The sequence below is a fragment of the Malaclemys terrapin genome, chromosome 1 (genome assembly GCF_027887155.1).
Source record: "Malaclemys terrapin pileata isolate rMalTer1 chromosome 1, rMalTer1.hap1, whole genome shotgun sequence".
Lineage (NCBI taxonomy): Eukaryota > Metazoa > Chordata > Testudines > Emydidae > Malaclemys > Malaclemys terrapin.
In genome coordinates, this window is record NC_071505.1 from 58936491 (window position 1) to 59224848 (window position 288358).

At 41.5% G+C, this 288358-nt stretch overlaps 2 protein-coding genes across 7 annotated transcripts; one reads left to right on the top strand and one right to left on the bottom strand.

Annotated features, from left to right (window-relative positions):
- Window positions 1–19728: 19728 nt before the first annotated feature.
- On the bottom strand, window positions 19729–34654 carry LOC128835652 (uncharacterized). Of its 3 annotated transcripts, XM_054025241.1 has the most exons (3): window positions 33690–33732; window positions 27029–27591; window positions 25755–26368 (listed from the first exon to the last, which is right to left on the bottom strand). In XM_054025241.1, exons 2-3 carry the CDS (start codon window positions 27315–27317, stop codon window positions 25824–25826), a joined length of 834 nt encoding a protein of 277 aa, XP_053881216.1. In that variant the 5' UTR covers window positions 27318–27591; window positions 33690–33732; the 3' UTR covers window positions 25755–25823. The 3 variants fall into 3 exon arrangements, 1 of the variants encoding a protein (XP_053881216.1); XR_008444684.1 differs by lacking the exons at window positions 25755–26368; window positions 27029–27591; window positions 33690–33732 and adding exons at window positions 19729–21632; window positions 34575–34654; XR_008444683.1 differs by lacking the exons at window positions 25755–26368; window positions 27029–27591 and adding an exon at window positions 19729–21632 and having other exon boundaries at window positions 33690–33777.
- SLC16A7 (solute carrier family 16 member 7) lies at window positions 33497–170930 on the top strand. Of its 4 annotated transcripts, XM_054025214.1 has the most exons (6): window positions 33753–33766; window positions 106832–106941; window positions 111299–111541; window positions 159638–159781; window positions 161392–162207; window positions 165020–170930. In XM_054025214.1, the coding sequence occupies exons 3-6, from the start codon at window positions 111328–111330 to the stop codon at window positions 165289–165291; spliced, it is 1446 nt and encodes a 481-aa protein (XP_053881189.1). In that variant the 5' UTR covers window positions 33753–33766; window positions 106832–106941; window positions 111299–111327; the 3' UTR covers window positions 165292–170930. The 4 variants fall into 4 exon arrangements, with proteins under 4 accessions (XP_053881181.1, XP_053881189.1, XP_053881204.1 ...); XM_054025206.1 differs by lacking the exon at window positions 106832–106941 and having other exon boundaries at window positions 33497–33766; XM_054025229.1 differs by lacking the exons at window positions 33753–33766; window positions 106832–106941 and adding an exon at window positions 34589–34618.
- The last annotated feature ends 117428 nt before the right edge of the window (window positions 170931–288358 follow it).

Genomic DNA, 288358 nt, shown 5'->3' on the forward strand with positions numbered 1-288358 from the left:
CCCGAGCCCCACAAGCCCAAGTCAGCTGACACGGGCCAGCCGAGGGTGTTTAATTGCAATGTAAATGGATACTAAAGGGCCTGATCAGCACCTTTCCACATCAGGCCATTACTTTGTAGAGCACCTTCCACACAAACTATCCAAAACACTCATAACAGAGTTGAAGTGGAAATACACTGCATACAACATGATCTGCCTGCACAGATTCTTAAACCTACACAGTCCCACTGAAGCCAATGGGAATCAGTGCAGATGGATTCCTTTGAAAGATGGATCCTTGCTTAAAGTTGGTTTTACTGCAGCAGGTAATGCTGGACAGGACAGTGGTAATTACCTCCAATGTTTTTTTAAAAAGATTTTAACATCCATTTAGGTACATAGAAGGGAGCTGGGTTTGAACTAAAGAAAAGCACTCTGACAGTACAGAGTATATATATATTGTGATGCTTTCCACTAGGAAGCCTGTATTGCTTCCTGTAACTACAAAATCAACAAAAGGGAGTGCTTCTTGCAAAAGTCATAGTGCAAAAATTACTTAAATATCCAATACACATTTTGAGGGGTAACTGCTATTCCTTTCTGAATATTATTTCAATATTGAACTATATTTTATTTAATACAAAATAATGTTTTTTTTTTCTTTTGATATTACCCTACACTATCTCCTGTTACTTTTTATGTTTTGTTAAGAAGTCATTTGAAAATTCTGTAAAAAGCAACAGAGGGTCCTGTGGCACCTTTGAGACTAACAGAAGTACTGGGAGCATAAGCTTTCGTGGGTAAGAACCTCACTTCTTCCACGAAAGCTTATGCTCCCAATACTTCTGTTAGTCTCAAAGGTGCCACAGGACCCTCTGTTGCTTTTTACAGATTCAGACTAACACGGCTACCCCTCTGATACTTGAAAATTCTGGTATCTGTCACCATTAACTAACTTTCTACAATAATTTTCTAGCCAATGATATACAAGAGAATGACAATATGTTTCCGGAACTCTCTCCAAGAACTGCATTCCAAAATAATGTGCTAATTTTGAAATCCCAGCAAGTCAATAAGAAATAATTAAATTGTCATCCTTCCAGGATTTATATTTTCACTGGGCATATATAGTTTGATATTCCAATTTTATTGTGCTTTACAGAGGTTAGTATGCAATTGTTGTTACAAGAAGTGAAGTATAATTAATAAAAAATAGGGTGACATTTATTTTTGTAAACTTTAAGACAAATATATGTTTGGCCACAGACCTGACAAATTATATGTTTATATGTACACATATATTTGTCAATTCTGTTGCCAAAATATATATTTGTCTTAAAAACTACAAACCTAAATATATACATATACATTTAATATGCTATTCTACTGTGCTCAGAATTCATTATTCTATTCATGTGCTATCAAAAATAAAGGCCTGAACAAGATGCTATTCATAATATTAACAGCTGCTTTTTTTTTTTAATCTCCACAACTATATTACAGGAGCATGGTCAAGTCACCATTGGTAAGGCTGAAACCTTCATTATATTATGAAAGCCCTATTTTAGACTCCCCTTTACATCCTCCGTCATGCTGTAGTTTTTACCATAGTTTCATTTCTGTCTTCACTCCTCTGTGGTTCTCTTTCTACTTCCAAGTCCTGCTTCTGCCTTGATCTCCTCCCATTGTTACTGTCCTATTAAATTCCACTCCACAGGCACTTGTAGGAAGTGAAAAGGACTAAAATTTAAAGACTTAATAGCTTGGTGAAGATGAGAGTAGAAGCAGCAAAGGTTTTAAACTACCTTTCCCCTCTTCCTGATCCTGGAACTGACCTGATGTTGTCTGGTTCCCTCTCCTTGTCTAGTTGGGTTAGAACATCTTTTAGGGTAAGGAAAAAGAGACTCCCAGTAATGAATCTCTGGGTTTCAGATGGTGCCAGGATAGTGATACTGGTTAATGATCCCTGCTACTAACAACATGCAGTGTAATGACTCCAAAATAAGTTGTCCAACAGGAACCCTGAAAAGCATGTTCAAAAGGGATCGCAACTTTGTTGTATCAAAATGAACCAATCAGAATAAACATCTTGTGGTTCTACATATGCACTTCCTTTCATTTTAACAAAATCTTAGTTTATTACTAAGACAATTCTATGGCTTCACTATGAGCCTTGAAAGTAGTTCTTTTAAACAAATGTAGTTTACATCATTTATTTGATTCCATTCTGTACTTTCTTTCAAAAACAAGTTTCTGTAACACATTTTATAGGTTAAAATGACCTCTTGTTGTTTTTTACCCACTCTTATTTCAGCAAGGCTCCAACTTATGATACAGACCTCAACAAAACAGGATACGTAGGCCCAACTCCTCCCTAGGTTCTTTGGGGTGATTTGTGTAACAGTAGTCACTAGAGGGAGTGAATACTAATCCCTGCCATGTAATGGGAATATAACCTATTGTAAGTCATACAACTGGGACTCTGAAATAATAGATGATCCCTGTCAGACAACATCTTTAAACAAAATCTTTAATAAAATGGAGCAAATGAAGCCCCCTAAATCCATTAGTCTAGAAGGGAGTCTGGAAGAGACCTACAGGAAATGATTGCAGCACTTCTCTGTTTTCCTGGTTTATATGGTCATGTTTTAGAGTTTGTACAATGTGAGTGCCCTTTACTAAATAACTTTCTTCCTTTTCCTGAATTTCTGTGTCTGTGTTCAATTTAATTTTTATATCCAAAATTCCATCTGTTGTTTCATCTGGGCCACAAAGAAATTAGTTCCATCCCCAAACTCCAATGATTTAACAACTTTGTCAGACAAAATGACATAGATTCAACTTGTTGTAAGAAGTAGGCACAGTTGTGGCATGTATCAAGGATGGTAGATCAGTCTAAACCATTAGGTCCTGATACACTGAGGTACTTAATCATGTGCCTTCAATTAAGCATGTGTATTCCCGCTGATTTAACTGGAATTACTTATGTGTTTAAGAACATTGTCAATTGGGATCTATGTTTCTTTTTTAATATTGAAATTTGTCACAAGTACCCTTAGAATTTGATTTACTTGGTATTGTTAACAGTAAAAAGGTACACATTTGCTATTCTGAGTGCCTTGGACTTTATACAAATACCACCACCAGCAGCAAACTTTTGGAAAAAACTTCAGCAAAACGTCACCCCCTACACAACCAAAGAGGTATCAGGCCACAGGGCTTACACATGGTTTATGAAGACACATACTTTATTATATAAAACTAGTACAAGCATGAATCCCATTGACTAGCAGAAAATCAAACTCAAAGTGTTTTTGGCTGGGATTTTTTCAATAAAAGTGCCTGCATTACTGCCATCATTAGAGCTTTCTTGTAAGAATTCCCACTGGGAAATGAATAGAAATTAACAGAGCTCAGGTTATGTAAAATTCTATTTAGCCCACTTTGAAAATCATGCCAGATTTTATTAGACATTGCTTAAGTGATCTGTACCAGTGCTAAAAGATTGCAGGTTGATCTTGTTTAACAAATATTACTTTCACTGTACATTTGTTGTGATATGAGAAATTACTCAGCAAATGCAATTGCATTAGTGCAAAAAAACTTGCCATTCAAAGAACCAGAGAATTGACAATTTGAGTAAATAAAATGCACATGAACTTCACTGTTATGTGATATGTGGCAAAAGCCAACATCCTGCGAAGCAATTAGAGCTAATTCTGGTTAGCTAAGCATTTGATGAAAGTTGTAAGAAACAGAAACTATTGTTTTAATATTTAGGAAGAAGAAAATGTGTTCACTGTCAAAGCAGAAAATAGTTGAGTACCACATCTTCTTACCTGTGCCAAGCCCAAGTAAACGGTCTTGGCACAGGGATGCCCTATGCAGAAAAGAATCCTCCCCTAGAATATCAAGTCTATGCTTCAGTGTGTACAATAACCTCTATGAAAACAACAAAGAGTCTGGTGGCACCTTAAAGACTAACAGATTTATTTGGGCATAAGCTTTCGTGAGTAAAAACCTCACTTCTTCGGATGCATAGAGTGAAAGCTACAGATGCAGGCATTATATACAGACACATGGAGAGCAGGGAGTTACTTCACAAGTGGCGAACCAGTGTTGACAAGGCCAATTCAATCAGGGTGGATGTAGTCCACTCCCAATAATAGATGAGGAGGTGTCAATTCCAGGAGAGGAAAAGCTCTATGGTAACTGCAGCCATCACCTCTGCCACAAGGAATTTGTGACTATAATAGCCAGGCCCCCATCCACCCTCCCACAGCTTGCCCAAACCCACAAAACACCCCTGCTGGTTTGGTCAGAGATCCATAGAGCTATGTGGGGGATGCAAGGTGTCTGCATTGTATTCCCTTCTTACACTGTGATGGGGTCTGTACCCCCCATACAGGTAATGAAAGAGATAATAAGACAGACAGCAACTAGAACACCTGATTGCCCTTGAGATGCCAGGCCCAACTGCAGATGAAGCCCAGCTGCGGGAGGAGCTGGGGTGAACATAAAGGGAGGAAGCCTAGATAAGAAAGAGGTTGTAGGAGAGAGAGAAGGAGAAATCTTCTCTACCTCTCTGGTGGTAGAATGTGGAAGAAAGACCCAGAGAGAAGTAGAAGTACAATAAGCCTAGGGAGGAGATATGGTTATGGGGCCTGAAGGAAAGTCAAGATAGGAAGAAGTCCAGGGAAGCACCAAGGTGTCCGAAGGAGCAGATGTTAGTTGTTTGCCATAGGGTCCCTGGATTGGAACCTGGAGGAGTGGGAGGGCATGGATTCTCTTACTGGTCCACTGGAAAAGGTGGCTAGGAAACAATCTGACCCAAGGGGAAGGAGTGATGAATTTGGAGCCCTGGTAGGTGTTGCCTTGCACAAGAGCAGGAGAGCTACCCTGCCGAGCCCAGGAAGGGGTCGAGGAATTATGTTTATTAGAGTTTAGTTTATTTGACTCTTTGTTTTCCCTGGAAGGGGTAAGACTAATCTCACCTGGCCAGGGCCGGCTCCAGGGTTTTTGCCTCCCCAAGCAGCAAAAAATAAAATAAAAAAAGCCGTGATTGCGATCTGCTCTACCGCCGCTGCTTCAGTCTTCGGCAGCAATTCGGCGGCTTGTCCTTCACTCCGAGAGGGAGTGAGGGACTCGCCGCCGAATTGCCGCTGAAGAGCCGGACGTGCTGCCCCTCTCAATTGGCCGCCCCAAGCACCTGCTTGCTGCGCTGGTGCCTGTAGCCGGCCCTGCACCTGGCCGTAGGGCTCAGTCATGAGAAGAAGTAGACCACCACAGAGCTCAAGCAGCTGTCAGCAGAGGGTGCCAGTGGAGGAGAGGCTGCTACACCACATCCAGTCATTAGGGGGAGCATCAGCAATGGATCAAAGCAAGTTCGATATAACACGGTAAGATTTTTTATTTATCTATAATTCAGTACGATTTTTTGGCCCCCGAAACAGCATTATATCGGGGTAGAGTTCTGTTAGTGTTAGGGTAGCCTTTCTGTGCGGAAGGCAGGATGAGATGCTTTTGCAGCACTGCCCTTACTGTTTCATGTATAACATGATGAGTACTATGAAAGGACTCCAGATATTTAAATGAAACTGTCTCTTCATTATGGAAACTATTTACAGAGACACTGCAACTGCAGATAGCATTCCGGTCGTGTGCTCACAAGACTGGCCCCCTGATCCTTCCTCCAAATTCTTCCCTCCTGCAACATATACTCTTCCCTCCAAGTTTCATGCAGGTTTCTACTGTGACGCTACAACCCATATTCTTCATAGAAATATTGTTATTATATGACTATAGCATAACTAGCAAAAATAAGGTGTATTTTATGTAAGATGGGTCATATGAGATAGTATTGGAAAGGTTATGATTTACTGAATCTGATTATCCTATTTGTATGCATTTATCATTTCTGTATCTGAAGTTAGGAATATTGACTATATATCAATTACTAAAGTGTTTGCACCTGGGGAATGCCCACCAGACTGTAGGCAATCAGCCTGGATGGGCCATTAGGAAGGAAAATAGGACTTTGAAGGTGCTAATCTCCCTCCTTCCTGAGACGTTTCCTGGGATCCTGCTTTGACACTGCAGTCAGGTGATCATGTTACCCGGTACTGGACACCATCCTGGACTTTTAGTGTTTTTCCACTAAGAGGGACTGGGGTCAAACTGGGAAACAAAGGATTCCCACCATATGCAAATCCTATTTAAAGCTGGGGAGTGAGTTAATCTTGGTTCATTCTTCATTGACTCCCCACCCAGGATAACTGTTGGAAAAATCTAAGGAACAAAGACAAAGGGGAAAGGTGGGGAGTACTGAACTCAGGCTAGGAATGGTGTCTGGCCCGTGAAGGATATACCTGGAGTTTTAAGCTGAAAGCAAGAGCTGCCTGTTCACAATGAAATTCTGTAACCTGCTTAAAACAACATTTAGGGGGAGGAATTACTATTTGTAGCCCGTTTCTTTAGTGTATTAAGCTTAGTTTGCCTGTTTGTTTTATTTGCTCAGTAATCTGCTTTGATCTGTTTGCTTTCCCTTATAATCACTTAAAATCTATCCTTTGTAGTTAATAAACTTGTTTTGTTTTATAAAACCCAGTTTGTGCAATTCATAACTGGGGGTGGGGAGAGCAGCTATGCATATCTTTCTCCACATTGAAGGAGGGGGCAGATTTCATGAGCTTTTAAATCTGCTGCGACTGCTGCTCAGTCATCTTTAAACAAAATCCCATCTTGCACACATGCAGCTGATCGCTCTTCTGGTAGTAGGGGGTAACCACCTGTGGCATTTGCTCCTTGCAATGTGGCCAGTCCCGGAATATGAACTGTTTTACTGCCTATAGCACCTCATAATGCTGGGTGTTGCAGAGGGCAAGCCTTAGGTCTGTCTGGGATTAACTCTAGGAAAGCAGAAGATTGGGTGGGCCTTGGACTGGGCAGATGGACATCATCCCTAGCCCCACTGATCTTCACGGGAGAAGGTTTTTCACAAAGCACACCCCAGGACTACTGGCAGCTGCTGTGGCCATGGCATGTTCCTGGTAGTGCAGGTTCACTAGAGCCATGTTGCTAAGGATTAGGGAGGGTGCAGTGGGGCAGAAGCATGCCAGACACCAGAGCACCTGCAGAGGCACAGGACTTCAGAGCACATGACCTGCCCTGCTGCATATCCCTTAGAAGGCAATGGGTTTGGGTGAGTAGCCTGTCGCTTGCCCCACAAGGGAGGTAAACTCCACCCCTGGTATGCCTCACAATGGAACAATATAGGGAAACTCCATAAGGAAGAACTTTACAAAGATTTCTTCTCTAGAGTTCACCTTCTGGGGATTCTTCTGCAGGAAAAACATTTCGCTATATCTTAAATCTCTTTTACAAACTCAAGTGACTTTCGAATTACAAGAAAAACCCATTTTCTTGACCTCACCGTTAGGGAAACCAAACTCATTTAAGGTTGAGACTGTTTGTTTGAAGTGTGCAAAATATAGTGAGCCAAATAGGCCACATTTCAATTTGACTGAATGTTTTTCTGTCAGAAAGTGGCGATCTGTTGAAATCTTTTCCAGAACAGTATCAGTTTCGATTGTCCAGCGGACCTAGGCAAGTTTTCTGAAAACCCTCCTGCTCGACAGGCTGCCTCTGAGCTGTGACCCTGGAAGCCCTATGAGTGCTCACTAGGGCTCTCGGGGTTTCCACACTCCCTGCTATGCAGCTGGGAGCCCAGCAGCACAGGCTCAAGCTGTTTACAAGGGTTTACAGGCTCCCAGCTGCTGCATAGCCCACCAGGTGGGCAGCCAGAGCTCTGGGAAACTTGGGGAGTCTCATCAATTTTTTGTTTGAAAAAGTCTAAATGGAATGTCACTTCAATTTTTCAAGACAAAAATTTGGACCCCCCCCCCCCATCCCCATTTTGCAGGAAACTTAAAAATCACAAGATTTTGTTCCAAAAAGCAACTTTTTGTTGTTGAAAGTTTGGAATTTTCCATGGAACGGAAATTCTGTGTTCTGGCCAGTCCTAATAAGAGATCCAAAGTTCAGAGAACACTCTGCCAGCAGCTCCCTTGCTTTAAACTGAGACACCCTGCTCAAGTGTCTCAGCTGATGTCAATTACACTGGTCTACAATTTTTGAGAAGTCGTCTGCTTCAGAGATAAAATGTGCTATTTATTATGTATTTTGATGTGCTGAATTCAAATATGACAATTAAAACAACTGATTGGCTACTGTTTCTAAGATATTTAAGTTTTTACATTTTATGTCTATGTATATTGTGTAGATAGTAGAGTTTTAATCATAAATTGTAAACCTAAGTCTTTTCCTGTGTTTATGGTTGCTTTACATGATAATAGTTCACCTGTCCTGTTTATGTAACACTTTAAAAATCAGCAAAAGGGTTATATAAATAAAATTTATTATGAAACAAAAGGCAAACTATTATGTACATAGTTTAGTCCTATTCAGTGTCTACTCAGCGCTTCTTAGCTTGTCTCTTGTATTCATTAAATGGAGCATCTCTTGTCACTGTCCAGCAATAGTCTGCAAGCATTGATGGGCTCCATTTGCCCTGATAGCGTTTCTCCATTGTTGCAATGTCCTGGTGAAATTGCTCGCCTTGCTCGTCGCTCACTGCTCCGCAGTTCGGTGGAAAAAAATCTAGATGAGAGTGCAAAAAATGTATCTTTAGTGACATGTTGCAACCAAGGCTTTTGTATGCCTTGAGGAGGTTTTCCACCAACAACCTGTAGTTGTCTGCCTTGTTCTTTCTGAGAAAATTTATTGCCACTAACTGGAAGGCTTTCCATGCCGTCTTTTCCTTGCCACGCAGTGCATGGTCAAATGCATCATCTTGAAGAAGTTCACGAATCTGAGGACCAACAAAGACACCTTCCTTTACCTTGGAAATTTTCCACAGAGGTACCTGAAAGCTGCTTATGTTTTGTCAATGGCCTTGACAAAGTTCTTCATCCGACCCAGCTTGATGTGGAAGGGTGGTAACAAAATCTTCCTTGATTCAACAAGTGGTGGATGCTGAACACTTTTCCTCCCAGGCTCCAATGACTGTCGGAGTGGCCAATCTTTCTTGATGTAGTGGGAATCTCTTGCACGACTATCCCATTTGCAGAGAAAACAGCAGTACTTTGTGTATCCAGTCTGCAGACCAAGCAAGAGAGCAACAACCTTCAAATCGCCACAAAGCTGCCAGTGATGTTGGTCATAGTTTATGCACCTCAAAAGTTGTTTCATGTTGTCATAGGTTTCCTTCATATGAACTGCATGACCAACTGGAATTGATGGCAAAACATTGCCATTATGCAGTAAAACAGCTTTAAGACTCGTCTTCGATGAATCAATCAACAGTCTCCACTCATCTGGATCGTGAACGATGTTGAGGGCTGCCATCACACCATCGATGTTGTTGCAGGCTACACGATCACCTTCCATGAAGAAGAATGGGACAAGATCCTTTTGTACGGTCATGGAACATGGAAACCCTAACATCACCTGCCAGGAGATTCCACTGCTGTAGTATGGAGCCCAACAGCTCTGCCTTACTCTTGGGTAGTTCCAAATCCCTGACAAGGTCATTCAATTCACCTTGTGTTATGAGGTGTGGTTCAGAGGAGGAGGATAGGAGAAAATGTGGGTCCTGTGACATTGATGGTTCAGGACCAGAAGTTTCATCCTCTTCCTCTTCCTCGTCTGACTCAAGTGAGAATGATTCTGGTGCATCAGGAATCGGCAGTCCTTCTCCGTGGGGTACTGGGCGTATAGCTGATGGAATGTTTGGATAATGCACAGTCCACTTTTTCTTCTTTGACACACCTTTCCCAACTGGAGGCACCATGCAGAAGTAACAATTGCTGGTATGATCTGTTGTCTCTCTCCAAATCATTGGCACTGCAAAAGGCAGAGATTTCCTTTTCCTGTTCAACCACTGGTGAAGATTTGTTGTACAAGTGTTGCAGCACGTGTGGGGCCCACCTCTTGTCCTGATCTCCAATTTTGCAGCCAAAATAAAGGTGATAGGCTTTCTTAACCATAGTGGTTATACTGCTCTTTTGTGATGCAAAAGTCACTTCACCACAAACATAGCAGAAGTTATCTGCACTGTTCACACAAGAGGCATCTCTGCTCACTTTGGCTAAACAGAAATATGTCCCTTTGCAAAATCAAACACTGACAAATAAGAGAGCATGACACTGTATGATTTCTAGAGCTGATATAGGACAATTTGTTCAGCAGAGTGATGTAAACTTCATTATGATTGCATCATCCATGACTTCTAGGAATAACATGATGCAATTCATATCATGTATGATGCAATACCAGCTTCAGATTGCATCACTCATTGTTTTGCCTAAAAAGCAAGTACTGTCCAAACCCAGTCATAGATTTATTCATAGATCCAGTCAAAGATGTATTTTAGTCATTTCTGGTTTAAATTGAGATCCCTTCCCTTTATAACTCACTTATCCTCCACCATTCCCAAGTCAAGGGTCGTATATACTGACCCAATAGCATATCTTGGTCAATCGACAATTTTAAGCATCATTTTCATTCTCAGTGACCCAGAATTAGTAAAGTTTGACTACATTTATTTCAGAAGCATTTTGGCTGTAGAGCAATGTTACAGCAACATAGCACAGGGAGAGAGGCCTTTGATTTTACTTCTTGAGTAGTTTTGGTCTCTGTTTAATCATTAAGTATTTCAACAATTTGTATAGACATTGTTACAACTCTAAGCAGTATAAATGTAGAGTATGATTTTGAAAATAAAAAAAAACCCCTAGAGGATGCCACTTTCTCATGTTTAGCTGTTACATATGTAATCTTGATTCACCATTAAAGTGACTTATAATGGTTAAAATTACAAAACAATTACTACTAATCTTTGTAGCTTTGACAAAAAATTCACTTTTGGAGCAGACAATTTCCATGGCTGGAAATTTTCGCTTATATTTGGAGTGGAGAAAAAAGTCAGCTGGAATGCTGACAAATAAAAAACAAGAACTTTTTCCTGTATAAAAAAGGCTAGGATAATTAACATGCTTTCTGTACCAGTTACAGCAAAAATGCCCAAGGGTACGTCTATACTTACCTCTGGGTCCGGTGGTAAGCAATCGGTCTTCTGAGATCGATCCCGGAAGTGCTCGCCGTCGACGCCGGTACTCTTGATCCACGAGAGGAGTACGCAGAGTCAACAGGGGAGCCTGCCTGCTGCGTGTGGACCCGCGGTAAGTTTGAACCAAGATAGTTTGACTTCAGCTACGTGAATAACGTAGCTGAAGTTGCATATCTTAGTTCGAAGTGGGGGGTTAGTGTGGACCAGCCCCAAGTGTTAAAATCTTGCTTGCAAATAGTACTTTGCTAGATTAGGGGCTTACTCTATAACAAATGTACCTGTACCTCCTAGAACCTCACAGAGATAAAATTTGTTTATATTTTTGCCTCTTTCTCTTCCCTTTCTTTTCAATTGCTTTTTTCCTCCTGAAAACCCTACACACACACACACACACAAGTGAAACTGGCAAGCAGGTTAAGGGAATGCTCCTACATCCCTACTACAACCAAAATGACCTTTGAAATCAATGGGATGGGGATGTCATGGAATACAGAGCCATGACCTAAACGTACAGTTCCACATCATTAAGACTAGGAAGTTATAATAAAAAGACCTAATTCAGACTGGTGTAGATTGTGCCAATAGTTACATTTGTGTATATGAAAAGAGAATCAGCCCCCAAAATATCAGCATATGCAAAAATTAAGTATCAGGGGGTAGCCGTGTTAGTCTGTATCTACAAAAACAACAAGGAGTCTGGTGGCACCTTAAAGACTAACAGATTTATTTGGGCATAAGCTTTTGTGAGTAAAAACCTCACTTCTTCGGATGCATGAGTGAAAGTTACAGATGCAGGCATTATATACTGACATATGGAGAGCAGGGAGCTACTTCGCAAGTGGAGAACCAGTGTTGACAGGGCCAATTCAATCAGGGTGGATGTAGTCCACTCCCAATAATAGATGAGGTGTCAATTCCAGGAAAGGAAAAGCTGCTTCTGTAATGAGCCAGCCACTCCCAGTCCCTATTCAAGCCCAGATTAATGGTGTTGAATTTGCAAATAAATTTTGGTTCTGCTGTTTCTCTTTGAAGTCTGTTTCTGAAGTTTTTTTGTTCAATGATAGTGACTTTTAAATCTGTAATAGAATGACCAGGGAGATTGAAGTGTTCACTTACTGGCTTATGTATGTTACCACTCCTGATGTCCAATTTGTGTCCATTTATTCTTTTGCGGAGGAACTGTCCGGTTTGGCCAATGTACATGGCAGAGGGGCATTGCTGGCACATGATGGCATATATCACATTAGTGGATGTGCAGGTTTCTACTTTCATGTTAGCTCTGATTTTTTGACATTTGCTTATTTAAATTGGTCATGCAATGAGAAGTCTAGGATAAAACATCTTTAGTCAATATTTGAAACTATGAATTTACATAATCATACTATTTATTCATAGAATCATAGAATATCAGAGTTGGAAGGGACCTCAAGAGGTCATCTAGTCCAACCCCCTGCTCAAAACAGGACCAATTCCCAGCTAAATCATCCCAGCCAGGGCTTTGTCAAGCTGGGCCTTAAAAACCTCCAAGGAAGGAGACTCCACCACCTCCCTAGGTAACGCATTCCAGTGTTTCACCACCCTCCTAGTGAAATAGTTTTTCCTGATATCCAACCTGGACTTCCCCCACCGCAACTTGAGACCATTGCTCCTTGTTCTGTCATCTGCCACCACTGAGAACAGCCGAGCTCCATCCTCTTTGGAACCCCCCTTCAGGTAGTTGAAGGCTGCTATCAAATCCCCCCTCATTCTTCTCTTCTGGAGACTAAACAATCCCAGTTCTCTCAGCCTCTCCTCATAAGTCATGTGCTCCAGACCCCTAATCATTTTTGTTGCCCTCCGCTGGACTCTTTCCAATTTTTCCACATCCTTCTTGTAGTGTGGGGCCCAAAACTGGACACAGTATTCCAGATGAGGCCTCACCAATGTCGAATAAAGGGGAACAATCACGTTCCTCGATCTGCTGGCAATGCCCCTACTTATACAGCCCAAAATGCTGTTAGCCTTCTTGGCAACAAGAGCACACTGTTGACTCATATCCAGCTTCTCGTCCACTGTGACCCCTAGGTCCTTTTCAGCAGAACTGCTACCTAGCCATTCGGTCCCTAGTCTGTAGCAGTGCATGGGATTCTTCCGTCCTAAGTGCAGGACTCTGCACTTGTCCTTGTTGAACCTCATCAGGTTTTTTTCTGCCCAATCCTCTAATTTGTCTAGGTCCCTCTGTATCCGATCCCTACCCTCTAGTGTATCTACCACGCCTCCTAGTTTAGTGTCATCTGCAAACTTGCTGAGAGTGCAGTCCACACTATCCTCCAGATCATTAATAAAGATATTAAACAAAACCGGCCCCAGGACCGACCCTTGGGGCACTCCACTTGAAACCGGCTGCCAACTAGACATGGAGCCATTGATCACTACCCGTTGAGCCCGACGATCTAGCCAGCTTTCTATCCACCTTACAGTCCATTCATCCAGCCCATACTTCTTTAACTTGGTGGCAAGAATACTGTGGGAGACAGTATCAAAAGCTTTGCTAAAGTCAAGAAATAACACATCCACTGCTTTCCCCTCATCCACAGAGCCAGTTATCTCATCATAGAAGGCAATTAGGTTAGTCAGGCACGACTTCCCCTTCGTGAATCCATGCTGACTGTTCCTGATCACTTTCCTTTCCTCTAAATGTTTCATAATTGATTCCTTGAGGACCTGCTCCATAATTTTTCCAGGGACTGAGGTGAGGCTGACTGGCCTGTAGTTCCCCGGATCCTCCTTCTTCCCTTTTTTAAAGATGGGCACTACATTAGCCTTTTTCCAGTCATCTGGGACCTCCCCCGATCGCCATGAGTTTTCAAAAATAATGGCTAATGGCTCTGCAATCTCACCCGCCAACTCCTTTAGCACCCTCGGATGCAGCGCATCCGGCCCCATGGACTTGTGCACGTCCAGTTTTTCTAAATAGTCCCGAACCACTTCTTTCTCCACAGAGGGCTGGTCACCTTCTCCCCATGCTGTACTGCCTAGTGCAGCAATCTGGGAGCTGACCTTGTGCGTGAAGACAGAGGCAAAAAAATCATTGAGTACATTAGCTTTTTCCACATCCTCGGTCACTAGGTTGCCTCCCTCATTCAGTAAGGGGCCCACACTTTCCTTGATTTTCTTCTTGTTGCTAACATACCTGAAGAAACCCTTCTTGTTACTCTTAACATCTCTTGCTAACTGCAACTCCAAGTGTGATTTGGCCTTCCTGATTTCACTCCTGCACGCCTGAGCAATTTTTTTATACTCCTCCCTGGTCATTTGTCCAATCTTCCACTTCTTATAAGCCTCTTTTTTGCGTTTAAGATCAGCAAGGATTTCACTGTTTAGCCAAGCTGGTCGCCTGCCATATTTACTATTCTTTCTACACATCGGGATGGTTTGTTCCTGAAACCTCAATAAGGAATATATAAATAAATATTGCTCAGGAATATATTAAAGCTACATGTAAAGCAATAGGCAGTAAGCAACTAGGACTTTCCCCAATTTGGAGTATGTAAATGGGTTACTTTTTATACATGCCATCCTCCTTGGAACTACATATGGAAGTAATTAAGGGATATGAAGTCTTTTTACACACCAGATACTCTTACATAATTGTTGATTTGTATTGTGTCTGATATAAAACACGATGCTATTTTTGGTTAAGTGTTCTTCCTCTAAATAACAAGACAATGACACTGGTTAACATTTAAAATATATTTAACTGATGTGTCTCCAGATTATTATCCTTCAGAATAAATCTACAGGATGATTCATAACTTTTTTTATTGTACACAGATTTTTAAAATCACTTTCAAACAAATTGGGCAATAGTTTTTTATTTTTTGTTCATCTCCAAAGAATTCTGCCATTAAGTGTTCACATCTCAGTACCTTCAGCCAGTTTTTGGTGTCCACCAGAATGGATTAACAAAATAAAGACAGATGACAATGGATTCATTCTAGCACTTCTTTATTGGAAGGGAGCTATTTACAGACTTTTCTTTGGTACCCACTCTCACTAGAACTCTCCTAACTTTATTTCCCTACAATTCAGACATGCCATCTAATAATCCAGCAAGATTATTTATCAATGATTCAGTTGTTAAGAATGCATGTGTCAGATTAGTGCACTTCATAGTCAGAGATTTGAATGGTGATTTGAATATAAATATATGTTGTATTACTGTTGGAACTGTATAGTTAATACCATCAGATTCTTCTAATCATCAAGGAGAACCTCTTGCTTCTGTGGCTCTCACTGGGAAAACAATGAAGTTATACCCAACCCTCTGAAGAAGAATGTGAGTTACACCAAGAACAGATGATATCATGTGCTCCTCTGAGAATCAGCATCAGTGACTTCTGTGACATGAATACTCTTTTGTGATTGCCGTACTAACAATATGCATATAATAGAATTTGTATGCCTTGAGTTGTGTATTGTTTCATATTCAATCAACTGTAATTGAGTGTGGAGTCATTGTGATTGAGATTTTGGTCAGATGTCATTTATGGGTATGATCCTTCACTTTACTGTGTTAGTGATTTTTGTAATTGAATATGTCAAACAGCATTTCCAATAGTATGCTGAATATCATTCTAGAGTTGACAGGCATGAACAGTAAAACTGTTGCTGTCCTTTCAGCAGTAGATGTGACACAGAGTTGTGGAACTGAGTTGATCAGTGACCTACCTGAGTGACCTACTGAAGGAGGTCTACTATGTCTCCGGGGTTTCTAGATTGCTTTTCTATTTATCTTTCATACTTCTATTGACGGTCTACTTGCTTCAGCTGATAACTGGCAGCTGCCTCAAATTCTGTGTGAAGCAGGAAACATTTTTTTTCACATTTAAGTCTATTACTGTGGTTACAAGCAGTGTGCTGCGTTCTGTACCTCCAAGAGCTGTAAAAATGTGTTTGTTTAGAGTCTGGAATAAACATTTTCTGTTCCTTATATAGAACACTGACCTAAATAAAATCACTCCCACAGGTTACTTTTCATTGGATTATGACATAAGATGAAATCTATCTTGTTTGACAGTAATTTTTGAGTAATTTTCCCTTCTGTTTGGTTTTATTTATTTTATTCTAAACAGAACAATATTTACCTACAGAGTCACGATTCAGACCCATTCTTGTGTCAGACACTACTTCCTGGTACCAAATACCATGGCATAAAACAAAAATAAAATGCAGCTTTCTTTTTTACTTAAAATAGAATTTGTTTAGGGATTTCACAATAGTATTCAAATTCTGGCTCATCAGCGTAACCTATACAGTCAGCAAGAAAAATGCACATAGAAGGTTACTGTGGGCCTGACTTCTACAGGGATCCCCATTACTTGTCTTAGAATCTTTTAATTCCAACCTTCATTCATTTAGTCTTGATACACCTACAAGACATCTTTCTAGGGCCGGCTCCAGGCACCAGCTGAGCAAGCAGGTGCTTGGGACAGCCAAGGGGAAGGGGCGGCACCTCGGGTTCTTCAGCGGCGGGTCCTTCAGTCCTTCTCCGAGGGAAGGACCTGCTGCCGAATTGCCACCGAAGAAGAAAGCGGTGCGACTTTTTTTTTTTTTTCCCGCCGCTTGGGGTGGTAAAAACCCTGGAGCTGGCCCTGTATCTTTCTCAAGTATGATCAATGATTCCAGGCTAAGTTGAAAGCGATGGGACTACTAATCTATAATTAGGTTTGGAAGGACTATATTTTTTTATTTGTAAATGTAGATTTCACCAAGCACCAACCAACAAAATATTTTCATTGATGATTCTCAAAATTTACAGATAATCGAAGTAAGAAAAATGCTCCTTGGGAACTTAGAGTTTAAGGCTATTTCAACATTTTGACATACGATTTTTGACAATTTGTGATTTAAAGGTCATAAAGCTTTAACTTTTTAAAATCTCAATATCTACTGTCAATAACTAGTGATTGTCTGACCCCTCCCATAATTTTCCACAACTGTGAAAATTTAAAGAGATATCAATTTAAAAAAAAATGCTTAAAAATAAACATTGATATTATCTGTCAATTATATATTAAAATGAATTCGGCCAGTCTAACATACAAACACACACATTGAGTAGAGGCACCAATTGCAGCTCTATATTTAAAGCTGAGTTTTGAACTTAACCAAGAGGTAGAATCACAGCTAGATATATGGAACATAGTGTCTCCTTCTCAAAATTACAGCAATGGACTGAACTAAATACCAAATAATATGGCAGTGCAAATCCAGTGACTTAAGTACATTTTTTAGTTGTAACTGAGGGTGGAATTTGGCTCTAACACTTTGGCTCCTAGGCCACTGTATACCAGGATAACCCAGGGCATGAGATCTTTCAGTATATCAATTGCTCAGAACACCTTTAACATAATTGTCTGTGTCAAGTGATGCCTACCACTCAACTCAGTGGCATTTCTCTGTCTATAACATAACATTTGAAGGCTGCGCCCGATCAATTCCAAACTTTAAGGGAATATTCTGGGCATCCATGGGAAGAACTCCTCTTGATTTAGGTGACAATCAGAAAACCAAAACATTGTAAAAGCCTGACTTCCACACAGTGCTCATTTCATGCTGCAGACAAAGTGACATTGTGACATCAGTGGTAACTAAACTAAGTAGCACTTTCTGCCTCCAATTGATTTGCATACTTCAATCCTATTGGGTGAAATGAGACAGCAAATGAAACTGAAGTGCAGCACAGAGGTGCTTTGACAGAATTAGGGATGTATGTTGGATTTCAAGCCTGGAGTGGGTGGCTACTTCAGATCAGGAGTTATACTGGCTGAGTAGGAGCAGGGCTGACGAGAGGGGGGGGAAGCCGGTACAAATTACCGGGGCCCGGTGGTCTGGAAGGGGGCCCGGCTTTCCCCCCCCCCTCATCAGCCCTGTTTAGCCGGTCCACCCTTGCTGGGGGGCCCGAAATTTTTTTTTCCACCAGGGCCCAAACCCACTCTCGGCGGCCCTGAGTAGGGGTGATACTGAAGATTTGCATTGGAGCTCCCTCCACACTATACCTGGCTCACACAAGGTCATTTAACTTTGCCCAGTGAAAACTGTTTTAGTTAATCTAAATGATGTCCATTTGGTGTTACAAGCAGAGAGATTCCTCTGCCTGGAGCACCAAATGGGAACTTTTAAGAAGAAGCTGCTGATAAAACAACAAAGAGAAGAAGAGGAGTGGCTTAGATGACATCACAATAAAAATTTAGATTTACTGGCAGTGTCCTGAAAAACTGTTACATGTACAGGAGCAGAGACTGCACTCCAGCTCCTCTGAGTTTGACTTACATAACCAATGAAGTATGCGGCCCTTTAGTAAAGAAAGTGTCTCATATGAATGTATGTGTATATATATATCTTTCTACCATGATAAATTTGCTTTACAAACTATGTGACAGGTGTAAATCTAGAGGAACTGAGATAAGGGTATATGCTTCTGTATAATGTAGGCAAGAATTACAAACCACCATAAATGCAGCCAGTCAAGGGTTAAAGAGCAGGCCCAGCCCCTCTGCGTAGAGACATGTAGAACACAGCATTACAGTTTAGAAGTGGAAGCGAAGAATGTTGTAGTCAAATGAAACTGCAGGATGAATTTAACTAAACAAAATAGATTGACCTAGGACGAGATTTAACTAGGCCCTTGGGACTAATTATCATAATACTTATGTAACCCTTCTGCCAGGTGGAGTCGCCAGCAACAAGGGCCAGGTTCTAGGGGATCCTCTTAACAATACAATGATTTAACTGGGTAGCAGGAAACCTCATTGCCAGTACAACCTCTGCATTTCCTTTCATTTTGCTTCTGGTCCCTACAGCAGGTCTAAGGCATAGCCCCTAGAGCTGCTTGTCAATGACAATTATATGTCAATTACCTCTCGTAATCACTGAGCAGAAACTGTGACTCTCAGTTGAGTCTAAAGCTCTGTCTTTAAACACCAGTAGGAGACAGTCAAATAGTGTCTAGGACTCTTTAGGCACCATCCACACTCCCCGCCCATCTCCACCAGGCTTTGGCATACCTACTCCCTGCTTAGTGGATGAGGTTCAGTTTAGAATGATCCCCTCAATCAGGACAGGCTGCCCTTTACTCATACAGTAAGCAAAACAACATTGCATCCCCCCTGCAGTCAATACTAAAGTGATTTGTAGCCCAACATTACCCAAAAGTGATTATTTTAGCAAAGGAGTGTCATCATGCTGTAGGCAGAGTAGGCGTGCCTATGCAAACACAGTCTGCTCCTGAAGTATTTCCCTCAGCTCATCACTAGATGTCAGGGGAAAGTTCATTCAGTCCCTGCTTACACTTACAAAAAAATTCACAGGACCTTAATTCCCATAAGTGGTGAGGACCTTAGGTTTTTTTCTCCTGTGAAAACTGGCATTTCCAAATGTTTTCCATAACACTCAATGTCAGATTCCTGCAGCAACCCCTGAGACTCAGATAGAAGATGCTTAACAGTCAACCTCCTCATGTCCTTATCATGCTACTGCACATAGATGTAACGAATAATACGATGAAACAGTTGCTTCTATGGAATGGCAGTTAGAAGTTACACTGTATTCTTCCTGAAAATCACAAGGTACAGAATACAGTTTATTCTTTCAAGTGTACCAACACAAACAAAAAGTCCCATGCAAGAATACTTTAATACAGTGTTTTTCAACTAATGGGCTGCAGATCCCAGAGGTATTGTGGGGGTGTAAAAATTGTAATTAACAATTCAAAGCAAAGAAACTCTTTTCTCCTGTCCACAGGCCAACCTCTCCCTGTTCACCCTTACCATTTGAGGTCAAATAGTTTCTGCCAGCCTCTTGAAACCCATACAAATTATACAGGTTTATAATTGATACTTTGCTCCAAATCTAAAACTGTTAGAAGTGTTTTTTTCCAGACACGAAAAACACAAACACTACAGGAAATAAAACAGGGGAAATGAATTTTTTATAATTAATGACTTTTCTTTTTCTTTATTCCATTATCCAATTCAATCCCATTACGTCTAAATGCACAGCATGGCATGCCAAATCAGTGCGTCACTGGAAAAGATTATGTGTCTTATGTTTTATAGGAGCTGGCTATGGTTCTACACTGCCTATGACTTCACTAGGGGAATGCAGTGTGCTTGGGTAGTTTTTCTATGGAAAACAGCTGACACTGCTTGTTATGCCACCTGTGCAGTGTAGCTGGAAACAGGGTGGCTCCTTTATGAAAGGTATAGTGCCAGCTTCTGCCCTTATGTACATAACTGCAATCCCATTGACATCAATGGGGTGGCATGCTTGTAACTGAGATAATTGGCTCCTGGCCTCACACATAAGTTTCTTTCCCCTCATTCCCACCAATCATTGCTTATTTTTTCCTGTCATTTCTTCCTAGTTTGTTGACTATTTTTAGAGTGTATTTCCAATCCCCGCCCCCCAAACCCTACACACCCAGCCACCTTAGCAGCACCAGGAGTATTGGCTATTGTCATAAATACACTCTGAGGTACTCATCCTGTTCCAGAAAGAAAAGCAAATATCACATGACTAAAAGTGACTCTTTATATAAGTTACACTTACTTAGACTTAGAATCTAGAGGTAACCCATTTTCCCCACTGTTGTCTGTCCAGAGTTAGGTGTTTGACTCCATCATAAGTCATGTCCATGACAACAGCATCCTTTTCAATCATCTTGCAATAAGTCATTCTTTGTCCTCTACACCTTCTTTTCCCACCATGTGGCATCTGCCTTGGGGTAGCCATCGCTGCCTGATTGTTGGGTTCACAGGCTGCTGACCCATAAATGCCCAAGATATTTCTTAAATAAAGCTGGTGAAATGAATTCATCTTCCTGTTATGGACTTCAACTATCTGCCACATTTCTGAGGTATAGTGTTGGGAAGACAGTAGTATAATTTAATCTCATTTTAGGGTATAGATGTATCTTCTTACTTTTCCAGATGTTTGACAAACAGGAAAATGCTTCACTGGCTTTTCTGATCCTGGCTTTCACTTTGTGAGCTAGCCATTAGCAGACATTGTACTTCAAAGATAAAATCATCAACTCTTTTGTACTCTTCTCGATCAATCTTACATTCTCTCATATCTCCATGATCTTACTCTTCTGGATACTGATGCAAAATTTCACTTTAGCAGCTTCTGTTTGTATGCTTATAAAGAATCTTTTTGTTCCACCCAAGCTGGTAACCAGTATGACTATCTGCAAAATCTAGGTCTCACAGCTTATATTTTGCCCAAACAATACCAGTGTCTTCAGCCATGGCTCTTCTCATCACAAAGTCAATGACAATGCAGAAAAGAAGCGGGGATAGCACGCAACCTGGCCTTACACCAGCGACAATCTTAAACCATTCCAGGTTTCCACTCTCTGTCCTGAAGCAGCATACACAGTCTCATCATATAACGCTTTTATCAAATTAATAATCTTTGCTAGAATTCCATGATGTCTCAGGATTTTCCAGAAGGCTTCCTTACATAACAGCAGTGCCTCAATCTGGAATGAGGACCCATTGTGTTAGGTATTGTACACATGATTAAATAGTCCCAACCCGGAAGAACTTGCAATCTAAGTACACAATACAAAGCAGTGGTTAGCAACAAAGAAATAAAAGGAAAATGGAGATGGGAGGATGAAGGTACAATAAAAGGTACAAAAAAATCATTTAGGTTTCTAGTGTACATATCTTGTGTTTAATGATATTAATACCAGTTGTAAAATAAATCTAAATGTTTCTCAGAAACCCACTCATTAAAAAAAAAATCTCCTCCTTTCTCACTCATCAGCCACAAAACAGAATATCTACCCATCCTCAACCACAGTACATTCCCTATTCCTTTACCTGTACTCCATTTATACATGTGTAGGGAGGTTCGACCGGGGCTCGTCCCCCTCCGGGGTGGTGGGGAGTCAGACTGCCTTGCTACTTGGGTCAGGTGTATCAGGGAATTAGCTTGGCTGTGCGGCAAACAGTTAGCAGCTCCGGCCCTCAGGCAGGGGCTGAGCAAACAGGTTCAACAGCAAATCCCTAGGCTTCTGGCTTTGAGCAGCTGGGGAGAGGAGGAGACTGCCACCCATAAGGTGGGTGGCAGGGGGGACGCAGGCCCACCCACTTCACTGCCTCCCAGCCCAGGGCCCTAGCAGCAGCAGAAGACCCGCTGCTGTGTCAGTGGGGCTTCTGACAGCAACACACTGACATTGGCTCTGGCAGTGTTGCAGCCAGACTCAGGTCGGCTGCCCCGGGGTACTTCCTACCTCCCCCTCTAGAGGTCCGGATCCGGACGGCGTCTTCCACAGGGTCACACACTCTGGGCTCCTCGGGGTAGCTGGCAAGCAGTTGGTTTGGCAGCTCCTCGGGGTAACTGGCAAATGGTAGGCCTGGCAGTTCCTCAGGGTACTGGACAAGCGGTAGGCTTGGTAGCATCTCTAGGCTCGGGCTAGCATCAGGCATTGGCTGGTCTGGCCAGTCCTCAGTTCGGCCGCCAATCGCTGTGGTCCCCCCATTGGGAGCTACACCACAGGCGTCTGGTCTCTCCGGTGGCTGAGCTTCAAGTGAGCTCTGGGCTTTTATACTTCCCGTCCTGTGCCTTGACCTCTGAGGGGTGGGCACAGGGTTTGCTGGCTCTGCCCACTTTGGTGTCCAGGGAGGCTTGTCCCCCTCAGGGGCGGCGGGGAGCCAGACCGCCTCGCTACAACATATAATTTCAGTTTCAACTCTGTTCCTAAAGGAAGAGCTCCCTTTAACCAAAATGCAAGCAATACAAATACAACAACAAAATTAACACGTTATCCAAATTTAAGCACAATGTTTAGCAACATAATTTCAACAACTACAATTTTTCCAGGCTTCTCCCACTAATTTGTGAGAATTTTATATATTACATTAAACTATATTAAACAGTAAGGTTTTAAAATCAATCAACACAAAAGTTAGGAAAGGGGAAAAAATAAGATTCCCCATGAAATCATAATTCTAACACATTATAACACAGCCTTTACTATATACAATTTGTTCCCTACCAGATGGTCAGTAGGGTTTGAACCAAGGGTCTTAAGATCCTCAGCACAGACTTACTCTACTTGAACTATAGGAGAAACCAGTTGCAGAGCTAGGCTGTTATCCTCTGTGTGGACCAATCCATAGAAGAGCAACACAACACATGCTTTGCCAATGGTTATCTAACTATAACTATAACTATACCAAATGACTGGAGGAGCTAATGTGACACTAATATTTTAAAAAGGGTCAAAAGGCAATCCTGGCAATTACAGGCCAGCAAGCCTAACTTCAGTACCAGGCAAACTGTTTGAAACTATAATAAAGAACAGAATTATCAGATACATAGATGAACATGATATGTTGGTGAAGAGACAATAAGGTTTTTGCAAAGGAAAATCAAGCCTCCCCAACCTATTAGAATTCTTTGAGGACATGGTGATCAAGGGTGATCCAGTGGATATAGTGTATGTGACACTAAACCCCCATATTCTTCATAGAGATATTGTTATGAGTATAGCATAATTATGATGTATTTTGTGCAAGATAAGGCATGTGAGATATAATTGGAAAGGTTATGATTTACTGAATATGATTATCCTACTTGTATGCATGTATCATTTCTGCATCTCAAGTTAGGAATATTGACTATGTATCTGTGCTACAAATTGTGTTTACACATGGGGAACGCCCACTAGACAGAATGCAATCAGTCTAGATGGCTAGCTGGAAACAAGTCAATGGACCATTAGGGAGAACAATAGGTCTTAGAAGATGCTAATCTCCCACTGGGGAAGCTTTCCTGAGAACGCTACAAACAGCCTCTGAGGCCTTGGCTACACTTGCAGATGTACAGCGCTGTGAGTTAAACCTGACTTTGTGCAGCTGAGTAGGGAAAGCGCTGCAGTCTGTCCACACTGACAGCTGCCCAGCGCACTGTCGTGGCCACATTTGCGGCAATTGCAGCGCTATTGGGAGCGGTGCATTATGGGCAGCTATCCCATAGAGCATCTTTTCCCATTCTGGTGCCGTGGGTTGTGGGAAGGGGGCGTGGGTGCGGGGGATTCTGGGTCCTGTCCCAATGCCCCGTGATGCATCGCTTCGCATCCCAGAAATACCTTTGTTTCCATCCACCTTTGGCGCCATCTTTCAACAGTTTCTGTGCAGCGCGATCTGTCTGCGGGAAATGGAGTCTGAACTGCTGAGGCGTATGCTGACGAGTCTCGCCAGCACGTCACGTTTGGCTGTCAAACTATTCCTTAAGATCCAAAGTGACAGTGAGCGTGAGGGTGAGGAGTCTGACGATGCTATTGAGCCGCGTAACGTGTACGACACGAAATTGCTTGTGGCATTCACGGACATGCTCAGCACCGTGGAACGCCGCTTTTGGGCTCGGGAAACAAGCACTGAGTGGTGGGATCACATTGTCATGGAAGTCTGGGATGACAAGCAGTGGCTGCAGAACTTTCGGATGAGAAAAGCCACTTTTCATGGGACTGTGTGAGGAGCTTGCCCCCACCCTGCGGTGCAAGGACACGACATTGAGAGCTGCCCTGCCAGTGGAGAAGTGGGTGGCTATTGCAATCTGGAAGCTGGCAACTCCAGACAGCTATCGGTCGGTCGCAAACCAGTTTGGAGTGGAAAAGTCGACCGTTGGAATCGTGTTGATGCAAGTTTGCAAGGCCATTAATCGCATCCTACTCAGAAGAACCGTGACTCTGGGTAACGTGCAGGAAATAGTGGATGGCTTTGCACAAATGGGGTTCCCTAACTGTGGAGGGACAATAGATGGGACTCACATTCCTATTCTAGCACCACCACACGTAGGTTCCGAGTACGTTAATCGGAAGGGGTATTTCTCTGTGGTTCTCCAGGCACTTGTGGATCACCGTGGGCGTTTCATTGACATTAACACAGGCTGGCCCGGAAAGGTGCATGACGCACGCATCTTTCGGAACACTTGGCTGTTCAGGAAGATGCAGGCTGGGACTTTTTTCTCAGAGCGGAAGATCACGGTAGGGGAAGTTGAAATGCCCATTGTGATCCTTGGAGATTCCGCTTACCCGTTAATGCCGTGGCTCATGAAACCCTACACAGGGAGCCTTGACAGCAGCAAGGAACGGTTCAACTACAGGCTGAGCCAGTGCCGAATGACTGTGGAGTGTGCCTTTGGCCGTTTAAAGGGCCGCTGGCGATCTCTGTATGGGAAGCTGGACTTGGCCGAAAACAGCATCCCTGCGGTTATATCCGGGTGCTGTGCCCTCCATAATATTTGTGAAGGGAAGGGTGAAAGCTTCACTCAGGCATGAACTTCCAAGGTTCAACACCTGGAGGCTGAATTTGCTCAGCCAGAGAGCAGGGCTATTACAGGGGCCCAGCGCTGGGCTGCAAGGATTAGGGATGCCTTGAGGGAGCAATTTGAGGCTGAAAACCAGCAGTGATATCTGGTGCCCTGCATGGGAGTGAAGTGCAGTAGTTCCAATCTTTAGGAATCAGTGTCTGCTTAGCAGACAAGCAGACTTGCAGTGCCTGTTTATTTCCTGGGCTAAGGAGTCTTTTACTTTATGCAATAATAAAGAATGTTTTCAAAGCCAAAGAATCCATTTATTGAAAAGAAAAAAAAAATTATTGAAAAGAAACAAGGGAGTGGAGTGGGGAACAGTACAATCAGAGATTCACGTATGTCCTGTTTAGTGTGCTGTGCAGTGAGTGCTGCACTTCAGGACAGCTATACTGCATGGTGATGGGAGTTGAGTGCAGAGGGTAAGGGTCGTGGTTTTCAGGGCTGGGTGGTGAAGATACTGGTGTTGGAGGCAGCGGGTGGCATGAAGAACACGGAAGTTGGGGAAAGTGGGTTGGAGGTGACAGTGGGGCACAACGGAAAGAGTTTTGGGACAAGGGCTGTAGGGGGGGTGGCATTTGCGTTTGCGGTACTGCTCCTCTTTCTGCATGATTACCAGCTCCTGGATAGCATCTGCTTGGCACTCCAGGATGCTTATGAGCCTATCAGTGCTTTGCTGCCGGTGCGCAGTGCTTTGCCGCCGGTGCGCTGTGTTTTCCTGGCAGATTCTACTTTCTCTCGCTCTCCAGTCCTGTGCTTTCTCATTCTCTTTAATAGATTGCCGCATCACTTCTTGCAGCATGTCTTCTTTGCTTTTTCGCGGTCTCTTCCTGAGTCTTTGCAGTCTCTGAGCAGGCGATAAGAGGGACGGCTGAGGTCTCAAGGTTGATGCAGCTGTATAGGCAAAATGCAACATTTAACAGAGGCAGCATTGTTTATACCAGACAGAGTAATGATTCTCCCCGCACTTAAGGAGTAGAAAACACACAGGGTCTACACAATAGCATAATTTTCCTGTCCGAAACAAAGCACACATATCCCACAGAGCCTCAAAATGGTGAGTAAGGGGGACTGATTGTTTCAGGGCTGCACTGCCCTCTGGGTTTCTGTGCCTTGGGGACAGCCAACAGCTTCAGGGGGCACCTACACTGAACACTGTCCCAACATTTTCCACAGGAGTTCGTCCTGGACGATATCTCGCTGCTGAGGGTGACCTGGAAAGCAAGGGAGGGTCTTCTACTGCAATGCGGCTTCCGCCCTGGCCCATATGCAGCTTGCCTGTGTGCAGCAATGGTCCCCCCCGCCCCTCGGGGCACAGTGGCGTGGACACGTTAGCCTGGCTGGGACAAGGACCACGGTGGCTCTCCCAATAAACCTGCGCAAGCGCATTGCACACGCTCCGGATGAGACATTCGAGGAGACTACCGAGGCCGATTACCGTGATGTGATAAACCACATCAATGCACTATTCCGCATCTGGGCATGCATGCCTAACCCTCCTCTCCCAAAGAGCCCGCACCGAAAAAATTCCTTCCCGAAAAAAAAAACGCTTACCGGGAACCTGCTCTTCTGTTTGTCCTCCACCAAGTACCGGCCGCTGCGACTGGCTACCTTCCTCCTGGCTCAAGAAGAGCTCCTGGCTGCATGGCTCCAGGGATTCCAGGGTGTCTCCATTCGGCCCACCACCATCACTCCCGTTTTCCTCCTCCTCCCTCCCCCCACACCGGCTCTGAAGTGTCCATGGTGGTGCTCGGAGTGGAGTTGGGATTAACCCCAAGTATCGCATCCAGCTCTTTGTAGAATCAGCAGGTCGCGGAGGGAGCACCCGAGCAGCCGTTTGCATCGCGGGCTTTGCAGTAGGCACTCCGCAGCTCCTTCACTTTAATCCTGCACTGCAGGGCGTCCCGGTCATGGCCCCTTTCCATCATGTCCTTTGATACCTTCCCGAAGGTATCGTAATTCCTACGGCTGGAGCACAGCTGGCACTGTACAGCTTCCTCCCCCCAAACACTGATGAGGTCCAGCAACTTGCCATTGCTCCATGCTGGGGCTTGCTTGGTGCATGGAGGCATGGTCACCTGGAAAGATTCGCTGATAGCACTCCACGCCATGCCGGGCTCAGCAAACAGGAAGGGGATTTTTAAAATTCCCAGGGAATGTAAAGGGTCGGTCACATGGTTGGTTACCTGAGGCCAGGGCAGTAGAGTTTGAACTGATGACCAGAGTGGCTAGAACAGGCATTGTGGGATACTGCCGAATAATTCTGGAGGCCATTCACAGCGCATTGGGTGGCCACACTGGCGCCGCAGTGCTGCAGCGGCAGCGCAATACTCGCTATTCCTCTCGGAGCGGTGGAGTACATGCAGCGCTGCAACCAAGGAGATACAGCACTGCAAATGCCTTGCCAGTGTGGACAGGGAGTGAGTTACAGCATTGGGGGAGCCTTTACAGCGCTGTAACTCGCAAGTGTAGCCAAGGCCTGAGTTATGGCTGCAGGGACATGTGACCAAGTAACCTAGTACTGGACTCCATAATAATATTAGTATCTTCCCCTGACTGGGGGTGGGAATCAAACTGGGATACAAAGGATTCCAGAAATATGCAAAGCCTACTTAAGGGAGGGAAGTGACATCATAGAATATCAGGGTTGGAGGGGATCTCAGGAGGTCATCTAGTCCAACCACCAGCTCAAAGCAGGACCAATCCCCAGACAGATTTTTGCCCCAGATCCCTAAATGGCCATCTCAAGGATTGAGTTCACAATGCTGGGTTTAGCAGGCCAATGCTCAAACCACTGAGCTATCCCTCCCCATCCCCGTCCCCATCCCCATCATAGTTCATTTTTCACTAACTTCCCACCCAAGAAAGAAGGCTGCTGGAAACACCCAAGAAAAAAAAAGGACTGAGCTGGGGTGGAAGGGCTGAGCCTAAGCTAGAGAGTGTCTGGCCTGTGAAAGGAATATCTGGAGTTTTAAGCTGCAAGCAAGTCTCTGCAATCTGCCTAAAACATCAGTTAGGGTGAGAATTAGCCACTTGTAACCAATATCTTTAGTATATTAATCTTAGATTTTGTTTTATTTGCTGGGTAATATGCTTTGATCTATTTGCTATCCCTTATAATCACATAAAATCTATCTTTTGTAGTTAATAAACTTGTTTTTGTTTTATCTAAAATCCAGTGTGTAGAATTCATAACTGGGGGGCAAAAGCTGTTGCATATCTCTCTCCACATTGAGAAAGAGGGCAAATTTCATGAGTTTATGTTGTACAGTTCTCTGTGCAGCAAAAGACAGTATAATTTGGGGTGCGTACTCCAGAGTGGCGTGTGTACTTGAGTACTGGGCAGTTCTCTAGCTGACCTCAGCATGTGTTGTAAAGCTGCAGATGGGTGTGTCCCTAACCTGTATGTGTGCTGGTTAAGTGAAGTCTAAAGCCTGAGGGAGGGCTTGGCTGGCTTGCCTCATCAGTACAGTGAAAGAGCCCAGGCTGGTGGGTCAGGTAGGCTCAGTGGTACCCCAGTTCCAAGTGGCACCCCGGGGGAACCTGTCACAGTGTATTTGGACTTTCAGAAAGCCTTTGACAATGTCCCTCACCAAAGGCTCTTAAGCAAAGTAAACAGTCCTGGGATAAGAGGAAATGACCTCCCAAGAATCAATAACTGCTTAAAAGACAGAAAACAAAGGAAGGTATAAATGGTCAGTTTTCAGAATGGAGAGAAATAAATAGCAGTGTCCTGCAGGGATCTGTACTGGAATCAGTACTGTTCAACATATTCATACATGATCTGGAAAAAGGGGTAAACAGTGAGGTGGCAAAGTTTGCAAATGATACAAAATTACTCAAGATAGTTAAGGCCAAAGCAAACTGCAAAGAGTTACAAAGGGATCTCACAAAACTGGGTGACTATGCAACAACATGGCAAATAAAATTCAGTGTTGATACATGCAAAGTAATGATATTGGAAATCCTAATCTCAACTATACAGACAAAATGATGGGGTCTAAATAAGCTATTACCACTCAAGAAGGAGATCTTGGAGTAATTGTGAATAGTTCTCTGAAAGCATCTGCTCAATGGGCAGCAGCAGTCAGAAAACTAACAATGTTAGGAACCATTAGGAATGGGATAAAAAATGAGACAGTAAATATTATGCCACTATACAAATGGATGGTATGCCCACAATACGGTGTGCAGTTCCGGTCACCCCATCTCAAAAAAGATATATTAGTAATGGAAAAGGTACAGAAAAGGGCAACAAAAATGATGAGGGGTATGGAACAGCTTCTATATGAGGAGAGATTGAAAAGACTGGGTCTTTTCATCTTGGAAAAGAGATGACTAAGGGAGGGATAAGATAGAGGTCTACAAAATCATGAATGGTGTGGAGAAAGTGATCATGGAAGTGTTATTTACCCCTTCACATAATACAGGAACCAGGGGCCATCCAATTAAATTAATAGGCAGCAGGTTTAAAACAAACATAAGAAAGTACTTCTTCACAAAACATACAGTGAATCTGTGGAACTAGTTGCCAGGGATGTTGTGAAGGCCAGAACTATAACTGGGTACAAAAAAAAATTAGGTAAGTTTATGGAGGATAGGTCCACCAATGGCTATTAGCCAAGATGGTCAAGGATACATGCTCTGGGTGTCCCTAAGCTTCTGACTGCAAGATGCTGGGAATGGAGAAAAGGGGATGAATCACTTGATAATTGTCCTGTTTTGTTAATTCCTTTGATGCATCTGGCACTGGCCACTGTTGGAAGACAGGATACTGAGCTAGATGGACCATTAGTCTGACCCAGTATGGCTGTTCTTATTTATGAGACAGCAGTGAAATGGTGGGTATGATCCTTGGTTCTGTTCCTGGCTCTGGGAGCAGAGTGTGGTTTAGGAGCAGAATAACTAAGCTCATCATTTTGGCAGATTGATTTTGAAAGGTTGAGTGGAAGGGACTTGAGGCTGTAATGTTAGAGACCTGGGTTCTCTTCCTAACTGTGTTAATATCCAGGTCTGCCAGACCTTGTATAACCTCTGTTTTCCTATATATAAAATGGGGGAATGATAGTTTCTACCTCCGGAGCTGAAGATGTGAGGTCAATAATAAGACCTGTGAGCTTTACAGAAATATTACCAGTATTCAGTTGTTGAGACCAAACCTTCTGGCTCCCAGCCCAGTGCAAATTTCCCCAGTATAAAGGACATTCTTTATCTTTTAGTTTAAAATTACAATAAAAATATATTAAGATTGCAAAGTCTTACACAAAATTACAAAATGCTAGAATCAAGATTGCTCACCGAACCTTAATTTGGCCCTCTTGTGCATCTGTATTATGATGCAGTCTTTGATTACATGATCACATATTATTTTTTCCAAAAGACCCCTGGCTTAAGGATGGAATCTTCAGAAAATGTAGCTGCCATTCTAACAAATATCTACTGAACATGTGTGAACTTGAAATTTTTTTAGTGAAGTTTATAACTTGGCCAGATTTGGGCTGATTTTCACAATGATGGAACAAGGCACGCCACTACCAAAAAGGGCACCGCACTGCCAAATTTTGAAGTCCTGGCCCCAAGTATGCAGATAGTAAAGCTCTTCAAGGAAAAGGTCATCAGCATTTATTTTTAGCATGGGTAAAATAATGAATTTTTCTGTAACCTCATTCTCAGAAACAGCTTCACCATTTTAGCTTCCAAACTCTCCAAAATACTTCAGCCTGACGCAGACACCAGGCATGGAAAAATTCAGCCCCAAAGGTTATAGTGCTGCAAAGATACGAGCAGCTGAAAACTGGATCATGTACTGAGAAGTGTCAGGCGTGTAATACTAAGGGCTGGGAGAGTTTGACACTTTGCCTGCCAAAAGCATGAGTGTCATGTGAAAGGTGTCACACTTGACAGGTTTTGATGGGCCAAGTGCCCTTGTCCTCTCCTTCTCCCCCTTATAAAAACAAAACAAAACCACATCATACAATTATTTGGTCCAGGCTTACGGGAGGGTTGGGGGTCTCAGCTTATCCTGGATCAGAGGAAGGCAAACTAGAGGGGGAGAGAGAGCTCAGTGGTTTGAGCATTAGCCTGCTAAATACAGGGCTGTGAGTTCAATCATTAAGGGGGTCACTTAGGTATCTGGGGCAAAATCAGTACTTGGTCCTGCTAGTGAAAGGAGAGGGCTGGACTCAATGACCTTTCAAGGTCCCTTCTGGCTCTATGAGCTACATATATCTCCATTTATTTATTTTAAGCCAGCCTGCAAGCTCCTGCTGGGGCACTGGGTTGAGGGCTGCAACACGTGGGTTGGTCCCGCTCTGGCACTCCGACCCCCAGGTCGGGGGCAACACCATGCAGCTCCCGTAAGCCATGGCATGGTCCCGTTCTGAGGGTCGGGGCCACTCCACACATAGGAGCTGGAGAAGGGACATACCACTGCTTCCAGGAGCCGCTTGAAGTAAGCGCCGCTCGGAGCCTGCACCCCTGAGCCTCTCCCCACGCCCCAACCACCTGCCCCAGCCCCGATCCCCCTCCCACTCTCCAAACCCCTCGATCCCAGCACGGACCACCCTTCTGCACCCCAAACCTCTCATCCCCAGAGCCCACACCCCTAGCCGGAACCTGCACCCCTTCCCGCACCCCTGCCCCAGGCCTGATCCCACTCTGAACCCCCTCGGCCCAGGCCAGAACACCCTCCTACGCCCGAAACTCCTCATTCCTAGCCCCACCCCAGAGCCTGCAACCCCAAGCAGAGCCCTCACCCTCTCCCACACCCCAACCCCAATTTTGTGAGCATTCATGGTCTTCCATACAATTTCTATTCCCTGATGTGGCCCTCGGGCCGAAAAGTTTGCCCATCCCTGTTCTGTGCATGTGTGTGAGTGTGGAAGCTCTTGCCCATGTAGAGGAGTGAATAGATCAATTGATCTTGGAGGCCTTGTTGGGTCTGGGAATCTAGGAAGTTGAGGAGGCTGCCCACTACTACTACCCTTCTAGCCCGACACCCGCTCCCCTCCCACTACTACCCCTCTGGTCTGACACCCGCTCCCCTCCCACTACTACCCCTCTGGTCTGACACCCGCTCCCATCCCACTACTGCCCCCCTAGTCTGACACCTGCTCCCCTCCTGCTACTACCCCTCTAGTATGATACCCGCTCCCCACCCGCTACTACCCCTCTGGTCTGACCCCCACTCTCCTCCCACTACCACCCCTCTGGTCTGACACCCGCTCCCCTTCCACTACTGCCTCTCTGGTCTGACACCCGCTCCCATCCAGCTACTGTCCCTCTGGTCTGACACCCGCTCCCATCCCCACTACTGCCCCTCTGGTCTGACACCCACTCCCATCCAGCTACTGTCCCTCTGGTCTGACACCCGCTCCCATCCGCACTACTGCCCCTCTGGTCTGACACCTGCTCCCATCCCACTACTGCCCCTCTGGTCTGACACCCACTCCCATCCAGCTACTGTCCCTCTGGTCTGACACCCGCTCCCATCCGCACTGCTGCCCCTCTGGTCTGACACTCACTCCCCTCCCACTACTACCCCTCTCGTATGACACCCGCTTCCCTCTGCTGCTACCCCTCTCGTATGACACCCGCTTCCCTCTGCTACTACCCCTCTGGCCTGACACCCGCTCTCCTCCTGTTACTACCCGTCTGGCCTGACACCCGCTCCCCTCCCACTACTGCCCCTCTGGCCCGACACCTGCTCCCCTCCTGCTACTACCCCTCTTGTATGACACCTGCTCCCATCCCCACTAATGCCCCTCTGGTCTGACACCACTCCCATACAGCTACTGTCCCTCTGGTCTGCACCCGCTCCCATCCCCACTACTGCTCCTCTTGTATGACACCTGCTCCCCTGCCACTACTGCCCCTCTGGTCTGACACCCATTCCCCCCCCTCCCGCCTTCTCGGTCTCCTCGCCTCCCCCCCAACCCCCCTTCCATCAGGCAGGGTCAGGAGCCCGGTTGGGTAGCCCAGGAGGCGGCTCCGGCAGCAGCCTCCGCCCAGCCACCTGGCAGCTGCTATAGTCGCCGCAGCGGCTGCCCCTTTGTCACCATTCCCCAGGAAAGCGACGCCTTGTACTGCGGGCCGGGAACGGCAGCAGGTCCGGGAGCAGCAGGGGCAGCCGCCTGGCCCAGACAAACACAAGGCTCCCTCCTCCTGCTGCTGGGGACACGTCATGGGGAATAAATAAATAAATAAATCCACTCACCCAGTGGCAGTGAGAGGAGCCCGGCGCCGGCGGCGGCGGGATTAGATCCAGCCCACCCAGCCCAAGCTAGAGACCAGGTAACGTAACCGACCCCTCAGGAGGGAGGAGGAGGAGGCCGCTTATCGTGGCCCCTGCCTGGGAGGGCCCGGGGAGCGAAGGGGGCTGGCGCCAGGGCTAGTGCTCGTGCCCATTGTGTGTACCAGCTGCTGCCCGCGGTGGGTAGCGGGCAGGCTGCGTGCTGCGCAGGGGTCGCTCTCAGACACGCTCTCAAGCGCTGCTGCTGCCGCCGTTGGAGTGTGTGTGTGTGTGTGTGTGTGTGTGTGGGCTGCAGGCGGCCCAGTGGTCTCACATACTGACACACACCCTGCAGAAACAGCGGCTGCCATTGGCTTGTGTGCGAGGAGAGGATGCCCCAGCAGCCTCGCTCATTGCCACTGACACACACCCCAGACACGAGCTGCTGCCCTTGGGTTGTGGGCAAGGGGCGGGTACCCTAGCACGTGATAGACTCAAGCACACACAACCACACGGCACCACTACAGCTGCTGCTGCTCTCGGATTGTTTGTGAGCTGCAGGTCCGCCACCCCCACCCCAGAGCCGCCCTCCTAGCCGCTGCCGCAGCACACAAGGAGCGGCTGCCCTTGGGTCGTGCCCAGTGCTCGCTCCCATCCCCGCAAGCCGAAGTGTCCCTGTGGCGGTGGTTGGGCACCCGGCAGCCCCACCCCAGTCTCCTGAGCGGCGAAGAGAAGCGCAGAAGCCGCCCCCGCTGCGCTGCCCCGCACCATGTTGCGCTGTAGGCGGGACTGCTCCATCCCTCGGGGGATGTTTCTCTGACCACGAGGCCGGGGCCATTCCCGGGATTGCCGGTTACTGTGGGTAGCTACCTGCGGTGGGATCCGCTGCTTGGCAGCGCTGCAGGGGAGAGGAGGTGAGCGCGCTTGGCTCGCGCCTTTGTGTCTGCGCTGCAGCAGGGGAGGCGGCGGTAGCATCCCCGCGTGCCTCCTTAGCCTCCGTGCCTCACACAGCCCGGCCCCTTTCTCCTCCCCCGCGCTGGAGCTGCCCTAGGCGGGGCGTGCTACTGGGCAGACCACGGGCCAGCGTTGGGCTGGCGTCGCCCGTCCCGTTGTCAGCGCCCTTCAGCGACTGGCCCTTGAGCCTGCCCAGGGACAGAGCCGTGGGGTGCAGCGGCCAGACGGGGCTGGGCCAGGGGCGGCGGCTGGCGATGCTCAGCGCGTGTTGCTGCTGCTGCTTCTCCTCCCACCCCCCCCCCCCCGGCGCGGTGGCCAATAGGAAACGGCGCGGAGGCGGTGGAAGGCAGCTGGAGAGGAATGGAGGATGAGGACGGGAACCGGATCCGCCTGGGAGGGGAGGTGGGCTCGGCCGCCTGGCATCGCCCAGTTGGTTCGTTCAGGGGAAGCTGGGGTCGCGTGAAACGCAGCCCTACAGTGCTGAGTTCACTCAGCATAAGCCTGCAAGGGCTACCTGGGGGTGGCTGTGCTGCCTCCCGCCCGGAGACTGCCCGACTCTAGCTCACACTCTACAAAGGCACTTGCTCACAGGGGAGCGCTCCAGAGGGAAACGTGGGAACTTCTAAAAAAAAAAACCTGATTAACTTATTGTTATGAGAGGTGGGACTGAAGGAAATAGAGATCCTGTCCCCGCAGCCCTCTCTGAGCTGTGGGGAAATTCGGCCAGAATAAGGCTCCCGACTCTGCAGCTCTGTGTATTATATTGCTCTGACTACTACTACAGTCATTCTGGTGTTGGTTATGGTGGTTGATATTTATTGATCCAACGGTGTCACTGGCAGTGTATAAAGGGAGAAGTAGACATGGGGGAGTTCATTTTGTTACTGCAGCTACTTCATATACTTCAGCATACTTCCAGATATAACGGGTGCAAAATGTCCTAAAGTTCCTTCAGGGAATGTTTCCAATTTAAGGGGCTTCCTTAGCAGGAGGAGCATAATTAGCCCTGCACTACCACCCTGATTCTGTTGCAGGGTGCCCTGGTACACGGGGCATCAGTGAGGCACTGCCATGCCTCAGCTATTTTTGGCTGCTGGAATGGCCCATATAATGTTACAGCTGAAGCCCAAGTTTAAAGCAGGCCAAGAAGCTGCCCGCCGCTAACCCATGCTAGGTTTAACTGTCCCCTGGCAGTCCTAGTATCTAGAAGGCACATTATCTCCTCAGTCTCTGTCCCAGGCACAATCTAGAAGGCACATTATCTCCTCAGTCTCTGTCCCAGGCACAATCTAGAAGGCACATTATCTCCTCAGTCTCTGTCCCAGGCACAATATCAACATAGGAATGAGTCCCCCTGAATTTTCACATCTAAGGCAGGGACAGTTCAGACATGCAGAGTGCATCACGTGGCCATTGGTGAAGTAGGAATCTTACTGAGATGATTGTTGAAAGCCTTTCTGGTTAAAACATCTGAACAAACTGAGGTCACTGGCTTGTGGAGCCTTCCTTATATGTTTCATTGGTCTCAATAGTAATTCTTTGTATTGCTGTAGCTCAAGCTACTTATCAAATAATAATGAAATAGGTGCACACAGCTTCCTTTGCAGGAGTGGGGCTGTAAACTCAACAGCACAGCAGATAAGCCTAGCAACATACCAGCCCAGGTCTAAAGAGAGTTGAACCATATGAAGGTCATGCTTAAAGGCAAATATTTTGGATAGATAGAAAAAGTAGAAAGAAATTACAAGAGAGGGCCAATAAAGGAAGGAAAATGGTTTATGTTTAAGTTAGTTATATTTGGGAATATTAATAAGATACATAATTTTTTTAAAAAGAGAACTGTCTCCCCTCTCCTTTAGTTCTAGATTGCATATTAAAGTTCTTTAATACTGAAGATTTCTGATATTCTTTTTGATAAAGAATGCTGAATAGATTCAGTTTCTCTAACCATTAAAATTAATTTATGAATTAACTTTGAGGGATAGAAACTGATAAGTATCAGTTTCATCAGAAGAGAGTTGAGGATGGCTTTTTCTATTAGATATTTCTCTTAAGTGTGTAACTTAGTATGGAGTAATAACTGTATGAGGAGTTAGTGGTAGTTTATTTAATGTAGTATTGAGCTTTTATCTTAGTGATTTTATCTTGTCTGTTTTCCACAATAAAAGCAATAGTTGTCAGGACTGCCCCCAGTTAGAAGTCATTTCCTTTATCATAAAAATGTTGCTCTACCAGAATACTCAGTATCTGTGTTTGTTCCACCCATATTTATCCTTCAAAATACACCTTTACATTTCCCCCTTCTGTTTTCTTATCATAGCCTTCAGGGGTTACAGTTATAATTAATGGAGATATCCCATCTCATGGAAGTGGAAGGGACCTTGAAAGGTCATTGAGTCCAGCCCCCTGCCTTCACTAGCAGGACCAAGCACTGATTTTGCCCCAGATCCCCAAGTGGCCCCCCCTCAAGGATTGAATTTACAACCCTGGGTTTAGCAGGCCAATGCTCAAACAACTGAGCTATTCCTCCCCCCTGTTAGGCTAATGTGGAAATATAATCTTAAAAGAGGCATGACAAACATCAGCGGGTGAAAGGTAAAAGTCAAAGTGGGTGAGTTTCATCCTGGGGGAAATATTATTACTTGTAGGGATTTCCTAGACCTTAATCTTCTCAGGTTAGCTAGTGTAGAATAGAAGATCAATTTTTCAATAATAGGTTTTTTAGTTGTTTTCAGCTTTATCTTATTTTATTGTTTAGGTAGCTACATTAGCTACTTGTATGCCATTGCAAGGTTGTGCTTATTGATGAATCATGAGTCATTCCAGCACAAAGTTGTTCTTCAGCCCTTGGCTTTGCTATTTTGTAAAACATCGATCAGTTACGATGCTAATACTGATACAATTTTAATATGCATAAGAGAAAAATTAATGAACAAGTGACTAACATGAGTCTCAAACTTAATGCAATTTGAAAAAATAAAAGAGACGTCTCTAGTTATACAATGTATATTTGTCCTAGAACTTGAAAATATATTGAGTTATAGGAATGCTATGTAAAAAGCAACTGTAAAAATTACTAAGGGCTAGATCCTGCAATTGGTCCATAGGGATGTTTGACTGCAATGGGGCTTTGTGCACACACAAGAATCCACCCATGTGAATCCAGTTGCAGGATCCCGACTACATCTGGGCAAAAAATTTATGATGAATAACAAATACATTTCCCATGATCCAAAACTATTTGTAAAATAGAGTTGAATTCAACCCAGAATTTCAGCCAAGAAAAAAAGGTTTTTTTAAATCAAAACATTGTTTTAGCTTTTTCATTTTGACACATTTCATTTTAAAATGACATTTTGAATTAAAAAATGGCCAGTTCTTTAAATCACACAAAAGCATGAAAAACACCTGAAAACTGCTAAATCAAAATAATTTTTTTTTAAAAAATTGTGTTGAGTTGGCTAAAACATTTTGGTTGACTCAAAATGAATCAAACCCCTCCCTCCAAAAAATTTCATTTAGAATCAACTTGAAATGTTTCAGTCCATTCAAAGTGAAATTGTTTAAAGTTCTTCAATAAAAAAATAAAAAAAAAAAGGAAAATGATTTTGGTGAATCAAACTAGATCTTTTTTTTTTTTGATTGGGAGGATGTCAGTCCCCAAACCAAAAAAATCCATTCTATGCGTAACTCTAATCCTTACCCTAAATTATCCTTGTGATTAAAAAAAAAAGTGTTCTTCCAAATTGAAGCTTTCAGTCAGTTATTATTATAATGTTTAAAAAAATCTTGAAAATAATATTTGGTAAAAAATAGGGCTGTCAAGTGATTTAAAAATCGTGATTAATTGTGCGATTAACTGCACCATTAAACAATAATGGAATACTATTTTAAAATATTTTTGGATATTTTCTACATTTTCAAATATATTGATTTCAATTACAACACAGAATTCAAAGTATACAGTGCTCACTTTATATTTATTTTTGATTACATATGTTTGCACTGTAAAAAACAAAAGAAATAGTATTTTTCATTTCACCTAATACAAGTACTGTAGTTCAATCTCTTTATCATGAAAGTTGAACTTACAAATGTAAAATGATGTACAAAAAAACTGCATTCAAAACTAAAATAATGTAAAATTTTAGAGCCTCCAAGTCCACTCAGTCCTATTTCTTGTTCAGCCAGTCGCTCAGACAAACAAGTTGGTTTACATTTGCAGGAAACAATGCTGCCCGCTTCTTGTTTACAGTATCACCTGAAAGTGAGAACAGGCATTCGCATAGCACTGTTGTAGCCAGTGTGGCAAGATATTTATGTGCCAGATGCGCTAAAGATTCATATGTCCCTTCATGCTTCAATCACCATTCCAGAGGACATGCATCCATGCTGATGACAGGTTCTGCTCGATAACGATCCAAAGCAGTGCGGACTGACGCATGTTCATTTTTATCAACTGAGTCAGATGCCATCAGCAGAAGGTTGATTTTCTTTTTTGGTGGTTCTGGTTCTGCAGTTTCCCCATCAGAGTGTTGCTCTTTTAAGACTTCTGAAAGCATGCTCCACACCTCATCCCTCTCAGATTCTGGAAGGCACTTCAGATTCTTAAACCTTGGGTTGAGTGTTGTAGCTGTCTTTAGAAATATCACATTGGTAGCTTCTTTGCGTTTTGTCAAATCTGCAGTGAAAGTGTTCTAACTGTAGTCTGTAACCTATCATTTAAATCAGCTTCTGTACCAAATCACTGGAGGATAGCTAATTTAACACCAATTTTAAAAAGGGTTCCAGAGGTGATCCTGGCAATTACAAGTCGGTAAGCTTGACTTCAGTACCAGGTAAACTGGGTTGAAACTATAGTAAAGAACAAAATTGTCAGACACATAGATGAACATAATTTGTTGGGGAAGAGTCAATGTGTTTTGTAAAGGGAAATCATGCCTCACCAATCTACTAGAATTCTTTGAGGGGGTCAACAAGCATGTGGACAAGGGGGATCCAGTGGACATAGTGTACTTAGATTTTCAGAAAGCCATTGACAAGGTCCCTCACTAAAGGCTCTTATCAAAGTAAGCAGTCATAGGATAAGAGGGAAGGACCTCTCATGGATTGGTAACTGGTTAAAGATAGTCAAAGATAGGGGGGAGGGATAGCTCAGTGGTTTGAGCATTGGCCTGCTAAACCCAGGGTTGTGAGTTCAATCCTTGAGGGTGCCACTTAGGGATCTGGGGCAAAAATCTGTCCAGGGATTGGTCCTGCTTTGAGCAGGGGGTTGGACCTCCTGAGGTACCTTCCAACCTTGATATTCTATGATTCTTACCCTATGAACAAAGGGTAGGAATAAATGTCAGGTTTTCAGAATGGAGAGAGTTAAATAGTGGTGTCACCCAGGGGTCTGTATTGGGACCGGTCCTATTCAACTTATTCATAAATGATTGGGAAAAAGGAGTAAACAGTGTGGTGATTCAAAACTTAACTTTAACCAGGCAGACTGTGAAGAGCTACAAAAGGATCTCTCAAAACTTGGTGACTGGGCAACAAAATGGCAGATGAAATTCAATGTTGATAAACGCAAAGAAATGCACATTGGAAAACATAATCCCAACTATACATATAAAATGATGGGGTATAAATTAGCTGTTGCCACTCAAGAAAAAGATCTTGGAGTCATAGTGGACAGTTCTCTGAAAACATCCACTCAATGTGCACCGACAGTCAAAAAAGCAAACAGAATGTTGGGAATCATTAAGAAAGGGATTGATAATAAGACAGAAAATATCATATTGTGCATATGTAAATCCATGGTATGCCCACATCTTCAATACTGCGTGCAAATGTGGTGGCCCCATCTCAAAAATATATATTGGAATTGGAAAAGGTATAGAAAAGGGCAACAAAAATGATTAAGGAGTATGGAATGGCTTCCGTATGAGGAGAGATTAATAAGCCTTGGACTTTTCAACTTGGAAAAGGGATGATTAAGGGGTGATATGATTGAGATCTATAAAATCTTGACTGGTGTGGAGAAAGTAAATAAGGAAGTGTTATTTACTCCTTCTCATAACACAAGAATGAGGGGTCACCAAATGAAATTAATTGGCAGCAGGTTTAAAACAAACAAAAGGAAGTATTTTTTCACACAACACACAGTCAACCTCTAGAACTCCTTGACAGTGGATGTTGTGATGGCCAACACTATAATAGGGTTCAAAAAAGAACTAGGTAAGTTCATGGAAGATAGATCCATCAATGGCTATTAGCGAGCATGGGCAGGGATGGTGTTCCTAGCCTCTGTTTGCCAGAAGAGTCCATTTGCAGGGGCACCTGGCATTGGCCACTGTTGGAAGACAGGATACTGAGCTAAATGGACCTTTGATCTGATGCAATATGGCCGCTCGTATGTTCTTAAAATGAATAATGTGCTGGGTCATCATATGAGACGGCTATAACATGAAATATATGGCAGAATGTGGGTAAAACAGAGCAGGGGACATACAATTCTCCCCCCAGGTGTTCAGTCACAAATTTAGTTAACATTTTTTTAATGAGCATCAGCAGCATGGAAGCATGTCCTCAGGAAGAGGCATAGAAATGTTTAGCATATCTGGCACGTAAGTATCTTGTGACTCCGGTTATAACAGTGCCTATTCTCAGTTTCAGGTGATATAAACAAGAAGCGGGAAGCATTAATTCCTGTAAATGTGAACAAACTTGTTTGTCTTAGTGATGGGCTGAACATTAAGTAGGACTGAGTAGACTTGTAGGCTCCGAAGTTTTACATTGTTTTGTTTTTGAGTGTAGTTATGTGACAAAAAAAAAATCTACATTTGTAAGTTGCACTTTCATGACAAAGAGATTGCGCTATAGTACTTGTATGAGGTGAATTGCTACTATTACTTTTGTTTATCATTTTTACACTGCAAATATTTGTAATAAAAATAATATACATTTTGATTTCAATTATAACACAGAATACAATATATATGAAACTGTAGAAAAACATCCAAAATATTTAATAAATTTCAATTGGTATTCTATTGTTTAACAGTGTGATTAAAGCTGTGATTAATGTTTTTGAGTTAACTGTGATTAATCGACGGCCGTGGTAAAAAAAATACAACCAGGTCATTAACTACACTAGCACTGACCAGTGCTTTTATACTTCAGAAATATTTTATAGTAATTTGTGTCATAATGGGATAAAAAAACTTGCCTGTTCTTTTTATTTTATTTATTTAAACTAAACTATTAATAGTACTTGTTACTAATATGCTTGCACTGATCATTGTTAATGTAAGAAGACATTCTTGTTTAACTATTTAAACAACCTGTATCTCTGGATAAAATGTGCCATAGTGTGCAGAAATTTTGTTTGTCTAGCTGTCCCACTTAATTAATATTGTTCTTATCAATGGACATGTATTTCAGTGACGCTGTATGAAATTTTAAATTTCTTTATACACCTTTACCCCGATATAACGCTGTCCTCAGGAGCCAAAAAATCTTACCGCATTATAGGTGAAACCACGTTATATCGAACTTGCCCCACCCCCCGGAGCGCCACTTTACCGCATTATATCTGAATTCGTGTTATATTGGGTTGCATTATATCGGGGTAGAGGTGTACCTGTTTGTTGGCAAATTAGGCAAAATTTTTGTTGCCAAATTGCTAATCACGTCTATAGAAGCCTGAACAATTCTTTACAGGAAGGGTACAAAATATGTATTTAACTTTAATAAGGGAATTTTATGATTTACTGACTGGTTATTTTTTTACATTTAGGAATCCTATCACAGATGCATAAGCAGAACATAGTTTATTAGAGACATATTTATTCAGAGCAATACATTGTTTCTTTAGCACACTGCCCAATAATTATTTTGTCAAATCTAAATTAGGTGTCTAAATTGGGATCCTTCATTTCAATGTTACTGAACCCTAGTTAAGTAGGTTGTTATCTCATAATTACTGAAGTCTGAATACTGCTTTCAAAGCCATTCCTTCTTCCAACTAACATTCTTATTGGATGAAATCAGTTGTATACTGAATAATGTATTTTATAGTAAGTTATATTTATCCTTCAGCTATATTTTCCTTGTGCAAAATTTACATTGCAAGGTAATTATGTTGCAAGGTATTTACATGCCAGATATGATAAACATTTGTATACATAAGCGCTGACTCCGTGGGTGCTCCAGGGCTGGAACACCCCTGGGGAAAAAACAAACTCCCCCCTCCTTGCCTCCTTCTTACCCCCCCCCCGAGTGCACCGCACCCCCACTCCTTCCCCTCCCTCCCAGCGTTTCCTGCCACCTAACAGTTGTTTGGCAGCGCTTATGACTTTCCGGGAAGGAGGGGGAGGAGTGGGGACGCGGCGCGCTTAGGGGAAGAAGCGGGGGGGGGCAGGGACTTGGGGGAAGGGGTGGAATGGGGGTGGGGAAAGGGTGGTGCAGGAGCAGGAAGAGGCAGGGCAAGGGTGGGGCCAGGCACGGAGGGGGGGCGAGCACCCACCGGGCAGAGTGGAAATCCGTGCTTATGTTTGTATACCCCTTCATGCTTCGCCCACCATTCCAGAATACATGCTTCCATGCTAATGATGGGTTCTGCTCAATAATGATCCAGAGCATTGCGGACTGAGGCACGTTTATTTTCATCATCTGAGTCAGATGCCACCAACAGAAAATTGATTTTCTTTTTTGGTGGTTCGGGTTCTGCAGTTTCTGCCTCTGAGTGCTGCTCTTTGAAGACTTCTGAAAGCATGTTCCACACCTCGTCCCTCTCAGATTTTGGAAGGCACTTCATATTCTTAAACCTTGGGTCAAGTGCTGTAGCTATCTTTAGCAGGGCCGGCTCCAGGTACCAGCTTGCCAAGCAGGTGCTTGAGGCAGTCACTCTGGAGAGGGGCGGCACGTCCAGCTATTAGGCGGCAATTCGGCAGACGGTCCCTCACTCCTACTTGGAGCGAAGGACCTTCCGCTGAATTGCTGCCGCAGATCACGATCGTGATCGTGGCTTTTTTTTTTTTTTTTTTTCCGCTTGGGGTGGCAAAAACCCTGGAGCCGGCCCTGATCTTTAGAAATCTCACATTGGTATCTTCTTTGCGTTTTGTTGTCAAACCTTCAGTGAAAGTGCTCTTAAATCAAACAACATGTGCTGGGTCGTTATCTGAGATTGCCATAATATGAAATATATGGCAGAATGTAGGTAAAACCACAGAGCAGGAGACATACAATTCTTTCCCAAGGAGTTCAGTCACAAATGTAATTAATACATTATTTTTTTAATGAACGTCATCAACATGGAAGCATGTCATCAGGAATGGTGGCTGAAGCATGAAAGGGCATACAAATGTTTAGCATTTGGCACGTAAATAGCTTGCAATGCTGGCTACAAAAGTGCCGTGTGAATGCCTGCTATCATTTTCAGGTGACATTGTAAATAAGAAGCAGGAATCATCATCTCCCATAAATATAAACAAACTTGTTTGTCTTAGCGATTGGCTGAACGAGAAGTAGGACTGAGTGGACTTGTAGGTTCTAAAGTTTTACATTGTTTTGTTTTTGAGTGCAGTTATGTAACAAAAAAAAATCTACATTTGTAAGTTGCACTTTGATGATAAAGAGATTGCACTACAGTACTTGTGTGAGGTGAATTGAAAAATATTATTTTTTTTGTTTATCTTTTTTAACAGTGCAAATGTTTGTAATAAAAAATAACAAGATATGAACACTTTGTATTTATGTTGTAATTGCAATCAATATATTTGAAAATGTAGAAAAACATCCAAAATATTTATAATAAATTTCTATTGGTATTCTATTATTGTTAACAGTGCAATTAAAACTGCGATTAATCACAGTTAATTTTTAAAATCAAGTTAATTTGTTTTGAGTTAATTGCTTGAGTTAACTGCAATTAATTGATAGCCCTAGTCTATAACATGCACCTTAGAAGATCTGATTTCATCTGCTAGGGGACTGTGATGTATACTTACTAGTTAATCCATTGCAATATTATAACTACATTTGTATATCCATATTTATACGTTGCTCATTGTATCCTAAAAACATTTTAAAAATTGCAAATGTAGAGGCAGTATACATTGGTCTAGTAAATAGAGTGCTGGACTAAAAGTCAGAAGACCTGGGTTTTATCCCTGGCTCTGTTTGATTCACTATGTGACTTTGGGCAAATCATTTAACCTTTCCATACTAGAGTTTCCTATCTACACAATGGGATGTATAATAGCTACCCACCTTTGTAAAAAGCTTTGAGGTCATCAGATAAGATAAAGATATGAGTGATATCATTATTTACTATTACTATGTTTATTATTATGGAGGAGTAGGCAAAGTGACTCTAAAAAGAACTGAAGACTCTTAAGTGCCAACAAACAGTGTAGTCAACAGAGAACAATTATATCCTAGTTGATTTGATTTCTCTTTCCTCATTCTTTCTGTGCTCCAGCATCAAGGATATCATCTAAATGCTCTCTCTTGACACTTTGAATATGTGAGTATAGAATGAAGAGAAGGAAAGCAGAAAATACAGGGTGTGGGGAGGGAAACAAAGAATGTAAAGGGGAAAGAAGAGAACTGATTGAGGGAAGACAGGATTGGGGGGGTGGGAAACTAGCTCTCACAAAAGTGACAGCAGATTAAGATAATACAGGAGAATGGGAGAGTTGTAGATGGAAAGAAAAAAGGATAATAAAAGTGATGAGTGATTAAGAAAGGCTGTTATTAGAGGTATAATTTCAGGAAGAAGCCATATAACATACCCAGAACACACAATATGTTATATTTTTAAACATTTTGAAAGCTTGAATCCACAAATACAATTTTTAAAAAAGAGTCAAAAAAGAGGTTTAGAAAATATTATTTTCACTCTCAACCCCTTTCCAAGGAACCAGCCCTCGTTTTGTACAAACCATATAACTACTGCCTACGTGTTTCCTCTGTATTACTAGGGACTTAGGTTGCCTTGGAATATTACTGCATTAGTAAATTAAGAGCAGTCATTCTATAATCATGCAATAATATACTGTATTCTAGAATTTATGCACTGTATTTTTAAGTAGTGTCCCAGAGGGGATGAACCCCAGCCTTCAAGCTTCAAAGCACAGTTCTGTACCACTTGAGCTAGGGTGATCAGACGTCCCGATAAAATCGGGACCGTCCTGATTTTTAGCTGTTTGTCCTGCGTCCCGACCGATCTTAGGTCGGGATGCAATTTGTCCCGATATTTTGCTCCCCCGGCAGTGCTCCGCTGGCAGGACTCGTTTTTTTTTTTTCCTGCCCAGCCGGCAGCACTCAGCTTTTTTTTTTTTTGCTCCCTTCCTCCCCCCTCCGGTGTCCTGATATTTTCTTCATCTCATCTGGTCACCCTAACTTGAGCTGAACATACAGTAAAGTTGAGACACATTACAAACTAGATATCCGGAGACTGGAGTCCAGTCTTGAAGCAGTGCAGGTATTTTTATTGTTCCTTTCTTTTTCTGACCCCCCACTGATGGACGACCATTGAATGTTTTCACATAAGAAGTATGTATTAATGAAATATTTGAATAAGGAGAGTATGGTTGTTGTGTTCTTCTCGTCTTACCTAAAAGGCATTGTAAGCAATCGTGGTGGGCTCTAGGGAATGCCACAAAGAGTCTTTTTGCACAGAGCTGTGCTCTGTCTGGGTGATCCGTCCACAGTAGCCCAGAGAGGTTTGGGGCATGAAGACGCTGGAGTAATCAGATCTACTGGCCACTACCATCCCCCAAATAGGATGCTATTAAAGTACACAGGATACAGTAATAGTAGTGGAATATTTCCACTAGATGGTTCCTGTGGAACATCCCTGTGCAAAGTTAATGTAGTCAGGCTTTGTGCATTGGAAAGGATTTGGGCCATGATGTACAAGGAAAGGGAGGTGGTTCCGCACATAGGGGGCAGCATGGAGCAAGCATGAAGATGAGAGATAGAGGCTTGGGTGAAGGAAATGAAGAGTGAGTGGGAGTGTGATGGGATGTGTGTGTGCCTTGCACGACACTGAAGAGGTTAAATCCCTTCAGTATGGGATGAGCAAAGAGATTCTCTGCCTTTCACTCCTCACAGTGATCACATCTGCTGTCAGACTTTGAAGGATGGCTCTTCCTTTGGGGCTCCGTAGTAATACTAGTCCCATAAGAGTTAAGGGCTCCTGCAAGCAAGGAGGTGATTATTCTTCCAGTCTAAGCAGAGAGGACTGTGTTTTCTGGAGCCATGTGGCTGAGATTGTTGGTCTTTTAGTTATTGCCACTGCTACAGAGGAGAATTTGAATTCTTTAGTTGATCCCTATTAGCTTCATTAACTGTGTGTGTTTATTTCTGTCACCCCCATGAGAAGGGGACTCTTCATATTTGTTTTCCCGAAAGGATGGACCTGAATTGTTTAGCTGAACCCTACAGAGAAGGGGGAAAAAAATGTATTTGGTTAAACTCTGGACCAAGGGTGACTGCTCCTTTGACCCTATCATAAGGGAATCCCCCTGCTTATTTCCCCACCTACTTGAACTATTTATTTTGATGCTTCTGGGGAGAAAAAATGACTGTGTATTTTCCTGCCAAGAAATAGCCCAGAAGAACTGTTTCTTGACCTAAAGAGAGAGGGACTTGTTAAAATGTGTTTGTAATTTTGTTTCCTTTGAGGGATTGGTGATTCTTTGTTCCAGGTTAGTGTAGTATTGACATTTTCATTGGGAGTAAGCAGAAGTGATACAAGAAGAGAGAAAGGGTGGAACTAAAGGGTACAGAGCCTTGAAAGTGAAGACAGGAAGTTTATTTTACATGGGTCTAAGGTGGATTTGCTTCTTACTTTAGGTCAATCCAGCATCACATTCATTGACTTTCTGACTTCTGCCACCCTGCAGGCCATGGTCATAATCTTACTATGAGTCAGTAGCTCAAGCTGCCTAAAACCCTTTTTCCACTGGGTGGCTTGGAAGAGACTGGCACAATCCAGAAATTAGGAGAAGCTGGGATGGGAAGAAAAGGTGTTGGCCTGGCTGCATTCAGGCCCGTCATTAGGGCTTCTATGGATCCCTGACACCAAAATAAAGCTGCCCTCTCCTGGTGGAACCTACAGCCAACTATAGTTCTCTGGGAGTGGGTGCTTTGCCAGTACAGTTTCCCTTGTAGGCACAGTGGATAGAAATTGCACCCTACCTCTTTATGACTATGGGGTGAATCAGGCACCTGTCTATAAACAAAGTCATTATTTCAATTTCCAAATATTCTGCAGCATCACTAGACTTGAATGTTTAAAACATATCAAAATGAAACCCTAGCTCTTAGTGTAGTGTCCATCTACATTTTATTTTATTTTTTTACTATCTACCTTAATCAAATCCAAACTTGTCTGGAAAAAACTGAGACTGCCTCCCACAACCACAAGGCTGTAAGCTATGTAGATTAGATATTTCAGTTTAGATTGTAAACTCCTGGGGCTAGGGACCATCTCTCCTACATGTGCTGTACAGTGCTGAGAATAGTGTTAGTGCTTAACAAATAATAAATTCACACCCACAAACCTTGCAAACTTATCTTTAAGGATGCTGAAGTGAATTTCAGAACAACACAGCCATTAACAATCAAGTAAAGGCAATGTTAACATCCCACCCAATCTCAAAATCTCAATTCACTTCTCTCTACCACCCACACACCACAGTGCCAGTCAAAGGAGGTTTTGAGTCCAAGGCCAGCGGTATCATAATCTAGTGAAGGGGTTCTCAACCTTTTTCTCTCTGAGGCTCCCCCCTCGACATGCTATACAAACTCCAGGGGGGTAGGGGGAAGTCCTCAGGGCAGGGGCCTTGGTCATAGACGTAGTTTGACTTCTAAGGGGGAGCAGGGGCCAGTGGGGTCGAGCCACCTCCGCATGGTGGGATCCAGGGAGGGAGTGCCACCTCCACCCCCAACACACCTCAGCAGCCACCCAGCCTGCCTGGGTTGGTGGGAGGAGGAGAGTGTAATCAAAAATTTAGGGTTACCGTATTTGAACATTCAAAAAAGAGGACACTCCACAGGGGGTATCGGCCCCGCCCACAGTCCACTCCTGCTCCTCCCATGCTCTGCCCCCACTCTGTCCCAGGTCCCGTCCCCTCCCCGCTTGGCCCTGCCACTGCACCCCTTCTCACCCCCTGGCCTGCCGCTGGCTTTCTGCGTCCCTCCTCAGTCCCCCACCCTGCACTCGCCTCCTCCCACCTGCCACTCACCTCCTCACTCTCCTGCCAGAAACCCCCATGTCCATCTCGAGAACCCCCACCTGCTGCTGGCTCGCTGCTTCTTGCCTCCTCACCCCTAGCCACCCACCGCTGGCTCCCTCGCCGCTCGCCTTAACTCCTGCTGCCCGCCGCTGACCTTTTCACACACACCCCACTCACCTACTCACCCCTCACCTACTCAACCCCAGCTGCTCACCACTCACCTCTTCACCCCACCCCGCTCACCTACTCTCCCCTCCTGCTGCAGGCCCCTCTGGCTCCTAGGATCAGGGGCAGCCGAGGGGTCTCCACGTGCTGCGCCCGCCACATGCGCGAGCTCCGTGGCTCCAATTGGCCAGAAAAAGTGCCAATGGGAGCTTCCGGAGCTGTGGAGCGGGGCTTGCATGTGCTGGCAGCGTGCAGAGAGCCCTCTGTCCCCCCTGACCCAATCCGACCTGACTCTAAGAGCCAGAGGTACCTGCCGGGGGACAAGGTGGGGAGTCCCGGCGGTGCTTACCTGTGGCAGCTCCTGGGAAGCATCCGGCAGGTCCCTCTGCCTCCTAAGGTTGGGTCGGGGTGGGGGCAGAGGCTCTCTGCCCACTGCCGGCGCCTTCAAGCCCTGCCCCCGCAGCTCTGATTGGGCAGGAGAGAGCCGGTGCAGCACGCGGAGACCCCCTCCGCCGCTGTGCCTAGGAGCCGCCAACACTGCAGGCTCCTGCCGGCGGGCGGGCGCCGGGAGCTGCCCCAGGAAGTGCCGCCAGCCCCAGGACTTTGGCCTTAGGGTTACCATATGTCTGTATTTTTCCGGACGTTTTTAGATATTTAAAAATTCCTCCCGGATGGAGATTTAAGAAGTAAAAAGCCGGACACGTCTGGGAGAATATGGATGTATGGTAACCCTAAAAATTATAACTCAAAGGTGGGGGCCTCAGCTCAAAAAGTTTGAAAACAGCTTAGGGTGCAGAGAGGGGTACCTGGGGCTGTGTGAAGACAGGGGGTAGCTGAGGGTGCAGAAAGGGTGGTAGCTAGGGGCTGTGTGCAGGCAAGGGGATAGATAAGGGTGCACAGAGGTCATTGCTCAGGGTGTAGGGAGAGGGTATTAGAGGCTGTATGCTGGGAGGACTCCCCTGCAGTCCCTGTTCCTGGAGGGGTCTACCAGCCATGGAGCCGGGTCTCCCCATCCGGGGGGCTCTTACGACTACCTCTGCGGGAGCAAAGGGGGCTGGGAGCTGAAGAGCAGCTTCCACCTGGAGCGCCAGCAGGAGAGGAAGGAACATTGCTGCTGCCTGCTCCATGGCACCAGCCAGAGCAGCAGCTGCCCCGCACTGCCTGGATCCAGCTTCCCGCCTCTGACCTGGCAGGGAGAGGAGCTTGGGGGGAGGTGTGGAGCTGTGCCTGGGACTGCCATGATCTTGCGCTGCAGTTTCGGGGGTGGGGGACAATGCCCTCCATGTCCCCAGCTCTGCCCACGGGCTCAGGGCTTCCGCCCCATAGGGAGCACCAGGGCTCGGGGCTCTGGGATTCAGTCCCGTACCTCCCAGCTTCAGCCCCACAGGGAGTATGGGGGATCAGGGTTTGCATGGGGGGCATCGGGGATTGGGGCTTCAGCCCCACGCCTGCCAGCTTCAGCCCCACAGGGTGCATTGGGGATCGGGATTCAGCCACATGGAGGGGCGTCGGGGATCAGGATTTCAGCCCCATGCCTCCCAGCTTCAGCCCCACGGGGGCGCTGGGGATCAGGGCTTCATAGAATCATAGAAGATTAGGTTTGGAAGAGACCTCAGGAGATCATCTACTCCAACTTCCTGCTCAAAACAGGACCAACCCCAACTAAATCATCCCAGGCAGGGCTTTGTCAAGCTGGGCTGTAAAAACCTCTAAAGATGGAGATTCCACCACCTCCCTAGGTGAACCCCTGGGGATCAGGGCTTCAGCCCCGTGCCTCCCGGTTTCAGCCCTGCGTGGGGCGCCAGGTATTAGGGCTTCAGCCATGGGGCCACACAGCCCCCTTGAAAGGGCTCATGGACCCCCAGGGGACCGCAGACCCCCAGTTGAGAACTGCTGATCTACTGGCTATCCTCTGGACTGTGTCACCCAGTAGCAAGAGTCAGTGGCTGCCTTAGCCTAGCAGCAGAATTCAGCAGCTGTGTCACCCAGCGGCCAGGGGAAGGGGAACCCAGCCCTACTTGTTCCACCAAGTTCCAATCCAGGGCTCAAAGAAACAATAATTCTAATTGCACAGCATAGGAGATGGGCACCCCTACCTCTGCTATCTGGTCTACTTTGTATCCCAGCTTTAGATCCTCTTCTGGTATCACGGGTCAGTCTTGAGGTCCCCCTTGGAGTTCTTTGACACCACTGTCTGAATGGTTTCCCTCTTTCTGTGGCAGTTTGACATCCATGGCAGAAGGGTCTGCAGCAGCTTGACTGTGAGGCCTAGTCCCAGCTCTTGGAAGCCTCAGCAGTTCCTCTGCAGAAGGCTGTAGCCTCACCTTCTCTCCTGCTTAGTCAGCCCAGATTGAGCTGAGTTGCTCCATTTTGAACCCTCTCTCCATTGGGAGCGTGCTCAGCAGGAACAAGGGGTTGTCGCTTCCTGTGTCCAGAGCAACTCTTCAACCCTCACCTCACCAGTGTGGGGCTGGTACACTCTGTCACAGGGCCCAAATGCTAGGGTTACCATATGTCCGTATTTTCCCGGACATGTCCGGCTTTTTGGTCCTCAAATCGCCGTCCTGGAGGAAATTCCAAAAAGCTGGACATGTCCGGGAAAATAGGGAGGGGTCGTGGGGCTTGGGTCTGGCCAGGCCGGAGCCGCTCGACCAGAACTGGGGCCTGAGCCACTGGGACCGGGGCTGGGGGTGCTCGGCCGCCGGCCAGCGCCGCTCGCCCAGGCGGGGGCCGGGGCCGGGCCCGAGCTGCTCGTCTGGACCCAGGGCCCGAGCCAAGCCAGGCTGGAGCCACTGGGACTGGGACTGGGGGTGCTCAACCGCCGGCCAGCACCACTCAGCCGGGGCCCCGGGGCCCGAGCCAAGCTGGAGTCGCTAGGGCCGGAGCCACTCGGCCAGGGCCGGCGCGCTCGGCCGGAACTGGGGCCGGTGCCCCAGGGCCCGAGCCGGGCCAGAGACGCCGGGTCCAGAGCCTCTTGGCCGGGGCTGGCCACCGGAGGGAGCCGCTCGGCTGGGGGGTCCTCGCGCCCCCCCCCCACCGCCCCAGCTCCAGCTTACCTGCTGCCTGCCTGCCTCAGGCTTCCCGCGAACATTTGATTCGCGGGAAGCAGGGGAGGGGGAGGAGCGGGGGGCGGAGCTTTCAGGGGAGGGGGCGGTGTTGGGATGGAGACTTTGGGGAAGGGGCGGAGTTGGAGAGGGGCCGGGGCCCCCTGGAGTGTCCTCCTTTTAGAATATTAAAATATGGTAACCCTACCAAATGCGCTCACCGTCTCCTTGCCTCCACAGCAAACACCCTTTCCTTTCTAATATGCAGTCATGTCCAGTGAACACATTCACTTCCTCAGAATCATACTCAAATACAAAATCTGAACTTTGAGCTTAGAAAGATATTTATACACACACATGTGCGCGCGCGCACACACACACACACACACACACACACACGCTTAGTTAAAGTGAAATGAAAGAGCTCTGTTACAATGGTGGTGGTAAAAGAATCCAAAAAGGACTGAATAGACTAGAAAAGTTGTGGACACATATCAATGGCCTGAGTTTATGCTACTTCGCAAGAATTACACTGTTTAGAAAATAAGTTAGAAATGTAGAGTTTTATGGCTTCCCTTCTCAGATTAGGCATTGGCTTTCATTCAGATAACAACCACACCTTTAACTCTGCCCTAATAGAGTTACAGCTATGTAGTCATCTCAGAATGACTAAGAAAGTTCAGTACTGTACAGTTTGTGTTCTTTTAAATTTGGGCTCTAGGGAATCTGGATAACTTTAAGAGAAAAGTTCATTAATAGATGAAAAATTGGGAAGACTGAGGGAGAAGTAGAGCTGTAGCAGAGTCATCTGCCATGGAGTCTTGTGGTGATCAGGGCTTCACATTCGGTTGTACAGGAGTCTCTTTTTAACATGGACTTTGTGTGGTGCTGTGTTGTTAAGGCACTGGCTGGATGAGAACAGTTATAGTAGGGGGAGATGAGGCAGCCAGCATCTCAGGGTGGGTGAGATTGTGAGACAAAAGTGAACAGAGGAACATGGGCGACAGGAGTACCAGTGGCAGAGGCTGAAGCAGAGGTGGGTTTGATTCTGGGGATTTGTGGGGAAATGGTGGTTCATTGTTGGTTGGGGGATCAGAGACATTGGCAGCTGGTTTGGGTACAGTCATGGGGTACCAAGGAATCAATTGCAGGGAGTCATGAGAAATCTCCTTAGATCGTTCAGCCACTAATTCCCCTGTCTGCGGGCTTACCCCTCCCATGTGGTTGGCCAGTCTGGCTGGCTGGAGAATGAGGGGGTCAAAGTTATTGCCCAGCTGCTTCCGCATTCTTTCCTGTTCCTTTGGGGGCACTGTGCAGATGAAGGAACTCTCTTTGCCTCTTCAGCACCCAGGTGCTGTAATTCTGTCTGGTTTTTACATGGGCCATACAAGGTTCTTTATGCTGCTCCTTTGCACCCCCATGGAACACACCACAATGCATAAGGGCCAGGGCACACAACACTGGGAAATATGACATATTGTTTAATTTTCAGACTTGAATTTTCCTCATATGCAACACACTCAAACGTGTTGTTGTTGAATGATGTCTCACCCCCTGTCAGATCTTGTTATTTGGTTCTGGCATCTCAGGCTATGTCTACACTACAAACTTACAGAGGCACCGCTGTACCGCTGCAGCTACCCTGCTGTAAGGTCTCCCGTGTGGCTGCTCTATGCCAGCGGCTCTCCCATCGGCATAATTAAACCACCCCCAATGAGTGGCGGTAGCATTGTCGATGGGAGAACATCTCCCACCAACAGAGCACTGTCCACACCAGCGCATTTGTTGGTGAAATTTGTATCAATCACACCCCTGACTGACAAAAGTTTTGCCAACAAAACTGCTAGTGTAGACAAAGACTCTGCTGTTATCTAAGCTAACAAATCGTCATTCCTAAATGTTCGAATTGGTAAAATAATTCATAATGAACATTTTATTGGATGAATTTTGTCTCTTTTTCAGAGAATGAATAAACTAAGGGATTCTTGAATTTGTTGTTAAAAATGTGTCTTCACCTAATAATTCTTGTACTGCGAGTCAGCTGTGAGCAGTTCATTGTGAATAGTCCATGTAAATGCTATTACATAAGGTACTAGTTATTATTCAAGGGTCTGATTGTTGCTCGCTTGGATGACTTATATAGCAAGCAAACAGTGTGAATTTTGAATTGCATTTACAAGTCTAAAATTTTAAATTTGCACTGTTGTTGGTTAACTAGACAAGTCAAAATTTGTGTTTACCAAAGAGTACATAAAATTCAGTTTTCAAGAGTACTTGCATTAGTAAAGCTAGATGGCTGCCATATTCATAGAAAGCAGGACCCAGCTATACACACCATCTATATACTTTCCATGACATAGCTAAAATTAGCTGGACAGATATACATATTGCAGATTTCCTGAGTTGCACATTTTACAAGCATAGCAAAACAAAATCCTGAACACAATGTACTGTGCTGTATGTGATTTTCAAAGGCTCATAACTCGGTCAAATTGAAATCAATTTTCTCTGCAGCACACGAGAATGCTATTCCTATGCCAAATTTCAGCTTTCAACACCATGCCAATGTGACTGTGGATTTGTTTAAAAGAAAATCATAATACACCTCTACCTCGATATAACGCTGTCCTCAGGAGCCAAACAATCTTACCACGTTGTAGGTGAAACCGTGTTATATCGAACTTTCTTTGATTCACCCGCGTGCACAGCCCCGCCCCCCCGGAGCACTGCTTTACCGTGTTATATCCGAATTCGTGTTATATCGGGTCACGTTATAGAGACGTTATAGTAGAGGTGTATGTTCATTGTAGAAAACATTCACTCTCCTCTTATACCAACATGGCTATACTGATTCTGCTCAAACTTAAAATAAATAAATAAATAAATCTGAAAACAGAAAACAAGCCTGAAAATTATCAGCCCAAAAGAAAATTGTGAGTGTCCAAAAGCAGGTAGTTAGAACATAAATTATATACAGCATTAAGTATAGTGATTGCTGCCACTCCTGCTATAATGTATTATGATGATTAGTGATCTTATTAGTGACTTAGCTGGATTATGACAGAAGGATATGATATGGGAAAATAAAATGAAAGGAAATAATATGTCAGTTATGAGCACCACAGTCTGAAAATTAATAGTATCTATGAATAAATTGTGAATTGTATGGAACAGATAGTAGTGTGAAGTGAACCTCATCTGGTTGGGAGTTTCAGCTGGGTTTCTGAAACTATGAATATTTACTGGAAATTTATTTAAAGATTTCTCATGATCTCCTGGACACCACCTCCACTTCTTTCTAGAGCAGGGGTTCTCAAACTGAGGGTCAGGATCCCTCAGGGGGTCATTACATGGGGAGTCGCAAAGCTGTCAACCTCCACTCCAAAGAGGGCCGGCTCCAGGGTTTTTGCCTCCCCACGCGGCGGGAAAAAAAAACCAACCCCCCCCCCCCCACGATCGTGATCGGCGGCAGCTCCACCGCGCCGCTTTCTTTGGCGGCAGGTCCTTCCCTCCGAGAGGGACAGGAACCCTCTGCCGAATTGCCACCGAAGAGCCCCGACATGCCACCTCTTCCCCTTGGCCGCCCCAAGCACCTGCTTGCTCAGCTGGTGCCTGGAGCCAGCCCTGACTCCAAACCCCACTTGCCTCCAGCATTTATAATGGTGTTAAATATATTAAAAAGGGTGTTTAATTTATTGGGAGGGGGCACACCCAGAGGCTTGTGATGTGAAAAGGTTTGCCAGTAAAAAAGTTTGAGATCCACTGTTCTAGAGTCTCTGTCTGTCTCCCACTAATGACTTCTCTAACTAGCTGTCCCTCTCAGTATCCTCCCTTCCAGTGACTGACCTCCTCCTTCATAGTCTTGCTTTTGGTGACCTTATCATGAGGTTGCTCTCTTCCTTCAGAGGAGGCCTGCAGATCTTCCTTCTATCTTCCTTCCAGGGTGGTGCCTGCAGCTACTCCCTCGCCTCACGTTTACCTTTTGTGTACATGGAAATCTTCAGGAGAAGGCCCTATTTTCTCTCCCCCTGCTCCTCCTACCCGCCAGACAAAAAAAAAAAAAAAAGACAGCAAGTAGGGATCCTGTGAAAGAAAGCGTAACCCTCTACTGACGGCCACAGCAGGAGGGGATTATGTTTGCTGACACAAATATATAAGAAAAAGGAAGTACCCAGAGATAAACGAAGTTGTTGAACTGTAACAGAGCATCCAGCAGGAACAATAGTCTGTTTCCTATTTCTGACCAAAAAAAAAAAAAAAAGGAAATAGGCTATTATTCCTGCTGTGTCAGAGTTCAACAACTTGCGTTTACCACCCCTCTGTGTTTTGTGTGTACCACCTTTCTGCCCTCTTCCTTTTGTACTTATGTCAGCAAACATAATCCCCTCCTGCTGTGGTGTTCAGTAGAGAGTTGAACACCCTTCTACCCGGTCCTTTCTACTTCTTTGGTAACTGAGGCTTACCTATCACTATTCCCCTTTATCTTCCAGGACACTTCATCCCTCCTAAAGGAACCAAGTCAGATACAAATTAAACTTTCAGACGTCACAGAGATTAATTAAATGATTATATTTTCTCATTATTAAACGAGTCTTAAACAGGAGGAAAAAAACATTTCTTTATTTAAACAAACTCTTATATTGGGTTTGCACATACTAGTCCCATAACAAATTTCAGTGCTTTAGCAAGATAACCACCAGGCTTAGAAATGCTGATTGTAACTAATTGTTATTTTTAGATAGATTTAATTCATAGTGAGAATTGCTTCTGACCCTGTGAACTTTCAAAAAGTGCTGGGCAGAGCAAAATGGGAAGTTTTCTTATAAAATCTGTTTCAGACACTGGCAAAATTCACAAATCAAAATAATTGATGGTGTGAAACCTTTGAGGTATTAATATCAGTTGTACAGTGACTAAGGCAAGTTTAGGTTTCAATTTATTTCTGTACCTGAGGCTACAGAATTTGTTTTCCATGTCATTTAGACATGCAATGTCAACTCTTTCAGCACTGAGTCATTCTTATTGTATGCTGAGTCAAACTGCACATAGAGGACTGTGGAAAACAATATTTTCACTGATCTTATGACATTAAAAACCGTTTAATCTTTTTTCTTTATTTTTCTATTTTTCACAGAAAAATTGTGGTAATTTTTTCAATCAAAAAGGGAAATCCTTATGTGCAAAAATGGTGAATGCATTTTTATATGGGGCTAAAGAATGAAAAGTTGTAACTTGTTTTGGATAGATTTTTGCCTCTTATGCATTCATTCCTTTTGCCACATATAGTCAAAATGATTAGATTTCACCCTTCTTCAAAAGTGTGAGTTTTTGGAAATAAAATAAAATAAAAACCATGCAGCTCTAAAGCAAAAATCTGTAGTATACATGTGGAAAGATATCTTTTAAATTAATGCAGCAGATAATAGTGGTTATTAACACATATAATGTTCTAATTATACTATAAAACCTAATGTGAAATTTTAGTATGTCTGTGAATTAATCTGACTAAAGAAATCTGTGAAATATAAATCCATATTTATAGTTAATTGCTGGATAATTTTGTGTACATCAGAAAAAAATACATTTTTTGTAACATATGGTTGTTGCAGTATGAATATCTATTTCATGTTTTCAGAGTATGCATGTGATATGTACCGCAGAGTTAACTTTAGTGTTTGTTTGATCTGTCAACTGAAATAATTAGTGATAATTTTCACTCATTGTACTTCTTAAGTGACATAAAAGACCCATGAGCTCTGCATGTAGAACTCCTATTAACATTATTAATAGACTGAAAACCCTAGTTGCCACTAAATGTGGGCATTCATGTTGGATTCTTGTCTGAATTTTTTCTACATATTTTTAAAACAATTGCTGTTCATGCAACATGAAGAATTTATAAAAGGTAGATTTTCATAAATTATAAGATACATGGTGACAATCAGAAAAATCCTCTGTAGTAGATGAAGAAGCTTTATGAGAGATGGATCTTAGGTAGACTTCTATAAATATTAGGGAAGAACACCAGTTTTATTGCATAACTTTCCCTCTAATGAAATAGCACTGAGACAGAAGCATCATAATTTCATACATTTGTAGATGTAATTTAAGATGCCTGTTCCTTTGGCTATTGGTTGCTGGGAATAAACAATAAAAACATCAAGTGTGGTCATAAACCAATCAGGACTACAAAGAGTCTTTAAATGCTCAGACTATCTGAAGTCCCTGTAAGTATCAAGACTAGATTATTAGCTTGGACAGCAGCCCTCTTCCAGGTAATGTATCACTTTGTATTTTCTTTTATCTTTGCTTAATGATAACAGATAGCTTGCATGGATTTATCTAGTAGTTTGAAACTAACTGAGCTATTAAAGGTAACAAGCCAGTGTTATACAGAATATTGTGTAATGTGTGATGCTAAAGTATTATGATTATTTCCTTGTATAATGCCACTGTAAAGACAAGTATGAAAACAGGGATCCTGTCTGAAAGAGTTATAACACAAAATAGCATGGTTGAGTGGTGGCACTCACACATCTTGTCATTTCCTTGTTCAGACTCTTTTCTTTGTATATTTTGTTAATACTTCTGTGAAGAGAAAGTGTTTATCAAAGATGAGTCTTGTAAAGAGGAACTAAAAAAATAAATAAAGGGAAATAGCACTGCAGATATGATTAGGAAAGGGGCTTCAGAATTAATGGACATATGAAATAAGTTACAGAGGCAGGAGTGAGCTTTCATCTACTGTGGAAAAGATGAGAAGGACCAGTAAAAGGATTTGGACATGGTCGAATCAGCATGCAAGGTAGATGATTTTTGTGCAAGTGTGGGGAAGGGAAGACCAGAATCCAGGATGCCAAAGAAGATCAACTCTGTACATCCTCAAAGTGTTCAATCATTTTAAAGAGACAAGATGGGTGACGTAATATCTTTTATTGGACCTACACTGCAAACAATCATTTTAACATATTCACTTAAAAGGTCTTACTGGGATGGGCTCTTGAGATAAGCATCTTTATTTTTATGAGGGCTTTGGGAAGACAGCAATAATAACATCTGTCTCTGGCATAAAACAGAATATAAAACACAGTGAAACAGAAACAGCGAGTGACAGGACACTGAGCAACATTGGGCAGTTATACATTAGTTCATTTTGCAATGTTAAAACTTTTTAAAAATAAGGGACTAGAGGTTTCTTCAAAGCAAACAACATGAGAGTCTGTTTTAATGAAACGGTCTCCCACCACTAGTTTTTGCTCCAGGCATTTTAAAATTAATAGACTGGTTTTGAGTGAAGCACATGTGACAGCAGTTTTCAACTTTTTATTCATTATGTAAAAAAGTAATTATTTTTTTTTTGCTAATAGCTAATGCACCAGTAATTTTCAAATAGCTGTTTACACACAATTTAAGGCAAAATGTTGACTGAGTTTTTCATGAAGAGAAATTGATGATTGTTAGGGTTGTCTTTGTGAAATCCATATTATAACAGTTTAGAGACAGAAAGCCTGATGCTGAATCTCCCATTGACTTCCATAGTTCAGGATTAGGGCCTAAGAGCCAGCTCCTCAGGTAGTATAACACAGCTCCTTTGAAGTCAACAGAAGTGTGCTGAATTACGCCTGCTGAGGAGCTAGCTGTAAATGTATTAAAATATAAAACTCAAAATATAGGTAACTTCAATGGCTATCAGAACACTATGCAAAAGTAAGACAGTTAATTATAATGTTGTGAAACTTGCATTACACTTTTTTATTGATCCTCCTTATTGCTTCTGTACTGATATAATTTAGAATTTTGGGGGGGAGGGGCAGGATGGATAGGAAAGAGTTTTTTCTGTGTGATTGACACAAGTTTAAATTAGAAACTGCTTTGTTTCTGAGCAACTGCCATTAAGGCTGCTTAAATAAAGTTTTTGCTGTGATACCCATGGCAGAACTAATGTCACGTAATGAAGATTTCAATGCCCCATGCTATGGTAATTGTAGCACACTAACAGATTTTAAAAGTATGTTAATAAATGAAAAGTTTAAATAACTGGTGTTCTGTACATACTGCAGAGTGCCAGGCTGAAAACGAACACTTGTGGTGTGGGATCATATTGACACACTTGATGCCTCAGGTTTAATTGGGGATCCGGGCCTAGATCCTTAATTTTGGAAGGCTTCGATCAGCGGTTCTCAAACTTCATTGTACTGTGACCCCCTTCTGACAACAAAAATTACTACATGACCCCAGGAGGGGGGACCAAAGACCAAGCCCACCTGAGCCCCGCTGCCCCAGGTGCGGGGGCCAAAGCTGAAGCCCAAGGGCTTCTGCCCTGGGCAGGGGGCATGTAACCGTAGCCCTGGGTGGTGGCGCTCAGGCTTCAGCTTCAGCCCCAGGCGGTGGTGCTTGGACTAGGGCTTCGGCCCCGGGCCTCAGCAAGTCTAACACCAGCCTTGGTCACCCCATTAAAATGGGGTCGCGACCCACTTTGGTCACCCAACTCACAGTTTGAGAACCCCAACTTAGATAATCCATGAACTAGGACAAGTTTTAAGGCTCTTCCTGTCCCTTCTTGAAAGGTCCTTCTTTTGCTTTAAGTGTCTGCTGTGCTTTTGTTAGGTCAAGTGTAGACTCCAGGTTGGCCCCTGCATTTTCAGTACATGCAGGTGTATTTGCATGAGATGTGAAAATGGCCCACATTGCTCAATGCCCAGCAGAGCAAGTGAGGCATGATGAAAAAGGGCAATAGGTCAAGATTTTCAAAAGTATTTACATTGACTTGGTGTGGAACTTGTGTCCTAAGTGACTTAGGCACTTGTGAAAAACCTCTCCCTGCTATTGACAGAGGCTCTGGAATGACATGGGTAGCCATCTCAGTATCCATAAGCAAGGGCACTGGGAGCACAAGGAATGGCCTTTGTCCTCCTGGGTCCTGTAAGGCAACATAGACCTAGATTCATAGGGGAATCACAAGTGCTATAGGCAGCAAGGGAGAGTAGAGAAAGGAAGGAGGGGCAGGGAAGGAAGGCTTAATCATGGAAACAAAGCTGCCTTTCAAATTTCACTCACAGAGCTCCTTGGATCTCTCTGAGTACATCTGGACCAATACCAGCCACAGCCACATGATCATACCTCATACTTCCTACTGCTATGTGAGCATCTCCATTCAGACATGTTTGCTGGCTGCAGCCACTTGTGCACCCCTCCTGAAAAATGTCACTGGTGGTTTCAAAGTATGGATGTTCTCACTAGACCTGGTCAAATATATCACATTTTGAACTTTTTCTTATGAAAAAAAAAAAAAAAACTTTTTTTGTGTGGGGGGGGGGGGGAGTGAGGGAGGGAATTGCAGAAAAACCTCCTTGTTTTTTGACCAGCACTAATTCTCACTAATGGCCTGGACCACAGTTTCATTCATACTTTGGGATGGGGTTATGTGCCTTTCCACACTGAGGATAGGCAACGCCATACCCACAGGCCTGGAAGAAGACAGCAAAAAGATGAGTCATGTTGGAGATGACCAAAACTCCCTGCAAAATCTACACTAAGGAGTGACTCTGGGACATCAACAGTTTTTCAGGGTGCTGCAACCGTAATAAAGTCTATGGCTGATTAGTATTCCTCTTGTTTTAACCGGTCTCATGCAAAGCTACTTCTGGAGTGCCACACTGAATTTCCAGGATACCTTCCTGTCCCCTCAAACAGCTAGGATGTGGAAGAAGTGAAGAGCAAGAAAAAAACATTTCCATCTCCCTCCTAAATGCCAGGGAGAAAAGAAACACCATGCCCAATCCACTTAGCAGCAAGCACAGGGAAGGAAAGAGGGAGAAGGAGGAGAGAGTATACCAGGGAGTTACAGAGATTATAAAATAATAATAGTGTGATGTTTAAACATTGCTTTATAACATTTATCTTGAGATTTTCCATTAGTATATGGTGACACATAGTAACATAGCTGACAACCCCAAGCGCGCGCGCACACACATAGAAAAACACACACACTGTTTTTTGGGTTTTTTTTGGATAATCACAGACAGAATCGGGAGTAAAATTAGTAGGAGAATAGGCCCCTTCCTTTAAAAAAAAAAAGAGAGAGAGAGAGAGAGAGAATTGCAGGGGCACCTAGAAGCTGGTTTAATTACAGCACTAGAGAGATAAGGTGGTTGAGATAATATCTGTTACTGGACCAACTTCTGTTGCTGAGAGAGACAAGCTTTTGAGCTACACAGAGCTCTTCCTCAGGTCAGGAAAGGAACATCACAGCAAAATGCAAGGTGGAACAGATTGTTTAACATAAGTAGTTAGCACATATTCTAAGGGACAATTCAAGGGAGAGTGGCCCATTAACACCTCTGCATAGGATAAGAAAAGGACTGCAGACTTAGGTCTTTTATTTAAAAAAAATATGTATCTACTATGAATATACCATGTCCATCAATGTAGTATTTGACTACTGTAACTAGGACTCTACCAAAATCACGGTCCATTTTGGTCAATTTTATGCTCATAGAATTTTAAAAATAGTAAATTTCATGGTTTCAGATGTTTACATCTGAAGTGGCATGGTGTTGTAACCATATCCGGACCCAAAAGAGGGAGGGGGGGTCGCAAAGCTATTTCACAGGGGTCACAGGGTTGCCACCTTTCTGTGCTGCTGCTGGTGGGAGTTCTGCCTTCAGAGCTGAGTTGAGCTGGGCTCTGAAGGCAGCACAGCCACGGAGCTTCTTGCAGCGAGGGGAGGTTCCCAGAGATGGGTCTGACCTGGCCAGAGGAGCGGCCCTGCAGGGGAAGAGGAAGTCCTGTCCTTCCCCAACCAGGCCAGAACTAGAAGCTGGAGCCCGGCACACAGTAGGAACCCCCAGCAGTGGCGCCCCGAGCAGCACAGGGGAGGTCAGACTCTCTTCCCCTACAATAGCCAGATATCACGAGAGAGATCAGATTTCACAGCTGTGAATTTGGCAGGGCCCTAACTATAACCTCTTCCCCTAATGAATCTATGGCTTTGTCTACATGGGCAAGTGAAAGACATAACTTTTGTCATTCAGAGGTTAAAAAAACACATGCCCCCAAAAGACAAAAGTTTTGTCGACGACAAGCGCTGGTGTGAACAACGCTGATGCCGCTCATTGGGGGTGGAAGTTTTTTGTTGGTGCTGACAAACAGTGACTACACTGCACGCCTTTTAGTGGCATGGCTGTAGTGGCACAACCGTGTCACTAAAAGGTGCGTAGTGTAGACATTGCCTATGCCAGGGTTTACACTGCAAGATGCCAGTATAAACTACTATGAACTTAGCCAAGGGTGTGAATATGCAAAATATAATTATGAAGTTAAAAGGGGATTGATATGTTCTCAAAGGAAACCATCACATTCAAAAGACGAGCCTAGGAACTTAAATTCTTTACCCTGCTAGACACAATCATGGACTGAACAGAAAGAACACTTCAGTCTCCCTGGACACTCAATAACAGACTTAAATGTGGCAATTCTTCAACAAAAAAACTTCAAAACCCAACTTCAACAAGAAACTGCAGATCTGGAATTAATTTGAAAACTGGATACCATCAAATTAGGCCTGAATAAAGAGCGGGAGTGGATGGGTCACTACAAAAAGTAATTTTCCCTCTGCTAAAAGAAGAACAGGAGTACTTGTGGCACCTTAGAGACTAACAAATTTATTAGAGCATAAGCTTTCGTGGACTACAGCCCACTTCTTCGGATGCATATTTGTTGCTTATTACAACTCTCTGTAACCCACTAACCTCCCCTCCCCCTTGTCCTATGACTGCAAAGGTGTTAATGGGCCATTCTACCTTTCATGGTCCCTTACAATATGTGCTAACTACTTATGCTAAACAAATTTGTTCCACCTTGCATTTTGTTGTGAATCTGGGAGTACCTTTCACAGACTTGAAGAGCAATGGGGTGTGGCTAGACAATTTGTCTGTGTCTCCAACAGGACTTGGTCCAAAAAGAGATGTTACTTCTCCCACCTGGTCTCTATAATATTCTGGGACTGACATGGCTACAAGTACACTGCAAAATTACTGCACTGTTCAGTTGCAGCTTTGTTTTTTGGTTGGTTTTTTTTTTTGCACAGCTCCAAAGTGACACTGACAATATTGCAACTTAAAACTCAGTAGAATTTTCTGTTCAATCCACTTTTGTAATCCCCTTTTAACTTCATAATTATATTTGGCATACAGTACTCAAATACTACATTAATTGGCATAGTATAGATAACTATAGTAACAGGAGTACTTATGGCACCTTAGAGACTAACAAATTTATTTGAGCATAAGCTTTTGTGGGCTACAGCCCACTTCATCAGATACATAGAATGGACCATATAGTAAGAAGATATATATACATACAGAGAACATGAAAATGTGGAAGTTGTCATACCAGCTCTAAGAGGCTAATTCATTAAGATTATCAGCAGGAGAAAAAAAACCTTTTGTAGTGATAATCAAGATGGCCCATTCCAGACAGCTGACAAGAAGGTGTGAAGATACTTAACATGGGGAAATAGATTCAATTTGTGTAATGACCCAGCCACTCCCAGTCTCTAGTCAAGCCCAAGTTAATGGTATCTAGTTTGCAAATTAATTCTAGTTCAGCAGTTTCTCGTTGGAGTCTGTTTCTGAAGCTTTTCTGTTGCAAAATTGCCACCTTTAAGTTTGTTACTGAGTGACCAGAGAGGTTGAAGTGTTCTCCTACTGGTTTTTGAATGTTATGATTCCTGATGTCAGATTTGTGTCCATTTATTCTTTTGCGTAGAGACTGTCAGGTTTGGCCAATGTACATGGCAGAGGGGCATTGCTGGAACATGATGGCATATATCATGTGATTACGTCCTGTGATGGTGTCACCTGAATATCTTTGTTTTAAATATAGGGTCTGACTCTTCCAGTCCTTTTCTGGTAAAATTACTATTGAAGTCAGAGTTTGTCTGAGGACTTGTCTATACTTGCAGTGCTGCAGTGCCCCAGCTGCACTGGTGCAGCTGTGACGCTTAGCATTTAGTGAAGACACTATCTATATTGATAGAAAGTTTCTTCCATTGGCATAAGTTCTCCACCTTCCTGAGAAACAGTAGCTATGTTGACGGGAGAAGCCCTCCCATCGATATAGCAGTGTCTACACTGGGAGTTCAATTGTTATAACTGCGTCACTCAGGGGGTGTGGATTTTTCACACCTTTGAGTGATGTACTTATTCCGACATAAGTTCTTAGTATGGACCAGGGCTGAGTAAGGACCCCAGGACTGGGCTCAAACACTATAATAAAGAGAACTAGGGGATAGGGAATTGTTTAATTTACTTGTTTCTCTCTACTTGGACAATCAAAATGAATTGGTCAGTTTCATTTTTATTTAGAGGCATTTTCAAATCCGTGTTACTTTTTGGATCTCATGTATTATTTAATTTAATTAGGTGTACTGAGAGCAGCAATCAAAATTCCAAGTTTCTGTGCAAAACTAAAATAAATATTAGGGCTGGTAAAAAGTTAAAGAGGGATGCGGGATGTAAATAATAAGGTTACAGACCTGTTTTTTTGTTTGTTTGTTTTCCCCTCTTAACTTCCCTCACTGGAAAATCTTGTAAAAAGTGAAATTAAGGAAAAGACACTTTGGCATAGTTTTAATTTTTTTTCCACTGCAAAAGTGTGAAAAAAATAAAACCCAACATAAAAAATATATATACCCTTTTTCCTCACTTTTCCAGTGGTAAATGGGGGGAAGGAATAATCGTGAGAGGGGGGAAAAACCCTAAAAATTCAAAATGATTTTTTTTTCAAAATATTTCATTTAGAAAAACTTTGTTTAGATTTATTTTCTTTCAAAAATGGGGGGAAATTTTCAAAGGAAATGAAAACATTTTTTTCAAAATATCTTGTAAAAAATTGACTAGCTGTAACTAATATCAAGACAAAAGATATTTCTGCTGAAAGGCATTTCATAATATAGCCCATTAATATCACAAACTGCCAACTTGACAATTACGAACCCTTCAAAAATTAACAGCCTGCAACTAGCCACCCCAAGATGTGTCAAGCCACCCTGAGAAAGCCCAAGAGAACACAGGCCCCTTATAGCAGGCTGTGGAGTGAACAAATGTGAGCTCTGTCAGATCACATAAGCTTTATACAATTTTTTTTTTTTACAAAGTTGGGTGGCAAATACCACAGGGGAATAGATCTTTAATAGTGTATTTTAAAACATTTCCATTATGGGAGAAAGTGCCAGGCAGCATTTCTCCTAGTTTTTTGGTTTTGTAAAAGTCCATTTACAAATAGTAAATTGTGGGTCAAATTTGACCAGACAGCATCCCTTTAATTAGGGAGTTACAGTAAAAATAGTTTTTTGGAGGCCCCATGAGTGGGGTGGGAAGGCTGATTGCACAAAGAATGCAAGGTCAGGCCTACACTGGCACCCAGTAGTTTCTATGTGGGTAAGCATTTGTCAGTATTTTCATTAAAACTTTTAATGGGATGCTTAACAGCAACAGGAGTTTTGGGCGCAGAAGTACAGGATTGAGGCCATAACATGGACAGGGATAGTTAGTTGTTTATGAAAAGTATGTCCTATATCTTTTAGGCAACAAACTAGCCACTATTGCATGAAATTCTTGCACGTGGCTAACAGACGCACAATAAGAGCTTGTTTACTATCTGTTTATGCCTTTCAACACTATTAAGAGCAATAGATTAGGAATAAAACAAAGAACATGCTATATATCTATGAAACAGAAACCCTTTTAACGTAATTATTCCTTTAATTAAAATGGAAAGGCATATATTTCAGTTATACCGGAAATACTATTTATTGCCAATTTCTCCTAATAATAAACCTTTAAATTTGAAATAGCTTGGCCTTTTCAGCAGTCAATTGATGGTCAAAGCCACTGTCACAGGAATGTAGAATAATTAAGAGTAATACCCTCAGTGGTATTGTAATGGAAGCCTTTTTGCATTTTATCATGTGATTATAAATACAAAGTACTTTCTCCTTCAAGGGCAAGAAGTTTGAGAGAAGCTATCAGCAGCTGTATCAGGTTCTGTTCATAAAGCCATGAAACATTATGGTGCACTGTCAACAGGCACTCCTTCCCCTACTACTAAAACAGAAAGGCATTTCAAGAACTGGCTAGTTAATTTCCTGCACAAACTGATCTGAACTATAGGCAACAGAGCTATTTAAGGAATAGGTAATCTACTTAAGAAGCATTTATAACTCTAGGACTAGTTTGTGGCTTAAAGCCAGGGCCAGGCCCCACTGGAGGGGCTGCATTGACTTAGAATTCCTCCTGGGCAGCATGTGCTGCTGCAGCAGCTCTTCTACCCTGGGAGAGGGAACAGCATATGTTTCCTTCGGTCACTGGCCACCTGTACCACCACCTTGCTTCTTTTGGGGAGACAGGCATTGCTTGTGTCAAAAGCAGTGTTCACCAGCCACAATGTGGCTGGTCTGTACACAGGAGAACAAAGGGAGGATGCAATCTTCAACCCAGCCATATTGCACCCCTAGAGTCCCATTTTATAAGGTGCTGAGAAGTCTGGCTGTGATCCAGCAAAGCACTTAAACACATGCTGAAGATCAGGAGGACTCTACACTGAACCGTTATTATACCTAGAAGCATTGAGTCACTGAAGAACTTTGCTCCCAGCCTGATTGCCTATAGCTAGCTCATTTTTATTCAGTGTAGCTAATAATGGGGTGGATTTTTTTTTAAATAGCATTTCTTATTTGACCACTTTTTATTTTTTATCTTTTTCTCTATTAACTTAACTATCATTTTACAATATACAGCTTATAGAAATATTTTACATTTGATGAAGTTTACAGTTGTCTTGAGTCAAGGAAATACGTATTACCTAATCTTTCATATTTGGGAATAATAAATAATTTCTCCTTTATTAGCTGGTAAATTTTGTATCATATTAAAAATAAAATGTTGAGGACCTCTGACACAGGTGCAAGAGTATGAAGGGTCATTGTGACCCAAGAACCTCTTAATGCCAACTGACAAAGGGGTGTAGAGTGGCTCCAGAAATCTCCTGATTCTGGTATGTGCCTTCTGGTTCACCAAAGAAGGTCATGTGAGGTCTTAAAATAAAAGCTGGTGTCACACTGGTCATCAGTATCATTGTAAAATGTATGTACAAATGCTATGAAAGGAGACAAATTAGAGGATTGGGCCAAAAGAAATCTGATGCGGTTTAACAAGGACAAGTGCAGAGTCCTGCTCTTAGGACGGAAGAATCCCATGCACTGCTACAGACTAGGGACTGCGCGGCTAGGCAGCAGTTCTGCAGAAAAGGATCTAGGGGTTACAGTGGAGGAGAATCTGGATATGAATCAACAGTGTGCCCTTGTTGCCAAGAAGGCTAATGGTATTTTGGGCTGTATAAGTAGGAGCATTGCCAGCAGATCGAGGGAAGTGATCATTCCCTTCTATTCGGCATTGGTGAGACCTCATTTGGAGTACTGTGTCCAGTTTTGGGCCCCACACTACAAGAAGGATGTGGAAAAATTGGAAAGAATCCAGTGGAGGGCAACAAAAATTATTAGGGGGCTGGAGCACGTGCCTTCTGAGGAGAGGTTGAGGGAACTGGGATTATTTAGTCAGCAGAAGTGAAGAATGGGGGGGATTTGATAGCTGCTTTGAACTACCTGAAAGGGGGTTCCAAAGAGGATGGATCTAGACTGTTCTCAGTGGTACCAGATGACAGAACAAAGAGTAATGGTCTCAAGTTGAAGTGGGGGAAGTTTAGGTTGGATATTAGGAAAAACTTTTTCACTAGGAGGGTGGTGAAGCACTGGAATGGGTTACCTAGGGAGGTGGTAGAATCTCCTTCCTTAGAGGTTTTTAAGGTCAGGCTTGACAAAGCCCTGGCTGGGATGATTTAGTTGGGAATTGGTCCTGCTTTGAGCAGAGGGTTGGAGCAGATGACCTCCTGTGGTCTCTTCCAACCCTGATATTCTATGATTATGTATGTACACTGAAAATATGGTCTTAAAGTCTGTAGGTACTGATCACCACCAAAGGTGAAAAACAGGATTTCTGTCATACAAGAGCGGTTCATTCATCTACCTGTTGACATGTAAATAGAGTATTGTCTCATTTACAACGGGCTTCCTATCAACAGTCTAAACTGAATGCAAATGAAGGATTGTGGGGACTTCAGAAAGATCTAACAGGATGAGAAGAACAGCAGGGGGGAGGGAATGCTGTCTGATAGGAGCACTTCAAAGGTTTGTTTGACTATAGTTGAGGGAGGTCAAAGAAGACACCAAGGCACCCTTCACCGAGGAAGCAAAAGGACAGCAAGTTTGCATCATGAAAAAGGGGTCTGAGCCAGGCTTGGCTGAAAACAGTGAAGAGAACTTTGGGTGAGCGAGAACTTCTTTAGACAAGAAAGTAACTTGTTAGTTAAGTTTACTCTCTAGAAAATGTGTCAAGATTTTGATTTACATGTAACCATTTGTTTCCAAGAGTCTTATTCACTCTAACTTGAATCTTGAAATTTTTGATAATAAACTTGTTTTCACCATAAATATTTCCTAATGCTGTGGTGTTAAGCAAGGTGGTGGTCCTGAACTGAATCTTACAAGCTGGTATGTACTGTTCTTTTGGGAACAGCAGATGTAGTAATTCATAGACTCATGGACTTTAAGGTCAGAAGCGACCATCGTGATCATCTAGTCTGACCTCCTGCACATTGCAGACCACAGAACCCCATCCACATATTCCTTAAATAGACCCCTAATCTCTGGCAGAGTTACTGAAGTCCTCAAATCATGGTTTAAAGGCTTCAAGTTACAGAGAATTCATAATTTACACTAGTTTAAACCTGCAAGTGACCTGTGCCCCATGCTGCAGAGGAAGGCGAAAGCCCCCCAGAGTCTCTGCCAATCTGACCTGGGGGAAAATTCCTTCCTGACCCCAAATATGCTGATCAGTTAAATCCTGAGCATGTGAACAAGACCCACCAGTCAGATACCTGGGAAAGAATTCTCTGTAGAAACTCAGAGCCCTCCCCATCTAGTGTCCCATCTCCAGCCATTGGGGATTTTTGCTCCTGACAGTTGCCGATGGGCCACATGTGATCCTAGGCAGTCCCATCATACCACCCCTTCCATAAATTTATCAAGCTTAGTCTTGAAGCCAGTTAGGTTTTTGCCCCCACTGCTCCTCTTAGAAGGCTGTTCCAGAACTTCACTCCTCTGATGGTTAGAAACCTTCCGCTAATTTTGTGGCTAAATTCATTGATGGCCAGTTTATATCCATTTGTTCTTGTGTTCACATTGCTGCGTAACTTAAATAACTCCTCTCCCTCCCTGGTATTTATCCCTCTGATATATTTATAGAGAGCAGTCATTTCTCTCCCTCAGCCTTCTTTTGGTTAGGCTTAACAAACCAAGCTCTTTGTCTTCTCTCATAAGGTAGGTTTTCTGTTCCTTGGATCATCCTAGTAGCCCTTCTCTGCACCTGTTCCAGTTTGAATTCATCTTTCTTAAATGTGTGAAACCAGAACTGCATACAGTGTTCCAGATGAGGTCTCACCAGAGCCTTGTATAACAGTACTAACACTTCCCTGTCTCTACCTGAAATAACTCGCCTGATGCAACCTAAGAATGCATTAACCTTTTTCATGGTTGCATCACATTGATGTCTCAGTCATTCAGTGAGTGTTCAGTGGATAAGGGTCTGGACATGGCAGGGAATGCTTGGAGGACTCAGGGGATGGCGTGTGCCTATTGCTATCTGTACAGAGAGAGCAAGGCCTGGAAGGCAGTGCTTGTGTTGCCAGAGGCTGGTGTAATCAGGGAGCTGATCCACAGCAGGCACAGACAAGGCTGCTTCACACTAAGAGGTTGTGGGGAGATATCTGACAGCCCTGAGTCCCCATGGGGAGCATCATAGCCGTACTATATCTTTCTACAGATAAACCTATTGAAGATGAACAGAAAGCCCAGAAAATGTCTACTCCCTCAGGGGCAAAGGTTTGAGGATTAAGGAGAAGGCATGGGCTGTGGCGTTCAGGTTCCAGCTGTGTAAAAACAAGGGGGTGCAAATATGGAGCAAAAGTATGTGTTGCACAAAGCAACATTAGCTCTAATGCAGATATCCACTACACTCTTGGGATTACATTACTGTTCACTTGCCCCACCACCACTATTCACTAAACCACAAAGTCTTGACCCTGTGAAGTTGCAGTCCAGAGGCTTCTGAATGCTTTAAAGAAGGGGAGGAGCATGTTGTGGGAGTGCTGCTTCCCCCACTTTGAGTTTTTAAAGCCCTATTTTTCTATTCTTTGCTCCCTTCCAATCCTACCAGCTGGATGATCTTTAACTTCCTCAATCACTCTGCTCTTTTACATAGTCAACCGCTCTATCTTGGCTCTCTTTCTGAGAACTCTCTAACGAATCCTTTAGTGTCTCCTTTGTTGGTTTCTTCTCCCTCCCACTCCACCAATGTGCCTCTATTTCTGTACTTAGCCCCTTATTCTTAATATTACATCTTATTCCTGGGTGATTTTTATCCATTCTTGGGATCAGTCTAGTGCTTATAAGAGTATTTTATCTACACATACCATATGTGCACTGATGACTCCCAAATCAACATCTTTATCTTGGCTTTTCCTCCTCTTCCAGTTTCAAAGCTCTAAGATATCAATTCCTGGATGTTTGTTTGATACTTCAAGCTCAACATTACGAAAAGAGAACTCCTCAGCCTGCCTTGCACATCCTAAATTTGTACATGCAAATCAAGCAGCTGCATGTATGCCTGATTTACATATACAAATATACATTGTTTTTTAAAAAGTAATTCTGTTCCTCATGCAAATACTTCTGTCTGTTACCTTGTAATCTCCTGCCTATACTGCTTCAACCTCTTATTCTTTGACCTACTTGACTCTCACCTTGCATCCTCTTGTCTCTGAAAAATGCCACTGCTAACCTTATCATCTACTCATTCTCTAATTGCTTCTCTCCACCCCCTCCCCCACTCCAAACACTACCTTTTCCACTGGGTTTTCTCTTCCTACATCAAAAGCGAACTCCTTCATATGTCTAGGGATCTCACCTTCATATGTCTAGGGATCTTCTACCATGCCACCTCCTCATGCCCTGCTTTCTTCCAGTTCTGTTCTATTTCCCTTTATGCTTCCTTTACATCCTTTTAATATAAGTTCCTCTGTACTTTTTCCTGCACTGCCCTCTACATGTCGTCTTGCACACTGTGCAACTATGCTCTTCTTCTACAAGTTCCTTCTGAAATATTACTTCTTTCAGTTCTCTGATCTTCACAATGCAGACTGATGCTCCTGCATCAAATTAATAATAAAAACAACATATATAAAAAAAACTATGAATAAAAGTGTAACTAGCATGATACATATATTCACTGTAAACACAAGAGAGCACATGATCATATTTAATGCAAACCTAGAAGCTCCCTCACCTGCCCTTCTTCTCTGCTGTACATTATCTTTAGGTCATTTGATTGTAAATTCAAGATTGTACTCATGAGATGGTAAATTCTTCAGGGCAAGGGCTGTGGTTTTCATTTGTCTGTAAGACATCTGTATAAATAATAAAAGTCATTGTAATAAAATAGGAGCAGAGGGTCCTCTGCTGAGTCCACTGCAGGGTGTCATTTTGACCGCTGTGGTACACAATTGCTTCTAGTTATTTGTTAGGGTGCTCTGTGTACCACAGGCTGGTGACAAGCACTATGGGCATGCCAAGCACTGGACTCTACAGACTCTGTCCGTTGGTGGAGTCCTACTATAAAGTAAAAGAGGAATCTTTAGTACAGTCGATAAGAAAGAAAGCAAACTTATTAGGTAGGATTCTCACACATTAGCTGTAAAAGGAAAGCAGATAATATCCAAACTACACCACAATAAGTATGTCTACACAGCACACTTCTTTCAGCAGCGTGTAGAGGACATACCCACATAGCCCCCCAGCCCGGGTGTAATTAGCAGTGTAGCCAGTAAGATATGGCTTAGGAGACAAACAGAGTAAAGACATGCCTGAAGGGTATGGGTATGTACTCACATGCACACTCTGGGGGAGAGTTGATAGCAAGGAAAGGCTCCATCAAATCCCTACTGTTGGAGCCTACCCCTACCACAGGAAAAGGCTCTGACAGGGAGGAAAGGCTCTAGCAGCAAGGAAGGCGGTGGGGAAAGCAGCTCTCTGCTGCTGGAGCCCTTCCCTGCCACAGTAAAAGACTCCAGCTGTGGGAAAAGGCTCTGTCAGCTCCCCATTGCTGGAGCCTTTCCTCACAGCAGGAAGAAACATAAAAGTGGGGAAAAGGCAGTGGGAAAAAGGCTCTGGCAGCAGGGAGCTATTGAAACCATTCCCCGCTACCACCCTTCTGTCAGAGTGTTTCACTGATATCTGTAGCTACCCACAACAAAGTGGGCCCTGCCTGCTTTTCACTTCAGAGTGTAGCTACATATACACTCCGTGCTGCTACCAGTGGTTTGTAGTGTAGATGTAGACTAGGGGACATCCAAATAAGGAGTACAAGCTAACCTGTCAGAGTTCCCTGGGTCTAAGATCCAAGTAGCTTTATTATGTGCACCTCTCTGTGAGGAGATAGAGTCCTAGGCCTTCGGTCTCACAGGCCTAGTCTTCTTCAGTCTCTGGTGTTCTAGGCATCTTCTGACAGTCACACTGAGGATCCTTCCCTGCCACATTGCTGCACAGTAGGTCCATAAGCTGTTCTGGACACAGTGCCTGCTCCAAAATCCTTATAGTGCCTTTATTTGCTCTTCCCAGTAACTCTGGATCATACAGTTCTTTCTGCAGGCTAGATGCTAGCCTGAGTCCTACCCATCCTAGAATGATTTATAATAACCCAATGTTTTTCCTTTGGGTCATTCCAAACGAGCAAGGGTACCCAGTATTGAGCCAGAAGGTTCATTATTATATTTAAAATTTACACAAAATTGATTATGTTAAATGGCATCTTTGCCAAAACCATGATAATTTCAGTGGGAAAACTACAGACTTACAAGTGTTGGGGAAAGTACAGACTTATCAGCGTAGAGTAAAAAATGTAGGCGAATATCCTTCCTTTAAGACTTGACCCAGGAAATGTTATAATAAGAACAATACTGACATCCTTAATGCATCCCTTTAAGCTTTTTAACAGAATTTAACAGGAATACATGAGTGCAGCTCTGAATCAGTTAGTATTCTAGTTTCACTGATAATTTGTTTCTCTCTGAGACTTCTAGCTTTGTTAAAATATTCAAGAATGCATCATTCTGTGACATCAACAGTGCCCTGGGTTGCCACAAAACCACAGGTATTTGCAAAGTCAGAGAATGATGCATTCTGGATAAGAGGCGTTCACAGAATAACAATAATAATTATAAACAGTTCATGTTACTGCCTGGATACTGAGAGCATTCAGCCCACATTTCTGGGCTTAGTTTTCATATCTGTTTACTGTTTGCCTTTACTGGGCAAAGCAGTCAGGGAGGACAAATCATGCACCATTAGAATTCAGGCCAGCATTTGGGGTGAGCACAAGGATCAGTGGGACACAGCAACAAGTAGTGAGTCATAGCAGAACAGAGAAGCAACAGTAGGAGGTACCTCTCATGAATGATTGCTGCTGGCTGGTCTTGTGCTTCCAAGAGACCAAAATTAAAACTCAGTAGAGAAGAAGCTTGCCAGAAGTTGGGAATGGTTGACTGGGGATGGATCACTTGATGATTACATGTTCTGTTCATTCCCTCTGAAGCACCTGGCATTGGCCACTGTTGGAAGACAGGATACTGAGCTAGATAGACCATTGGTCTGACCCAACATGGCTGTTTCTTATGTTCTTAAGAAGATGCATATACAATGTTAGATCATATTGTAACCTGAGGGAAAGGGGCATGAGGTGAGAATCCAGAGGAGGAACTAGGAAAGCCAGAACAGAAGAGTTACTATGGAGGCATGAGGTCCCCTAATGGCCCTCATGCCCTGTCACAATGTCATGTTACATTACCAAAGGGAAAGTGTGTGTGTGGGGGGGAATTAGAAAGGATAGCTATGCTGTCCTGGTGTATGTCAGTGATGCTATGACATGTTGTAGGAAGGGAGGAGGACTGAGAAAATGTCTAGAATGAAGATGACAGCTGATTATTACAGCATGGGGAAGGGCACACACCATGAAAGTGGGAGGCAAGAATTCCCACAGCCACAAGTCAGTTTTCTAAAACTTTCTGATGCTGGCTGGGCAGAGAGAAGCTTGATGAGGCCAGTACTGGTTCACTCTAAGAGAACGAGGACCAATCTGTTCATAATAGGCTTGGCTACATGGGATTGGACTGTCTAAGTTTAGATATCTTGTCTAAACTGATGGAGAGGTGGAAATATCTCACCTGAGAAATGTGGAGCAGCGTGGATACATCCAAATCCCCAGAGAGCCTTAATATCCACCCCTGAAAGCAGGTGTCTTTAAAGATCTGTTTGATGAGGACAAACTGATGTATTTTTGAATCTTAAAAGTAAATATGGTCTCAGGGACAAACAATTTTTATTGTTATGCAGCTACCCACCAGCCTGACCCAAATACATGTAGTGACAAAATAAGGAGGAAAAATGAAAAAAAAAAAAAGAGTCTTTACAAATTATTTTAATTTACTCTTGGACTACAAACACGATTATGCATTAATCATAATTGTACTGTCATTTCACAGCATCAATACAGGATGGAGTTAACGGTGTTTGGGTGCCTTACGTGCATTTCCTTATCTTAGTAGGTTTGGATTTCTTTTAAGGTTATCTTCAACTTTGAATTTCCTGGAGCTGTAAAACTTGTTTTAGGGATAATTACATTATCTCTGAAATGTTTTTACCATGAAATAACTGATACATACTCAACCTTAATCTTAACTCCAGTTTAATGTAGATTTTTTAAAATATGGGAATAATAATAAAACATAAATTTAGCTTTTTCGATAAGGAATTTCTGCAATAAATAAAATAAATAGCCCAGATATTATTCTGAAATTCATTTGTAACAACCAATCAGTTGATCAAATGCTGTATATTATGTCTTTTAGCATAACTAAACTCTCATAGTGTTTAACCTTATATTACTTAATACCTCACCTCTGATCCTTGATGAAGGGTTGCAGTATTGTGTGAAAATGTTAAGGGGTTAATTACACTATATGAAAAAAGCCTTGTAGGATGTGTTTTACCTCTCATGTAAAATGCATTATATTTTGTTTCTTGGTAAGTAGTATATTTGTCCACAATGATCTCAGTTATTCATTTCTAACTTGGCATGGATGTTTTAAATCAGCAGCATGTATTAGAAGTATGGGGAGGAGGGATAGCTCAGTGGTTTGAACATTGGCCTGCTAAACCCAGCATTGTGAGTTCAACCCTTGAGGGGGCCATTTAGGGAACTGGGGTAAAAAAAAATTTGTCTGGGGATTGGTCCTGCTTTGAGCAGGGGGTTGGTCTAGATGATCTCCTAAGGTTCCTTCTAACCCTAATATTCTATAATTCTATGAACATCTGGCTGAACTACTTGTGCAATAGCAGCATGTGATGAAAATGGCAAGCAGTGTATATAATTGTAGGCTTAGCTGGTTAAGTAGACTGAAAAAGCAGTCAGTCTGAGATGTTAATGTAGGAAAATGTAATTAACTTCGTAATAAAAGTTACAGCAATTCAAGAAGTGGATATAAACTGAGGAACATAGTGCTATCACTGGGCAATCAAACTGGTCAGTTGGAATGCTGGACATTGCTAGCAGTCACAGTGGTCTGTATTGTATGGAGAGGAAATTACAGAGGCAAAGCCCTCTGCTGTGAGTATCATAGATGTCACAAAGTACAGTCTCAACGGGAGAGATGATGTTTCCTGTGTCATCACAACTGTTCCTGTGGTCAGATGTTTGGCTGTGTGTGTTTTTTCAGTGTGCCATCCTAGCTCTGTGCAGACAGCGGGTACTGCAGACCTCAATCAGACTGCCCAATAAATCCACAGACTCGGTTTTCAGTGAAGGCACCAGGCCTGGTTTATTGCCAATGAAGCATGGTCCTAGCTCCCCAAATCAATGTCTACAGTTACACTAGCACATGTATGCTCATGACAAGGGACAGCTCAGTCAGTGGATCAGCCACTGCCCCCTAAGGCTGGCCAAAGACACTCCCTCTCAGACACCACTTTATATACAAGTTACATATGCCCTGCTGACATAGTTAATTATTGCTCCCTGACATGGTTTGTTACCATCCATTACCTTGTACATGTTGGTTTGATCAAAACATCTCTATTCATCACACTGTCATCCTGACCTTGTCTTTAGGAGGGGTCAGTCTGTTCTCCTTATCTTTGGGGAGCGTGATTTGGTAAACCCTTCTGGAATGTGTGTGCACGTGTCCTGTGCTTAGTACTTCTTAGGAATATGGGTGTGTTTTTGCAACACCAGCCCTGTTCTTGCCAAGTTCATGTATTGGACAGTGATTCTGCAAACAGGAATCTGCTTTGTAACAGGGCAGGGCCTGACTTGACCTGACTTTTGCTAACTTTGCTTTATGTCAGCAGGGCTTGACTTTAGTTCAGACCTGAGGCCTTACACCAGGCCCCTTGTCTCAGGCTTTCTCTTTCTATTACAGTCCCATCAGCCAATTCACAAAATTGGATCTAAAGAGAAGGGTTAATTTGCACTGCAACCTACAATATGGAGTGACAGTTTGGTACCTTCTCTGTAGGAGGGTTAAGGTTAAAGAAAGAAAGAGAAATCCCTGAAAGGCATTACAACCCTTCCATCAAACAAAAGTAGGTATGCCTCAGTTTCCCACACTTAATAGACTAATTTAGTTTTGCAGCTACACCAAGAGTTTCCTCTTCCAGGGTAACAAAAATCTAAAACTTCTACCCTGTCTTATCCCTGGGCAACAGCCCCTCATCAAAAGCCTATCAGTTTTCCTTCTTCTCCAGGTATAACTGCATCTCATCCACTCATTCTCTCTTTCTCTCTCTGGGTCACATCCCTCACTGAAATCTTCCACCCATCCAAAATACCACACCAACATCCCCTGGTGGCCCTCAGAATCAGAAAGGAGCTCACAAGCACAAATTACAGCTGTGAGACCACCAGCTCTCCTCAACTTCTCTTCCCCTAGAGCTAATTCCTTTGACTCTGCTACAATCCTTTAATTCTCCTCTCGGACTTGGCCTTTTCTGGCTCTCCAGCCAAAATAAAATCCCTCCCTCTCAGAGTATTTTACCCAGCCACTTGGCTGTCTTTTTAGGCCCTCTTTCCAGGTCATTGTACTAGAGAGAGACAGAGCCTCTGCCACTCTTAGCAGAGATGTCTACATGAGGCCTTACTCCCTCCCTGGTCTCTCATTACTTATCTGGGCACAGAGTTTAATTTTATTCCTATCTCCTTTTTTTCCAGAATTCCTGGCTGTTGCCTACAATGTTCATGGTCCCTTTGGGAACTACAACCTCCAGAATGCCTTTGTTCTGGGTTGAACTGGGAATAGAGCTTTCCTGGGTAGGAGCCTGTCTTAAGCAGCCAGCATGCCTTATTGCAGGCATTAAACACAAGGCCCCTGATTCTGCTCTCACACCAATTTTACAGTGGTGTAACTCCATGAACTACAATGGGGTTAGAAGTGTGAGAGTGGAGTCATGTAGAACGTGATACTACAAAAGTAATTGGGCACCTCTGGAGAGGGTTTTATGATACATACATTTGCAACAACTGCCAAAGGTCATGCAAATCTCAGATTGGACTATTTAGTCACATGAGACATTGCAAACCATCTACATCATAGGCTGCAATTTCCACTGTCTCTCGCAGATAAAAGGATGCCAACATCTCTGTCAGGTGAAGTTGAGGCCACTCGTGTCATAGGAATGCTCAGCAGCTTGAAGAATCTAAACCTCTGACCATCCATTTTCATTTTTTGTAACAAAAATATTTTAACTTATTTTCATATTACTTTCTAAGGTCCTTATTGTTTTTTAACTCCTTCTGCTCTCCCAGAATTTCTTTCCTGAGTTCAGCATGTTAAACTTCTATGCCTCCCACGAGCACATGCTCCTTCCCATTCATAACTAAAATCACAGGACTTATCTAAACACATATATGGCTCCAGCCCTAAGTGACCTCTAAGATGCGTGGCTGCACAGCAGCCTATTTAGCGCCGCGCAGGTGCTCAGGGAACCTGCCCGGCTGGGACCTGCCATGGCTGGGGGAGGGGCACCCCTTCCTCAGCCCCAGCCCGGCCCCCAACCTGCCGTGACCAGGGGAGGGGCGCCTATTCCGCAGCCCTAGCCCTGGAGCTGCCACGGTGGAGAGAGGCACCCCTCCCCCCCAGCCCAGCGGGGAGGAGAGCTGGGGGAGAGAGAGCTGGGGGAGTCCTCTCTCCCTGCTGTAGCCCCGGAGCACCCTCCTGCACACCAAACCCCTCATCCCCAGCCCACCCCAGAGCCTGCATCCCGGCCAGAGCCCTCACACCCCTGCACCCTCCCATACTCCAAAACCCTCGGCCCCACCCCCACCCCAGATGAATTTTGTTATGTGAACCAATATGAATGTGATATGTCGCACATCACTTGCATATTGGTGCACCTAACAAAATTCATTCCACACATGTGTGGGAAAAATTAGAAGGAACACAGCTCCAGATATGAAAATATTTTTGCTTCATGGAAATTTCAGGAGACATCCACCTTTGACTCCCTCCCACCAATCCTAAAATCTTTGTGCATGGAGCGTCAGATTCCAATCACTCTTATATCACTGTAAAGCAGGAGGAACTACACTGAAGACAATGGAATTACAATAATATGAGATAAGAATAAGGTCTATATTCCATTCTAGTCCAAACCTTGTTTTTCAAAACCTGTATTAAAGTGCTAGCCTCCTTTACTGACACCTTCCCACTGACTGAAAATTTACATTTATTGTATTTACTTTACAGTAGGAGTTTTAATGTTCCCTGCAGTTTCAGAAACTGTAATAGAAATCATTTTACAAAACTCCAAGAGTTAAAGTTCAGTGAAACTATTATAAATCAAGACTTTCCTTATAACTTTTGTCATCTGTGACTTTCACACAGTATCTTTGAGTGCCCTATTCAGTTGCTATAACAACATCTGTTGTTGGAAACTTAAAGTTGTATTTGTCACATGCATACCACCTGAATGGAAGTAGGAAAATTATACGTTAGCATTGACATAGTATCACATGACATTCTTAATTTATCTGGATGTAACTGGCTGAGAGTGGTTTAGCCTGTTACTCGGCTGGCATAAATTTACTTCCTTGTTGGCTTTGTGGACCATTAGTCATTAATTTTAAGTAGTAGCAAAGTGCTTTGCAGTTTGATTACGGGAGGAACTAATTGTGTAAGGTATGGGATTATTTACAATGGACAATAAATTAAAATGAGGGTGTAGATGTTTTTAAAATTCTTTTTTGGCTTCATTTCTAATGTTTGTCACTGTAGTTTAGTAATATCTTTGTTGTTGGGTCATCTTTCAAAACATGTTATGCAATATGTATGAAACATTACAGGAGTTTTCAGAATTCCTCCAAAGCTGGAAATTTGAGTTTAAAGGAAAAATCTTCAAATTATAAAATGTAATTCATTATGCTGGCTAACAAATAGTTTGGGTGCATATTTATGTAGTTTGTAACACTGATTGAGCTCTGCTATATTTCACTGTAAAAATATTAAACCTTTTCTTGACATTGTTGATGTTATTAACAAGGAGTCTGCTCCTGCTGCACTTTAAGTCAATGGAATTTTTCCTTTGGCTTCAATGGGAACTGGACTGGACCCATAGACTTGGAAGATTTATATGTGCTAAATATTTAAGGTTTTGTTTTCTTCATTTCTCTAGGCTGAGCCAACTGATTATTGTTAGTGATCAGACACTGTTCTGTATCAGTGTTGGCACATCTAGCACTTTCTTTAAATACCTTTGTAAAAGCCCATTTTTCTTCAGGTATTTGGATATTTATTTATTCACAGGTTAGAAAGAATCATTAAGGGAAGAAAATTGTTTTGCATTTTTAGTGGTACCTAAAAATTTTAAATTATAATTAAGAAACAAATATAACACATTCCAAGAATAAAACTTTACAGTACCACTAGGTTTTGAAATATCTGTGAAAGAATGCTTCCATTGCTGCTTTGTTAATTTAGAACTACCAAATGGAAGCCTCCAGCCTCATCAATTAAGAAAACTACAAATAGTTTGAATTGGTTTATCTTCAAAATGTTACTCAGTAGCACAAGATGTTATTTATTATTTATACCACGGCAACACCCAAGGGCCACAGTTAGAATCAGGAGTCCAAGGTGCTGGGAGCTGTACAAACATAAAATAAGAGGGTCTCTGTTCTGGTCTGTGCTTCCAATATAAATAGATGGAGACTTAAACTCCAAGTGCCACATTTTCAAAAGGTTTTTAATCCAGTATCCATTTCTGTGTGTACAACTTTGTATGTTCAGTTTTTGTTCACTGTCTTGCACACACAAGGCCTGATGTGCAAAATGAATGCAGAGCAGGTCAGAGTCAGAGCATAAATGCCCAACATTTTCTGAAAATAAGCCCCTTTAAGGTGTTTCAAGTTGATTTCACAAAAACAGAATTTTGAAATATCAGTAATCAGTTTTGAAAATCATGGCCTGTGAGTCCTGGTTTAAACACCAAGAATATTCTTCCTTTCTAGACCAATCCTCCTCTTTATTTTTATGATATTACTCAAAAATTGGGCATGAAATGTAGTGTTCTGAAAATTCATCCATTGTGTTTTTTTAAGACTCCATTTCCTCTATCCATTACCTAAGCAGTTGTTAATTCACCTACCTCCAGCTACCATATCTTTTTCCATTATTGTCATGTTATCATTAATATTCCATATTACTTTGGGCCTGTGAGTCATGCTAAAACTCTAGCTGCTAGTAACTACAACTAGGAAGATCTATGAATAGTTTTGTATAGTTTGTCAGCAATCAAGAACCCTTGATTTTTCTACCTTTGGAACCTGGACTACTTTAAATTAGAGAGGGGAAATAAAGTTTGGGGGAGATTATGCAGCCTCTTGAGTGATACATATAAATAGCTTTTTTGCCCATCCTAAGTAATTTGATCCAGAAGGTGAGCTGTTGCTATAAGATAAAAGCTCTTTTGGCTGCTCAGTTTTCTGCATTGTTTCTGATCCCTATAGTATCTACAATGATCTTACTTTCTAATTATATTTATAGTAAGGGGAAACTTGTGTGGGACCAAGCCCATAAGACTGCATATTTTGCAGGAAACAGTGAATCTCACTGTAGCAATGAGGGGGTCATAGCTCTTGGTGTGTGCTGAATACCCAGACAAGAAGTTAAGGGTTTGGGAGGCTGTGAAAGGGAATTTAAATGATGTAAAAGTTTTCAAGAATCATAACCCTACAGGAGAATAAAAGCTCTGCTTCTAAGGTGAAATTTCTGAGCAATTCTTTATTGATGAAGAGCTATAAAATAAAACCCAGCAGTTTGTCCCAGAACTATTTATTGCCCTTTCCAAAATTTGTTGGATGATTTCACAGTTGAAAATTGTTATATGCTCCAGTTCTTTTCCAGAAACATTTTTCACTCTGCACTGCTTAGTTTGAGGAGAGAATGGAAATTGGAAGAACTGAGGGATGACCCCATCTATATCCATACAGAACTTTAAAAAATAATAGAATAAAAAAGACTATTTTATACTACAGTTCCATACTTGCAACTGCATATTCTATTGGACCTTTCCGACTCTCACTAAAGTTAATGAAAGTACTTCCATTGATTTCAATGGGCATTGGATGAGGCACAATAGACTGCACCCAATCTGAACAGGTCAAAAGTTTCTTCCTGAAATACATAGAAAAAACATCTATTTTCAGCAAATTTCAAAATAGCATTTGGGTCTTCCCCCCACCTTTTCAGCTTCATGAAAAATGAATAACACTATCTATTATTCCTTGAAAGACTCAGAACATTTCCTGTGGAACTGTTAAAGTTTTCAAGGATTTCTGGTTGCTTGTCACAGATTATTATTATCATGCTGAGGACTAGTTATGAAAGTTGTTTTTTTTTAAATTCTCTGAATGCTATATATTGTACACTAACAAAGAAGCCTACCCTGGCTTCACTGCTTTCTGTACAAAAAATATAGAATTAGGCTTTCTCTGAGTGAACAAAAGCGAACAAACAACAAAAGCCAAAGAAGCCATAAGCTAAGTGAGAAGTAAAAATCAGAGAGGTGAAAGTTGATTGCCTATTTTGTAACAAGTGTACATGGTTTAACATGACTCAGCCTAGACTGTCTTGCATAAACAACTCTCCTTCCCCTACCCTTGCTTGATTTAACACAGAACATAAGTGCATGCAGGGTCAATGAGGGTGAACCAAGGCTCTGGTCACAAGGATACAGAGGTGACTTTGTTCTACTAGGATGTCAGATATTTTATCTGAATCCTCAGTCGAGTCCTCCAGCTGTATCCTTGAGAGAGCTAGCATAGATATTAAAATATTGGAAACATGAAGGACACCGGTTAAATAAGAAGTGTGTGACAAGTTCAGTGGACTGAGTGAATGACAAAATGCAATCAAAGCTTCAAGAAATGTTTATGCACACAGCATTCTGATGTATCAGTGAAATAAATGTATTGCTTTCCTGTATTGTCTGTTGCAACTCTTCTGATTTTTTCATTATGAACACTTTCATTTAACATTAAAAATAGGCCTAATTCCCTTCCTCTTCCTCTTTCTATTTAACAGGCATATATACATACTGCAAAATATAGACAGACATTAACTGGGCTTGTTCAGAATGCTTTTTGTTGTTTATCTCTGCTAGGCAATGTAAAACACAATACTACTTTTCCAGATGTGTCACTGGCTTTGATTTCATGTGTAAAGCCCTACCTGATTTGGGTCCTGAGCTCTGGCTGAATTACAGTCCACCTCTCCATTTCTGGTCGTTTGCAGCACTTAAAATCAGCTGAGCTGCGTCTGTATCCTGGACTGGAACTCTGGGGGACTAGATGCAGGGCATTATTGGTACAAGGCCCTTGGCATTGGAATCTGCTTTCTTGTTGGTCTCTTGAATACGTAATTTGTTGACCTTCAGACTATAATGGAAAGCTCATCTGTTGACTTCCATTAGGGAAATACAGTGGGATGAATTTTACGGAGGTGGTTGCTTCCCATTATCAAGGTTGCTACTAGGCTGCCCTCCACTTTGGTTTGGAAAATTTAATTATCCTGGAAATTGTCAGATTTATTTTGAAGACACGGGAGAATATTTAAGAATTTGCTTTAATCATTTATGAGCTAGATCATTAAAAATTCTCATGATCTGAAATGTTGACTTTGCCTAGTGTTTGTCTCGTTCTGTAGCTCAAAATGGCTTGTTACTGTTCCCCCTTTGAAATTTCCACATACATACATCTTGAAAACTTGTGTGCTGGACCAAAAATGAAGAAAATTAATTACAATTAAACCAAGTTATTCGTTTAATTTCCTTTGGATAGTTTTAGGTTCAATCCTGTTCCAACTGATTTCAGTGGGAGTTTTTTGCCATTTACTTTAGTGAGAGAAGTCTTGGACACTATGGCCTAAACTTTCAAAAACATGAGCTCAGTTTTTTAGTCTCAGTTTTTGAGGCCCCAGCATAAAACAACTACGATTTGATGTCTTCTCATTTCTAGGTTTAAGTCATATTAAATTTGTTCTGAAGACACTGAATAAACTAAATACTTCTTTTCAAATGGAGCCTTCAAAATAACTCTTGGAAAGTTTTGTGTAGTGCCGAGGCTTTCTTGTGGCCCTTTACCAGCCCAGTGAAACACCATTATATCACCACACTCAAAACATAAATAGATTTTACTGATTATCCCCAGGCAGCCTTACTGTCTCTTTTTAATCTTTATACAATACAAGAGTGATAAGCACTTTCAAAATGCAGATAGATTAGATAGATTTTGACATTGGCTTGTGCAAGACGCAATTTTCAAGGGCAGAAATAATAAAATGTTTAAGGATATTCTATTGAAAAACTAGACACAATTCTCCATCACTGAAAACTGATAGAGAAAAGAAAAAGCCAATAGAGAATATATTCCACAATAGCCCCCCGCATCAGTGATTTATTTCAGTGGCCAAAACAAAGATACCTGAGTTGGTGCTTATATAAAATGCATTCTCTTCGAGAGCTTTTCATGACCCTTTAAAAAATGCTGGGGTGATATTTTCCTTATAGACAGTGTATTTTTAGTGACAGATTCTTTCTACAATTTCCAAATAGCTAGGGGAATATGGATTTTGTTTTATAGCCATTATTAGTTTGGTCAGCTCAGCTCATCCCTTTAATTTAAAGATAGAGTGACCCCCTATTCATAACATATCAAATAACTTTATCTTCATTTACCTATGTAATAGACACTGATGAGAACAGCCCTGGGGAATTCAGAAACAATCAAAATGATCCCAAAACTTTGTTTTAAAAACCTAGTTAATGTTGCTAGATGATTACAATAAACTCAATTATCTATGGACTTTTATTTATTTAGATTTAAACAACTCTAAAGATCATAGAATATCAGGATTGGAAGGGACCTCAGGAGGTCATCTAGTCCAACCCCCTGCTCAAAGGGGGACCAATTCCCAGACAGATTTTTGCCCCAGATCCCTAAATGGCCCCCTCAAGGATTGAACTCACAACCCTGGGTTTAGCAGGCCAATGCTCAAACCACTGAGCTATCCCTCCCCCCTATTCAAGGCCCACAGGACACTAATACTATATTAACATCATACTTAAATCTCAACAGAATTAAAACAATCAGTTCAACAGGACTTCAGCCAGCTACAGAAGCTCCTTTACACCTGTTCATCAATATGGGATACATACCTTCAGCACTCTCCAGAACCCATCTCAAGTTTCTTTTTGGAGCATGCCTGCAAGGTTACCACATTTGCACTATTTCAGATGGGGGGAGAAAATTCCAGGGTTTCAGAGCTCTCACACAGAATACCCTGCCAGCCACTTCCTCTCTTTTATAACAAGGAGGATCCATCTTGATCATTCCTGCTGACTGTAGCTGTGGCAGTCTGACACGGGAAGAGAGGCAATCCCTCACATAAGGCAATCCCAGGCCCTTTAGGGCTATATAGGTCATAACCAACACCTTGAATTTCACTGGAGACTAGTGGGCAGTCTAGATGATCCCTAAGTTTGAAACCTAGTAACTGATGGCAAACACACTCTCAATCAAAGGGGCTGATATTACCACCATCATTTCCTCGGACTGCTTGCCTCCCCCCTCCCCCATCACCTCAGTCTCATGTGGGTTGAGCTTCAGTCAGCTCACTGTCATCCATGACTATATGACCCCCATGTTTATAGTATGTGAGCACGTTGAGCTTTAATAGATTTAGCCTCACAACCCCCTAAATGATGAGAAAGTATTACTACACCATGATTCAAATGACTGACTTAGGCAGAAAGGCTCCAGTTCTGCAAAGCACGTAAACCTAAAGTGAACATGAATGGCCCCACCAAAGCACTTGAACACATGCTTAAAGTCACACAGAAAGGCTGTAACAGAGCCAGGGAATGAACCCTGATGGCCTGAGTCCCAAGCCAGTACCTTTAATCACAAGACCTCCCTTTCATCTTACATGACTTACAAATTGCAAGTACTTAAAAGTGCACAAATGTTTAAAAATCATAGAATCATAGAACTGGAAGGGACTTCGAGAGGTCATCTAGTCCAGTCTTCTGCCCTCAAGGCAGGACTAAGTATTATCTAGACCATCCCTGACAGGTGTTTGTCCAACCTGCTCTTAAAAATCCTCAATGATGGAGATTCCACAACCTCCCTAAGCACTTTATTCCAGTGTCTAACCACTCTGACTAGGAAGTTTTTCCTAATGTCCAACCTAAACCGCCCTTGCTGTAATTTAAGTCCATTGCTTCTTGTCCTATCCTCAGAGGTTAAGAAGAACAATTTTTCTCCCTCCTCCTTGTAACAACCATTTATGTACTTGAAAACTGTTATCATGTCCCCTCTCAGTCTTCTCTTCTCGACTAAACAAACCCAATTTTTTCAATCTTCCCTCATAGGTCATGTTTTCTACACCTTTAATCATTTCAGTTGCTCTTCCCTGGACTTGCTCCAATTTGTCCACATCTTTTCTGAAATGTGACGCCCAGAACTGGACACAATACTTCAGTTGAGGCCTAATCAGCATGGAGTAGAGCAGAAGAATGACTTCTCGTGTCTTGTTTACAATACTTCTGCTAATACAACCCAGAATGATGTTTGCTTTTTTTGCAACAGCGTTACACTGTTGACTCATATGTAGCTTGTGATCCACTATGACTCCCTAGATCCCTTTCCATAGTACTCCTTCCTAGGCAGTCATTTCCCATTTTGTATGTGTGCAACTGATTGTTCCTTCCTCAGTGGAGTACTTTGCATTTGTCTTTATTGAATTTCATCCTATTTACTTCAGACCATTTCTCCAGTTTGTCCAGATCATTTAGAATTTTAATCCTATCCTCCAAAGCACTTGCAACTCCTCCCATCTTAGTATCATCTGCAAACTTTATAAGTGTACTCTCTATGCCATTATCTAAGTCAGGGATCGGCTACCTTTGGCACATGACCCATCATGGAAATCCGCTGGTGGGTCAGGACAGTTTGCTTAACTGCAGCATCCACAGGTTTGGCCGATCTCAGCTCCCATTGGCTGCGGTTCACCATTCCAAGCCAATGGGGGCTGTGGGAAGCGGTGGCCAGCACATCCCTCGGCCCACACCACTTCTGGCAGCCCCCATTGGCCTGGAACGGCGAACCGCGGCCAGTGGGAGCTGCGATCGGCTGAACCTGCAGACACTGCAGGTAAACAAACTGTCTCGGCCCGTCAGCAGATTTCCCTGACGGGCCGTGTGCCAAAGGTTGCTGATCCCTGATATAAGTAATAGATGAAGATATTGAATAGAACTGGATCCAGAACTGATCCCTGTGGGACTCCACTTGTTATGCCCTTCCAGCATGACTGTGAACCAGTGATAACTACTCTCTGGGAACAATTTTCCAACCAGTTATGCACTTACCTTATAATAGCTCCATCTAGGTTGTATTTCCCTAGTTTGTTTATGAAAAGGTCATGCGAGACAATATCAAAAGCCTTACTAAAGTCAAGATATACCACATCTACTGCTTCCCCCCATGCACAAGGTTTGTTACCCTGTTAAAGAAAGCTATCAGGTTGGTTTGACATGATTTGTTCTTGACAAATCCATGCTGACTGTTATTTATCACCTTATTATCTTCTAGGTGTTTGCTTAATATTTGCTCCATTCTCTTTCTGTGTACAGAAGTTAAGCTGACTGGTCTGTAATTCCCTGGGTTGTCCTTATTTCCCTTTTTATAGATAGGCACTATATTTGCCCTTTCCTGGTCTTCTGGAATGTCTCCTGTCTTCCATGACTTTTCAAAGATAATTGCTAATGGCGCAGATATCTCCTCAGTCAGCTCCTTGAGTATTGTAGGATGCATTTCATCAGGCCCTGGTGATTTGAAGATATCTAACTTGTCTAAGTAATTTTTGACTTGTTCTTTCCCTATTTTAGACTCTGATCCTACCTCATTTTCACTGGCATTCACTATATTAGATGTCAAATTGCCACCAACCTTCTTGGTGAAAACCGAAACAAAGAAGTCATTAAGCACCTCTGCCATTTCCACATTTTCTGTTATTGTCTTTCCCCCCTCATTGAGTAATGGGCCTACTCTGTCTTTGGTCTTTCTCTTGCTTCTAATGTAGTTGTAGAATGTTTTCTTGTTTCCTTTTATGTCCCTATCTAGTTTGATTTCATTTTGTGCCTTGGCCTTTCTAATTTTGTCCCTACATACTTGTGGTATTTGTTTATATTCATCCTTTGTAATTTGACCGAGTTTCCACTTTTTGCAGGACTCTTTTTTGAGTTTTAGATCATTGAAGATCTCCTGGTTAAGCCAGAGTGGTCTCCTGCCATACTTCCTATCTTTCCTACACAGTGGGATAGTTTGCTCTTGTGCCCTTAATAAGTCTCTTTGAAAAACTGCCAACTGTCTTCAATTGTTTTTCCCCTTAGACTTGCTTCCCATGGGATTTTACCTACCAACTCTGAGTTTGCTAAAATCTGCCTTCTTGAAATCCATTGTCTTCATTGTGATGTTCTCCCTCCTATTCCTTAGAATCATGAACTCTACCATTTCATGATCACTTTCACCCAAGTTGCCTTCCACTTTCAAATTCTCAACTGGTTCCTCGCTATTTGTCAAAATCAAATCTAGAACACCCTCTCCCCTAGTAGCTTTCTCCATGTTCTGAAATAAAAAAATAGTCTCCAATACATTCCAAGGACTTGTTGGATAGTCTGTGCCCTGCTGTGTTATTTTCCCAACAGATATCTGGGTAGTTGGAGTCCCCCATCACCACCAAGTCCTGTGCTTTGGATGATTTTGTTAGTTGTTTAAAAAAAGCCTCATCCACCTCTTCTTCCTGGTTTAGTGGCCTGTAGTAGACCCCTACCATGACATTACCCTTGGTTTTTACCCCTTTTATCCTTACCCAGAGACTTTCAACAAGTCTGTCTTTTATTTCTATCTCAACCTCAGTCCAAGTGTATACATTTTTAATATATAAGGCAACATATCCTCCCCTTTTCCCTGCCTGTTCTTCCTGAGCAAGCTGTATCCTTCTATACCAATATTCCAGTCAGGCGTATTATCCCAAGTCTCCGTGATGCCAACTACGTCTGTAGCCAAATGTGCTCTTCCCCTTCCCTGATAGGTGGACCCCATCTCTGTTTAGCAGTCATTTTTCCTGGAACAGCATCCCGTGGTCATTTTTCCTGGTGACACCATCCTCGCAGCGAGGCATTCACCTCCAGGATGCATCTGTCTCTGCTGAGGCCCCTACCCTTGACTGGAAGGGCTGAAGATAACTCCACCTGTGCTCCCAACTCCCTCACCCTTACTCCCAGAGCTCTGTAGTCACTTCTAATCTGCTGAGGGTCATATCTTGCAGTAGCATTAGTGCCCACATGGATGAGTAGCATGGGGTAGTAGTCAGAGGGCCGGATGAATCTTGACAATCTCTCTGTAACGTCTTGGATATGGGCCCCTGGCAGGCAGCATAGTTAAGGATCTCATAAATGTGCCAGTAAGATAAACATAGACACAGTATTCGTATCAAACACAAAGAAATGCATATTTCATCACAATACAGCAACATTAACACAGACCTCAAATCAATACTATTATTTCATTAGGAATCTCAAAACATACACAGAATGCAAAATACTTCTTAAAAAAGACTGTGAAAAGAGAAAAATGATATATGTACGCATTAGTGATACATTGATCAGCTTCATATAGAAACGTACGTGCGTGAGAGGAAGGATGGGCTTGTGGTTAGGGTGGAGGTCTAGGATTTATTAGATCTGTGTTCAGTTCTTTGTTCTACTACAGGCTTCCTGTGTGACCTCAGCCAAATTACATTATCTCTTTGTGCCTCATTTATCCAGCTGTATAAAATAGAGCTTCCCTACCTTACATCATTAATACATTAATGATGGTGAGGTGCTCAGGTAACAAGGTCATAGGCGTACCTTAGACACATACTTCAGCAGTGCTACATGCTTGTTTTTACTCAACTATTTAAACAGCATTATTATCAAGAAATAGCAAAAATCTATTATCAGTTAATCTATTAATTGATATTCCCTACTTAGCAATGTCCCATAAAAGAAAATATTTGAATAAAAACATTAAGATAATAAAAATAATGCTATTAAGAAGCCACCATTTTGGGGTCAAATTTAAGATTGTTTTGTTTGGATGGAATATATATTTCTTTCTGACTGTTAAGAATAAAGCCCTCATCTGTGGTTGTAGTAGGGTCCCTGTGGTGCCAGGGCCGGCTTCAGGGTTTTGGCTGCCCCAAGCAGCCAAACAAACAAACAAAAAAACAAAACAAAACAAAACAAAAAAGCTGTGATTGCAATCGCAATCTGCGGCAGCAATTCGGCAGGAGGTCCTTTGCTCCGAGCAGGAGTGAGGGACTGTCCGCCGAATTGCTGCCGAACAGCTGGACGTGCCGTCCCTCTTCAAAGTGGCCACCCAAAGCACCTGCTTGGTAAGCTGGTGCCTGGAGCTGGCCTTGTGTGGTGCAAAGCTGCCATAAAGCCATCTTTTCTTATCTTTTGTTTAAAGAAGGCACTCCATTTCAAGTGCTTTATTGGCAGTTAATGATTTTGCTGTTACATGGTAGCATATGGAAGAACTGTTTCTCATTAGAGCAAGTATGCATGGTCAGTTAGAGCAAATCAATAGATGCTTTGCTGTGCTTATAGACAAATCAAAGGTCTTCGTAGCGTGACATGCAGCTAAACAAATATCTCTGTTATGAAAGCTTTTAGATATGTTTGTATATGGACTATTTAACTATAATTTATCATTTTCTGTCTAATTATAGAGGAAGCACAAGTACAATCAGATTGTCTAGTCCAAGTAAACAACATTGCTATTGCTAGGGCATATTTATAGTTTTGCAAGATTCTTTCCATATTACATGAATGTTATTCATAAGAAGAGTCTCAAGGCCTACTCCTGTTTCTTTGGTTTTCAAGAGTGATTAAAGGTAATTTTTCTTCTAATAGAACATAAACATATTTTCCTTCTGAATCATGTTAATCAGCAGATAATTACATGTCTGTTATGCTTTTTTAGGAAGTCAAGCAATTCTTGATTAACTATATTAAGCAATTTGTCTAGTATAATGAACCTTGGAGATGCTATTAATGCAGATAAGATCAGTGGTGCAGTAGGGCGATATGGTCCAGTACGCCATACCAGTAAGCTACTTATAGCTGGTATGGTGTACTGAAAAGACACAGGAGGAGCAGAACGTGGGGCCACCTGGCAGCCCCATGCCGGCAGCTTCTCCTGCGCGATTGTACTGCCCCCAGCCCTTTGACACATCTGCATGCCCACATCTCTTGTCCGGGATCTGTACAGCAGCCCAGCCGGAGGACAGGGCTGGGGGAGGTACAGCTGCACCGCAGGAGTTGCTAGTGAGGGGCTGCCTGGTGACCCCATGTTCTGCTTCTTTTGCCACTGAACTGCAGGGAGCTGCAGCGGCGAAAGAAGAAGAATATGCAGCTCCTCCAGTGCGGCTGTACCCGCCCCCAGACCCAACCCCCAACCCTTCGACGCAGCTGCGTGCCTGCGTCTCCTGTCCAAGTCTGTACAGCAGAGGACAGGGCTGGAGGCGGGATTGGGGGCGGTGCAGCTGCGCTGGAGGAGCTGCCAGCATGGGGCCGCACAGCGGTCCCACATTCTGCTCCTTTCACTACTGCAGTTCCAGAGAGCCCTGTGGTTCAGAAGTCTCTGGTGCAGCGGGAGGAGGACAGAGCCCCCCCTCCCCAGGCAACGTGGGATGGATCATGGGGTGGGGAGGAGAAGAGTCCAGGGCCCTGCGCTGGGGGCTGGGTGCAGGATCACGTGAGGAGTCACATGGGGAGGTCACGTGCCCTCTCTCCCCCCTTAGCTGGTGCAGCATACTGGTAAGAAATGCATTCTTCTTGCACCACTGGATCAGATCCAGGCTATAGTAACTTGTAGTGAGTGACTGGAAAAGTTTGATTGGATTACTGAAGGCTCTTGTAATAGTCAATTTAGCCTTTTATGCCTAGGTTATCCAACTGGAATTTAACAGCCCATAGCAATGGGTTATGCTGATAGTTCTTGTCTATAAGAGCCACCTCCCATGCTGTATTCATAATGAGATCTTTTATTGTAGTTTTAGAGATACTTAATTATGAAGTGGCATGGCAAAGTAGCTGAGATCTACATACTACAACCTAAAGTTGTGAGCAAACCTGTTAGTTTTCATCTTGAGCTTATCAAAATTTTGGGTGATCAGCTTTGTCTTGCACTTAGCTTTATCCCACATGCCTCAAAGGAGTTGCATGTTTTACTTTCATTGATTTCCCCCCCATTTTACAGAACGAAATGTTGAAAAGATATGCCATTTTGATTATGTGACTGTTGGGTTTTTGTTTAGCGATTGTAGTTTTGGTCATAAAATAGTCAGATTAGGAAAGCTCTTACTGTGGATATCTGGAGGGTAGAAGCTGTAGACAAAAGCTGATTAGTTACATCTAATACAATTCTTCAGAATAGAACAGTGCTCTAATTGGGTTAATATAATACATACACATTTTGGTAATTATATGTTTCCCCACACTCTCTTACCTAAACATATGTGAGATATGCTTAGGCATGTTGATACATATTTAATTAATATTAAGGGCCATATTGTGTCCCCCGGTGCACCAAATGCAACCACATTGATACAGTATAATGGCACAAGTACTGTAACTGAGTGCAGAACTCAACCCCAGTAATATTAGACAGCAAACATCATAATATAATACTAAAATTACAGGGCCTGATTTTCAAAGAAGGCTTCACCCCCACTCAAAAGGGTGTTTAAACAACTGAATGTGCATTTTTCACAATCCAAAGCCCATAGGAACCCTTCTGTTGACTTCAGTGGGTTCTGGATTGTGCCGTAATGCTTGAATTGACAGGAGATAAATTTTACACATGCTAACCCCATTTGTTAAAAGCTATTACTTGCACATACAGATATTGGTGTTACAAAAGGTGTTTGTATGGATGGTTAAGTGTGCACAAAAGTTGGTCACCTTCCAAAACCAGAGCTTTACATTCTACTTTAAAATTATTCTAGTTTTTTATTGAAAAGGCAGATTTATATATTTTTAAATCTTCGCTGCTCCTCTTATAGGCTTAGAAATCAATTTTTACATTCCAGTGACTAATTCAGAAAATACTTTTAATCTTTTAATTATTTTTGGAGTTAATATATCAGTGGTGCATTTAAGTGGGAACTTTGTGGATTGTTTTAATTTGACCAAGTATAAAAGTAGACAAAAAGACGTGTAAAAATAGTCTACGAAATTATTTATCTGGGAACCCTGCTTAGGATAGAGAGTAAGAAGTTTTCCTTGACTCAGTGGAAGATTCAAAAGTATTAGTTCAGTGTAATTACAGGTAATATAGGTAATTATTACAAGTAGTAACATGAATTATACTGTAAGTGTTTGCCACACTTTAAAAGCTCACAGCAATAGTTCAGATGCATAACGGGTGGAGACTGCAGCCAATTGAATACTGCATAATAATGCCTCCAGAGCTATACTGGATGACAAATGTAGCATAGACTCCAACCCACTGCAGCCTTGCAACCACTTCCTGTTGTGCAAGGGAGTTTGATCATGGCCACATCTCTGTTATGCCTTGGAGAGGCAGCACTAATGGCCCCACTCCTTTGCAGGAGAACTGGGTGAGTACAAAGACTCCCTGCACACTTTCTTCCTTTACCCTCATCTCAGTAAACTCATAAATGGAAAGGCTTAGTACAGGCATCCGGCATATCCCCTTACCTTGCACGACCATATAGAGACTAGTGACAAGACTATCCATAATGTGCATAATTATAGTTTTCCTCATGACAAACTTTGAACTAGTTTGTCTCTGTTCATACCGATTTCTAGCCTCCAATTTCTGCACACTATCTTGAACTACACCTCTCATCATTTCATTCACACCCATGTTTCCTTCAGTCACACTCTCATTCACTCACACACAAATCTGCCAACCCATCTCCCTCTTTCAAGTCCCTATGCCTTCTTCAAGTGCAACACTCCCATTGTTAAAATCCTCTTCCCTCCATAGTAACCCACAGGCTCAGAGCCCCTTGCCACCCAAGCTCAGACCCCTTCCCTTCAGGTGGAGAAGTACACCCTCATTTCCTAACAATCCCCTGCAGCTCAGAACCTCCCTCCACATCAACTCCAAACCCCCTAATTCAGAGCCTTTCCCTTTCCACCTGAGCATTCCCCACTACCCAGCTCCCCCAGTTCCAAGCCCCCCAACAGACCCACAGGATAGCTATGTGTACAGTGGCCACTGGGGTTTCCAGAATCTGGAAAAGCCCCATCCTCACCACCACGAGGAGTCCCAGCTGTCAGCAGGTGATGCTGTACACTGCAGTACAGCACCCAGACCATAGGTGCCATGCAATAGTATAATGTATATATATATAGTCTACCATATATAGTATAGTATACCATAGTCACAGACTTTATATACTATAAATCAGATATTCCTCTCACTTACACTGGTGTAAATCAGGACTAACTCCATGAAAGAAAATGGTGTAAAATTGGTATGGAATCAGAATCCGTGTGCATAATGTGGCTGATAGCGGGGGCCTTGCTGATATGGTTTAGTTTCACCAATCCCTGGTGATTTGGCATCCCAGCTTATTTCCCTAACCTAGACAAAACAACCCCCTGATCAAAATTCTCCTCAGATAATTCTATCATTGTTCGTAATAGGAAAATATTCTCAAACTTGAATTCACAGTAAAAATAGCCCAGCTGTTTGTGTACTTTAAACACACAGTATGTGGAAGATTCAAATCAGACTCACAGTACACAAACTTATAAAATGATTGTGTTCGCATAGCGAGCGGTGGTCACCCATCAGATGTTTCCAGGGATAGCTCTGCTATTAGACAATGTAACTGTGTGTGATAAGATGTCTAGTTCTAGCACCCTGCATGGAATTATTTATTTATTTCAGTTGGGTGTGGAATTTCTTTTAGAACACATTGGTGCCTATCCAAGGCTGTGGGTGTTCTTGACATACATAAATTGTCAGAATCAGCAGTCCTTCTGTTTCATCACACATGTCTTTAATCACCAGTCATGTGACCAGTTCAGTTTAACATATCACCAAAGTTTTTCACTAGACAAAAATTTCATCTTCATCTGCCAGAACAGGGGAGTCTCATTAGCTCCAATCCAAGAGTGTAAACGGTTTTGTGTATCTCTTTTAGTCAGCAAGGACTAAGTGGCAAGAGAGGAGTCTTCTGGGAACTACGCAAGTCCCTTGTGATTCCGAGAGACATACAAAATCTTTTAGGCTCCTGAACTGGAATACCACCTGGTCTGTCTCACTAATGAAAACCACTGGATCTGCTTCTGCTATGAGCCAGTAGAATTGCCCCGTACCTCACTGTAGGGTCCTAGAACATGACTAACTACTAATTAATGTGTTCAAGGGAAGAATCCTACACTAGCTGGAAGATTGAGTGGTGACTTAGTAGCCCTTTTCCACATCTGACTTTGATGATGTGGTGCTTTTCTGCTTCTTTTTTTTAAGTTACTCAGGCTATAGGTAGCAAATATCAAGAGAAAAGAAAAATAATGCAAAAATAAAAGAAATTAAAATATTTGTAAACTTCCTCCAGGAAGACCAAGATGGGTACTCAGCAGCATTCTGAGTAAACATGAAATTTAAAAAATATGTGTGAGTGTCAGAAACTGGAAATGGAAGAGATGTTCACTTACATCCTACAATCCAAGATGGTTGCTGCTATTTCAGCTGGAGCTGTACTATTGACTGAGAAAGTCACCTGGACCTGTTAGGAGATGTTACTAAAAGTTCAATCCATGAGCCATGAGTGCTCATGCACAGACCCCCCCCCCCCACATTGAGTCCCATGGAGATCAATTGGGCTGAGTGTGGAAGCAGGAGTCCATGTGCACTCATTACAGGATTATGGTTTAAACCTTCAGCATGTTTAAGGCCAAAATATATTTATAAAGATTATAATAATACATACATATTCTAGAGCTGAGATCTATTATTGTTTTGTGGGACGAAAGAGTGACCTTCAGTGGACAATGATGCTCTCAAAGTGTGATTCCAGCATTGTATTGCATTGCATTGCATTGTCAGGTACTTGCAAATGCAAAAGATCTTCTATTATAAACCTCTACTGCAGCCTCTCTATCTCTCTAGTTCATACACACAAGATATATACATGTATAATGTATTTTGCATATTTTAGCATATTATGCAAAATTTCATGTATAAAAACATTCTGATAAAATCTTGTTTTTATGTATAAGCTGACCTTCAATAGGAATTATAAAGACTCTATGACAGCAGTCTACTCTCTATATGTATCTATATGTCACTTGAGAAAAGCATGACTCATGACTTTTTGCTACTGAACTGATTAAACTTCTATCCTGAAACTGACAGGAGAGTCATTGTTCAGATTGATGTTCTCAATGTCCTTACATTCAACAGAGTTTACTCTTGATTTATTAAGCTTCCAGGTAAACATGATTTACCTAGTTTCATGTGCACATATTTTACTGTGTCCTTTTGCTAATTGGTATAATGGAAATATTATGAGTGTCTTTATATTTCTGTCCTCTCCAAGCTTACTATATGTAAAAAAAGCAAAATGTATTTCATTTCCTATTACAGATATTATATTGAATTTTTGTGATTTGAATTGTTTTGATCTATATTTTCTAATAATGATGGAAAACACTTGTTTTGTTATATGTTATCACACTTGACAGAAAAATAATCTGGAGTATAAAGCTTTTCCTCTGATGATGTTGAAATATAGAAAGATACCTTCAACTAATGCATATTTTTGTTTCTTTGTTTTTATTGTGGACTTTGGGCATTGGAGGTTGATCACTGAATAGTGCCAGGACTGGTAGAAATAGCTCTTGAGGGGTGAAAATGGGAACTCAGGGAAGTAAATAATTTAAAGGCATGTTTCCTTAAGATTTGGGGTTAAAGCCCAGATTCTTTATTGAGTTCAGTGCATGTGAGTTGGCCTGGGAGGGTCCCACTCTGGAATTATGTAACATTCCTTTTGTATACTTTAGTGGGTTGGTCTGGACCTTCTTGGGCTCCTCAGCTATTCAGTGGTACTGCTTTAGAGGAAGACCACAACCTTAGCATGACATGTAGACTTTCTCTGCATCACTTTCCTCTGCATCCCATGAGGCTATAGCAAATTACATGGAGGGGGGAGAAAAAATAGAAAAGGAATGTAAATTGATATGTGCCTACATAAATAATGTGATAAGAATCTTTATGTAGGCTCTAAACTTTGTTACAGAACATCCAAAGATTATCTTGTCTGTACCATTGTAGAAATGTCAGGCCTCTCCATGACTGTGAGAGATATAGCAATGTGATATGCTCATAGGAGGATGTGTCCTGTGTTAGTAAAAACTTCCTCCATTAAAGAAAAGGGAGGTTTTTGATCTCTCCAGGTCCAGTTTTTTTACAATGGATGGCAAAATACACATTAGCATTTGATTAAACCATCTTGTCCTTTAAAGTTAGTTTGTATATATATCACTGCGTCAGCTTATTAACACTTGGACAAAGTACATAATAAGTTTGTAATTAAACATCCTTTCCCCTCCTATGGAAGTCAAACACAATCATACATTCTTCCTTCCTTGTATTTGTTTATGCTAAAGCCTTGTCATTGCCCCAAATTATGTTAGTTTTGGTGCATACTTCAAGTGAATTATTTTATTGTCATAGTTCAAATAGAAAAACAAACATTTTTGCACATACTTAAATGTTCTTTTATTCAGCTATTAGTTCCAGGTAACACATCATGCAAATGAAAGTCAGTTCTTTACCATTGATATAACTCAGTTAAGAAATATTGAAACATAAGTACAAACATGACAGATTAAAAATTAAATGGGCTGGACATAAACAGCAAGTCCACCGTGGTGTTACATGGCTGGCAGACTTCACAATGGCCAGGCAGAAGATTTTAAAAAATGGCAACATGTCATAAGCAGATATTATATTAACTGGCCTTTATCTTGAGAAAACATTCCATTTGAGTCAAACATCTCCCACTCCTGTAATGAAATGTGTTGGAGTTTTAATATTTTTTATGATTCTGAGGTCACATCAGTTCAGTTCTCTTATCCTTCTTTAATGTAAGCAATATTTCCTACCTCCACTAATATCAAGTCAAGATATATGGCTGAAATACCCATTCTATTTACTGTAATAATATAGTATTGTAATTCTCAGATGACCTCCATGTGTTTTGAATTCAGTAGTTCATAGTGTAACCTTTACCAGTAAAGGGAACAACATATTTGTCCTCTCTTGGCAGATTTTGGTTTGATTTTTCAGCTCAAATTATCTCTGTCATTTTAATTCTAGTTTTCATATCAATAAATGGGCTCACTCTCTTATATTTCTCTGATCTTACAAAATATACACAATCCAGACCATTTTTCTCTTCTGATCAATGTTACTTGAATTTTGTTCTTTTCAGACTGAACACATATGACTAAAGGGCTTCCCCCACCCCTTAGTTTTAGTAACTCCCAAGTAATTTATTTTTCAAGCCTAGTTTCCCCTTTTGTAAGTTTCTATACAAGGTTTTTTTCACTGTTTCTTTAAACCCTTACTACTTGCCTTCTCTTTTGTGTAATCTAGCATTAATGTCAATTCCTTTTATTGTAAGGTAAATAATTCAGTAGGTTTTTCCAAGGCACACTTAGAAAGTTTCTACCACTTTAGAAGTTCTTACCATTTCTACTGGTTTCTACTACTATAACTACAGGAAATGAACAACAACTTTCAAACTGGTAGAAAGGTTTGAAGGTGACGACTGTGTAAGGTTCTGTAGTTTGGAGCTGGTTTTCAGCCTCAGACTATAATTTGAGTCCAATCAGATGTCCTAAGAGAGAGATTCTGTCTCAATTTACATCTTATTACACAATATGAGGAGTTGTCACTGAAACTTGGACATTACACATTAGTGTCTATTATTAGAGTATTAGAAATGAGTGGGAAGAAAAACGGCTTTCTTAATTCAGAGACTGATGCCTTCAGGTGAGGATATAGGTCTTTGGTAGGTTAATGCACAGGAAGTTTGTTCAATCATCAGTTTTTGATAAGAAAACAAAAGAAAGACAATGGGCTGGATTCTAATCTCAGTTATGTTGGTGTAAGTATAGAATAGCTGTAATGATTTTTTTGGAGATATCCGCTGGTATAACTAGAATCAGGTTTTGTTGCTTCTTCATAAGCACAAATATTAAATGGATAGATGGATATTAATACTTTTTAATAGCAAATAAATATTACCAATTTCAAAATCACGGATTTATGTAAGAATCAGAAGTTTGAAACATGAACATTGTGGTTCAGGAAAGTTTTATCTAATAGTGGTGTCAAAGACAGGGCCGGCTCCAGGGTTTTGGCCGCCCCAAGCAGCCAAAACAAACAAACAAAAAAAAAAGCCGGGATCGCGATCTAAAAAAAGCCGCGATCGCGATCTGCTGCGGCAATTCGGCAGGAGGTCCTTCACTCCCAGGTGGAGTGAGGGACCGTCCGCCGAATTGCCGCCGAATACCTGGACCTGCCGCCCCTCTCCGGAGCGGCCGCCCCAAGCACCTGCTTGAGAAGCTGGTGCCTGGAGCCGGCCCTGGTCAAAGAATAGAGTAGTTTTTGTTATTATCCATAGTTTTTCTCAGTCCTTAATATTAGGAGAATGGTATTGAAATGATCATCTGTTACTACTGATCATACAAAGTCCATCTATTTCTTTCAAGAGATCATGTAATAAATTTTTCAAGCAATGTACCGGAGCTGTGTAGGTAATTCCATTAACACTGCTTTGAAACCTTAGCTCTACCTATTATATAATGTTGAAATGCCATTGAAACATCTTCTCCTCCTCCCAAATCCAAGTGCATACAAAAATAATTGTATGCAACGGGCCAACGTTACAGATGCTGTACTGGTCTGTGAAGTGTTAAAATGTTAGATACAAACAATGGGTTCTAAAGACTCTTACAGTTGAGATGTCAAGCTGCTAGTAACAATTATAGATAATAGCTCAGGACTAATGCTAGAATTTAAGGGATGGCAGGAATGGTTAAAAATAGACTAAGTGGATCAGTATCCTTGCAGTGCACACAGCCTCCAGTTTGAACGGTAAACTGTGAGCTCGCTCTTCTTATTAAAGCAAGTGTTGTGGAAAGGCTGGCTGGTTTGAATTTTTCCAGAGGCTAGAGAGATTTCAGAGGGAATAGTTAAATTTAACAGAAGAACCAGTAGAGGGATTAATTTTACCAAAGGGCTGGCACCAGACTTGATCATTTTTATTGCCAAAACTGATTAATTCTTCAAATTTAACCAGTTACATTTCATTTAGATATATGCACTTGGACTTGGTTGTGGTGTTGCATGTTTAAGGTTACAGATAGTCTATAGGATGACTTTCTTGAGGTAATTCAAATGGAATTGCTGACACTTCATGGCAAGCACCATGTCTTCATATATGTTTGTACTGCACTTAGCACAATACAGCCCCAATCCTGAATGCAATATAATATTATAAGGTTGGTGTAGCTTTTACATTTGTATATTAACAAAAGAGATGATTTTCCAGATTTGATCTATTTGATGAAGTGTCTAATACTTGAGAATTTTCTAATTCATTGTAAACAACAATTACAGATTTCAGTGGTCTTACACTGACTGAAAATAATTGAGATCTTCTAACAGAGAGACTGATATCTTCTTGTGAATCAGCTAAATGTGTGTGACCACAAATCAGCTGTCTAACCATGAATATGAGTGATATACAGTTTTTGAAAGTGTCTCTGATAGCTCTTCAACACAAATACTGAATCAACGTGGCACCATTTCATTGTTGGATGTGTGGTGAAGAAAAGTAAAAACAAAATGCAAGGAAAAATAATTAAATTAGTTGAGGAAAGATAAATAAATTATTCCATTAGACTGACTGAGTGAAGTAATGTGTCTTTAATTTCTAACCTTCTTGCTTAATTGTTGGTCAATGGTTTACTTTTCCTCAGTTTTCCTTTGTTCAGAGACCCATGTGTCCACTTCTTAATTTAATTTGATATTAGGGGTGAACTCCTGGCCACAATGAAGTCAATGCCAAAACTCCCATTTTCTTCGATGGGGCCAGGATTTCACCTAAGATCTCCTCATGCTCATACAGTCGTTCCAGTGCTACTCTTTGCTGACATGTCACAGAACTTCAAAATATGCTGATATAATGTCCCAGAAGATGTGTTATTGTTATTTTTATCAGTCCTAACAGAACCATGAAACAGCTAAAAAGGAGACTGAGACTGACCTAAAGAATCTCCCCAAGTATAAGCTGAGGTAAAACTTTGGGTCACTTACTGTGGTGTAGCTGCCCAAAAAATATGAACATTTCAATAAAGCTTAAAGTCACTTACAAAGTTGAGTTTTGTGGCCAGAATTTGATCTCACTTAAACAGGGTTGCCAACTTTCTAATCGCAAAAACTAAGTACCCTTGCCCTGCCCCTTACCCCACCCCTTCACCAAGATCCCACCCCTTCTCCGAGGCCCCGCCCCAACTCACTCCATCCCCCCCTCCTTCCACCACTCCCTCATTTTCACCAGATTGGGGCAGGTGTTTGGGGTGTGAGCTCTGGGGTAGGGCTAGAAATGAGGGTTTCAGGGTGCGGGAGGGGGCTCCAGGCTAGGACACGGAATTGGGGTGCAGAGGAGGGGGCTGAGGGCTTCAGCTAGGGGTACGGGCTCTGGGATGGTGCCAGGGATGAGGGGTTTGGGGCTGAGACAGGGGGTTGGGGTGTGTATGGGGGTGAGGGCTCTGGCTGGGGGTGCGGGCTCTTGTGTGGGGCTGGGGATGAGGGATTTGGAGTGCAGGAAGGGGCTCTGGGCTGGGGGGTTGGGCCAAGGGGTTTGGAGTGTGGGAGAGGGCTCTGGGCTGGGGTAGGGGTTGGGCTGTGGGGAGGAGTGAGGGCTCTGGCTGGGGGGGGGGCTCTGGGGTGGGTATAGGGTTTGGGGTGCAGGAAGGGGCTCAGGCTGGAGCAGGGGGTTGGGGTGTGGGAGGGGGTACAGTGTGCAGGCTCCAGGAGGGAGTTTGGGTGCGGGAGGGGGTTCTGACCTGGGATAGGGTGTTGGGGTGTTGGAGGGGGTTCGGAGTGTGGTCTTCAGGAAGCACTTACCTCATGTGGCTCCCGGAACCAGCCAGTATGTTCCTGTGGCCCCTGGGCACAGGGGCAGACAGGGGGCTCCGCATGTGCTCTCACTCTCAGGCACCACCCCTGCAGCTCCCATTGGCTGCAGTTTCCAGCCAATGGGAGCTGCGGAGCCTGCACTCGAGGCGGAGGCATGCATGGAACCTCCCTGGCTGCCTCTGCACCTAGGAGCCAGAGAAACATGCCACTGCTTCCAGAAGCCGCACGGAGCTAGGGCAGGCAGGGAGCCTGCGTTAGCCCTTCTGCGCCACCAACTGGACTTCTAATGGCCTGGTCAGCAGTGCTAACCAGAACTGCCAGGGTCCCTTTTCAACGTGGTAATCCAATCAAAAACCAGATACTTGGCAACCCTACTTACACTGGTGTAACAATACTGATTTCTATATAGCTGCTTCAGATTTGGCTTCAGTCCTGCTAAGCACATAAACACTTGCTTATATGATCTGCTGAAAAGGGATGTGTGATGGGTTGGACCCCTTGGGAAGCCACCTGATGTGCTGAGATACCACTGAGTCTACCCGTTCTGCCATCATAATCCCCCTTTTACCTGTCTTGCTGAGCTAGGCTATTAAAGCCTCCTCTAACACTCAGGGTACGTCTTCACTTACCGGAGGGTCCGGTGGCAGGCAATCGATGTTCTGGGATCGATCCCGGAAGTGCTCGCCGTCGACGCCGGTACTCCAGCTCGCCGAGAGGAGTACGCGGCATCGACGGGGGAGCCTTCCTGCCGCTTCTGGACCCACGGTAAGTTCGGACTAAGGTACTTCGAATTCAGCTACGTTATTAACGTAGCTGAATTTGCGCACCTTAGTCCAAAGTGGGGGGTTCGTGGGGACCAGGCCACATACAGGCAGTGCCACACCCAGCTGCAGATTAGCTCTGGGAAGACTCAGTTTAATGGACTTGCTCCAGCACTCAGATGTCCACCTCCTTTTGATATATTACAAAATTTGTCCCCTCCCTCAATGCAGAGAGAGGTGTGCACACTTCTTGTCCCCACCCCCAGTTAGAAATTACAGAAACTGGGTTTAATAATAAACAAAACAAATTTTATTAACTATAAAAGGCAGCTTTTAAGTGGTAAAAGGAACAAAGCAGATTACTAAGCAAATGAAATCAAACACGCAAACTAAGCTAGTTTCACTAAAGAAATTTGTTACAAATAGTATTTCTCACTCTAGATATTGTTGCAGGCAAGTTGCAAAGTTTCTGTGGTTCAGAGTTCCAGTTATATTCCTTTTCAGACTGGACCCCTGTCTTAGACTGGACTCCCCCCTTGCCTTCCCTTCAGGTGGCTTTTGCAAACTTTCTTCTTGGGCAGACAGCCATGAAAAGGAGTCCTGTTTGCCTTCCTCCCCACCCTTAAATAGGATTTACATGAGGTGGGAATCCTTTGTTTCCCGAACTTGAACCCCCTTCCCTTACAGTGGAAAGTTACAAGAAGTCCCAGATAATGTTTTAGTATCAGATGACAAGACGACCTGACTCTGTAGGATCACAATGACCATGAGTCAGTGGCAGTATGGAATGTCCACAGGAAGGCCAAGCTTTTCACAGTCTATTGTCCTCGTTGATGGGCCATCTGCTCTGTCTGGCTTTTCCATTGTTGTACCTGAAGTGTTAGTTGTGGATGTCACCCAAAGTAACATAGTTGAAATACAGATACATAGTCAATATTCCTAACTTCAGATACAGAAATGATACAGGTATACAAATTGGATAATCACATTCAGTAAATCATAACCTTTCCAATGATATCTCACATGAGCCACCTTTCATAATGTATATCTCACTTATGTCATATTCATATCGTAAGCATATTTTCATAAAGTATATGGAATGACACATCACAGGATGGACTAAAGCACATGCTTAAAGTTAAATATGTGAGTAAGTGCTTTGCTGAACCGGGGCCTTACACTGATGTAAGTGGCATTTGAATCATGCTCTCTGTGTTCACCCATGTGCATAAGGCAAGTGTAATGCCTAAGCATCACTTAACTCACATAAATCCTATTTTGAAGTCTTAAATGGGGATAGGATTTAAGTGATACCTAGGCCTTGTGCTGGTCGCCTGAACATGGGTGAATTTCACCCTAAGTGCATTCATCCAATATTCCCAGTGACATGAAGATTTACATCTGAAATTATCATTGTTTAGCTTACTAAACTAGGTTCTTCCCTTACATTCAATGTGTGCTGGGACTCAGCATCAGCACATCCCAGCATCGAACTCTTTAAGCAGAAGTTTTTTTGGCCTTGAAACTTGTCCCCCCCCACATTGGTCTGCTAGAGCTTGACTTTGTTAACACTCTAGGCATGAGACATAGCTCATCTTTCTTGGACTCAATTGTGGAGGGGGTGGGCTGCAGAGCAGAAAAGCTGTATTATTATATCTGCTTTGAGTGGATGCGGGGGTCTTATTTAACTACAAAGCCTGTTGGGGCATATTTGTATAGTTATTGCACTGGAGCGAGCAGTCTATTACCATATTTATTGCATAAAAAAATTGCCTATAGGTGTCCACAGTGTGGGATGGGTGCCTGTTTAATTAATATGTGTACAGTCATTCTCTTTTTATATTCCTTCCTTGCTCTTTTACAATAAAGTATATTTCTATATTTAAAGCACCTTTAGTAGAACACTTCATCCTTACAATATGTCGTGCTATTACCCATTGGAAAGAAGAAAACTATTAGAAAACACAGATGGGCATAATACAGTCAGCCATAAATTGGTACCTTGCAAATTCGTTTCCCATTGGAGGGAAAATCATTTAAGCAAAGTCTGGGTATTTTTTTTAATGTAATCTCTTTTATTTACATTATATACCTTAGTCTTTACAAAGAAGTGGTAAAACTGCATGCAAGTGTAATGCCAACAGACCCTGGTCATCGGCAGGCAGGATTGAAACTGGGACTTCTGGAGCTTAGTGCAGGAGCCTCTAGTACATGAGCGAGAAGCCAACTAGCTATAGAGAAGACTCATTTTATCTCTCTAAGTGGTCTCGGTGCCACTAGATGGGACAGAACACCACACCCAGGAGGTGTGTGGGCAGGGGTGAAAGTAATATTAAACACTTACTGGTACGGGGGCCCAGCTCTGGGCCTTGGGCAGAAGGGCGGGGCCTCAGGCAGAGGGGGCGGGGCTAGGGGTCAGCCTCCCCCAGCCAGCCCATCTGCACTGCCTGGCCCGCTCCATCCGGGGCTCCGGCGGCAATTTAAATTACCGACCCTAGGGCAGCTGCCCCTTTTGCCCCCCTCTCCCCCATCAGTAACCCTGCCAGTAGGGTCCCTATCAGCAGGGCCGCCGACCGGGGAGGGGGAGGGGTAAAAGGGGCAGTGACATTAAAGTACTGCTGCAGCAGTGCTTTAAGGAGGGTTCTTTGCCATGGCAGCACTTAACGTCAGCTGTGTACAGGCTAGTACCAGCTTCTTACTAGTATGCTGTACTGGTCCACTCTCACCCCTGTTTGTGGGTTACATACTTCCCCTAGCTGAGGAAGCATGTCCTGAGCTTCAGAGACTTCCCAGTTGAAATCCCAGAATAGCTGCCACTTGTAATGCTGACAGACCCCAGCTGTTGGGCAGGACTGAACCTGCATGAGCTGTTCCTGCATGAGCGAGAAGCCAACTGGCTGCTAGCTAAAGCTGTAGAGCAGACTAATTTTATCTCTCTCTCTCTCTAAGTGGTCTCGGTGCCACTAGATGGGACAGAACACTACTCCCAGAAGGTGTGTGGGTTACACAAACAATTATCTTCTTTAAGGAATCTTTGCCAAAACACACTGCAATGCCCAGTAAGTAACTCTGCCCCTAGAATTGGCTGTATTTGTAAAGATTAAGACAGAGCACAAATTCTCCTGCTGCTTGCAGCAGTCTCCCTTAAAAGAACTTTCATCACAAAACTAACAAGAATACAACATTTCTTCAAAGACTGAACAGTGTTCACAGGGTAATAAAAAGAACATGTACAAGTATGCCTGACCATGCCACCTGGTGACTCCTGCCATAAGAAATTACCCAAAGCCCAGTAAATAACATAAAATATTTATAAAAATATTAGAAAACTGTAATTTCTGCAGTGTTTAAACAAGACAATTTTCCTCTGTATTGCAGAAAGTGTAATTCCTGTATAGTCAATTCTTCTGAACTGGTGTGACCAGCAAACCACTGATTTTAAATTTAGTAGACATGCCTAGTGATGAATGAGTTTGGGATTAAGGTATAACATATAGATTATTCAAATCACTAAACCTCAAATTTCTTTTTGACTTGGGCCGCGATTCTACAATTTAATCCATCCCGGCAGCAGGGCTGGCTCCAGCGTTTTTGCTGCCCCAAGCGGCAGGGAAAAAAAAAAAAAAAAAAGCCGCAATCAGCGGCACTTCAGCGGCAGCTCTACCGCTACCGAATTGCCGAGAGGGACTGAGGGACCCGCCACCGAATTGCCGCCGAAGAGCCAGACGTGCCGCCCATCTCCATTGGCCACCCCAAGCACCTGCTTGCTGCGCTTGAGCCGGCCCTGGTCGGCAGACACCTGTACAAATCAATGGGATTTGGGCTCCTAAATTATCTAGGTACTTATGAAAACTGTACCCTTACCACATACTTCACTTAGACACTGATCCTTATCCCTACTCTGCCACTGATTTATTGTGAGACTTGGGCAAGTTGTTTAACCCCTCTGTACATTAGTTTCCCCATCTGTAAAAGGGATAATAATGTTTAATGGCTTCACGAGGTATTGTGAAGCATAATGCACACATTTTTGCAAAGCCCTTTGTTATCCTTGGCTCATCCTACAGGTTTTGAATGTACTGGACACATGCCAAGTATTAATGTTATTGTATCTTAATTAAAGGCAGATTTTTCATGTCCCAAGTTCTTTCCACCACAGATGAATGGCTACCTAATCAAGCACAAAGAAGTTGCAAGCCTACTTTGGTTTAAAAAAACCTCCCAAACCTAAAAACATTTACTGTTAGATATACACGAAAGCAAAACTGCAACTCACCATAAAAGCAGAGTCTCTGTAAACATGAGAAAGACAAACCTTTTCAGAATATTTCTTGACAAGCTGTGGATGGTTCATTTTGGCAGTGGGCAACTGCAGAATATTAATAAAGTACTGGGAGAAGAACAATCTGAACATGTTGGTGCTGGCTGACCAAAAGCTGCAGTGCATGATATCAAGATTCATTATTTATCTCTAGTTATTGGTCTTAGTCTGACCTTCTTTCTTTCTTTCTTTCTTTCTTTCTTTCTTTCTTTCTTTCAGTGGCATTCACTGGCACTAACCTTTGACATTGAACCATCCACAGAGATGGACTGAACATTTACCCAGTTGATTTTCTAAGTGGCCAGAAATTAGATTCCAGTAAGCAAAGTAAAATCTAGATAACTGTGCTTAGCACAATCGGGTCCTGGCCCATGGGGGCAAAGAACAGGCAGAGCCAGCCCAGCACCTGGTGGAAAAGCCTATGCAATGGGTGAATTTCCTGGGGGGTTATGTTTTTGTAGGGTTCAAAACTATATTTGGTCAACTTTTTCTCAGTGATGTGATGGTAGTGATTTTTAAACAGGTATATATTTATATATATAAAATGGAGGACTTACTCAGTTTATCACTTTAAACTATGTTACATTATTGACTTACAAGTTGATGTTGTATAGACTGCATTGGTATAATTTTTAATGGGGATAAAATGTTGATACATGCATCTGAAATATCTTCAATTCAAACTGATGAAATATAGGAAAACAGATTAATGTCTGAATTTTTTAAATGTGTATTTGTAGGATCTGTCCAAAAACTTTGTCAGCAGAGCAAGGAAATTGTGATCAGTGGCAGGTAGGAATCTCTGCAATTACCCTGTCGTACCCTCAGTTGGTCTACCTATAGGAGTGAAGTAGTGTATTTCATGCTAAATTGAGTTTGTTTTCTGAATGCTTAGAAGTGGGATTAATAAATCAGCATGTCTTTTGGATGGCCAAGGGAAATGTTTTTTTTTAGTTTTAGCATTTCAGACCCTGATTCAGCAAGGCACTTAATCATGGACTTAAGTGCTTTGCTGAAGTTAAACATCAGCTAGCAATCTATGCAGTCAGAAAAAGCAGTTTGTCCCCATTGTCCAGATTCTTTATTTCTTTCAAATAAAGGACCCGATTCTCCTCTCACCCCAGTATTACTCAATGGAGTTGCTTGAAAGTAAAACAGGATAAGCGAGATCAGAATAAGGTCCAAGGTCTTGTACTATATATATATGTGCTGTATGTATGCAACAGATACCTATTCCTGACAAAACTAGGCATGTCTGATGTGATGCAAAAGCCAAATTATTTGGGCGTTTCCAACTTTGCATAGGAGCCAAATGTATTTTTGTTTGATTTAACCCATAGAGGTCTGTTATTACAATCATCTTGGAGAGCAGTGACTTTATGTATGGGCTAGGCTGGTAATAGATAATCTTAAAGACAACCAACCCTATGCTTGTTTTCTAACATATATTGTATGCCTTGCAAGATGCACTTTACTATGAGTGTGCTCAAAGCACACTCCAGAGAGATTAATTTAAACTAACACAGTTCATTTTTTACATTTTGCTAAAGGTAGTCATATCACTGCCAACACTGATACAATTTGCTATGAGAAATCTGAGCATTCTTTAAGTGGCATGGAAAAAAATCACATGGAGATCCACTGGCAAAAGTGTGCATAATGGAAATCTACACATAATTCTGGGTCTGTAACTTTGGTTGATGGCATAGAGGTGATCACTTGAGCTTAAAACAGAGATGAAATGCCCAAAAAGGAACAGAAGTGGAGAGTGGAAGCTTTATTGCATGCTCTCTACATGTTCTGGAAAAGCATAGAAGTAAACACTGAATGACTGGTGCTCCATGTTTTTCGGGTCGGGAGATACCATGCTGGGAGGATAGCAAGACTAGGAAGCAGACATTTCATCCAACATGTTCTCCACTGACACCAGTTGATTTCTAAGCAGGATGTGGATGGTCTTGGTGTTCAGATACTAGATGAGCAAAGTATAAACCTTAATTAGATAGGGTTTAATGGAGGTTGATTTAATCATTAATTCTTGGGCTCCATAGTGTTTGCTGGTTGCACTTGTTATCCCTCCCATAAGAGGAATATGAAGTGCTATATCTGTAAGATTTGACTCCTGAAGCTTTCTACAATAGAAAATTATTAGCTGTTAAAAGTTTATGAGACATTTTATTCTCTTGGTAAAAAACTCTGCTCTCATATCCTCATGGCAGTTATTGACTTTAAAAATCTGCCACGTATACATGTTCAGAACTCCTTCTGACATCAGTAGGAATTCTGTGTATGTAAGAAAAGCGAAGTATTAAAGTCAAGTTCTGTAATGTGCAGCTGAAAGAAGAACTGTATTCTTATAAGTTACTGCTTACATCAAAGTATGCCAACAAAGCTGGTTAAAAAATTCAAAAATAAATACATCACAGAATCATAACTTTTTAAAACTCTTATGATGGATACATAGAGAATTTAAATCTGATTTGAAACTTTAAAAAAAACCATTTTCTTATAGTAAAAGTGAAAGATTTCAAAAGCATTTTTTGGGCAATTTGTTACTTTGTATTATTTCCCAAAGACTTGTAAACTTTGAGCAGATGTTATTGAAATGGCATTTAGTAACAGTGGATTGCACCTTTTATCCATCATTTACTATAAGGGTGAAATCAAGCTTTACTTTATATTTTGACACCTGTGTTTGAATTAAAAGGACAAATCTTTAAGACAATGGAGCTATGTCAGTTCCCACCAGCTGAGAATCTGGCCCAAAATGTCACTTTTTTATAAGTGATTAATTGCTAAATATAACTTCAGTGATTGGGATCAATGATCTGTAACAGTTACAAGGTACTTAATGCAATTCTCTGAATAACTATTGCCAATTAATTCCCCCTCTCCCTCTAGGGTAGACATGGTTTTAAAGGCAAATATTCATGCTATATCATACCACGCCTTCTGGTGTAATTTAGGAGATTGTTTTCTATTGTGATTATGATTTATAATCCATTATTATTATCAATAATATGTATTTGTTAAATTCAGTGTGCTAAAGCAAAAAGGATGCTATTTGAAACACTGTTTCTACTTTTCATTTACAGCCTAGCTTGAAAACAGACAAAGTCTGACAATGCCGCCAGCAACAACAGCACCACAATACGCACCCCCAGATGGAGGATGGGGCTGGGTTGTGGTCTTTGGGGCTTTTATCTCCATTGGATTTTCCTATGCATTCCCAAAAGCCATCACAGTGTTCTTCAAGGAAATTCAGGAGATCTTCCACACATCATATAGTGAAATAGCTTGGATATCATCGATTATGTTGGCTGTTATGTATGCAGGAGGTAAGGCATTTGAGAAACTAACAAATGGTATAGCTCTTTAGGGTTTTGTGTAGTCTTAAATAATGTAAAGTTAATTCCTGTTGCCTGCTTGCACACTCGCTCACCATACCCTGACTTATCATGGCATAGCTGTAGCCACTCCATAGTTAAGTTTGCATCTATGTTTCCATCATGAACCCTATTATTTCATCAGCCCCTGATCCTTTCTTAAATCTAAAAATATACTGATGACCCACATCAGTCAGGGTTAGATCTGGAACCAAGGTAAAGTTGTTCTGCTATATTTGTCTGTAATCGGACAAAAGGTTCTTCAAAAAGACTTCCAACTTTGTCACTTTGTAGCCAAAAAACCCTCCAAAAATCAATCATTCAATCACACTAAAAACCATACATATAAAGGAGGGCAATAAAATTTAGTCTACCTGATACATTGGTTCATCTGGTTCAAATGTAGGGCTTTGCAAGGTGCTGAGCACACAATGGGGTGCTGAGTGCTCTCATCTGCCAGTGATTCTCAGGGCCTCAAAGAGTTCTCAGTACCAAATATTAGTTGATTGAACTTAAATTTACAAAATTCTGATAATATTAATATCACGTTTATGAGACTAGCTGCCCCTCTGTCCCCCTGTGGTCTCTCTGAGGGCACTTTCCCTGAAGTGTTAGAACTCTTGCCCTTACCCATTTCGCATGGAATCTCATGATTATTCCACTCTTAAACTAAGATCCAGAGTACTCCCCATGTATACCAGCTGCTTATCATCCTGCAAGTCCTACTGGGTTTCAGGCACCAGCATTTCCTCCCTTAGAGAATGGAATGCCCAATGAATAAGTATTCCAAGACACCATGTTCTTGCAAACAAAACAAATAACCATATTTAAGGTTAGAAAAGATAATTACGCGTTAGGAAAAAAGGACTAAAAGTAAAACTTGTACACATGTCTATCTTACCTAAAGTACTACCATCCCATAATGGCAACCAAGGCAAGCTTTGCTTCTTCAGGCACCCCTGCTGGTTACTTTGTCTGAGTATCTCTCTCCACACCCTGGAGAGTGTGTTTTAAAACCCTGCCTGGTTTCTTCACTCTTTTGGAGGCTTCTTTAAGTGTTAGTGGGCTTGCCCCCGCACCCAAATCAAACTAGTGCTGTAGACTGTCCAGGGGACTAGCTCAGGGTTATCAGGGCCAGTAATTCTGGCATTGTCATTTAATGGCAGTTGAAGTTGATAGGTGACTATCATAAGACATCTCCTCCTTCGTGTCTAGAATGTTCCAGATGGTTCTCATGGGGAAACACTTAGTCAAAATATATTTGTCCTGAAAACAGGCCAGTGGCAGATTAAGATATCGTATTCATAATTATTAAAGAGCACCCACATATTTCTCAGAAGTGACACCTGAATAGTAATACAATATGGTAATATCAGGCCCTATACACTTAAAAAGTGATTGCTGGAGACATACACTTTCATTCTTAACAAAGTAAGCTCCTAGTCCTTTTCCTTACAGATGTAGATCTCAGAGCCTCTGTCCTGGGATGTTCAGCGGCAGTGCTTGGACAGGAGATGGAGTATAATCCTTTGTACCATGCCTATTCTGGGCAGTGCTGGAGGTTCCTGTATTAGCGCCTGCTCTATGCAGAATCTCGGAGGCGCAAAAGTGTCTTAAAGCCATTTTTGCTTCCCTTTCTTCCCTTTCCTCTTAGCTGTCTTCTGTGCAGGGCCTCCTGACGGCATGGAGTCTGTCTTACTGTTTGTAACATGCCCCTCTAATCACTGCAAAGTTTTGTAAAGACAGATTTGTTCTGCAACCTTAACTAAGTGTTTTGTTGCCTGGGATTAATGTTTAATTTACACAACCATCCATATAATCTCTCAATTTGGCCCTTAGTTATTAGTAGTACAAATGCTAATAATATAGCATTCAACAATGGGAGAGCTCATTTTAGGAGACCACAAAACAGAAAGAGTTTGTTTATGATACTACCTATTTTTTTATTTAGTATTTCTTTAAATCCAGTGGCCAACAACCTGCTAATTTCCCATTCAATCTAAACTAACCAATGTATACCTCAGTCAGTGTAAATAACATCAGTACAAGAAAACTGTGTAAAGTTATTTCGATGTCTTATTACAATACTAACAGTGGGCAACCCTGCCCAACATAAACTTTCTTTGAAGCCACAGCTACTGTATAACTGTTTCCTAAAGAATAAACCATTTAGACAATCACTGGCAGATTATGAAATAGGCAAGCCCTAAGAAAAACATTTGAGAAGGAAATCATTCTATTGTTTTTCCTCTCTGGATAGGACTATGTTTGCATTCTAGCATTTGATGTATTGTAATCTGAAATAAGCAGGAGGTACAAGCTGCATTGTTTACTATGAAGTGCAATAGGTATATCTAAAATGTTACTGGTACACTTTGTTCATCATACTGCTAATTGAGGTATCCTGAAAAAAATCTTAAGATCTGACATACTCATTATGGCTTAGCATTCAACCTACTAATCATCTCAGTGGGGTCATTGAGTAAGTTAGAATCTATTCAGAGGTTCTTTGCTTTAGAGGCTGCAGCCTCTTGCAGTAATTAGATGGCATCTGTGTCTCAGTAACAAGATATTAACTTACCTTTCAATGTTTGGGGAAAAAAATGAAACTAATAAAAGGCATTCAGTAAGGAGCTAAGAGAATGTTAATTATGTTTATCACTTACTTCATACTTAGAATAAATGGCATTACATTGTAGCAGACCATCTGGCAATCCATATGGTCTCCTAGAGTCCTGGTGAATTTCAGCAAATAGGTGAAGCACAGTGTTCACCCCGTTAGGAAAGCACTAAGCCGAGGTGGCAATAGTATAAATTAAATCAATATGAAACCTTTCCCCCCCCCTCAATCCAATATAATGCACACTTGTATGCTTTTAACAATGAGCACATATATTGTGTTTCTTTTTAGTTAGTTAGTTATTTTCTGTTTGTTCAAGTTGATTAAATTGCTAACCCTGAAAACAATGTCTTCTGTGTGATCATCATGGTACATGGACAATGGGCAGCCAGTGGCAGTGAGAGCTCTCCATATTGTTCAGCGTGTGCAGTCTGAATCATCCTCTCTGGAGAGGAGCAGTAGTTCAGTCACCATGGCAACTCATTCTTCTGCCTCTCTTGAGCAGAAACTGTCAATTGTGTTAAATTAAAGGTGATGGTTTTGTGATGGACTCCTGATCACAAGGGACTGAGATTGAGACCACCGAACTTATTTTACTGGAGGCCAAGACACAGGATGTTGTGGAGTTTGTGTGTCAGTGGCTATAATGCAACTTATTTTTATCTATCTACCTACTTTAATATTTATATAACTATAGATACATAGATTAAACTTTGCTCTCTATTTATTTCATAAATTCACTTTTTACTCTGCACAGCATTAACGGCCAAAAAGTGGCTGCAGTAAAACAGAAAGCTTTCTCCAAATGGTTGCCTTCTTAGGGTTCAATCCACTTCCCATTAAAGTCAGTGGAAAAATTCTCATTGTCAGCAGCAGAAGTTTGATAGGGCCCTTCATAACAACTATGAAGCCAGTTCCATGTGACAGCTCAGTGCACCCCAGACATGCCTGACCCTATGTGTTAATTTTCCTTGGGAAATAATATTTGTTTTTGCTATTAGATTCTGCTTTGCTACTGTTTTTTTCAGTGATAAGTTCCATGGTGGCCCAATAATGACTATTTGGGGTTCAGCACAGCAGAATGAAACATTTCTCTCAAAGAAAAGTGTTTTGGTATTTTATGGTTGTAATAGAAAAATAAATAAATGAAAGTATAGCCATTTCTATGTACAACTTCAAAGTCCCCTTCCATTATTTGATAACTTTTATCAAGAAAACAGACAATACTATTGAGGGTAACAAAATGGTGTCATATCTTTATTAATGAAAATATTCTTCCACTCCCACCCCCACAGGTACTGGCAGTACTTAAAATTAGAGACCCACAAGGATGATAGAAAGGAATGGCAATAGATCATGGTGTCCTAGTCCAAACCAGAGTGGTCCTAAGTGCCCTTAACTCCCATTGTCTCAACTTCTACTTCAACGGGAGTTGAGGGATCAGCATCTGGCAGGACTGAATTCCCTGAAGAGTTGCCATAGTTCAACGAGAGAAGGATCCATTTCCATTCTAAGTGAAGTAATTTCTAAATAGATCATTTTAAAAGAACTTTGTGATCCTTCTGGATGAAAGATGCTATAGAAACTTAAGTAATAATTGTGACTATTTCACACTAGATAAACTCTGACAGTAAACAAAAAGTACAGTAGTTCACTTTTCTCGTCTCTCTTTTCCCCATGTCTTAAGTGATGCATATTTTAGGTTACTTATTTTTATATAGCAACAAATTTTGAAAGGGTTTGTTCAGATGACAATTCAAAAATAACCTACAGACAAGTGCTCATAGTGTCTTTGTCAAATATTAATTAGGAAAATAACTTTTCATATGGTATGTTCAAAATATTTGCAATTTTACCTCAGTGGGTGTTTCAGTGATATTGCTGTGAAGATGAAATGGCATGCTCTATGGAAATGACAGTTTGCAAAATCCATGTAACACAAACAACAGATGGCTGCATTTTTAACTTTTACACTAGCACTAAGCCCCCGTGATTTTTCTGTTGAAGAACTGAGAGGTTTTTCCTGATTTTTACAGAGGTTGGCACACAAATCTGAGTGAATGTGAAGAAGGTGATTGAGAAACTTTCCTGTCCTGACCTATATCCCTTTTTGTGAGGGACAAACCTATATTCCCCACCAGAATATGCAAAGTGTTGAATTTTAATAACCTAATTTAAAGTGTCATTGAAAACAGAACGTATCAACTTTCCAAATGCCTCATGGGCATGAGGGAATAGTTCACATTTAGTTTAAAATATATGTACAACATCTATGTCAAGTTAATTTGAGACTGCAGATAAAGGAAAGGGAGTCATAATGAGATGGCACAAGAACAGAGAATTGTGAATCTCATTAACAAACTGAGACAAATACAAGAAAAGACGTTTCAAGAGTAACAAAAATAAACTTACAGTAGCTTAATTTAAAAAAAGACTTACGTGTTAAAGAAGCCTGAGAAATCCTTCATAGGCTAGTATAACCTCTTCTTCCTATGCCGCTTCCAAGACTTTGCTAATAAGCTTGAGGGTGTATTGTGTAGGACAGTTTTCTAAGTACTGTCATAGCAATCTTCCTCCTAAATCCTCAAACTTGCCTAATGCACAGAAAACACTTATTTAACTGGACAAAGGAAGAAAGATGCAAAAAAGGCTTTCATTGGTGCCTTTTTTCCATGTTGCTGTTTTCAGACAACTCTAAATATGTGGAGGAGATCAGTCTACTATTTTTCTTTTCTTGTCAGTCTTCACGTTGGCTCGGATTAAATAATAATAATTTCTCCCTTGGGTCACCTGAGCTTCCCCTGGGAAGCCAGCCTCACAGTTAGGAATATGCTGCTATGGAGAGAAATACCATCTGATTTTGTCTTGTGTTATAATGTTTACCATAATTCTAAATAATTGCTTAAGAAACATTCAAATGTCACAAAACTATCCCCCCAACCTCCTCCTCACCCCCAAAATTGTGATAAATGACAATATAGTGTACACCATAACATATGTTTTTAGGTTAAATTCTTTATGTGGCATGAATTATTCAAACTTCTCACATTTACATACATCCATGTAACATGAATTATTTTATTTATCATTCAGCAGAGCAACTGTTTTAATCTCTAACCAGTTTTACTTGCTTTATCATTTTTTTTTTAGTTTTTTAAGCTGGGCACTTATATCAGCAAAGCGCTAATACTACCAGTGTTTCTATCCAAAAATAAAGATTCTTTATTCCTGTCCCAAATTTTTCTGAGTAACCAGTCACTGAAAAAACAATAAATAGAATACACCATAAAGTACAGTCTCTGAGGGACTAAAACCTTTGGTTTGTTTAAGATAGATATCAATGGACCAATTTTGTCCTTTGATATGTGCATTCAACTTGTAAAGCATGCTTACTTTGTGTGTACTAGTAATATTGGATTAGTTCCCAGATAGTTCATCATATCAAGGATCACACGATGCTTATACTTATGATAAGTGTGTCTTGGGACTCAAAAGGTCAAGAAACAATGATGTAGCACATATGGAATCCTGAGATACTTAGGCAGACACCCAAGAAAGTACCATGGGGAAGGAAAAGTCTATCTAGTCCTGCTGTGTATACTATTGTAATCATATTACCACACTAAATGAAATAATAAACTTAATGTTTTACAATGTACCTATTATAAAGCATAACTATTCCATTGTTTTGAAATCAGAAAGAAATATTTGCCTGTTTATTTTTGAAGTGTATATTCCAGTGGAAGAGAGCTGAATGGAGGCTCATTTGTGAAATATTTCCAAGTCAGAGTTAAATAGCTGTTACTGTTCAGAAGAATCCTACTGTAGTTCATAAATATATGTGGTTGATAGTGGAAAGAAGTAGATCATGGACTTATTAGCGAGAGATGCGTACTGATCCTGAGGGAACTCCAAAATACAAACAATGAGACAGTGTTGACCTTCCTTCTGAGGCTAGTGTATCAATTAATTTAATTAACTAGTTTTCAAGCTCTGTGGGGAGATCACATGCAATATCTACTGCAAAAGGTTTCTCTTTTCAATCAAAACCTTCTTGTGTCATTTGTTTAGTACTCTGTCAATTTTAAATTCACCTTTGGCAAACGATCAATTATAACTGCTTATTTAAATGCAAACTGTGCATTTTTTTTCCCTCAGAATTTCAGGAGTAACAGGGAACATGACCAGTCTGTTGTTCTTCTCCTCCCCCCCACCCCCCACAGGTTTTGGCAAGCTATTTTTTTTCCAAAGTCAAAAATCAGTGAAGCAGTTGCACTACAGCTTTTCATTAAGTTTGTTCAGAGGAGGAAATATTTTTTCTAGCTATACTAGCTTTGACAACAAAGAATTTGATTAAACGAGACGACTTTGTTGCGAAAAAAGATGTTGATTTCTTCACTTAATTCTAACACCCCTTGCAACAGTTTCCCTCTTGATAATTTCTGCAAGCAATCTGTATAAAACTTTGAAGTGATTATAATCAAATTTTACAAAATATACAATTTAATTGTTCTCTTTAAGTTCCTGCCATTATGATGATTTATATTACACTACCAATAGAGACCCCAATTGATATCAGGGCCTCATTGTGCTAGGTGCTGTACACTAAGGCCTGGTCCCCACTAAGCCCCCACTTCGGACTAAGGTACGCAAATTCAGCTACGTTAATAACGTAGCTGAATTCGAAGTACCTTAGTCCGAACTTACCGCGGGTCCAGACGCGGCAGGAAGGCTCCCCCGTCGATGCCGCGTACTCCTCTCGGTGAGCTGGAATACCGGCGTTGACGGCGAGCACTTCCGGGATCGATCCGGGATCGATTCATCGCGTCTTAACCAGACGCGATAAATCGATCCCAGAACATCGATTGCCTGCCGCCGGACCCTCCGGTAAGTGAAGATGTACCCTAAAAGACAGTCCCATCCCCAAAGACCTTACAATCTAAGTATGGCAAGACAGACAGAGGGGTAGAGAGGAAGTATTATTATATCCATTTTACAGATAGGGAACTGAGGCACAGAGAGATTAAATGGGGTGCCCAAGGTGCCACAGGCAATCTGTGGCAGAACAATGGTTTAACCCAAATCTCCTGAGTCACAAAGTTTTGTCATCATAGCTACATTAGTCAGGGGTATGATGAGATGTGATTTGTGACTGACATAGATATGCTGGAAAAAGCCCTTTGGGTAGAGGCTGTTATACTGGTAAAACTGTACTTTTGCCGGTATAGCTTATTTTGGTTGGGGAGCTGGAATAAGCTATACCAGCACAAGTGCAGTTTTGGTAATATAAGCTGTATCCACTCTAAGAGCACTTTGCTGGTACAGCTATGCTGGCAAAGCTTTCCAAGTGTAGACCTGACCCTGGTCTAGTACTTTATCCATAAGACCAATTTTTCTCACTGTGAAGTTCTGCACATTATTATCAGGCAGAGCTTCTGGTGCACTAAACAATAATCCCATATGGTATTTGATCTACATTTTGTATCCTGCGTATCATTTCACAATGTTTCTCTGTCAATGCCACAGCTTTATCAATTGTGAGATCAGTTGTGGTGCCATTATAATTTGCTGGAGCTCATAAAGTTATCCACTTATATACATTTTTTTCGCTGAAGATGTTCACTAGCAGTTGTTCTTTACAAATATAATTTCCCTTAATATAACTTGCCTAAATCACATCACCCACTAAATAATATCTCAACTGGACATAAATGCTGATTAATCCAAATGAACTGCCAAGTTTACACTCTTTTGTAGTTGACTGATCAACTGAAGGTTGAAATCTGTGGATCTGTCACCAGTTCTTCTGCTTACTGTGTGCTTTAAAAGTTGAATATAATTCAGTTTCTTTGCAGCAGCATCCCCAGGCATTTCCCTATAAAAGTCAGTATCAGCTGGCCATATTAACTCTTCTCTGATGGTAGGAGGCATCTTATATTTTGCAGTTCTGTGTGATGCCTTCTTTGACTTTCCAGAAACAGAGATGAATTGAGTGAGCATTTTCTTCCTTTATAAGAATAAGCTTTTAACCTCTGTGGAAATACTAATTTGACTTGGATTTTATCTCCACCCTGAATGTTTCTTAATGCTAGAATGTGTTTGGTCCTTAAGCATGTGAACAATAGAGGAAGGCATAATGAATTTCCTTACTTTTCACAGTCTGCATAGGAGCCAGACACCATAGTCTCTGTGACCAGAGGAGCACAGGGATTGCTCCCTGTTTTCCCAGGGGCACACATTACCCTAAATGGTTAGGGAGAAAGTGGCACAGCCCTTTTGCAATGGCCTGCTGGGCAGGATTGGCACAAGTGAGAGAACGAGCTTGAAGGGGTGTAGCTGTGGGTGTGCCCTCCCCAGGTGTAGGGAAAATCAAGGAAGAATTGTGTCTCCTAGAGGTAGAATCCCTCCCTGAACTTCTCCCAGGGTGGTTTTGCTCTGAACTACTCCTTCAGTTGGTCTGTGCCTAAATGGCACAATTAATCCCTGCAGCCACATTTTTCAAATGTGAATGCCTAATGTTAAGCACCTAAATTGATGTTTACACATCTAATTAAAATGGTTCTGATTTTCACAGCTGCTATGATTTAATTCCCTAATTGCTGCACAGAGATGCTATTTGTGGAGATATTAGAGAATCCCTTTGCAGAAACACGGCAGTCTAGAAGGGAATAGAGACACCATAATTTCCAGGGCCGGCTCCAGGCACCAGCCCTCCAAGCACGTGCTTGGGGCGGCACCTGGAGGGGGGCGGCGCTCACCCGGGGAGAGCGGGGCCGCGGCCGGGTTCGCTGCCCTCCCCCGGCGCTCCGGCCAGCCGGGGAGAGTGTGGCCGCAGCCGGGCTTGCCGCCCTCCCCCCAGTCCTCCAGCCGCTGGGGAGAGCGGAGCCACGGCCGGGCTCGCCGCCCTCCCCCCCGGCGCTCCAGCCAGCCGGGGAGAGCAGGGCCGTGGCCGGGCTCTCCACCCTCCTCCCGGCCCTCCGGCTGCTGGGGAGAGCGGAGCTGTGGCCGGGCTCGCCGCCCTCCTCCCGGCGCTCCAGCCAGCTGGGGTGAGCAGGGCCATGGCCGGGCTCTCCGCCCTCCTCCTGGCACTCCGGCCGGCCGGGGAGAGCGGGGCCATGGCCGGGCTCTCCGCCCTCCTCCCGGCGCTCCGGCCGGTCGGGGAGAGCGGGGCTGTGGCCGGGCTCTCCACCCTCCTCCCGGCGCTCCGGCCAGTCGGGGAGAGCGGGCCCGCGGCCGGGCTCGGCGCCCTCCCCTGCTGCGCTCCCTGGTGGGGGGGGGGCGGTGGGCGGTGGGAGGCTTTTTTGCCTGGGGCGGCAAAAAAGCCAGAGCCGGCCCTGATAATTTCTATGCTAGAGATGTGAGTGAGCTGTATACAGTTTTAAAGGTAAAACAGAGCAAACAGTTTTAGTATGGTGAGACTAAGGTCCTTGTTTGTTTTCTGGACCTCTGCCCAGCAAAGAACAGTAAAAGTAAAGAACTAACAGTGGGATATAAATGCTGTATTGATAGGGAGTCTGTGGCTGTGTGCTATGTTTGATGAATCTGCAGGTGATAGTCAAATTGAAACCTATGCATTCTGGGATATTAATTTAGTGCTGGGTGGATAAAAATGAAATTTTAAAAAATTAGATGTTTTTGTTGAAATTGGATTTTTTATTTAAATTAAATATGGGTTTAGTTTTTAAAAAAAAACTTTAAAATTAATTTTGAAATTCACAACCCATGTTAAGGCCTAAACTTCTTATAATATATTAAAATAATTTAAATTAAATAAAAGAATATCAAGTTGTACATGTTTGCCACCAAGTTTTCCCACATTTCCTACCTGTCCTAGAGCTAAAGAAGAGTTCTGTGTAGCTTGAAAGTTTGTCTCTTTCACCAACGGAAGTGGATCCAGTAAAATATATTACCTCACTGACCCTGTCTCTCTAATATCCTGGGACCAACACAGCTACAACAACACTGCTACAGCTGCAACAACCAAGTTTTAAAGTCAAACCACTGAACTGGTGGAAGTCACCAGCTGTGCCTGGAACCAGAGCATGTTAAAGTGCTAAACCAGCTTTAGACAGCAATAGCCTCTTCTGAGTTATAAAGAGAATATTTTCTTCATTTAATCTTAACAAAGTAGTTAAGTGTTCAATGTCTAGTTAATTCAATTATAAGAAACCAATTGGGATTTTGGAAAAAAAAATGAGAATCTATTAATAAAAACTAGATGTGAGAGGATGAGGTCCTCTAGTTCTGAAATCTTGAAGGACATAGTAACCAGAAACAATCAATTTCCTTCATTAACTACAGATAATACTTTCTTTGTTTAGTAAATGAGTTAATTTTAAATACACAAGTATGGTTAAACTTTTTGTCTTAATAATACTCAGAACATTTAAGCTAGTTTTATTTAATTGAAAACTTAAAAAAATAGCATTGTTCGGCTACACTGAAAGGATGGGAGACAGGTGGATATGGTTTAATCAGGCTGTAACTTTATTATTAGATGTCTGGGACTACCTGGTGGATAAAAGGGTACAGTGCATGTAACTCCATGATCATTTCAATATCAACCTGGGGGTTTCCGCCAGCATCCCCTTCTTCTATTCTGATCCCCAGCCAGCCATTGCTGGGACCTTACCATCCCCCACCCCTCAAATGAGGATTAAGATGGGATATAAAGGAAGGGAGGGTTGGCTCCCGGCCGTGCCAGTCATAGGTGCCCCACCCCCATCCTCTGTCCCCCATTCCGCTCTTTCAACAAACACTTCCTTTAAGTCCTTTACCAAGCTATTTATCTGGTCACTGTATGCCTTCCCTATGGAGTACCTGCATTGGACATCAATCCCATACTTACATAATGCATGCTCACCATAACAAAGCCCTCTTGAACCTGCTGTGAGGAAGATGAAACTCCTCCCCACCCCCCGACTCCACCTTGGCCAATCTGGTGGTGAGGGGAAAATTCCTTCCTAGCAACCCAAGAAAGGAGCGGTTTGTATAATGCTCACAGCAGGTACTGCCCAACCTGGCATTTTGCCACTTCCAAGGGCAGAGAGGGTGGGTGCTGCTCCATGTGGTCCGGGGAAACGGGGGCGTCTCCTGCCAGGCTCACCCTTTATCAACTCCACAGGCCTTCCAGTCCCTGGGAGATGTCAGCGTCGCCACACTGACACACTATATGTTTGAAGCAGCTTCTGTGTCTCTCTCTTACCCCCACCTGTAAAGCACTATACCCCTTCCCCCAGCAAGCCGGAAAATGGCCCGCCCCCACTTAAGGTGCGAGGGAGTCATTTTAATATTTTTAAATTATATTTTAATTTCCATCCACATAGAGCTTTACACAAATTATAAGTAAAAGATGAATCATCATCTAGTAAATAAGAGATGTATTGTTCACCATTTTCTACATAATAAAGAATGTAAACATTAAGAATCTGAGTAAATGTACGTTAAGCTATATAATTCCACAGATAAACATATGTGGATATACAATATCCTCCTGGTTAACAAAAATAAGCAGCTAATTTAGTTTAAAGGCTATATTTAATTGCAAATCAATGTGTTTTAATGGTTACCAGGTAAAGAAACAATCTTTCTTTAGAAAATAAAAAGTACAAATGCACAACACAATAAAATTGATCATTTAAATCAAGGTTTCCTGCTTGCTGATTTAAATCATGATTAAAATTGGTGCCTTAATTGCTTTGATGCCGACTATGTCTACGCTTACAGCGGCTCAGCTGTACTGATACAGCTCTGCCATTGTAAGATCGCCCATGTAGTCTCATTATGCCTGTAGTGGAGTGGCTGCCCCACTCCCTGAGAGTATGGGCTGCGACAGGCCAGTGGACCTACGCAGATAGGGAGCCAATGGGAGAAGAGCTTATTGAGAGCCAATCAGGGCCCAGGTTGGAGACAGCCAATCAGGGCCAGGCTCAGCCCTATAAGAAGGATGCTCAGAGAGAGGAGAGTCAGTCTGTCCTAGGCCTTTGACAGGGGAAGGTCTGTGTCCAGAGCAGGGAGACTAGCACTGTGGTGCTGGCCAGGCTCAGGGAGCAGAGAGAGGAGCTCTAGCCTGAGGCCTGCCAGACTGCAGGCCCTGAAGAGAAGGGCCTAGCGGGTGCAAGGGGCCGTAGGGGAAGCGGCCCAGGGAAGTAGACAGAGGGAGGGGAGAGAAGGAGGACAGTGAGGCTACTACCAGAGTGTCCCTGGGTCGGGACCCAGAGTAGTGGGCGGGCCTGGGTCCCCTTCTTCCCCCCTTGCAGTACACCCAGCCATTGGCCGTAGGGAGCGGCCATTATAGACCATGCCAGATCCCTGACAGGAGGGATTAGACTTTGGGGTGTGTGGTTGACCACGGTGGCTGGACATAGAGACTGCTGATTGACACCCCTCCACCCCCCGGAAGGGGGTGTGGAAGGACTAAGGGGCACTGCTGGAGGGCAATGGTCCGGAAGAGGGTGCCGTGAGTTGGTGAGCTCAGAAGCCAACCAAGGGCAAGACAACGGGTGGGATACCACTGAGAGGAGGTGTTCCACTGGACTGAGCTAATTCCCGGAGTAACCAGTAGGAGGCGCCGCGGTGGTGAGTCCCAACCTTGTTACAATGCCGATGGGAGAACCCTCTTCTGTCTCTGAGTGACAAAAGGTTGGCCAAATAAAGTGCTAGTGTAGACATGACCTTAAATAAAGCCACTATGGTCTAGTTGCTACTGAAAAAAATTGAGAAGTGAAAATAAGGAATCAGACAGTGGAGCTATTGGGACACACATTGATGAATGACACTCATCATCTGTAGAGTTGTGCTGGTGTTTCAGGCATGTAAAATAGCTTCCTGAGACTGAATCCAAACTGTGGGCCTGATCCTGAGCTCACTATGCCTCTGATCCCACCAACATTTAGGCATGTGTTTATCTTTAAGTATATGCATAGAGTAGAGCCATTAATTTCAAAGTTATGATGGACTACTCAGGTGCTTAAAGTTAAGCAAGCCCCTAAGGGTATGTCTAGACTAGAAATTTAAGTTGACCTCCATTAGGTTGACTTACAGCCACTGCAGTAATTACTGTGGTGGTTCATGTCCACACGACCCTCCTTGGGTCAGTAGTAAGCGTCCACACCAGGAGCGCTTCCACCAACCTAAAAGGGGCAGTGTGGGGAACTGAGAGCCCAGTCTCTCAGCTCTGCTGGCAGCTCCCTGCCAGGAGCCTGGCTGCCCCATAGGCTCACGGGATTCTGGAGGGCTGCTTCCAATCCATTTCCCATTCCCCTCAGGGAGTGGGGGAAGCTGCCCTTGGCTTCTCGCCCCAAGGGAGTGGAGTCTAATGCAGGCTCTCAGCTGAGAGCAGGGTCTGGCCACCTGTGTTTTTCATCCTGGCTCCCAGTTGGGATCACTGGCTGCCTGGGCTTCTTGCCCCGGCTTCCAGAGGAGCGGAGGGCAGCTGGGCTCTAGCTGCCCAGCTTTCTTGTCAATTTCACTGCAGGAGCCATGACATTGACAAGACAGCCAACAGCGGATGTAAGGGATGCAGTGTCTACACGGACACCGTGTCGCCCTAACTACACCGACATAAGCCTTATGCCTCTCGTGGAGCTGGATTTATTATGTTGGGGTAGTAGGGCACTGACATCTCCGGAAGGAAGGCTGTAGTGTAGACACTGACATAAAGCTGCTTTATGTTGACCTAACTGTGTAGTGTAGGTTAGTGTCTTCAGGATCAGGGTCTTAAACCAGCTTCGCTTCAGTGGCCTTCTTCCCTTAGGCACTCTTGAAATCCCATCCTTAATTGATATTTATTCCCACTTCTTAAATGAAGTAAGATAAAATTATATATAAAGTATTAATCACCTCTCTCCAAAGCAAAATATAAATAAATAAAATAGAGAGAATTAATAGCTAAGATGTACAGTATTTGAGCAAAGATTGAACTCCTTATTTAGATAACCACTTGCCTAAGCTCTTCAGTATGAAACCTATTGCTGCTAAGCTTATCTTTGCTTCTTATTTTGCTCCCATTTATGTGGGTCTTAAGTCTTGAACAGAAATGATCTTTTCCATGTAAAATGTACTTTAAAATTTTAAATCTTTACATTATCTAATGGGATTGCTCACCATCGCCTTTTCCTTTCAGCACTGTTATAAAACAATTCAGTTTGTCATTATGACTTACTGCTCTGCATGCATTGGGGTTCAGCCTAGGCCAATAAAGCACTGTGTTACCGCCTGCCCTGCAACTCTGAGTGCCTTAAAGGTTATGCTGCCGCAGCTAGCATGACCCAACGTCCCGATATTAGGGATTTTGTCTTATATACGCAACTATACTTCTCCCACCCTGGAAAAAAAGTTTCCCGATTTTTCACACTTGCTATCTTGTCACCCTAGCTGCAGCTCACAGTCCTGATACCAATAGACCACATACAAGCATGCAGGTTACACCCTGGCTTCCACAGCCCTGGCCCTTTTTGCAGAGTGACCCCAATACCCTCCAAGTCCTGAATTTCCCCCAAACCGTCTGTGCTGTAGTGTCCAGCCCTCTTGCTGAACACTTACAGAAGTTATTAAGTTGACTGCTCTCTTAAAGGAACAGGACCCAGCAGCTCATTACCTTGAGTGAGGTTAACAAACACTCTATTTTAATCAAAGCACTGAATTAGTTTATAGTAAAAGTAAAACAAGTTTACTAAACAAAAAGTCATAGGTTTAAGTGATACCAAGCATAAGGAATAAAGATAGAAAGGGTTATAAGCAAACAAAAGTAGAATTATGCTTCTAACATGAAAACAATTTTCAAAAGTTACAATCTTTGTCTAAGCAGGTTTCTCAGAGACTTCAGCCCCCTTGCATGAGACCAGTTTCCATGAGACTGGAGACCAGTTTCCAGAGACTTCTGCCCCCTTGCATGAAAGGCCCACCATTCTTATTTCAAGAATTCTGGCCCCTTTAATCCTTCGAGTGATGGATGCCAGAATGGTTTCTGTCCTTGCTTGTATTTCCCAAAGGTCTATGACCTTGCTTCAGGAGACAGGAAGGTTACCTATAGCTGCAGGTTCCGTCCCCTGTCAAGATTGTTAAGTAGTCATTTTTCCCCATTTGCTCTTCTGATGGCTTTGTTTACTTTGCATATAAGCAGGATTTTCTTTAGCTTTGGTCATCCCTTGCTTAATTTACATCGGAGATACATTCCTTTGTCTGGAAGAGGTGTGGCTTAGGCACTGCTTATCAAATACATTTTAAGAACATATTTGCACTGCATATCTAAAAAGTGCTTTGTGGGTTTATCACACATACATCATGCAAAAATATTAATAATCAGTCAGTTATTAGTTTTCCAATGGTCTATTACATCCCATCTTTTTGGTCTATCTCATGACAACAATGTGCCAACTATCATTGTGGTGCCCTTAGAGGCACACCTACCTTCTTAATAAAAACCAGGAAACTTTAGAACTGTTTCTTAAAAAAGGAGAGAGGAGTATTTAAGGATCTTTAGTTAAATATAAGTCTCCCTCTATAGAATTTATTGCAAACTTGCTTCTTAAGCATTTCTTTATTGAACTATAATGTTATCTGATTAACTATTTCCAGGAGTCCATGTTACTTCTAACCTTTGTGTCTGAGGTCTGTAAAAAAGTGCCCTGGAGATATACAATTGGAATTGTAGGACACTCTGCAGCTCAGCTTTAAGAAATGTGAGTCTGATTCTCTTCTTCCTTGCATAGGTGTAGAGACAAAAGTAACTCTATTGACTCCCTGGAGCCACACTGTGCAAAGTGGTGCAAGTTAGAGGAGAATCAGGCCTCTTGACTGTCGTGAATTATTCTAGTCAGGTACTGAGGTGGGACAGTAATCTGGTGTGATAAACCAAGGCTGGTAGTGATCTAAAACTACATGACTCAAACAAAAAGGCAAAACAATATTAAAGCAGGTGGGGGTAAAGGGCTTCAGCAGAATTTTTGATGAAAACATGTTTTGTTATTATAGAATTTTTCAGAGGAGCATTTCAACTTTGTTCAAAAAAGTTTTCTATAAAAACCAACGTTTTTGTCCAAAAATTTCAAAAATCCAGAAACATTCATTGTCCTTGGGTTCTCCAATTAAAACAAAATCATTTTTTCAAGGAAAGCAGACACTTTCTGCCCCCAAAAAATATTATTTTGGTGAAAGTTTAGAATTTTTGATCAGCCCTAATTAGCCTTTTTATCCATTACTTGAGCCATTACAAACTCCTTGTGAAGTCAGTGGGACTTGTGCATGTGTCTGAAGACAGAATTTGGTTCACATCTTATTTAGAAGCTGTTAAGTTGTACATTGGTATAACTCCATTGATTTTAATGAATTTTCACCAGCCAAGGAATATTAACTATCTCCTCATCAAAAACACCCAAACTGTGTTCACTACTGTATAGGACACAGCTTCTCCTCTCACGAATCAGGGAGAGTGCTGCTTCCAGAATAGAGATAAATGTGGAGGTGGGCATATAGCTTTAGGCACATCACTCTGTGTCTTATGTAAAACAGGGATAATACCTACCTTGCCGGGGTTGTAAGAATAAATACTAGAACTGGTAAAGAATTTTCTGACAGTGATTTTTCAACAAAAAATTCAGTTTCCACAATTTAAAAAAAAATAGATTTTGCTAAAAATATTGGTTTTCTGTCATGTAAATCCAAATGAAACATTTCATTTCAGGTTGTTCAACCCCCAAATGAAAACATTTTAGTTTGTTGACATGACATGAAATGCTTCATCATGAGTTGTTTCAACATTAAATTGCATTTCCCTATCATGCATGCATTGCCTTGTAGGAGTTGTAGTTCAAAACCCAATTCTCTCCTATGGGCTGGGCTCCCTGGAGGACTCCTGTAATCCAACAAAGGGACTTCCCTTTGACTGAGCCGTGTCGTGTATCATGGGGGTCATATGAGTCTGGTTGCTTTATGGCTGCTGTAGTCCTGCTAGGGAGCCTCTTTAGAGGAAACTGCGAGCATCAGGCTTCCAAACTACAACTACCATAAGACAATATGGAAATTGAAATTGAAACAAAACATTTCAAATAATTTCAACAAACCAAAATGAAACGTTGATTTTGGAAATGTCAGAATGTTTCATTTCAAATCAAAACATTGAAACAAAATCTATTTTAAAAAAACATTTTCATTCCATCAATAATTTTGAAATTTCAATTTTTCATCCTAATTTAGGATGAAAACAAATGTTGAAATGTCAGAATTCCTGCAGGACAAAAATTCCAAAATTCACTCACCTCTAATACATGTGTTTAAATATGGCAAAATACTCAAATAATACAGTGATGGGGGCCATATAATTCACAATAGTTAGATGGCAAAACAGTTTCCACTATATCCTCTGTTTTCCTGAGTACGTTGGCTGTTCAAGGGACAGAGAAATTAAAATTTTCACCCTGTATGGGCTACAAAGTTGCAGCAGAGCCATTTCTCAGACACTAATAGAGTCAAGGTTTCAGTAGCCTTTATGGCACCTGTGACCACTGTGCAGAGGAGTTCAGGCACCAGCACAACAGTAGTCATTAAACACAATTCTTTTTAAAGAATTCTGAAATAGTGCTCTGAAATCATGGCTTTCTGTCTTGTTCCTTGAAACTCAGTCTGAATGCCACAAAACTTTTGCCTGCTAATTAACTATACAGGAGAGTACTTTGTCCCACTAAACAACAAAATCCACAATGTGTGGGCTAGATTCTCCAGTTTTGCACCTGGCGTCGTCATTTACACAAGTACAAAGTATACGCAAAGAAGATGTACACCACTGCTATTCTGATTAGTAACTTTGTACGTTCACTTTTCACAGCTGTAAATAATTACTCAAGTGCAAGACAGTGAAGATTCAGGCCCTGTGACCACTGAGAAAGCAGAGTTTATCTAGGATTAAAGGAAAATAGCAAAATACAAATTTGTTTTGATCACCACCTGTTGCTACATGCTATAAAAATTTAAGTGGCAAACTGTTCAGGTACATACATCAGTTAGATCAGCCAGGTTCCTGTCTAGCCATTCCTCATTGAGACATATTAATTCATACTAGAGAATCATAGTTCTTCCTAAAGGAAGAAAATCATTCGTTTACTAGTAAACCTAAATAATATTCTCATTACAAGCACACATTCTAAATTCTTGCAGAAGCTGGTATATTTCACTGGATCATTTTAACGTGTTCTGGCAGAAGAATATCAATATAACTCCTCAAATGAAAGGTGGTTTTGGTAATGTATGATGTCTAGGCAGCATTTGTAATATAAATCATGAGAAGCCTGTGGTTTAATGGCCATTAATTTATTTTGAACTTGTGATGCATTGCAATCATTAGAAGTAAGCTACTTTACATTAGCTCAAGGAGAATAAGGTTTCTGCCAGTGGTGTGTTATTTCTTGATGCCAGTTAAGAAAATATGTTTCAAAGGCCAAATAAATTCTGCCACTAACCGCAGTAAGATGGCACTTGGTCACCATAGGTGCTGGAACTAGGGGAGCAGGGGGTGCTGCAGCACTCCCTGGCTTGAAGTGGTTTCCATTATATACAGGGTTTACAGTTTGGTTCAATGGTTCTCAGCACCCCCACTATAAAAACTGTTCCAGGACCCCTGTTGGTCAATAATTCTTTCCAGCAAAGTTCACTTGTTTCCCTACTCACATGAGCAAATTTCATCTATATATTTTTGTTAATATTCAGAAGACACTTAGTATGGTTCTTGATGCTCCATTGCTATATGGGTGGAGAAAACACCACAGATTATCACTGCCCTTCTAGTCCATGCAAAACTCGGGTGCTAAACATACCATTTTTGGCTCTCTCTCTTGCCCTGTCACCTTCACTGTCTCTTCCTCTTCTAGTGCATCAATTTCAGGCTTTTCCTCTTCAATTTTCATAACTCTAACACTCCCTATTTGGCCACTTTATGGTAATATTTTTTTAATCAAGGACAACACATTTTCCTCACAGAAAAAAAAAAAAGTCAAATGGCTTCTGTTGGCTCTGCATGGGCAATGAATAAATTCAGCTAATCCAGAGAAGAAACACTATGTGAGTTCAGCCCTGTGACAACACCCAATAAACCCAGCTTGAAGCTGGAAATCACACTATGAAAAGCTCCACTGACATTTTTGCTGAAATCTAGGAAGTGTGCATAACTTTGACAAAATGCTGACTTGAAAAATTCCAAAGGCAAAGGTGCATTTTCATGGAAACACAATGTAATGGCCTCCTGGGAACATCCTTTCCATATACATGGTTAGGACCATACATGCTGGAATTAGCGGTGCTGGGGGTGCAGCAGCTTGGCTTGAAGTGGTTTCCATTATATACCGGGTTTACAGTTTGGTTCAATGGTTCTCAGCACCCCCACTATAAAAATTGTTCTATCAATTGGATAGGACTTCAGAAAAACCTAAAAGACCTCACCCACTGAGAATCCAGCCCTTTTTTAACATTAAGTCTAGTGCAGGGGTCGGCAACCTTTGGCACGCGGTTCGCCAGGGTAAGCACCCTAGTGGGCCGGGCCAGTTTGTTTACCTGCCGCGTCCACAGGTTTGGGTGATCGCGGCTCCCACTGGCCGCGGTTCGCTGTCCCAGGCCAATGGGGGCAGTGGGAAGCGGCAGCCAGCACATCCCTCGGCCCGCGCCGCTTCCCGCAGCCCCCAATGGCCTGAGACTGCAAACCGCAGCCAGTGGGAGCCGCAATCACCCAAACCTGCAGATATGGCAGATAAACAAAATGGCCTGGCCCACTAGGGTGCTTACCCTGGAGAGCCGTGTGCCAAAGGTTGCTGACCCCTGGCCTAGTGCATGCTGTAATAGAACTTTGGAGTAGTGAAATTTTTCCACTGATAGTAAATTCACCAAAAATTAATTTATTGAGGGACTGAAAATTCAGGCAATATTTAGCAAATAGTTTCCAGCTGAATTAAAAAAAAATTGGAAATGTCTAAATGTTCAAAATTTTCTGTTTCATTTTGACATTTTCAAAATGAATAATTTCAACATTTTTAAATTTTCAAAATAAAATTATTTAAAATCAGCATTTTTCAAAACAAAATGTTGATTTGAATTATAAGAGAGAGAAGGTGGGTGAGGTGATATCTTTTATTGGACCAGCTTCTGTTGGTCAGAGAGACAAGTTTTTAAGCTTACACAGAACTCTTCTTCAGGTCTTCAACTTCAGATTTTAACTGTTGAATTTTGTTGTTTTGAAATGTCATTTCAAATAAACATTTGAAATGTTTTGTTTGACTCAAACACAGTTGTTTGTTTGTTTCACTGATGACAAACAAAATAATTCAGTTTCAGTTTGAAGTGAAGTGACTTTTTTTTTTTTTCAGCCATTGAACCAAAAAATAAATTATTCAATCACTCTATGTGGGTGTATAACCAGGGTTGTGTGACTAGTCATATAGTGAGATAGGAGCAATGACATTCAAAGTACTGCCAATCCTTACCATTCAAACATCATGAGTCAGGCCCCCAGAAATCATAGACTGCCTTTAATATAATGAAATTAATAATAAAGAATGGGAGTTATTTTAAACCTTTTGGGGTACACCCAAGTACATGTGTTCAAGTTTTTCTCCACAATCATGATTGTTAGATTTTTTTTTCTTTTTTTTACTAAAAGCTGAGATCCTCACGTAATCACCCAACTCTAAGAGCTTTACAAAACACCAGATACTGTGAGACTTTCAACAAAATTGCAAGAGTCGGCAGTAGTGGGTTCATCAATATGCACACTTCCTTATTGAGTCTTCCTTGATTAAAGGTTAGAAGGATAACCAAGATCATAACAAACTGCATGTATTTATTTTTTAATATTTCATGTCAGATATTTTGCACAGATTTACATATATACAAGAAGTTCTGCAAAGAATAAAATGGGATAAAAACATGGAAGGAAATGGAATATGGAAAATATTGAAAGATACTATGCACATAATAATGTGCTAGGCTTCTGTCTGTCTGTCCGCACTAATATTGCCCTTTACTGTATGGAATATTATCATCAGGCCTCCACAGAATGTTTGATCACATCTTATTACTGCAGCATCTAGATAGAGAGACAACAGAAGAGGGGAGAGAAGAGCAGGAAGACAAGAAGAGGAGCAAGAGCAGAAATAAGTTTCTGTTTTCCCAAAACCTAGTTCAGTAGGAAAATGTGACTTGTGGTAAATGATTTTTTTTAAATGATTTTGATAAATTCAGTGTAAAATATTCTTGAAATGTTCATGAAAGAATGGGGACGTATTCCATTCTGAATCCTGCAAAATGGAACCTCCCCGTGTTTTGCTCAGCTCTGAGCTGGAGTAGAGGTTAGTGGTGCAGTTATATGAAATAAATACATTTTGAAAAAGAATTGAAGGAGGACAGTGAGACCACTTGGATAACAGAAAGAAGGAAGCTGTTGTAGGTGTAATAAATATATTTCAAACATGTTAAGATTCAATGCACCACATAAGTGCTAAGTGTTGTTGTTACAACTGCCAACTCAGGAGGATGGACCAGTATAGGGCTTCTGGCTCCTTTCAATCTTAAATCTCCTGTGTTTTTAAGTATTTAACAGTTATATTGCTTCAAGTCTTTTTTGATCCATAAGGAAAAACAAACAGTGTAACCTTTAGATGTCATGCTGTTATTAAAGGGACCGTGTCATTCCCCATAGGTCTCATTTTTAACTTGCCTGAAAAAACAAAGATTCTTAGGGTTGTTTGATTTTTCTGGTCTTGTCAGCTTGCCCATTTATTAAGTATTCACAAGGAACAACACAAGCTATCATGCTGGCATAATCACATTGATATACTAGCCTGAATTTCCATGCTTAAAATCATGGGGGTGGAAACAAACACCTATAGTCTACTCTGTTTGCACTGTCTAGAGTGTCCTGGCATTTGTAATCTTGTGTGTGTGTGTGTGTGTGTGTGTGTGTATGTATGTACAAAGACAATAGGCCAGATCCTCAGCTTTTGCAAATTGGTATAGCTTTGTTGAGTTCAGTGGAGCTGGCAATGACCCTTTATTTTGATCTTACTGATAGCTTTCATCGTCTTCTTTTTCCAAATAATTTTTTTTATTAAATTCACAAATAGAAGCATACAAGTGTAGGCATCAATTCTGCATTCTAGTAGTCCAATAATTCTATCCTCAAACAAGTAAAAACTAAGATAATCTAGTTGGGAACATTTTATAATCTACTATCAACCAGTTACATTCATATTAGAGGGTTTGAAAGGAGACACACCGGAAGATCATTTGCTAGTTAGAGTATTTCACACCATCTACAGCTTCTAAAAAGCTCACACTGTAATTGCCAAGTGTGCTATTTAGATTTAGGCATTGTATCACCATATGTACAGTTTTATGCATCTCTCCTGTAATAATGAGGCAAATCTGTGATTCACTACTAACAATTACAGTACTTCAGCACCCATCTCTAAATACTAAACATAGCAGTGTTAGTCAATTAATCTTATAGCCAACATTTATTTTAACATACATCTTGTTTTTATGCAATTTAAAGGCTGTCATCTTCATTGTACAGACAGGGGTCCTCACAGATTAACAGTTTTTCTTTACCATTGTTCCCTGATTCACTTCACAGTTTAGCTGCCAGTATTGAGACTGTCTGACATTGATTAGTTTTTAGTTAGTTAGTGTTATCCTGACAGCAGTGCTATTTAATAGTTTACTCACGTACAGTAACTCCTCACTTAAAGTCGTCCTGGTTAACGTTGTTTCATTGTTACATTGTTGATCAATTAGGGAACATGCTCGTTTAAAGTTGTGTAATGCTCCCTTCTAACATTGTTTGGCAGCCGCCTGCTTTGTCTCCTGTTTGCAGGAAGAGCAGCCCTTTGCAGCTAGCTGGTGGGGGCTTGGAACTAGGGTGGATTGGCAGCCCCCTATCAGCTCCCCACTCCCCTAAGTTCCCTGTGCAGCAGCTGCCTGCAGTTCAGCTATGTCCCTCCCCCCACTGGGGGGGGGGAGGGAAGAAAGAGGGGGCTGTCAGGGTGTCCCCCTCCCCCTGCTCCTGCACCCCACTTACCCTATCTTCCATAGAGCAGGGCTCAGGACAGAGGGAGCTTGCAGCAGCTGTGGTCTCAGCAAGCTGATCTAATTAACAAGGCAGTGTACTTAAGGGGAATGTGCATATCTCCCTCCATTCCTGCTTCCTTGCAGAGTGAGAGAGTTAACCCTTGAAGGCTCAGCCAATTGCTAGTTCATCATTTAGCAGTAAGGGAAATATCCCACCCTCTGACTCCTCCACCTCAACCAAGCTTCATAATCATCACTGTATCCCAGTATTAAATTGTTTGTTTAAAACTTACACACACACACAGATTATATGTATATATATATATTTTTTTTTTCACCAGACAAAAGACTATATATATAGTGTAACACTCTTGCAAAAAAAAAATAATTTCCCTGGAACCTAACCCCCTCATTTACATTAATTCTTATAGGGAAATTGGATTTGCTTAACATCATTTCGCTAAAAGTCAAATTTTTCAGGAACATAACTACAACATTAAGTGAGGAGTTACTGTAGTGGAAATTGTCTTTCCAATTAGACACAACTATTTGTATTATGATAAAGGGATGAGAACAGTGAAGCATACTGTTCAGTAAATAATATCAATAGATGTTTATTTTATAATAATATTAATAGATGCTTATTTGTTATTAAAATGATCTGGATAAATGATCTGAAGTAAACAGGATAAAATTCAATAAGGACAAATACAAAGTACTCCACTGAGGAAGGAACAATCACTTGCATACATACAAAATGGGAAATGATTGCCTAGCAAGGAGTACTGCAGAAAGGGATTGATAGGGTCACAAGCTAAATAGAGTCAACAGTGTAACACTCTTGCAAAAACAGCAGACATAATTCTGGGGTGTATTAGCAGGAGTGTTGCAAGCAAGACACAAGAAATAATTCTTCCACTCTACTCTGCACTGATTAGGCCTCAGCTGGAGTATCGTGTCCAGTTCAGGAAAGATGTGGAAAAATTGGAGGAAGTCCAAAGAAGAGCAACAAAAATGATTAAAGGTCTAGAAAACATGACCTATGAGGGAAGACTGAAAAAATTGGAGAAGAGAAGACTGAGAGGGGACATAACAGTATTCAAGTGCTTAAAAAGTTGTTACAAAGAAGAGGGAGAAAAATAGGATTTGCAGCAAGGGCAGTTTAGGTTGGACATTAGGAAAATTTCCTAACTGTCAGGATAGTTAAGCACTGGAATAAATTGCCTAGGGAGGCTGTGGAATTTCCATCCATGGAGATTTTTAAGAGCAGGTTAGACAGACACCTGTCAGGGATGGTCTAATACTTAGTCCTGCCATGAGTGAAGGTTACTGGACTAGATGACCTCTCAAGGTCCCTTCCAGTCCTATGATTCTATAGTTTTTAAAATCAAATGTGTAATGTACAGGCCATATGGGAACATAACCAGTGTATGATATCCAGAACTGACTTGGATTTGTTCCCAGTCTGTTGACCCAATGAATGGTACTAGTGAGTATCTCTGCATACACACCATTGTCATGATAACAATGGAAAAAATTCCCATATCCTTTTGATGGTGAAGTTGTTCAGAAAGTGTAGACTGGGCTTCAATGTTGAATTTGGATGAAATACCAAAAACAGAGTTGGGAATAATCTAGGGATAAGTATATTAAGGTAACAGAGCAAATATTCACCACCCCATTTTGAATTTTGATATTTAGATGTCCAACGCATATAGACAAAGCTATCAGTCTCCAAAAAGGAACTGCAATCAGTCTTAAAATCTCAGCTGATTAATTGGAAAGAAAGCAACAACAAATGCAGGATGAAGCATTGGTTGGAGGCACAATCATACACATCACATGATCCCTTGACTCTCTTGTCAGTGAAGCCCCCAGTGTTTTTGATTTAGCTCTTTTCATATTTTTTACCTAGTTGTCTGGCTTGTGTTGTTCCTCTCTTGGGCTCTGTCCCTGTAGTCAGCTGAACTTCAGGGGTATATTTAATTCTTACTCCATGGGCGGCAGGTGAATCGGCATTGGGGGCAGGCTAGCTCCCTCCCCTTCTACCCAAGGCCCTGCCCCTCCCCCTCCTTCCCCCACCAGAGCCCAGAGCCCCACCACAGCTGCTGCCCCCCCCCGCCCCAGGCTAGTAACCCCAGCCCAAGGCTCCCCGACCCCAGCCCCAGAGCACAGGGCCCCAGTCTCAGAGCACAGAGCAGGCAGTGCGACCACAGTGCCCCCAACCCCAACCCAGAGTGCAAGCACCCCCAACCACGGAGCACTGGGAAGACAGTGCCACCACAGCGCCCCCAACTGAAGCACCAGACAGGCACCCTCCCTAGCCTCCCCAAGTCCAGATGGCAGGCCATCCGACCCCAGCCCAACACCAGACTGGGCCATGAAAGAGTGGGATCTCACAGGCACTCCTGGGAGCGGAGCATGGGCAGGGCCATGCCAGATTGCTTGGGGAGGCTCAGCCTCCCTCAGTCTATGGTACCCGCCATTCATGTCTTACTTAGTTTGAAATTTTTGGCATGGGCAAGAGGACACTTGAAAGCCCTTGATATTAAGTGGCACAGGTCTCCAGCTTTAACTGAGGGGTTTAATTGTGAGGCAATCTTAAAAATTCAATTTTTCCCATGAATTGCCGTATTATTTTTAAAATCAGAATTACACTTGTGTTGCTCCTGCACCCAGCTCTTTTCCACAACAGCAATAGGAGCAGCACAGTGAAATGAATGTGATCTACACCTTCTAAAGGGGCTTATAGGATGACATTACGTGGAAGGGCAGCAGAAGTGTAATCTTCCATATTGGGGGTTGGTCAGTATGGAGTGCACCCCCACAAGCAATGGAACATCGCCTCTCTGCTCCTGCTGTTCCTGTTCATAGCAGTGACCCAAGAAAGCACTGCAATGTGGAGCTTTGAGGTTTGCATTAGTTTTGCTATGTTGCTCCTTCTGAGGAAACCCTGAGAAGAGAAGCACTAAAGGCAGCCCGTAGGATAATGGGGAATAGAAGGAGAGAGTTTAAAGCTCCAAACCTCCAAACACATATGCGCATGCCTAACTTTACACAAGTGACATGGTGCCAATGGAGATAACGGGACTTCCCATGGGACCAAGTTAAGTGTTTGCACAATCAAGGCCTTTAGGGGGAATAGAAGAAACAAGAGGAGGAGAAGGAAGGATGAAAATAAATGAGTGAGCAGGATGCATAAATAAGGAACATGTGACAGGGTCTGTCCGGCCTTTCCGACCCCTGCTGGAGGCATGAGTGCCCTGACACTCCTGCTTAAAGAAAACCCTCTCAGGTCAGGCTATTAGCAAAATCTAGTCCTCCAGAGGCCTTAGAAGGGCCAGGAAGTGAAACAAACCAATAAGGAGACAGTAGGTCAGTTAAAAAGGCTTGCCTGATTGTTCTGAGGGTAGTGCGGAGTGGGACTTGGACAGAGGAAGAGCTCCCTAGAGTAACCCAGAACACCAGGTCCAGATTGAGTCCTGGATTAAAGAGTTGCAACGAAGCACCTGCCTTTACATTTGTTTTTGTTTGTTTGTTTAGGAACACAGATTGTCAGATTCGGAGTTGGTTATTATTTAGCTGTTTAAAGACTGTATGCCAAAACTTATGGCATATGTTGCCTTTCTCTGGACAGCTGCCACACCTTGTAAACGGAGCCAGGGAGTGCCTGTAATGCCATGTCCCAATGCAGGGGGGTACAACAGTGATGAAGGGAGCCACTTACAATTTATCTTTTATAATTCTTTGAAATTACAGATTGTCATATACCTATACATATAGGTGTGTGCGTATGTAAGAAATCATTTCTAATTGGATAGAATGAAACTCTTTTATAGAAAAAATAAATAGATACTAGGGTGAGGCAAGAGGCAAACAAGGAATATTATAAGACAACTAATATGATGGGAAATTTGCATCAGTCAAAGAAATTCAAATGGCAATATTAACTAAAGCTGGTTTACTTCATAATGAATACATTAGCTGACAAATTAAATCCTTTCTATTTGCTAATTGCTAGTGAACTTATCCTAGTTTCAGGTAATATGTTTGGTATTCAAAAATATTTGCCAAATAGTATATATGGGATCTTCAAAAACAGTTCACTTTGACTACTTGCTATCTCAGATATGTGATTGTTCGCCTAAATAACAAAGTATTGTTTCTGCTCCCTGATAGGATGACCAAAGATTTTTAAACAGCATAAGAAGTAATGAATGATGAGCAGAGAAAAACAAACAGGGAATAATAAATAGCTAATACTCTTGTTCACACTTACATGCATGTGAGCAAGGGTATATGAATATTGTATGAAGAGTAGTTGTTCCCCAAACGTGAATAAAAAACCTCTGCATAGAATCATTTGACAATAGCTAATAAAATGGAACACAGGCAGACAGGGAGCTCATTCAGAATTCAAACAAATGGTTGCAAACACTGTTTTTGCAATATTCAGACAGATCTAAGCTTAGGAGTAAAAGATATGTTACTTCTACAATCAGAATTTCAATGTACTATAATAAAGAGAATTGTTATACTTTTAATCACTCTTTTCTTTAAATCTAGCATTCCTAAGAAATAATATTGAAAGTAAGAACAATAGCAAAGAGGGAAGAATGGCTAAGAAGGAAGATATCTAGGACTCTAAGGGTCTATCTTAGACAGCAGCTGGGAATGCATTCCTAATACAGGTAGATGTATGTGCTCTAATTCTGCTTGAGCTAGCATCTAAAAACAGCAGTGTGGCCACAGTGGCACAGGCTAGCCGCCTCAGTACGTACCCAGGGAATCAGGTGGGATTGTTCTCAGGTGGCTGTGTGCTGTGGCTATGCTGCTATTTTTAGGTGCTAGCTCGAGCAAAGCTAGTGTGTGTATGTCTACCTGTGTTATGATTCACACCTCCCACCTGCTGCATAGACATATCCTAAGGGGCTGATCCTTCACCCCCTGAAGGTAATGGCACTACTCCCATTGATTTCAGTGGTTCAGGATCAGATCTTAAGAGAAATCCCAACTAGGAGACAAAATGTTTGCAGAATAAGCCTCTGAGCTCTTTATCTTCATTTTTTTAGTATCATATTTTCTGCCTCTTCGAAACAAATCTGAAACGAGAAAGAAGAGATGTCACTCCACTAGGCCTTTTAACAGGCAAAACAAAAATAATGTCAGGTTTTGCAATCTGATTTGCATATGGAGCACTTTTCATCTTTAAAAATAGGTTTTATAGTTAAAGGTGATTATCATCTGTCAAGCATGGCATGATGCACGGCAAAAGTCGGGTATTGTACATTCTGGCCATTTGTCATGCATTTTGAAGTCTAGCTATTCTAGAGATTGAAAGGTAAGAATGAATGTGGCTAGCAATTCCTTTTGTTCGTAAGACCATACACTATCCATGATCCTAGAACACTATGTCCATAGTATATTCTATGTCTTAGCAAAGAGGGGAGGATAGAAGTTGATAAAGTACAGGTAGGAACTGAAGAGAAACTGTCAAATGAAAAAGAGTTGCATTCAATTACATCGCATGAAGGCAGACAACTAAATATTGACACATTTTATAGGTCCTTGTATATAAATGCAAGAAGTCTAAACATTGATGGGTGAACTTGAGTGCCTGGTATTAACTGAGGATATTGATAGAATACACATCACAGAAACGTGGTGGAATTATGATAACCCCTGGGAAACAGTAATGCCATGGTACAAAATACATAGGAATGACAGAGTAGGTCTTGCTGGTGGGGGAGTGGTACTGTGAAAGAAAGCATAGAATCAAATATAATAAAAATCTTAAATAAATCAAACAATACTGCCTAATCTCTATGGATAGAAATTCCATGCTTGAATAATAAGAGTATATCAGTAGGAATATACTACCGAACACCTGACCAAGATGGTGACAGTGTCTTGGGATGCTCGGGGAAATTGGAGAAACAGAACAGAAAACCCAATAATAAAGAGGGTTGTCAGATATCCCCATTTTGACTGGCTATATGGGATAGGAGGACAGGCTGCAGAGATAAAAATTTTAGACACCATTAATAAGTGCTTCTTGGAGCAGCTAGTCCTGGAATCCACAAGGGGAGAAGCAATTCTTGATTCAGTCCTAAGTGGCACACAGTAGGTGAATATAGTTGAACCAATCAATAATAGCGACCATAATGTACTTAAATTTAACGTCCTTGTAGTGGGAAAACTAACAAAGAAACCCACAACAGTAGCTCTTAACAAAAATGAGGAGCCTAGTTAAATGGAAATTAAAAGGAGCAGTTACAAGAGTGAACTTCCTGCAAGCTGCTTGGAAACTTTTAAAAAACACCATAATAGAGACTCAAATTAAATGTATAGCCCCAAATAAAATAAAATAAAATAAAGAAAATAAAAATAGTAAAAGGACCAAAAAATGCTTCCATGGTTAAAAAGCAGAGTAAAAGAGACAGTTAGAGGCAAAAAGACATCCTTTAAAAATTGGTAGTCAGATCCTACTGAGGAAAATATAATACTACTGTGGGATATAATAGAGGACTAAAAATCATGAATGGGGTGGAGAAAGTAAATAAGGAAGTGTTATTTACCCTTTCACATAACACAAGAACCAGGGATCATCTAATGAAATGAATAGGCAACAGGTTTAAAATAAACAAGAGGAAGTACTTCACACAATTCAGAGTCAACCTGTGGAATTTGTTACCATGGATTGTTGTGATGGCCAAAAACATAACTGGGTTCAAAAAAGAATTAGATAAGTTCATGGACCTCCGTCAGTGGCTATTACCCAAGATAGTCAGGGATGCAGTCCCATACTCTGAGTGTCCCTAAACCTCTTATTGCTAGAAACTGGGACTTGATGATAGGGCTGGATCACTTAATAAATTGCCCTGTTCTGTTCACTCCGTCTCCAGCATCTAGCACCAGCCACTGTTGGAAGACAGGATACTTGGCTAGATGGATCATTGGTCTAAAACAATATGGCTATTCTTAAGTTCTTATGTTTTTATTGATATCATTGGGTGCTCCACTGTCACATGAGAACAATGGCTCTTAATATCAGCATAACAAATATCAAGACTTATCCTAAAGTCTTTGGCATTACAGTAAATGTGTTTTGGCAAATTGTTTAAAACCGAGAAGATTATTTTCTTAATAATATGTATTTAAGCAAAGTGTGAATGCATAGTCTTAGAACGTGCATAGCTGTTTTCTAGTAAGATTATTCTGAGGACAGAAGAACTACTATAAATACTGGTTAGCTATAGATAAGTACAATATTTCTAGGAACAGTGGGAAATTTGTCCATGACACTGGATTACTTAATATGCCTAATCTTTAGTATGAGGTTAATAACAATTTTTCTTAGTTCCACGGAAGTAGACAAATTAGATAGGGTCCATGTTAATCTTTTCAAAAATACAATACTCCTATCAGCACAACTGCACAAGGAAAGATATTGCCAAACTGTACTCAATCTTTCACCTGCAACCATCCACATAGAAAGAAAAAGAAACACCCACTGAGATTAATAGATAATATTTCAAAGAAGTGAGCCTCAGCAGGAGGACTGTTAAGTGTTTTACTTGGGGCATTGCTAAACTTAGAGTCATGCCTCCTGAAATCTCCTCTGAAGCACTAAAAATAGTATATATTTCATGAGGTTTATAATTAAAATAACAGTCCTGTATTTTTAATTTTAGATTAGCGAGTTAGTGGTTCCAGTTTGATTTCTCATTTGAGGAAGGAGCAATCTTTTGTTCCAGTGGTTTCTTGTTCAGGTCACTAGTAATAATGTTTAGATGAGATCTTTGAAAATTTTAGAGATGAAAAAAACTATGTTAAGTTTAGATTCATGGAAGCACATGAGCCCCAAGGGAATTGAATTAATCACTGTTAAATGCTAAGCAGGAAAAGTTCAGTCTGTCTTTTCCTTTGATAGAAACATTTATTAATTCCACAAAGCACCTTGCATTTGCCAGTGAATTTGCTAATGTTCACAGTGACACATTTACCACTTAAATTACAAGCTCCTGGTTTTCCAAATGTTATGGTTTTCTGAGAAGAGTGTTTGCAATTTACATATCATGTGCTGATTCTGTTTCTAGCTCTCTTCATTTCAATGGCATGAAGGACCCTTTGTGAAAAATATGTGCCCTGTGTTGCATTATATCTATTTATATAGATCTCTTTCATAGACATTTTGGCTTCATCTCATTACTACCTATTTCCCCCCACTCTAAGGATTAGAACCTGCACACATTTATCATGTGTATGGCTTCACTCATGTGAGTAGTCTTATTTAAATCAATGGAAATATTCATACAAGTAAAGTTAAGCAAGTGCTCAAATGTATGCAGGATCTTGCTTACCTCATTGCAAGTGTGACCTGAAAAAATATTGTGCCACCAGTTTTTAAGCAGAACTTCTCCTTTGAAGTCAGTGGAACTAAAGCAAACTGATTCTGAGGCCTTACAACCCTTACATGGGAGATGAGTATTTAGCTCCTCTCAGAATTGGGCCTATTTTTGACTCCACTTGATAAAGTTTTCTCCTGCTGCTTTACAAAGAAGTGTTACAAACAGTATTAATACTTCTGTTTTGTGACTTCACTGTGCTACCTTGTAAGACAAAAGCTCCACAGCAGGGCATACAAGGGATAATAAATATAATTGACAGCTATCCGGATAAATAACAATCAACATGGATATATGCTTCTTAAAAACTGGGACAGCAAAAATTCCCACAGTTTTTAAAAACATTTGGCTGGACTCACAACTTCTATTGTGTCTCTGTTTATGTGTATGTGCCTGTATAAAACTGCATTAAGTTTAAATTAAGGTTTCCAGAGCGCATCGCACACAAATCCACACCATGGCAAACAAGGAAACAGCAACTAAAACATTCAGCAGAGCTTTTCTACCTAAATATAACCCATAGCCCACAAATTTCAGCCTCATCCTGAACCAACCAGCAGTCTCAACTGACCACATCTCTACTTTCCCAGTGCACACAAATATGCAGATTTCAATCCTGTAATTTTGATATAAAAATATCATATACAGAGCAATCATTAGCAATATAGCTCACCCATTTGTACAGCTTTTTTATAAACACTGCAGAAAAGCATTACACAGCTACCATTTGCAATCTGACATAACACCTTGCTAATTTATCTATACCAGTACAAACCCATATGCAGTAAACTCTTAGGGGAAGAGGCAGTCTTTTCATTATGTGTTTGTACAGCACTGTCAGGAATAAAGCCATGCAGATATGCCTGTTCAGTCTCCTGATAACCTAATTAGCCTGACAGATCTCCCTGCCTGATTGGCTGAAGAAGCTAGCAGACTTGCTCTTAAGCTCAGCAGTGGCAGCAATTTTCTGGCTGCACAACACATATGCCTGCAGTTATGCTTCTTTCCTGGGCTCATCTTGTTCCAAGCCTTGCTTTTGCATTGTGCCACCTTGCTCCAGCCTGGACCCTGTCAGGTGTTGGGACGGTGCTGAATTATTATGAATTACTGTAGCTGATATGAATAAGTGTGGTAAGCGTGAGTATGGTATGGCTTGGTACATCTGAATTTGCTAGAGGATTTTGGGAGCTGGATTCTCTTAGCATTAGATAGATGATGTGGAAATTTACTTGAAGTTCTGAAATTGCACTTGAATGGTTAATAAAGGCTCAATATGCATGTATGTTTCAACATCGAACTTTGGAATATGTCAGCCAGGGTACAGCTCACCAAAGTAAAGAAGACATAAAATCATGTGATCAGTGGTCTTGGTACAGGCTGACGTGGATCAAAATAACCCCTCTGGATGGCATCACACTAAGAGCTCAAATGAATGATTGATGAGAGAGTAAACGTTGATTGAGCTGCGGTGTGTGTTTGTTTTGCAGCCCCCCTTCCAAAATATTAATTACAGAAAACCAGTAATGAACGCCCACAGAGCATATTTCTGGGACATATGACTCCTTTGAGAACAAAAGGTATATATGCTAAGCAAAGTAAATTAGTTAGTTCCCCAATTAACGTCTGAAGAGATCCATGATGCTGTGAGGCAGAGGGCCTTGGGGTAACCAAGACCCTGCTACAAGGGGCCTTTGCAGGGTCTATAGCTTGGTTCGGATTGGAAAGGGAGATGACTGCACACAGCACGGACGCTTTGAATATTTGATAATGCCTTTCAGCCCAGTGACTTTCCAGCACTTCATGAATGATATCTTCAGGGATGTGCTAGACTGCCATGTAGGCATTTATCTTGATAATATCTGCATCTTTTTTTATTATCAGGCTCTTCACGATCACCACTGATCGTGAAGAGCCTGGACTCGATGACCTCTCGAGGTCCCTTCCAGTCCTAGAATCTATGAACCACATATGCAGTGTCATACAAAGACTTCACTAACACCATCTATGTGTGAAGCCTGAAAATTGTGAGTTTTACCAGGATATGATATAATTCATTAGCTATATTATTCCAACAAGCTAACCAGGGACCCATGCAAGGTTGCAGCCATATCTAACTAGTCTGTGCCAAAGAACATCCTCAGAGCACATCAATTCTTAGACTTTATTAACTTATATAGGCAGTTCATTGAGGGGTTTTCAAGTCTAATCGTCTCTCTGACTGCACTTCTGTGAAAGGGAGTCCAGTTTACCTGGTCCTCAGAAGCTCAAACTGCCATCAGTTGGCTAAAATAGAACTTCATCACAACACCCATCCTGGTCCACGCAGATACCGCAAATCAATTTATGGAGGAAGCCAACAGATCTAGTTTCACATTAGGTGCAGTACTGTCCCAGCCAACAGATCCTAATGGTCGACTTCACCACTGTGCCTTTCACTCTTGCAAGCTAGCCCCAGCAGAAAAGAATTATGATAAATGGGACAAGGAGCTCTTAGCCATCAGGGAAGCACTCGAGGAATGGCATCATCATCTGTAGGGAGCCATGTTTCCCATCCAGGTTCTCACAGATCACAAGAACCTGGAGTACCTCTGAATGTTCAGACATCGGGTCCATTGGTCCCTCTTTTTGCCTGATTTGACTTCAGAGTCATCTATTACTCACGAGCAAGAAATGGGAAGGCTGATGCCCTGTCCCATAAGGATGAGTACTGGAAACATGGTGGGGAGACTCTTTCCACAATTTTCAAGGCAGTCAGTTTTATTTATGGCACAGTAAACAACAGTCTAATCATGTCAATTTACTCCTTGTTGACCAGCAACCCCTTCACTGCTCAGATCTGCCAGACTCTGGGTAATGCTGGTACCTTGCCTGCCCCCAACTTCAAGTCCCGAGATGGAGATCTCTACCACCAGGGCCATATCTATATCACCAAGACTTTAGGTTCTGAAGTTATCTCATGATATGTCCCTTGTGGGGCACTTTGGCCATCTCAAGACCTGGAATCTACTTGCAAGGAGTTTCTGGTGGCCACGCTTGCACACATCAGTCAAGAACTACATAAAATCCTGTGATCTTTGCATCTGGACAGACTGTCCATGCTCAAAACGACACAGCTTTCTGCAGTCTGTGGCCATTCCATCTCAGCTATGGGCTACCATATCCTATGACTTCATTGTGGAGTTGCCGCATTCCCAGATGCATACAGTGATCCTAGTTGTGGTTGATCTCTTAACAAAGAAGCCACCCATTGCCTCCTGTCTTGCCATCCCTATCACCCCTGAAAAACTTGCCTCTTCCTGAAGAACATCTTTTGTCTCCATAGATTATGATCAGTCATCATGTCAGACCATGGTTTTCAATTTGTTTTTTCAGTTCTGGTGGGAATTTCTAAGGCTTCTGGGGATTGAGCCGTCCTCTGATCTGCTTACTATCCACACACGATTGGACAGATGGAGCAGGTCAACCAGATTCTTGAGCAATAGCTTCACTGCTTCTTGAATTATGATCAGGACGACTCATTGTCTCTGCTTCCATATGCCGAGCTTGCATATAATAATGCCATCCATGCCTTCGCCCAGCAAAACCCCTTTTTTGCACACTAGGGGTTTCATTATGACTTTCATTCGGATGTCCTCATGAATTTCCCAGTACCTGTTGTCACAGATCTAGCTATCCATCTCTGCCTAGAGCTCAGGGAGCAATTACAAATAACTAAGGAAGCATATAAGCATCACACTGACCAGGAATGCCAGGCCACTCCCAACCTTGTCCACCTGCAATTTTGAATCGACTCACCCATTGGCCAAGCAAGACCACCAATGTCTGGGTGCTTTCTAGAGTAAGGCATGGATCAACTTGTAACGTTCAAATGGCAATTACCCAAATCTCTGAAGATTCATTCCATATTTGATGTCTCCCTCCTGAACCCATATACAAAAACCCCTTCCTGCACCATTCCAGCCTTCTGCCTCCACCTGTAACAATCCAAGGGTAGAATGAGTGCACAATGAAACAAAGCCTTGACTCCCAGTGTGTTAGGGGACAACTCCAATACTTGGTGGACTGGGACGGTTACAGCCCTTACGAATGGTCCTGGGAACCAGTAGAACACATCCACACCCCAGGTCTGCTGTGAGCTTCTCCCAGAAACTCCTCTCAGAAGCCAGGCCTGGGGGTGCCTGTGGGGCACTCTCAAAGGGAGGGGGTACTGTTAAGAACAAGGCCCTTCAGCTGGTCCTGCTCAGTCTCCTTACAGCCTAATAAGCACAGCTAGACAACATCAGTCAAACTGCCTGATGGATCACCTCTCCTGATTGGCTGAAGAATCTAGCAGACTTGCTTTTAAGCCCAACAGCAGTTCTCTGGCTGCTTATCACAACACCTGCAGTTATGATTCCTACTTGTGTATGTCTTGTTCCAAGCCCTGCTTCTGCATTGCTCCCACCTTCCTCCTGCCTAGACCTTGCCCTGCATGCAGCCTTGCTCCAGCCCTGCTCCTTCCTTAGACCCAGCTTTGCCCCTGCCTTTTCTTACTCCAGCTAACTCGGCTCTGATCCTTGGCTGTGGTTCCTGACTTTGGCTTTCACCATTAGCTATGGCACCTGGCCTCTGACTCCAACTCAGACCCTGGGCTCTCATTCCTGGCTACTGATGCCTGTTCTAACCACTTGGCCTGCTACAACCACTAGCAACCACATCCTCCTGCCAAGTGCCTAGTGTATTGGGGTTCTGCTCTATGATTGGGGCTCCTAGGAGCTACTGCAGTAAAAATATAATAATAATAATAATTGCATTATTGTTATTATTATAAATAACAAAAACCATGTACAGTGTAATACATGAAAGCCAAACCAGCCCTATATCAATCAACAGAACTCATGAATGAATAACCAGTAAACATGGTTAGAGTTCAAAAGTTGGTCAGGGTGAAGAGGGAGGTATGTGGGCTACGGGTGATGAAAGTGAGGTAGTTTAGTTTAAGATGAGGAACTGATGCATGGAGTGCAGATGGGATATTGAAAGACTTAACTGCTTTTCCCTTGCTTTATATGCTTTGTGCCAATGAGCTATGCAGTTTAGCAACCTTAAATCAACATTACCCTTTTTTCTTGAAGGGAGGGAGAATATGTAGATATATGTACTGCAAATTGTGACAAGTTTTAAATCTCATGTATCCTTTTTCAGGTTTATCTTCTATGCTGTGTTGCCCCCCAGTCCTACCCCTCCCCCTGACCCTACAGAAGTGATCAAAAGCCTTTGGAAATAGAAATCGTATCACCTCACAAAGCCCATCAGTCCCATTTAGACCTACCAAAAAATAAAATTGATTTTAAAGCATTGTCCAAGGATTTGACATTTTTTTAAATGTGATCAGACTAAAAATTTTACGTTTCACTTGATGCCACAGAAGCCATTTTGCAAGCAATGTCAGGAAATTATAAAAAAGCATTTGTTGTTGAGCACATAGGTTATAAAGGGAAAAGTAAGGTTTTGTTTTAGCAAACTAACCTAGGGCCCTTTGTCCAAACAAATCAACTCATCAAATGCAAATAGGTTTTGTAGGTAGTAAAATACTAAACTAAAGTTAGTGGGTGTGGGTTTTTTTAAGATTGTAGAGTTCCTCAGACATTTCCAGTCTGGTAGAAAACAGAAATAAGTCTAAATCCAGACAGAAAAGTGCTACACTGACTTTTCCAACCATATGGCCAATCTTGTAGTTGTGTTTATATCATCTGACTTGGCAGGCTGCCATCTATAACAGTATATTACTGCAAGCTAAAATAAAATTATTGTGCCTATTTTCAATTTCTTTCATGAATTTTATGTTATGTACAAAAGTGTTACATTGTTCAAATTGACTCGTTTCAAATGCATGGTTTCCAAGGGATCAAGTATGAAGTATTCATTGTTAACATATGTTTTAAATGCTATCATTGTATTAAGCAATCTCTAGTGTAGTTCAATATAGATGTCAAGACAGAAGAAAATTCGAAGCACAAGTGGGCGGTACACTAAACACAATATGAGCACGAAAGGGTTTTAGTTCCACCAAAAAATATATCAATGAGAAGTCAAACTAGTAAGAAGTAAGAATTGAGAAAATAGCTAAAAAAACAAATTTATTTACTTATTAAAATAAATGTCACTTCTGCAGTGAGCGTATACATAGGAAAGACTTGAAGGTGACCTCTGTGTAGAACTGAAGGTCATTGGTGGCAGCTTGATACCTGTACCAGCTGGTGTTGTTGTCTTTGAAGTCTGATTAGCTATCATCCAGTTAAGTTAAGCTAAGTTACAAAACATTTTTCTTCTATCTGAAAGAATGTTACCTGTTTGTGGGAAATCTGTCTAAGAGAAATATATTTGTTCTTAGTACAAAAAATGATGGAACAGAGAGAAGAAAGCAGGGATTCTGGTGTCCTAGATTCTCTTCTTCTTATAAATTAATGGAGTATACCTAATATATTTGGACTCATAAATGTTATTCTACCTGAGAGCTCTGCAGGATATAGATTTTATGCCAAATAAATCTTCCTTTATTCTATTCCGTGGCCTTAAAGCTGATCTGCCACTACCATTACCTCTAGGTATTATGACATGGAAATATCTAGGTATTATGAAATTGAAATATTGTTATCCGGTTTGCATCCTTTGAACTCTTAGAAACCTTCAGTAGAAAGCTGTTTCATTGTCTTCAGAGTTAGATCATTCATGAACTGCGTATTCCTTTTATGGATGATAAAAGATCAGAACAGGTAAGTGTGTGAGTGTGTGTGTATTAAACATATAAAATGAATCCTAAACATTCAGTTCAGCAGAAATATCATGTTATGATTTTTAACAATAGAATATTTTACTGTTCAAGTTCTTTTAAGATTATATTAGCACAGTTAGTATTTTTTAAGAAGGTAAAAGGGTCATTCCTTCAAACATCTGCTTTTTATACCTTATTATTCAGTCATGTGTAGTCTTTTTTAACTGCTGCTCATGTACAGAATCATCGCTTAGCATGAAAGGAAAGATTAAAATGGTGATTGAAAAGAGAAATTAGCAAGTGAGAGGAAAAGAACAACATGGATTACTGGTGCCTTTTTTATTTAAAGGGAACTATAATATATTCTATTTTTCTACATCAGAATCCCATTGTTCACCTCTGGCCAAATCTTCAGCTGGTATAAACTGACTGCAATGGAGCTATGATGATGTACACCAGCTAAGGATCTGCCCAATAGGTTTAAATTTACCACTGTGCAGAGGGGCCAGCACAAGGTGTATTGAGCAGTAAAATCTCATGTAAACACTCAAAATAGAACCTAAGTGTGACTTAAGTGGCACAAAGGCTTTGTACAGAGGTGATGTTCATCCTTATATATTTAAGAGCCTTCAAGTGAGGGTCAAAGAGTTTATAATGCCACAAGTTTAGGTTACCCTTCCTATGTATAAAGGTACTTTATATATAATCAAAGGCATTAAACAAATACTAAAGTAAAAGTCATGGACTATCAGGGTTGGAAGGGACCTTAGGAGGTCATCTAGTCCAACCCCCTCCTCAATGCAACACAGGACTAATCCCCAGACAGATTTTTTTTTTAAACCCTACTTCCCTAAATGGCTCCCTCAAGGGTTGAGCTCACAACTTTGGGTTTAGCAGGCCAATGCTCAAACCACTGAGCTATCCCTCAGTGACTTAACTAATGATGTAGATTACACTTTGGGTGTACGTTAGTGAAAAAAAAATGATTAAAGTAGTGCAATTTGCATCAACCTGACATCCTGTGGTATGTAAGATAAGTGTAATTTACATACTGAGAAGGCAATGGGCCTGAAACTTTATTGCCCTGCGCCTTTCGTAGTCATTTACATCAGTGCAAAGTGGATGCAAAATGTTTCCATGCTTTTCGGTAGCATTAGTGTAAATGATTAATTAAGCTGCAAGGCTACAGAGAATCAGGCCTAGAAGATGAGAAATGCATAAGAGGAAAAGCAACTGAAAAGAGGGTATAAAATAAGCCACACGGGAATTGGGCATGATCACAGGATAGAGAATGCAAGGTATCATGAAGAATTTCAGAGTGCTGATTTTGAGAGCTGGCTAATACATCCAGCTTTAGTGTTCCACTGGTGACAGTTTAAGAAAAAAGCTCCAGATAAAAATCCAGAGTCCTTTGCCATTTGGTAAGGCTTCACCTGTTGCCATCTCTCTCCTGATAATCTGCTGAATAGTCCATCTTGCTTTGATAAAACTTCTAGACTTTTATTATCAAGCTGGTCGTCTACTGTGACCAGTGTTCCTCTCAGTTTAGTCAAGCAGGATGTTTTTGTGATGTTTCCTCTGTGTGATCTGAGGAATGTGCAATGTGTTGAGAGTTTTAGACTGCTAGAAAGGATAACTTTATATTGAGAATGGGAGAAATTTTGCTCAAAAAATCTAGCAAAATATTTCCATTTTTCATCAACATTTTCACTCTTCCATTTCCATGATTTCTGAAAAGGGCAAGTCTAGAGAAGAGTGGGGTAGGAGGAAGTTGGAAACCATTTTTTCCTGTATTTGTTATATGCCTCTGGGGGCCCCCATAATAGTGAGAAGTTTTTAAAAAGAAAAGCAAGGAGAAGAACAATTAGAAATATCCACGAACATCCTTAAATATCTTTGGGAGGCCAAGGGAGCAGACATCACTGACTGGCACATGTTTGTTATGAATTATTCCCTTTAGACACTGTATATTTACCGTCTCAACAGATGAACGGTCTTCCCTCGAGATGCAGCAGGAGGGATGGAAGCTAAAGCTTTATGGTGCAGCTGGGACTATGACTCCTTTTTACAACATTTTGCTTGGGATTGTGACTTTCCCAGCCATGGACTTTGGGAAAACTCCTCCCTTTCCCACCCTTAAGTATGACTGTGTTGCAATAGGTTAGAGTAAGAGCCTGGAAAAAAAACACAAACCTATGGGAAGAACCTGGTCCACTCCAATCTGAGATAACACAGAAGTATAAATGGCTCTCTGGAGAGCAGATATCTGGGTTAAGCAGTCCTGTGGTAAGAAGTCTGGTAGTGACCAAGCATAAAGAGAAGGCTTTCACAGAATCGTATGGTATTGTTAATTCCTCTGTTGATCAAATCAGTCCCCAGGAAGAAGATGACCTATCTCAGCATCCTTGTCAGTTTTACTAAAAACAGTGTTTTGCCTCAGTTTTGCACATGCCTGCAGACTGGCTACCTCAGAAAGCATCTAGTCACCAGGGCTGGTGAAAAGGACAGCATACTAGCTGAGTGTACATGCACCTTCAGAACCAGCTTGCATCAGTCCTCTTACATGTTGACTCACTGTTCTCATACATACAAACAAGACCACCACATGAGCCCACAAATGTATGAGCTATGAAGCCAGACCTCCCCTGCATGTAGAGCTGAATCTACCTTTCAGTGAGGCACGTGAGGGGCAGGGGATGGAAAAGGGTCCTCAGCTGCCAAAAACTGCCTGTGTACAGCTTGCTGACCCTCTCCCAAACCATCTCTCTGTAACTCTCTTACCCAGTTTGACACATACACAGGTGAGAATTGTTCCCTTCTTCCCTTGAAAAGTCTGCCCAAGTGAAAATCCAGGCAAGGATAGAAATAGAAAGTAAATAATTTTCCCATTTAAGAGTCAAGAAGTCTGCATATTGAATCAGAATTTATTTTTACTTGTTTTTTAAAAATCTATATGTATTAGTTGATAGCATGATTTTGCAACTGATTTGTTTCTTGAAGTTGAATGGCTGAAATTTGCTGAAGAACGTGCAACAGGATATAGATACACGCTCGGATGTGAACATTACTAAATGATTTTAGTTGCAGTTAAATGTAAAATCTCATTTGTGCTTGCCCATGAAAAGCCTGATTACATGCTCACAACTAGAATTTATGCAGATTCGTAAATCCATATATACTGATGAATATGTGGTATTTTATGAGACTCTAAAAACCAAAGTATATGCAAAGACATCAGCAGAAAATGTTTAATCCACTTATCAGGTCTGATGGAAACTGGGAAATATATGGAGTTTCCTCATTAAGTGGCTTAACCCAACATTATGGTTTATATGACAATTAATATTCCTCACATGTTTGTATCTTAAACTGAAATGCTGGAATATTCCCAGAAAACAAAATTAAACTGGAGTTAAGGTGGTAAATACATGTCAATAACTTACAGGAAAAACTTTAATAGAATGTTGTAGTTAAGAAGAAGTTTGAAAGTCAGCAAATTGATTTCAAAGTTGTGCTTAAAACAACATTAGACTCTATGACCCTGCAGAGCACAGGTGCCTCCAATTCTTCCCTTTTATTCTCATCTACCACCCACCCAAAACCATGGGATCTCAAATAGATCAATGGTACTCTGGGATCTACACTGGTTGCCTTCTGGTTGGAGTTTAAGCCAGTATTGGCTTTGACCTAAAAAGTGCTAAATAGCCTGGGACCTGCCTGCTTACAATATCTTCCATTGTTGTATGCAGTGTCGTTGTAGCCATGTTGGTCCCAGGATATTAGAGAGACAGAGTGGGTGAGATAAAACTAACTTCTGTTGATGAGAGAGAGACAAGCTTTTGACTCACACAGAGGTCTACTTCAGATCTAGGAAAGTGATGTTCCGAGTACCTTGTCTCTCTACTTATGAAATATTTATTTCCCCATGCATTACTGCCATAATTTAAGACCAGTATACATGGGCGGCACGTAATGAGGGCTGGGGGAGGAGGGTAGTGGTGGATTTGGAGCCCCCAGAAAAATCTCCCCTCGCAATGGCCCCAGGGCCAGGGTGGGGGCACAGAGCTTTTCTGGTCTCAGGGCCATAGTGGGGCGGGGGGGGCGGGAGAGGAGCAAGTAGGGAGTGGGGCTTGGGGTGGAAGAGGCAGAGTGGGGGTGTAACGGGGGCGGGGCCACTGGGGAAGGGATGGAATGGGGTGTGGCCTTGGGGGTTGGTGGTGCAGGTGGAAGGGACAGAATGGGGGAGGGGCTCCAGGCTCAGATCTCCAGCCAGGGCTGAGAGCTCCTTCATGATCCCAGCTGAGGCTGAGAGCTCAACCCTAGCCAGGACCGAGCTCTCAGCCCCCCTCCTGTGGCTCCAACCTAGCTCTCCACCACGGGGGGGGGGGGGAAGTGGAGCGCTGAGAGCAGCAAGCAGGGCGTGGCCTTGGCTGGAAGAGGCATGGCCTCAACTGGAGGAAGCAGGGTAGGGGACTAGTCTCCCCAAGGGGAACCTTCACCGTAGCACATGCCAATAAAGATGCTTGAACTAGAGTTTCCAGGGAGATGCTGGCAGGACTTTCCCATTCTGAAAAAAAAAAAGCCCCAGTATGTTCATCTTCAGGACACTTTTTGTTGTGGGACTTCTAGGATGAAGACTGTTGTTTTAAGGGTTATTTTTAGGGAGGGTGGGGGTATTTGCCTAATTATTTTCTTTAATTAGTTTCTGTGGTGTGTGGTGAAGGCTATTCAGGTTTTATCTTCATGTTTGGTTGTGCTGTTAAATAATTGGCAGTGGTGCCTAGGTGCCTTTTTGGTGAGTGAATTAATAAATCTGAATCAACAATTTAATTATATGTTGTACTGAATCTTCTCTCGGGTGCTGTCCCCATATCCTTCCAACACTCCAGTATGTGTACCCCCAATCCTTTCCTTATCCTCTCCCCATCCATTCTTCCATGGCTCTTCGAACCCATCCCCTGTTCCTGATTCTTCTTCTTCTTCCTCTCATGAGGAGAGGTCCAAATTGCTTTAAGTCCATAACTCCAATATTCCATAATCTTGTACACCTCTACATGCAGCTCAAGGTGTTGTTTATAATGTATGAGCTTTAAATGGCTTGGGACCCAGCTCTCTGAGTGCTCACCTCTCCCCCTCTCTCCTAGCATGATGGTTGTGATGGGGTTCCTGAGGTGCAACCTGAACTGTGGGACTGCTGAGCCCTCTGTCTCACCAACTTGGGGTATCCCTCTCACACTGTGATGCTGTGACAAGTGACAAACCTCTGGCAGGTACTGCACTGACATAGACCTCCACAGGCAGGGACACATCCAACTGAGTTACATGAGTGCTTCTCCCAGCCACTCATAAACCAACAATAGAGAGGCTCCAGCCAATTCCCCCCAGTTCCCCAGCCTAGCAACCTTGGAATATGCCATATTGTCCTTGTTAGAAGCCTGACCAGTGTAAGTTTATTACCCAGTCAATATGGAGAGGACACACACTCGCCTTTGTAACCTGAGCTGATATTGCCCAACCGCTTCAACCAAAACACACTGTTTTAGGTAAAATGGAAAACAGATTTATTAACTACAGAAAGGTAGATTTTTAGTGATTATAAGTAGTAAGCATAGAAGTCAAAGTTGGTTATCTAATAAATAAAAGTAAATTCGCAATCTGAGTTCTATAAACTGAACAGGATTTGAATCAAGCAGTGTCTCACCCTGATAGATGGTATAAACAGGTCACAGATCTTCGATACATAGGCTAGAACTCTGCTGCAGTCTGGAACCACCTGTCCCCAGTTCAAAGTCTTTGTCCTCAAGATGTGTTTCCAGGGGTTGAGTTGTGGGGGACTGAAGCCAAGTCATGATGTCACTTCCCCTCTTTATAGTTTCTTCCAGGTTGCTGGAACGATCTATGACGTGAAGGTCCGCCCCCATTGGTCAAGCAGCCTCCATTGTCTAAATGCTCTTTCTGAAAAGTCTTCTGGGATGGCCTTTGGGCAAGTGAATTTCCCTTTAATAGGCTATCAGCATGTCTGGCTACTCCATTGTAGTACCTAAAAGGCTGGTTGTAGGTGTTCCCAACCTCACAACATATTTCAGTAACACACACATAGCAAAACGTCATAAAACTTCACATTCAATGATAGCACATGCAATCCAACATGATATTAATGTTCAACAGATCAAGCCTTTTAAGATGATACCTCACGAGGCATACTTTGTACAAAACATATCATAATTACATGACAGCAGTGAATATGGGGGTTTTAGGGTGCTGCTTTGAGATACAGAGTGCCACAATGGTTCTTTCCTGGAGTTGTACATCCCACGACTGGCAAAAGGATGTTCTCTATAGGAACCTTCATGGTTAGATCATGGTTCATGAGAGCATAAATTCAGTAAGCTTGAGGTCACAATGCAAGATGTATCTGGTCAAAGCTTTGAGTTTGACTTCTCAAGTCCACGCTTCTCAGTAATTCTTTTTATGGTTAGTGCTGAAAGAAGACATGCCAATCTATCACATAGGAAACTGTTCCCAAAGTATTTCTGACCTGACCAGAAATGAAAAGTATTGAATATCTCATGAGAAGGCCTATCATCCAAATCACTTGAAAACTGTGCTAGAAACCTTTTGGAAAGTATCCAGACTTCAGTGTGTTTAACCAAACTAAGGACTGTATCATGCCATTGATTTTTAAACTAAACTTCCGTCTAGGGCAGTGTTTTTAAATCTGTGGGTCGTGACCCAGTACTGGGTCGCAGCATATCAGGCACTGGATTGCCTTGCTCTGGTCAGCACTGCCAACCGGGATGTTAAAAGTCCTGTTGGCGGTGCTGCCCAGCTACGGCAGGCTAGTGCCTACTTTTTCCGACACTGCGCTGTGCCCCAGAAGCGGCCAGCAGTGGGTCCGTCTTCTAGGCAGGGGGCCACGGTGCCCCGCATGCCGCCACCACTCCAAGCATACGGCCAATGGGAGCTGGCGGGACACTGCCTGCGGGCGAGAGTCACACTAAGCCACTTGCACACCTCCGCCTAGGAGTGGGACTCATTGCTGGCCGCTTCCGGGATGCAGCGCTGTCTGCAGTTCCAGGACAGGTGGGAAGCCTGCCTCTGCACCCTGGCTGCACCACTGACTAGGAGCCGCCGGAGGTAAGTCTGTGCCCCAACCCTGCGCCCCAATCCCCTGCCCCAGCCCTGAGCCTTCCCAAACCTGGAACCCCTTCCTGCACCCCAAACCCCTCATCCCCGGCCCCACCCCAGAACCTGAACCCCCAGCCCAGAGCCCTGGCCCCCTCCTGTACCCCAACCCCCTACCCTAGCTCAAGAAGAAGAACAGGAGTACTTGTGGCACCTTAGAGACTAACAAATTTATTAGAGCATAAGCTTTCGTGGACTACAGCCCACTTCTTCGGATGTATATATATACCCTAGCTCAGTGCTCCCTTCCTCACCCTGAGCCCCTCATTCCTGGCCCCACCCTGCAGTCCTCACCCATGCACCCCTACCTTCTGCCCCAACCCTGAGCCCCTCTCACACCCCAAACCCCTCTGCTCCAGCTCCGTTGGGTCGCGGGCATCAACAATTTTCTTCAATTGGTTCCCCAGAAAAAAAGTTTGAAAACCACTGATCTGGGGTGACCAGATGTCCCAATTTTATAGGCACAGTCCCGATATTTGGGGCTTTGTCTTATATAGGTGCCTATTACCACCACCTCTGTCCTGATTTTTCTCACTTGCTATCTGGTCAACCTGCTTCCATCAGTTTCAATTGAGACTTATGCTTAAAATGTCGATGGCATGGTATGGGCCTAACCCATCACTAATAGTATCAGTTTTAAGATAGATCAAACATTTGGACCCAAACTAGGACATATTGCAAACAATACATATCTCCAATTTTGTTGAACTTGATTTGTGTTGCCAATGAAAATGCTGATGTATATTTCTTTAGGTGTTTATTATGGGAAATTTGTACTGGACCCAATACACAGTAGAAACCAGAATGATTTGTAGTAAAACCAAATGTAATGCTTGACATTTCACTTTATATCCGGTCTCTTTTATCACCAGTTCTAAATCTAACCCCCCCACACACACACTATGTTTTTTAAATGGAGTGAATATAGTGCTTACAAAAGTAAAGCTGTTAATGTTGGTTAGGGCCACATATAGTACAATCAGGTGTAGTGCAAGCTTCCTCAAGCAGCTCTGACATCTTGATATGCCACACACCATCTATTCCTGTTGTGGGCCTTTAACGAACATACAGTGCACATCATGACAGATTACATGCTGGTCCTTTGTTTGGGATGGACAAAATTACACTGGAATTAATTTCATTTGAAACTAAAAACCAGGTTTGTTGCCATATTTTCAGTTTCTAGGCCATTATACCAAGCATACTTCAGAAGGCTCAGACTACAGAACAGAATGATATTGTCCATTATCTCATTCAGATCTGGACAAGGAAAATAGATCTCAGCTGTCAGTTATTTATGCTCCACTTCAACACTTTAAGCAAGTGAGTAGTCCCATTGACATAAGTATGTTGCCCTAGTCAAAAGCAGCAGTTATAGGGAGTTCAGAAAGAGCTTTCATCCTATCAAAAGATGTTGTAATCTGACTCATTTAGAGATCTCTTCTGCTCTGTTAACTATAGTTTTGATTAAACAACTTCCTTCCGTTTAAAAGAACAGGAGTACTTGTGGCACCTTAGAGACTAACAAATTTATTAGAGCATAAGCTTTCGTGGACTACAGCCCACTTCTTCGGATGCATCCGAAGAAGTGGGCTGTAGTCCATGAAAGCTTATGCTCTAATAAATTTGTTAGTCTCTAAGGTGCCACAAGTACTCCTGTTCTTTTTTGTGGATACAGACTAACATGGCTGCTACTCTGAAACCATTCCTTCCGTTTGAAATTCTGAACAAGACTGCAGACAGTGGGCCTAATCCTCCATTTCTTGCATACCCAAAACCTATATTGACTGGGCCCGTTGTTGGTTCTCTGAGAATTGTAATTAACAAGCTTGCTGCACTCATGTCTTACATCCTTTGATCCACTTCCATGACCACAGGATACTCCCAGGAAGAGTGAGTACTCCTTTGGACTTCTAATATGTAAGTTCTTGTGTTGTCAGGCTCACAGGAGGTACTTTTAGTCACTGAAAACACTCAACCGCAAATATATTTATCACTGCATGATGGATAATTTATCCTTTTCCTGCCATTAGGTCCCATAAGCAGTGTCTTGGTGAACAAATATGGTTGCCGGCCAGTGATGATGGCAGGAGGTGTATTGTGTTCATTTGGAATGATTGCTTCCTCTTTCTGCAATAGTGTCCTGGAGCTTTACATATGTGTAGGAATTGTTGGAGGTAAGTAACTAGCTCAAAAATGGTAACTAGTCCAGTTAATTTTAGCTATCCTAAACTGTACTCATTTAAATTGATTTTTAGGATATTAAATTACTGCTTGGGATATTTCATGAACCTCTGATTATTTTATTCAATAAATGCCCTATGTATTTGCCATACTGTACTGCACTATAATTACAATACTGGAATTGATTGACTCATGACAGCACTTATTAGAATCATTTGTATTGGGTTTTGCATTGATTTTTTTTTTAGCCTTCAATCATACCATACTTTGAATAAAACAGCAGAGATGAGTACAGGTCTAGTAGATATGCAAACTCTAATACTAAGCTTCTGTAGGCTCACAAAATATATATATCCATATCCAGCAAAATAGTATTCTGGGCAGGGTCCAGCTGTCCCCAGAATAAAAAATATTCCCGTCTGAAAACAAATGCTAAATCCCCAAAGCTCTAGAACTGATCAAAGGGTGGGAATTAAAGTGATACTAAGCCCACTAGATTAAATTACCGCACTACCAAAGGGATTCTAATTTTTTAAAAGCATCTCTTTTGAATAAAGAAAGAAGGTGAGATTAGAGGTCATATAGAAGCATGGAATATACAAATGAGATCTTATTCTGTCACTACATCAAAGCTTATGTTTATCTGTAATTGACTTGAGTAGAAGTTAATCATTTTGAAAGAACCCTTTCTTACTGAGTGTGGTGGGTTTCTTGTTTGTTTTGTTTTATTTAAGACCTCACGTCTCTACTTTTTAAGAGCCAAATGCAGGGACCCACTACCTAGCCCAAGGAGTGAGCTAGGCAGTACGTTTGCCCATGGGAGAAGAGGGAAGGAATCCGTCCTCTGAGACTACATAGCGGGTGCATTGCTACTAAAACTCTGCAGCTCTAGTGTATCCCCACCCAAGGAGAAGGACCACAGGTGGATCCTCTGACTGCACATCTGGCCCAACTCTGCCTCACCCCTGTGCCCTGCTGGGCAGGGATCTGGGGTTGTGCATCCCCACACAGCCCCTTTCCCACCCCAGTGCAATTCCCACTTAACCGGTGATTCCACTACCAGGACCTCCAAAGCTGTGGATGTGGGGCTGGATTTCCTGCAAAATCTTTATTTATTAATCATTTTACATCTTACTTTGGATACATGTTCAACCTTTAAAAGGGATAGAGGGATAAAAGCCAGTGGATTTATACTTCTAAATATATTGTGCTCTCTTTTGTAGATGAGGTGACATTTAATAACTTTTGTGAAATGAACCAGGAGAGAATTGTGTTGCAGCTTAGTAAAATACAAAAATGGTGTATTCAAGGTCTTGAGACCATTGTTCCTCTTTCACTCCATTGTCTATATAATTGCTCAAACATTACTCTGAGTATTGCAACGCAATACAAGGAAATGACAGAACTCGAGTGTGACATAGTGGTGACATTAAAATGTGTGGAAAGCAGTGAAACCACATTTCATTTTCCAGTGCTGATAGTGTTTAATCTTCATTGGGAATTTCTGAATGGCATTTTAGCTTTTTTGAATGATTTTGTCTGCTTATCGTGAAGAGTTTTCAATGTATTACATGCAATAACTCTGTGCTCTTTTGTTGTTTAGGTCTTGGCTTAGCCTTCAACTTGCAGCCTGCCTTGACTATGATTGGCAAGTATTTCTATAAGAAGCGGCCCATTGCTAATGGACTGGCCATGGCTGGAAGTCCAGTGTTTCTAAGCACACTGGCACCTCTCAATCAATTCCTCTTTAATGCATTTGGATGGAAAGGAAGTTTTCTCATTCTGGGAGGACTTCTTTTGAACTGCTGTGTGGCTGGGTCACTTATGAGACCTGTTGGACCAAAACCAGTCCCTCCTGTGAAAAAAGATGTCGAGAAGGGAGCAGGAGATTCAGCCTTACACATGAATAACAAGAAGAAGTCATTCTGGCAAACTGTGAATAAATACTTAGATCTGTCCCTCTTTAAACACAGAGGGTTTCTGGTTTATTTGTCAGGAAATGTTATTATGTTTGTTGGCTTCTTTGCCCCAATAGTATTCTTGGCTCCTTATGCCAAACACAAGGGAATTGATGAATATTCTGCTGCTTTTTTGCTCTCTATTCTAGCTTTTGTAGACATGTTTGCTAGGCCTTCAATGGGACTTGTAGCAAACTCCAAATACATCCGGCCAAAAATCCAGTACTTCTTTAGTTTTGCTGTCTTGTACAATGGCATCTGTCATATCATGTGCCCACTGGCAGAGGACTATACAGGCCTGGTGGTATATGCTGTACTTTTTGGATTTGCTTTTGGAATGGTTAGCAGTATCCTTTTTGAGTCGTTGATGGATCTCGTTGGTGCAGCCAGGTTTTCCAGTGCTGTGGGACTTGTCACAATTGTGGAGTGCTGCCCTGTTCTCCTAGGCCCCCCTCTAGGAGGTAAGGATTCCTTTTTTATTATCCTTTCTGATGCCACTGGGCTGGCTGTGAATATTTAAGTTATTATTTATATTTATCTAATACTAGACGTGCGCATGTTAGTTAATGTTGCCACAAGAACTGTCATGTTTTCACCGCTTGTTCTTTTGAATTTACTTTTATAACATTACTTTTTTTTTTTTGGCATATCACAGATTTAGATTTATATGCAGATTTATATTGCCTGTGTGTATATGGTGTATGGCCATCATGGCTATGTATGTCGCTATATAGGTAGAGATACATACATAGATAAGATATGGTAAGATGGTATTTGCTCTCAATGCTAGCCACCCAGTCCTACTTTTCATGTGCCTTACTAGGCAGTTAGCAGTGCTGAAAGCATCTCTTCCATAGTGGTGCTTCCACTACCTCCTGGTCAGCACAGCTCCCTCTCTCTCAAATTGGCTATATTCATGGGACTCCACTTCATTCCCCATAGCAAAGAAGCTACTTCTGTAGGTGCTACTTCACAAAATGGTTCCTAATTTCCCTAACCAATGGCTGCCAAACTAAAATGATGCATATATAAATACGCAAATAGCGTAGCTGAATTCAACCTATCGGAGCCAACTTACCCCGCTGTGAGGATGGTGACAAAATCGACCTCCGCAGCTCCCCATTGATGGCGCTTACTCCCACCTCCGCTGGTGGAGTAAGAGCGTCGATTTGGGAATCGATTGTCGCGTCCCGACGAGACGCGATAATTCGATCCCTGAGAGATCGATTTCTACCCGCCGATTCAGGCGGGTGGTGTAGACCTAGCCACAGACACTTGGAATGCCACCTAGTGGAGGGACTGTGTCTACGACTAATAAAATCCAGTCACCTGAAACATTGAAACCTATATTAATATTAAATCTAATATTAATGAAGTGATAAAAGTATACAGCTATTTATTTTTCTTATATTTGTTATGTGGATTTTTTTTTAAAGGGATACATTTTGGATATAATCAGGTCACCTTTGTTAATTTCTCTACTTGAATATATTGAAAAGCTCATATTCCAGTTTTGATCTGTTCAGGTCTATTAAAGTATAATGATGATCTCATGCATGAACATTAAGTTAATTTTTGTAAATAATTCTTTGAGACTGGCACCATTAAAAACTAACAAATTGCCTGGATTATCTACCTCAGTTGCAACAATATATCAATATTTTTATAGTACTATATTACTAGAATCTCAATATATAAATTATTTTAGTATTCCTAAGTAGTAAGCATAGGGAATACTGCCAATACTGAGGTAAACGTTTCTATTTATTTAAGGCAAAACTACTAACTTTATAAAGGGTAACCACTGTGCATTATCTTCAAAGGTTTTATTGCATTAGATAAAACATTACTGCTTTTAAATGCTTTAAAATGTATTTAAATTTAATATTTAAGCAGGTCAAAAAATTTCAGGTGGAACACTTTTCCAATGGAAAAAAATTAAATGAAACATTTTGATAAAGTCAAACATTTTGACCTTATCAGAATGAAACATTTAATTTTTTGTTTTGAAATTATATATATTCTATTGTTTTCTAGCAAGTTATATTATAAAAATTATTAAAACACAATTTTAAAATATACAAAAATTATAAATATATAGATTAATCAATATAGAAACTAAACCTTTAAATTGACTCAAAAATTCCTCCTCCCCCCCGAAATTTCATTTAGCAGGATATTGGAAATTTTTCAACTTTATTCTGATTTGGAAAAATTGTTTTTAAATGTTGGAGTTTCCCACAGAACAGAAATTCCAAGTTTTGACCAGATCTAGTTGGTATGTCAGTATTATGGCCCCAATACAGCAAAGCATTTAAGCACATACTTAAATTATGTTAATCATCCCATTGACTTCAATAAGACTACTCGTGCTTAAATTATGTGTTTATGTGCTTTGCTGTATTGGGAGCCTGTCTTTTAATTTAGAGTTTAGAAAATGCAACAGAATTACAAGAATGACTCAGTGTGAAAAGGTAGTCAGAATACATTTTTCTTTGATCCAAATGGCTTATGCATGTAAGTCATGCTTGCTCATTGTGGCACTCCACTTCTGGTAGTGGCAAGGTCAACTAGAGATTGACAAGTCTGATACAACCTCGACTAACAGAGCAAGTTCCTTTAGCTCAGATGGTAGAAGCTCACGTGTTAAGATACAGAGGTCCCACATTTGATCTTCGCTGCTGCTGATCCATCTGGGGGAGTAAGCATTACCCATACAAGTTTGAAACTCAGTTTTCAGAGTTTGAAACTCAGTTTTCATGACAGTGGTGTCTGCACACCCAGGTGAAAAAAACTGTCTTTGGGGACAGAATAAGTGGAGCACAAATAGCAGCTTCACAATGAGACATAGTGACAGCAGCTGAGAAGGCAGACACCTTTCCAGCCTCTTGTCTGCAAGCAGCCCCACTGAGTGCTAGACATCCATTCCAAAACAACAGTAGAAAGACATTAGGGAGGAGGAGAAAAAAAAGACAGATCTGAATAGAAAATTATACAACCTACTATTGTTGACTAGACTCTACTTCCTTAGACTCAATTATTTTACTACAGATAATGAATGCAATAGCTGCCAGTCTAACTAATATAAAATTTGTTACAGCTCCACTGTACATCTGTCTGTGAAAATGCCCAATCTAGGACACCTTTTATAGTGTTGAAAATACTTTAATGCAGGACATTTATTGATAATACCTGTGGGAAGGACCTGGCATTTATTTCTGTCTACAGTTGGAATATTTTCAAGTGTGGTTTTGTATTGTTTCTGTTTTTCAGGTTGGTTAGTGGATATAACTGGAGAATATAAATACATGTACATTGTCTGTGGATCGATTGTGATTGTGGCAAGTATTTGGTTGTTCATCGGCAATGCCATCAACTACAGGCTTTTGGCAAAAGAGAAGAAGTTAGAAGAAGAAAAACAGAAAGCATTAAAGAATGCTGATCCCAAGGAAGCAGAACCTTTGACCAACAATGAGAATGAGGAGGCTGCCAACAGGGCTGACAAAGTACTCAATGATTCTTCAGAAAGGGAAACTAATATTTAATATGAAATATGGCTCAGACGTCAATGTTTTTTACTTCCATTACAAGTATTTTGTCAAGTTACAGGCCAGGTTTTGTAGTAATAATGATCAGTCACAATATTGGATGAGAACAGACATTTGCCAAAGCCAAGATTCCAGACAAATTATCATCGACTGTTTATTTGTTTGTTTATTTTAGTTATGAGAATTTTAGATTTCAGAGACAGCGACTCCATGCGCATGAGTCCATTCCAACTGTAACTATGGACAGTACGGGTCAGGTAGAGTTAAACTTTAAGGTCCTCCATGACAAATTATCTTGTTCCAAAATAACTTCTAATGCAACAGTATCTGTTTAGTCTTGTTACAGAAGCCATCTGTCTTAACCCTCTGGCCTGCCTGTTGACTTCTACCCGCCACCATATTTTGGCCTCTAGTATTAAAGAAGGATATCAGATTATGGGTCAAGAGCCGAAAAGGAAGACAAAATACTGAAATGACCTGAGTAAAGTGCATAAGAAACTGCCTGCCCATTTTATAATGTATGCCCACTAGATCAAAAGGATGTATTTATACATATAACTACAATGTGGGTGTAAAAGATAAGGTTAGAAGATAAAAAAGGTAGATTTTTTTATTGCTAAAATGCAATAAATGTTTCATTATAATAAATACAAGTGTTTGTTTTGTCCAGTGATAGCTAGCTACATATTTAAACATCTAATTTTGAACTATGAGAACACTCAGGCTGCATTAATCCAAATTAGCTTAAAAAGCTGTTTGTATTAAAAAAAATAAAGATGAACATGTCAGTGGTACATAGGTTGTAAGGGTAGTTACCATTTCATTCAACAGATACCTAGACTTAAATTAACAAGAGGGACTAACTGGTTCAGGGGATTGGAATGGTTCAGCTTTTTATCTCTAGCGACCTAATCCAATACCCAGGGAAGTCAAAGTGAGTCTTTCCATTAATTTCAGTGGGCTTTGGTTCAATCAGTAATTAGTTCAAATCACAGCCATATGTTTATTCACAGAAGGTCATTATCCTTTGATAGCCTATGTGAAAGGAATTTTAAGATTTAACCTCGGGTCCTTGTGCACAGATAACCTCATTACAATTCCCATCTACCCACCCGGCACATTAAGCATAAACTAACTCCTTTGTTGAGTGTATGAGCAGAAAGGCCAAAAACTGAACTCTCTGTAAAACAATTGAGACATGTTGGCAGTGCAGGGTGGGAGACCTGGCATTGCCGCTGCCTGTGGTACATTTTTTTTTATTGGATTTTGGTCTTGTACCTACAGTATTTCATAAATACTCATATTCAATTTCAATTGAAAACATTAAAAAAAAATTTCTTAAAGGAGGACAAAATACAAACAAATACTAAACGGTATTTGCCTATGATTACTCTTGAAAGCTAATACTAAAAGCTAATTCCAGGCTTGCAGAAGTTTCAAAGTGATGCTGTGTTAAATGAAAATATTTCTGTTTTATTTAGGTGAGTAAGGGAAGCTGCTATTCATAAATGTTGAAGGGAGGCACCTATGTATAAATGCATCTGAAATTGTGAAAATTAAGGGTCTGATTCATGCAACATTTATGAACGGGTTATGCACCACTCACACATGATTCAGGAAAACATACTATTGTGCAGTTAATTTGACCCTCCGCCCTTCTTTTAACCTCTGAAAGGTGTGACCATATTAAATATACTGGTAAACTAAGCAGAAGGTGAAATCTCAATTTCTCAGATAAAATAAAGAAAGAAATCTGTGAAAAATTGGGCAGATGTGTGTGCATTTAAGGTAGATTTGCCCCAGGACTCATATTCATGTTGATTATTTACATCAGGTTTTTGTTTTTCTTTTGACGTGCTATTATATTTAATGTACAATGAATTGCCATAGCGGATGCAACACTTTGTCGTTCCCTTTAAGACTCAGCGTTGTTTTCAGTAATATACTGAATCCACTTCCAATGCTGTACAGAAATGTAAATTGACATTTACCAATGCTCTTGCAGCAAAACAGGACTATTTTGAGAAAAATCTGGTGATTTTATAGGAATCTCAGCTGTGTCTAATGCACAATACAAGCAAATCTTGCAGAGAAAATACCTATTGTTACTCACTTTGGACTGGATTGAAAGTAGGCTCAGAATTGTTTAATGGGTAGGGATAGCTCAGTGTTTTGAGCATTGGCCTACTAAACCCAGGGTTGTGAGTTCAATCCTTGAGAGGGGCACTTAGGGAATCTGGGGAAAAATCAGTACTTGGTCCTGCTAGTGAAGGCAGGGGGCTGAATTCCATGATCTTTCAGGGGCCCTTCCAGCTCTATGAGATAGGTATATTTATTATTATAGTTGTGTCACCACAGGGCTTGATCACAGTTCCTGCCCTGCCTTGCCTTGCTTCATGGAGAACAAAACATTGAAATAAGTATAACTGTGCCTAGGGGCCACATTGTGGCATCCTTACTTATGCTAAGAAGTACCTTACTCCTTAAGCAGTACCATCAGCAACTTTCTGTAGTATTCTCCATTTCTTTTGGGGGCCCTAATTCTGGGAAATGCTAAGTAACTCCCTCTTTATTTATGGAAGTGAAGGGTGCTTAGTATAGTATCTCAGACAGCTCTCAGCACCTTGCTGGATGAGGCCCTTCGATTCTATGATTAGTGACAAATGGGCCATTTGTCATTTTCCTTATTACTATTTTCTCCCTCCATTTCCTTACAAAGCTACTAACCAAAGTCCTAAGGTGTAATCTATAGGAAAAAGGTGTTTTTCATCTTTATGAATGGCAAACTCTCAGTATTGGCAGCAAATAGACAAGCCCTTTGCTTGATGAAACTGACTCCTGCAGCACTGGACAATAGTTCGCAGAATAAATAGGTGGGAATTGCTCTCTTATAGTAGTTATGTTAGTGCTGACCTCAGCCTCTTTTTGTCTGATATCAGCCATAGTGTTTGTGCCCCTCGGTGCATGCCAGTTTGGGTCTCATCTTCTTCTTGCTTATACCGGGTTAATATAAGAATAACACCACTGAAATTTTAAAGTAGTGTGAGAATCAGACCCACTGCTCTATGCAGTGCTGTTTCTCCCATGCTACTATATGGCTATATTTTTAGATAGCTTCTTAGAACATATCTTCATATGCAGTTAATTTCCTTTTATTTTTGTGACCTCCCTCCCTCTGTACTGTCATTTTTAACTACAAAGAAAGACTTCACACCAATGAGTCAGGTTAGTGCTTTTTTTTTCAAGCTTTTAATGCATGTAGATGCACATGAACCCTCTCATCTCCTCCTCACTGAACTGTTTGTAACGGTCTCCACTTCTGGATTATCTCCAAACTCACAGAAAGACCTTCTGATATTACACCTTCTGGCATAAGAAGTCACATACCAGAGCCCTCCTCATACAGAGCATGAACTGTGAACTATCCTGGTTGAGTTCAGCAAGGTCTTATTTTTCCCAATCAGCCAACTTTTCCCTTGTCATTATTTTAAACACTGCTCTCATTTAGAGGGTGAAATCCTGGCAGTGTAGAAGTCAATGACAAAACTCCCATTGATTTCAATAGGGCCAGATTTCATATCAAGTTTCTTCCTTTTATGACTCTGGTATACCTGCCAAATTTTCAGTGTGGATAAGAGAGATTTGTCTCACTGTTAACATAATGGGCCAACCCTTGCTCCCAATGATGATGTCAATGGCAGTTGTACAATTGACTTTAGTGGGAGCTGGTCAGTTCCAAATGGTTCATGTACAATGTTGCATGGTGAATTAATGAGGCAACAAAACATGGGACATTGAATCAAGGTGTTACACACGTGATAGTGTGTGTTGAAAATACTATTACAGCAGTTTTTAAAAGGCTGAAAAGTAGGGTGTTTTCAAGTTTTGTTGCAAGTGCTCTGCAAAATCAGAGATGCACTTCATCAGGTGGAAGATGGAAGATTAGGACTCTCTTAGCCATACTGGAATGGGTTAGCAATATGTCCTTGTAAGAAACCATACAGTGCTTTAGGTCGGCTCACTAGATGCTTCCTTCATATTACCAGGTCAGACAGCAACAAGAAGGGCACAATCTTTTCCTCTTGTTTCCTTTGAGATTCTTTTACAAGTTTCTATCATATAGAAGGGATGGGGAAAACATTGCAAATACAAATGTGTGTGACAGTGTAACAAGATGGTCAGTATGTGTAATACCTGTCATCCCTTTCACTCTCTCACCCATTGTCATGGCTGCTCATTAGTTTCTGCAGTGACTTCATCTTGACTTTGAGCAGTACTTTTTCTCTGTTACCATATCACCTCTCTTTATTGCATTGAGACCAGGGCCGGCTCTAGCATTTTTGCCACCCCAAGCAGTGCAAAAAAAAAAGAGCTGCAATCGCGATCGGCGGCAGCTCTAGCGCCGCTTCATTCTACGGCAGCAATTTGGCGGCAGGTCCTTCGCTCTTAGAGGGAATGACGGCCCCGCCACCGAATTGCTGCTGAACTGCCGGACGTGCCGCCCCCCTCTTCGTTGGCCATCCCAGGCATCTGCTTACTACATTGGTGTCTGGAGCCAGCCCTGGTTGAGACTGCTGCTAGTATTGACTCAGAAGACATGGTCCTCCCCACACCATGGAGAAATAGGAGCCTAATTATGCAGTCAGTCTATGTGCAGAACAGGTCTAAAGATTACAGATAATGGTTCTCTCTTGTTCTTTGGCCTTTACAGAAGAAACATTGAGGTTTAGTAGTTTTATTGTCTTTATTTCCCTTCAGCTACACATATCACATCATTTATTTTCATCCTCTCCTTTCCCCCTCTCATTCTGTTGTTTTCTCTCTACATTGATGTATCACAATAGAAGTAGTATCTGGTATATTGTGGCTTTTGTTAGGCATTTAAATAAAAAAGCAGAAGAAAACACTTATGTGACTTCTCTTTCCACACTTTCCCTGTGGGGGCTGTGACTTCAGGAGACTGAGGTAAGTAATGTTTAGATCATATATAACAAACCATATAAGCCATCAGTTCTGTCTCTGACATGATGCATACCTGAGGGTTTCAGTAAGCAAAACCAGTGAGTTATTTTTAGACTACCTTGCTGTAAACTAGGCTAACATTTTTGCCTAGTACAAAAATGGAATTAAGGCACATTTTGCTAATTTCTCAATAGATAACTATTTTTCTACTCATATACAGGTATATAAAGGGAGCTTTTATTGGTTATTAGCATTTCAATTTTAATAAATGTGCTCTCTATATAGTCTTTATTTTTACTCTTTTGATATTAGCGTATGCCTCTTCTTTGCATTAAAAAGGTAGACTATATTTTTCAGCATAAATTGCATATTCTTATTTTGCAAAACGTTCTTTTCCGATCATCTACCTCTCAATTATAGTTTAGAGAAGCACATGGCCCCAGGAAAAAGTTAGCAAATGTATAACAAAACCTATAAAATTAATTAGAAAGCCTCCCAAATATTTTAAAAGTCAGTCATTGTAATATTTTTATTTTATTATTATTTTAAACAAACACTGCAAGTTTAGGGCCAGATTCTCAGAAATCTGTCAAGTATCAGGGGGTAGCCGTGTTAGTCTGTATCTACAAAAACAACAAGGAGTCTGGTGGCACCTTAAAGACTAACAGATTTATTTGGGCATAAGCTTTCGTGAGTAAAAACCTCACTTTTTCGGATGCATCCGAAGAAGTGAGGTTTTTACTCACGAAAGCTTATGCCCAAATAAATCTGTTAGTCTTTAAGGTGCCACCAGACTCCTTGTTGTTTTTTCAGAAATCTGTGTTTGCAATGTTGACCAGCAGCTGAGGAATTTGACTACCCATGGAAGATTTGACCCTTGACTGGCATGGGTTTTTACACTTTAATACTCACTATGGTATCATACCTGCATGAAGTGTCCTATTCACTTTTGCATCAAATACACCATGGGTACATCCAGACTATCAATCTATCGGGGATCGATATATCTCGTCTCGTCTAGACGCGATATATTGATCCCCGAACATGCTCCCGTCGACTCCGGAACTCCACCAGGACGAGCGGCGGTAGCGGAGTTGACGGGGGAGCTGCGGCTGTCGATCCCGCGCCGTGAGGATGGGACGTAAGTTGAAATAGGATAAGTCGACTTCAGCTACATTATTCCCATAGCTGAAGTTGCGTATCTTACATCGATCCTCCCCCCCAGTGTAGACCAGGCCCATGTTACCATATATATAATTACTGGGATAGAGGGAATCAGGTCATGGAAACAGGTTACAGGAATTTTGGTACATATATACTACACATTTCTCAAAGGGAGAACGTTACAGTAAACTAATGCATTTTGCAGGTTTGAAATCAATGCTTCCTTTATTTCAGAAATAATAAGGGATTTGATATTGCTTTGTTATTTGTCTTTTATGGGGAGGGTAGTGATCATAGAAAGTAGAACTGGGTCCAAGGTGCAGTTAGTTCCCTTCATACCTTTTGTACAACAGAGCAGATGGTGTTTCCTCCAAGGATATCCTTATTTTCAGCCTGCAACTCTATTCTTGATACAAATCCCTCTGAAGTCAATAGAAAGTCTCCCATAGAAAGGGGATTGGATCAGACCCTGAGCGTGAAATCCTGGCCCCACTGAAGTCAATGGCAAGACTCCCATTGACTTCAAAGGAGCCAAGATTTCTACTCTTTAACTATCTACTCTTAACTATTTCTACTCGTTAACAATCTATACCTGTCCTAACATAACAAATACTAGCTATGTGACAAGACATAAAGCAGGTGCCCACATAATTTTCCTAATGAATCAGTTCTTAAATTTTCACACAATGTGTACTGTTTTAGTAGTCTATGTAAGTAATGATTATTAAATGTAAAAGGCATATTTAAATAAATACCTAAACAAATCTTATTTAAATCCAAAGGAAAGTTACCTAGTTCTTTTTAAGCCTTTCTTCAGCAGATTATAGTCTTCATTATTCATATCTATTTGGAATGTGTTTTATTTCTTTATGGATTTTTTATATATATATATTAATCCATTTACAAATGTTTTATTTACCAAGCACAGTTTGTAACCCACTATATATATATATATATATATGCTTATACTGTGCTTGGTAAATAAAACATTTGTAGGTGGATTAAAAAAAGGATTTCAACAAATGAATGAAAATGAACATTTTCTATAGGAATATATTTCATTATTTTTAAATTTTAGGTTTTATTTATATTAGAAATTCATTCAAAGAGAGAATTGAAATATTAAATATCACTGATGTTCTACCATGTCCCACATGTTCAATATGGCCCAAAATATCATCGGGTATTGTAACTGCTGTTAAAAAGGGGATATTTTTATAATCTAACTCTAGAAATACTCTATAGAGCAGGGATCGTCAAACTTCATTGCACCATGACCCTCTTCTGACAACAAAGTTACTACATGACCCCCAGGGGGCGGGCAGAGTCACGACCCACAGTTTGAGAACCGCTGGATAGATGATCTCTGAACAAATGGTACAATTTCATCTAAAGTACTCCATACCTTGATGGCCTGATTCTCTGAGGTGCTGAGGGCCATTAAGTCCCTTTGAATTGAGGCCACCAGGAGAATCATAGAACCTTGAAAAGTTGGGCCAACACTGAGAGTTTAGAAAACCTTAGCAAGTACTTACTGAAGTTTAATGAATGTCAAAGTTAAAACAACATCATTCTGACGAGTAATCTTTTTGTACATGTGTTTCAGTCTGCCAGAAGGTACACAATACAGAGAAAAAACTGCATTAGCATATAATCCAAGGGAAAGTTTCATCAGAAAGAATAGAGTACATTTTCAAAATACACCGCTACCTCGATATAATGCGACCTGATATAACACGAATTCGGATATAACGCAGTAAAGCAGTGCTCTGGGGGGGGCAGGGCTGTGCACTCCGGTGGATCAAAGCAAGTTAAATATAACACGATTTCACCTATAATACGGTAAGATTTTTTGGCTCCCAAGGACAGCGTTATATTGAGGTAGAGGTGTAGTGTGTGAAAAGCACCCTTTCATAGGTGAGACATTGGATCTTTTCTACCCATGGCCTACTTTGAAAATGCACCACTTCTGTTCCCTACCAACAGAATTTGCTATGCAATAATTAAATATGTAGTAGCCACTCTTATTGACTAACAAGATTTTTTTAAAATTTGCAATACTGTACATTTTTTACTTGAACATATTGACTAGAAATTTTTTGACAATCATTTATTAGTTAGAGGTGCTATTCATATTCCAAAGATGGTTAGGCTGATAATAAACATGTCTACATTCAATAAGCTTTTTTGAGTTGACAATATTTTGTTGTTCATACTGTATATTAACACTGTACAAATGCTTATATGCTATATTATGTTGTATTTATATGTATATTTATTTCTTCTTGCTCACTAACTCCTATTCCAGACCTGTATTAGAGACTAATGTGTCCAGTTTGTCCATATATATTTATGGAATTACAAGAAAAATTACTTATGATAAGAAATTTAAGAAATGAAAACTGAAAATAAAGTTATTATGTAAAGTTTGTGAAGGAATGTTAGCTTTATCTGTTCTTTGAATGTATACATACAAATTTGTTTATACTCATAAAATAGAGAAAGATTAATTAGGTGTGATAGTCTCCTCTTGCTACATATATGTAACTCCCATTAATAATTATGGGAATTATTCATACCCCTCCATATGGCCCAAATCCTCAGTATTTAAGTGGCTAAAGCCCATGGAAATCAATGCACCAAATACCTTTGAGGATCTGGGCCTATGCCGCCAAGACTTGAAATGAGTGGGTGTGGGGTTTTGTTTCCCTTGTCATCTTCTAACCTTTCCCAGATCACCTATGCTAATCAATTGGCCAGATTCTCCTCTTGTACCACTGGTAGATCCATTTGCCTCAGTGAAAATAGTACTGATTTACAGTGTCAACGAGATCAGACTCAGGTCGGTTATTTTAAATTCAGGAGCATTATTCAACATCGTTACGATTTTTCAGCACAACACTAGGCTATCAATGTGCATCTTCTGCTGGACAGAGGAGCCATGGGATACTGGAAGACAAGTGTGTATAACTTTAGAAAACAGTAAACTGGTGAATATGCCTCAGAGGAAGAACTTGAAAGCACATAGTCTTTATTTTTAGAACTTTATGGTTGATTTAACCTAAATTCAGTATTCTGTGACTTTTGCTACAGCCTATTTAGTCTGACAAGATTAATTAAACTATCAGAAATTATTTAGAATTTTGTTTAGAGTCCATTTTGTTTAGACTGCATCCATGTTACTCAGATTCTTAAAAAATAAAATATTTTAAAATATACACCTTAAACAGTAAGAATTGAGCTCAAAATACAGGAATGAAAATGTTGAAGTTGGGATCACTGAGATAAAGGAATGAGTCCAAAGTGGCTTTTTTTGTTTTGTCTCCAATGAGAGATTGCTATTAACTCTGTTTATTGCACACAGTTGATAACACTCACATTCCTAACTAAATGTAAGAGTGCTCCCATTAAAGCCAATGGAATTACTCATACGCTTCAGTCCCTTGCTGAATCACGGCCATTCTGAATACAGTCCAAACTTACCCTCTTGCCGGGGTATGGAACTGGCTTTTTGGGAATTCAATAACAACAGAATGAAAATCTCAGCCTAAAGTTTCTCCCTAAGATTGGTTGTTAGTATCTTACCCATACAGAAGCTATTCTGTCCCACTGAGCAAGACTTCCAAACCTCTTATGGTCCTGATTGTTAATAAGTCGCACCTGTCACTCTGTCTCAGCAGTAATTACCCTGCACCTTTATTCAGGTGCAGGGTTCAAACCCCTGACAGCTGGATGACTCAGAGAATTCCTGTGCACAGTCTTAGAATCTGCCATCCAGATACAGTTCATGTGTAATTATCTTTAAAACAATAATTATGAAAACATTTGCTATTTTCACAATGCCTCATTCTCACCTAATGGCATGTAGTTCTCAGCATTTCACTTCCAGTACTGCTTTTAGCTTAAGATGTGGCAACTCGTTGGAAGCTCACGGATACTGAATTTTATGTTCAAAGATGTAATCAGAAGCGTAAGCAAAGAAAATAAGTTGCATACATAATGAACCAATACGTCACATAATCAGCAAATGCAGTGTTGTGGTAGCCATGTTGGTCCCAGGATATTAGAGACAAGGTGGGTGAGGTAATATCTTTTATTGGACCAACTCTCAGCAACAGAAGTTGGTCCAATAAAGATATTACCTCACACACCTTGTCTCTCTAATAATCAGCTAATAATATTCATTGTTAAAATAAACACTTCATTTGCAATAAGAACAATTCCTAATTTTGAAGATGTCTCGGGACCTGTAAGGTAGCAAGTACTTGTTTAGAATCATGTTGTAACCCTTTGGGACCTTGGATTTTCCCACAGAAAGTGCCTTATATCTTGACCACTTATGAAAGTTTTAAAGACTATTCAGATCCCTCAACTTTCCTTCAGTACCCCTGACATTGCACAAATCAGACACCACTTTGATAGTGAAGAATATTGATTAATAGCTCACTATAACTTTTTTTAAAACATCCAAATTAGTCCATAAGAAACTTGGATTTCTGAGTGGACTGTTAGGTCAACACAGTTCCACCGAAGTCAGTTGGTTTTCACAGGTGTACATGGATACTTCATATGGAAATATTCCTAGAAATATAAAAAAATGTCAAAAGGGGGGGAGGAGAAAGCCTTTTTAAGGTCGCCTATATATCTGACATTGGTAATTTAGCACTGAGGGGAAAACAATGTCACTGAGAACAGTTGGAACTCTACTTCATTAAACTCAGTTTTAAAATTGGGTTTCAAAGACTTCTTATTTGGGGTTCTTCATGCCCAGATTTCAAGTGAGTCACCAAAACCCAGATGTGCTCTGAAAACATACTACTGACCCTACCCAGTAGTTTGGTAGCATCTGTCCCAAGTGTATAATTATGGCATCTAAAAGAGGCAAGAAAGCCCTTTAAACTACTTGTCTTTTTTCATGTGCATACCTTCTTCACCCTCATCATTTTGACAGTGGACATGTTGGGAAACTATCCAAGCATGTAAAATGTGTAATATTTCTACTGGCTACTTGGATGAGTGACATTCTCTGCAACAGGTCACAATGATACAACAATGAAACAGTCCTTTGTTTTAAACTTGGGAAAAATGAAATATAGCAGGGCATGTTGTGAGACTCCTGTCCATACAGTATGTAATGTTCAGGTCATGAAAAGTTGACTCTTGGCACCATGGAGTGCCTCATAAGATGCATTAATGAAAAAAAATGCTACTCAGCTTCCCAGCCACCACCCTCAACATAGTGTTGCAAATTATTTGGAATAGTCACAGAATGAGATGCCAGAATTATAATTTTTAGAAATCCAATGTGGTAGATTCCAGGAGGTAAGATTTATTAGTGTGATACACTTTAGACTTCTCTAATCTGCTCAGAAATTAGTTATAAAGAGATCTCGCACCAGAAATGGTGTGAATATGCAGTATTTTAATAGTGCTGGGTAAACTAAAAAAGGTTTGGAGGTTTATTTCTGTAATGAGTTAGAAACGTATGCAAATTATTCAGACCTCTGGTGTCTGTGAAACTGGGATGGGAGATTTTCTCATGAGATTTTCCTTACTTGCTATTTTTGATCAAGCTATAAAATCTCCAAAGGCAGCCTGTGCAAAATATTTATCCCACTGGAGTTAGGCAGCTAAATACCTTTGATATCTCAGTCTAAGGTCCTCATCCAAAGCCTGAATCATATAGAAAGACTCACATTTAGTTCAATGGGCTTCAGATCAAATCTCAGTGCATTGAGTTCCTCCTGGAACTCTGAAAAAAAGAGGCATGTGAACATTTAAAATAATGAGGAAAATGTGAATTAACCAAATTTCTTCAGACCTGCAAAGGGTTCCATTTAGGTTTAGTGCAAGTTTTGGACAAAAGTTTGTGGTTATGAAGAAAGCATATTTTATCTAATGTGATTCAATATTCCCTAACTTATATAGTTCATGGACAATACTAATGCAACGTTTTTCAAAAATGGTCCCCTAAATTAGACTCCTAAATCCATAGTTAAGCTACCAAAATAGACAAATGATCAACACTTTTGAAAATCAGGCTAAAAGCTCCTATTGACTAATACCTGAGCAATACTGATTAAAAACAACAACAAGCAGAACACATTTTGGCTCTTGTTCACAATTCCAGTATGGCATAATTGATATCTTAGTAGTATTTAAGTAGTGCCCAGAGCCCGTAATCAAATCAGAGCCCTGTTATGCTCTGTGCTGTATAAATACAGAATAAGAGGCAATCTCTGTCCTAAAGATTTTACAGTCCAAGTGTGGACCAAGAATTTGGAAACAGGCCCCAATACTGAAAACAAACCACACACACACCAAACAAACAAACAAACAAACTACAAAACAGAATTAAGTAATTTTCATTTAAAATCACACACATAGTTAAATCATTTTAAAATATATTGCTAGGAAATGCCTGCAAATGATTTTGCATCAATTTGTAGTTTGTTTTTATCCCTGCTTTCTTCAATTTGCAATTCATTGATTTGAAAAGATAGCACACAACATTTTATCTTGATAGAAAAAAATAAATAAAAAAACCACACAGGCAGATTGACATTAATGATCTGCTCTTCTTTTTTTTACTTTGAAACAGCTCGTGTTGATAGCAAACAAACAAATCCAAGGTTTCATACTAGATATTCATAAAACTCACAATCTGTTGTTTCTTTTTAAGATGTATCTTGGATTTGTTAGATTAGAGATACTGGCTGAGCCCTGTTTGAATTATTCCTGATAGGGCAACAAATTTGTACTCTAACCCTGAGATCCAAAGAGAGCACTAAGACAGAGACACTGTTGACTCATTGGTTAAAAAAAAAAAGTAACTAAGAATAGGAAGTAATGTCAAGGTATAGGCCATGACATTATTGCCCAATGTAGATCACTACTGTAACAATATTTTCCCCATAAATTAAAAGTACCACTTTTGACTTAGGCAATCTTTTATCTTAAAATTGACAAGTAAAAATTCATTAAAAAATGGGGGCCCAATCTTGTCTTTAATACAAGAGAGAGATTAATAAAACTGGGACTTTTCAGCTTGGAAAAGAGACTACTAAGGGGGGATATGATAGAAGTCTATAAAATCATTACTGGTGTGGAGAAAGTAAATAAGGAAATGCTATTTACTCCTTCTCATAACACAAGAACTAGGGGTCACCAAATAAAATTAATAGGCAGCAGGTTTAAAATAAACCAAAGGAAGTATTTCCTCACATGATGCACAGTCAACCCGTGGAGGCGAAGGGCACTCTTAACAAATCAGTTAGGCTATGTGTACACTTGAAGATCAGGGTGTGATTTCCAGCTTATGTAGACATACTTATGCTAGATCTCATCAAACTAAAGTGCTAAAACTAATGATGTAGCCACAATAGCATAGGAAACAGCATGAGCTAGCTGCCTAAGCACATACTCACCTCAGCACATATGTACTCAGAGTGGCTAGTCTGTGCTGCCACTCACTTCTTTGTCTACACTACTATTTTTAGTGAGTTAGCTCGATGAGAGCAAGCATGAGTATCTCTGCCAAAGCTGAGAATCATACCCTCAGCTCCAGGTATAGATGTAGTTTTACTCTGGGGCAAGTAGAGCAGTCACAGAGTTGCGCTAAGTTACACTGGCTAGAACAATCGCCTAGGGACTGTTCCAACAGCAGGAGAGCAGCTCCTGCTCTGCCCCCAACCAACTGTGACACCCCCACCGCATACCCATTAATAACTAAAGATAATGGAACAAATAATCAAGCAATCAGTTTGCAAACACCTAGAAGACTGTAAGGTGATAAGTAATAGTCAACATGGATATGTCAAGAACAAATCATATCAAACTAACCTAATAGCTTTTGTTGAGAGTGTAGCAAGCCTTGTGGATAGGTGGGAAGTGGTAGAGGTGGTATATCTTGACTTTAGTAAGCCTTTTGATACTGTCCTGCATGACCTTCTCGTAATTAAACTAGGGAAGTACAACCTAGATGGAACTACAATAAGGTGGGTACATAACTGGTTGGAAACCCATTCCCAGAGAGTAATTATCAGTGATTCACAATCAAACTGGAGGGGCATATTGAGTGGGGTTCCGCAGAGATCAGTCCTGCATGAAGTTCTGTTCAATATCTTCCTCAATGATTTAGATAATGGCATAGAGCAGTAGTGGGCAACCTGCGGCCCGCAGGCCGCATGTGACCCATTAGGGTAATTTGATTGTGGGCCCCGAGACATTATGCCGACGTTGACTGTCTGCAGGCAGCTCCCAGGAAACAGCAGGCCGCAGGGACGTGCTGGCTGCCACTTCCCGCAGCTCCCATTGGCCGGGAACAGCGAACTGTGGCCACTGGGAGCTGCAGGGGGGTATGCCTGCAGATGGTCAATGTCAGCAAAATGTCTTGCTGCCCGCAATCAGCCTACTCTGATGGGCCGCATGCAGCCCACGGGCCGCAGGTTGCCCACCACTGGCATAGAGAGTACACTTATAAAAGTTTGTGGATAATGGGGAGGGGTTGCAAGTGCTTTGGAGATAGGATTAAAATTCAAAATGATCTGGAGGAACTGGAGAAATTGTCTCAAGTAAACATAATGAAATTCAATGAGAACAAATGCAAAGGACTCCACTGAGGAATGAACAATCAGTTGCACACGTACACAATGGGAAATGACTGTCTAGGAAGGAGTACTGCAGAAAGGGATCTGGGAATCATAGTGGAACACAAGCTAAATAGGAGTCAATAGTGTAACCCTGTTGCAGAAAAAGAAAATATCATTTGGGATGAATTAGCAGGAATGTTGCAAGCAAGACACCAGAAGTAATTCTGCTCTACTCCACGCTCATAAGGCCTCAACTGGAATATTGTGTTCAGTTCTGGGCACCATATTTCAGGAAAGATCTGGACAAACTGGAGAAAGTCCACAGAACAGCAACAAAACTTATTAAAGTTCTAGAAAACATGACCTATGAAGAAAGATTGAAAAAATTGGGTTTGTTTAGTCTGGAGAGGAGAAGACGGAGAGGGGACACGATAAAAGTTTTCAAGTACATAAAAGGTTGTTACAAGGTGGAAGGCAAAAAATTGTTCTCCTTAACCTCTGAGGATAGGGCACCAGTGTTGGGAGAGAGGGGAATAGCTACCATGAGGAGAATAGCTACCAGGAGTGTGGCTTCCAGTGCTGGTGCACTGTCTACACTGGCACTTTACAGCGCTGATCCTGGCAGCGCTCAGAGATGTGTTTTTTCACACCCCAGAGCGAGAAAGTTGCAGCGCTGCAAAGTGCCAGTGTAGACAAGCCCTTTGAAGCACACTTGAGTGATTGAGTTGCTATTCCCGATTGGCAGTAGGAAGAACTGAAAAATCCTGTTTGCTCCACGTTTTATTTTCATCTTCTGGATGTATTTAAGTATTTACAATAATCCATGGCCATGTCCTGTCTCTTTTCCCATCACACCCACTCTCCCCCACTGCCCATAGCACTCGGTTCAGTGGAGGTTATAAAGGAATGCTATTATGCAGAGTACTGGGCAAATTCTTCCTCACTCTGGAGGAAGTTGCAAGTTAAGCAACTTCCAAGTACACTTATTTTAGCTCCTCACCATTCTAGATGCTACAGGCTAGAGTAAAGTCAAGACACTTTACTTTACAACTGTGGTGATCTGCAATTTATGGAGGTGTATTCAAGGGACAGGGAAGATGGCACAGGTGCTCCAATATAGAGTTCCCCTTGAGTTGTTTGCACAATAATTTAGGATTTCTTTTATTATGAACACAATTCCTTATGACTCAGTCATCCACACTGATAAGCATCTGAGGGCAAATGCAAGGGTTGCAGACTGTGGGAATATGATTCGCAAGAAAAATCAAAAGAAACGCCCCTCTAACTTAAGAACACTCCACCTAATAGGATTGTATTGGTCCCCGTCTACTGCTAAGGAGCCTGTGTTCTAGAACCCTATCTACAAGCAGTTCAAACAGATCTGAAAGCAAATACTTCAGCTGCAAGCTCTCGCTCCTTGGGAGAGAACTATCTGTGACAATAGTTTGGAAAAATATACCTATAGTTCTACATGTGTTACCCTCTAGACATCTTTAATGCACAAGCATAGCAATACAAGTATCATAGTGTAAACAAAAGCAATACAATAAGCACCATGGTCCCTGTATCCTACAGACCTTTCTCCAAAGCAGCACACCAGACATCTGGTTGCAGTAGAAGCATTCTTAGAAAGGGTTACATATCTTGAAAGCTTATCTTCCAGACAGGCAGTGTAGTATAGAGACTAAGAAAACAGTATTGAAGCAGGGAGACTGGAGTTCAATTCCTAGCTCTATGCCTGACTTGTTGGGTGAATTTCATCAAGCTTACTCTAGTTGATTTCTCTCTCCCAATATAAATATTGGGCAAATAATGGCCAAAGTCCTTTGTAATGAAGCCGAATCAGTGATCATTAATATTATTCTGTTCTCAAAACACCTGCTATTTTCCTGATTGCCCTTGTAACACCAGAACAGTGTCACAGACATGCATGCAATAAGTTCTCAACATGAGGTGCTAGCTTTCCTAAATAGAATATGGCAGAGCAGCAACTCACCCCCCTAATACCATGGGGCTGTGGGGTTAAGCCAATAGTTAACAGAAACTCTTAGTCACACTCTGAGTTAAAGGCAAATGTTTGTTCAATATAGTTGCTGATTTCTAATGAGAGCTTCTAAGCAGTCAGTGATCATACATATGCACACTTGCAACAGTGCTAATAGATTACGTGCTAGGAATTTTATACTATGGAAATAGTATGTAAATCATAATTGGTGAGAGATATATTAGCATACCTCAGCATCTCAAAATGGGGTTTGATGTTGGAGGGCCTATGCTTCAGAGTATTGTTTTGAATTATGTAAATAAAACTACATAGTTATAGGTTTCAGAGTAGCAGCCGTGTCAGTCTGTATCCGCAAAAAGAAGAACAGGAGTATTTGTGGCACCTTAGAGACTAACAAATTTATTAGAGCATAAGCTTTCGTGGACTACAGCCCACTTCTTCGGATGCATCCCCTAGCTACCACCTGAGCTGCAACAAGAGCTGTACCAGGGGAAAGAATTGTGCCCAGGCCTGAAAGGTATCCAGTCTGAGAAAAAACTTACTGAAGCATCTCTGAGGGTGAGATTATCTGTATTCAGTTTGATTAGGCATAGATTTGCGCATTTTATTTTATTTTGCTTGGTGACTTGCTTTGTTCTGTCTGTTACTACTTTGAACCACTTAAATCCTACTGTCTGTATTTAATAAAATCACTTTTTATTTAGTAATTTACTCAGAGTATGTATTAATACCTGGGGGAGCAAACAACTGTGCATATCTCTCTATCAGTGTTATAGAGGGCGAACAATTTATGAGTTTGCTCTGCATAAGCTTTATGCAGGGTAAAACAGATTTATCTGGGTTTAGACCCCATTGGGAGTTGGGCATCTGAGTGCTAAACACAAGCACACTACTGTGAGCTGTTTTCAGGTAAACTTGCAGCTTTGGGACAGGAGATTCAGACCCTGGATCTGTGTCTGGAGCCAGACGGCCGAAGAAGTGGGCTGTAGTCCACGAAAACTTATGCTCTAATAAATTTGTTAGTCGCTAAGGTGCCACAAGTACTCCTGTTCTTCTTTTTACATAGTTATAGAAGAAAGGAGATTCCAACCAGAGAGTGATTGTGAGATTTTTGTCTCTTCTGAGTTAGCCACTTATACTTTGTCTGATACAGAGATGATCAACCAATATGTGACTTCAGCTAGCCAGTCTTAACTTATATTATTGATTTGAGTCCTCCTACAGCTGTGATGAGAGTAAGTGTGCAATCATTAAACAAGCAATGTTTTCAGGATATTAGCTCCAGGTGTTTACTCTCACCCAGTCTTCATTTTGATGAGGGTGTTTTCTACTGCTTTGACCTATCTCCCCAAACACAACTGCAATTGCAAAGGTAAACTGTTATTGTAAGATAAAGTCAAATAAACCCATGGCTATATAATTGTATATACTGCTACAGGCCCTTGTTTCTATTGACACTTTCACTAGGGACATAAGTAGGCCTGTAGCTCAGGTAGTGGGCTCAAGTTTCCTCATTATCTGTTGCCCTGCATCTTGTGTAGCCTTTTATACCTATGCAAAGCAGTAATGGAAAGTGAGTGTACAATTACCAGAGAAGAATGGTACCGCCTTTGCACTGCCTAGACCAGGTGTAGGGCAATGTAGAATCAGGGAGAGTTCCCCCATATGTGCTCTAGATCGATATATTTATTAAGAAAGCTACCAGCTGGTAGGGTGACCAGACATCAAGTGTGAAAAATCAGGACGGGGTGGGGGGTAATAGGAGCCTATATAAGAAAAAGCTCCAAATATCGGGACTGTTCCTATAAAATCAGGACATCTGGTCACCCTATCAGCTGGGGAGAATAGGGGCCAGAATAGCTAATAAGGTGCGTACCCGACCTTGGCTATTTTATAGCTCAGCTGTAGTTAATGAATGTTTAGCTGCTGATTGGAGCTGCTTAGGGCCTTTCTTTATTGTTGTAGCATTCCCAAGGTCTGGCTCGGCATTGGGACCTGTTGTGCTAAGCTAGGTTAAAAACAGGCAGGGAGATGCCCTATACTGACAATCTTTAATTCAGAAAGGGAAGTGAGCATGATGGGGTAAGACGGGGAGGAAGAGTATGATGCGCAAGCAAAGGCAGAAGCACACCGCGTTGGTTCAATCACTTGGTCTATTTCCTTACTTATGTCTGAGGAGCAGTGCTCAGCTGCCTGTGCTCATCAGGGGGAGGGAGGAAGGGCTTTCATTACAACAGACTGTTTGGAGGAGGGCCTGACTTTTAGTTGAAGTAAACTGATGTAACTCCATTGCTTTCAGGGATGTATATCAATCTAGAATCTGGCCCAGGGAGTGTAATTTTAAATGGATTATTTACATTAAAACATTACCGTTTAAAGGCAGATGCTGTATTTGTGAGAAAGCCCCAGGAAGTGGGCTAAGAAGGGTACTATTAAACTAGCATGCATTGCAGCCTAACTGACACACAGGGGGAGGAAACCTGTCTGCTCTAACGGCTGTACCACTTTGGCCTAGTCCTGCAATCAAATCCATGCAGGTGGGGGCTCTTTGCACATGCAAAAAGTCCACTTCACGAGTGCTTGCAGGACTGGAGCCTTATTTGTAATGGACACATCTGTATAAGTTGGTGGTTCATAGCTACAGGACACCAGCAGCTTTGAAAATTCCAGCTATTTGTTTTACACAGGCAAATTCAGTCATCTATCTCGCAGATGTTAGACTCTATGCATTGGATGTGCAAGTGAGCACTGGAAAAGCACAAGTCTGGAGTAAGGCTTCATTGAAAATCAGTCCCAGCTGAGATGCTAAGGTATGTATGGAAAAAAGTCCTCTGGCTGTTGTATATTTGTGTAGGTTGTCTTATCTTATTTGTCTATACATTTTATTTAACCTTTTATATCTACTAAGTGTCCTCAGGAAAATGTAATTTATACCAGAAAGTGATTACTTCTCCTAGCTATTTACTCAGTACATCTTACATTTAATGAAAGCTGGGACGTAAAAAGGTCAAGCAAGTTTTGTGCTGGCCTCAAAGTAATGGTTCTCAGATCAAATAATTTAAAAAGTTCATTACTGTATTTAGCTTTTACATTTTACCTGTACACATTTTTCACATCATGGAAATGTTAATAATTAATAATAATAGATATCCCATCTCCTAGAACTGGAAGGGACCTTGAAAGGTCATTGAGTCCAGCTCCCTGCCTTCACTAGCAGGACCAAGTACTGATTTTGACCCAGATCCCTAAGTGGCCCCCTCAAGGATTGAACTCCCAATCCTGGGTTTAGCAGGCTAATGCTCAAACCACTGAGCTATCCCTCCACCTGGTTCATAGGAATCTGCCGTATTCAGCATGAACTTCCTGTGGAGTTCTCCAGGTAACTTTCAGCTGAATTTCTATCTAATTCATTTCAATTTAAAAAATTATTAAAATATTTTATATTTCAACTTTTTAAAGTTGTCCCTGCTCCCAGGGAACAATCCTCATTTAATTCAAACAGTTTCTTCATATACATAATTAACTGTCTATTTTATATTTCATCTCCATAAGCGCTTCTTGTTAGGAAGATTATTTAAAAGTGGGTATAAAGGAATGGGTCAGAAATGTAGTCTGGTTGCACTGATCAGTAAATGGGATCTCTCCTTGTCATTGATGCTATCAGGAGATCTCTCCAGAAACTAAAAGAAATGGCCCTGAAACATTCCTTTAATCAAAGACAGAAATGTAATTGCTACTCTGTTCATGAAATCTGCAGTTTAACAAAAGAAATGAAAGGTACCCTTGACCCTCTCCTTCTTCAAGACTCTACAGCTGAGTAGTGAACTGGAGAGAATGAAAACTCAGGTTGGAGCCTTCAGAGGAGGTGATTCCTGTCTCACTCTCAGAAACTGAGTCCTCGAGGGGAGAAAAATCTGTTTTTACTTTTTAAAATCTATTGAGAAATGAGGCTGGCCTACTATCCTGAAATGAAATATAAACCCCATCACAGGCCAGCCTGGCATGTGGGAGCAGTCTTTTACACTGCCATGCAAGAACTTTAGGTTGAGACCTGTCCTTGGCTTTCTTACTATTTTGGTGTAAGAATCACTGGGCCTAAGTCTCCACTACCTTTCCCATTGTGTAGTCATTTACACCTGTGCAAGATGATTCTAACATGCTACCAAGTCAGAATTATCCACTCACTTCCTTACACACACTTTGCACAGAAATCAATAATTATGCAAGTTGCAAGACACTGATGAATGAGGACAATTAGGCTGCTGTACTGAAGGCAGCAAGAGGGAAAGTGAATTCAAATCCTCCAATTTCCCTTCACTTTGTCTTTAATCGAGGTTTCATTTTTACAATGTTTTCATCACAAGTCTCCTTTAACAGTATCTCCACAGGAACCTCTCAGTGATAAGTAAATTCTTTCAGTGTCCATAAAGTTTCCATAGCTACTTCTGCTAGAAGTTTGGACTCAGTGCTACTGGGGACAGATGGGCTGGTGATGGAATGGGACAGAACTCTTTTTAAAAAAGAAATATATGAATTTCCTGTCAGCACTAAAAGGGCTCTGATTGGCGAAGAAATGAGATCTCATTTCATGTCACCTGATTGATCATTGTATTAGCTCATGTGAATCACATGTTCTCAAGAGCATTCCCAAGCCTGGTGCTAAGAGCAGGGCTGGCTCCAGGCACTGGCTTAACAAGCAGGTGTTTGGGGCGGCCCAGCGAGAGGGGCGGCACCTGAGGCAATTCGGGGGCGGCAGGTCCCTCACTCCCTCTAGGAGCGAAGGACCTGCCGCTGAACTGCCGCCACCGATCGCGGCTTTTTTTTTTTCCCAATTGCCGCCGCCGATCACGATTGCAATCGCGGCTTTTTTTTTTTGCTTGGGGCGGCAGAAATGCTGGAGCCGGCCCTGGCTAACAGCTATACATTTATCATGAATAATTTGGGGGAGAAATGAAAGATTTGTAAGTGCATGTGTCTAAATCATGAAACTGGTTGAATAATAGGGAAAGTGCAAGCATGTCTTAAAGGCAAAAAAAATGGACATTAGCAAAACTCACTTTACGAAATGATGCTTTATCTGCAATTGTGGACCAAATCCTCGCCTGGTGTAAATCAGCATAGTGCCATTGGTTTTATGTTTGGTGTAAATAATTACATAATATTCAGACAAAGATGACCTCAATAGAGTTACCCCGATTTACACTACTGAGGATCTGTTCCTGCGTTCTGCACAGGAGCAGGGGAGACTGATGGAGAGTTTGTTTTCAGTCATAGTGCTGGGAATTAAGGGTTCCCTGAGCTACTGATTGATTAGTTTCAAACGCCACTTCTAACTCCCCTGCTACAAGGAAAACAAGGATTATGTTATGGGCTGGTTCAGCAGCCCTTACTCACAATGGCTTCAATTCATCACTGCTCTCCATCTTCTGTAATCATTTACATGAATGCGAAAGGGTGAGTAAAATATGTCTATTCTGATTTTATAGCAGCTTACACCCAAGTTGCACTCATTTATCCATGGGGTAAATGGCTACACAAAAAGTGTGGCCAATCCAAGGCTTAATACTTATTCATTCAAATAGTCTGAGTGAATATCAATGGGAGTAAGGGTTTAAAATCAGCCTCTGTTCTGCCCTGTGCTAGTCTAAGCAGGTCTGAGGAATCTGATATCACAGATTGCTGCTAGAAAATAAAGGCTGAGGAAAAAGAAGTGGGTCGTTCTTTGCCTGACTTTAATCCACTGCCCCCAAATGAATGTGCATCCATAGTTTTAGAGAGCTGGTCAGAAAATCCACAAAAATGAAGAGACATTCTCAACATTTATTTATTTGTTGAAAAATCATTTCCCCCACTTTTTCCAACCAATTTAAAAAAAAACAAAGTTTTGCTTGAAAAATTAATTTCTGTTAAATGTTGTGGATATTTTTTTTAATGATCTCTAGATTTAAATAATCTAGAGCAGCAGATTAGTCTCTAGTGGGTCCTGGGGTGTGGCTAACAGGTCAGTGCTCACAATTGGAGTTAACTGGTTTACCCAAAGTATTATGTGATGGAGTCATACCCCAACTCTCCCTTACTTCTTCTCTGGTAAGTGGGATTTCTCCCCTGCCTTCTGAATCCCACCGTCTCTTGTGGTGCAGTTGAATAAAGTAGCAAGTTGCCAGCCTGCTGTACCATCTGTACAGGGATTGTTCTTGTTGACTTGAGTGGTCCCTTTATAAAAGTCAGGTTGAGGGGATGCGAGGTGGCATAAAACCCTGATCCTGCTGTCCTCTGTGCAGACAGGTCTCCCTGCTCTGGTTTAGAGAAGCCTGAGGACTGTTTTAACTTACTCTGGGCTACAATGATTACAGAGGACCGAAACCACCACTAAGTATTGGGCTGGATCTGGGGTATCCCAGCCCTGTCTCCCTTTCCCCAGTTACACAAGCAGTGAAAAGAGAGAGAGACATATGACACATTGGTTCTGCATCTCTGGAGGATCACCATGGTTTGGTTTTTGGTGCTTTAGAAACTATGCTTTAGCCAAACCCCAGGCTAAGCTTGCAGCACAGTATTGGGGTGGGCAGGTCTGATGTGTTATCTTATCCTGTCACCTGGTCCCTGCCTGCATGGAAAATTACAGATCCCATAACTCCATCTGAGAGGGGGATAACTTAGTGTCCCCACTAGAGATTCCCTGTCTGTGAAAACAGACTTTGCAATCCGAAGCAATGTGTGAGCAGCAACAGATAAGCAAATAATGGCTGCTGCATTTGCCTCTCAGTTACCAAAGCAGAGAACAAAAGGCTATAGATCAAGTCAAAAATTCTATGCTAGTCCAAGGGATCTTAAAAACTTTATTCTAAAGAGCAAAACATACCATACAATTAAAAATAAAATAAAACCACCCAAGTAACCAAACAAGCCATATCTCATTCATCCTTGCACTATACATTAAAAGAAATATACCTACTGCAGCTAGTGGATCTGATCACCAACCTGGGACAATCACTCAGCCTCACCTGTTTCATTTACATCCCTTCAACACAGGGCTCTGTTTAGTCTCTAACACAGACAGGGAAATGTAGAAGAATATCAAATGCAATAGCCTTGTTCCTGGCTGAGATTGTGGGGCCCTCTGGCAAGGGGTATCTGCTTGCTCTTTTGCAAGCAGCCATCTGCTACAGCCACAGGAGAATGTGGTCTCCGCACAACCCATGGAGCTGGAGCCCTTGTTTATATCTTTCAACTAGGAATCGGACCCAGTCATTAAGTACTGTTTCATCACCTGGGAGAGCTGATTCCTAGCACCTGCCTGCAGGCTTCCCTCAAGAACAGGGCCCTTAGAGAGGCATGTGGTGGTTGATCAAACTGGTTCTGATGGGTTTGGTAGTAAAAACATCACCAAAAACATCTCCAACCAGCTCCTTGGTGTCTTGTGTTTTCTCCTGGGGTACCTCTGTGCCCCTACACTTGGGTTCCTAAGTCTCCATTGACTCACAATCTAATTCTGCTTCAAGAAAGTTCTCCACAAGGTATACTGTCTCCTCCAGGCAAGTTGGTCAGTGGCAACAGACCCACTTCTGGGTCCTACTGGCAGGATCTAGCAGAATTGCTCCATATTAATCAGCCTAACTGTTTCCACTGAAGAACATGTCTCTGGTTTCAACCAATGAAAGCAAAAGTGTCTCAGCTGCTGCCTACTGCTGCAGGCTAGTAGTCTGGGGGAAATGGTTTCCATCTGAATCACCATTGATGCCTTTCCTCGCTGAGCCTTAGGCGATCCAATAAGCATCCCATCGTCTTTTTCACACTTCTACCCAAAGCATAGTAGATAGCACAGTATTTAGTGACCTACACTTTCTGGGGCCACTAATGGGCCTCAGCCACCCCCACTACAGTTTCTAAGAAGGCTTCCTGGTCATCTTGTGTCCCCAGCTTAGCAAGGACTCCTCCCCGTCCCCCATACCAATCTGTAATCAGCAGGCAAAGCATGAAATGCTGCTAGTTTTCCTGTTCCTGATGTGTTTCTTGCTGCCGTAACTGCTGCTGTACCAGGACCTGCTGCAGCTATTAGGGAGCTGTTGCTGTCCCCTCCATTTTATTAGAGCTTCAGGATCCACAGCTACCACTAGGTAGTGCCACACTATGTCCATATGCTCCAACTCGTGTAAATTGGGACAATCAGGCACCCCTACTTCTCTCTGTAGCCCCTTTCCTCAGAACAAAAGGAAATGCAGAACAAAACCAGAAGCAAAAGCCCTGTTCTTGGTTGAGAATGTGGGCCCCCCTGGGCTCTGTAAAAAGAGGGTCTGGACCTCCCCATCCTGTGGAGGAGAGGTGGGCCACAGGACCAGCCTTCTTCCCTCTTGCAGCCTTCTGCTGCAGCCATAGGCAAATGTACTCTCAGCTCTCTCCTGATCCTCCACCCCCTCAGAGAGCTGGGGTGCTCATTTATATCCTCCAGCCTGGAATCAGACCCAGTCATGAGGTACTATTCAGTTGGGTCAGCTAATTCCCAGCACCTACCTTCTGGGCTTCCCTCCATAACAGGGTGGGCTGCTTCCTTCTCTCCCTGGCCCTTAAAAGGCCAGACCTTCTGTTACACCTACATTTTATATCTGTGCTTCTTTTGCTACATCAAAACTAAACATTGCACCATTAAAAGGGACACTCAGTGTCCAACAAACAAGCACATTTAAGTAGTCACCAATAAGAATATTTAGAGCTGGAAGTCTGAGCTGACTCTCCCACTTTACCTCATTATGCTTTATCTTCTTTGACTGTAGTATTTATGCTCAGTGACACAAGAAGGAGCTGGAGCATCAACCCACATATTCTGCCTTAACTATACATTTGAATTAAGTTCCTAGCATTTTTTTTATCTACAGTTGTTGTAATTGAGCTAATACACTGATGATCTAGAGACAAGCCCATTAGTAGAGTTGGCCAAAGGTCAACAAATGAGAAATGCTGCATCGTGTGTGTTCTGAAAGTAATCTGTCTAATTGGCTCAGGGAATCTTGCCTCAGAGAAGTACTTTTTTGTAACTGAAGACATATAATTATTAGACATAAGACACTTGTCAGGTTCAGTGAGCAGGAGAAGGGAAAAGAAGAATTGGCTTGCATCATATTTCCTCTCTTTGTCAATAAAGACACTTTTATGAGATCTGCTTGATTTTGTTTCAATTCTTCCAAAGCTGTAAACATTTTTTTCTTCCTTCCCTCATGCTTTACAAGTGGATTGTCCAGCAGCTGTTGCTATGATTGCTTTCCTCTCCATTTTTCCCACCTCCAAGTCATGATCTTACTTGTCTTCCTTTCATCTCGGAGATAAGAGTAAACAATACTAATTGTTTTCCCTTGACCATCAGTAAAAGGAAGACAAAGGGATGCATAGGATAGAGCAGAACTGAATGATTGGTAAGGCCTAAAAACCAAATGTTGGAATTAATCCACAAATTACATTTTTGTATTTATATCAGGGGTTCTCAAACTGAGGTCGGGACCCCGCAAGGGGTCACAAGGTTATTACATGAGGGGTTGTGAGCTGTCAGCCTCCACCCCAAACACCACTTTGCCTCCAGCATTGATAATGGTGTTAAATATATAAAAACGTGTTTTTAATTTATAAGGTGGGGTCACACTCAGAGGTTTGCTATGTGAAAGGGGTCACCAGTATAAAAGTTTGAGAACCACTGATTTCGATATTTTTATTAATTTTTCCAAATACAACAAGTATACCAAAAATGATTCTGAAAGAGTACTTGGCTTTGAAAATTAGACTTGACATTTTTTAATTTCCTAGTTCTAGACATTTTAAATGTAGTTTTGTCTTCTCAGTTCATTATCTTCTGCAATATAGGTCTCTTCCAGGATCCTCTATCCCAATCCCAAAGAAATGTTTTTCTTGGCACTTGGAGATATTCTTGGCACTTTGAGTATACCAGGCTCAATATTCCTCCGGCACATGAGCACAAGGAGAAAAAGGTGGGTGCAGGATAGCTTGTTCCCAGTTCTTGAGGGATGATTGTATTCTTCATTAGGTACACTGGCAGTCTAGCTATGTAAGGTGTGGAGATGTGCATCTTGGCCTATGTGAGGATAGTTCGGAGGAAAGGGAGCAGGGATAAAATGGGGCATGTGAGTATCTAGTAAAGGCAGGTGGGAGTCTGATAAGCACATTGCTCCTTCTGAGAAGAACAGAAACATACCTCCTTCAGAAATGATGTACCAGTCACAATGTGGATGCATTGAATCTCATTCTCCTCTGCCTGGCACTTACATATGCACAAAGGGAGTGTAAAACTCTACTGTTCTGCCTGGCAATATTTTACCCCCACTTTGCAAAGATATAAATGACTGCACCAGTTGCCAGGCTGTGAATAAATGAGTAGTAATGACTCCTGAGCTTGTGCTGCATTTGAACAAATAATCTAGAGGTGAAAGACTGCGTATCCTATGATTGGTTCCTGAGCCATCCCATCTTCTCTTATTCCAAATGGAAAAGAGAGTTGACAGTTAAAATTTTATATCTCATGAAGGAATAGTGGCATTACTTATGAGATTTGCTCATTGATGTGTATTCCTTCTGTAGTAATCAGAAAGGAATAAAACTGGAATTATTGCCAGCTGACAAGATAATTAAAACAGGGACCGTGCTCCTTATTCACTTAAAGAGTAAGCAAGACTTGATATCTTGTATCCAAGAGATTTAAAAGAGCTGGGTGAGGAGCTCCCTGGACCACTAATGATTTTTCAATAAGACTTGGAACATCTGAGAAGTTCCAGAAGACTGGAAGAAAGCTAATGTTGTGCCAACATTTGAAAAAGTTAAATTGGATGAGCCAGATAGTTATAGGCCTGTTAGCCTGAGATTGGTCCTGGGCAACATAATGGAGTGGTTGATATGGTACTTTATTTATAAAGAATTAAAAGGAGGGTAAGGTAATTAATGCCAATCAACAAGAGTTTATGGAAAACTGATTCTGTCAAGCTAAGTTGATATATTCTTTAATGAAATTACAAGTTTGATAAAGGTAATAGTGTTGAGGTAATAGACTTCTGTAAGACATTTGACATTGTCACAAATGACATTTTGATTAAAAAACTACAAAGATACAAAATTAACATGACACCAATTAATTGGATTAAAAGCTGGGAAAGGAATAGGTCTCAAAATGTAATTGTAAACAGGGAATCATCATTCAACAGGTGTGTTTCTAGTGGAGTCCCTCAGGGATTGTTGCTGGCCCTAGCTATTTAACATTCTATTAATGACTTAGAAGAAAACATAAAATGACTGATGAAGTTTGTGGATGACACAAAAATTGGGGGAATGGTAACTGATACAGAGCAATCTGTATTGCTTAGTAAGGAGGGTGCAAGCAAACAATATCCATTTTGTCTAGTATCAGAGGGGTAGCCGTGTTAGTCTGGATCTGTAAAAAGCAACAGAGAGTCCTGTGGCTCCTTATAGACTAACAGATGTATTGGAGCATAAGCTTTCGTGGGTGAATACCCACATGCGTCAGATGAAGTGGGCATTCACCCACGAAAGCTTATTCTCCAATACATCCGTTAGTCTTAAATGTGCCACAGGACTCTCTGTTGCTTTTTAAATATCCATTTTATTGTATTTCTCAGAACAAAGAGTATATGGACATACTTACAGGATGGAAGACTTTATACTGGGGAGCAGTTCCTCTGAAAAATATTTGGTGGTCATGGGGCATAATCCATTGTACATGAGCTCCCAGTGCAATACTGTAGCCAAAAGGGCTAATGCAATCCTTGGTTGCATAAATGGGAATCCTGAGTAGGAGTAGAGAAGTTATTTGACCTCTGTATTTGCCCTGCTGCTGGAATGCTGTGTCCAGTTCTTGTGTCCACAATTCAAGAAGGATGTTGATAAACCGAAAAGGTTCAGAGAAGAGCCACAGGAATGATTCAAGGATTAGAAAATATGCTTTATAGGGATAGACTCAAAGAGCGCAGTCCATTGAGTTTAACAAAGAGAAGGTTAAGGTTTAAGGGGTGACTTGATTAGTCCATAAGTTCTTACCTGGGAAACAAATATTTGTTAATGGGCTCTTCAGGCTGGCAGAGAAAGGTATAATACAATCCAACAGGAAGAAGCTGAAGCTAGACAAATTGACTGGAAATAATTACTGTTAAAAATGTATGTCTTAACAATTTGAAACAACTTATCAAGAATCATGGTGGATTCTTCTTCACTGACGATTTTTAAATCAAGTTTGGATGTTTTTCTAAAATGTATGCTCTGAGAATTATTTTGGGGAAGTTCTGTAGCCTTTGTTTTTTTGGGAGGTCAGATTAGATGATCAGAATGGTCCCTTCTAGCCTTGAAATCTATGAAAGATCATGTTCTTTTTTGAAAACCCCTTTTCTAAATATTTCCATTTGATTTTTGTTTTACAGTGGCTAATTTAACATTATTCTGGATGTGGTTCTTAACAAATCCTTGAAGGTCTTTCCCTGGCACATGAAAACTGTCAGTAAAAAATCTGTATTCATTATTAGTCAACTAATGAATAAGGGATCAGGCATCACTGGAAGAACCTGAAGGGATGAGGTTACTTATTTTATTTTAATGAACAATACAAGAAGTGGCCACTACCTTAATATTCAGTACTTTTGACCTGAATATCTTATTTTGAATATATAGTTAAATTATTTCAAGATTATTTTTCTTTCTTTCTCTTATACAAAATAATATCTGCACATTATTCATTATTTTTAATATGAATTTTAATATTTAGCTCCTTAAACTAGTTATCACAACTTGAGAAAGCTTCTTACTTTAGTTGATAGCAAGACTACAGTGTCCTTGCCAGGTACGGGGCACAAATAAATCCACATTTAATAATCAAAATTTTAATCAAAATTCCTGCAAATTGAAAAGAACTATCTGAGCGGGGGGGACAAGATGGGTGAGGTAATATCTTTTATTAGACCAGCTTATCCACCTTGTCTCTAATAACCTGGGACTGACATGGCTACAACTACACTGCATATAATAGGCGGGGGGTAGTGGGGGGGGGGCATTTTAGTTGCCGTTGCCAGACATGCCAGACGCTTCTGGGAGCAGCACGGAGCCAGGGCAGGTAGGGAGCTGGACTTTTAATAGCCTAAAATCTCCTGGATTGGCTTCAGTAGCCTCTGGGAGATTGAGCCTGATTCCAGGAGACTCCCAGCCAAACTGGGAGGGCTGGCAATCGGCTATAGGTATCAAAGGTCCTATAGCTGGAGCGAAGCTGCAACTGCACAGCCTCCTCTCCCTATGGATTCAGCAGCTCCAGTGTACTATGTGGGGGAGACTCAGCTGCGGAAAGCCGGCATGGTCAGCTGGGAAGATGCTGCGTGGACTGTGCACACTGAGCAAACAGGAAGAAGCAATTCAAAAATTCCTAGGCCTTTAAATAGGAGAAGAGTACATACCTGTGTACCTTCAGATCAGCGGAGTTCAAACTACTGACCAGAGTGGTCAGGATGGGCATTGTGGGATACCTCCTGGAGGCCAATTAGGGCAACATAACCAAATGCACTGTCTCCACTGACACTGCGTCAATCTAACTATGTCACAAAAAGCTCTATGCCACTCGTTGAGGTGTTTTTATTATGTCGGCGTAGCAGGGGAGTTACATCAGCAGGAGGAGCATTTCAATGTGTGCACCTGCGCTGTCTGTCGATGAAACAGTGTAGTGTAGGCAAGGCCTATGCGTACCATAGCTTGGAGTATGAATTCTGCCGCTGCACAGGCTTTTTATTTGGAGGGAAGGGAATAACTTGAAGGTTGACCCTGGTTGCTGTTATAGTAGCATTGCTCTCACAGGCACAGGCTACCATGACAGCAGCAGTAAGTACTGATATCATGGGGAGATCAAACTCTTCAGCCAGCTCTAATGATACTAGGTGCTTCTTTAATATTTCTGACAGAATATTAATAAACCAAGTAATATGAATAATTCATTTAATGCTGTGAAATATCTTTAGGTTCTCTGTCATATATTTATAAACTTATTTTAGTGCTGTTGCCACAGAAATCTATTTTTCTTCAGTAATTGTTGGAGATATATTTGTTTGTCCTACAGCCATATCACCTTGGGTCATGATCCTGCCAAATCTGATAAACTAAATGGGGTTGAGTTTGGATTCTAGACCCCCAAGGAAAATCTACATGCTGCAGGAATTAGTACTGATGATTCATTAAGTGGCACTTTTCCCTCTGTGTCAGAAGCTGAACAAATGTCTCACTATGTTGCTAGAGGGCATTGTGCTGCTGTTAGAAGTGCTGTATTTTAGATTAAAGTTTAAAAAAATGTTTTCCCCTTTTTGCAGTGGTAGCAATATTAACCTCAACGACCTTCTAGTTAATTGCAATTGGTTACATTATGCCCATGTAAATTTCCCCCTTCATTTTCAGCTGAGTAATATATTATTCACTCTGTCCTTAGCTAAATTGTACAATACTGTTTGAGCATTGCTACCTTCCATCTCAGAGCTGGTCGCATTTTAGAAGTGCGGGAAGGAAGAGAGGTTCTTATATATTCAGTGTAGCTCGTAAAGTGCTTTGAACACTATAGGGTTTTGGAAGAAAGGTGGTATGTGAATTTCAGTCATTCTCTTCTACTTCAGAAAGCTCAGTAATTATGTACATCTCAGGCACAATAAACCGAAATGTTACAAATAGGTTGTGGCAACATTTTAGGCATGAAACATTTTTTGGCAAAAAATGGAGATTCAGTGACATCAAAACATTTTGCAAATTCACGTCAGTCTTGGCAAATTGTTTTGGTAAAAAATAATCTGAAACAATGAAAACCGTTTGTTTCAACAATTCACATTTTTGAAAAAAAGCAATTTGTTTTGGTTCAAAATGACTTCTTGTTTCAAAATCCCTTTTATATTTGTTGTAAAAGTAATCAAAAATGTTTTGAAATAGCCAAATTCAAAAGGAAATGTTTCAGTTTTGCCAAACATTTTATTCAACCAAAAATGTTTGGCTTTTTATTTATTTTTTAATTTGACTCACTGAACAAAATTATTTTCAGTTGAACCTGAAACAATGTTTTTCCCAATTTCCCTTTTTGAATTACCAGTGAACTGAAAAATCCATTATTCACACAGCTTTAGTTGCAAAGTATGTTTACCTTCTAAAAAAATATTTCCAATTACTGTAGTTACAGTTATAATCTCAGTACAGTCCATTTTAATTTGCTATTCAACTGGGATTGTCCTTTTTCAGGTTAGCGCATTCTGGGTTGGGTCTCTCTCCAGCTCTGCTTTTGAAGATGTCCCACTTTGCATAAAAGATTTGAATAATCAGTGGGCCAGAGAGAGAGAGACTGAGAATGGCTGTATAGCTTGGTAGTCAAGGTACTGACTTTGGATGTGGGAGACCCAAGTTCATCTGAATATTTAATTATTTATACAATGTGTAATGTCTTTAACAGGAGAGAGTGAGAGAGCCCTTCATCACAGTAACCTCTGTCGTGGTGGTTAGGGTATTCTGCTAGGCTGAGGGCAAGCTGAGTTTAAATCCCTGCTCCAGAGATTCAAACATGTGTCTCTCAGTAGAGTACCTTAGCCACTGAGTTAGAAGGTGGGCTCCTCCTCCACCTGCCTAATGAATCAGACCAGAATTTTTTTCTGGGCAAAACTAGTTTAGCTCTGTGGTTTGAGCATTGGCTTGCTAAACCTAGGGTTGTGAGTTCAATCATTGAGGGGGCCACGTAGGGATCTGGGGAAAAATCAGTACTTGGTCCTGCTAGTGCAGGCAGGGGGCTGGACTTGATGACCTTTCAGGGTCCCTTCCAGCTCTATGGGAGGTATATCTCCATATATTAGTTGGCAGATTAATATCAAACTCACAGATAGTTTCACATTGACCAAAGCTGCATGTTTTGGTGAATAAACTATTTGTCCAAATATTTTTTCCCAGCTCTAGTTATAATTCACCCATGTGTAATGCATAATACAGTTCCTCAAATTTTAAAAAGCCCTGGATTTTTCACCCTGATATTTGTACTTTTCAATAGGTTTCAGAAATGTCTGGTAAATTACATAATCTACTATTGTTTGCAGATCACAAGTGATTTTTAGCTGTCTAGTGAGTGCTAACTTTTTCCTTCACAAAATATATATTGTGGATACCCTTTCTAGTTTTTTCTTCGTTTTAATGTGACACAGGAAACTGTAAAATGTAGATATATTAAAACTAATACCGAACAATGAAATCTGTGACTTTTGTATTAATTTGACAGTCTGTTGGAGCTTCAAGGTGCTCAAAATTAGTATTAGGCCAAAGCGAATCCATTTTTTTTTTTAGTAGAATTTGAGGTTTTTTGGATCTTAGACCTGAACACTTTTAACCAGAATAAGTTACAAGCTATAGTTCTCCAGAAAATTAGGGGGAAAAAATCTTAACCTGGGAAAAACCTGTACTACTCAATAGCAACAAAATAAAGCTAAGACAGAGATCAGTTCATTAGTAAGTTATTTTCTCGGGTTTTTATCAGTGTTGGTACAGATTTTAATTCAATTTGATTATCAAAGTAATCCTCAAGCAAACATTTGGATAAACAGTGAAAAAGGAGCTCAAATTGTTTATACCAATTATTCAATCTTTGTGTTTAGTATTAAACCTTCAGCAGAATGCAAATATTCTAAATTAATTTAGAACATAGAGTTAGAATTACTGGTAAAATTGCATGTCATACAGCTGAATTCACTTCAGAACTATTAACTTTTGTGTGCAAGAGATTGAGAAAAGCTGTTTGATGTTTATTTACATTCCTCACAGGAGGCACTGTGAGGAGTAAGGCTTCAATATTATTGAGAAATATGGAGAATGGTTAAAACTTCCCCCGCCAGCAAGCATCTTGAAGAGAAACAATAACACTTTGAGCAAAGTAGAAACCCATAGCAAATATACATCTTCTCATGTCAATTAGACTTGCAGACATCCCTGTATTATTGACTGTAGCTGCAGATAATTAAGATCAAAAACTTGGTAATGCATTTACCAGCCATTAAAGATCTATAGCAAGTCACCCCACAGCTCCTAAGTCCTTCCTGACAAATACTCCATTATCACATGGACAGCACTCACATCACAGGAACCAGGACTTCCTGGTGTTCTCAGAGTGTCACCGTGCTGATGTTTGGGAGCACTGGAGCAGCTTAAAAGCATCCTCATGAAGTGCATTTTCTACTGAAAATGTAAAAGAATGCTTTTCATAGGACAAAACCTTTTGAAAGGTTACATAGTATGAGAATGCATGTGTTTGAAATGTACTCAAATGCCTTCAGGCACCTATTGTGCAAAAACAGCTGAAAGACAAAATAGCATGGACCTGACCAAGACAGGCACACCGGTTAGTAAGTAACAGACATTTAGCTTGTTCTTTTCCCTTCAGTTCACAAACATGGTTGAGTGAGCCATGAACACAGGGCTGGCTCCAGGGTTTTTGCCGCCCCAAGTGGCGAGAAGAAAAAAAAAAAAAGCCGCGATTGGTGGCAGCTCCACCGCGCCGCGTTCTTCGGCGGCAGGTCCTTCCCTCCGAGAGGGACAGGGACCCGCCGCCGAAGAGCCTGACGTGCCGCCCCTTCCCCTTGGCCGCCCCAAGCACCTGCTTGCTCAGCTGGTGCCTGGAGCTGGCCCTGCATGAACACCCCACATTATTTAAATTATCTAAGCATGAGGCCTGTATTTTTACATGTTGTTATCATTATAATTCTTATTTAAAAATTATGAACACAAATAATTATGCTCACTGACAAAAATCAAAACAAAAAGTAACCATTTTTATCTGCTAGCATTGACACCAGGCAGATGAGGTGATATAAAAATATCCACACTACGATCCAATTTCTTTCTTTACCAGTATAAATCCCATTAACTAATGGAGTTAGTCTGTACAAATGAGATAAGAATTTGTTCCAATAGTATATATAATTTTGCATTTGAATTAACACTTTGTGTGCAGAAGATTTTCTAGGTTTCTCTATGAAACTTGATCATATTGTTAACACTTTCACATATCACATAATCTGCCTGAAGTTATGATGCAATCAAAGTCAAAACACAATATAACTATTTTATTTAAAAAAACAAACATGTTTGTGAGCATTACCCTGGACTTACACCCTTGTATAAGGTTATGTATTATGTATGAGGTCAGAATATGAAATGTTATAATGCTACCTATTTCAATAATTTCTATTTAAATGAGTAATATTACTAAAGAAAGGTCAAAAGATGACGGGCAAAAGCATGTGAGAGTTATATTAATAACAGCATTTCTTAAGTGAATTTCCTCATTTCTAGGGAAGAAGCATGTTCACAAACGAGGTGATCCAACTGTTCTCTACTCATGTTGTGAAGGGTTGGATCACAGAAACCCGCTTGGGGCTGCCAACTGATGTGCCAAGACTTCTTCTGCCCCTGCTTTCCTGCCCTGGCAACTTAAGACTTCAGTGCCCTGCCTGGTTTGAGCCAGACCAACTAGCCTGCTGCAAACCCAGACCCAGGAGGGAACCTCCTGTTGTCCTATGGAATTGTGGGATACTTTTGGGTGTCTCCTGGGACCCAAGTCAAGTGTGGCTGCAGCTACACTGCAAAGAAATAAGGGTCAGACCCTGGGTCCTGGATTAACTCGATCTCAGACCCTCCAGCCCTGCAGGATCCTGGAACCCTGGGTCTCAGCCGTAGGTTAGAGTAATTGCAGAGTAGAAGCAAGGGTGAGTTAACAGAGGACCGTTCTCTTGGGATGGACTTCATTTGAGTAGGGAGGGAAATAGACTTCTAGGATGGAGGCTGGCACAACTGATTAAGAGAGCTTTAAACTAGGAATTTGGGGGAGATGGTTGGGAGATGTCCAGTAATCTCCACGCTGGATTTTAACATTGAGAGGGAAGAAAACAAAGTAAGAAAGGATACAGCCGTGGGTAGGAGAATGGACATAAGGAGGAAGGGTAGTGTAGATACCAGTCTTATGGGAGATACTGGCGGTAGAATGTCTGTGCTTAATCAGGTAAAGAATATGAGAGAAGCCAAACAGCAAAAATTAAGATGTTTGTACACTAATGTGAGGAGCTTAGGTAACAAAATGGAGGAACTAGAGCTATTGGTGCAGGAAGTGAAACCAGATATTATAGGGATAACAGAAACTTGGTGGAATAGTAGTCATGACTGGAGTACAGGTATTGAAGGGTATGTGCTGTTTAGGAAAGACAGCAGTAAAGGCAAGTGTGGTGGAGTAGCATTGTATATCAATGATGAGGTAGACTGTAAAGAAATAAGAAGTGATGGAATGGATAAGACAGTCTGTCTGGGCAAAAATCACATTGGTGAAGAAAGCTACTAAAGCATCCCCTGGGATAGTGCTTGGGATGTGCTATAGACCACCGGGATCCGATTTGGATATGGATAGAGACCTTTTTAATGAAGTAAGTACCAATGGGAATTGTGTGATCCTGGGAGACTTTAAATTCCCAGATATAGACTGGAGGACAAGTGCTAGTAGTAATAATAGGGCTCAGATTTTCCTGGATGCGAAAGCTGATGGATTTCTTCACCAAATAGTTGCTGAACCAACAAGAGAGGATGCCATTTTAGATTTGGTTTTGATGAGTAGTGAGGACCTCATAGAAGAAATGGTTGTAGGGGACAACCTTGGTTCAAGTGATCATGAGCTAATTCAGTTCAAACTAAATGGGAGGAAAAACAAAAATAGATCTGTGACTAGGGCTTTTAATTTCAAAAGGACTAACTTCAAAAAATTAAGGAAATTAGTTAGGGATTGGACTGAAGAACTTGTGGATCTAAAGGCGGAGGAGGCCTGGATTTACTTCAAGTCAAGGTTGCAAAAACTATCAGAAGCCTGCATCCCAAGGAACGGGGGGGAAACTCATAGGCAGGAGTTGTATACCAACCTGGATGAACAAGCATATCAGAGAGGTGATTAAGAAAAAGCAGAAAGCCTACAAGGAATGGAAGATGGGAGGGATCAGCAAGGAAAGCTACCTTATTGAGGTCAGAACATGTAGGGATAAAGTGAGAAAGGCCAGAAGCCATGTAGAGTTGGACCTTGCAAAGGGAATTAAAACCAATAGTAAAAGGTTCTATAGCCATATAAATAAGAAGAAAACAAAGAAAGAAGAAGTGGGACCGCTAAACACTGAGGATGGAGTGGAGGTCAAGGATAATCTAGGCATGGCCCAATATCTAAACAAATACTTTGCCTCAGTCTTTAATGAGGCTAATGAGGAGCTTAGGGATAATGGTAGGATGACAAATGGGAATGAGGATATGGAGGTAGATATTACCACATCTGAGGTAGAAGCCAAACTCGAACATCTTAATGGGACTAAATTGGGGGACCCAGATAATCTTCATCCAAGAATATTAAAGGAACTGGCACATGAAATTGCAAGCCCATTAGCAAGAGTTTTTAATGAATCTGTAAACTCAGGGGTTGTACCATATGACTGGAGAATTGCTAACGTAGTTCCTATTTTTAAAAAAGGAAAAAAAGTGATCCAGGTAACTACAGGCCTGTTAGTTTGACATCTGTAGTATGCAAGGTCTTAGAAAAAATTTTGAAGGAGAAAGTAGTTAAGGATATTGAGGTCAATGGTAACAGGGACAAAATACAACATGGTTTTACAAAAGGTAGATTGTGCCAAACCAACCTGATGTCCTTCTTTGAGAAGGTAACAGAGTTTTTAGACAAAGGAAATGCAGTGGATCTAATTTACCTTGATTTCAGTAAGGCATTTGATACGGTTCCACAAGGGGAATTATTAGCTAAATTGGAAAAGATGGGGATCAATATGAAAACTGAAAGGTGGATAAGGAACTGGTTAAAGGAGAGACTACAATGGGTCATACTGAAAGGTGAACTGTCAGGCTGGAAGGAGGTTACTAGTGGAGTTCCTCAGGGATCAGTTTTAATCTTATTTAATCTTTTTATTACTGACCTTGGCACAAAAAGTGGGAATGTGCTAATAAAGTTTGCGGATGACATAAAGTTGGGAGGTATTGCCAATACAGAGAAGGACCGGGATATCCTACAGGAAGATCTGGATGACCTTGTAAACTGGAATAATAGTAATAGGATGAAATTTAATAGTAAAAAGTGCAAGGTTATGCATTTAGGGATTAATAACAAGAATTTTTGTTATAAACTGGAAGTCACTTGGAAGTAACAGAGGAGGAGAAGGACCTCAGAGTATTGGTTGATCACAGGATGACTATGAGCCGCCAATGTGATATGGCTGTGAAAAAAGCTAATGCGGTCTTGGGATGCATCAGGTGAGGTATTTCCAGTAGAGATAAGGAGGTGTTAGTACCGTTACACAAGGCACTGGTGAGACCTCATCTGGAATATTGTGTGCAGTTCTGGTCTCCCATGTTTAAGAAGGATGAATTCAAACTGGAACAGGTACAGAGAAGGGCTACTAGGATGACCTGAGGAATGGAAAACCTATCTTATGAAAGGAGACTCAAAAGAATTTGGCTTGTTTAGCCTAACCAAAAGAAGGCTGAGGGGAGATATGATTGCTCTCTCTAAATTTATCAGAGGGATAAATACCAGGGAAGGAGAGGAATTATTTAAGCTCAATACCAACGTGGACACAAGAACAAATTGCTATAAACTGGCCATCAGGAAGTTTAGACTTGAAATTGGACAAAGGTTTCTAACCATCAGAGGAGTGAAGTTCTGGAACAGCCTTCCAAGGGGAGCAGTGGCAGCAAAAGACATATCTGGCTTCAAGACTAAGCTTGATAAGTTTATTGAGGGAAGGTATGATGGGATAGCCTAATTTTGGCAATTAATTGATCTTTGACCATTAGTGGTAAATATGCCCAATGGCCTGTGATGGGATGGGATCTGAGTTACTACAGAGAATTCTTTCCTGGGTGTCTGGCTGGTGAGTCTTGCCACATGCTCAGAGTTTAGCTGATCACCATATTTGGGGTTGGGAAGGAATTTTCCTCCAGGGCAGATTGGCAGAGGCCCTGGGGTTTTTTCACTTTCCTCTGCAGCATGGGGCACGGGTCACTTGCTTAAAGTCTATGAGTAATGTTAAAACTTTCTGTTCTGATCACTGATCTGCAAGTACACCATCAAAGAGCCTCCTGGGTTGGTAATGGAGAGCAAACAGATCAAGTCTTTTGCAAAGTGAGCTGCTTCCTGGTAACATGAAGGGCAGGCAGTAAAGTTTTCCCACAGTGTGCCACATTCCTAGGGCAGTCACATTTTGAGGAAGGAGTGTTAGGGAATGTGGGATATGGTTACTTTGACTTGGGTTTGCACACTGCAGTGTGGACACCAGAGCCCTAGGTTTGAGCACAGGTCAGAAGTCCTTAACCTAGTGTTAAAATACAAAGTAGATGGTCAAACCCAGGATTTCCTAACACAGATCAGCTGACTCAAGTCCCACTAACCCTGGGTTTACACAGTGTAGACATAACTTTTAATGCCAAATATGATCAGCTGCAGTTAGTGCTTCTGTTGATTATCAGTATGAAATGTGAACCTTAGTGATGTTTTTCCTATGTCATAGAAAGCATTACCACGTGGGGAAGACAGAGCACATTCTGCTCTCTCATCTGACAGGTAAGCAGACAGTCAGAGATTTAAAAAAGTGTGAACTCAGCAATAATAATACATAATAATGGGTTACTCTTGTTCTCCAAAGGTAATGCCTCCATAGAGCTGTGAAGTCCCACATTGTTTCAGTCATATGGCCATAAAACGTATTTAAGCATTACTTGACAGTTACAGGATGGCTGCACATCTCAAACCCTGTGATCTTTTAATACTTTATGCCCTTCGATAGATTCCAAGGCCAGGAGGGACCACTGTGATCATCGAGACTGACCTACTATATAACACAGGCCACAGAAAATCCCCCAAATCATTCCTAGAGCATCTCTTTTAGAAACTCATCCAATCTTGATTTAAAAATGGTCAATGATGGAAAATCCACCACAAACCTTGGGAAATTGTTCCAATGGCTAATTACTCTCACTGCTAAAAATGTATGGCTTATTTCCAGTTTGAATTTGTTTTAGCTTCAACTTCCAGCCAGTGGATTGTGTCATATGTTCCTCTGCTAAATTGAAGAGTCCACTGTTAAATATTAAATACTTGTTCCCCACTGTAAATACTTGCAGACTGTAATCAAGTCAACCCTTAACCTTCTCTTTGTTAAGCTAACTAGATTGAGCTCATTGAATCTATCACTATCATGTTTTCTAATCCTTTACTCATTTTCATGGCTTTTCTCTGAACCCTCTTCAATTTATCAAAATACTTCTTGAATTGTGGGCACCAGAACTGGACACAATATTCCATGAGCAGTTGTACAGTGCTAAGTATAGGGGTAAAATAACCTCTCTACCCTATTCAAGATTGCCCTGTTTATGTATCCCAGAATTGCATTAGCCCTTTTGACCACAGAGTTGCACTGGGAGCTCATGTTCAGCTAATTATCCACTCTGATCCCCAAATCTTTTTCAGAGTCACTGCTTCTCAGGATAGAGTCCTCCATCCTGTAAGTATGGCCCACATTCTTTGCTCAAAGATGTATACATTTAACTTTAGCCATATTAATATATATATTTTTGCTTGCACCCACCTTATCAAGCGATCTAGGCTGTTCTGAATCAGTGACCTGTCTTCTCCATAATTTACCACTCCCCCAACTTTTGTTTTGCCTGCAAACTTTATCAGAGATGATTTTGGTTTTTTTCCAGCTCATTGATGAAAATGTTAAATAGAATAGAACCAAGAACCCAACCCTGCAAGACTCTCCTGGGAACACCACCCACCTGATGATCATTGTCCATTTACAGTTACATTTTGAGATCTATGAGTGTGCCAGTTTTCAATCCATTTAACATGTGCCATGCTAATTTCATATTGTTCCAATTTTTTAATCTCATGTTGTGCCATATCAAGTCAAATGCCTCACAGAAGTCTAAGTATATTACATCCACACTATTACCTTTATCAGCCAACCTTGTAGTCTCATCAAAAATATATCTTTAAACTGTCTCTTAGTTCTTCTCTGCATCCAGAAGCCTTAGGACTTGACCTCCAAAGCACCAGGGAGGTGCGGGATTCCCAAGCGCACTTAGTACATAAAGTGCTTGAGAAATCTTGCTTTATTCTGCATCCAGTCCTAGCTGGCTGTGCATAACAAGAACTTTGTGGTGTCCACCCAGACTTTCTACACCTGTATGCCCCAATGAAGACAATGACCCTTGACCACCTCCACATATTTAGGCCCTGAGTCAGCAATGCGCTTAAGACCATGCTTAAGCACATGAGCAGTCCCATCGACTATGCTGCGAGTACATTGAGTACCCTGTGGTAGGGTGCTACCTCTAGAGAGTACTACCTTGTACTGGTAGTGATGGGTGCCACTCTGAACATGAAGTTCTTCCGATATCTTCAAAATACTGCACATAGGAAGTCAATTTTAAATTATAAAAAATAGTGCAGTCGGTGTTTCCTGCTTCTTACATTTGTTGAAAAATCAGTTACAAATTTAATCACAAGTCTACTAATACTCTGTACGTTAGTACTTGGAAAATCAAATGACAGGAACTCTTCATTTCCTCACATTTAAAATTATTATTCTGGAGTCCTTAGAATAGGCCTATTTTATAGCCAATTTTAAGAGTGAGAAAAATATATAGCTGCAACCTACATTGGATGGTAAAAACTCAGGTGCTGGTGGACAAATTTAATCAAACAGTTTAGTAAGAAACATATACAGTAGTAGGGAACAGGGAGAAGTGTTCTAATCAGATACTGTAGCGTTAAGACCAAAGAAGTCTATGGGCCATTAATTTATATTTACACACTACACTCCCATCAGATCAATAAAATATTCAGACAGTATTGGCACATACTTTTGACAGATGAGATGCCAGAGGGAGCATTCTACCTTCCATTTCTCATACACAGATGAGAAGTTTGAATCTTACTGACTCAATCTGCCAGTGATTCAATGAAACGATGACCCTCCTGACTCAACCGATTTAACTATTAATAATGCTAAAACCAGCGCTTTCCTAAGAAGTGGTAGTGTCTCCTACTCAGAACATGCACAATGCTAAGGGCTAGATGGCACAGTCAGTCAATGCACTGTTCTTTCATTTCTGGTGGGCTTTGTTCACATATAGCCACAGCGCACAACTAAGGGTACGTCTACACTTACCGGAGGGTCCGGCGGCAGGCAATCGATGTTCTGGGATCGATCCTGGAAGTGCTCGCCGTCGACGCCGGTACTCCAGCTCGGCGAGAGGAGTACGCGGCATCGACGGGGGAGCCTCCCTGCCGCGTCTGGACCCGCGGTAAGTTCGGACTAATGTACTTCGAATTCAGCTACGTTATTAACGTAGCTGAATTTGCGTATCTTAGTCCGAAGTGGGGGGTTAGTGGGGACCAGGCCTCAAAATGAGGTTAGTGTTTTCATCCTAGTCATCATCACATAGTCACATCATGAAAGCCTTAGCAATTAAATCCTTGCATGGCTGGCAGCCTCTTCTCTAGGGAGATTTCAAGAAAAGGGTACCAGTGTTATTAATTCTTCATTTCCATAAGTGCTAAATTAACTGACATTTTAAAAACATAATAAGAATAAGACAACACAGTCCAATAATAATATAAAAGCAATTTGTCCGGCAGCATTACTTATTTAAGTTTAACATTTGGCAAAGAACCACAGACCTTTCTTTTCTTCTCTTCAGCCCAGTGTCTCCCTCAGTTCTGGATGTCCGGGCTGCTCTCCTCTCTGCAGCTCATGGAGGCCAATCAGTGTTTTGGCACCACAAGGTCTGGCCATGTCACCTCTGCTCCTGCTTGCTGCCAGATTCTCTGTGTCTCCGGCAGCAGACAGTGGTGGTTTCTTTTGCTTACTCCTCCTATTTCAACTTCTCTGCCCTATTTTTTGGACAGTGGGGAGCAGTGTTCTCTCCCCTCAGCATTCCTCCTTCCACCAAAAAGCTGAGACTTCAACCAGGGAAAAATGGACCAGGAACCCCAGTGCAGATTAGAGAGAGGTTCCAAATGTGGAGGAGGATCCTCCCTGACCATTCACCTCCCAAGTCTCAAAGTGGGTCCTGAGCACTTTGGGAAAGAAGCAGGAATTCTAATCAGGTCCCCTGCCTCCTGAGCCAACCAGGAGGACTCTAACAATGAGTTCCCCCTTCCCAAGGGGAATGTCTGTCTGGCTCTGACTCCAAGCAGGATGGTGGGAAAATGAAGCAAAGTTCCCCCCACCCCTCCCATCCCGGAGAAATTTCAAGCTATGTGCAGCAAGGTTGTCGCCGCAATTCACAGGTTCCTAAGAATAAGCCTTAGAGTAAAATTTCTTCCCTGAAACTCCTCTCCTGAATCTTCAACACCCCTTCACTCCTCTTTTGAGGAAGTGATTAGGGATGAATGGATCAAGGCTGATAAGGGCAAGCGTATTAACAAGAGTGACCTCAGTAACATTCAAGAGCTAAAGGGCTGTATTGCGGTGATACGGAAGGTTGAAGCTGCTGTAGCAGCCCTTGACAGGGATATGGTTATTCCCTCGGAAGGGGAGTTCTACCCTAAGGACTCCACAGATAGAAAAATGGAGGCCACTCTCAAAAGGGCCTTTGAAGCTTCCTCCACCACCCCCTGAGCATCCCTGCCAGCTACCTGCTTTGCAGGAACATCTCTTGCCTCACTGGAAGATCTCAAAGCCCTTAAGGATAGAGATCACCCTGACTTTAGGTCCTTTTTAAAGACATGCACCCTAGCAACAGTATTTGTAGCTGACACCTCAATGGATTCAATGAGGTTCTCAGCCCCAGCAATGGCTTCCAGCTCAGTAGCCAGGTGCTCTGCCCTGGGTACCTGCTCTAAGCGGGTCCTATGCTTGGCCAAGTTTACAGGCTCCCGCCTTTTTTGGAGACAAGCTGGATAAGGTGGTAGCTGAAAATGCCACAAAATCCAGTCTCTCCCATCTCCACTAAGTGTCTCCTTCAGGCGGAGGAGCTCCTTTCTCTCCTCATTCTCACAGAGGTACCAGCAAAGGGAGAACAGATGCCCTGGGAGAAAACAGCACAATCAAGGTCCAGGGGAAAATCCAGAGGGACCTCAGGACCCTCCTCCCCTAAATACACTTTATGACAAAGATTACATAGTCCTCCATCCTGAACTGATGCTAGAGAGTAGGATTTCCCATTTCCTAGAGGAATGGTTTTCATCAACCACAGACCAGTGAGTCAGCGAAATGGTAAGCAGGGATACTTCCTCAAGCTGTCGGCTCCACCATATCTGTTCTTCATCCAGTCACGCAGCTCCAACAACTCTGTCAAACACAATCTGATCCAGAATGAAATATCTCATTTTCTGGATATGAGAGTGATAAGAGAGGTTTCTGTTCCCTCAGAAGAAAGCCTCGCTGGGTTCTACTCCATCTTCTTCCTTGTACAGAAGTAAACAAAAGACTCCACAAGTGGATGAAGAAAATGAAGCTTCAGATGGGTTCTTCAGTGTCACCCCTGTTATCTTGATATCAGTAGACCTAGCAGACATGTATCTATCTCTGCCTTTGCAAGCTACTAAGGCTCACTTATGGCAGGAAACATTGTCAGTACTGAATGCTAATGTTTAGCCTGTCGTCGGTCCCCTGGGTTTTCACAAAGATGTTGGTGTTCATAATAGCCAGACTCAGGTGACAGGGATCTTACCAGTACCCTCATCAGACCTCCGGTCAGAGTGCAAAGGGCCATGTCTTGGAGTCTGAATCTCCTCCAGGCACATGGCTTCATCATCAATGCCAAGAAAACTCTGGTTCCATCCTCCAGAATAACACATCTGTGGTGGAACTAGACACTTCAGTAGCAAAAATCACTAGAAAGATTTCAGAAAATCCAGGAACTTATTTTCTTGCTCTTATTTTTCTTGTTAAAAAATAACAAATAAATTATGGCTGAGGGAGATGACTACATCATATATGTGTATTAAGAATGATAAAAAGAAATTAATGTGTTTTGCTATGATTTACCCTATCATGTCATCATTTCATTATTTTTTCTTTAATAAAAATAACTCTCTCACTCAGCTAATTAGGCAAATTGGCTCATTCTTGTCTGTTAATCACTCGAGATTGAGAACATTATGTTTTAATCAAGAAAATACTCTCTGATTTAATAAACAATTGAAAGAAAATAAATAATCTTAATGAGATTAATATTTCCCTCCCCTACCACTCTTTATAAAAGAAATTAGGGGTACACTTTTCAAAAGTACCTAAAATACTTAGGAACCTAAGTCCCATTTTCAAATATGATTTGAGCACTCGGGAGCCTATATTTCATTGAAAATCAGTGAGAATTAGAGCTTGTTCACACAGAGTTGTAGGGCTTGTCTAAATGTAAAATGCCACACTGCCATAGTGCCTCAGTGTAGAAACGACCACCACTGACAGGAGTGATTACCTATGCCAATGGGATAATCAACCCCCCCAGAGATGCAGTAGCTAGACTGATGGGAGAATTCTTCTGTCCACCTATTGCTGTCTACACAGGTAATTAGGTAGACTTAACTATGCTGCTCAGGGGTGTGGATTTTTCACACCCCTGAGCAATGTAGTTTTGCGGACCTAATTTTCTAGTGTAGATCAGGCCTTAGTGCACAGAAATCTGGGGTATAAATCTGTGAAGCATTAGCCTGCCACTCACTAAGTCTCCAGGTGGACAAGTCCTTAGGCTCCTAAATTCCTTGGGCACTTTTGTAAATGTTACTGCAGATGTACTGTAATTCTTTAGTTTACAGACACCATCTTGTAAACTTGCAGTGCTCACAGAATGAAGAACTGGTAGCCAGGACTGGCAACAAGTGTCCTATACAAAATTCCTCTACAGCTCTGCCAATACACCTTCAATCTAGTGATGTATCTTTAATATTCTAATCCTGGGCCTTTTCTGATTAGAGACTGCAAACTGTTCTAATTTATAGTGTTTTTTTCTGATGGCAACTACATTTTTATTGCAAAAATCATTTCACATATGGTGACACCAGATCTACCTCCTTGACCTAGTTCCCCAATCGTAGTCATTTCATGCAATATAGCAGGAAACTAGGTGAAACGTTAATTCTGGCCTCATCGCAAGTGAACTGAAAACACTGCTGAAATTTAAAAATACAAGTAAATGTATGTACTTTTATTGTCTTTTGTTCTCTGTAGTCACAAACCTTGCAACCTTTCCTCAGGTACAACCCCAGTTAAAGTCAATGGGAGTAGTGTCCTAGTAAGGTCTGCAAAATTCCCGTTGACTGTAATTGGAGTGTTACCTGAGTAAGGGCTAGGATTTATCTCTCAGGGACAAAAGATATTAAGTAAGAATTGAAATCTTAAATTAATTTATTGTAGTACAGTACAAATCTCAGACTCAATGAAAAAACTCATTAAAGGCTCTGTCGTGAGCAGCTTAACGTGCCCATACAGGAAAGTAAGGGGGAAAAGGTGACCCACCTTTACTTTTGGGATATCCTAGAATATCTCATTTCTTGGGATATTTAATTACATAAATAATCAAAAAGAAACCAGTGATTGCAACACCTGTTTCGCTAGCACCATATCAATACTCAGGCACTCATTCAGTGCTGACTCCAAAGGAAGAATGTCAGCTATGAAATCAATACCAACTCTTGCCATATCTTGGGTTATCCTTAGAATTTCCCCATTCACATACAGAGCAGACTAGACCAGTGGTTCTCAACCAGAGGTACATCAACTCATCTACATTGAGGTCTTCCAGGGGTTACTCATCTAGATATTTGCCTAGTTTTATAACAGGCTGCATAAAAAGCACTAGTGAAGTCAGTACAAACTAAAATTTCATAGACAATGACTTGTTTATACTGCTCTATATACTGTACAGTGAACGGTAAGTACAATATTTATATTCTAGTTGATTTATTTTATAATTATATGGTAAAAATGAGAAAGTGAGCAATTTTTTAGTAATAGTATGCTTGACACTTCTGTATTTTTATGTCTGATTTTGTAAGCAAGTAGTTTTTAAGTGAGGTGAAACTTGGGGGTACCCAAGATAAATCAGACTCCTGAAAGGGATAACGGACTAGACAATAAGTAGCTTGTGAGAGCTAATGAGCTCATGGCTCAAAGTGCTATGACTTCAGGCTTCTACTCTAGACTTGCTGGAAAGAATGACTGTAGAATTTTGTACATATTTAATTCAGAACATACAAATATGTCTTCCTTTATGCTGAAGTTTACATCAAACAACACCTCAGCTTGAAGGATGCATTTTAAAAGTACAACATTGCATCCAAAACAATAAACAAACGATGAAGTCAATTTTTAAACTTTGCCTTCTTTTCTGTAACGATGCTGCTACTATGTACCTGCAATGTTCCAAGTACAAATGTCTTAACTCCTATGGCTTTTATTTCATTTGATAATGGCAATTTGTCCAAAGCCTTTTGGACCTAAGAGTGACATCTCTCAGACAGTGAATCAGTCCTTCAGACAGCAGCACTCATTAATGTGCACTGTTCAATCTTCATAGCAAGGAAAGGAGCACAGAACTGTTTGAACAGTGTCATCTATAGAGGAAGCGACATTATTATACAGTGCAACTTGTTTTTTTAGCTGGTATTATCATGAACAATGTACCCAATATCTCTTTGCAGAGGAATTCTTATCCTGTTATTTTGCCTTAAGTCTGCAAAGTATGCTTACTATATTTTGGCCTGTCAGATGTTGGAGGGTTTGCTTTCTATTTGATTTGTGAAAATTCAGTCTGTACACTGAGCTCTCTCTCTCTCTTCCTTTTAATTAACTTCTTTTCATCTGTAAGAAAATGGTGGTTTCTTGTCATTAAAAATGACTTTAAAGGTGGGAAAACCTTCCTCATAAAGTGAACATTCAGTGTATGGAGTGGAGCAAAAGGAGTTCAGTTCAGTGCTTTTGTGGAATCTCATCTGTTTCTCTGAAATATCATCCTTCTCATGTGTGGTTCTTCCACTTCTGTGATGTTCCCGTGCTGTAGGATTTACCCTGCGTTGTTTGCAAGTGGAACAGACAGTGTGAAGAGCATGCAGAAGGACCAGAAGTTTTGCACTCAAGTCAGCGCTGTTCTAGACAAGTTATTTATGTGTCCACCATTACCACAGTATCTGAATGCCTCACAATTGTTAAGATACTTATCCTCACAACACAGTACTATTATCTCCATTTAACAGGGAAACTAAGGCACAACAAGGGTATGTAATTTGCCCAAGGTCACACAGGAAGACTGTGAGGGAGCAGGAAATTGGACACCACACTCTTGAGTCCCAGGATCATGCCCTAATTACCTACTATTCCTGTATAATGCCCAATATATGGAGAGGGGATACCAATAGAAGCTTATTGGTTATTGTTATTATGTACTGTATATGTTAGATCAGTGATTCTCAAACTTTTGTACTGGTGACCCCTTTCACATAGCAAGCGTCTGAGTGCGACCCCCCCTTATGAATTAAAAACACTTTTTAATATATTTAACACGATTATAAATGCTGGAGGCAAAGCGGGGTTTGGGGTGGAAGCTGACAGCTCGCGACCCCCCACATAATAACCTCATGACCCCATGAGGGGTCCCAACCCCCAGTTTGAGAACCCCTGTGTTAGATACATAGGCCAAGCCCCTCCTCAAACTATGGCTAAATTCTGCTTGCCTTACTCCTGCAAATAGACCCATTGATATAAGTTGGGCTAAGCGCATGGGTGAAGCAAAGTAGGATTTGGCCCTCAGTGTTGTATCACTTTCAATAAACCTTTGCAACCTGTTTGTTTTATTTTACTTAGTAAACTGCCTTTGTGACCAGAGGTGGAGCTCAGGTACTATGCTGGCAAAGCCATTACATTTGGAGGGTAAGCTAATTACTAAGGTGTGCCAAATAGGAGGGTTATGTGTGACAGGCTGCTAGAAAGTAAGCTGGAATCATCACACTCATTTCACTTATAAAAATCCAAACTGGCAGGAAGCTAAAGCAGCACTGAAATGAAAGGCAGTTGCCTAATTAGTTTAGCAACACAATTTCACAGATTTATTAAAATGTATAAAGTTATAAGTTGTGAACCATGAACATTAAAAGCTTTCCAGTTAGAAACCTGGTAAAGTAAAGTGTTGTTACACAAATTTCTGTAAGTGGCTGAATGTTTGCTCTGTGAATGAATTCTCTCAGCACCATTTGAGAAGTATTGCACTATTACTTAGAAGCCCATTATGGGCCAGATTCTTGGTTGTGTTTCAGACATTTGCACCACCCAAGGTGCATAAAGGGGCCAGACAACAGCCCAAGGTGACCAACTGAAAATTCTCCTGACTTGGGAATTCTGAGCTGGCAGTGAGGCAGCACATCTAGCCCCAGCACCACTATCCCAGTGCAGGGGCTGTGCTCTGGTTATGCTTAACTGGCATATGGTCCCTCTAGGCTGCACTACTTTAGGGTTTAACTTACAAATAATACCTAGGTCTTATATAATGCTTTTCATCCCTAGATCTCAAACTTATTTACAAAGAAGATCACTATCATGATTCTCATTTTACACATGGGAAAACTGAGGACCTAGATCACCCGGCAGGCTAATGCAAAGCCAGAACCCAGGTCTCCTGAGCTTCAGTTTAGGAGGTCTACCCACTAATCCACACTGCCTCCAGATTTACCCTGAAAACCAGGGAGGCATAACCAAATTCCTGAGGCCCTCCTTCTCTGCTGTTGCACTAAGCAGAAGTTTGGCACAGCAGTGACTCTGAACCTATATCTTCTGAGTACTCTACAAATACTAACTAATCCTCCCAACACCTCCGCGAATAAGGTAAATTTGTTCCCCATTGAATGAACAGATAAACTGAGATAAAGATAGCATAAGTAATTAACAATGCCATACATTGATGCAGTGGAGGAATCAGGATTACCTCTGCCCATTCTGTGCTTGACTACTATCGTAGTCTTATACAGTGCTCTTTACGATTTATTTTGCATTTCCAGTAGCAGATGCCAAAAAAAATTCAGAAATGGGTATGTAGCATTAGGGTCCCAAGTCCATATTTAGGCACCTAAATAAGTGACTTGCTTTTCAGGAGTGCTGAGATGCGGGTGCAAAAGAGAGAAACCAGATCTACTTAGTACCCAGCAGGCTTTATATTGAATTTTCTCTTGTCACAATTCACAAATAACAGTTATGTCTGTTTCTGTGGCCACCTTTCCTCCTGACTAGAGCTGCTGCTTTCTGACTTCTGTATTTCTCTGTGAATAAGGAAGTAGGTGTGAGATCTTGTTAGCCCCTCACCATCATTCCAGCAGCTGAGCCAATGACTATTACCCTGTGTCTGTGGTTACACAGGGTAGTTGTAATCAGCTGCAAATCTCTTGTCCCTTAGCCTGCCTCAATACCTGGATACTTTGCCCCAAGTTCTGGGGCTAGAACAAAGCACAGAGGGTCTCCAGGCCTGCAACTCTTCTACAGCTCAGGCATGAACTTCCTTCCCACTCCTCCTCACTGTTATCAATGCTTAGTGATCAGTGATGGTATAAATGTAAATAAGCTTATCAGTAATATTTCTCCCTCTTTCACTATCTTTGCCATTGACAAAAAAATTTCCTAGCCTTCAAAATGAATTACTGGTTACTTGGGATGGGTACAGAACCAGGAGCATGTGAGGTCTTGTTTATTGTCATCAGACTAGTTCTTCCAGCCTTAATTTCTAGTTCCTAACACTTTGTTCTATCAGAAGAACACATATTTCCCTTGATTTCCTGTTTTTCTGTCCCCCACTATCAAGATCGTGCCTAGCCTAGCTACTCCTTAATTAGCCAGGGAGGGGTGTCCATGAAATAATCAAATTTTCCTTGAATCAGCAGGCTTTCTGGCTTCTTGGTTACCTAGGAGAATGAGAGTTTCTTGACTCCAGCTTGATATCCAACCGTTCTGCAATTAAGTGCAACATGCCACATTGGTACATCTATAGCTACCGTTGGTTTTCTTTGTGGGAAAACCAGTGAATCACTTACATGTTTCTCTTCTAGGTCAATCTCACAGAGATCAGTCTATTTCCTTTTTATTACAGAAACTTGCAGAAAGTATTGTTTTCATGACATTTCTTTTCAAACATCAATGAAATGTTGTGTTTTTTGTAAGAATTCCAATGGCTCTAATCTTCAGATTAAATTATGAGCATAGAAGTTTAGTTTCTTTAACATTTCAGTGATCAAGATGAAAGTTTAAAAACAAACTGAGATCCAAATTCCCACATTTAAGTCATGTAGTAGAACTTTGTGAGGCTATATAGCAAATGTTGTTTTCACAGCATCACCTAGAGGTTCCAGATATGTTAAGGACCCCATTGTGCTAGGCTCGGTACAAAACCCAGCCCCTGCCTGCCAAAGCTTGCAAACAAAGTTGATCAGACAGAAAATAGGGATAATTATTTTTTCATCTTAGGGATAAGGAAATTCAGGCACAGAGATGCAAAGCTACTTGCTTAAACTCACAAAGGCAGTATAGGGGTAGAACTAGGAATAAAACCCAAATGTCTCCAGCGTTGTTAACAAAGACCATCTTTCAACTCTCATCTGTTTAGGAAGAGTTTTGAGCTGGCTTTTATCATTATAAATGAGGTCTGTAATTTCAGGAGTTTTGCATCTGACAGAAACCAAGAGAAGTATTGCCTTGTAAATCAATGTCCTACTGAAACCCACTTGACCTTCTGCTTTCCAGCACCATGAATTCAATGACAAATACACATTTGTGTTCAGCATAAGCTGGCCTGTCACAGGAATGTTTTGCTTCATTGTCAAGGTGGCTGCATGCTATTAAGAGAAAGGAAAATGGAATCTGAGCCCCTTTACACTGATTGAGCCAGATGGATGCTGCTTGTCCTAGAACAGATATTATCAAGTAGTAATCATAGGGGAAACCACAGCCGGCTGGAGTCTCTTTTTTGGAGTCAGTCCATGTGCATTGTGCTGAGGACACTTAAGGTAACAGGACAGGGATGAAACAGAAAAATTATATAAATCACCAAAATAAATGTTTTCTTCTTATGCTTGAATCCTGCTACTTGACAAAAAGTTATTCACATTAAAATAGGTGCTGGCCCCTCCTTAACAGGTGAGGAAGGTCCATGGAACTTATGGAACTTAATTGTTTGGATTAGGAGTGAAGCGTTGGGAAAGGCACAGCTAAGGGGTGTATTTTCATCATAATTATTAATTATTTTTATTGCAGTAGCTCCCAGGATCCCTAGTCAAGGACCAGACCCCATTGTATTAGGCACTGTACAAACATACAACAGCAAGATGGTCCCTGCCCTGAGGAATTTACAATGGAAGCATAAAACAAGAGACAACAGATGGATATAGACAGACAGGAAAGTACAAAGGAATGATAAGACATTATTGGCCAGTGTGATGGGCACTGGTCTCTGCACACCAACAGCCTAGCCATTGTCAAGTATTTTGTAGCATTATGACAAAGGAGAGTTTTGAGGAGGGACTTGAAGGTGGATACTGAGGCTTTGCAGAAGTTTATGGGGCCACCTGAGTGCTCGGGTCAGCATGGGAGAAAGCATGAAGGTACCTGTTGGAAAATGTATCAAGCAGACAAAGGAGACTGGCATCATCAGAGGTGAGCATCAACATCTCAGTAGCAAATAAGAGATGCATGATGTGGAGTCCAACTGTGCAGGAACTCCATGCATGTTGGGGCTGGGCCTGACCAGCTACGAAGGATACAGAGGAGGGATGGGCTTGTTGTAAAGGTGCTGGGCTGTGCCAATCGCTCTCAACCTGCCAAGGCCCAAATATGTGTGTGAGAAACCCAAAATGAGGGTACACAACAATTATTCATGCAGATAATTTAAAATTTGTGGGACTCATTCGTTTGGGGTAAATATTTCAATAATATCACTCGTTAATCATTTTGTTTCTGAAGTACATAATTTTCAACAGAGAGTGACAGGACATGGAATTTCTACAGAACATAGCTAACTTGGGGACTAAAGTGAATAATGTCTCTCAAAGCTGAGAGGTATGACTTTAGTTTAGGAGATCTAGGTTCAGGTCCTGGCTCTGCCACAGACTTCTTGTGTGACTGAGGACAAGTCTCTGAATCTATCTATGCATCAGTTCCCCGGCCGAATATAGAGATGATCATTATTCCTTTCTACCACCCCTTTTCTCTCTTTATGTACACTGTAAACTATTCAGGGCATCTCTTATTATGCTTATACAAAATGACATAGTGGGGCCCCAGTCTCAGTTCAAGCCTTTAGCTCCTACAATGATATAAAAACCAGTAATAATCAAGTAGGGTTTGAAGTGGTGGATCTGAAATATGTGGACCAGCCAGTCATTTCTCACAGTGGAAAAGGCTGCATTAAGATTACGGCATGCTCATTCCACAGTAAGGACAACAAAGCACTTCCAGTGCCAATCTCTAACCTGGAAAAGTAGAATTTTATCCCACTTCCATCCACATAGATTCCTAGCCCTCAGCCCAATGAGCTGAGCATTGGGAACAAGATTTGGTCTGTTTTCAGCAATCAGCAGCCATATAGACAAGGCACTCATATCCAGAGGTTCAGTGAAGGGCCCATTCACATATATAAGGCCCAATCTGACAGCCTTCAATAGTCACATCAAAGTCCTTACTTTGTAGATTTTTGCTTTCTAAAATCTTCTCTTTCCCATATCTTTAAGTTTTACACCTTGGGATTTATAGGTGCTGATAGTATATACTGGAAAATGTAAGTTGCTTCAAATGAGCAAAATTGGAGGTTTTTTGCTATATGGCTAATTAGCATTAGCAAGCTCTTGTCTCATAGCAACACAGATCTGATGATGAACACCTGCCAGCCCAGATGGTTTGGTGAGGAATTTTCTAGTTTAATAGAATAAAGTATTGTTGCTGAGCTGCCTGGAACCATTATTTAACAGGAAATTTGCAAGAAGTCTGAAAAGTGATTATTGTGAAATTTCAACAAATAAACCTCTCCAAAGTTGTCATGTTCAAATGTCATCACTTGTAAAGGCATGGCTCTTCAAGATCATATAAATAATGCATGGCTGCTACATCTTCCTCTATCCACATGTGTTACAAGCAGTATTGAATTTCAATAGGCATGAACACAGTAATACTGCAAAATCAATAGGGTCTGCAAAATTACAAAACGAGGCCTTATATTGTAATATTTTTTTAATAATCGCAATCCAAGTTCTAATGAATTGGATGAGTTCCAAGAGAATATCTTGCTAAAAGCACAGACAACATGTTCAAATAAGTTAATCCTCAAATATTTACCAAGTTGAAGTTTCTAATTTATGGAAATGAATCAGGGAAAGGAGGGCTGAGTGCAAAGCACTAAAATATATCTGAAGACAAGAGTTGCTGCTTCATAAAGGTTTCACCAAGCCTGGAAGTCAGTGGATGAAATCCTGGTTTCACTGAACACAATGACAAAATTACCATTGACTTCAGTGGGGTTAGGATTTCACCCACTGAGTGTAAGGAGTCTTATAAGAATCTGTACCATTTAGAAAGTACAAACTTCTCCCAAGCTCTTTTCCTAGTCTCTTTAGAGTATAGTCTTTTTAATATCAGTTAAAACTCTGTATTTCCAACACAGCTGCATTGTAAATAGCACCTAACACCTAGTTTCATGCACTCAAAAATTCCTCTTTTACTCAAAGTCTATTTAATCTGTTTCAATAATAACATATAACCATTGTCTCCATCAGAAAAAAAAAAAGAATATGTAATAGATAGTATAGACTGAAGGAAAATCTCTGGAGAATATACATTCAGTGTATTTTCTCTGATGCTTCTCAATATTTAATTTTAGGGGAGTAAACAGATTAGGGATAAATGTTAAGTGAAGTTATGGCAGGAAAAATGACTAGTTAATGTAGTGTCCCATGTTTTTCCCCTGTATTCCATATCCAGTGGGTTAAATTTACAATTTATTTAAAAAAAAACTATGTTCTTTCTGTTTTGAACATCCACATCAGACACTGCCTATTCAATAACATTCTCATACTGGAGTTTAGTTGGCAATTTTATTGATGTATAAATCAGATTAAAAACTAGCTTCAGTTTGTGATGCTGTATTGACTCTGTAGTGCTGACAGCAAAGTCTTGATTTTTGTCAGTAATCTAAACAAAGATAGCTGAGAAAATATATAAGGAGCAGCTAAATGTAGTAACAAGGCATCGTTTTTACACCTTCTTCTCTAGTGGTATCTACACTTTTTAAATTATGTCTAGAATTTGAAAAGAGAGTATTTCACCATTCATTTCCTTTTCATTGCACGTCTGCTATACAGTATATCTAAAAGGTTACTCACATCTTCCCCGGGTTTATCAGTTAAACAGACTAGAAGTGAGTGTCAAAAAGAACATACAGTTGTCCCTGTCCATTTATGACTGGGAAAACATCCTTTCATCATATTGGAAAAATCTACGTTCTCACTTAAAAATCAAACCACAGGACAAAAGGAAGAGATGCCTAGAAGGAAAATGTAGTGGACTAGCAGGAGGAGCAGCAGGACAATTTGTTGAGTCCAAAAACCATAAATGGGCACTTAAATGTTTCAATGAGTCTGGATAAGTCAGTCACTGACTAACCTCCCCTCATTTCCAAGCGCATACACACATATACACAAAGCACACTCTACTTTTGCATAAAATTGCTGGGTCCAGAAGTTGTGAGAGCAGTGGTGTGCAATTTGTATGAAAATCTTACAAAATCCAAATGCAATAAACTTTGTGATGATCCTAAGAACATTAATATTTTTAATTCAGAGTTTCAGAAGATTCAGGAGGAGATTGTCGTGGTTCTAGGTCTTTCAGTTTATTAACAAAGGTAAGAGGTGTGTGTGTATTTGTATGTGTGAGAGAGAGAGAGTTCTCACTTCCTCTCCCTACTAAGATGGCTGCAGGTGAAGCTGAAGGAGGCTTTGTTCCTTGAGTAAGTTTTCTGGATGTGATGGTAGAGTTGTCTGTCTGTTTAGAGACTGATACAAAAGTTACTGGGCATGGAGTGGTGGATCCTATGGTGCTATGAGCCAACATTGTGAGCCTTTTTCGTGTGGTGCCTGAAGGTACCTGTGGGGAAGCTGATGGGAACTGCACTGGGAAAGGATTTGAGGTGGAGAGACAGGCAATAGGAGTATGTGTGCAAAAGGAAAAAGAGTTTGCTTGCAACTCCTTGCTGTTAGGGAGCAATTGCAAAAGGGGTCCCTGGGTATTGATGGGGTGGAACAAGGCAAGGCATGGCATGGCATGTCCTCCATTTCAGACTCTGCCTGGGGTCTTGAGGAGGGCAGGAACACAATTGAGTTTTACCCCTACGTTACTGATACAGCCGCACTGTGGCAAAGGGCAGTTTAGTGGCCACACCCGTGGTCTTCCCATCCATTGTAAGTGGAAAGGGGATATAGCCCTGGGATTTCCTCTGTTGCAGGGGCTCCATTTGCTTTAAGGGACTCCACCCAGGGGATTATTCAGCATCTGAGTTGACCAGAGGGAAAAGTGGCCCACAAGAGGCATTTTTTAGAATCTGAAGTGGTGTCTTTTGTTTTTCTTGACCCTGAGGTTCCCAGCAACACAAAAGGAAGCCCCCGTGCTGAGGAGGGAGTACAAAAGCTTGTTGTGAGTGAGCAAATGAGGAACAGAGACAATAAGGAAGGACCCGAGGTGCTGTTTCCCTGACAGGGACACCTAGGAAGAAATCCTATGCAGCAGTTGCAGGCAGTCAGGATTGGGTTTCTGTGGGAACAGTTTGGAATTAGGAATGGGACTATTAGGAATGGGGTGATTTGGTAGCCACTCTTTATTCCAATCTGCCATTAAGCATGGGACTATTTTTCTTTCTCAGTGACAATATACATGAAGTGGACGTTCGGCATTGAGTTTCAGGTTATACCAAAGGGTTGCAGCCTCCAGTTAAAGTTTGTGATCAATTTAGGGTTTGGAATGGTGAATATAAAGGCACCTGTGAACTTTTCCAGGTAAACAATATAGTACAATATCTCCCCAGTATATTTTATTTTGGTTCTGAGTGAGGTTACTCTTGGTATCCCAGGCAGCCACACGCTTGTTTTACCTGCGGCTCTATATAGCGTTTTTGTGTGGGCTGTCGCATGCACTGTGGCTCTAATGCACACAACACTGAGGACTGTAGGGACCTCGTTAGAAGCAACATGTGTGGGAAAGTTGGACATATTTATAGGCAGTGCCTGGAGGCTAGTTCAACAGGGAAATCATCGTTCCCAGCCTCCCGAGGACCTTTCCTCCTTCTCTGAGCCAGGGGTCAGAAGATTTAAAGCAGCTCTGCAAGGATTAATTAAAGTCCCATTTTGAGTGGCAGGGCCTCTCTTTTTCTGAGGTAAGGATGGACCCTGTCCTTTACTGGTGCAGGATTGGGAAGGGATCAGGGAGAGGGAGTGGGAACCATTGAAAGCCAGTATGATACAGATGGGGACACGAGCACTGGTAATGTGGGGAAGACTAATGCCAATGGGGAGGGTGGGAGAGGAAATAGAAACTGGGGATGGAAGATCCACAGGCACAACTGGTTATGCAGGAATCCCGGTCACCAGGCAGGGATTAACAGGCTATGGATATAGCAGGCCCCATAACTGGGAGCAGGATTTGATGTGCTCGAGGCTTTATGGGTTGGAGATTGTGATGAGCCCTCCTGGGGTAATTGATATTTTGGGACTCACGTCTGGCAGATTAAGGTGATGAGGTAGAAGAGATGGTGCTGCTGCTGCCCAGGGTGAGTGAGGAGTGGGGTCCCTCTCAGCTTCCCCCCATACCACCTGGAGGTTGCATTACCTGAGGAGAACCCAAAGCGGGTTGTGGCCTGGAAAAGTTTGGGAACCACTGCTCTAGTCAATATGACCATGTAGGGATGTCGTAATGTTCAGTGTAGACAACACCAAAGCTGTATCTTTATCTTAAGGTTAAGTTGTTATTTTGCTTTGATATTATGTGTTGTCTTGATTCTGGGGGGTAGGGGGAGGGGTTGGGATGTATGTGTGGAAGTTAAATCCAGCCAGTGTATGTGGAGCTGTTATTTGCAGTGTTACAAAAATAAGAGAATTTATTAGATTATATTTTGCAGTGTAGCCAGCCTATACTATAGAATGTTTCCAATAACTTCAACATCTGCCAAAGTATGATTTCGTGGATCCTATGTCACCTTTGGATACGTTTAGCTTTAATCTGTCTCTGCCCACAGCAAAAACAAGAATAAACCTTCAATAACTGGCATCTCAGAACCCAGAACTTTGAAGCCATTAGACCTTGCATTTCAAAAAGTACCTTCCCCTCACAGGATTTCAAAGTACTTTACAGACATTAATGAATTAAGACCCACATTATAATAATAATCTTATTAGGTAAGCAATTATCGCTGTATGAATAATAATGAATAATTTGACTGTGGCATCTTTTTCTGTAAAGGGATTCTTATTTTCTCTAATATATTTGTTATTCAAAATGATTCACCAAATACATTTTTCAAATTATTGATTTGTTTAAAATTCTGGCTGTTCTGAATGGTGAGATAAGGTCAGATGGTATGATTGGCTGAGTGCAACTTTTAGAATCAGGTTTCCAAAGCAAGTGCTTGCATATACAAATACTAAATTCCCTTTTTGCAAATATTAAGCAAAAATAGCAGAAAAAACCACTGTTCTAGTGAAGATTCTTGCCAGAAAAAAGGGCAAAGATGATGCTCTGTGGCAGCTGGCAACTAGCTTTAGCACAGTAGCACTGGTCCCGGCTCCCTGGCAGTCTGCTCACTATGTCTATCAGCCTTCCAGAGGGGTAGTTTTGTATCAGCAAAAACAATGAGGAGTCCTTGTGGCACCTTAGAGACTAACACATTTACTTGGGCATAAGCTTTCATGGGCTATAACCCACTTAATCAGATGCATGGAGTGAAAAAAAGTAGGCAGGTATAAATATACAGCACATGAAAAGATGGGAGTTGCCTTACCAAGTGGTGGGTCAGTGCTAACAAGGCCAATTCAATTAGGGTAGATGTGGCTGAGAAGAAGATGCATTTTTTGTAGTGACCCAGCCACCCCCAGTTTGCAGGGAATTAGAACTGCAGAACTGGAATTAATTTACAAACTTGACACCATCAAATTAGGCCTGAATAAAGACTCGGAGTGGCTGGGTCACTACAAAAAATAATTTTCTCTCTGATACTCACCCCTTCTTATCAACTGTTGGGAATGGGCCACATCCACCATGACTGAATTGATCTTGTTAGCACTGACCCTCCCCACTTGGTAAGGCAACTCCCAACTCTTCATGTGCTGTATATTTTTACCTGCCTACCTTTTTTCACTCCATGCATCTGATGAAGTGGGTTATAGCCCACAAAAGCTTATGCCCAAATAAATTGATCAGCCTTCCGTAACCTGCAGGCAGCCAGCTCCATCGCCTGGCTCCTGTATATGCAGAAGACAAGAAGCAACCAGTGCTCAGAGTAGGCCAGGGAGCCTGCACTCCATCAGAAGAGGAGGTCGTCTCAGAGGGAGAATTCACCCAAATGCATATATGTCACTCCAGCAGCCCCAGGAACTTGGAACAAGCATTGTCCTCGTTGAAATGTCTCACATATTGGGAGCTATAGGTTTAATAACCCCTCTGCACTCTGCAAGAAATCAAAGTACCTGGGCAGGTCAGGGTCCTATGCACAGCGTAGTGGATCTTATGCAGAGCACATATGTTAGCCACGCAGGCTGGGATTTCTATATACCAATGTAACTGCATTCAACTATTTTCGGTAGAACATCACACCCCTAACCAAGACGTTATATCAGGACAAAAACGGTGTGTAGACCAGGCATTAGGGTCCTTTAGAAATTAGTCTTCATAGGCAGAAACAGTAGGCCCATGTTGGCTGTTTAGTCCAGACCTTCCACTATTGGCAAAAGCTAATAGGGACCTGAAGATTTTGCCTCTCAGCCTCAGTGTTTTCAACTTGGAGATGAAGAAGGGAGCCCTTATATTTGGGTTTTACTCCATTTCCCAGGACTTGGACCTGAAACTGTTAATTTTTGTGTAGAGAAATACTTAGGTGGAAATTGTTCTAAAACCACCCCACCTCTTCCAAAATACTTTTATCATGCTCGGTTTTGGGGAAGTCATATGTATAGGGGCCACATGTTTTCAGGATACCATTTGCCTTAAGCTAGCCCTAGTTTGCCAAATGACAGCACCATTGTTCTTTTCATTATTAAAATAACTGACAACAAAAAGAATTTTGTGTGAGCAATACTTCTTCTATTGTGTCCAGTATTTGCTCTAGAAATTGTTAATTGTAGCTTATGTATGGCATTCTCTGTATTTAATACACACAGTTTAAAAACAAGGATGCAGTACCAGGAATCCTACTACAGAATAATCAGTTTTTCTTCATTTATTCATTAATGAGCTGAGAAATACCTCAGATGCTGTTTCTCAGTAGTTTAAGTTGCACAGTAATCACTGGTGGATCATACAAGTGCATCTGTTGGTTTATAAAAAAGCAAAGCAAAGGTAAGAAAAAGATGAGACCCCCTGACAGTGAGGTAGTTCCTATAAAAAGAAGGAAAAGGGGGGAAACTTTCCTAAGTGAAGCCCTGCAGTGGAAATTGGGTATTGTAATTAGCTGCTGATTGATAGGTTCAGTTTTGCTGTAGTTCTGATAATACTGGATTTTCATTTGAAGTTTGTCCTAATCCACATGTAGTGAGTTTTGCATACAGTTGCCCGGTGTCCAGTTTTTGACTGGGGCACCCGGTGGAAAAGGGACCCTGGTGGCTCCAGTCAGCAGTGCTGACTGAGCCATTAAAAGTCCGGTTGGCAGTAGGGTTGACAGGCTCCCTGCCTGGCCCTGCTCAGTTCCTGGGAAGTGGCCAGTATGTCCCTCCAGCTCGTAGGTAGAGGGGCATCCCCGGGGACTCCGAGCACTACCCCTGCCTGCAGGCGCCACCCTGAGCGCTGGCTCCTCAGCTCCCATTGGCTGGGAACTGAGGCCAATGGGAGCTGTGGGGGTGGCATCTGTGGGTGGGGGCAGCGTGCAGAGCCCCCTGGCTGCCCCTTGGCCTAGGAGCTGGAGGGACATGCTACTGCTTTCCAGAAGCTGCCTGAGGTCAGCAGCGCTGCCCAGAGCCCGCACCCCAAACCCCCTCCTGTGCCTCAACCTCTTGCCCCAGCTTGGAACCCCCTCCTGCACCCGAACTCCCTCCTGGAGCCTGCACCCCATCCCATACCCCAACCTCCTGCCCAAGCCTGGAGCCCTCTTCTGCACCCCAAACCCCTCATTTCTAGCCCCATCCCAGAGCCCACACCTCCAGCACAGAACCCATAACCCCTCCCACACCCTTGCCTCAGTCCTGAGCCCCCTCCCAAATGCTGAACCCCTCAGTCCCACCCACCACCCTGGAGTCCTCTCCTGCACCCCAAATTCCTCATGCCCATGCCCCCAGCTGGAGCTCTCACCCCCTCATGTACCCCAACCCCCTGCCCCAGCCCGGTGAAAATGAGCGAGTGAGTGAGGGTGGGGGAGATTGAGCAGCAGAAGGAGGGGGATGGAGTGAGCAGTGGGCGGGACCTTGGAGAAGAAGTGGGGGAGGGGGCAGAGCAAGGGCGTTCGGTTTTCTGCAATTAGTAAATTGGCAACCCTAGTTTTGCACTATCTGCAGTCTCTTGGTTATACCCCCAGTTTCCCTTCCCTCTGATCACTACATATGCCCTTAGCATCCATTAGCCTTCTCTGTGTGTGACTCTTCTTCTGCCCTCCTTTCCAGCCACTTCTCACATCCTCCCAGAAAATTGGCCTCATAGTTCTCTTAGACACCACTATCCTGAGAGACATGGAGCATCTTGCCGTTCTTTTTCCAATTCCTTCTAAGGCCCCCAAACACGATGAATCCCTTTTCCACTGACCTATACATCTCCACCCCGACAACCTCAACATTCCATGGACCCACCTCCCTCTGACCACCATTAATAATCTCCCAGTTAACAGGCTTTAGGCTTCTGTAGAGAATTAGCTATCGGCTTCTAGCTAATCCCTGTCTCAGCTGTCCACTGTTAGTTCTGGTCACATTCAGAATGAATCTCAGATAAAAAAATTAACCATCCAAACCCGGCGCACCCCTGCCAATTACCAGTCTATCAACCTCATTTGTTTTTTCTCCACCATTGTCCACCAGTGAATAACTGCACAGATATTGTGAATTAGAGTTTCAGGTGTGTTATTCAGTGCCTAAAGACAGGCCAAACAGTGGTTCTGCCATAGGTAATATAAAACCACTGAGTTGACAACTGCCAGAATCTCAGAGAAAATACATGGCAAATGTCTCTCCTTCCTTATCAAGGCAGATGCTCTGGTGTCTGAAAGAGGCCAAAAGCCAGCTGTTCATAAGTCTGGCTATGCAACAGGGGGACTCTCAGTTTGGAAGCCAGCAAATACCAAATGCAAACATTAGAGGAGCAGAATAGTGAAAAGTGATCCATTTTCTCCTTTGATCCAGAGCAGGCTTCCTGGGGGCACCTCCCTCGTAGGTTACTTCTAATGTACAACTTACCATGAAATACCCGCCACCATATATCACTGTACTTGAAGGGAACTCTGTTATTTTGAAGGTACAGCAATGCCCCAGAGAGACAATCATCTGGGCTAATGGTTCCCAAAGTTTTCTAGGTCCCCTTTTGGGCTCACTTCTGGTAACATGACCCGCACATTGGAAGATGTGGGGGAGGAGGTTTGAAAGGGGGCTCTTCCCACACTCACCCCCCAGGTGTCAGTGGTTCCTGTGTTTTGGGGGGAGGGGAGTTGAGAGGGACCCAACCCTGTTCGCACTCGAGGAAGTGGCAGCTCCTGTGTGCCACAGGGCTGGGCCCACCTCCCTGCTGTGGGAATTGCAACCAGGCACACATTGTTGCAGCACCATTCAGATTTGGGCCATCTGCCCCTTGGGAGATGGAGGAGGCAGATGGGCCAAACATCTCATGACCCCCCTGTGATGAAGTGGGAATGTTCTTAATGTTTTCTCCGAATACTGTGTGGGTGCCTCAGTTTCCCCTATGCCTTTCTTAAGTATCTATGTGTTCGGATAAGGGTCTGTGATTGTTGCAGAGCCCTAGGCAGGTGTGATGCTGCACAGAGAATGGCCAACACCCTGTCTTCTGGCAACTGGTGGCCTGGGCCACTCCCCTGCAAAGGTGCCAACTGAAGGTGTTGGAGAACAAAGAGATCAGGTGGCCTCCTGGCCAGGAAAAGAGATAAGGGCGAGAGGAGGGGTTGAAGGAAACGTCACTTTAGAGCTGGCTGGGGAAATGGAGGGAGGCCCAGAACCGGGGTCTGGGCTCCCTAACCCCCCAAGATGGACCTGACTGAGGAGTCCTGTTCTCTGTACCTACAAGCTCTGTTTTAGACCATGTTCCTGTCGTCTAATAAACCTTCTGTTTTACTGGCTGACTGAGAGTCACGTCTGACTGCGGAGTTGGGGTGCAGGGCCCTCTGGCTTCCCCAGGAGCCCCGTCTGTGCAGACTCACTGTAGGAAGCGCATGGTGTGAAAAGGGGATGCTGAATACTCCGAGGTCAGACCCAGGAAGGTCAAAGCTGTGTAAGCTTCTTGCCCTGGAGACAGTATGCTCAAAGAGAGGAGGCTCCCGCAGAGTCCTGACTGGCTTTGTATGGAGTAGCTCCAGAGCATCGCCTGGTGACACCCCCTGGTTCCCATTGCAACCTCCAACCCACAGTTTGGGACGCACTGGACTAGAGAATTCGATCACTATTGGATGTTGGAAATCCTTTGGGGGAGGAATGCAGTACCCAGTGCAATTTGTGGTTAACAGTGAAAAAATAGCAATATAAATACCAAGAATGAACTTTTTTCATATGTTTGGTTACAGATAGTAATTTATATATGTAAAGTATATACAATTAGGACCTTAACAATTATGGTATATTTCATTCATCACCCACTATGGATTTGTTTGCTACAGCATTTGAACTAAGTTTGCATCTGTTCTTTAGTCCAAATATTGAGTTACCTTTGCTTATATTTTGTAATCATAAAATGGTTCCTTTTTTATGACAATACTCTAATATTTTCAAAACTCGGCTCCCAACGAGGAAGAAAAACACATCAGTATTTTCCAGAGTTGTCATCTAATTTGTTACATTCCTCTGTCTGGCCTGTTTCAGACTTGTGAATATTATAAATAGAGTCAGCAATGCAATTTGAAGTAACAGATTAATTGCACTTCTTCTGTCAAGTTGCATGAAGCATAGGGGCACACATTCAATGTCCTTGTGGAGGAAATGATGAACTGTTGATTTGAATTCTTCAGTTAATAATCAAAAACCCCAGAATAGCATGATTTGTAACAGCAGAAACGACATCAATTCATGAGTCAATCTGAAAAGCGCTGAAACTGTTTTCATTCGGTATCCCCTTTTTTTGGCATTTTATCAAATGACATGGTAGTTTTTCAGCAAACCTGGAACAGACATCAATTCCAAAACCTGACATCAAAAATTGCAGTCACATGTTCTGTCCCTTGATCCACAGGTAACACAATCAATATGTAAAATCTGCAAGATCTGTTGTATCTGCAGTTTATTCAATTTTCTCCCTTTGTTCCCTGGTTTCATACAAGTTCACAAGATTATATTGAGGAGCAAGTGTTGTCAATATGACCAAGCTGAAAGGGTGGAATAAACTCTCTCCAGTGCCATTTTTTAGGAAGTTAATGGATTCTAAAAGAGAGTGTTAATTTTACACAATATGAAAAGATATGTATTGGAAATGAAGAGAAATGTAAAGGATTCTTGTAAAGAAATTAATTTAATGTTAGTTACTAGAACACAGATGTTTTGTATGCCATACCTATACAACCATTTCACTAAATTCAGATCACTAATTAACCAGCATCTGTTTCTTGTTCAGCAGTAAAATGATTCATTGGAACCATTGGCAGAAACAAGTACATTAATATTAAAAAATGTATCCAACCTTTTTATCTTTTCCCAAAATTAGTTAAAGGGGTGACTGAGTGGTCCAAACCTGAAGAAATGTCCCAAAGAATGTTGTAAGCTTGTCTCTTATTCCAACCCTGAGCCATGTTTTAACACACTGTGTAAGAGGTATCTCATGAGCCAATAGAGATTCTTAAAATTAAGGAAAGCAAAGTGAGTAATGCAAAATATTCTCTGTGCCTATTCATTTGAATGATAAATTAATTCACTTTGGCTAAATTCCATTTCTTTTTAGGTTTGCTTTCCACAGACATTCCAGTAATGCAGTATACTGGCTCATGGAAAGCAAATTTTAAGTGAATTTTTGTATTTGTGCTTATTGGATTGGAACTCTTATCCAATCAGTGAACAGAAACAATTCCATGTAATTTAACTGACCCATCTCAACTAAGCAATAAAGCTTGAATTAAGAATGCTATTAATTGATCAATTGAGAACAAAATTCAGTTATTGGTTCAATATGTTCAAGGCAACAATGCAAGCAGAAAAGGCATACATTTATCAAATAAAATGCTACTAATTATTTGCTCTGCTCTAAATTAAGATATGAAAGTCTGTTTTCTGCATCTTTGCTAATCTGGGGGTAGGAGAAATAATTTATCTGAATAAGAAGAAATGAGAGAAAAATTATGGATACATTGTCAGACTCAATAAATGAGAGAATCAAAGTCAAGCACAAAACAATAAAATGATCTTCAAATTAGCTAATTGTTCAGATTATCAAAGATTGTTTACGTATTTCTGTACTTTTCCAAACTCCCTTATGGGAGCCACATAAGAATTGCCTCTATATATAATCAAATCAAAATCTGTATTATGGCCACTAGCTCTATGCACTGATTGAATTTGAGCAAGAGCAAATGTTCCAGGAGACACTGTCATCGTTAGGTGAATAGTGATTGGGTGAAATTCAAAGGCTTTGAAAGTTTCATTTGAATAATATTCCAAAATCTGGGTTGCTTCTCTAATGCATCTCTAGATACCAAAACTCTTTGGTTTGCAGCCCTGAAATACAAATCTCACAGAAAATTAGGGTTTTGGCAAGATTTACAGTACTCCCATTGCTGGTAAGACTGGAAATACCCCAGAAAGGGGAAACATCTGAGAGCTGCAGGAAGCCATGAGCTGTCTGTTTTTAATACTATAATGAAAAGAAGGGGAAAGGATTGTAACAGCTTCCTCCTCGCCCTTCAGATAGCTTCTGTGTACAAAGGTGGTGGTACCACGGGCAGCCCGTTTTGTGAAATATGGATTTGTAAATGCCTTCCCTTGAGATAAGATCATCTGTCTTGGGCAGGAAGGTTGTATGTGAATCGAGGAGTGGAACTCTGGACAGGCTAATGTTAGGGCACTAGAAATTAAAGGGCTTTCATTTTGCATGGCAGTTTGAAAAGAGAAGCCAGGAGAATAGAATTTGGTGAAGCCTTTGGGAGATTGGGATCCTGTTCCTATTAACCACATAGCATATTATTAATAGAGATGGGCTCATGCTGCAGAAATTAAGGTCTGCATTTCAAACACGACAATCTGCAGGCTGTTCATATCTGGAGTTCTGGTTCAGGTCATTATTCATTACACAGATAGAACAATGATTATTTCTTTTAGGCTTCCATGGTTTACATATACATTTGGACTGTTTGTTGTTTTGGTTTCTGTTTACAGGTGGACCTATGCTGCAAAGTTTGGGGACGTACAGAGGCAGGGTTTTTTCTGCAGTCACCTTCTATGATTCAGATGCCACTGCATCCCTCATGACTTCTTTAGTCCGCTCCTTCTGGGGTCTCTCTAATGTCTGGATCCTTACAGAAGTGCCTGTCTCCTGGGACAGTAGGTCCTTGGCTGACCTGTCAGACTCCAGTGCCTGCTTTTGGCCGCCATGCTAAGAAAGGAGGTAGGGAAATAATTGTTCCCTGTTCCTCAGTAAGAGACAGAGTAGGAAGGAGGCTAGCTCTGTTATGGGTCTCGGTATAGAGAGGGACCTGGACAAAGCAGTAGTGACTGGGGTGGGTGAGGAATGTCTCTCTCTCTCTAAGGTCGGCATGAAAGACAACTAAAAAGTGTCTGAAGAGAGCTGAGGAAGAAATCCAAGAACAGGTGAGATCATTTATTTTGGGGATTTTGTTAGAGAGATGTTTGAGGAAGGGAGCAGGGGAAAGGATGTTACCCTGGGAATTGAAGTAGCGCTTACAAGGAAACCTAGGGTAACTCTCTACTTCCCTTTAGGGTCCCAGAGTTGGGACTTCCAGTACAGAGTGAAGAAGTGCTCTGGCCCAAAGAAGGTGAAGAATGTCTGGTGGGAACCATTATTTGTTTTGACTTTTTGGACTTTCCTAATTTATATGGAGAGCTAAATTTTATACTAACTTACCAGCTGAAAGGGAAATTGAGGAACAGTTGAAAGGCAGTACCAAGGCAAAGGTGCTGCTAGAGAGGAAAGCCATACTGTGATAATGGTGCATGAAATAAATAGTTTTATTTTGTAAATGATGGGGGTCTAAATTAGCTAAAATGATGGGGTCTAAATTAGCTGTTACCCTCAAGAAAGAGATCTTGGAGTCATTGTGGATAGTTCTCTGAAAACATTCACTCAATGTGCAGTGGCAATCAAAAAAGTGAACAGAATGTTGGGAATCATTAAGAAAAGGATAGATAAGAAGAAAGAAAATATATTACCTCTATATAAATCCATGGTACGCCCACATCTTGAATACTGGATTAGGGGTATGGAACAACTTCAGTATGAGGAGAGATTAATAAGACTGGGACTTTTCAGCTTGGAAAAGAGACAACTAAAAGGGATATGATAGAGATCTATAAAATCATGACTGGTATGGAGAAAGTAAATAAGGAAGTGTTATCTACTCCTTCTCATAGCACAAGAACTAGGGGTCATCAAATGAAATTACTAGGCAGCAGGTTTAAAACAAACAAAAGGAAGTATTTCTTCACACAAAACACAGTCAACCTGTGGAACTCTTTGCCAGAGGATGTTGTGAAGGCCAAGATTATAACAGGGTTCAAAAAAGAACTAGATAAGTTCATGGAGGATAGGTCCATCAATGGCTATTAGTCAGGATGGGCAGGGATGGTGTCCCTAGAAGCCTCTGTTTGCCAGAATCTGGGAATGGGTGACAGAGGATGGATCACCTAATGATTACCTGTTCTGTTCATTCCCTCTGGGGCACATGGCATTTGCCACTGTCGGAAGACAGGATACTGGGCTAGATGGATCTTTGGTCTGACCCAGTATAGCTGTTCTTATGTTCTAAATTCATAAGGGACAACTATACAAGGTTGGGAGAAGAGTGTCTGAGCCACTATTAAGCCATAGGTGAAATACTGTTGATATACAATATCATGGTGTCAGTTTTGCAAAATGTGCTTTTTCACTTTTTCACACATTTATATAGGACATAAGTACTTTTGTCAAAAGTACAGTATAAAATATAAGTTGTAAGAAATCTAGATAAAATTAGTTAAACAGAATTATTATGCTATGTAGCTTAATAGGCCCCATTCAGTGATCATATTATCTGCAATGTTTTGAGGGGAAAAAACGGAAGAAAAGTACCCGAGGATGATTTTTCTACTTGTACATGCTTTTGAAAGTGGCTAGATGAGATTAAAAAAGAAAACACATTTACTTCAGTTGGAGCTGCAGGTACTTAGTTTTAAAAACCAGGCTATTTTTATTTAGGTGTCTAACTTTAGGCACCCAAGTTTCAATTTTTGGACTAAGGGCCCAATTCTGTAATCTCACTTCCACTGACTAAATGGAAATTATTTGAAGGTGGTAAACACCATTCATGATGCAGTCGTAGCTGATTTATAGAAAGTCACACAGGGAGTCAGAATCAGAGGGGTAGCCGTGTTAGTCTGTATTATTATAGTGGGAATAGAACCAAGATGACCTCCTTGTTTGTTTTCTCCCAGTCCTGAGCCCCTCTCACTTGGGCATATTTCCTCATCTGGAGCACAGGTGGTATTGTGATGTTTCAAACATCATGACAGCAAATGTTGTGATACCATGATTCAGGTCAAGTTTGAGAAATTTTGTGGTTAAAACCGAAATCATAACCCAGACTACTAATTACCCTAAAATTGTCTAAAACATTCCTGTTTAACACACTGTTTTTAAAGAGCAGAGAGGCGGCCTTCTAACTTTTGAAAATTCCTTCAAAACTCTCTCAAATGAAAGCAACTTTTTGTGCCAATTTTTATAGCAATCTTGTTCCATTTTCTTGCTCTCTCACTGAAGTCTAAGAGATGACAAGCTCACTTTGACAGGGTTTTAATTAGTTTCCATATGTGATCTATTTGTACCATGTGGCTCTGAGATTTTCTTTGTGGATGGGAAAAAAAAGGCAATTTAAACTGTTTCAATTATTTACCTGCATCAGTTCTAATGTTCCCAAAACAGATGGCTTTGACACTTTCTGTTTTTGTTTTGTGTCTTTTGGATTTTTTTCCTGTCATTCCAGCTTGTTTAGATAGACTATTTTTCTCTCTGAGCAATTGTATTAGAAGAAGAAACAAAGATAGACAGGAGGTCAACTGAAGGATTTTCGGCTGTTAAACTCAATTACAAGCAATGAAATGAATTTAAAAATGTCTTTCCTGAAGGGTAAATGTATGCTGTTCTCTGATATCTGACATGACAGTGCTTGAAGGTCCTTTTTGAGATGAACTGAGCTCTAATTTTTTATTATTATTATTATTATTGTGTGTGTGTGTGTTTTGCTTCAGCTGCCGTCAATTTTCATGAGTGCACTAAAAAAAATACTGTCAAGTATAAATCACTTGCTATAGTCCCATGATGAGCTGTTCATCTGACAGGAGCAATTTATTTACAACACACAACGTACAAAAATGTTTTATTCAAAGTTGCAACAATATTAAACAGCAAAATGAAACATTGATGGACAGTTTGGTTTACATTGAAAGGAAAACAAAAACCCAATACCCCAACTATTCTCAAGGAAAGTTGATTGATTGCTTTATTTAAAAAATAAATAAATAAAAAGGAAGATGTTTTCCTTTTCAAGTCTTTTCTGTGATTCACTCTTAGTTAGGGGGTATGTTTGGGAGCTGACACATTCCCAATTATGTAATTATCTACTTTACTCAGTCTTTGGGGTGGCAGGTTTTTTTCATGCTGCTCATTATACTATTTTTGAGTAAGCACAAGAAAATATTTACATCTCTGTATTGAATTCATAATTAGAGGTATTCAGAGTTTCTTCTAAAACCATATTTATTAGTTACAATTAACATTTTAGGGATCTAATCTATGATCAATGTAAAGAATATTTTACAAGGACAGATCTATAACAACAAGTATAGTGTATACCATCTATAGAGAGATCCTGTATTTGCAGATAATTGGGCTTCATAATTTAGACCCTGATTAAGAAAAGCACTTAAGTATATAGTTAGGTGCATCCTTATTCAAAACAGTGCTTAAGTATGTTCATAGAGGGTAGACAATCCTGTTTGACCTCCTGTATAACACAGACCATATATTTTCACTCATTCTTATATTGAGACAAATAACTTGTGCTTGACTACAGCTAATCTTCTAGAAGGGTATCTAGTCTTGATCTATGGATCCAAGAGATGGAGAGAGAGTCTATTACTTGGAAATTTTTTAACTATAAGTACATGCTTGAAGTCAAGCATTAATCCATGAGATTTAATCATGTGCTTAATGTTAGGAAATATTGAATATAAATGCTTTCCTGAATCAAAGCCTTACGTTTTAAGCATGTGCATAATTGTTTGAAAGATCTAAACTTTAATTGAGGGCCTGAGGGCTCAATCCTGCTCCCCCTAACATCAGGGCAAAACTCCTACTTACTAGAATGAGAACAGGGTTAGGACCCATGGAAGTATAATAAGGTAAGGAGAACTCAGAATATTGAGAGAGGGAGGAAAGCAAACTGAGGAGAACTGTGACTCAGGGTCAACGAAACTATCATTCTGAGGGCCTCTTTTCAACTGTTATTGGAACGTTCTTGTAGAAGGAGATCATGAGTATTTTTAAGCCAACACCATTATTTTTGGGAATCTGACTCGTGATTTTTGAATGTTTCAGACTGGCAATACTGGATTCATTCCCAGTTTCCCGGAGGACCTGGTAAATACAAACACCTTTTCTTCTTAGGTGGCTAAAAGTTGGGAGGTGGGGGGAGAACCACCTCTACATCCTCCTCTGGCTGTTTTATGTGAATTTAGCTGTAGCATGGATTGGGCCCTGCAGACTACATAGATAGGGAATGCCTGGTTTTTGAATCCTGCTGGGGCTTACCCTTCAGTAGGCATTGAGCTTCTGGGCAATGTCAAATCTAAAGCAGCTGTGTACATGCCCAGCTGCTCAAATTTAGGTTTCTTGGGAACTTTATTGATGGAAGCTTAGTGTAGGCACCTATAGGGTTACTTCATGTCACTTCATGTGTCTGTCATCTTTGTGAATCCCACCCCAAAGTCCTATCAGTTATGTTTGGAACACCTTGAAAATGCTGCCTTCTGTGAATTGCACAATTTCTAACAAACCACTGCACCACTTCAGAAAGAAATTGTAACTTACTAGTAGCAACCTCTTCATTCGCAGTCCACCAAACACGCCAAACATTCACAGGATTGGAAATGAGGCTTTTCCTGAAGAATGCTAAAGAGAAAAGCAGAGATTTTGTATACATGACAGCTAAAGCTGTCAATTCCACTGACTGAGTTTGTTTTTCTCCTCCTCTTTCATTTCAGAGCACAGTGAAGGGAAGTTAATGAGAGAGCCATTTCTGTGGCTTTCATGACAAGGAGTTTCCAAAGCTATTGTCAGGGGTTGATCCTTAGTCCATTGAAATCTGCAGGAGTTTTGCCATTAACTTCAATGGGAGCAGGAGTGTACCCTTAGTAAAAGATTTATTTGCCTGCTTGTGTTCAAGTATTTCAGTGATGATGATTGTGCCCTGGCAGCAACAGACAATTAGCTCTGTCAGCGGAAGTTCCGCCCCGCCTGTACTGGGCATGCTCCAAATGCTCAGTGAATATAAAAGGAGGGAACTCAGCTCAGTCTGGGCTGGTGGCCGAAGGGGAAGGACTTAACGAGGCAGCTCCTGCAGAGGACCAGCCGACGCTCTCGGAGCAGAGGCTTCTTCCAGCCGGCACGAACCCCTATCGGGGGAGGAACCAGGGGAGGTGATGGCCCCGGGGACCCACGGAGGACCCCGTGGGATTCGTGGGTGACCCCAACTCGCAAGCCAGTAGGAACCGACCCAGGGGGGTGACAGACTGGTACCTTGCCCCCGGTAAGCCTCAGCGTGTTTCGGTAGGACCACCCCTGCTGAGCCAGCAGTAAGGTCCCACTGCCCTGTAACCAAGGGCTAGTTCCCTGGACTCTGGCCACTAGGCTGTGCGCCCCTGTGGCGAGGGGCATAAACCGTCACAATGATGATAAAAATAATAATCAAGAATCATTGGTATGATGATACCTAGGTGACTGAGCAAATTAGGATTAATTATAGTTTGAATCGATGAAAATGTGATGTTAGAAATCAAAAATAAAAGCTTGATAGAGTTTGAAAAAAATTCCCATCTAATTAATATTATTAGTTTTACTGTGGTAGTGCCCAGAGGTCCCAATAAGGATCAGGGCCAATGTGCTAATTATAAACCCAGGAAGATAAGGTCCCTGACCTGCAGTATGTCCATTGTAAGGTAACAAGAACTCTGTGAGAGGCTGGGAAGAGGGATACAGTCAGAATCTCTTCAGGCTTGATTCTCTGATGTCGATAAGCCTATGAGATGGGAGGCTGACAGGGAACTAATGGAGACTTCCTGATTCTTGGGCACCTGTCTCTGGCATATGTTTAAATTTGCAGAGGGGCAGCTTTAACATGTCACTGTGACTGGCAGGAAGTCTCTCGGGGATCCAAGGCCAGCTGGCCTTTGGCTGCAGTGGAGTCTCACTGTATTATGCCTCCTGATCTCCCCTCCCCTTCCTACTTCCAACATGCTACCTGCCTCCCCTTATGCCAATCAGTAGAGTTCCCAGTGCTGGCACTGCAACAAAAATGTTACAGGAGGTAGCAGAGTCACCTCTTCCAGGTTTATGTCAATGGAGATACCCCCCAAAACAGTGAAAATTCTCCAGGGCAATTCTCCCGCTGTTTTAAGATCCCATTGTGCCATTTAAGCAGCACAAAATGAATGTAGTGGACTGAAGAATTCAGCCTTACGTATTTTAGATATACATGTATGAACATTTTTAATTATAAGTTGATATAACCAGCAAATATATCCTTCAATGTGTCTTTGATTGGTTGGCTAACTTTGTGTAGGTGTCACCAAAAAGTGGGTTGTGAAGAGGGTTTGGAAGGAGTAGAAGTTAGTGGCCTTAAGTTCTGGAGAGCGTTACCCAGGGGAGTGGGAAAGTAAAGCGTGTCTCATGCCTCAATCTGTAATATGCCTTAGTGAATAACCTGAGAAGATTGAAGAGTGGAGTGTCTTCTGCTCTTAACTGGACTGAAGAGGAGGCTAGCAGCACATTCTCTAGAAGTTGCCAGGGAATTGGAAGGGGAGCTGCTCTTCTATGCTGTCCATCAAAGAAGGAGGATTTAGGCCAATGAGCCACTCTCCACCGAGCATGTTAAGTGTAACAAGTCTCCAGTGGTGCAACATATTTCTGAATGGTAATTGGCTAGCACTGAGACATTAGCTAGCTCCTGAAATTGTTGTCTTTCAAAGGCAGAACTGCTGGAAAAAATGTCCAAAATGCTGTAATTCTGAAAACCCATGTATGTTATGATACCATAGCTCCTAATGTAAGTTACAGACACAACTTTTCTAGTGTATTGCTACGGAGTATATGACTTGTGTAGCTCATGCTCAGTGGCTTTGTGCCTGGACCACATAGAAGTTTGAGTCTGCTGCTGCCTTTGAGTTAACAGACTTGCATCTTTTAGCTAGAGAGAGACATTGGGTAAGTGTAGGTTACCTTTATTTTAAAATAATTTTATTGAGAATATTTTCAATATAATACAATTTATTTTGGGGTGATAACACAAAGATACAAATCGTATCTCTCCTAACCCTCCAACAATGTCAGTTGATTTAGAACAATGACTAAGGTTACCTCTAAACTCTGAGTTAGGGGTGTGATTCCCAGTTTGCATACACATACTCAGGGTAGCTTGATGAGAGCTAGCACAAGTCTAAATAGTAATGCATCCATAGTAGCACGGGCAGCAATGGCATGTCTTAGCTATTCATTCAGGAGGGTTTGCACTCACCATGCCTAAACTGCGCTATCACTGCCTGTGCTACTGTGGCTACATTACTCTTTATACTCATGGTAGCTCTCATCGAACTACCACAAGTATGTACAGGCAAGTTGGGAATCCACCCCAGCTCACAGTACAGGCATAGCCTGTCAGACACAGTTAGGTGCAACAACAAATCTGATGTAACCCTGACTACACAACAGTTGTGGAAGCTTACTTTTTTCCAAAACGTACCATATAATCAACTGAAATTCTGAAAAACATTGAAAACATACTTGATAAACTTCCATACACCAATCTTGTAGGTAACTATTTGCAAGGTAAACGACATCAGTTCTTTATTAGTTTGGTATTTCCAAGTTAAGGCAAATAAAGATCTGAACTATTGGATTTGATACCCTGTGCTGTGGAGCTTTCTGCAATAAAATTCAAACTCTAATGTTTCAGTCTTCACCCTATTGTTTGTCATTAAATTGCATCGATCAGAGACACAACAAACAAGCTTTGACAAGCAGAGACAGTTGAACCTTGGCAAATAGAAATGGTTGAGATCTGATTTAAGAGTTACTTTGCTTATCCCTAACAGGAAAGTTGATGTCTCATTTTGAAGTTTGTTGTTCTCCTCTTTAGTTTATGGGCAGTGTATTCCCCTTTCATTTATAAGAGTACTATCCTTCAGAACTAGAACAGGATATTTATGGTGGGTTTTTTTTAAGAATACTGCTTGTGGTTACTAGAGCACAGTAGGATAAAAGACACAATACAACTAAATATGATCATGAATGATATTCTCCTTATATATATCCCAAGGAAGACTCAGCAGATAGCATGTTAATTTCAATCCTTCTTGCCTCTTGCCACTGCCTGTTAAGGAGTCAGCAATGTGAAGAAGAAGAGTATGTATAACCCTTCTACTTTTCATTAGTCCATCTGTTTTTCTTACCTTTCTTACCTAATTAACAAGCCAGACCTACAAATTTTAGGTCCTGATTTCATCCAGCCACAGAATCTGGAGATGTTCTGATCTGGGATTTTGTTTCAACCCTTCATGACAATGGTGACCACACAATTCAATTCAAAATCCAGGTTAGGAATCCAGTAGTTCAGATCTGGGATTGTGTTTTTTAATTACAGTGCTAGAAATCAATTCAAGCTAGAAGTTAATTTTTAAATGGAAATGCTTTTTAAAGCTGTTCCTTAAGTCATAGAGTATATGTTCTGCAAAGAGAAGCAATATTGTCCCTAATGTACAAAGACAATCCTCTGCCATTGACACACTGTAATTGGAGGAGACAAACATTTAAATGATATCCTCCTCATGCATGAGCATATAGAAAAAATGGAGTCAAGCTGCACGCTTGTTTAACTATTGTGATAGATTTTTTTTGTATTAGAAACTCATTAGAGAACTATGCAGATTTTAATTTCTTTTCTCTTTACAAAAAATTCTAGTTACCGTCACATCTCTGTATCTCTTAAATAATCTCAGCTGGAAGGAATTGTGCATACAATTCCTGTAGCATAAGTTAGGTGATCGTTTGCAAGTTTTTCTGGTTTCTCTGGTCTAGGCATAGGCAATCGGCCATCCACGACTTCCATAATTCAGTTCTTAGGTCACCATGGGCTAATGTTTGATATTCTCAGCAGCAGTTTCTAGCTTTTGAAAATCTAAAATCTAGTTTCACGGTGGTGGTGGTGAAATATCAGCTAGCATAAACAGCGAATTCAGAGACAAAATGTGAAATCCTAGATCCACTGAAGTCAACGGCAAAACCCCCATTAACTTAAGTGAAGCCAGTTTTTCACCCACAATCTGTACTTCTTATTATCTTTAAAGAAGTTTTGCTTAAAGAGGGTGACATTAGAACACAGGTATGTTAGCAACAAGAAGAAGGTCAAGGAAAGTGTGGGCCCCTTACTGAATGGGGGAGGCAACCTAGTGATAGAGGATGTGGAAAAAGCTAATGTACTCAATGCTTTTTTTGCCTCTGTCTTCACGAACAAGGTCAGCTCCCAGACTACTGTACTGGACAGCACAGTATGGGAAGGAGGTGACCAGCCCTCTGTGGAGAAAGAAGTGATTCAGGACTAGTCAAAAAAGCTGGACGAGCACAAGTCCATGGGGCCAGATGCACTGCATTCGAGGGTGCTAAAGGATTTGGCGGATGTGATTGCAGAGACATTGGCCCTTATCTTTGAAAATTCATGGTGATTGGGGGAGGTCCCGGATGAGTGGAAAAAGGCTAATGTAGTACCATCTTTAAAAAGGGGAAGGAGGAGGATCGGGGAACTACAGGCCAGTCAGCCTCACCTCAGTCCCTGGAAAAATCATGGAGCAGGTCCTCAAGGAATCAATTTTGAAGCAGTTAGAGAAGAGGAAAGTGATCAGGAACAGTCAGCATGAATTCACCAAGGGCAAGTCATGCCTGACTAACCTAATTACCTTCTATGACAAGATAACTGGCTCTGTGGATGAGGGGAAAGCAGTGGATGTGTTATTCCTTGACTTTAGCAAAGCTTTTGATATGGTCTCCCACAGTATTCTTGCCAGCAATTTAGAGAAGTATGGGCTGGATGAATGGACAATAAGGTGGATAGAATCATCGGGCTCAATAGGTAGTGATCGATGGTTCCATGTCTAGTTAGCAGCCAGTATCAAGTGGAGTGCCCCAAGGGTCGATCCTGGGGCTGGTTTTGTTCAATATCTTCATTAATGATTTGGAGGATGGCATGGATTGTTGCCAAGAAGGCTAATGACATTTTGGACTGTATAAGTAGGAGCATTGCCAGCAGATCAAGGGACGTGATCATTCCCCTCTATTCGGCATTGGTGAGGCCTCATCTGGAATACTGTGTCCAGTTTTGGGCCCCACACTACAAGATGGATGTGGAAAAATTGGAAAGAGTCCAGCAGAGGGCAACAAAAATGATTAGGAGGCTGGAGCACATGACTTATGAGGAGAGGCTGAGGGAACTGGGATTATTTAGTCTGCAGAAGGGAAGAATGATAGTTGTTTTCAACTACCTGAAAGGGGGTTCCAAAGAGGATGGATCTAGACTGTTCTCAGTGGTACCATATGACAGAACAAGGAGTAATAGTCTCAAGTTGCAGTGGGGGAAGTTTAGGTTGGATATTAGGAAAAACTTTTTCACTAGGAGGGTGGTGAAGCACTGGAATGGGTTACATAGATAGGTGGTGGAATCTCCTTCCTTAGAGGTTTTTAAGGTCAGGCTTGACAAAACCCTGGCTGGGATGATTTAGTTGGGGATTGGTCCTGCTTTGAGCATGGGTTGGACTAGGTGACCTCCTGAGGTCCCTTCCAACCCTGATATTCTATGATTAGAGCTGAGTGCAGAACTGATTTTTTTTGTTTTGTTTCAGTTCCCTGGCAGTTCAGAAACAAAACTAAACAAAACAAAAATTCAGTTCGACCCAAACCAAATTTTAAAAATTGCTAAATAAATAAAATATTCATCTCACTCCCTCCTATTGAAGCTGCTCCATTTTCTATGAATAATTAAATACTCATAGGAGCAAAGGGACTAGAACTCAGGTGCCTCCCCACTAGGCTACAGAGACATTCTCATTCTCTCTCTCTCCCCCTCTCAATGACTATTCATTGTCATTATGAATGACTCTGAATTGCTTTTATGAATAATAGTGACTAGTTATTGAGCCAGAGCAAGCCAGAGTGGTGAGGGCACTGTCCTACAATGTGGGAAATTCTTCTCCATCTTAGGGGGAAGGTGGTGGTGGAATTAAATCCAGTTGAATGCTCTATCTACAGACTTAGTTTATGAGGGAGACCCTCCTCCTGCCACCCTCTTATTATTATTATTTTTGGCCAAAGCTATTTGGCAAATTTGTGTCAAATTCACAAATAGTTTCTGGTTGATCAAAACCAAATTTTTCAGTAAATAAACTTGGCCCATCTCTAAGTATCCTAGGCAGTGTGACCATATTTTCCAAAGGGAAAATGGGATGCCCTCCCCCACCTCCCCTCCCCGACCCACATGAGGGGCTGGCCCAAGCAGCTCACCCAAGCCCCACCTCCACACAGGGCTGGCTCAAGCCACTTGCCAGAGTCCACCTCCCCACGCCCAGGAGCAGGCAGGACTTGGATGAGCGGTGACACACAAACTAGATAGGGTGACCGTATTTCCCAAAAGCTGGGGCGGATGTCGCTGCTCACCCGAACCCTGCCTGTACCCTGCCAGAACCATTGCCGCTCACTCCCTGCACATTCCTCTGCATCCCACTTTTTTGACAAATGCCCATTTTTGCCAAAAAGTTGGGACAGCCATGACAGGGCTTAAAAGAGGGACTGTCCCAACTCTCAGCCAAAGTGGGACACATGGTCACCCTAATCCTAGAATGTTATTGGGATACTAAACATAATCATTACAGATATTCTAACAAGGGTAGTAAGTCATTAGGGAAAAAAATCCACAACAAAGAACCACTAGTTGAATCAATCGTTATTCTGTTAGTGATGGATTAAGCTTGAAGGTTCGGAAGTCAATTTCCTTTTAGTTAGGGGTCAAAAGGTTTGAATGCTTAGCCAAATTATCCAGATTATTGGGTTATGACAGAGTGTCCATCCTTCCTTTTAAAATTGGATGTTTAATTCTCAGAAAGCACCAGACTTGTACAGAATGGGACTAAGGTAGATGGTTTTCAATTATGGTGTGCAAATGTAAAAAAGGCAACTGAGACTTTAGTATTTGCACACAAGAGGTGGGATCTCTCACTTCTTAGTGCAGATCTAATGGCAGAGTGTGACAGTGCAACTGAATGACTAAGAATTCACTAGTTTTACAAACTATTCTGTACTACATTTACTAGTAAGTTATGAAGAGTTTTATAAATCAAAACTAAACTAGAGTTGTCAAAGACAATTGGTCTGGGTACATGTGATGGTATATCCCTCATTTTTTCCATTATTTATGTACTCCGTTTGCTAAATTCAGTAGTTTGCAACGTCTTCCCATTATTTGTAAAAATTAGAGAGGTTACACTGTATAAAGCCGTGTTGTTGTTTGCACTACGTTTTAGTGAAGACAACATTAAATAGGGCCTGAATTATACCTCAACTCACTAAGAAAATTTGCATTGGTGTAACTACATTCGGGTAGTTATGGTTGGTCAGAATCCTAGCGTAGATTCATGGCATCATTGCACAGTGGGGTTTAAACTACTAAAGTTTACTTTGGTATGGTACCAGGTGCCAGTGTAACAGATCTGCATTATGTGTTTGCACCAATGTACTTACACCAACTCAGATATCCTTAATGTAGACAGGGCCTATATTGGATTAGGTTAGTAATTGTAGAAGATGGAGTCAGTGGACTGTGCCTCTATAGCTGACTGCTGGAAAATGACAGCACCTGGTGGGAAGCTAGAAAAAACAGGCCTGAAGCAGTATGTTGAAAGACAGAATTCAAACATGTCAAGCTGAGAGAATGTCATCATGCCATGTGTCAAATTAATAAAACAGAACCCAACTTGGCAGGCATTGGTGCTGGCAATCCCAGGAGCATCTTGGAAACAGTCAGACAGCATGATTGTGGAGATCAGGGCTGGCCCCAGACCAAATGGCATCCCAGGCGAGAAGCATCTTTGGTGCCCCCCCTCTACTTGTTAAACTTTTCAATACCTTATTTTTTTATTGTTTTTGTAGCCCATTTCATGACTTTGATTGCACAATTTACATGAATGGTTTAAATTTGCATGCTAGGATCTGTAAATCTGTATTTATTCATGCCATATAAAAGCAAATAAAAAAAAAATCATTTCCTCTAATCTTATAAAAACTTTAATTTTAAGAATAACCGAACAGTATGAACATCAAGAAATCGAACTGTGCACCAACATTGGGTAGACCCGTATTAAATAGTTTTACAGTAGGTAACAGCCTTAGAAAGTTAACCCTAGTCCTTTAGTTCAAAAGGTGCTTTTCTCACCTTTGCCCTCACGAACTGAAGCACAGCGTCAGAGAGATCCAAAGACTGGCCAATGGCATTTTTCAAGTGATAAAATAGCAAATGATGTCAATCTCTTGTTGGCCTTCATCAACTGAAGAAATGTTTTAATGAGCCTGAGCGTCTAAAAGTTGCACTCACCACTCACAACTGTGACCAGCAGTAGAAGCAGAATCCTCATTGCTATCCACATATAAGGAAAAGTGTCCTTCAGTTCTGCACCATGAATGAATTGGAGAACCTGGAATGGTGAGTGCTTCTCATGTGGCAGAATGTGATGGATGTTTTCCAATTCAACATAGAGGTCTTTATGATTGATGTCCAGACAATTGTTCAAGAATGTGTTCCTGTACACCGGCAGCTTACTAAGATCATACAAAACCCCCTCAAGTGTTTTCCTGGTGCTTCATTTGTCCAAACCTTTCTTCAATGGACCAGACATTTGAAGTCATGGCTGATAACATTCTAGGTTTGAGGAAAATGTAGTTCTCAGCAAGTCTGGAAGGGTCCACGAGATTCTACAAAGGTCCAGAACATTCTCAGAGGTTAGTGAAAAATGAATCCAAATACAAAATACCTGAAACATTTTACTTCAAGCATTCTATTTTCCCTTTTGTCACTAACAACAAAAGCAGCACCCCGAGCCTGGCACCCCTCAAGCCTGTCAGCCTAGGGAGTCACCTGGGTCACTTGCACTTAAAACCAGCCCTGATGGAGACATCACCATTGTGCACAAAGGATTTTTTTTTCCAAATCATACACAAAATCAGAATAATTCGGCTTTCTGTGGATGTTTTGCCCAGGACATGGGGGAAGGAGCATGAAATCCACAACCCCCAATCTAGAGGAAGGCTGCACACTTCATCCATGACTATTAATGGCTGGTAACCCTCCAAGGCACATAGACCTGATATCTTTTCATTAGTTTGTCCTTCTCCCAGTCCTATTACACACTGACAGAACATAGTTAGCTGCCTCTTGAAGTCAGAACAAGATGGTCATTGAAGGAATAGAAGCTGTGGGACTAAAAGAAGAAAATTAGGCATCTGTAATAATTCTTCCTTTATTAAGAATTACAGCACAATGCACACTTAAAAGTAAACTGCATATAGTTATCCTCAATACACCCCCCACAGAGGTCAGTTATTACATTTAGCATGTGACCCATTGTGGGAGTAACACAATAGTTATACAGAGAAATGGTAAGATTTATGAAATATATATATTGTTATTGCTGTAAAATGATACCAAAGTTAATGAATAAAACTGACAATCTAGTGAGGTCTTACTTTTTTCAAACAGTAACATACAATAGTAAAATAATATTTAAGTACGTAGGAGAGAATTTTTTTTTTTTTTTTAAATCAAATGAACGGTAAGGTGTTTATAGTAAAGCGGTGGTTCCCAAACTTTAACAACCTGTGAACCCCTTTCACTAAAATGCCAAGTATTGCAAACCCCCTCCTAAAAGTGAATATTTCCAGGGATTTTCTCCTTTACCTGAGTATAAATTATAAAAGCAGTGATCTCAGAAATACAAAATTTGTTTTTGTGACATGCTTATTACACACTATTTATTATTAATTATTATTTATCATGACAGTATTTTTATTACATTATGAAAACAGCAACACTCTTCCAAGATCTCACTTTCATAGTTTGTATCACTTTGAATAAGCCTGCTATAAGACAAGACTCCTATGTTTCATCAAGGACTATCAGATGTGAAACAGCATAAAGGGATTTAAGAAGCCAACTCAAAGAATTCCTTCTACACAAGCATTCAGGTCTTGAGCAGTCCAGGCAAACAACAAAGCTTAAACTTGTTCTTCATAATAATTTAAAAAACAATACTAGCTGCCTATTTCATTTAAAAACAGCCAAAAATATCCACCTCCCTTTCCATTTCTTATAAGGAGTCTTGAAGTTTCAATCTCTTCAGTGTGATAGATATGCTTGCTTTGATCTGCTTAGCTCTTGGAAGTCCAGGGGCTCCAGGCTGGTGGCCCCATGCTTCCCAGAGACCCTAGGGATAGCTCTGGCTGCCATTAGGGATTTTTTTTCCCAAGAACCCCCTGTAACATTTTGCAACCCCCCCAGGGGTTCACAAACCCCAGCTTGGGAACCACTGTAGTAAAGTGACACACACATTTATATATTGACTTGAGAAAAAGTGAGAGAATTTTTGGATGGCTTTATTTTATTTTCCACTAGTGTTAATCTAACGAGTTACAATAAAATGTACAAACACATACTGCGGGACAGCCCCAGGTCCAAAGTGCTCACAGTCTAAGATGCTTTCATACAGCTGGTGTAGAGCAACAACTACAATTTCACCTGAAGTTGATAGAGCCAAATAGCTACATCAGGAGAAGCAGAATTTATTGCAGTGACGCCTCCTTCATATTTATAAATTGGGCAGTAGGTAGTGATATGTTCGATGGTCTGTCGTAGGGAACCACACTTGCACGCCGGGGACTCCTTGATTTTCCATTTGTGCATTAGATGTCTATCTACCATGGTTGGTTCGAATTCGGTTCAGAGTTGACCAAGATGACCATGCAAGGTCAAACCCAGGAACCTTCTGAGAGGGATCTGGCACAAAGTGCTTATTTTTTAAGTGTTGTTTAGCCCAATCTGCTTTCTGAGCCTCCTTCTGATTGTAGCCTGATTGCTTGAGGCTAAACGAATGTTTCCAGAAAGGCTTGCGGGACTTAAGATGTTGTGGGGGTGGGGTGTTGTCAAGGTCTTGGTGGATAGGAAGACATCTGTTTTCCTGGAGTCGCTGACCTTCACGGAATGTTGCAGCAGTTCAGCATATCAGTGGGGGAGCGATGTTAGACAGGACAGGTAGCCATGGTATTGGAGTCGATTTAAGGGTTCCCATGTTGCACCACATCGCTGTATTCAGCTGGATATCCACAAGTCACATGTGGCTGCATCTGCTCCATACCAGTGCACAATATTCAGTTAGTGAATATACAAGTGGTATTGCAGATGTTCACAACACTCATGCTGATGCAATCCAGGTTGTACCTGATAGTTCCTGAATTATGTTGGCTCTCATTTTTATCTTTGTAGCTACCTTCTCAAGATGATCATGGAAGGTGAGGGTGCAGTCGAGTTTCACTCCGAGATATGTTGGAGTGCAATCATATCACACATTTTTACCACAGAAAGCTACTTTAAGTTTGTTTTTGGCACTCCTATTATCAAGATTAAATGTGCTTACTATTGTTTTTCCAGGGTTTGGTTTGACCCGCCATTTCTGGAAGTAGTGTTCCATAGTTTGGAGGGTCTCAGTTAATTCTTTCTTAATGTCATGGAGGTTTGATATTTGGATTGTCATGGCAAGATCATCTGCATATCCAAATTTTTGTGATTTACTTGGAGGCATGTCACTTATGTAAATATTTTAAAACAGTTGTCTAATTAGACAAATGGGCATAAAAGAGTAAAATGCCTTGCTCAAGGTTACTCAACAGACAAATAGCGGAGTCAGGACTAGAACTTAGCATTCTTGGTTCCCTGTCATGGTTGCTAGCACACCACATTGCTTCTCAAAGTATAGATACAGTCTAAATAGGTCATCCAGACAAAGTGTATGTTCTTTGGCCCAGGGTCTGTCTGTTTGTACGTGTTAAGTGCCAACCACAATAGGGCCCAAATCTTGGTTGAGGCCTCTAGACTCTACCATAATACACATATAAATAAGAGCCTACTCATAAGAGAATAGGGAGAAAAAAATGCTAAATAAAAGTTTGTCACCCAGTCTTGCTGTAACTGGTTAGCATAGCCTTAGTTTTACAGCACTCTGCTTCCTGTCCTGGTGGAAACCAAAAAGTGAGAGATGCATGCACACTGAAAATAAAGATAGTGATAGCGTGTCAAAAGGAATTATCCTTTTTTTAAAGCTTTAAAAAAGATTTGGTTCTACTTCTGTGCAAAGGTTTTGGTTGGTTCTTATATTATCCTGCACCAGTTTCCCCATCTAGTATAGAGAAACTTAGCAAGGGCTCAAGAGGTTGTGAATTGGCAGAAGTTAGGTGGGCAGAAAATTTGTTAGCTGTTTGTCCTTTGGTTCTGTAGTAATATACAGGATTTTGACTCTGAACCACATGTAGTTATAAGAGCTGTGATTTAAAACTGGATGAACAGTTTGGATGGGAAATCCCAGCTCATTAGAGCCAGACATGTTAAACAAAATCTCAGACACTGATTGTAAATTGGTGCAACAGACAGTGTCTTGATGTCAGGCTAGCAACAAGATCATGAGATGCAAAAAGACATCCCTAATGTTCTAGGTGACACGTCCAGGAACAATTCATGGTTATGACAGGACAGAGATGTAGGAATATATGCAAAGCCTAATTAAGGATTAAAAATTCTATGGCAATCACCAAAGAGGAGAGTTTCACATCACTCCTCAGTAGAAATAGAATTCCTATTCTCCTCAGCCAGCAATATCCACGATGTTACCTGCTAGCACTCTTACAAATTGCATGTTAATGCTTGAAATGCTGTTTTGACTACCACAAACACTAACTGACGCAGTTCTGCCTTCCAGAGACAGTGTCCTCAAAACCTGATATTTCAGAGTATCGGCTAAGAGTGAGAGGGAGATATAGGTCGGGAGGTGCCATTTTTTTTATCAGAACACCTCTATTAACATGTCAATAGTGAATGTGGAGATAGTAAGTACTGTGTATTAAAAAATAAATGACTTGTTCATACTGTTTTAAAAGAAGTCACTTTGAATGACCCTTTTTTAAAATATATATCCCATTCTTAACTTAATTCTGAATGGATGATTAGCAAGACTGTATTACCTAGAGAAGATGAGTTATTTTTCAATTACCCACTGAGAATTAGCTAATAGGGATCTAGACAACTGAATTTTTAGACTGAAACGCCTAATCAAAGTTGCCACAGCATATGTCGCATCACAGTACGGCACAAACTTGTTAAACATACTACCTAATGCAGGGTGTCAGGATTTTCTATGGCAGTGCACTAATCCAAAATGTATTAACGGTAAAACCATGGGAGATCCAATACAGCTAATGCCAAGAGATACATAGGGTTTGTTCCTTTAACACACTTCAGAGAGACTTTTATGAAAACATAATTGTAACTATCGGAAGAGAAGTAATTTTAAAACCCCAATCCTTGTAATTGGTTCACTGATGAACAAAAGTACTGGCCATATCCAATGTAGCTGAATGCACCTGGCAAGTCCTAATGATGTATTTCTTTTATTATGTTGGGCATTCAGACCCAAATCCACAAGGAGTTGTGACTGAGAATTGCAATGCCTAACTTTTAGGTGCCCAGAAAGTCTTAGGGACAACATTGCAATCAACAAAACCTGGCTTAGGCAGCTAAGCTCCTGATATAATGAATGGAAGAGGTAGGCACCTAAGAATGCGATCCACAAACCCAGCATTCTAGGCAGGGAGATGCCTAAACTAGCCAATAGGAGATGCCAATGAGAAGGGTGTGTCTTCAGAGAGATGTATGTGTAATTATAACCTGCAGGGAGGTGCCTATATCTGCTTGTGATCCACAACTGGGAACCTCTCTCCTGATGTCAGGAAGCTTAGGCACCTAAATTGTTTCTTCTAAGAATGAGTTAAGCTCCTGGCTAACTCTATGTAAAATGGTTGGAGGAAGAGCTGACCTTATAACTTTATGCTTAGAGCACTCACCTGGGAGTGTGGGAAACCTGGATTCAACTCCCTCTCTGCAGAGAAGGAGAAAGCATTTGAACAGGGCGCTCTTATGCTATTTTAGGGGGCAAGGGGATGTGCTAACCACTGAGCTTTGGGATATTATGATCTGGTTCATCCTCAATGTCTCCTGTTGAAGCTGTTCCACTTTGGATAAAACATTAAGAATAACTGGAGTGGGGGGTTTGGCTCCTTGGATTTTCCATGTAGATTCTATAGCCACGAGACTATAGAGTCACTTTCATTCTCTGGCCCAATAACTCTTTAGTTAGTTAGCCACAGTGGAACAACTTCAACAGGAGAGACTAAGGGAGACCTACATCAGGCCTGTTTATTTGTTTTCCTTACTGCAATAATAAAATAGCAATGGTCTGTTCTTCTGCCTCTCCATCTCCTTTTCTGTCCCTCCTCATGCATCATACTTCCATGGAACATTGCAATGACAGTCTCCCATAAAAAATCAATGCATGCAAGTCTGATCTTCACCTTGTCATCCAATGTTTGTGTCCCAACTCTGTTTATTTTGTTTCATGAATAATTTAAAACAGGAAAATAAGTCCTCTGATTTTCAGATTCATAGATTTTAAGGTCAGCAGGAACCATTAGGATCATCTAGTCTGACCACAGAATATAGTTTCACCCAGGATTGCCTGCATCAAGCTCATAAATTGTGGTAAGATATGGCACTTATCACTCTTGAAAGTTTTTTTTAAAAGCTTTGTGGTAGTTCCTTTGAGACTTTCCTCTACTCTAAGAATAGGCCAAAGTATACTTCAGGTAACTGTTCAAACTATCTTAGCCTATTGGATCTCCATATTTAGACTGGAAACCTCAGGTTTTGGAATTTCAAATACTTCCTGCTTGCAGTCAGCCTGGAAATATCAAGCAGCATAGCAGAGTGTCCAGGGATAACATCTATCTGGCCACTAGCATAAAAAACAAAATGGAAGAGAAGTCTTTCTCTTTGTAAAGAAGTTCTAGCAGCTTGCTGGGGAAAAATCTAATCAGTGTGGATGGACCAATGGTAGGAAATAAAATATAATAAAACCTGCACTGGGAGACCTATCATGAATTCTCTGAATAGCTGAGGAGGTTTATTAATAGGTGTGTTTTAAATTTAGAGAACATAACACTCATACAGGAACTAATATGATTTCCAATGTTAAATGTGAATTAGAGGTTTTATGAAAAACATTTTAATGGGCTTCAACTGAAACAGGATTTGTGTGTGTAAATTGGAGTTAATGTCACCAACTCCTTGAATGGTTTAACAAACTCTGACAAGTCTCTCAGCACATTCGGTATATTAATTTAGACATCATAGTAGCAGGCAAATTTATCTCCTTCTTTCTTTTTCTCCCAAGTGTCAGTAAGCTTAAAGTGAAGTCCCAGCCTGAAGTCAGCTGGGATGACTGGAATTAGACCTGTAGCTCAGATCTGTCCATGAGCTGAGTGTGTGTTTTTGTTGTTGCTAAAAAGTTTCTTTTTAAAAGTGTTTGCTATGACAACTGAGTGCTGGATCAATAACCACATGCTGAGGTATTCCTTATTAGAACAGAATATTAAAATGTGTATGATTTATTATGTCCCACCTAAAACCATTAGTCATCAAGCAATATTTTCTCATTTTGGGCTTGGTTCTGCATGGTGCAGAATGACTCCTTTGAAGCAATGAGCATTCACAAGTCCCACTCTATCCAATGGGATTTAAGGGTGCTCAACACCTTTATTGAAATGCTTAGCACCTCCCAGGATCAAGCTCATTGCTCTTATTTTAGGGCCTGATCCTGCAGCCGCTCCATATGTGGAACTGAAGCCAAAATGAAGCACTAGTGGAGTGGTTTAAATGAGTCGACAACTATAGTATTGTCACAGAGACTGAGCAGCTGGGCTGATTTATAAGACGAGTCAGGGTGAAAATAAAATATATTTATCTTCAACACTACCACCACCCCATACACATGTGTGCGCGCTCTCTCTTTCCAACAAAAGTTACCATTGCAGCTCAAATTGCGGAGGGAGAGGATTACTAGCTACTTGCAGCTCTAGGTCCCCTTTCCAGGACTGGCCTCCTTTCCCCAAGATTCCCATTTGTGTTTACTCTTTATATTTAAAGAGGCAGGCTTCACAAGCATAAAGAATATATAGTATCTACGTGATTCAAGTGCCATAGAAGCTACTCCAGTTCTTAAGTTAGTCTGGTGGCAGAACAATTCCAATGGAGCTACATGGAATTGGGATCCCTCTTCCTCTTCCCCCTCCTGCAGTTTTCCAGTATCTAGGACTAGGTTGTGGGGCCTGGAATTATTATTTATTTGTACTGCATTTGTACTGCAGTAGTGCTTAGAAGCACCAATTAAGGATCAGGCCCCACTGTGCTAGGAATTATACAAATAGAGTAAAATGACAGTCCCTTCACTAACATGGAACTGAGGTTTACACCCAGATTTTTAAGCCACTTGGGAATTGCTGTGTTCAGTGTCAAAACACCTAACTAATTAAGGAGCCTAAATCTCATTTTCAAAAAGCATTAAGGATGGAATTTAGACTTCTGAGTGCCTAAATCCCTTTTGAAAATGATGGTATGTCTACACTACCCTCCAGAACAGCAGGCAGTGATCGATCCAGCAGGAATCTATTTATCGCGTCTAGTCTAGACGCAATAAATTGATCCCCGAGCACTCTCCCGTCAACTCCTGTACTCCACCACCATGAGAGGCGCAGGCAGAGGGTCAACGGGTGTTACCGGATTTGACCATTACTTTGGGGTATGCTCATTTATATGGGTTACTCTTCTGGGGGAGAGGATTCTGTAATTCTATCAATGTACTGCTTATGTCACTTGTGTTTTCATATGGAGCTCTACTTCTCCTTTCTGCAAGTCCCCTCCCAATGGAGCTATCCTGCCGGACCTAGGTTCCCTAGGGCTGGGTTTTTCCAGTCCCAGAACAGGGGATGAACACCCACACATACATTAACAGAGCAAGTCTGAGTGGACCGGGTCAATCAGCACTGTCAAGCTGACCCCGTATATGTCTCTGGACTCACTGGGCTGGATGAAGCAGCACTTTCAAGCTGCCTCTCCTTATATGCCCCTGGGGTCCATGGAGTGGGTCAAGCAGCACTTTCAAGCTGTTACCCTTATGTGTCCCAGATTCAGCATGTCCCTATCCCCACTCTTACATCACAATTGTACTGGCAGTAACCTACTTGATGAGCAAACCCCACAGTATTTTGGGGACTGCAGGGATCTTTAGCTTAGGTAAAAGAAGCGTTGCTGTAGAGTGAATGGGGGAAGCTAAAAACACAAAAGAGTAAAGTTCAGCAAGAGAGAGAGAAGCAACCAGCTTAACCAGAAGTTATTTATTGAATAATAGTGATAACTACACAAGGAGGGCTAAACCCCCATAACATACATTATTAAAGGTTAATACCTAACGTAGAAAGGAAAACAGAGAGAAAGAGGGGGGGGATCTCACCCACTCCATGAGGCTTGAACTGGTTGGGGTTCCCAGGTGATGGTGGTAGCGGAGGCTTCTGAGTGCTGGAGACAGGCAGAGCCCCCAGCACGATCAGTCAGGAGAAGATGGAGTTCCAGTGGAACTGATACATAGTTTGGATCTAAGCATCAGAACCCTGACTAGAGGATGAGTAGGGATTTTTGTAGAGAAAATACAATGGTTGAAGGGAGAACACTAGATTTGTTTATAGGTAAGCTTATGACTCAAGGGTTTTCTTTAGGTTAGACAATAGGAGCTGATCACTCTTGGCTATGGGTGGTGTTTTCTTCCAGGGAGCTCACAATGCAACTAGGCTGCTTCAGTGTTTGGATATCAATTAAGGATTCATTACTAGAATTGGTCTGATAGTTGCTGAGCTGGGTGTGTGCAGACATAGGTTCATTAGCATCTGGAGCAGGAATCTCTGAGATTCCCATGATGCAGTGCTTCCCTGCTTTTTCTGGTCCCAGAGTTCAGTGTGATTCTCTGCTCTCCATTCTATATGCAAATTGAAATGTCTTTCTGTCCCATCTTTCATGCAGATGAGGCTAGGGGAGTTGTCTCTGCTCTCCATTCTGTATGCTAATAGAGATGTCTTAATCTTGTCACCCTTGTCAGGAGGGGTTTAGGTGTGTCTCCCAATGCCCTTCACTGCTCTCTGCAAGTTTTTTTCCCCTCTGATGGGTTTTGGGTTAAGCAGAGGCTGGGGGGAGGGTGTCTTTCATGAGTCAGGCTGGATACTGCACCCTGGTTCCCCAAGAACACAGAGGTGTCTGGTATCACGGAGGAGCGGCATCAGTTGACTCACTGCAGTGAAGACACTGTGGTGAGTAGGTCGAAGTACATCGACTTCAGCTACATTATTCACATAGCTGAAGTTGCGAAACTTAGATCGATTCTTCCCCTCCCTTCCCCCTCCTCCCCGCCAGTGTAGACCAGGCCTAAGATTTAGGCTCCTTAATCAGTTAGGTGTTTTGACACTGAATACAGCAATACCCTAAATAGCTTTAAAAATCTGGGCCTTAGTGACTATGTGCATTTGCAAATACTGTATCTAATTGATGTGTAAAGCAAGCACTTCATATGATCATAATACAATATTCTCAATATATTGCTGTATCCTTTTATGAAAGCTTCATCTGGACTACATAGCCTTTCTGATGGGTAAATTGGTATGTTAGATATCTATCAGTTTCTAACTGGAGATGTGACAGATTTGCATTTCCTTCTACCAAAACTTAATGGGGAAAATAAGGGTATTTGGAGATATCCCTAAACTCTAGCATGAAGAATCTTGTGGTACTATATGCTGATACTTCTGTGACGGTCTTTCTGCGCTTAGGACAGCTATCTGGTTTCTTTTGATGAAGTAAACATTTACTAATCATTTAATATGAAAGCTTCAACATGGACTTTTTCTTGTGTGATGCTGTATAGTAGACAGTTAAGGAAACTATACTTGAAAAAGAAACAGCTAATTTGAAAGATTTTTTTTTTAAATCACTTAACATTTAGAAAGGGGGAAATGGCCAATCCTGACTCTGTGTTATACATGCTTGATTCATCCTAAATTACCGCAATGCTTCATTCACCATCAAAATTCGCAAGATTAAAATTCATAACATAAGTGCTTGTAAAGCAAAACAAACACCATAAATTGTCTCAATGCTGAGTAAATGGATTTCTGAAAATGCTTTTTACTTGGCTCTTAGTACCCTGTGCCGAGCAAAGTTACTGCTGATTCTGTCAGGCAGCTGGAGCTAAGGTCAGAATGGATAGTCTGATAACGATTAAATTTACAAACAGGATACCCAAAATGGATATTGTTTCACATACTGTGAAGGCAGCAAACTCCTTTCACCATTTCCTTTAGGATCATTAGATGATTTTACCCAGGGTTCCTTCTCCTTTTCAGTCAGGCATGCAAAAGCAAGCCAAAACATTGCAAGAGGTTTTAACCCTTTACAGGTAGAGCAATTAGAGAACAGCTATTAAGAGGGATTTTATGGCTACTAGCTGGCTGGGTGTCCATAAAAGGGAGCTAACCCCCCCACCACCACCACCTTCATTTATCACAGGGGTACAGGGAGAAATCTGGGCAAATTGGCAAATCACACAGACTAAAGTACTACCAACATAAAGAATAGTCTCATGGGAGTTTATTGGATCAGGACCAGTGGCTGTATGTAGGCAGGGTTCTTATTTTTCCATTTGTCCATCCCTAAAATATCCAAAAGATATGGTATTTACACTACTGTGTAAAGTGAATTTTTGTCTGTTGATTTACCACTTAAAGGAATCTATTCTAAGCATTCATGTGTTGGAGTGTTCACTCCACACTAGTCCCTGAAGGGGTTAATGTAGCTAGGTGGGCCAATTAAGAGAGCTAGGCAGTACCTGGAGAAGGAGCTAGGGAGCAATGAGGACTAATTAAAGGATGAAGTTCACATGGACAGGATCAGGTAGGACTTGTATAAAGCCCAGAAGCTGAGGGCAGAATCAGGCTGCAGTGAGGATGTCTGTACTCTCTCTGAGGCTAGGGAGAGAAGAGAACTTGGCCAGTAGGGAAGGGCATATCTTGAGGGTGGAGAAGGAGACTGAGACTGGGTGTAGGAAGCAGTCCAGGGAAACAGCATCAAGGTGTGATTTAGTGCAGCCCTATCTAGGTGGTTGTAGGGTCTGTGGGATGGAACCTGGAGAAGAGGGTATGCCTGTGGGGAAGTGGCGCCATTCAGGGGCAGTGAATTCGAAGACTGCCTGGGATAGCTTGTAGAGAGAGATTTTGATAAGTACACTTCTCAGAAGTGGGAAAATTACAGCGACCTGGCTGGAGAGTCAAGCCATAAAGAAGGAGCAGTCGTATACCATCTCTTCTGACAATTAATTGAAGAAAAAATACAAATTGTCAGAAAACGCTTTAATCATTTGTGGGGTGTCATATTCGTGGCTGTCAAAAACATAAAGCTTTTGCTATTTTTAATTCTACCTGATCTTCCTTCACCAGAAGAGATGGAAAGAGGGAAGTGTGACACTTTCTCTACCTAATTAAGAAAACTGTTTCTTAATCCTTTTCATTTTTTAAAAATATCTATAAATAGTTTATTTGAAGCTCACTGTCTGCTCCTCTGACTGCCCCACATTAATCATACTTGCAAAGACTGGAGGAAAACATGGTTTCCTCTTGGAGGTGGTTAGGAGGAATTGGTGTTTAAACACTAGAGTCAAGAGTACAGCTGGGTGAAACATTTTTTCATGAATAGCTCATGCACTGAAAAAACGCACTTTCAGATCTACTGCAATTACTCATGAATTCAGTATGTTCAAATCCCTGCTCTGGAACAGGAACTGTGAACCCAGGTCTTCCGCATTATCCTAGCAGTACGTGTGGGTGCCTACATCACTAGGCTGTTGAATTATCTAGGGTTGGAAGGTTGTTCTCAATCTCTCCTGTTGAAGCTGTTCCACTTAGTATAAAATACTTGAATAGTCACTGGGCCAGAGAGATAGTGAGAGTGATTCTATGGCCTGGAAGAGAGAGAGAGCTCCTTGTTTTCCTGAGGCCAGCTCATGAGTGTCCTGCACTTTGGGTCTCAGGGACCTGAGCAAAGGTACAACTGGCTGTTTTTACAGTGGCTACCCCAGAATAGATTGTGCTCTGAGACCCCATTTTTGAAGCACGCATAAGGGATCAGCTTTGAGTTAAACAGCGAACCCCACATACCTCTGAGGTTGTCAACCCTTAGATTCTAGTAATGACCTCAATTATACTTAATAATCTTCATGGAGGTGCTTCATCTCCAAAGCCCAAAGACCCCTCATGGTCAGTGCCCATGCAAATATAATGTGATATAAATTGAGGACTGATGATCAAATGTTTTTTTAAGAAAACAAAGAAAAAGGGGGAAAGTCTGTTAAATGTAATGTACGTTTAATTTCAGCTACACATAATTCAGTTGATGATGATCCGTTCGGAGATTGTAAATAGTAGAGAGCTCACTGTTCATTGTCTCCAGTGAGATGATCTGTCTGAAGAGTACTGATTAACATTCTTTTAAAGAGCTCAGCTTGTTTCAATGAGAATCGTGATTGCTTTTTGATATGGCAGCCGCTGAGAGTATTTACACTTCTCACTTTTAGCTGTATGCTGCTGGAGGCTTTACACTTGCATCCAGGCGTGACTTAAGTGGTCCAAAAGCATTTGTCACATATCCTGGAAAAATTAGAAGTCTGTGTGTAGCTAGATTTGAGTGAATAATTTGTGATGAATAATTTATTCAGCAGATTTAACCTCTTTCCTGTTGGAATTATCTGTGAACAAGTGATTTTATGAATATTGTTTACTGTTTGTCACAGTTTAATCTTTTGTGGAAATAAGTTCCAGACGATGGGTTGCTTGCGAATTGTTTAACATGAGTATTCATTGCTCGTGGTCGGCTGTTCATGCTGTGCAACTGGTCTTCTTAGTCACATGCTGGTGTTTCTGCTCCCTGATTTGACTTATGAATTGGAGCAGTGCCTGAAAAATCTGAGACTTTGATTATCTCCAGGATAAGATTTGATTTTCCTTTTAAAAAATAATTCCATCTACCTCCTGTTTGTTTCAAGCAGTGTCTTATTAGTAACTGTATGAAACTTGTATTGGTCATGCACACTGCTAGACCTAAAGCCTACTGAAGCCAATGGGAGCCTTCCAGTTCTGTAATGAAAGAAGACAACCACAGCGGAAGTGTAAGTAAGGAGGAGTTTCTTTCTTTCTTTCTTTCAGAAAGACATTCTTAGGCCCTGTGCAGTAGCTACAGGGCAGGCCTCACACATGTGCCTAGCTAGATACTTATATAACTTCAATTACCAATTTTCACGTGAAAGGCAATTTTAATTGAAGAAAAAATATGAATTGGGACAAAATTTCATAATCATTTTCCTGGTGTCGAATACCTGGGTGTGGCTTCATCAGAAGAGATGGAAAGAGGAAGCATGATACTTTCTCTACCTAATTAAGAAAATTACCATGTTATTTGAGATCCTCACAAAGATTAATGATTTTAATATTGGAACACCCCGGTGAGCTAGGGAAACATAACCCCTGTTGTACAAATGGAGGACTGAAGCAGAGAGAGTTAAGTAGCTTGTTTAACATCAGATGGAAGGCTGCCAGAGCTGGGAATGGAACTCAGAACTCATATGTCCACTGTATTAACTGCAAGAGTATCCTTCCTCTCATGAGCGTTCCCAAGTTAGCTTTGTCTCCACCTAATAGTGCTTCTAGTAATGGCAGGTCGCAGAAAAGTGCTCCCCCCAAATCAGTCTAGCCCAGTTTGAGAAAAGAAGAAAGTCAGGGATCAGCGAGACCCATTTAAGTACAGATAATTTGGTGAGGGTTGCTGTCCAATCACAAGGGCAGTGTACCTGCAGGTTTTATGTGTAGATGCACTTTTTAAATTTTAAATGAGATGATGATAATGCTACAGTAGTGTCAGTTATTATGTCTCTGCGGCAGGAAAAGTACAAAGGTAGGACAAGAACAAAGTCTGTGGGAATCCCCTGCAACCATTCATGTTGACAATGGTGATGGTTGCAACACCAGCACCTACTTACTATGCTTCTCAATTATTTATTTGTCGCCCTCCTGCTCCTGTACAATATTCTTAATTCTTCCCCTCCCATTTTAACTCTCAGAAAACCAAGAGCTTTCAAAATGGCTTCAGGATCACTCCCGGTGCATGAATGCAACCTCACATATACTAGTATGTGTGACACATTAGCTTTCTGTGAATGTTATTGCTTATCAAAATTGCTGGACTGAGTGTTTATGAATAAAAGGATTTGTTCTTCTCTGGCTGTGTAACTTCAAGTGTCCCCAAGAGAAATGTGGTGTCGCTAAGTAAGACAGAATATTGCTGTCGCACTACTATAATGACCCAACTGCAAAACTACATGGAGATATTTAACACAGCTGATACAAACTACAACAGATCGGAAGTGAAACTGAGTAAAGTTGGTTGAAAAATGCAACTGATGCATCATACAATGCCAATCTCAATGAACTGAGTAGTTTGCTGGGTAGACAAATGTTGGTATGTTTTGTTTATCTCAGTCAGGACCAGATTTTGACAACACCTGCTGATGCTGAATAACTCTTTATTTCACAAATTGTCCCCCTTTTTGGTGCTAGTCATTGCAAGCAAGGGTGTTAGGATCTGGTCTCCACTGATTTGCTTGTTTCATCTAGTAAGAAAGTGCATGTGTTATTGAGAAAAGTGCGGTCATCCAGGCTATGTATTTTTAAAGAATTCCTCTCACGTTGGTGTTTCATGTTTTTGCTGAACAGGAATATTTTTTCTCCCTGTAGGATTAACATTGCCCAACCTTTGAGTGAAGAGACGGGACAAATCTAATGTATTCGCATCAGTCCTTGAAAATATTTCCATTTCTCTTATTAACCCATAGAACAGTATTCCTCTCCATTATTGTCCAATCCACTGAAAGTGACTATAATTTTCAGGGTTTTCCCTTTTCCTGGGACAATGGGAGCCCCTTCCTCCCACCTGCTTTCTCTCCCCCCCCCTCCAAAATAAAATTAATCCTACCCTGCTCCCCACATGTGCGCACATTCTCGCTGACATTCACAGATGTCTTTATTAATCTAACTCTCAATTTACTCATCCTTCCTAGCCATTTCACACAGCTACCTCCCCACTCTGGTTGCTGTTGGTTACGGTGATGACTGTTCCATTATTTATATTTATTATATATTTATTTTGTCTCCATATATTTAGGAGCCCTAGTCATGGATCAGATCCCCATTGTGCTGGGTTCTGTACAAACAAAAAACAACAGACAGTCCCTGCCCCAGAGAGCTCACCGTCCAAGATTAAGACCAGAGACAACATGTGGGGGCACTAGATGGGGGGGGAATACAAGGAAACAATGTGGGGAGGGGAAATCAAGATCTGCTTTTTGTTTTCCATCCTGAGGGACAAATCAAGAACTAGCTTTAAGGGAGGTAGTATGTATCAGGAGAGCAGGCCAGGGGATGAAGAATGATTTCTCTCAGCAGGATAGTGGATTGAGATGGGCCAGGGCGCTGTTGAGACATATTGTTATGTGGGCCTAATCTGAATCTCTAGTAATTTCCTCATCCCTGAGATTTTCTGTCCCCCTAATTCTAGGACTAATTTTTAAGAATTATGTCTATCTGGGAGTTGCTTAATCTACATTATAGAGACTAAACTACAAAAAATATACTTTTTATTTAAAATAACAAATATAAGATAATTCAGTTTTAAAACAGAAATGTTATGTCTGCCTCACCTCATTGGTACCATGCAATGTCTAATAATGTACAAAAATGTCAATGAACATAACACAGAATTACACTCACTCCTACAAAAGCAATGCACCTGTCAGTTTTGTTCAGCCAAAATATTATCTGTGCATCAATATTTAGACATGGCTTGTATGACATACGGAAGTTATCAGTTAGATTAGGAAGGCTAATAGGCATATTTTATTATTTCACTGTCTATTGCTGTTATCTTCCCTTGGTGGTTATTTCATTATTTCTATACATGACTGAGAGAAAAAGGGCCAAATTTTAATCCTACTTTAAATTGAATTCCAGTATTGTGTCTGCAAGATTTTTGTGTTACCAAGATAGCAGGCCAAACTATATAAAATATATTGTAATACATGTTCTTTCATGTATTCCTGCTTACATTTTTGCTGAAATACATGGCAAAGTTCAGATTTTTTTCCAGGAATCATTAGTCAGCCCAGGGCTATTGTACTTGATCAGACTTAAATTAAAAGTTAAACAGCTTCCCACTGCCTTGAAAGAGAATACCACATATCTGCTTAATATACAAAAAAATTGCATTTTAATATAAACAAAACAATCATGACGTTCCATATCCAGGCCTCTGCCTTATCAACAGACAGAAAAGCCTGGTCAATAAAGTTTGTTTACTAGCGGTATTCAGTGCTCTGTTAATGGTTAGCTTGCTCTCCTTGGTTTGTCTGATCAGGCAGAAAAGCACATAAAATAATTAGATCCTGGTAATTCTACTTCATGAAGGATTTGTGGATTTTTGAAGGGTTATTTCATTCCAATTCAATGTGACCTAGACCAGTGCTTCTCAAACTTTTTTTTTTTCGCGGACCACTTGAATATTGCTGAGGGTCTCTGTGGAACACTTAATGATATTTCCAAATGTTGTTTGTACTGTTAGCTAACTATTGTAAAGTGCTTTGGATAAAAGCGCTATATAAAAACAATAATAATAATGTATTTTGTTCTACAAATAAAAGCACACAACTCATATTTTAATATCAGTTGTATTACCTTTCTAATGCGATAGATGTGCCCTCTCTCCCCCACTATGGCAGCCCCCAAGCTGGTGCTGGGAAGGAGGGCCATCTCTCCCTGGCAGCCACAGCCCTGGAGCTGTCGGAAGTCACCTCTTTTTCTGGTCGCCACAGCCCTGCACATCCCAAATTCCCCCCACTGCCTTTTCTCACCCTACTGTCCCCTCCCACCTACTCCCTATTCCTCCCCAAGGCCACCACCTCACCTTACATGTGCGTCGTCTCCAGGGTCCAGGTGCCTAATTAGTGGAGCCATGCCTGTGTGGCTCCACTAATTTAGGTGGGTGGCCCTTCATTCTCTTGTGTGCAGTCACCCAGGCGTGTATCTTAGAGGGAACTATCCGCAGACCACCTGAATGGCGCTTGCGGACCACAGGTGGTCCGCGGACCACAGTTTGAGAACCTCTGGCCTAGATGATAAAGCACTAGGCTCAGACTCCGGAGACTCTGCCACTGACCTACTGGGTGTTGGGTAAGTCACTTCCCCTTCCTCCTTTGCAAAGAATTCTGATATCTACTGATGGAAAGCACTAGGTATTACATGTGCTGTTGTCTTCCTGTAGAAATCTAGATTTGTGCATCCAAATGAAGCAGTTGTCTGTCTGCCTGATCTATATATACTGTGACCCAAGAACATCTTAATGGCAACTGACAAGAGGGTGCAGATGGGTTAAAGGGATCTCTTGATTCTGACATGTACATTCTAGTTCATGAAAGAGTATCTTGTGAGGCCTCAAATAAAAACCAGTGTCACAGTCATCAATATCATTGTGAAATGTATGTTCAGATACTATTTAAGGAGTGTGTATACATAGAGAAAATATGTTCTTAACATCTATGTCTAGGGGCTGATCACCAGCAAAAGAGGTTTTATGTCAGAATAGAGGTTTATCTGTTTACATGTAAATTGAGTATTAGCTCATTCACAATAGGTCTCCTATCACCAGTCTGAACTGAATGCAAATAAGATTGTGGTGACTTCAGGAAGAAACAAAGAGGAGGAGGAAAAACAGCAGGGTGAGGGGGGGAGAACCCTATCTGGAGGTGCACATCAAAAATTTGCTCCACTATATTTGGGAGTCATAGAAGACATCCTGGCACCCTTCACTGGAAAAGTAAAAGGACAGCAATTTGTTTCATGAAAAAGGTGTCTCAACCAGCCATGGTTGAAAACTTTGGGTGAGAAGCTTCTTTAGACAAGAGAATAATTTGTTAGTTAAGTTTAATCTTTAGAAAACATGTTATGATTTTGTTTTATATTTGTGGGTTGGTGTGTGCCTATTGCTACCTCTACAGAAAGAGCAAGGCTTACAGGGGCCTGGAAGTGCTCATTCTGCCAGAGGCTTTTGGTTTTAGGGAGCTGTGCAGCAGGCATACATAAGACTGCTTCAGACAAAGGATAGGTGGTGGTGAGGTGTAACCCTTGGGAGTGTGACAGATACAAATACCCATTGTTTTTTTAAAAAGTAATCTCTGTAAATTATTGGCAAATTTATTTTCTTTCTATTATACTTGTTTTTAATATAAAGGAAACTAATTGAATGAAACAGAGAAATAGTGCCTTTTAAAAGTTATAGTCTGGGAAGCATGAGTAATTCTGTGGGCAAGTTAATGATAAAAAGGGAAGAGAGATTTCGTTGGATGCACAGCATCAGAATTTCAATGGTGTCATACTGTGTGGTGTGGCTGGGGGAATAGTTGACCCCCCCCCCCAATCCACATTCTCTGGTTGGTGGAAATCTTGAAAATATAATATTGTCAGAAATGGGTTGAGATGTGTACCATTGGAAAGCCCTTTCTCCCTGTAGGGTGGTGGTTACCCCGCTCCTGCCCTGGAGGGCTTAAAACAGCCCTGGGGGAAGGCTGTGGCTGGGAGCTGCTAAGCTGGGCTGATTGGGAAGCAGCTGCAGCTGGGCCACACCCCATCAGACCTCAGCTGGCCCTATATAAAAAGGCTGTGAGCCAGAGGCCAAGAGTCTCTCTCTCTCTCTCTGAGTGCAAGGGCCTGGCTGCAGCAAGCTAGAGACTGGATACCTGAGTGGAGCAGGGCTGGGGAAAGGCAGAGGAGCTGGGGAGCTCCAGCCTAGAAAGCCCCAGGCTGTGGGCCTAGCCGAAGGCCTAAGGGTACTGGGGGTTCCAGAGGGCAGCCCAGGGGTAGGCCAAGGCAGCAGGTCCTTGCCTGTGATGATTAACCTATACTGCAGTCTGCCCCAGGGAGGGGGGGCTAGTTGGTGACTGGCAGTGGCCTTATTCTGAGGCGAGGTAGGGATAGTGGGTGGGGGTTCCCCAGGGAGGGGAGACCCTAGTACTGAGGGGTGTACTGCCAGGGGGCAGCACTGCAGATAAAAGGGTACCGGGGTCCTGGGAGGGACACTGGGGCTAGAGGACAGGCGGACCACCGGCCTCTGGATGCTGGAAGAACTAATTCCCGGAGGTAACCAGCAAGAGGCACCGCCAGGTGAGTCCGCTCCTCTACACTCCCCATGAACACAATGGTACCAAACATGACAAACCTAGAACAATTATGTATGCTATCTGTCTTGGATGGTTTAGACACAACAAATCCTGCATTTTGTTAGGGAGTTTGATTAGATGACCCTTGGGGTCCCTTCCAACTCTATGGTTCTATGATTTATATTTGAGAATATTTTAAAATCTACATCTTTTAATTATACAGTCATGTCAACATGCAGCCCTCACAAAGTTAAATTGTGGCCCTCTCCTGGCAATATTGTGTTGTCAGCTAATGGTCAGAATGTGATACCTGACTGCCTTTTTTGTTAATGTTACAGATTACTAGAAATGGAAGGAGTGCTTCAAGTTGGCTTGCCATAATCCTCCAAAAAAAAAAAATTCAGTGGTATTGATTATTAGCTTTATCTATTATGCCAAAAAAATTCTAATGAGGCACTGGTTAAGATGTCAGCATCCAGTCAGAAACTACTGGATCCATCCACAAAAGTATGCACATAGTTACATAACACACATTGAATAATTTAATTACAATCCCAAAGTAATTTATTATAAAATCTGTGGGGAGTTGCATCGAGTCTGCCTGGTAGGTGCAGTCAGAGAGACACACGGAAAACTGCAAAACCACAAGCTTGCTGGTGTTCACTGACAGAGACAGATAAGTGCTGAATAACAAGCCCTTATATGGCAACAATGGTCATGAGTGAGGGTAAACATAAACAGGGCCAGAGAATTTAGCAGGGAAATTAGATGACAATTATTGGGCCAAGACTGAGATCAGAACTGCTCACCTGGGGAAAGGAAGGGCTGATGATTACAATAAAGGGGAAACACAAAAGGATCTTGGTTCTTGCTGTGGGGAAGGTAAATGGGTGGTACTGCTTTGCTTTCGCTTCTGGCTAAGTCCCTGCTACAATAACTGGTAATCTTGTAACCGAAGACTCTAGTCTCTGTGTGGTCCTATGTGTTGGCTCAGCAAGCCCATCGATAGTGGGATCCTGGGCACCCCAACAAAATTCTTGGTTTTACTTTGGTCTTGATCATTTTTAGGCATGTATGAGGAGATGAACAGTATTGACTAATAGCTGAATCTTTAGAGAATACTATTGTGGAGGACCTGGGTAAATGCAATGCTTGGTGGCACTTTACATACTATAAGAAGTTCACCCATAAATTGAATTTGGCAAGGTTAGAGAAGTACATTAAACAGGGAAAAGTTGAAGAGGCTGGGCCAAGTACTAGCTGTGAGTGAGACCTGTCTTATTCTAGATATCATGGCATGCATTCTGAGAACACTTGCTTCTTCTGAAGTAGGCCAGAAGCCTGAAAGCATCCATTAAGCACCGTTTCAACATGTGAGGCAGGTGAGAAATTGTATGAAACTGTCACCCTTAGCAAGAACATTGCATGGAAATTAAAGTGGGTGCATTGACTCAAAAGATGCCCACACATATCACACTGCATATCACATTGTGTGCTACACCAAGAATTATGTAATGTGTTGCATCAAAAGATGAAAGCAACAGAAACAAACTGATTTTACTACTGCAAACTGTGACTCAGATGGAGTTCAGAAATTGCCTCACAGGCGCCAATGGATGGAAAAGTTGTGGTGATAGCCAATGCAAAGGCTAAGTACCAAAATCCATACCAAACTCATGCAGCTTGTGCATAGCACTGGCTGCTCCACTGACTACAATAAAATACTCTGCCTGGAGATTGCAATGGTAAATGACATTCTTCTCTGCATGGAACTGAATGAAGGATTGTACTTTTCCTCATCAAGACTTATATTTTGTGCTGCCAATAACTTAGGCTTCATTGAAGATACAGCAGATGGTAAATGTATCCTTCATGTTACTGTTTTGGTCTGTTAACAGGAATGTATTAATGGGGATCAGTCCCCCTTTGTCCATGCTGTCTGGACCAGCAACGAACTGTTCCCTCAAGGAGCTTCATGACTCACTAGTTTTCTTACCAAGGTCCAAAATTCTGAAGCCAAGAAGTTTGGTTTTTAGAGAAGCAGCAATTAAGTTGATGATAGTAGAGCTTTCTATATTCACTAACCTTGATCTCATTTGGTTATTATGCAGAAGTGGGATTTGCTCCAGAGGTAAAAAATCATTGAGTATAGCTTCACCTGACGAGAGAGAAGCACCCTCAAATTATCCAGACACCCAGGACATACCATATCACACCATTTCAGGAGAAATGTATATTCCAACATGGTCAGATTTTTACTTGGTACTACGTGAGGTACCAGAATGAATTATCCATATATGCATCCTGACAATTATCCTGCTAGCCCCATTGTTCACTCAGTTCATTCAGAAAAATTGGCATCGACAAGGGGTGAATTTATACTTGCTACTGAGAGGGGAAATTATCAAGTAATGGAATGGCTCAGGGATGATAAAAAGCATCTGAAACTATCTGCCCCTTTTGGACATGGATGGGTCTTGAAGAATGGACTAATCATACCAGTTATGTGTGAAATACCATGTGGTCCTGAATCAATCCTTCAGCTAATCAAATGCTAATGTGCAAAGACCAGACTTTCTCCACCCTACAGAAGTTTGGCCAGAAGCCTGTCTTGTTCAGGAATGAGTGTACTGAGCTCAAGGATCAGTGTGACCCATGTATCTTGCAGTAGTGCCCTAGACAGAGAACACTGATAGCTTTCACATGTAGGACTGAAAACATTTATTCATGGAAGCTAACTTCCTCAGATTACCAAAGATCAATGTCTTTTTTTTTTTTTTAATGTAAGCAGTGCATCCTGTGTTAAAGTATAATTTTAAAAAATGTTGATTTTTAAACATAATTGTTCTAGATTTGTCATATTTAGTACCACTGTGTTGATGGGAGAAGGCTTTCGAACAATGCCATTTGAGAAAGAGGAGTGTCCATGTACCAGCAATGGAGATACAGGTGAGCAATGGTTTCCATGTTCTCTCTACAGGCACTAATGCGGAGAGTGGACTAGATGACCCATCTGAGGGAAGGGAGCAGAAGGAGACTCCACCGATTGGAAGGCAAAAGATGCACTGTCCTAGGGATGGGGGTTCCACGACCACCACTTACAAGAGGAGGAGGAGGGTGGTGGTGGCCGGGGACTCCCTCCTCAGGGGGAATGAGTCATCTATCTGCCGCCCTGACCGGGAAAACTGAGAGGTCTGCTGCTTGCCAGGAGCTAGGATACACGATGTGAGGGAGAGACTCATCAAGCCCTCAGATTGCTACCCTATCATGCTTCTCCACGTGGGCACCAATGATACTGCCAAAAATGACTTTGAGCGGATCACTGCAGACTACGTGGCTCTGGGAAGAAGGATAAAGGAGTTTGAGGCGCAAGTGGTGTTCTCGTCCATCCTCCCTGTGCAAGGAAAAGGCCTGGGTAGAGACCGTCGAATCGTGGAAGTCAACGAATGGCTATGCAGGTGGTGTCGGAGAGAAGGCTTTGGATTCTTCGACCATGGGATGGTGTTCCAAGGAGGAGTGCTAGGCAGAGACGGGCTCCACCTAATGAAGAGAGGGAAGAGCATCTTCGCCAGCAGGCTGGCTAACCTAGTGAGGATGGCTTTAAACTAGGTTCACCGGGGGAAGGAGACCAAAGCCCTGAGGTAAGTGGGGAAATGGGATCCTGGGAGGAAGCACAAGCAGGAGAGTGCAAGAGCGGAGGACTCCTGTCTCATACTGAGTTATCTTAAGTGCCTATACACAAATGCAAGAAGCCTGGGAAACAAGCAGGGAGAACTGGAAGTCCTGGCACCGTCAGGGAACTATGGTGCGATTGGAATAACAGAGACTTGGTGGGATAACTCACATGACTGGAGTACTATCATGGATAGATATAAACTGTTCAGGAAGGACAGGCAGGGCAGAAAAGGTGGGGGAGTTGCATTGTATGTAAGAGAGGAGTATGACTGCTCAGAGCTCCGGTATGAAACTGCAGAAAAACCTGAGAGTCTCTGGATAAAGTTGAGAAGTGTGAGCAACAAGGGTGATGTCGTGGTTGGAGTCTGCTATAGACCACCAGACCAGGTGGATGAGGCTTTCTTCTGGCAACTAGCAGAAGTTGCTAGATCACGGGCCCTGGTTCTCATGGGAGACTTTAATCACCCTGATATCTGCGGGAGAGCAATACAGCAGTGTACAGACAATCCTGGAAGTTCTTGGAAAGTGTAGGGGACAATTTCCTGGTGCAGGTGCTGGAGGAACCAACTAGGGGCATAGCTTTTCTTGACCTCCTTCTCACAAACAGGGAAGAATTAGTAGGGGAAGTAAAAGTGGACGGGAACCTGGAAGGCAGTGACCATGAGATGGTCGAGTTCAGGATCCTGACACAAGGAAGAAAGAGTAGCAGAATACAGACCCTGGACTTCAGAAAGGCAGACTTTGACTCCCTCAGGGAACAGATGGGCAGGATCCCCTGGGAGAATAACATGAAGGGCAAAGGGGTCCAGGAGAGCTGGCTGTATCTTAAAGAATCCTTATTGCGGTTGCAGGAACAAACCATCCCGATGTGTAGAAAGAATAGTAAATATGGCAGGCGACCAGCTTGGCTAAACAGTGAAATCCTTGCTGATCTTAAACGCAAAAAAGCTTACAAGAAGTGGAAGATTGGACAAATGACCAGGGAGGAGTATAAAAATATTGCTCAGGTATGCAGGAGTGAAATCAGGAAGGCCAAATCACACTTGGAGTTGCAGCTAGCAAGAGATGTTAAGAGTAACAAGGAGGGTTTCTTCAGGTATGATAGCAATAAGAAGAAAATCAAGGAAAGTGTGGGCCCCTTACTGAATGAGGGAGGCAACCTAGTGACCGAGGATGTGGAAAAAGCTAATGTACTCGATTGTTTTGCCTCTGTCTTCACGAACAAGGTCAGCTCCCAGACTGCTGCACTGGGCAGCACAGTATGGGGAGAAGATGACCAGCCCTCTGTGGAGAAAGAAGTGGTTCGGGACTATTTAGAAAAACTGGATGTGCACAAGTCCATGGGGCCGGATGCGCTGCATCCGAGGGTGCTAAAGGAGTTGGCGGATGAGATTGCAGAGCCATTGGCCATTATTTTTGAAAACTCCTGGCAATCGGGGCAGGTCCTGGATGACTGTAAAAAAGCTAATGTAGTGCCCATCTTTAAAAAAGGGAAGAAGGAGGATCGGGGAACTACAGGCCAGTCAGCCTCACCTCAGTCCCTGGAAAAATCATGGAGCAGGTCCTCAAGGAATCAATTATGAAACACTTAGAGGAGAGGAAAGTGATCAGGAACAGTCAGCATGGATTCACCAAGGGGAAGTCGTGCCTGACTAACCTAATTGCCTTCCATGATGAGATAACTGGCTCTGTGGATGAGGGGAAAGCAGTGGATGTGTTATTCCTTGACTTTAGCAAAGCTTTTGATACGGTCTCCCACAGTATTCTTGCCAGCAAGCTAAAGAAGTATGGCCTGGATGAATGGACTGTAAGGTGGATAGAAAGCTGGCTAGATCGTCAGGCTCAACGGGTAGTGATCAATGGCTCCATGTCTAGTTGGCAGCCGGTTTCAAGCAGAGTGCCCCAAGGGTCGGTCTTGGGGCCGGTTTTGTTTAATATCTTTAATGATCTGGAGGATGGTGTGGACTGCACTCTCAGCAAGTTTGCAGATGACACTAAACTAGGAGGCGTGGTAGATACACTAGAGGGTAGGGATCGGATACAGAGGCACCTAGACAAATTAGAGGATTGGGCCAAAAAAAGCCTGATGAGGTTCAACAAGGACAAGTGCAGAGTCCTGCACTTAGGACGGAAGAATCCCATGCACTGCTACAGACTAGGGACCGAATGGCTAGGTAGCAGTTCTGCAGAAAAGGACTTAGGAGTCACAGTAGACGAGAAGCTGGATATGAGTCAACAGTGTGCTCTTGTTGCCAAGAAGGCTAACGGCATTTTGGGCTGTGTAAGTAGGGGCATTGCCAGTAGATCGAGGAATGTGATCATTCCCCTTTATTCGACATTGGTGAGGCTTCATCTGGAGTACTGTGTCCAGTTTTGGGCCCCATACTACAAGAAGGATTTGGAAAAATTGGAGAGTCCAGCGGAGGGCATCAAAAATGATTAGGGGTCTGGAGCACATGACTTATGAGGAGAGGCTGAAGGAACTGGGATTGTTTAGTCTCCAGAAGAGAAGAATGAGGGGGGATTTGATAGCAGCCTTCAACTACCTGAAGGGGTGTTCCAAAGAGGATGGAGCTCGGCTGTTCTCAGTGGTGGCAGATGATAGAACAAGGAGCAATGGTCTCAAGTTGCAGTGGGGGAGGTCTAGGTTGGATATTAGGAAACACTATTTCACTAGGAGGGTGGTGAAGCACTGGAATGTGTTACCTAGGGAGGTGGTGGAGTCTCCTTCCTTGGAGGTTTTTAAGGCCCGGCTTTACAAAGCCCTGGCTGGGATGATTTAGTTGGGAATTGGTCCTGCTTTGAGCAGGGGGTTGGACTAGATGACCTCCTGGGGTCCCTTCCAACCGTGATAGTCTATGATTCTATGATTTCTGACAACATATCATTATATCCACCAACCCGAGGACCTGGAATTGATGGATCTGCCACATTGCACAGTGTGAAATAATTGTTTGGAATTCTGACTTTTACTCATCAAATGACCCCTCCTGTGACCCCCACCTTCTGGGATGCCACCTGATGTACTGGGATTTCACTGAACCTGCCTGCTCCACTAGCCTGGGCTCCCTCTCCCTGTTTTGCTGAATTATGATCTCTGGCCTCGGTGAGGGTGGCCTTCAACATTGGTTCTCCACTTGTAAGGTAACTCCCTTCTCTTCATATGCCAATATATATTTATGCCTATATCTGTAACTTTCACTTTATGCATCTGAAGAAGTGGGTTTTTTACCTACGAAAGCTTATGCCCAAATAAATCTGTTAGTCTTTAAGGTGCCACCGGACTCCTCGTTTTTTTTTTTTTTTTTTTTTTTTTTTTTCAGCTAGGAAATCACCCAGCACTCAAGTGCAGCTCCCTTCTGGAAAGTACACCCAAAATAATACTATCTTGTGCTGTAGAGAAATCTATACAAGGTAAGCTCATCAATTTGCCCCCTCCCTCAATGTGGAGGAAGATATGCACAACTTCTTCCCCCCCGTTAGAAATCGCACAAACTAGGTTTAATAATAAACAAAAACAAGTTTATTAACTATAAAAAAGGCAGATTATAAGGTATAGCAAACAGAACAAAGCAGATTACCAAGGAAATAAAACAAAACACGCATACTAAGCTTAAGATCTTAAAGAGACTGATTTCAAGAAATAATTTCTCACCCTAAATGTTGTTTTAGGCAAGTTGCAGAGTTTGTTATTTCCAGTTATTTCTCTTTACAGACTAGACTCCTGTCTTAGTCTGGACTCAACCCTTGCCTTTTCTATTGCTCAGTTCCTTTGTCTCTTCAGGTACTTTCAGCAGTTTCTTCTTGGGCAGGATGGCAAAGGAGAAGAGTCCTGTTTGCCTTACTCCCCAGCCTTAAATAAGATTTACATAATGCGGGAATCTTGTTTCCCAGTCTTGACCTCCCACTCCTTTTAGTGGAAAATTACTAGAAGTCCAAGATAGTGGTTAGTATCAGGTGACAGGGCCACTTGATCTAGTAGTGTCACAGCTACGTCTCAGGATGCCTCTCTGGAAGGAAAGAGAGTAGTATCTTCAAAGTTTTATTGTTTCTTCCTAATGGCCCATCAAGGCTGATGGCCTGTTGTCTGGTGGGTGTTTCCCAAATACACACACAGTTGTCATTATTACATAGGAATATTGACTAACTACAGATACAGGAATGATACATGCATACAAATTGGATAATCACATTCAATAAATTATAACCTTTCCAATGATACCTTGTATTCTGTGCAAGATGGGTCTTGTATCTCAGTTACACCATATCCATATCATAAGTATATTTCCATAAAGAAGATTGGGGTGTAACGTCACATCTCCCTTATCTTCCAATCACAAATGTACCCACTAAATGAGACTTTACTGCACTTTGCTCCCACACTATTACTGTGTAAATGACATGCTCTAATTCAACAAATGTGCTCTTACTGTGTATTCAGAGTTATATCTTCAATGAAAACAGAGGGGATAATAAGGGATTAATTCTCCACTGAGTCTGTACAGAGCTGAGACGTGATGGAGAAGTGGCAGGGGGTCTGATAGGAGGCAGAATCCTTCTCCCTGTATTTTAACTGCCTGGCCCAGAACAAATTAAAGTTGCAGGTCATCTGCCAGCAGAGAAATGGATGTTGTGGACCCTCATCCACTACGTCTCACTGGCTCACTCCTACATCAAGTGATTCAGCTCGATTCTAGGGCAAATCTCTGGCCCACAAAAGTGACTCAGACTTTATTACTTCTGTCAGCTCTGTAGAGCCATAACTGCTTTGAAAAACTGAAATGGATTCCTCTGGCTTGTGCATTATATATGGAATTGGGAGCTAATTTCTACCTATGTAGCAACATTGTCAAAGAATGATGCTGTCAGTTAAACTTTGTGCAGGGTTGCACAAAATTGTTTTTAAATGATGAGTTACTAAGTGATTGCTTGGCATTGTAAGAGCTTGGATAGTTCACTTTTGTTCCATTACTCATAGAATTTTATTTGTGTAATGATTTGAAATACAGTAGTTTCACTAAGGAGTGTTGATTGTTCAGTCTTCCTATACTGTTTATGATTGTCTGATTGATACACATCGATAAAGTTTAAAAGAAAATTGATCATACTCTGACCTCCGTTGAAGTCCAGAGACATTTTTATGGCTGAGTTATAAATCCCTCTGCATAGGGATTTGTAATAGAAACTCTGACAGTCCCTTAACCATAGCTTCATATGAGGCACAAGTATATTATTTACCGCATCTAACTTTGTAGTCCTATAAAGTGTAAGCAGTAGTCAGTGGTGACATGAATTATTCATACTGAATTTGATATTTCACAATAACTATCATTTAAAAGAAACTAGGCAGTAATTACCCAGCATATCCACTGGAAATAGTATCTTGTGTTATTTGTCCTGCTTTATCTCAGGATAACGGAATAACTTTTGTCAATATTGTTATTAATTTATATTACAATAGCACCTGGAGGCCCCAACTGAAATGGGAGAGCCATTATGCTAGGCATTGTACAAACAGCTGGTGAGACACAGCCCCTGCCCTAAGGAGATTATAGTCTAGCAGGCAATACAAGCAATCAGGTTCAGAGAAATCTGTGCCTATGTCAGTTTTAAAAACACGAATGTTAAAAGCACCATCTCCTCCTCTGAGATTTGCTTACAATAATTAACATTATACTAAAATGGTAAAATTCATTTTTGCTCTAATCGTAGTTCATTTCCCCCTCCATAAATCTATGATATCACAATTTTCAAATACCCCATCCTCTTGAGTGAAAAGGTGAACTTTGCAGTATGCCTGGAAGACTTATCAATCTCAGCTCTGGCAGACCAGGGTAGGCTTGTATGAAAGAGTTAGTGCATGTGACATGTACCAGAGTCAAGAGGCCCTCACAAAGAACCTCTTGCCCATAGCTGCCTCTCAACTGTGTTGGGGGAAACTCAGGCTTGAGCAACTTTGCTGATTGCAATTGTGGAAATATGGGGTGAGAAGAGAGGTCTCTCAGGAAATACAGACCAACACCATTTAGGCCTTTAAATGTGAAAACAAACACAGGCAGCCAGTGGAGCTCATTTCACCAGTGTTGCGTGCACCCAATGAAAGTGCTGCTTGAAGTCCAGAACACGCAGTCTGTCTAATATCTGTTTTCTCATGTACCCAAAATGTAGCCCCAAATAGTGCTATCTAGAAGCCTGAATCTCTAGCAAATGCTCCAGTGTTCCACTGCACATGTGGTCTCAGACATATTGGAGCTATATAACTGGGTATTTTACACATTGAATAATGGGGTGGAAACACAGAGCTCTGCAAGACACTCCACGTATGAGTTGTAGTTGTTGGATGATACCCAGAGGTTCCGGTGTGGGGTGGTAGGTGACAACTAGGTGTGTGCAGTCAGAGGAGGTGGGTGAAAGCAGATAATCACTATGCTTTTGAAGGTCCTGTATGAGTTCCTATCAGTCCTCACCCCCACAAGAAATGTCTTTAACTATTTATGGTAAACAATCTGTTCCACCTTGTATTTAGCTGTGGCACTGACAGTTTAACTGACAACTGTGGTCAGATCTGAAGAAGAGTTCTGTGTAAGCTTGAAAGGTTCTCTCTGTCACCCACAGAAGTTGGTTCAATAAAAAATATTACCTCATCCATTTGGTCTGTGTTTTAATATATTGTCTAAATATATGTAACAGACTATTCTAAATGGAAGTCCTAAATGCCCTAGCTCAAGTCAGTATTTAGATGGACAGGTGAACACCCATTATGAACATTTGTATTACTAGTCCTCCTCAAACCAAATAACTAGTCCTAAAAAATCAAAAGCAGTCTTTATTTTCAGTGTTGGAATATATCAACATTTTGATTTTATTTATTTATTTTAAACAGGATAAAGTGAACTGGTATATTTTCCTCTTCCCCCCACTCTCCCCCCCCCCACCTCGGTTTGATATGTGGAGAGACAGAAGTGATTTGCTGTTATGGGCCTTCAAGATACTTTTTGCATCTTAGAAATTCAAGTAAATACTAATAAGCACCACCTATGAATGTCAATGTAATTTTTTTAAAAGGTTCGATTCTCTATAATAATGGATAATGATATTTATCTTTTGTAGCGCAGGGTGAGAGCTAAAGATGAAAAAGTGTTTAAAAACTAGGCTTATTTTACTTGTATTTATTCTGAGTTGAAACAATAGTTTCTAGTTTCTCAGGCATAATCTTTAGGCAAAGTTCACAAGAGTAAGCATTGAACATTGTAAAAAAACAAACAAGAAACCTTTAGCCCTTTTCAAAAGTTGCTTTACTCAGCAATAATTTCTCTTGAAGTAAGAAAAGTTCTTTACGAAGTTGTTCACTGTGACTAGAGAGTTGATACTGCTAAGCACAAATGCACCTGTTCTCATATCTTGTTTTACTTCTGAAGTGGCCTACATTCATTTAGGCAGTGCACTTACTATTTCTATTTTCTTTTCCACCAGTCAAACATCAACCTGACTTCTTAAGCAATCAAAAATGCTTGCTTAGTACTACATATCCTTTCCCTCTAAACGCTTATGTGCCATTCACAGTACTGATTACATGTGTGGAAAATGAACAAAATTGAGCTTAACACACCCTCTTACTCTGAGAAACTGGAATGAGAGCATATCTATAACCCTGGTGTGTTTGGAGGAAGAATTATAGAATACATGTTATTAAATTATAAGTTTCATATACTGCGATCCTCATTTACGCATCTTAGCGCTAAATATTTCACAGTGGTATAATGTGGTTTCTGGTGGGAATGCTGTACACCAGATGACAGTTTTTGTTGAAGGCTTACAGAGAAGACGTGTATTGGCAGTTGATAGAGAGTGGGAAAGAGAAATACTAAATCATCCAGTTATCCACAGGCACCGAGGAAAATAGATCATCTAAGAATCCAGGCTGAGTAGAAATATTTCCCCTAGAAATGCGGGAGTTAAAAATGGAGTGCCTGGTCTATCCATTTGGGATGTTAATATTTTTTATTAAAATCATTTAATTCACTTAATTTGAAGGTCACAGGTTCATGACTAGTAGATAATCTGTAGCTAAATTATGGGAGCTTCAAAGAATTTAAAATGTCTCCAAGGTAATTTGAATTCTATTGTCAATATCTTCCCAAGCAGATGCCTGTTTGTTAACTGATTAAACATTTTATATAACAAGTCCATGGAGCTGAGTGAAGAAGCAACTGGAAGATTCCCAGGATGAAAAATAAAATGAAAACAAACAAAATAAAAGTCCGGGGTGGAGCAGAGGTGCGAGGATGAATAAATTCTGTTTTACACAAACATTATCTAAAATATATTGAAGATCAGTTGAAGCTTAGATCTTGAAAATTCATTGTCAAATATTCAGAGGATACTTTTATTTACCTGATATGACTGTTATTTTTTATTCAGAAAAATATTTAGCCCCATATTCTGTGAGTGGTTACACAAATACTTTTTCCATTGACGTGATAGAGGATAGAAATTTATTCCTGAAGAAGTGGAGAGCTTGGAAAGCAGGTTTCATTTCTTTCTAAATTCAGTTCCTTAAATTAAAAAAATTAGAACTAAGCCTAAATAAATTGGCACACCATCTTGATCACATATATTATAGGAAAGAAAATATCATTTAGCACATAGATAGCATTTTATATCTTCAGTGTGCTCTGAAGTGATTAATTTAGTATGAGCTAAATTGAGAATATCACTAATCTACACTTCTTAAATCTCACACACCCTAGTCTTTGCTCCAAATTGGTGATTTCCAATTCTAAACAAAGATTTAATATTAGCATTTAATGAGATTTCATACCACAACGACTTCATTATCTCTGCAAAAAATATATTACAGTACAATAAAGACTACTGGCCAAATTCTGATTCCTTTAATTATATCAAATAATTTCTTTCTGCACAATTAGTCCTATAGAAGTCAAAGGTTGCTAATTCAAAGTACCTTTCAATGTACAGCTATTAGAATCTGGCCCTAAATTGGAATTCACAATAACAAAACAGAGTTAAACAAAATGTGCAAAAATATACCTTGTGATGTTTATCTTCATTTTTATTTACTTAATCTCAAATTCATAAATTATGATGAATTAGCAAGATTATATTATATTTTATATATACTTTTGTTTTTCAATAATGCTTTTTCAAACTAATAATTAGCTTGCACATCTGGGGATCTCAAAAATACTTTACAAAGGTGGGTAAGTATTGTCTTTCATTTACAAATGAGACAACTGAAGTCGAGGTCAAAAGAGATTAAAGGCCCCATTCTCATAACCTTACATCTAAGTTCCCTGTAAACTGCGCAGCCACAGCCTATTTTCTGTGGTGCAGGTTGTCCGGGTTGTCAGATGTGAGAATCTACATATAAAAAGTGTGTGTAATGCAGGGATCGATATCCCTTGGCCCATGTCGCTTCCTGCAGCCCCCATTGGCCTGGGACGGTGAACTGCGGCCAGTGGGAGCCGCAATTGGCTGAACCTGCGGATGCAGCAGGTAAACAAACCAGCCTGGCCCGCCAGTGTGCTTACCCTGGCAGGCCGTGTGCCAAAGGTTACTGATCCCTGGTGTAATGATTAATGGTTAAGTTGTTTATGAAGATGAAGTCATAGATAAGATATACCAATAATCAATTAATAATAATACATAATTGGAGGATTTTATTATTTTGAGCCAAATGCTTGTCTCCCTCTGAAAAACATGTGAGAATACAGGAAGTGCTCACAAAACTATGGTAGTAAACCTGAAATTCTTCCCTGTGAGGTATGAGGATAGTGACCACATAGGGGATTGGTGTTGGCAACTGAACCGAGACCAGTGATCCATGGGAAATCCTGCCCCCATGCCTTAGTTTTTAGGATGTCCACTCAGGGTACATATTCCCATATCCTCTATACTCCCCTCTTCAATGGCATGGCTCACTCCAGAATCAATTACCTATGGTCTCCCTGAGGTATCTCTCCACTGCTATGCATTCTAAAATACAGTCCACGGGCATAGAAAACCTAACTGGCTTCAAGACTGAGCTTGATAAGTTTATGGAGGGGATGGTATGATGAGACTGCCAAAAATGACATGTAGCCAATCTGTGGCAGCTAGTAGCAAATGTCCCCAATGGACAATGATGGGACACTAGATGTGTGTGTGGAGGGGAAAGAGGGAGGCTCTGAGTTACCACAGAGAATTTTCTCATGTGTCTGGCTGTTGGGTCTTGCCAAAATGCTCAGGGTCCAACTAACCTCTATATTTGGAACTGGAAAGGAATTTCCCCCCAGGTCAGATGGGCAGAAAGTTTTTTTGCCTGCCTCTGCAGCATGGGGCATGGGTCACTTGCAGGTTTAAACTAGTGTAAATGGTGGATTCTATGTAATTTGAAGTCTTTAAATCATGGTTTGAGGATTTCAGTAACCCAGCCAAGGGTTAGGGGTCTATTACAGGAGTCGGTGGGTGAGGTTCTGTGGCCTGCAATGTGCAGGTCAGACTAGATGATCATGATGGTCCCTTCTGGTCTTAAAGTCTATGAGTCTATGCAGGGAAAGGGGGAATGGGACAGAGCTCAAGTTAATGGTGCTCTGAGCTCCACTAATTTACATGGACTGGAACCAAAATGGAACCAGACTGCTGGTGCTTAAAATTAAATCATAGAGCAGTTTTTAAACTAAGGGCTGGGGAAAGCTGTGGAGTAGCACATGGTTCGGACATCCCTTAGGGGAGGATCTATAAATGGAGATTCCCTATGTCCTAAAAAGGAGGAGAGGATGGAAGATGATAAAATACAGGTAGGATCTGATGAGAAACAGTCAAATGAAAAAAAAGTCTCATTTAATTACATCATGTAATGGCATACAGCTAAAGAGTGACAAGTTTTTAAAGTGCTTATATACGAAAGCTAGAAGTCCACATAATAAGGTGGGTGAATTAGAGTGCCTCGTATTAAATTAGGATATTGATATAATAGGCATCACAGAAACTTGGTGGAATGAGGATAATCAATGGGACACAGTAATACCAGGGTACAAAATATAGCGAAAAGACAGAACAGGTTATGCTGGTAGGGGAACTGGCACTATATGTGAAAAAGTGTAGAATCAAATGAAGTAAAAATCTTAAATGAACCAAACTGTACAATAGAATCTCTATGGATAGTAATTCCATGCTCTAATAATAAGAATATAGCAGTAGGGATATATTATCAACCACCTGACCAGGATGGTGATAGTGACTGTGAAATGCTCAGGATGATTAGAGAGGCTATTAAAATAAAAAACTCAATAATAATGGGGGATTTCAACTATCCCCATATTGACTGGGTACATGTCACCTCAGGACGAGATGCAGAGATAAAGTTTCTTGACACCTTAAATGACTGCTTCTTGGAGAAGCTAGTCCTGGAACAAGAGGAGAGGCAATTCTTGATTTAGTCCTAAGTGGAGCATAGGATCAGGTCCAAGAGGTGAATATAGCTGGACCACTTGGTAATATTGACCATAATATAATTAAAGATAACATCCCTGTGGTGGGGAAAACACCACAGTAGCTCAACACTGTAGCATTTAATTTCAGAAAGGGGGACTACATAAAAATGAGGAGGTTAGTTAAACAAAAATTAAAAGGTACGCACTAAAAGTAAAGTCCCTGAATGCTCCATGAAAACTTTTTAAAGACACCATAATAGAGGCTCAACTTAAATCGGTCTTCATGGTTGAGGATATGAGGGAGATTCCTAAACCTGAGCCATTCTTTTTAGGTGAAAAAATCTGAGGAACTGTCCCAGATTGAGGTGCCATTAGAGCAGGTTTTGGAACAAATTGATAAACTAAACAGTAATAAGTCTCCAGGACCAGATAGTATTCATCCAAGAGTTCTGAAGGAACTCAAATGTGAAATTGCAGAACTACTAACTGTAGTCTGTAACCTATCATTTAAATCAGCTTCTGTACCAAATCACTGGAGGATAGCTAATGTGATGCCATTTTTTTAAAAAGAGCTCCAGAGGTCATCCCAGCAATTACAAGCGAGTAAGCTTGACTTCAATATCGGGCAAACTGGTTGAAACTATAAAGAACAAAACTGTCAGACACATAGAGGAACATAACTTGTTGGGGAAGTAAACATGTTTTTTGTAAAAGGAAATCATACCTCACCAATCTACTAGAATTCTTTGAGGGGTTCAACAAGCATGTGGACAAGGGGGATCCAGTGGATATAGTGTACATAGTTTTTCAGAAAGCCTTTGACAAGATCCCTCACCAAAGGCTCTTAAGCAAAGTACACTCTCATGGGATAAGAGGGAAGGTCCTCTTATGGATTGGTAACTGGTTAAAAGATAGGAAACAAATGGTAGGTATGTATAAATGGTCAGTTTTCAGAATGGAGAGAGGTAAATAGTGGTGTCGCCCAGGGGTCTGTACTGGGACCAGTCCTATTCATAAACTATCTAGAAAAAGGGATAAACAGGGAGGTGGCAACATTTGCAGATGATGCAGAACTACTCAAGATAGTTAAGTCCAAAGCAGACTGTGAAGAGTTGCAAAAGGATCTCTCAAAACTGGGTGACTGCACAGCAAAATGACAGTTGAAATTCAATGTTGATAAATCCAAAGTAATGCACATTGGAAAACATAATCCCAACTATACATATAAAATGATGGGGTCTAAATTAGCTGTTACCACTCAGGAAAGAGATCTTGGAGTCATTGTGGTTAGTTCTCTGAAAACATCCACTCAATGTGCAGTGGCAGTCAAAAAATCTAACAGAACGTTGGAAATCATTAAGAAAAGGATATATAAGTCAGAAAATATCATATTTCCTCTATATAAATCTATGGTATGCCAATAACTTGAATACTGTGTGCAGATGTGATCACACCATCTCAAAAAAGATATATTGGAATTGGAAAAGGTTCAGAAAAAGGCAACAAAATGATTAGGGGTATGGAACAGCTTCTGTATGAGAAGAGATTAATAAAACTTGGACTTTTCAGCTTGGAAAAGAGAAGACAATGGGGGGATATGATAGAGGTCTATAAAATCATGACTGGTGTGAGAGAGTAAATAAGGAAGTGTTATTTACTCCTTCTCATAACACAGAAACTAGTGGTCATCAAAATGAAATTAATAGACAGCAGCTTTAAATCAAACATAAGGAAGTATTTCTTCACACAAAACACAGTCAACCTGTGGAACTCGTTGCCAGAGGATGTTGTGAAGGCCAAGACTATAACAGGGTTAAAAAAAGAACTAGATAAATTCATGGAGGGTAGATCTACCAATAGCTATTAACCAGGATGGGCAGGGGTGGTATCCCTAGCCTCTGTTTGCCAGAAGCTGGGAATGGGCGACAGAGAATGGATCACTTGATGATTTCCTGTTCTGTTCATTCTCTCTGGGGCACCTGGCATTGGCTGCTGTTAGAAGACGGGATACTGAGTTAGATGGACCTTTGGTCTGACCAGTATGATCGCTCTTATGACTGTTCTGTGTGGTTTTCCAAGATGACCATGCTGCACAGAGTGGCTAGTCCCTGGCTCTGCTCCCTTTAGCGAGATTCTTCTCCAATTTTCTGCAAAACCCCAACCACACACTATTTATGTTGTGTGTAACAGTACTTGCTGGCCCTTTATGGGAGGGAGTCTGCTGGCCAGGCATGGCCCTGATCCTGGTTCAGCCTAGAACAAAGGAATTTTGAGAAGTGTAGTTGAGGGACCCTGGAGACTAGAAAGTAGGTAGCAATGCATTTTGGCAAAAGGAGCAAGGAAATAAATAATCTTTTTGGCTCTCTGAGTAAGATCAGGGAGGGAGTAGCCCTTGTATTGGCATTCTCTTTGAGAGAGTCTGGAAAAGTTGGGCTAAAGTGCAGGTAATGACAGTGTTTTTTAATCTTTATACAACAAAAACCATGTGAAGAAACCACATGGGCACACTTGGGTCCCAAATAACCAGGTTTACTAAATATATTGAAACGTGCCAGGTCTGGCTACCTATTTGCCGCTGCTTTAACTTGTTTCTGGCAGTTTCTAAAATATAAAATATGGTGAGTGCAATTGCAGCTCAGAAATTACGTCAAGGGATTCTACCCTATTCCTATATACTACCTCTTGGGAAGAAATTAACTCTGGGTCTGTCTACTGAGGCAAAGAGAATAAGAAAGGGCAGCATATTTGAATATCTTCATAAAATAGAACCCAGCATGTGACAGTGGTGGATAGAATTAGGGTCTGGATAGGACCACAGATAGCTGCCCAGGAAGGGCAGTGGGACGAAGCATGAGAAAAGGATGAAGAGGCGGCCTAGAGAGGGACTAGCAAAGTGAAAGAAGAGGCTGCAGGCAAAGGGAACAAAGAGTGCTTTGGATGTGTGCTAAGTTCTATCTTTTTGTTTTCAGGCCCATGGCTGGGTCTTCCAAGGGATGGTTGTATGTATGGACCAGAGAGCAAAGAAAGGCTAGTGGGAGCTATTGTTTGTTTGGACTTTTTATTTGCCTCCAGAAGAGTGGAGTTTTCCTAATATAGTCAGGTGCTCAGTTAAGCTACTGTATTAGTGGAGAGTGACAGTGAGGTACAACCAACTGTGGAAATTGAGGAAGAAGCCATAGGATGAGGTGAGAGCGCTGTGACAGGCCATTTTAACGGCAACCATGCTCTTATTGCAACTATCAGTTTGTGAGTTTGATTCATTATTGCAAGTGTTGCCTGCTCCTTTGCTTCTCTTCATCATGTGGATAGTAATATCTAGGCCATTTGGTTTTCTTTAAGCTGCAGTAGAAAAAGATACATTAAATTGTAGAGCAACATTATTAAAAAAGCCCAAACTTATGAATGTTAATATATTTGGTTTCTGCCACTAAATGCTTGTGCTTAACCTTCATCAAGAGACTCAACCTTTTATTTGTTGCATGCTAGTCTCAGAAGCAATGTCTCTTGTGCTGAAGAGAGTATAAACCATTCGGTGGTTTATTCAGGTATTGTAAATCTATCTATACTGTCAGATCAGTATTGAGATCTGCCAGACTTCAAGGTCCCTCATGTCCACTCTGCCTTCACATAGCTAACCTCTTTCATTTAGCCAGGAAGTCTAATACTGTACTTTGTCTTTTGTACTTTTGGGAGCTGCTGCAAGCTGTTCACTCAGATTCAAACAAGCTCCTGTAAGCAGTCTTGGAATAGATTTGGCAACCAAGGGCCCTGATTCATCAAAAAAAAATCTTCAGCTTCTATGCTGTACAAGGACTTCATCTGTCATTTCATGGTTGGGAACATACAGTAAACATACGTTTTGCACCCGGTGGTTTTCCAACCTGTGCTAATGAGGCAGGATGATTTGTCACCAACAATCTATTGCCAAGATCTTATCTCCACCTCAGTTTCCTAATGCCACATTGCTTTCCCTCCTTTGCTGTTGCTCTGCAATAAGTTGTCACTTTTATATATCATAAAGAAATACTGGAAGAAGCAGAGACTTAAGGGAGAAAGTCAAAACTGAAGCAAAACTGCATTTGTAAATTATAGTTGTGATGTTTTCCTTTATTTGGGCAGCAATTTCATTGATCTCTGAGAGTTAAACTTCCAGAACCAGTTCAGAACAGTCAATGGAAAGATACTGGGCTGATCCAAGAGGAGAATTTAGCCCATTCCCAAGAACTGAACAGTTACTGTAACTAACGATCCAGAATTTTTTCTCAGTTTTCATAAGCTTTGTTTGGCCTTCTCATCAGGGAGTTTCTTTATCCTTTTTTTATCCTTTATCCATTTCTTTATCCTGTTTCATATAAACATTGGGCACTAAGGCCTAGGTACTTTGCTAGTGTGTATTAGCATAAATCCATTGACTTCAATGATGCTTCACCCATTTACACTAGCTGAGGATCTGGCCCTAAATTAGATCTGGTAGATTTTTTTTTTTCAATTCTTTTTTGGGGGTGTGGGGAGATGAACATGGGCTTTTAACCATAATGATTTTTTTCATAGATTTTTTTTTTTTTTTTTACACACACACCCCCTTTTTTTTAGGTTTCTCCTCCCACCCTTTTCCAAAGGGGGGTGGGAGGGACAGAGAGGTAGAAGAAAACCAGCTTTGTGAAACAAACACATTCTGTGCACTTTTGAATGAAACAAAATTTGCTTTGTTAGAAATTTTCTCAGAAAATAGAAAGCATTTTTCAACCTGCTCAGTCCTCAGTATCCAATTCAGTCCCTCAATGCTGCAGAAAAAAAGAAAAGCAAATTAATAACTGGTGAATATGAACAGCAGACATTTCGCATCTAATTAGTTCATACATAAAGTATGTTTTGATTGTCAATGAACTGGGGGAAATCTATAAAGCATCTAATTTGCATCTGAAGTAGCTACTTTTTATAAAACATTCTACTGTATTTTTCATTATATGCAAATGAGTATTATTTAAAGCACATTAAAATTTAATTATTTTGAAGGAGCGTTTAACAGAGCACGCATATTTAGAACAAAATAATCTGTAAAACTCAGCAAATATCAATGTATTCATTGATGTGATATTGGGTTGAAAGGCTCCTTTTATGCCACACAAAGTCAATGAAATATTACTTTTTATATTGAACAATACATTAAAAAAATTAACACTCATTTAAATAATGTTATGACAAAACAATTACAAAAAACCACTCAAAATAAAGTCTTACTTTAGAATTAACATGTTCTATTGAATTTAAGCATTGTAGTACTGTCTATGTGGGGAATTTTAGTACCTGTTCATTGTATTTAGTCTAATCATTCTGTAGTGCTTGGATATTGTTCCTCATTCCTCTTTGAGATCTTTCTTCTGTTAACAAGGCGGGAGTTTGCCCATTTAGAATCATTGGTTGACTTATATATATATATATATATATTCTATGCTATGCTAGCCCTGAACCCTTAGAGAGAAAAGAGCTCACTATTGACCCTTGTTGGTGAATACAGAGAAGAGTGCCCTAAAGTTCCTTGGGAATTCTAGATTGGCGGGGCTCCATAGGGGAGGGAGCCCTTTACTGGCACCTGTTGGTGAGCAAGGGGAAATGACTGAATGGGCCAGGCTGCAATTGCATTTAAATTATGTGTTTGGGGCAATGTGGTTAAAATGCAGTTTTGAGTTTGGGAGCAATAAAATGTTATTATTCTTGTTGGGAAATGTAAGGATTATACTAAATATGCCTGCCATGAGGGTCACCCTGACTGCTACTGCAGTCACATGCAGTTGGGTAAGAAAGCCTATAGTAGACTAAAGGTGTTTTTCAGCTGGGTTTGCTTCTCTGGTGGTAAGGGCTCAGTGGGGGGTTCTATATAAACCAATCATTTCCTGCTGATGACTCAGTACAGAGGCAGCTTTCAGACAGAGAATGGATTGAAATGATGGACAGAGCTGAGTCAAGGCAGCTTTGAGATGATGGGCAGAGTTAAGCTTAGCTGGTGGATAGAGCTGGGCCAAGGCAAGTGATGGTACTGAGGTGGGTTGAACTGAAACTACTGAGAATAGCAATCTCCCTCAGAGTCTTTGGAATGAGTCTAATCAAAACTGAAATCCCTTCAGGTGGGTTAGGGCCCCTAGAGCAGCCCAGGAAGGATTTGCCTTAGGGGGTGGAAACTGACCTGCCAGCAGTCTTGGACTCCTCAGTCCCTAGACAACAAATGATGAGTGAGGAGTTGGGGAGGAGGGAAGTGGCTAGATTGTATTAGGTATTTACAGCTTCAAGAGGAGGATGGAGATTATGACTAGTGCTAAGACACCTTGGAGAAGCTTACCTAATCAATATTGTTTGTTTATAAATTGCTGGTTTTCGCAAATGTATTCTTTTGACACCTTTCCTCCCAGCCCTCCTCCCAATAACATGCATTACTTATCAAGGGTACCCCAGGATGATGTATACAGTTGCTGGGTTGGGGCTCATGTTGTTTACATTTTCAGATGGAATCTCTAGAAACTTGAACCTGGCTACTGCTGACACCCTGGTAGAAGGATTACACATATATTGACTTAATGTATGAACACAGAAACAGTATTGCCAATCCCCAAGGCTCAATAATCATGAGACCAATTTAAAAACAAACAAACAAAACCCTAGGGGTTCTCTTTGTCTCTTGATTTTGAACTGTTGTAGGCTCATACGTTCAAGCTTTTCTCTATAGTCTGCAATCAATGAGGTGTACAAAATTAATTTTTATTTCAGTGAAAGCTGAGATTCTCAGCAAATCACTTGTCTTTAGGAGCTGGGGCTTTAAGTGAAACACCTAATATCACAAGCCTCAAGGTATAATTGTAAGGGTTGGCAACACTTCAAAAAGCAACATCTTATTCAAAACAGAGCCAGAAGCTTTTGATTGTTTTCTCATGCTTTCAGGGCAGCCCAGTGCAATGTCAGGAGCCCACATGTTCATAGAAGCAGATAAAAACATAATTATTGGGAATGCAATGACATCTCTTTGTTAATGGGTCCACAACACAATTAGCAATGTTTGGAGCCTTTATGGGTAGTCTGAATGGGCAAGGAGACAGATTCCCCTTCTCAGCCCGAGAAACAGTCATTCAGGCCAGGATAGCATCATTTCAGAGTTTCTATCCTAGAACATCTATGATACATGCAGAATTTCCATTTCCAGAGCTGTCAATCCAGCCATTTTTAGTAGCACTAAATTATTTTTTTTAAAGTTGTATTGTGTCTGGTTTGTCATTTTTTCTTTCAAAAGACTTTCTATTAATACTAAGAGAAATGAGCAAAAGCATTTAAGGAAAGATTTTCCAAAACAAGAGACTAAAATTAGGCTCCTAAAACTAAATTTAGGCACCTACACAAAGTGACTTACTTTCAAAACTGTGGTGCATCAATGACTCCCATTTACCTTAAAAGGAATTATTTGAAGTTTAGCATTTTTGCAAATAGATATTTAGGTGCCTAAAGATGGATTTAGAAGTCTGACTCCGGACTCCTGTTTTGGAAAAAACTTGACCTACAGTGTTATGGTTTAAAACTGTGTACTTTAAAGTTTTTTAAATACTTTTTATCTCACAACACTTTTTGGTCAATTGCAACAGTGCTTTTAATTTCTGATGTCCCTCATTGATCAGCTATTTATGTATATTTTCACTTCAAAATGTTACTATCTACATTATTTTGGCTACTTGCTGGTTATGCACAAACAAAAGCATGGCTGTCACTATGTTCATTATCAATTACACAAATACAGCCTTCTGGA

Coding starts and splice junctions, on each gene's coding strand:
- SLC16A7 (XM_054025206.1), top strand. CDS start 111,328: ATGCCGCCAGCAACAACAGCACCACAATACGCACCCCCAGATGGAGGA. Junction 111,542..159,637: donor GGCTGTTATGTATGCAGGAG/GTAAGGCATTTG, acceptor TCCTGCCATTAG/GTCCCATAAGCAGTGTCTTG. Junction 162,208..165,019: donor CCTAGGCCCCCCTCTAGGAG/GTAAGGATTCCT, acceptor TCTGTTTTTCAG/GTTGGTTAGTGGATATAACT.
- LOC128835652 (XM_054025241.1), bottom strand. CDS start 27,317: ATGCAAACGGCTGCTCGGGTGCTCCCTCCGCGACCTGCTGATTCTACA. Junction 26,369..27,028: donor AACAGAAGAGCAGGTTCCCG/GTAAGCGTTTTT, acceptor TTGCCTATACAG/CTGCATCAACCTTGAGACCT.